The sequence below is a fragment of the Myotis yumanensis genome, unplaced genomic scaffold (assembly GCF_028538775.1).
Source record: "Myotis yumanensis isolate MYYU_CA2020_CCGP unplaced genomic scaffold, mMyoYum1.0.hap1 SCAF_7, whole genome shotgun sequence".
Classification (NCBI taxonomy): Eukaryota; Metazoa; Chordata; class Mammalia; order Chiroptera; family Vespertilionidae; genus Myotis; species Myotis yumanensis.
The window spans coordinates 11,015,247-11,301,565 of NW_027223758.1; the positions used below are offsets into that span (position 1 = coordinate 11,015,247).

A 286,319-nucleotide genomic window follows, 5' to 3' on the forward strand; every position below is an offset into this window, starting at 1 on the left:
GGGTGGGGGGGGCTGACGAAGGGCAGCCAGAGGCCGAGACGCCGCCCACCGGGCTGCCGCACGGGCGTGGTGTTTCTTACAAAGCCGTGGCCTCTCGTTCCGGGCCAGGAAGGGAGTTTCCGAGCACTGCACGTGGCAGGGCAGGGCGCCCGGGCCGGTCACTCTTGCAGCGGCCACGTGTGCAGGCCCGAGGGTTCCGGAATGTTGGCGGGTCTTCAGGAGGCGACTGTGCTTGAGGCCTCAGATTGGTGGTTAATCCTGTGTGAGCACATGCCCTGCAACCCGTGGGCACGGCGCTTCTGTGTGTGCTTCAGAGACGTAGGCTCGGCCTGGGTGCTGACCCCACTGCCCGAGGGGCCCCTGCTCTGGGGACACGAGGAGCCGGCGGGCCTCGCCTTGGCAGCACCCTCTCTGTGCTCACATGTTCATGTTGCCTTTTTACATCTTTATAAAGTGACAGCAAGTTGCAGGCCCTCGGAAATTAGCTATTGACAGCACTTCTGTCTTAAGATTCTGCAATTTTACAATATTTGCCCCTCTCTGTTCAGCCATTTCCGCCTCCCACCAAGATCTACAGGGAGCATGTATAGGGTGGGGCAAAAGTAGGCTTACAGTTGTTCATATGGAAAAATAATGCAATCATTAATAAATGATGATATAAGGATAAACTGTTTTGCATACTCATAACTGTAAACCTACTCCCCCCCACTCCTTCCCCCCCCCCGCCCCCCCCCCCCGTCCCCCCTATAATGCAGTGAAGGAATGGCTATTTCAGAACAGGGTTTTGCCTAGAACTCTCGGAAAAGTCGAGCAGGTCTGAGTCCACTGCACTATTTTACGCAGTTTCGAAGGTGGAGGAGGAGGAGGCTGTGCTCTGAGTGCCTGCACCTGGCTGTGGTGTTGGGCGTCAGATGGGAGTCTTAGTAATTCCACTCTGCGCTTGCAAACCCGGGACCGGGCCTTGCTCACAGGCCGGTGAGGGCTCCTGCAGGGAAGGCCTGTGGATTCCTTGTCCGGAACGTTCGAGTGTTTACAGCAGACACGGAACGGAGATGGTTTCTGCAGCCTTCTCCTGAAGTCCCGTTTTGGGCAAGGTGCGTGAGTTGACCTTTAAGATACTGCTTGGCCTCTGGAAGGGAGAACGCTTCTAAGGGGGCTAGCGAAGCCATCCCTGGGAGGCGATGGATGTGCGTCAGAGCCACCAGACACGTCCTGCCCACTGTCCTCGGGCACACTCTGCGGAGGCAGTCGGGCGAGGGGGATGGAACCCCGCGGAGACCCCCTCGGTGTAAGCCACCCGAGGGTGGGCAGCCTGCTCACGCCCCTGCTGGGGTCCGGGGGCGCCTAGGAATGGGGATCCCTACCTGCACACACCAGACTAATCCCAGCAGAGAACTGGTGCCCACTGGGCGCTTCCGGGGCATCTTCGTGGTTGGGGGGAACCAAGAAACAAAACACCGGAGCTCTTTTGAGGGAAACTCCCGAGTTCATAACCTTGACCATAAGGCTTCTGTTGACTGTTTTCTGGGTTCATCCACCTGGAAAGATCTTCAGGCCCAACAGCCAATCGAGTCTGAGGCCAGAGGCCCCGTGGCCACAGTCAGCAGGTTAAACACTTCCTTCTAGTAAAAACGACCACTCCCTCCGCCCTAGGACAGCACTAGGTATTTGTGCCAGAGTAAGCACTTTTGTTATTTAGGATTATTCTTTTACCATCTTTTGGTGACGGTGTGTGTGTGTGTGTGTGTGTGTGTGTTGGGGGGGGGGGGGCGGTAAGAATGGTTTCTATTTGCCCCCCCGCCCCTCGTCCTCCCTTTCTCTAAGAAAATGGCCAGGCGAGCCACTGGAGTGGCTTCTCCTGCCTGGCAGGGTGACCTCCTTGGGGAGCCTGCATGCACGTGTGTGGGGAGCCTGTGGTGGTCGGTGAGGCTCTGGGTGAGGCTGGCCGCACTGACTGGGGCTGCTTGGGGCAAAGGACTTGCCACCTGGAGCTGGGAGGCCAGGAGCTGGGGTTTCAAACGCCCGCTGTTGGCATTATTGTGTCCAGATCCCAGACTCGCTTCCCTGAAGCGCACCCCTTTTTTGTCGCCGTCATCGTAAATGCCACCATCTGCTTTCCCGCCCCCCAGCTTCTCTGCTGAAAACGTAGGTTATTCTGACAACTTTGGAATGTACTCTGCGTTCTGAGCTCGTTGGAAATGGACATCATGATGCCTGCTTTCCTTCCTCCAGACTTTCGTTTTCATACTTTTTTTTTTTTTTTTTAACTGGGGTGGGGATGGCAGTGCCCACTCGCCTTTTCTGGGGCAGCATTTTAAACCTTTGCCAAAATTTCAAACGGGACCTGTGCATTCTCCCCGTCCACCCTGCGTGAGGCAAACACCCATCAGCTATTTTTAATCTCTCTCTCTGCGTGTTTGAAATGTGTGTGGGGGGGGATGTATGATGTTATCTCCAGATTTTTGAAGAGAGATTTGGTTTGGGTCAACATCCCTCATGCCCAGCTTTGTAGTCATTAAAAGAAACAATCACAATGAGCTTTGTAAATACAACAGATTTTATTTCTCCCCCCTTTCAATGCAAAGCTTTTGGTCATCTCTATATACTTTTTAGGAAACGGTTCCTTTAATCGTGTCCATTTCACCCTGGAAGGATACTCTCCGTGCTTTTGGAAGGGACTGAAAGCACAGCACAGAGCGAGTCCGTAGCACCTGACACCACGGCAGCTTCACCTGGGGAACGGCGTCTCCATCCCAGCGCGGGGGGAGGTGCGGTCTGTTCGTGTCGCCAGACGGTGTCACTGACTGTGGTGTTTGCTGGGGCAGGTGGGCGTGCGGTGTTTGCAAGAAGAAGAACTCATAGCTCATTTCTGACTTCCTTGCGCCGGGGCTGGCGGTAACCGCATGGAGGGTCCCGCGAGGGCCTCATCAGTGCTCTGTAATCCTCCTGGCGGTGCTCACAGGCCGCGGTTTTGATGAGAGGGAGCGGGTGCAGTGCGCTTTAATTTGGCAGGAACTCCCAGATGCTTTAAATTCTCGATCCTGTGATGACACACGTGTGATCCCGCGTGTCTCCGAGCGGTCCTGCTTTCATTGTCTGCCAGCGTGGCCTGTTGCTGTTGCCCAATAAAGCTTGTGCACTTATGCTTTGGGGGTTGTTTTAATTTGTGTGCAAACATGAATTCTGGTGTCAAAATGAGGGCTTTTTATTCTAATGCTTCTCTTTTGTGCAGATCTCCTGGTACATAAATGGTAAATAGCTTTTTCTCCATTTAAATTTTTTTTTAATTTTAGCAAAAAACAACAACAAACCCACCACCCAAAACCCATGCATTATTTATTATCCTGTGCTGGTGTGTGTTCCAGACATGTCGGAATTTCAAACAGTGATCAACATACATAGAAAGAAGGGAGAAAGAAAAGCGTTCGACAAGATTCATGTTTTATTTATACACCCATGGTCCTTGATTGCTTCGGATACTTTTATATTTTTTGAATCACATGATAGAAGATTTAGGAACATGATAAACGGAGAAGAGCCTTAAGTTTTAGGCAAATGAGGTTTCTAAGTTCATTTGTAAGAAGCAGAGGACATGTTTTATCAATTTCATCTGATGATTCTCATCTCGGAGTGATTTTGCGCCCCAGGGGACATACGGAATGTGGGAAGTCACAACTGGTGTGTGTTTTGGCGGGGGGGGGGGTGTTGCTCTGCTTCTATCGAGGAGAGCCCCGGATGCCGCGGGACACCCTATGCTGCATAAACCCCCTCAACAAAGAAGCAGTCGGGCCCCCAATGTCAAAAGTGCTGAGGCTGTGAAACCCCAACAGACTCTGCGCATGTCAGTTTTACCCTTTGTAGGCGCCTTCCCCCTTGTCCAGGGGAGCCCAGCCCCAGACACCCCCGTGTCCCAGCCACGTGTGCACCCACCTGGCCAGATGTTTCAATTAGTAACTGTGTGCAGTGGGGGCCGCTGGGTCGCTCATGGACTCTCGGTGGAAAGGCCCTTCTCAGTTTATCAGTTAAAGAGATTGTACGTGAACTGTGTCTCCATCAGCAGCGGCTCCCTGGGCACACGAGATGCGTGCACTCTGCTCCTGTGACGTGGGCGCAGGAGGAGCACCTGGCAGTGCTTTCCTAAAGCATGTGCATGTGCGTGTGCATGTGAGTGTGCATGTGCTCTTGGAGCAAAGCCCTGCACTCTGCAGCTGCCTGCACGAAATTCTGCCCGTGTGGACGCTCCGCCAGCAAGCCGCTGGGGAAACCTGAGGGTTGAAAGGCCCCCCTTCCTTCCTTCCTCCCTTCCTTCCTTCCTTCCTTCCTTCCTTCCTTCCTTCCTTCCTCCCGCTCTCCCTCCCTCCCTTCCTCCCTCTCTCCTTTCTTTCCTCCCTCCCTTTCCCTCTCTCTCTTTCTCTCTTTCCCTCCCTCCCTTCCTTTCTTTTAAAATTTGATTTTAGAGCGAGGAAAAGAGAGAGAGAGAAAAACATCGATTTGTTGTTCCACTTGTCTGCACACTCATTGGTTGATTCTTGGATTGCCTTGACTGGGATCGAACCCCCATTGGTGTATCAGGATGACACTCTAACCAACGCAGCTGCCCGGCCAGGGCCTGAACGACATTTCTGTTTCCGACACCCAGGCAGGCCACACAGACCCAAGACGCTGCTTTCGTAGGGTCAGAGTTCGTTTCTTGGCCCACAGCTCCGTTAAAAACAGGCATTTCTTTAATGTTATTGACCAAACGATTTTGCTGAACTTAAAGAACTCAAACAAAACAAAACTGGGGTGTGGGGGGTGGGCGATGACTATTTGATCTTGGATATTTGTATTACATTTTTTGTTTCTTTTTCTCAGTTGAATCTTGCATTCAATATTACTTTGTTTTAGTTTCAGTGTACAGCAGTTAGACATTCATATACTTTATAAAGTGCCCCCCCCCCCCCAAATATTTCCAGTACCCGCCTGGCAGCATACATAGTTATTACTACATTACTGACTCTGTTTCCTGTGTGTGCTTTACATTCCCGTGACTGTTTTATAAATACCGATTTGTGCTTCTCAGTCCCTTCACCTTTTTCACCCAGCCCCCCAACACCCTCTCCTGGCAACCACCAGTCTGTCCTCTGTGTTCATTCATCGGTTTCTGTTTTGTTTATGTTGTTCTTTAGATTCCACAGATGAGTGAAATTATATGGTATTTCTCTTTTTCTGACTGACTTATTCACTTAGCGCAATAGTCTGGGTCTATCCCACAGCCTCACTGTCTAGTTCCCTGTTGATGGACATGTAGTTGGTTTCCAGTCTTTCTCTCTCACCATTGACGCTACAGCCTCACCCCTCTCCATGTGCACAGGGACCGTCATCCCTCAGCTTGAAAGCAGTTCATGTGATAGAGCAGCCAACTAAATGGGAGCCCTGTGCTAGGGGTTTTAAATGCGGAGCCTTTAGAACCTGTCGTGTTCCTTCTCCTATCGTGGGTTTAGATGTGACCTGGTGGGAAGAGGAGGGCTCAGGATCCAATAGAACGCCTTCCCAGCCTTTCCCACCAGCGCTGGCCCCTCGGGAAAGTGGCTTCCCTTTCAGAGGTTGGGCAGCCTCCGCTGCACCCTATGGGACCCGGTGAAGACTGACTGAGGTCGCCTGTGGGTGGGGCACCCCCTAGGGAGAGCTTGGAAGGAACAGATGGTCACTGTCAAATACAGTCTGTTTCTCTGGCCTCATAGGATCCTCGGTGTCCAGCTTAGACTCTCTGTGCTTCGAGCTTCTAAAGATAATGCTGGCAACCGCTTTCTACAGGGAAGCTGCCATCCCAAGTCGAGGCTTAAGAAAGAGCTGGACATTTAGGTTTCCTGCCAGTTCAGCAAGATGTGGTGAAGGACAGGGCTCAGCATATCCTCCCGGGATTTGTTCGAGCCTCAGTGAGGATGAATGTGAAGTGCTTGGTGTGATACCTGGGACATGTTGGACGAAGGTCCATAATTATTTATTATCAATAACTATATTAATATTATTCAGCTCCTATTCTGAATTATTATTATTCAGAATTGTTATTGAGTGAGTTGAAAGGACTTGGCGAGGAAGTCTGAATTATTTTCCTGAAGGGAAGTCACTGGCTGTACAAGGTCAACGAGGAAGAAGAATTGAGGCGTGGACACCTTCAGGAATCATTTGTTCTCGACCTCGCGGGTGCTGCCTCACCCTCTATGATGTGAATGGACGTGATTTCTACCTTCACCAGTGACCAGACTTGGCCAAACGTGGTCCCCTCAGTATCTCCTGTTGCCGACTCTGCCGCTGCCTTTGGATGCTCTGGAGAGCATGTCGGGAAATAAGATAAGTGGTCAAACCTCCAGAAACAAAAGTAGGAAAATCCTCGGGGTCTAGGGCTCAGCATAGAGTTCTCAGCCTCTACAGCAAAGGCACAGCCCAGAGAAGGAAAAGGTGGTCAATTATATCATTAACACTAATGGCGTTCGGGCCGTGAAAGACCCTATCAAGGGGATGAGAAGACAACCTGTAGAAAATATTGCACATCGCATACCCAACCAAGGAGTATCCAACACGAAGGGGCCGGGGGGCGGGGGGGGTGGGGGGGGGGGCGGCGCTAGAGAAAGAACTCTTAAAACTCAACAGCAATATGAGCATCCCAATTAGAAAATGGGCAAAAGACACAGGTTTCCCCAAAGAGGGTACAGAGGACAGAGACGCGCATGAGAGGGTGTACAACATCATTACTATCAGAGATGCAAAATCACATCACAAAGAACTATCACACACCCATCAGAATAGCCAACAATAAATAAATAAGATAGCGACACCCCCAAATGCCCGTGAGCACATGGGAAAGCTGGTGTACCGTACAATGTTGGTAGGAATGTCACGTGTTACAGCCACTCTGGAAAGCAAGTTCGGCGGTTTCTGAAAAAAACATGACATATGCACCTACCCTATAACCCAGCAATTGCATCCCTGGTCCTTTATCCCGGAGAAATGAATTTACATTCACACAAAACCCTGCCCATGAAACCTGACAGCAGCTGTACTCACTATAGGCTCGAGCTGGAAACCACCCAGATGCTCCTCAGCAGGTGGCTGGTTAGACTGGGCACATGCCGATCGGGGTAGGACTCGGCGATCAAAAGGAACAAGCTGTTGATACACTCGGCAGCCTGGACGGACCTCTGGAGAGGGACAGGCATGAAAACAAGCCAATCCCAAAAGGTTCCGTGCCATGTGATTCCATTTATGCAACGGCCTTGGAATGACCAAACTCTGGAGATGGAGAACAGATTAGTGGTTGCCAGGGGTCGGGGCCGGAGGGAGGGGTGGGAAAGGGGTGTGGCTCTGAAAGGGCAACAGGAGGGACCCTGGTGGTGATGGAAATGCCTTGGCTGTATCAGTGTCGCCATCCTGGCTGTGACATTGCACTAAACCTTGTGACATGCTACCATGATGGGAACTAGGTAAGGAGTACATGGGCTCTCTCTGTATTATTTCTGACAACTGCATGAGAATGTACAGGTATCTCAAAATTCAAAGTTTAGGATGGATATATATACATATTGAATTTTATAAAATTATTGCATTTATGTGTAAAAAATGGACTAATACTGATTGGTACTTTCACACGGTTCAGCCTAGTATTTTTTCCCACTCGGCTGAATGGGTAGCATCCAGATCACGGTTTGGCAGCTTGCTTCTTCATTTCCCTCTACCACACGCACAATATTCCCTGTCGGTATAAACACAGCTGCCTCCAGCTGCAGCGATACAATGCCGTGTTCTGGACGGCCATCACTTATTTTGACAGCTTCCCCTAATGGACATTTTGGATGTTCCCATTATTTAGCTTTTACATAGGAGGCTGCACTGTATTTCCTTGAACATACATCATTTGTCCCGTGTTCAGTCTGTACTTTCTGTGAATTTCCAGCAGAATAATTGTTAGGCCAAAGGACATGTACATCTTTTACTTTAGTAAATGTTGCCAAATGCCCCCCAAGGAGGTAGAACCAATTTTCACTCCCACCCAGGAGGCCAGGCCAGGTATGCGAGGTTCTGCTGCCCCACACCTTGCAAAGACAATGTTATCAAACTTTGATATCTGCTAATCTGATAATTAAAAAACAAAAAAAGGATATCTCATAGTGATTTATATTTGTATTTTTCTTATAAGGCCTAGGGGTCAAGAATCTTCACTTATACTAGTACAGCTTGTGAACCTAATCTACCATATTCATTTGCAATGTCCTAAAGGGATTTTGTTGAATATTTCTTTTCATCACATAGAGGATTTGCATCCAGTGTGTTTGCATAGAGTGGGAGATTAAGAAATATTTGAAGATTAATTGCCACACCTGGACACAAGCCCACACCCCTCCCAGCCTCACCCTCACCTCCTCAGCTACAAGGGACAGAAAGACAATGAGAAATCAGAAATGTGTTTTAGATAGCTGGCAAATGGACAGCAGGCGGGTCAAAGAACGCTGAGGGGGCTTTGCCTAAACATTTGGGTATATTTTTGTCACTATAATAATCGTTGTTGGTGCCAGTGTAATGCCAATAGGAGTCCCCAGTTTGGAGTGTGAAGAAGGAAACTTGATTCAGTGCAAAACGGCTCAACTGTGAAAACAGCCTGGCTGTGAGGGAGGCCCTCTCTGGCTACAGTTCTGCTCTTTTCCTTGCCTGTCTGCCTTGTCCTGAGCGGGTCTGCTTGCTCTGCTCCTGCCAGAAGCGTAGGTGTTTCTGCTTAGCCAGGGAGACTCCGTCTTCATGGGAAGGGAAAGTGTGTGCTCTGAGCTGGAGGGAAGCTGACTTATATACACAGAAGTCCCTGCCCCTGCCCTGATTGGTCTGTCTTCATGCAGATGAGAACTCCAAATTGTCACAGTTTGACTGGTCCAAAAGGCACCATCCTCATTGGTCATAATAGAGTTGCTCAGGTTGGTCAGAGCTGCACAGCTCCTGTGGGATGGGAAAAGTCTCAGTCCCATTGGTTGAAATAGGATTTCAGGAACTCCTTTATAAGGGCTGGCTCAGATGTCAGGAGCGCAGTGCAGGGGGGCAGTTCGGTGCAAGCTTCTCCCTGAAGTGCAGTGTGAGCGAGAGGCCTCCGTGTAGAAACGGCTGCTAAGTTCTGTTTTCTGTTTTTGTTTTTAATTTGAGCCCAGGTAGCTACCAGGATCCCTTCTTAGTAGGTGTCTTTCTTTCTCAGGGCATATCTATCTATCTATCTATCTATCTATCTATCTATCTCTCTCAAAATTCAAAGGGCTATTTATTGTACCTGGTCATTAACATAAATAATAAAACATTCATTGGAAAAGTATTTATATGACTTTACAGATCTTCTGGACCAAAGGCAAAGACCTCTCTTGACTGATAACAGATACACAATAACATGGCAGAAGCTTCTTATTTTGAAAAATGGGCAGGACTCAGGCTGAGGAGAAGCCTTTCATGCGTTCACGAATGCTAACTGGGAAGATCGTTGGGAACATTCCAGATGTTTCTTTCTTCTCTCTCCCCCTCCCTCTCCCTCCCTTCCTCCCTTGCCCCCTTCTCCTCCCTTCTCCCCCCTCCTTGGTATTCCAGGATGGCCATCAGGGCCCTTGGAAGACGCCTTTATTAAGCTGGCCCATTGTATGCTAAGTTATGGTGGCTCAGGACTGATCCCTTCACAAACGGCCTTTGTTTGGCGATTCCCTCTATACCAGTGGTTCTCAACCTTCCTAATGCCGTGACCCTTTAATATACAGTTCCTCATGTTGTGGTGACCCCCAACCATAAAATTATTTTCGTTGCTACTTCATAACTGTAATTTTGCTACTGTAAACAGTATGTAATTATATATGTGTTTTCCGATGGTCTTAGGTGACCCCTGTGAAAGGGTCGTTCGACCCCCAAAGGGGTCGCGACCCACAGGTTGAGAACCGCTGCTCTATACACTGGGACTCGGTGAATGATGCCCCTTCTGGGAAGTCTTCCTCAGTTGGTTATATTTACAGAAGCAAGTATGATTTTCTATCTTGTTTTCCTTTCTTCTTTTTCTCAAGCATCATTCAGATCTCAGGAAAGCATGGGGGAGATAAAGGCAATTCCTAGGAGACAAGGTGTTTCTGGCTTCTAGACTACGTAAATGATGGAGGATTTATAACATGTGGCACCTTTTCAAAAATTCTAGTTCCCAGGTGTTGGGACTATGGCCTACAGCCCCGGAGACACATGAGGTGTTCTGATTTTGACCTATTTTCCTTGTCTGCTCTTCCTGTTCCCTTCTGTGTTTATTGGTGGGTTGGGAAAAGGGAGGATGAAACCAGCTATTTCCTATTCATCATTGTTATCTCAGAATAAAAGCGTTTTCTTTTAATCTGACAATTGGGGGATGGTTTAAAAGCAAAATTACAGAAATTTTTTTTATTGTTTTATTGATGGATTTTATTCTCTTTTTAAGAAAAAAAAAAGGCTGAGCCACATAAAATTAGACAGCAAAGGATGAGATGGCATTTGCAGGCGGTGAAATTCCATTAGCCCGCGGACGCTCCTCCAGTCGGCCGCTAGGGGGCACCCGAGGACTGAAAGACATTTCTGTTTCCTGTTTTCAACCACCAGGCAGGCCCCACGGACCCAAGATGCTGCTTTCATAGCTTCAGAATTTATTTCATGGCCAACAGCTCCGTTAAAAACAGACATTTCTTTTTATGTTGTTGACCAGACTATTTTGCTGAACTTGAAAAAAACAACAACACACAAAACCGGGGGGCGGGGACTGGGAGATGAATATTTATTTGATCTTGGGTATTTTGTATTTTTGAATAATTGGCAACTTGGGAAGGCTTGCCCTCCTCACTGTTCAGGCGAATAAGGTTTTGAGACGAAATGTTCCAACACCCCACGTACTTGAACTGTTTTTATTATGAAGCTCTTCAGGGTGACATGAAGCCCTGCGGTATTTGTGAGGAGATCTATAAATGATGGATTTGCTCACCTCAAAATAGAACTGTAGTCGCTCCAAACTTTCCAGAAGTCAGAACACAGTAACAGAATTCATTCAGGACTTGCTAATTTCCTACTTTAAATGGGTTACATAACAGAACAGTCCCGCCTTCGCACCTCTCAAAACTCCCCATGAAGTGATGGTGAGATGTATCATTAAAAGCCAGAAATAGCTTTGCTAACCTCTGGGAAAAAGATGAGGGTTTTTTTTTTATTATATCTTCCCCCCTTTTTTTCACCCAAACATTGCATAATGTCAAAAAAGTCAACTCTTTCCAGGGGATTTAATTTCATCCTCCATGTGGCTGCGGTCAGAGGGGTAACTTAAGCACTTTGGGGCTGGAGGATTTTTGGAGGATCACGCATTCCCTGATCAGTTTTCATCCGAACCCTTAGCAGACAAATCCGCCTGAGCCTGGGCTTCTCTCCTTCCCTCTTGCCCGCTCCCCCCTCCACCCCCTCTTTTGTGGACAAGCTATCTACAACGTAGCGTCTTTCGGAAGCCGGACTCCTGTAGGAATGCCAAAGCAAAGCCGCTCCCCGAGCTTTCCATTTTGAGGTTTTGATTTCGAAATGGATTCCCCCTAAAATGTGGGCTGACTGAATCAGATGTGAAGTCACCGGCCCCACAACCTATGCCTGACGGCCAGACAGGTCTCTTCTCTTAGAACTCAGCTGCAGGCTCTTCTCGCTCACCCTCGGAACATGGCGTTCCAAGCCTCTGCTGTCCATTTTCAAGAGGTTTAAGAGAAAAACATCTAAAAAATATTTTTATTGATTTCAGAGAGGGAGGGGGAGGGAGAGGGAGGTGGAAACACCAATGATGAGAGAGAATCATTGATCGGCTGCCTCCTGCACGTCCCACACTAGGGAGGGAGCCTGCAACCCGGGCATGTGCTCTGACTGGGAATCAAACCATGACCTCCTTGTTCATAGGTCGGTGCTCAACCACTGAGCCACCCTGGCCGGGCAAAACATTTTTTCTTTTATCAGGTCCAGGTAAACCCAGGAATATGTATTTTTTTTAAAATTTTCTTCAAGAAAGAGGGCAGAATCCAGAAAGAAAAAGGGGAATAGGGTTGTTTGGAATATCTTGACATTTTCAGTCCTTCATTCATGAAATATTTATTGAGCACCTACTAGGTGTTGGGTACTGTTCTTTGGTCTGGAGGCCCAGTGCAGAACAAGATAGACAGTCCCTGCCTTCATAGAGATTTTATTCCTGTATGTGCATGAGAGGCAACCTAAGGCCAGGTGGAGTAAGGGGTGGGCTGATGGTGACAGTCAGGGAAGAGTGATGGGGTCACAAAAGGCACCTTTGGGGATGGGCTGGCGGAGCAGAGACCTGAAGGATGAGAAGGAAGGAGCCATGGGGAGCTCTGGAGGAAGTGGCATTCAGGCAGTGGATGTGCAAAGGCCCTGGGGTAGCAAAGGCTGGGCATGTTGAAGGAGCAGAAAGAGGGGCACATGGCTAGAGTGCTAAGACTGAGGCGGGGTGGGGGGGCTGGAGGAGATCAGGGTGGGAAGGAAAGTAAGGCCCACAGACCATGGCGTTCGGACTAAGAAGCTTTGGATGAGAGCCGAGCAAAAGCATGATTAAAGTTAGCCCAGTGTACTTCAGCGAGGTCCAAGGGGCCCTGTCACTCCTCCCCTCACTCACCCATCCCTGCCTCTTCCCATTTCCACCGCAGCCTTTCACCGGGCCGACTTATTGGCGTAAGTGACGCTAACTATGAAATAACGGTTCTTGGATGGGGTTCATCTTGCTTTCCAGCCATTACTGCAGAGGGTCTCTGCTCAGCCCCGCCGGTGCAGTGGGGGTGAGTCTGGGGGAGCACAGGTAGAGAAAAGTCAGGGGGCCTGCTCCCTGGGAGAGACCACATTTCCCACTGTGCCCAGTTGGGCCAGATTTCGAAGAGGAAGCCTTTTGCAGTCATGAGCTGCGTGCGGGCGCCCAGGCTGTGTTCAAATTCCTCCCGGAGAAAAATAATAACGAGAACAGGCTGTGGAAAAGAATGTAGTTAGTGTCTTAAAGATGGGCAAATATTCATTCTCATTTGTCCTTTTATGTGAAACAGATTTTTAAAAAGGCAATTGGAGTAGCTAATGACATCCAGAATCGTGTTGATTCAAGTGGGGCGCGGCAGGGGGGGAGGGGGGCTTACGTTGGCCCGAACGACTAATCAGACCCAAAGAAAAGAGGTGAGTTGATTACCCTGGAAATTGCACAGGGATTCTTCAAAGACGTGGCCAGTAATTAGAGTGCAAGATGCAATTCTCTATGCACATAACTTAGCATAATTTTATTAGGCCGCTCATCACCGCCAGAATCAGAGGAAGTCTGCTCGCGGGCTGGGCGGCTGGCGGCCACGCGGAGCCGTGCTCTGCAATGGCCTCTGCTCGGGGAAGACCGGCCAAAGGCACCATCTTCCCTCTGGGCCCTGAGTGGGGGCAGTGGGAGAAGCAGTGAGTGCAACGTTGTTTTAGGGGAGGCGCTGGACTCCGGGGGTGGCAGCATGGGCACCGTGCCATGGACCCAGCCGGAATGGAAGCAGACTTGGTTTGGATACTGATTCCCACACTTACTGAGTGGGGTTATGGGGCCGACTCCTTCAATGCCCAAGATCCTGCTCCTCGCCTGCTGGGAGTGGCAGCCCCACGCGTGAGGATCAGCTGGGAGGCTCGGAGACGGAATGGCAGCTGTTGGGACGTCGGTCACTGTGTGGAGGGCAGGAGCAGGTGCAGGAGGCAGCGTCCTGCCCACGCTCAAAGGTGACCCCAACACCGAGGGCGCCCACCTGGCCGGAGCTCTTAGGAGATCTCGGAGTTTGGGCGCAGAGGTCACAGCCTGGCTTGGATCGCCCCCGCCCCCCCCCACCCCAACCACCACCACAGCGGCTCTGTCTTCAGTGGGCGTCTGACTCCTCCCCCAGCCGGTGCTCTGAGTGGGAATGGAACCCCTCCTGTCTGGGGGCTGGCCTGGGCCTCCTCAGGGAGCTGCCCCCCCCCCCCCCACCCCCTTCAGGGCTGGGGGTGGATGTGGCCAAAGGAGAAGGGGGACTTGCTGAGCCTCCATTGACAGGGATTTGGGAGGGAGAATGGGAGAAAGTCATTGAATTGGCAAAACATTGAAACAATGTTGTTTCACATGAAAATAAATTCATTCATGTGGTAAAATGGAAGGCAAACTTTTTTGAGCGAAAGAAAATAAACCTGGAGGCTGGTGAGAGGTGGGGGCGGGTGGGTGGCTGGTGGCCACGTGGTTGGGGTTTCCACCTTGGCCTCTCGCTGAGGGATCTCAGGGAGCCTGGGGGACTGGCTTCCGTCTCACCCTCCGTGGCCCAGGGCCTGGCTCATGGAGAGGGCGCCGTCAGCCTTGGTGACATTAAAGGATTTTTAAAAATTGTGGTAAAATAGAGATAACACAACATTTACCACTCTCACCATTTCTGAGTACACAGGCCATCGCTGTTGGGTTTGCAGAGCGCACGGCGGAAGGTGGGGAGCCTGAGGAGAGAGCGGGCCTGGCCTTGCCGTGGCCTCTAACGTGGGAAGTGAGAAAACAACTCCGAGAGAGGCTGCGACGAAGCCAGCCCCCCGGGCAGCCCACACCTTCATCGGAGCGTTGTTCACAATCGCCCCAAAGCGGGTCCCCCAACTGACGAATGGAGGTGCAAAAGGGGGTGTGCCACACAGTGGAATACTATGCAGCCGTAAAAACGAATGAAGACTGACACACGTTACCACACGGATGGACCTGGCGAGCGTCATGCTAAGTGGAATAAGCCAGGCGCTCAGGCCCCATGGCACGTGGTTTCGTTTCTGTTGGAGGAGGGAAGCTATAGAGACAGAAGCGGATTAGTGGTTGCCAAGGGCTGGGAAGATGGGGACAGAGGGGCAACTGGGGATGGGTGCAGGCTTTCTTTTATGGGGGATGGAAATGTTCTCAAGTTAGATTGTGATGGTGGTTACGCAACTTCAAGTGGGTGAATTCTATAGTCTGTGACTTATATCTCAGTAAAAATGTTTACAAAAACCCTGCCAAGCGGTTTGCCAGAGTGGCCGTGTCATTCTGCTTTGGGGTCAGGGCCCCCTGGGAGTGCCAGTGGCTCCATCATTGGTGCCGTGGGAGCTCTTCATGGTTTTAATTGTACTTTCTTTAATAATTTTTAACGTTTTTATTGATTTCAGAGGGAGGAAGAGAAAGGGAGATAGAAACATCAACGATGAGAATCGTGGATTGGCTGCCTCCTACACACCACCCCACTGGGGATCGAGCCCGCAACCCAGGCATGTGAATTGAACCGTGACCTCCTGGTTCATGGATCGACACTCAACCACGGAGCCACACCGGCCAGGCTAGTTGTGCTGGCTTAATGGCTGATAACCTCAGACATCTTTTCACACGCTTGGTAGCCATCCACATGTCTTCTTCAGGGAGCTGTTCAAATCTTTTGCCCAGTTTTTAAATTAGATGGTTGAGTTCTAAGAGTTCTTTATATGTTCTGGATGTAAGTATGTTGTCGAATGTGTAATTTGTTATTCCCCTCCTCCCTACCCCGCCCTGCCCCAGCTTGTTGTTTCATGCCCTTCATTGTAACGTTTCTAATTCTAGCCACTCTGGTAGGTGCGTTGTGGTATCTCGTTGTGGTTTTAATTTGCATCAACTCATTTCTTAGTCTAGTTTGTGGGGCCCTGGCTCAACAGCGGCTCTGGCTGTGTGCAAAGTGCTTCCCATACAGAGTCCTTTTGAAGAGGGGAGATGGCTGGCATCTTTTTCCAGTACGACTTTAAGAGGTTCAGGGACTGGCTCAAGGTCACACAGCTCCGAGGTGAGAGGTGGGGCCAAAATTGGCAGCTGCCTCTTTTTTTTTTTTAATCCCCCCCCCCCCCACCTTGAGGATCTGTTTTTACTGATTTTTAGAGAGAGAGGAAGAGAGTGAGAAGTATCAATGTGAGAGAGAAGTATCGATTAGCTGCCTCCCGTACATGCCCCCACCAGGGATTGAACCTGCAACCTAGGTATGTGCTCTGACCAGGAATCAAACTCACAACCTTTTGGTGCACGGGACGATGCTCCAGCCAACTGACCTACCCGGCCAGGGTGGCAGCTGCCTCTTTTGACTCTAATCTGTTTCAACTCCCAACGTCAAGGCTCCTGGTAGAAGCGGCAGCCTGACTTCTCTCCGCAAGCTGCATTCCTCGATGGCGTGTCACGGGAGGCTGAGCGATGCCAGCAGAGATGACGAGTGAATGCTCCATTTGTCTGATCCCATCATCCCCTGGACCCTCCTCACTCCATCCCTGACACAGCAGTTCCCCGGGAATTGCAACATGCTCTAGCCGCTGTCATTGTGGCGATTCCCACCTTCTAATCATGAGCAGAGCCAGCTTGGGATGGGGTGGAAGCCTCAAGCTGTGAGTCATCATGGGAATGTCATCACCGGAGTGAAGAGACCCCTCCTCCACCCAGGGCTGTCCGGAGGACTCATTTGACAGCCATGGCTTGCATATTTACTGAGCACCTACTGAGTGCCCAGCAGCCTTAGTAGGTGCTCAATATGACATTCATGGCCCCCGCTCTCAAGTGGAGCTTCTGTTTTAGACGGGGAGAAACAGAGAAGCATCATTTCAGTGTTTGCTCAGATGTCCCTTCTAGAAAGGCCTTCCCGACCGCCCATCTAGTATCACAGCCCTGCATCCCCTGACCCCTCACTCTGCTGTATGTGTTCTCCGGCACTCTGTACTCTTAGGGCATTATTTTCAGTCTAGTCCACTAAAATGTAGGCTCTCTGAGGGCAGGGCTCAAGTGAGGTAACTGCGTTGCACGGTGATAAATACTAGGGTGAAATGAAAGCACAGTGCTACTAGGAAGACTGGCCAGAGAAGGATGGGGGAAGGATGGGCAGTGTGTGCGGCTGTTTTAGACTATTTAGTGGTCAGGGAGGGTGTCCTTGAATAGGTGGGTTTTGAGCCCAAGTCTGAAAGATGAGGGGAGCTAGCATTCGTGGGTGAGAGGAAAGAGGAATGGCATGTGCAAATGCCCTGTGCCAGGAGAGGTGCCGTATATTGAAGAACAGAAAGAGGAGCAATGGTGGCCAGTGCTGATGAGTGGCAGGAAGTGAGTTGATGTCTCTGTTGACCCCCCTGGGCCCGTCTCCATCAAGCCAGAGATGCTGCCTTCTGACCGGTGGAGGCCAGCTTAGAGACTCACTGTATGTCACATCGAGGGACTACCATCCCAGGCCATGGGCTCCTGTGGCCAGACCACATCCCCCCAGGTATGACCGAGTTCCTTCTCCAAGTCCAGGGCTGAGGCTTTTGGTAGCTGGACCAGCCCACAAGGAACTCTCTCAGTTCCTGAGGGAATCCCTCCCAAGCCCAGGAAGTGACTCTCAAGGACAGAGACTTCAGAGAGCCCCGTGGACTCCCAATGGGGGTGTAGGCTGGGTCGTAGTCCCTTCCACCTGGATTATCAGGCTGCGTCCTCACTGTCACCATGTGGGGCACGTGGAATTAAACTCATCTAACAGGTAAGGAGAGCAAAATGCACTTCCATTCCAGACCTGGCAACCCAGTAACCACGACATGCCGGGCAAGTAGTACCCTCTGAGCCTGAAGCTCCTCGTCTGTGAAGTGGGTATATGTGTGTGTGTGTGTGTGTGTGTGTGTGTGTGTATGTGTGTATGTGCGCGTGCGCGCTCTGACCCTAATGGATAAATCTTGGAGACAGAGAAGTGTGGTGACATGAGGGAAGGGCCTGGCAGGGCGCTATTCTGTCTCAGTTACAGCTCTGGGGCTGCACACAACTTTTCTTGACGCGGTTAAGCCAAGAAAGAAGGAGAAGGAATTGATTGCCAGGGTGCGGAGTGGCTCACAGGCTAGAACTTCAGCTTGGGCCGGACAAGAGCCAGGACCCGCTGGGGCTGCACTTAGCAGGAGCCAGTCCACCTCCGGTGAGGTCCCTGCAGTTTGTTTGACCTCCTCCAGCTGTATCATGCCCCACTCTCCCCCCTCCCCCTCCCCCCCTCCCCCCCTCGCATCGCTGGAGGGTCAGTGTCCTGGGGGAGAATCGCATGAACCCAGTTGGGGTCACACGTCAGGATATGTTGACCGACTTCCTCCAGACTGTCTGCCGTGGGGAAGAGGTGAATCTCTAGAGAGACTGTGTTTGTGTTCCCAAGAAGAAGGGTTGAATGGCTGCTTTGTGGTCAAAGAGTAACACTTGCCCGCTACCGTAGTGATGCTGGCTTCGCCACTGGGCTCCCTGCTCCAGGCACCACCTGTCCAGCTGCTGTCAGATGAAGGCTCTGAGCGCCACACCCGGGCGACTCAGCATCTCGGTGGAACTTCAGAAAAAACGAGGGCGGGCTCTTCTCTAGGCCGTCTCTTCCCATCAGCTTTGACAGCTTCTCCCCGAAGCCTCTCTTACATCTCATTGGTCGGTACTGGGCTCCACACCCACTCCGAAGCCAATCACTGGAGAGGGGAATACGTAGATAAGACCCATCAGATCTGACCCATGCTCGGCCTGAAGCCAGGGAGAGGGGCTGGCAGTTGGCTTACTCCAGCGTGGCCTGCCAGGCTTTCTCTCAGAAATCACGGACTCTGTGTCCATTGGTTAGGCCTGTATGCTGGCATATAAGTCCTTGGGTTGATCTCTCCCTCTTACCCCCGCCCTCCCCTACCTTCCCTCTGAGGAACAGGGGGGTGAGGGCATGAGTGGGGGGGATGGGGGGTAATGTGGGGATAAGGACACATATGTAATAACTTAATCAATAAAGAAATTAAAAAACAAAACAAAAAACAAAAGCAGAAATCGTGGGCTCTGTCAGACAGACTTCTCCGAGCCAGGAAGGCTTAAACATGGGGTCGAGGTGTCCCTTTCAGTCCAGAAGGTGTCTGTGAAAGCTGGTTGTGTTGCCACTGCTCCAGGGGGCACCTCCGAGGGAGGACATCTGTCACCCCCCTAAGAGCTCAGTCTCCCCAGATACTAAACCTTCCTAAGACGAGAGCCGTCTGCGACCCTGGGGAGGACAGAAACACCAGGTGGGAGCATCCAATGAGTGAGAGTTGTGGCTGAACTGAAAAAAAAATTCATGTTGCCAGGCACGTTGTTGACTTAAGGCAGGCTTTCATTAGAGCCAGGCCGTCCGTCCGCGCTGCCTGCTGGGGGCTGTCCGAGCCCGGCTGTCAGCTCCGCTTACCTGCCCGCGAGCTGACAGTTCCATGGTGGCGCCTCCCCTGGTGTGTGACCGAACACAGCCACTTTTCTCAAAAGTTGGTAACTAAATTTGAGGTGCTGAAAGAAATATTGCAATTGAAATAATGCTTTAGGGAACGTTTGTAAGCCTTGGAGTGAATTAACGTCTAAAAAAAAAAAAAGAGCCCCCTCTTTAAGCACAAATACATACTTTTCACATTCCTTTTTAGGCACCAAGGATTTTAACAGCAGTGTAAATCAGGCTTTACAGGCCACATATTTCAAGTATGGAGTTCATTAAATGTGTGAAATTTGACGTTTGCTTCAGGGCGTGGCTAGGCCTCCAGTAATGAATCGCAAATTGTGTTGGGCTTTCTGATGGCGTTCTGATGCTGAGACCCCCGTGGGCTTGTGCACACAAAGAGGCAAGTTCTCCTCCCGCCTCCGCAGGCCTGGCTCTCCCTGGAGTCTGCTTCAAGGGACCAGGTACTCATCACAGCTGTGGTCCCACCACCTTTGCTCACGCTGGGAACCAGGGGGCCCTATTCGTTCCATTGGTTTCTGAGTGGTGTCGATGCGTTTAGTAATCCAGTGGCCGTTTGCTGAGCCCCGACCGTGTGGCAGGCTCCGTGCCGAGCCCTGAGAATTCAGCGGCAAATGAGACAATGTCTGAGTTGATGGAGTTTGTAGTTTTGGGGGGAGACGGGCGTAGAACGATTTGTTTCACCAACAACTAGGCAATCGCCAGCTGTGAGAAGTGCCATGAAGGACATGTCTGGGGCTTTGTGAAGCCCAGCGGAGGCCTAGTTTTTTTCGGAGAATTAAGAGAGGTCTTTCTGGGCGTCACAGTGGAGATGAGACTGCAGGACGGGCGGATCTTCGCTAGGTGAACAGTGGGGAAGGTGGAGTGAGGGAGAGGGCAGAGAGCATGCCCTGCACTCCGTTAGTGAACGAGTAAATGTTTATGTACCCCTTGTGCCCTGGGTTAGGCTTAACGGTCGAGACTTGGAAGTTGTGTCAGCTGAGACTCATGATTGTAGGTGACAGAAGCCCGAAGAGTTGGGAATTTACCGGCTCATCTACCTACAAAGTGCAGAGTGCGCTGGCTTCGGGCAGGGCTGGCCAGGGAGGGAACGCCACCAGGCACCTGCCCTACCTCCAGGCTCTGTTGTGCTTTATGTCTGCTTCTTGTTGAGTCTCCGAGGCGGGCCACACACCCAGCACGGAGGCAGTCCCTGTGGTGGGACTGTGGGGAGCCCTGGCTGGCTGGTCTGGGTCCCGTGCTGTTGAGAGGTGGGGTGAACTCTGTGTGAGCCACAAGAATGAGAACGGAGATGGAGTGGTTCCCCAAAGAAAAAGCGGGGTGCTGAGAGGAAAGGTGGAGTGACGGACGCCGGGCAGGCTCATCTGTCACAACATCAGGGCTTCAGGCGAGTGTGTCCTTGGTGCCTCTCCAGGTGGACAGCAAGGCAAAGGTCCTTTACCGAGCTCCGGTTCCGTGTCACACGCTGTGCTTAGGGGGAGCCAATAAGGATGCCTCCTTGTTGAGTGCATCCTTGTCTCTGAGAAAGGATAGGAGGGGCGTACACGAATCTGAGGGACAGAAAGCAAGGCAATGACAATGAGGGCATTCTCGTGGAGGGAGACTGTGGAGAAACACCTCAAGGAGAAGCTGCATTTGGGTAGGCAGCAATGGGAAGGGGCATTTTAGGTCAAGCGAACAGCAGGACTGAAGGCACAGGGGCCGGAGTGTGGGGTGGGTTCTGCTAACGGTTCAAGAGGCCATTTCCTAGAACCACAGACGTGCGGGAAACGAGGACAGCGGAAGAGGAAGTCGGAACCATACTGTTGCGTTGTCAGAGACAGAAACTCGTGTCAAACCAGTTCAGTCCTAAAAAACAGAGGGATGTAGTGAGTGGGTGCGACTGGCTTCAGGCACAGCTGCATCCAGGGGCTTAACGATACGTTAGAGACCACTGGTTTCTTGATCTCACAGCTCTGCTTTCCCCTGAGTGTGCTCTCCCTTGTGGTGGGAAGATAGACATAGCCATTAGCATTAGCCATTAGCAGCTCCTGTCCTGGAGAGAGAGAGAGAGAGAGAGAGAGAGAGAGAGAGAGATCCAGCCAGACCTGGCTCATGTGGCCAACCCTGACCAGCTCCTGTGACTCCTGTGTTGAGGAGAAGGTAGCATGTGCATCGGCCCAGTCTGGGTCACACAACCTCCTGCTGGCCCTGGGACTGAGGGCAGCCTCCCCACTCCCTCCCTAAGAAAACCGAGAGTGGAGTTAGCGAAGGAAGAGAAAAGGTGCTGGAAAACCAAACAGCAGACATCCATGGCAAGTTTGCCACCACGGCAGGCTGGTATTTGTTTCAGGAGGCGGTGGGAGCCACAGCGGGCTATTGAGCAGGGCCGTGATCTTATCAGTCAAGCTGTCCTTTGAGAAGGTACCTTTGTTGGTGGTGGAGGGAGAGGGCTGGTTGGCGTGGAAGGAGAAGAGGTGGGGGGAGCGGGAGGAGGCTTGTGGCGGGTCAGGAGGAATGGGACGTCCGTCTGAGACAGGCAGTGGCTGCCAGGGTGGCAAAGAGACCCAGCGGCAGGGACACTGGTGGGGTGGGACAGGAATATGCTGGGCGTAAGGCAGGGAGCCCAGGAGCCTGTCGGGCACTCCCCCAGTCAGGGCTGTGAGCCGGGAGCCACCCCCGGAGGTGGGGGTGAGTGTGGAAGGACGCGACCCCAGGCGAAGACAGGGCTTTGGGAGGAGAACAGAGGGGCCGGCGTCTCTCCTCGGAGAGCATTTGGGGGCCAGTTGCGAATCCCATGGGCGGCTGCGCTCTGACTCTGGGGAGGGTGGGTCCATTTTCCACAAAGCTTTCCAGATGTTTGCTTTGTTGGTTTGCTTTATTTATTTATTTTCTTAAGTGGTAACAACAGAGAGAGAAGGAGGAGGAGAAAGAAAGAAGGCAAACCGAAGCGGAAAGTGAGGCGCCCTGGAGGAGAGGCGCCTGGGAGAGGCCTTGCCCCCCACGCCCCACGGCTTCCTCTGGTCCCCGAAGAGCTGGGAACAACGTGTCCGATGTCCTTCCCCTTTCCCGGTGCCAGGCCCTCCCCGCTCCCGGGCCTCAGGCCTTACCCAGGGGATGGGGACAAGGCTTCCTCCGGAGGAGCCTCAGGAGCAGTGACTGCCCAGTCCCTCCTGCTTGGAAGAGAGCCTGGCCTTGGTCTTAAACACGCTCCACTGCTTACTAGCTGCGCGACCAGGCCTCCGAGCCTCAGGTTACTCATCTGTAAAAGGAGGACATCTCTCCTGCCTGCTGGAATGACGCCTTTGCGAGAGAGTAATTTCCAAATGGGGGGGGGGGGGGGGCGGTGGCTCTCCACCATGGTGGGGTCCTTGCTAATGGAGAAGTCCCGGTCCTGAGGAGGGCGATGGAGTGACTGTGAATTCCCGCTGTGGGCCATGGGCTGGTCCGTGCAGGGCGGCAGGCCAGGGTACCTCTCTGTCCTGAGGGAAGGGGCTGGGGCTGGGCATCAGTGAAGACACCCCTGGGTTCCAATGACCCGAAACCTGGCCCAAACCGGTAGGGTTGCCAGTTAGAACACAGGACAACCAGTTAAATTTGGGTTTCAGTTTAACAATGATAACTGTTTAGCATAAATAGGTTCTGTGCTAAGGACTTATGCTAAGAACTTAGTCTATCTGAAATGCAAATTCAACCCATGCCCACTGCGACCTTACAAACGGGTCTAAGTAATAGGCAGAGTTTATTATCGAGAATCCCGGGGGGACTACAGGCTCATTTGGATCCAGGGGTTCAAACATCAAGGGTTCCCTCTCACTCTCTGGGCTCTGCTATTGCCCCACCGACTCGACCCCAGCTTGCCCCTCCTGCCGCGGCCACATCCCTCCCCTTCCCTGCCAGCGGGAGAGCCGTCTGCCCACAGCCCAGCTGAAGACCCCTTGTATAGCACTGGCCCTAACCTGGCTGTGCTCATCCCTAAACCATCACCGAGGTCAGGGGAACTCCATGTGCTGATTGGCTTAGGCCTTGATCACATTACCCCGACTTCCCTCAGTTTCTTTCTTTCTTTCTTTCTTTCTTTCTTTCTTTCTTTCTTTCTTTCTTTCTTCCTTTCTTTCTTTCTCTCTTTCTTTCTCTTTGTCCTTCTTCCTCTCCTGCTCCTGTTCCTTCTCCTTTCCCCTCTTTCATTGTATACAGACATTTTATTTTTATTTATTTATTTAATAGATAACTTTAAAAAATTATTATTATTTTTTAATCAGAGAGGAAGGGAGAGGGAGAGAGACAGAAACATTAATGATGAGAGAGAATCATTGATTGTCTGCTTCCTGCATGCCCCCCACTGGGGGTCGAGCCTGCAACCTGGGCATGTGCCCTTAACTGGAATCGAACCCGGGACTTTTCAGTCCTCAGGCCAATGCTCTATCCACTGAGCCAAACCAGCTAGGACCAGAGATGTTTTATTATTTCAATATATAACATATTTGTGACAATACCAATTGCATTTTTAAAAATTTATTTTTATTTAAAAAATCATTTTACTTCAATTACAGTTTATAGCCAGTATTATTTTGTATGAGTTTCAGGTGTACAGCATAGTGGTTAGATAATCATATGATGTACAAAGTGGTCCCCCTGGTATTTCCAGCAGCCCCCCCGCACCATACACAGTTATCACCAATTATTGACCATTTTTCCTATGAGGTACTTGGCACCCCCGTGACTGTTCTGCGGAAATGGGGAAGGGATTAAGAAGCACGGGTTGCATTTTCCCCAGTGGCTTATGAAGCGCAGGATAACATTTGTCTTTCAATCCGGAGACCCTCGGGGTCACTGGCCTTTGGAGAGTCTGGTCTCTGGCACCACCGGTGCCGGTGGTCCTGCCCCGGGAATACCAGTGGTACTTGGTAGCAAAGAGCATTCGGCTGAGTTACGCTCATGGTCCTTGCTCAGGACGCTCACCTCGCTCATCTAATCGGGTTTTCAGTGCGTGGCCACGTGCTTCTTCATTCTTGTGTTCGGTGAGGCACGGGTTTCACGTGTCTGCATGGCGTGTCCACGGGCGGGCAGGCAGCAGAGCCAGCGCTCCCTGGCGACGACAGTGTCTGGACGAGGGGACACGCAGATTTATGACAAACACCGTGTGGCGCTCCACTGGGGACTGGAAAGAAATGCCTCGCGATCATTCTCTTTGCTGTCACCCATTTTACTGCTCTGCTGCGGCGAGTCAAGGTGCTTATCAGGCGGCAGGAAAGAAGATTCTGAAGAGAAACTGCTTTCAGATTCTGCTTCCAGGCCCCACAGCTTCTATCCGTTCACAGCAACTCACCACAAGCCCGCCACCTCGTCGCCACATGACCCAGCTGTGAACTGGGATGGAGCCCCTCCCCATGGCCAGACAGGGTGGGGAAGGGGTGTGTGGTGTGGGCCTCCTCACTACCGTGGGGCTGGGGGAAGTCCCAGCTCTTGTCCCCTGGACTGCCCTCACATGTCGCTCTTGATTTCACCTGAGGGACCAGTAACCACTCCACATGGAGGGTTCCATCCTACCTGGCATGACTGAAAATGACATGGCCCCCAGCCTGCGCTCACGGGGCCGTGAGGGAGGGAAGAAAAGCCAGAGAGAGGAAGGGAACCGTCTGCGGAGGCCCCGCTGGGTCTGCTCGCTCTGGGCTGGAATCTGTATAGCTGGTCTCTAGTCCTCACAGCTGCCATTTGAGTGGGAGCGTCTCTGTGTTACACGCAAGAAAACCGAGTGTGTCACTTGGGACACTTTTGGCTGCATGTCATGCAGAACTGACTCAAACTGGCTTAAACCTTAAGGCAGTGTATCATCTCATTGCCACATGCTTCGGTGGTAAGGTGGGTTTCAGGAATGGCACGATCAAGGTGCTGGCTCCACTTTGCTGCCTTTCCCTTCGTTTGCCCTTGTCTTTCTTCATGGCAGTGAGGTGGCTGCTCTCAGCAGCTGGGACAGCATTTCCAGACTTAGGAAGCCAGGGTTGCAAGTGACAGAAATTCCACCAACTCCTGTTCCGTGGGGCCGGGTTCCGTTTGAGGGCCGTCTTCTTGTTCAACAGTTCAGGCTTCCAGACGCTAAAGGGTGGGCTGCAGAAAGCGTTCTAAAGAAATGTCAAATGGTTCCCAAATGGGGAAAAGCCAGGAACTGTCCAGAGGACTTGGATCTTCCCGCATCGGCCTGCTGCTGGGAGAAACTGCCATGCGTACATATGAATTGGGGGCTGCAGCAGTTTTGGGGTAAAAAAAAAAAAAAAAGAGAATTTGGGCCCATTGGCCCTGAAAATGAGTAACAGTAGCATGAATCTCTTAGTTTTCCTCTAGAGCTGGAATCAACAAACTTTATAAAGGGCTTGGTAGTAGATCCATTCAGCTTTGCAGGCCATATGGCCTCTATTGCAACTCGATTGTATTTCCGTCATTTTATCATGAAAATAACCTTAGCCACTCCATAAACAAATGTGCATGGCTGCGTTCCAATAAAGCTTTATTTATAAAAAGCAGGTAATGGGCCAGATTTAGTAATAGTGTGTCAACCCCTGACCTAAACCAAAGAAGTTGTAGGAACAGTGAGTACCCTGAGTCAGCAAGCTGGTATTTTCTAAAGTCAACTTTGCTACGTTATAATTTCCATATAATGAAATGCACATTTTAAGTGCACAGCTCAGTCAGTTTTGACCACCAGCCCAGTCAAAACACAGAACCTCTCCGCCGCCTTTTGCACTTGACCTCCCATCCTCACGCAGGCGATTGGTCTCCTTGCCGTCTGCCAGATGGGTTTGGACTGGTCAGCATTTCGTGTGAGTGGACTCCCGCCCGTTCTCCTTTGGTCTGGGAAGCTGGTCTGAGGCCCTCTGGTCTGCTCAGAGAGCCTAGCTGGTCACTCGTGATTTTAAACTGGGTTTGTGAGTTCTCTGACACACTGCCCTTCAAAAGGCAACGGTGGGGCCCAATCCCTTTGCCCTTGAATGTAGACTGGACTTGGGGAGTCTTCTGAAAGGGCGTGATGGAAGTCACAGCAGTGACTTTCGAGACCAGCCATGGCCTCTGGTTCTGCCTGGTTCTCTCTCTTCACTCACTTGCTCACTCTGAGGGAAGCCAGCGCCATGCATGAGGGCGCTCAAGTGGCCCCGAGGAGAGGCCCGGGTGGGGGAGGAACAAATATCTACGGTTTTAACAACTTTTAATAGTTAACACTTGTGCACTGTATAGTGTTCTCTTCTGAGCCTGTTCCTTATATGACTCCCATTGTGTCCCCATTTTACAGATGAGGAAACTGACTCCCTGGAGGGTTGAGCCCCTGGCCGCAAGGTCCCATGGGCATGAAGTGGTGGAGCTGAGCTAGGGCCCAGAGCCCACAGCCTTCACCGCTGCGCCACGTGCACCCCTCTCCACTCTGTGCTCCCTCGACCCCAGGAAGACATCGCCATGGCCCCTGCTGGACGACCTGCTTCCCCGTCTGTCGCCCTGCGGAGCCTGAGCTCCTCTAGGCCAAGACAGTCTTTTCTGTCCATGTGGTGCTGGGCCCAAGCAGGTCCCCAACAGATGTGTGTTGACCGACCGACTGACCGCCTAGGCCAGTGATGGCGAACCTTTTGAACTCGGCGTGTCAGCATTTTGAAAAACCCTAACTAAACTCTGGTGCCATGTCACATATAGAAATTTTTTGGTATTTGCCACCATAGTAAAACCAAGACTTATATTTTTGATATTTATTTTATATATTTAAATGCCATTTAACAAAGAAAAATCAACCAAAAAAATGAGTTTGCTTGTCACCTCTGACACGTGTGTCATAGGTTCGCCATCAAGGGACTAGAGGGCGAGATGGACGGGGCATGTCTTGTGCTAGGAAAGGCCGGGGATCCTAAGAGCAGTGGCACTGCCCTCTCGCGTGTCTCCCTGGCGGAGGTGGGCACCCAGAGCCTGCTCCCCAGGCCCCCGATCGGGGCTCAGAGTGCAGGGAGCCCCAGAAGAACGAAGGCCCCCGCACATGGCCCCGGGCGGGAGGAGCTGTTTCCCTTGGAAGGCAGACCTCTTTTGTAACACTCACTTATTGTTGCCAGGAGCCCAAAAATACTTTTATTCGTGGAAAAACAGGGATGGCTCCACAAAGAAATATTTTGACAAGCCCGGAGGAGCCAGCGGGACGGCTCGGAGCAGATCCTCCGGAAGCCGAGTTTCTTATCTTCTAGGGCGCCCGCTGGGGGAAAGGGCCGCGCAGCAGGGCCTGCCCTGTTGCCACGCGGGGCTCCCAGGCTCGGCTTCCTGGGCTGGATGGCGCCGAGGTGGTTTTCTGAAGCATGGTCTGGCCTACACCCCACTCTATACAGCCCCCGGGCCCAGTGACCTTTCCCGGTGGTTACCGCGTTCAGCTGTTCTCCCTCAGGGACCGTTTCCTCTGCTGGCAAATGAAGGCCTCTCTCTGCGCTCCCAGGGCCCTGCCAGAGCCTGTTGGGAGGGGGAGCCTCCAAAGTGCTCTCCCTCAGGACCAAATGCTCAGGTGAGGTGTCCCCCACAGCAGCTCTCACCGAGCCCAAAGCTCCCTCAAATGTGCCAGGTGCTATTTTAAGCCCTGGTATGTGCTAACTCCTCAAAACAGCTCTCCCATCGGCCACTAGTACCCCCATTTTGCAGGTGAGGAAACCGAGAGGCAGAGAGGTTAAGGAACTGGCCTCCGATCGCACAGTTAGGGAGAGGCGGAGCTGGGAGCTGTGTCCAGGCCAGCTGGCTCTGGAGTCCGAACCTTAACCCCTCCCATGGCTGGCCATCTTTCTCAAGTGCATATCTGATCATGCTACTCAATGTCTCTGCACCTGAGGTCTTCACATGTTTAAAATAAGATCCGTATTGGTGAGGACACAGGTTTAGCTGTTGTTCTAAAGATCCCTAAACAGCAGCGCCTTAAACAGGTTAGCTCTTTATTCTTCTCTTACCAAAGGACCACATGGGAGATCAAGGGGTCAGGGTTGATATGGAGCCCCCATGATCCTTAGGGACCTGAGCTCCTTTTATCCGGCAGCTTTGTCTTCATTAACCTCTTGACCCAAAGTGGCTGCCTGTGCTCCAACCAACACGTCCCCATTTTAGCAGGAAGGAGAGAAAGGGAAGTAGGGAGTATGTCCTGTCTCTTTAAGGGTTTGATTCCAGGCTCTTCTACCAGGTGATGTAGGACAAGTCATTGAACCTCTTTTGTTATCTTTGTAAAGGGGAAATATTTGCACTTTTTTGAAAGGTTATGAGGATTATTGAATTAATACATGTCAAACACTTGTAACAGGGCAATGCATAAACACACAAGGCCTGTTCCACGAAATTCGTGCGTGGGGCGGGGTGTCCCTCAGCCGGCCTGCACCCTCTTGAAATCTGGGACTGCTGCCTCTTAACCACTCACCTACCTGCCTGTCTGATTGCCCCTAACCCCTCTGCCTGCCTGATCACCCCTAACCCCTCTGCCTGCCTGATTGCCCCTAACCACTCTGCCTGCCTGCCTGATCACCCCTAACCACTCTGTCTGCCTGCCTGATCACCCCTAACCACTCTGCCTGCCTGCCTGATTGCCCCTAACCGCTCCCCTGCCTGCCTGATCACCCCTGGCCGCCTCTGCCTTGGCCCCAGCTGCCGTGGTTTCGTCTGGAATGACATCCAGAATTTTGTTTGGCTGTCTGATCTAATTAGCATATTACAGTTTTGTTATTATTGATGCTGTTTAGATGGCACTGTTCCCAAGGGCCCATCCCACCCCCACAATTAGGCTCCATTGCCTTCCCATGTGTATTGTGGCTCCTAAGCTTCTCCCATTGCAGCCCAGGAACCCTGCTTGGTAATGTATGCTGTCCTCTCCTGCCCCCCTGGACAGCAAGCTCCCTGAACACATGCACTGTCTGTCTTGTTCCCCCCACTGTACCCCCAGCAGCAAGTTCAGGCCCACATGCCAGGTGCCCAGAAAACTTGTCCAATGCATAAAGGAATGAATATTTCCAGTGACAGCAGGCTCACTACCATAGAGGATACTTCCTCGGGGCCTTTGCACATGCTATTCCCTCTGTTTTCAATGCGTTCCCCCTGCTATCTGCACAGCCAGATTCAGACCCAATTCAGTGCTGCTCAGTGCCACCTCTTCAGTGAAGCGGTGTGTTCATTAACTGGTGTCTTCAGGGAACTGGTCTTCGTTAACCTCATGGCCCAAAGTGGCTGCTTGTGCTCCAACCAACATGTCCCCATTTCAGCAGGAAGGCGAGAAGGGGAAGTAGGGAGTATGTCCTGTCTCTTTAAGGGTTTGATTCCAGGCTCTTCTACCTGGTGACGTAGGACAAGTCATTGAACCTCTTTTGTTATCTTTGTAAAAGAAGAATATTTGCACTTCTTTGAAAGGTTATGAGGATTGTTGAATTAATACCTGTCAAACACTTGTAACAGGGCAATGCATAAACACACAATGCATTTTAGCAACTATTATTATTAACTAGAGGCCTGTTCCACGAAATTCGCCTGTGCAAACAGCATGTGCAAACATCAGGCAAACAGAGTGGTTAGGAGCAATCAGGCAGGCAGGTAGGCGAGTGGGTAAGAGCCAGCGGTCCCGGATTGCGAGAGGGCACAGGCTGGCTGAGGGACACCCCACGCCAGTCCAGTTCCCTGACCACCAGCTAAAACCGGCTCTTCCCCTGGTCCTTTCTACCTCCTTGATCCACGTTGTTTTTCTCGGCACATACCACCGCAGGGGCAGTGCATCGTCTTTATTACTCACGGCTGCATCCCAGGCCTAGAATATTGCAGGTACTTGGCAGTGTTTGTTGAACGAATAAACAAAGCAACAAGATAGCCCAATTGATTTTTAAAATACCAGGAGAAAAAATTCTAGTTTTACGCACCCCAGATATTTTTATTTAAACAAATGAAAGCCTGAACGTTTTGAGCTTAGCTCTCAGAAGAATGCAAAAGAGATAAACCTTCCCTCCCCACCCCCCTTTCCTTTCCCTTCTGCACACAGAAGGAGAAAGGCAAGCCAAGCCGATTGCAGCGTTGAGAGCCAAAAGCCAATTCCCTCTCGCTCCACGTCAGCACTCCAGCTTCTAGGAAAATCTTCCCCGTCTCCGAGGGCCCGGGGCAATCCAAGGGCTGAGGGCTGCCGCTGGCCTAGGTCACATCCCCTCCGCAGTGGCAGGCGGGGCAGCACAGGCAGCCCCGAGGCCAGGCTCTCTGGAAACTTGCTGTCAGCAGCCCCATCAGCTGGCAAGGGAGGTCGGGGGTTCTCTCCAAATGCCTGGGGAACCTCCCTGTTGGGTCACATTCCGGCCGGGGGGACCCTGGGATGACTAGGGCTTGGTGGCCGCCAGCGCGGATTGGGAGGTAGCAGGATTCAGCACTTCTGAGCTGGAAAAAGCAGTGCCGGGTATTATTTTGGGAACAGACAGTCATGAGAAGCTCCAAGAGCTGATTGAGGAGGCTATTAAAAGCAAGACAATGTATTTCGACATGAACCAGGCCGGGGAGACACCTCGCTCCCTGCCACGACCACGGAACGGGGCGTTCTTTCCCGATGAGGTGAGCCTTTCCGTCCCCTGGAAATGGGGAAAGCCTCTCCCGCTGCCCAGCCGCCGCCCGCTCCTTCTCCCCGGCCAAGCCCAGCTGGGCATCTCGGCCGCCTCCTGGGCCGCGCGACGGGGTGAGGGTCCTGGGCAGCGGGCGGAGGAGGCGGCCACACCGCGCTGCCTGCCTAGGAGCCTGGCTCCGGAGCCGGGCTGCCACTGTCCCAGTTCCCGCTCTGTCTGCCGCTTACTATTTGGTAACGCAGGTCCCTCTCTGTGCCTCAGTTTCCTCACCTGCGAAATGGGGTCACAGTCGTCTTCACCCCACAGAGTTGCTGTGAGGATAAGATGCGTTAGAACATGCGCCGGGCTCGGGAGAGAGCCTCTCACGCAGTCAGCACTCAGTCGACATTCGATAGGATTATTTACTGAGTACCCACCAGTTCCAGACATCATTCCAAACCCCGGGTAAGACAGGCATGCCCCATTTTCCTAGTCTAGTGGGGAGATGAGTCAGAACCAAGTAAATAAGCAGATGAGACAATTTCATGGCCTGTTATTCGCCCAATGAACCTTTTTGCAGTCCAACCGTATGCCAGGTGTCATCCTAGGTGCTGAGGACACGGAGTGACTAAAAGTGCCTTCCTGCCCTGTGGAGCTGAGATGTTAGCTGGGAGGCAGGGGAGACATGTAATGCTCAATGCACCGATGATCTATCTGTGGTGTTACATGTCACACAGAAATGCACAGAGATTTGCAGGGTGAGGTCCAGGTTTCGGGCAGCGAAGCGTGCTTTGGAGATGAGGGTCATTCAAGAACACCTTCTGAAGATGACACTGAAACTGAGGTCCGGGGGGTGAAAGAAGCCAATCGTGAGAGATTGTGGGACAAAGGGGGAGGGAAGAAGCTCACAGGCCATGAGGTGGGACCAGGACAAGGAAGGGTAGTGAGGCTGGAGTGGGAGAGCAAACGGGAGAGGGAGGGAGATGAGGTTGGACAGGTGGGCAAGGCCGGGTCTTGGAGCCACTGTATTAGCTGTTGTTCCCTGCACACGTAGTGGCCTAAGGGAACAGCGTGTATTCATCATAGTTTCTGTGGGTCAGAAGCACCTGAATTGGGTGATGTGGCTGCCTTATCTGAAGACTTGGCTGGAAGCCTCCGTTCCTTCCCATGTGGACCCCTCCAAAGGGCGGCTTGAGCATCCTCACAACATGGCGGCTGGCTGCCCCCAGAGCGAGTGATCCAAGAAAGCAAGGAAGCAGCCTCAGAAGTCACACATTTAGGCAAGATGCTAGTGCTGCACAGAGTGGGAGGGGACTTCACAAGTGGGCAGGCACCCTTGGACCCTCTTGGAGGCCAGCTGTGACAACCACGGTGTTTGCATTTTATCTAAGAGGGATGGGAAACCTCTGAGGTGGTATCTTTGCTTGATCTGGGTACTTGCATGACATCTGTATGTAGAGGCAAGCTGATCGTCATTTTTGGTACCATTATTGAGTGCTTACTGTATCCAAGCACTGCATAGGGTTTTATTGGCCACAACATCATCTGATCCTCATGTCTCCTCAAGAGATAGGTGTAAGTCCATTTTACAGATGGGGAAGCTGAGACTTCCTCAAAGATGCATTATCCAACAGAGACAGTGGATTCACCCAAGTCAAGAGAGAAGAGAGGGGATAGGAGGAGAGAGAGAGCAGCCTGGGGGAAGGCCCAGCACTGAGGAAGGACACAGAATCTGGGGGCTCTGAGTATTTCTAGAGGGCAGGATCATGGAGTTCAAGGTGAGGCTGGATAGATTTGATAGGTCTTTGTAGGCCACATATGGGAATGTGGACTTTATCCCAATGGAGGGTGTTAAGCAGAGGGAATGACATGATTGGATGTCCCCGTTAGATTTTAAAGTTTAGGAAAGACCGTGAAGGGCAGAGTGGACTTGTTGGGGGTGCATAGGAGAGAAGCTGAGAGAGCGGCGAGGACGTGTGGAGTTCCCAGGAGGGAGATGTGGGGGTGCCCTGGCAGGGCTGGTCATGCGGGGAGGAAGAGAGGGCTGGAGTCAAGAGATTTTTAGGAGGGAAAATGTGGCCGTGGGAGGGGAGGACAGAGTCAAGAATGGTGCCTGGCTGAGGGAGCTGGGAGAATAGAGTCAAAGCTCACCAGACCCCCGACCACCCTCTGTGGTGTCTCCAGCATTTGTGGTCCAGGGGGACAGTCCTGCGGCTGCTGTCATTCACTGCTGCTCCCTCGGCATGGTGGCCTTGTCTACCAAGTAGAAGCAAGGCCCTTCCATGTCTTCTAGTGTCCTCACCCCATCCCTGCCACTCAGCCAGAGCCAGGTGCATGGAGTAAGCCAGTACATGGATAGATATTTGATGGGGAGCTTTAGTCTCAGAGCAATTGAGATGACACATGCCAGGCAGTGTAGCCTAGTGGGTAAGGCTCTAGAGCCAGGTGGCTGGGGTTCAGTTCCCACCTCTGCTACTTACTGGCTGTGCAACCTGGGGCAAGCTACATACCTCCCTGTGCTACAATTTCCTTCTCTGTACAGTGATAATCATAGGGTAGCTGCGAGGATTCAGTGCGTTCATGCCTGCCACAGGCAGGTGCTCGGTAAGTGCTCACTGTGATGGATAGATCAGCACAGGCAAACCTCCTTCTATTGAACTTTGCTTTTTTGTGCTCCACAGATGTTGCTTGCTTTATTTATTTATTTATTCATTCATTTTAAAAAAAATATTTTTTTTTATTGATTTTTAGAGAGAGAGGAAGGGGGAGGGATAGAGAGATAGAAACATCCATGAGAAAGAAACATCATGGGCTTTGCAGCCGCCGCCGCCCCGGAGCCACCTGTGAGCAGCCACGGTGAACCCCACCGTGTTCTTCAACATCCCTGTTGACGGCGAGCCCTCGGGCCGCGTCTCCTCCGAGCTGTTTGCAGAGGAAGTTCCAAAGACAGCAGAAAACTTCCGTGCTCGGAGCACTGGGGAGAAAGGCTTTGGTTACGAAGGTTCCTGCTTTCACAGAATTATTCCGGGATTTATGTGCCAGGGTGGTCGCTTCACACGCCACAGTGGCACAGGCGGCGAGTCCATCTATGGGAGGAATTTGAGGACGAGAACTTCATCCTGAAGCATACAGGTCCTGGAGCCTGTCCACGGCCAATGCTGGACCGAACACATACGGTGCCCAGTTTCTCATCTGTGCTGCCAAGCCCGAGTGGGTGGGTGGCAAGCATGTGGTCTTCGCCAGGTGACCGAAGGCATGGATATTGTGACAGCCATGGAGCGCTCTGGGTCCAGGAATGGCAAGACCAGCAAGAAGATCACCATTGCTGACTGTGGACAACTCTGAAAAATTTGACTTGTGTTTTATCTTTACCACCAGGCCATTCCTTTGGTAGCTCAGGAGAGCACCCCTTCACCCCGATTTGCTGGGAATGTTCTATAATCTCTGTGCTCCTGCCACAGTTCATTGGGTTCCATAATTTCCTTACCCCCTTCCCAGTCTAGCTGGATTGCAGAGTTAAGTTTATGATTATGAAATAAAAACTAAACAGTTGTCTGTCAAAAAAAAAAAGAAAGAAAAAGAAAGGAAGGAAGGAAGGAAGGAAGGAAGGAAGGAAGGAAGGAACATCATTGACTGACTGCCTCCTGTACGCCCCCTACTGGGGATCACAACTAGAGCATGTGCCCTGACTAGGAATCTAACCGTTGACCTCTTGGTTCATGGGTCCACGCTCAACCACTGAGCCACAGAGGCCGGACAGATGTTGCATTTTTTAAAAATTAAAGGCAAGACCCTGTACCAGCAAAAAGATTACGACTCACTTCATTGCAGTACTCGTTTAATTGGGGTGGTCTGGATCGGAACCTGCAATATGTCCGGGGCCTGCCTGTCGATCTCACAGTCCTGCTTCTCACACACCTGTGCCTGTCTCACGTTCTGCCTTTAGACATGTGGAAGTCCAGCACGTTCTCAGCTGCTGTCTACCTTTCAGCCAGGAAAGGGCTGACGGTCAAGGTGACTGACAGGTGCAGAGGACACCTGGGTTATAAATGCAGCGAGAGGACCGGTGAGGTGTGAGGTGCCTCATCAGAGCTGCCCAAGTCCATTAGAATATTCCTGGTGTCGAATCAGTTGTACGGGCAGGAGCAGTAAGTGGTGCCTCAGCAGAAATACCTGCGTTTCTTATTTATGAGGCTGTCGGAGGGGAGAGATTCTAATAAAAGGCTTCCCCGGTGATTCAAGGTCTCCTGCAGCCCAGATGGCGTGCAGTCTCCCTGGGCCTTTCTCCCCAGGGCCACCTGGACGCCTTCTATTTGCTTTGATTCAGCTCCTATTGCGCTTTTTCCTCTGATGCTGGCCCGTTCCCACCCAGCTGAGAGCCTCTATTTCTGGGACTTTTTGTGGATAATGGAGTGGGCAGAAGCTCCCCACCCACCCCCCTCGGAGCATCCCTTCAGAAAAGGGAGAGTGCTCTGGCGAAGCGAAAAACAGTGGGTGGTTCAGTTCAAAAGGACAAAATATTTCTTGCCCTGGCGCTGGGAGAGGAAAGAAATTGTCTGAGGCACCGAAGAACAGCTAAACTAAGAAGCCGAAAGCTGCAGTCCATAAGGGCAAATTAGGTGACTCAGCTGCGACTCCCCTGGATCCAGGCCTCGTAGCATGAATGCGCTTTAAAAGGGAAAAATGCTTAACCGTGACAAAGAGTGGGCTCTATAAAAATGTGGCTCAATGCTGATCCTACCGACTTCCAAAGGGCAGCCCCTCCAGGCCGCCGGCACCTGCGGAGATCGCGACGGGCCTCCTCGGCCTGAGCCTGGGTGGGACCGAGTCTAAAATTATCCCTGAGAATGAGTCTGGCAGAGGAGGGCCCAGCGTGCTCATTTCCTGCCTCCATCCTGGCCTCCAAGACCTCGGCTCCCAGGGAGGCCTCTGGGAGGCAGGGGCCGCAGTGCCCAGGACATGGGCCTTGTTGCCCAACAAAGTTAGGTTCAAGCTGGGATGGTTGTGTGGACACCCACCCACAGAGCCTCAGTTTGCTCATCTGTAAACAGGGCTCACAGCATGGAACCTGGTTGGGGGTGGTGGTGAAATGAGCTAGATCGTGCAAAGAACCTGCTTCATGCCCTGGATATAGCGTCTGTTCAATAAAAGGAGGCTTGGAGGCGAAGGGCATGGACTGCAGGGCCAAACAGTCTCAATCCTGGTTTAATCACTACTCACTCCTTGAGTATGGGTGGAAAGCTTTTTAAATTTTAATGTACATTTTAGCACTTATATGCCTGGCTGTTGTTAGCATCACATCCTTACATCAAACTCTATGGAAGGCATAGACAGTGTACCCACTTTACAGAATGGGTAAATGACTCTGGGGCAGAACCAAGGATCTGGTTCGAGAGCCTGTACTTTTACCCTACCTCTCAGGTGCCCTAACTCAGTGTTGCTGCCAGAACTCTCTACAGTGACGGGAATGTTCTGTTCTGAGCCGTCGAACTCCGTAGCCACTAGCCACATGCGGCTTTTGACCAGGTGAGGTGTGGCTTGTGCAACCAAAGAACTGACTTTTATTTAATTATGAATGACTTTAAATCTTAGTAGCCACCTGTGGCTAGGGGCTACCATATCAGGCCGCACAGAGCTAGCCCCTCTTACTGTTAGTGTATTACTCTTCAGGGTCAACAGCAGGAATTTATCAATGACCCTAGCTCAGAGCCTGGCATATAGTAGCTGCTAAGTTAGCGTTGCTAAGTAGGGAGATTGTCTTCAGAAGACAATGGTCTGCAGGCTTGCAGCAAGAAAAGGAAGCTTCATTCATGCCTTGGGTGGCCAACATGTCCCAGCGTGCCCAAGAATTCCCCATTTTAAAACTGGAAGTCCCTCGCCCTAACCGGTTTGGCTCAGTGGATAGAGCATCAGCCTGTGGACTGACGGGTCCCAGGTTCGATTCCGGTCAAGGGCATATACCTCGGTTGCGGGCACATCCCCAGTAGGGGGTGTGCAGGAGGCAGCTGATCGATGTTTCTCCCTCATCGATGTTTCTAACTCTCCCTCTCCCTTCCTCTCTGTTAAAAGTCAATAAAATATACAAAAAACACAAAAAAACTGGAAGTCCCGCAGCCTGTGAACCTCCTCGATCCCGGCAAACCAGAAGTGCCCCTCTTGCCTCAGGTGATGTACAGAGTCCACAGGAAAAGGGGGTCCCTCCATAGGCTCCCTAAAAGGAAACTCCCACAGCCTCACAGGCTGCAGCCCAATATTTGCCACAAGCAAGCCATCTGCCCTCTATGAGCCTCAGTTTCCCTTTCAGACAGTTAGAGAGAAGGTTTCTCTGCTTGCAGGTGGCTGCAAGGAGTTCAAGGTACCACCAGGCTGGGAGCACAGTAGATGGGCAGATAGGGCTGCTCCTGGGGGGAGGAGCGCAGGTAAGCTGTCCTGTTGGGTGAGACAGGCTTCAAGATGAGGTGGGTGGGGCTTTTCCCTGTAGCTCTTTGTGGGACAGCGTCTTCAGCAGGAGGTGTCAGCCGGAGAGCCCAGCGTGGCTACTGTGGGCCGAGGGAGGCCTGGAATACAGGGTGGCCCCGCGGATGGAACCAGTGCCTCTAACGTTCAGGTCTCTCGGTAAGAAAGTGTGTGGGTGCGTGGGGTCCTGATGAGTCACCAGCTGTGGTGCTCCCGGAGTTCGATGAGAGCTCCCAGGAATAGCTGAAATAGCCATCTTCAAAGCTGCCTTATCCCTGGGCCCCGACTTTCCCGCCCCGCGTGCAGACCAAGAGGCAGGTCTAGGCTGAGTTTGGAAAGAGCGTCCTGGCCGCCCAGCGTCTCGCCCTCTTCCCACTGGCCTTCCTGGCTCCGTGGCCCCCTGATGGGAGCGGCCCGATGGGAGCCCCGCGTGGCATCCCACCCGAATTCTGCAGCCCGCGCAGAGTTCACGACTCCCGTGCCTTTATTTTCCTGTTTATTCAGAGCGTGTGTAAACACATGGGTTGCCTGGTTTCGGCGTCTCTTTGGCCATTTCATTATTGCTGGAGCCTCTGAGCATCACTGGAAACCTTGGGTTTTCTAAATGAATCTAAAAATATACTCTTTGAAAAAAAAATCTTGGAGTTGGACAGAGTTGACACAAGGCACGGTTATTTATTTCTTTTCCCTCGTCCCTCCCCCCTTCCCCTCCCCCTCTTCCTCCTCCTCCTCTCACCATCCCCAAATACAAAAAAATATGGGCAGCTGGAGGCCCCGAGGGACAGGGAAAGGCCCCTGGGTCAGTGTCCAGGGGCTCAGGCCACCTGGGGTGTTGGGGTGAGCCCTAGGCCCCTTTGACTGGGGGGCGCCCGCTTGGAAGCTGGGGGGCTGGGGAGCCCGGGCAGGATTTATTAAAAGTGCAGTGGGCGAGGCGAGGCGAGGGGCGGCTGGGGCAATCCTTGCAAACGGCCGCTTGCAGCTCCTGCAGGGCCGGCTTGGACACTCGCGCGCCCCCACCCCCTCTGCTCTGGCGGCCGCATCACTCCCTCTCCCTGACTTTTCTCGCGAACAATCAGGGACTTGTGCTGGCGGCCGAGGGAGCCACGGCGCTGGCTGGCCGCGGAGGAGGCGACGTCATGGATTCCTGAGTGTGAAGTTTGCAGGAAAGCCCTTAGTTTTGGAGATGGACGGGATCCAGCGGTTTCCATGGTGCTGGGTAAACAGGAGGAAACAGTGAGGGAATCCCGTTATTTTACTGCATTGAAAGCCTATAAACACGGAGCGCCGGGAAGGAAGTCGCGTTCCCTCTCGAGTAAGCCGAGCGCCGAGCCGCGCCGACTCCAACGCGCCGGGAGCCGGAGCCGGGAGCCGGGAGCCGGGAGCCGGGAGCGGGAGCGGAGGCGCGCAGCTCCCGGGCCGCTCACAGGCTCCTCGGCCAGGGCACCCCGCGAGCATGCTTTAGAGGACGGCGCCCCCTTGGCTCCTGGTCTCAAAAAACAGAGCCCCTCTCACAGCGCGCGCCAAGCCCCCATCCCTTCCAGATGCAGAGAGAGGCTGCGTTCAAGCCGGGGCACTGCCATCCCCTCCGCATCATGGGGTCTGTGGACCAAGGTAACTGACTCGCCCTCCATCGCGGCCGGTCCTCCTCCCGCCTCCCAGCCCTTCCCTTCTGCTCCTTTCTCGGGCAGCGCTTCGGGCTCCTGGCTGGGCGCAGGGGGGCCGGGGACTCCGGTGGCCCAGGGCGCACAGGTAGAGTGGCCCGGAACAGAGGCGCCCTCGCCCCGCCGAGGAGGGAGGGGAGGGGGCGACGTTAGCCCGCTGAGCGCCGGGCAGTGCCGCGTCCCACGCGGGATTCCCTGGCGAGGTGTCACGGGAGTTTCCCTTCCGTGGGACACCGGGCGTCCCTGGCTACTAACCGCTCGCTGCTTAACCGTTTCAGCACTCGGCTTTTGACAGCAGATGCTACGCAGCTGCACTGTTATTATTATTCATCATTATTATATCATTTAGCTTTTTTTCCTTTTAGGAGAACAGGCTTGATCTTTTACTATGTAGCAAAACTAGCCACGAAGACTTCGCTTTTGAAACAGTTACAGCAGCAGATGCGCTGGGACATTTAAACAACCCCCCCCCCCCCCTCTTTTTTTGGATGTGCCTGGTGGATACAGTCCCCGGCTCCCCCTTTAAAGTGCAGTGTACCATCAGTTTGTTTTGCGATCTGATTACACTCTGCTTTCTGTATTTCTGCCTCTTTTCCTTCTCTTGGATTTAGCCCTGGAATCATACTCCTTGGATCTGACGGGAGGGGCTTAACGTATAAGAATATGATATGAAAATCTGCTGTCTGGCCGGGCGGCGAGGCGTGCGGGCTGTCCCCTCGCGCGTGGGGCTTGAGGAGTGGGGACCAGGCAATGCGGGGCGTTGTTCCCAGGCCAGCCCTGTCCGCGGTGGGGGCACTGCCTGGCGGGCAGGGCTGCAAGAGTTAAGTGAAATAAATACGCGTGGGAGGAGTTAGCCTGGTGTCATAAAATCAGAGTTGAATGTAGGTTTTGTGCTCTGCGTGGCTGATTAAAGTTCTGGGGGGGGAAAGAAATGACAATTTCAGTAAATAAACCTGAGGGTTTTTTTTTTTTTTTAAACCAGAGTGAGGCCAAGTGCCTTGGGTTGGGTAAATGGTGTGCTTTGCCTCAATGGCACATAGTTTTAGCTGAGTTGCACTTTGAACGTTTTAACTGGTACCAGCTTACCCTGGCCTCTGCTAGTGGTCAAGCATGTGACATAATGGCAAACACATTTTACTAATGTTGCATCACCTGTAAAAGCGATGGTCTCAGACAGGTAACTGACGGCTAAGGACATGAACTGGTTTTGACCGTCACACATACCAAGAGAGTGCTTGATGCTGTGATGGTGGGGGTGGGGGGAAAACTAATGCCAAACGGAGCTCTATTTGGAAAGGAAGAGAGCGAGAGGGAGAGAGAGAGAGAGAGAGTTTGGAAGAGAAGCGGGGCTTCTGATGGACTCTGTGATCTAATACAAGCCTCACATTTTGTGGAGCTGCTCCACCTCTGCTCAAGGTTGATGAACCTGCCCCTCTCTCAAGGTGTTGAGGTCCGTGTATCTTGCGTGTGCGCCTTGCCTCCCTCCCAGCCCACGCTCATGTGTGCAGGGATGGTGAGTATGTGCGTGCCAGTGTGTGTGTACACATGTGGGAGACAGGGCACCACATTGTTCCCAGCGAACCACACTCGGCATTCCGAGGCAGCTGGGCACACAGAATGCAATTCCAGGCATCAAAGAGCTGGCGTGAGAGATGCTTCCACCGTGCCCTGCAGAGGAGAAGCTAATGCCCCTTTAAACTCAAACACCACGTGAGCTTAGGGACAGACCTGAAGTGTGCATGCAGATGGGTGGGGCCATGAATAGCGAATAGAAATATTTGCATGGCAGGAAAACACTGACCTTGCTGTGCAGCTTTGGGTCAAGGCTCTGGGAAAAACTGAAGATCTGAAAGAGGTGTGTTCAGTTCTATCTGAAGTGGGATGATGGAAAGTATTTCAGGAATAAACACATCCAGCATGAGCTCTGTTCACTCCCAGACTGGGACTCCCTGCCTTCTGCTTGGATTAGAATTTCTGTTTGGCCATATCACACTGTGTGATCTTGGATTAGTGCCTTAACCTCTCTGTGCCTCAGTTTTCACATCTGTGAAATGGGGCCAATAATATGGATGCCGTGCGCATAGTCAGTGCTCGATAAATGTTAGCTGCAATTCCCATTGAAGTTGCAAAACAATAACTTATATTAATACAGAAACTGGATTTTGCAACACAAAGTTGCTGAGATGTAGCACTTCAAACCTCTCCAGGTACTTTTTAACTTACGGGGGCTTCATAGTGAGACAGGTTGGGCTAAGATGATGGCTGCAAAGCCTCAGTTTCCTCATCAGCAAAAGGGAAAGAGGATCATGTGGACCTCACAGGGTTGTTATAAACATCCTGTGAAATCACGTACGGAAAATGCTAACGTCGATGCTTAACATGCGGTTAACACACGTGCGGTGTTATTGTTATCTGACGACTGAGGACAGTGAGAGCCAGCCGTGCCCAGGGTCACACACAGTGCGAACTCTCGTGCTGTCTATGGGGGTGAGAGCAAGCGCGTATTGAGCACTGCCTGGGAGCGGCACACCCACCTGTTTGCAAGTATGTTGCTAAGTGCGCAGTCATCTCCTGCACAGAGGAGGGCAGTGAGGCACAGAGAGGTGCAGTAACTGGCCAAGGGCTACCCAGCGGAGAAGTGGTGGAGCCATCATTTGTTTTTATTTATTTTAAAAAATATGTTTTTATTGATTTCAGAGAGAGGAGGAGAGAGATAGAAACATCAACGATGAGAGAGAATCATCGATGGGCTGCCTCCTGCATGCCCCCTACTAGGGATCGAGCCTGCAACCTGGGCATGTGCCCTGACTGGGAATTGAGGAATGGAACTGTGACCTCCTGCTTCATAGGTTGATGCTCAACCACTGAGCCACACTGGCTGGCCAGAGCCATCATTCAAACACAGGCCCTTGACCATATGCTCTGGAACTCAGTAATGTTACCATAGTTTTTATAATGCCTTTCGATAGAAGAGCAAACTGAGGGTCCACACCTTGATCCTAGGTTCTTTCCCCATCACCACGTTACTTCTTGGCATATCTGAAAGGGTAGCAGGGGAGTGTGGGAGGACGTGGAGGGAACCAGCATCATCGTTAAAGATGGGGAAACTGAGGCAGCCGCTGATCTGCCCGAGCATAGAATGATTCAGAAGGGCTCCTTGCCTCCCCCGCCTCAGGGAAAGGGAAGGACAGTGTTTCCACTCCCCCCAGAAGGAAACAGTGAGGCCAGCGCTGCTTTCTGTTTCTGCCCAGACCAGAGGCCCCTCCCAGGGCCCTTCTAGTCACCCCCTCTCCTCAGGACTCCAGAGCAAAGCTCCTCCGGCCCCTTCATTAGAGACTTTCCCCTGAGGACAGGGGCCGGGTTCCTATTTCTGTGAGTGTCCAATGGGTTCCAGGTAATATTCTAACCCAGGACATCAGCAGCCTGAGATCTGGTGAGAGGTTCAGATCTTGGCTCTGCCACTCACTCACTAGTACCTCCACTTCCTGTGCCCCGGTTTCCCCACATGCAAAAGAGCGATAGTAATATTATCTGGAATAATCCTGAATATGTTTGACAGTGAGTATCAGACCACCCAGAACAGCAGGGGCAGGGTCCAAGGAGACTCCCTTACTGCGCCAGGTTTTAACCCTTCATCTGCTGAATTACAGGGAAGGTCCCAAGACAGCAAAGGCCCTTGGGGGGTGGGGGGATGACAGCAATCATTTACCAATCTATGGAGAGTTTCAATCTTTTAATAAACAATATGACTCTCTAATCGCTCACTTAATAAACAATTGCTGCCATTATTTCTGTACAATTCATTCATTCACTATTTACCACCCCCCACCCCCCCCAAAAAAAATAAGATCCCACCTAAAAAAACAACAACAATTAGTGTCCTAGCCAGTTTGGCTCAGTGGATAGAGCATCGGCCCATGGACTGAAGGATCCCAGTTCGATTTTGCTCAAGGGCACATACCTGGGTTGCAAGCTCGATCCCTGGCCTTGTTTAGGGTCCTTACAGGAGGCAACCAATTGATGTGTCTCTCCCACATCAATGTCTGTCTGTCTCTCTCTCTCTCTCTCTCTCTCTCTCTCTCTCTCTCCACCCCTCCCTTCCACTCTCTTTAAACATCAATGGGAAAATATCCTCGGGTGAGGATGAAAAAACAGCAATAAAGCAATTACCAAGCACTTTCCTGTACATGTTCTCACTACATAACGAGTGAGTATCTCGAGTATTACCTAGAAGAAGCCAGGCGGGGTCCTGTTTTTGTTCCTTTGCTAGGAGAGCAATTCGGGCCTCTGATGGCCCAGGCTGGAGTGGTGGTTCCCTGGGACTCTGCCCCGAGCTGCCCTCCCCTGTGCTTATCACACTGGTGCTGACTGTCCGCGCTTTGTTTGTGTTCCCCTGGGGCCCCAGTGCCCGGGACAGTGCCTGGATGTAGTAGGTGCTCTTTTGTTAAATGGTGGATGGACGGATGGATGGACAGATAAATGATGCACAGTAGGGCGACCCGACTTCTTAAGGCCAATGACTTACACTTGGAAGCACCGGGGTGTCTTTTTGGCTCACTCCCCTACACTCCGTTAGACCAGGACGAGGGCCTGGACTTCCACGTTCCCCACTCACCTCACGCGAGTGGCTCCACAGACATTCTCCCTGGGTCATCCACCAGGCACATGCTCTCATGCTGTTGTCTGGGATGAATCAGCCCCCAAAGGCAAGAACAACAAACAACAACCATGACCATGACAGCAGCCACCGCGACCGAGTGCCAACTATGTGCCAGGCGCCATCCTAAGGGCGTTCCGTGTGCCACCTCATTAATCCTCATACCAGCCTGACAGGCCGTGTCCCCCTCTTGCCCCGGGAGGGGCAGCCGCGCCCCCAGGTCCCGTCGCTGGGCCTCGGAGCTTGGACTCCCGCCCACTCCACCATGTTGCTCCCGTTGGGCCGGATAATCGTGGCGAGAAGGCGACCTGTTTTCCCAACGTGACGTCCCCTGTAGCCAAGCACTTGGCAGAGATGATGTCCGTGGATTCTCACAAAACCCCCGAGAGGCGGGTGTTTAACATGATCCCTGCTGAGAGGCGAGGAAAACCAAGAAGGGAGTGGTCAAGGCATTCCAAGGGCAGAACCAGATCTGGCTGATGCCAGAAGCTCGGCGTTTAAGGGCTCCGTGGTCCTGCTTCTCCTGTTTCCTGCAGTGGGACCACCCAGTGAGCCGGCATGAGCTGGAGCACAGGGCTGCAGCCCCAACGGAGCCAGCCCTCCAGAGCGTGGTGTGTGTGTGTGTGTGTGTGTGTGTGTGTGTGTTTTGGGGGGTGTTCTTGTCCCCCTTCCACCCTGCCTTTCTGGGCCACTCAGTGACTTCTGGTGGCCCCCATTCCCTCCACATCCAGTCTCTCCGTGGAATGGACCTGCCCAGGGACCCATTTCCTCAAAGCCTCTCTCGGGGCCAAAGCCCAGCTGGGTGCTTCTCGGCCTGATGGTCTAGCACTCGGCGTGTCAGCATTTTGAAAAACCCTAACTTAACTCTGGTGCCGTGTCACAATAGAAATTTTTTGATGTTTGCAACCATAGTAAAACAAAGATTTATATTTTTGATATTTATTTTATATATTTAAATGCCATTTAACAAAGAAAAGTCAACCAAAGAAATGAGTTCGCGTGTCGCCTCTGACACGCGTGTCGCCTCTGACACACGTGTCATAGGTTTGCCATCACTGGTCTAGCAGGTGCATTCCCGCACTGGCTACACTCAGAGGGGTCTGCGCCTGCCCCCTTCCTCTCACACACGACACTGCTCCCCCTGCTCCCCATGCCTGGCCTGTGCCTGTCTTCCCTCCGGGGCTCCCTCTCCCCTTTGCACATCTTCCTTCAGGGCCCAGCTCATTCCCACCTCCTCTTAGGAGCTCCCTGGACCATTCATTTGTCTTCATCAGCGCTGTTAGAGCATCCGCTGTGTGCCAGTTCCTGCGCAAGGTGCCGGGAGAGAGTGGTGGCCCGGACAGTCGGCCCTCACTCGGCAGACACTGAGCGAGTGAGCGCAGGGAAAGCCCAGATGATTTCAAATGCTGTTAAACGTAAGGGACTGAAATAGGAGAAGAGTCATATGCAAATGACTTGGCATATTCATGTGAATGTGTGTGTGTGTGTGTGTGTGTGTGTGTGTGGTAGGTGGTGTACTTGCTTCCTGTGGCTGCCGTCACAAATTACCACAAACCGGGTGGCTTGAAACAACAGCAATCTCTTCTCTCAGTTCTGGAGACTCAGAGTCTGAAATTAAGGTGTCAGCAGGGCCATGTGGGCTCTGAAGGCTCTGGGAGGGGAGGTCCTTGTCCCTACCAGCTTCAGGCGACTCCTGCAAACCCGTGGCAGTCCTTGGCTTGTCAGTGCATCACTCCGCTCTCTGTCCCCATCGTCACACAGCCTCTTTCTGTCCTCTCGTGAGGACCCCAGTCCTTGGATGAGAGTCCTTAACGCTAACGACCTCAGCCTAACTTGATGACATCTGCAAAGACCCTGTTTCCAAAGAAGATCGCACTCACAGGAAGGGGGTTAGGACTCGAACATCCTTTTGGGGAGGGACACAGGCCCACCCAGAGCAGCAGGGATTGCTAATTCAGGCTGGGTGATCCCTTGCTTTCTAAAGGGAGGTCTTTTTCATTGACCTCTGAACGGCGAGGGAGCTGCCTGTAAAACGTGTGGGGGACGAGCGTCCACGGCAGAAGAAGTAGCGTGTGCAAAGGCCCTGAGCAGCGAGGTGTGCTTCGGATAGTCCGTGGCCAGCAAGGAGACGCGTGGCTGGAACAGAAAAGGCAGGGGTAGGGGGTGGGGATTGTGACGGGAGATGAGATCATGGACACAGGCCAGGGCAGGACCGTGCAGGGTCTTGTGAGCAGTTGGCAGTCCATTCTCAGGGCAGTGGGGGGTGGGGTGGGCAGAGCAGCCTGGAGGCAGGTGAGAGTGAGTGCTGGTGGGAGGCTGTTGCAGTGGCCTAGGCAGGAAATGACGGTGGCTGGGGCCAGCGAGGGAGGAGGCGACAAGTGGTACTTTCTGCATTCTCCTTGCAGTTCTCAAGCGGCGCTCCGTGAGCCCTGGGGTTCTGCAGGGATGTTCCCTGTCTTTGACACCCGAGGGTACATGCCACTGATTTTGTGAATAATATGAGCCACGCCAGACGTGCCTTCCTCTCGGCCCGGCCCAGACTCCCCGTGCCAGCTCTCCTCACCCTCTGCTATCACTGGGAGTCATAAGACTTTTTTTTAGCGTTTCATCTTGGTCCAAACATGTCCCTTAGCAAATCCACCCTTAGCTAATAGCCCAGGAAAAATGTGACTCAGTAATGAGTCTCAGATTCGCATGGGACAAAACCATGTCTGTGGTGGCACGTGTGACTTACAGGAGTAACACCGCCTCCTCCGTGCCTCCGTGGGGGCGACAGGGGTCCTTACACCTGGGGGCACACAGAGCATGTCTGTGGCCTTCTCAGCGGTCTGTTCTTCTGGGCTGCCATTTTCACTGTTATTTCACTGAACTCACAACTCGTCAGATCCAGGCAGCTCCACCTTCACAGTGGAACCCAAACCCCAGCATTTACCACCAACTTCATCGCCCTCCCTCCTGCCCCAGTCATCCCAGTCCTATCACTGACTGAAATCACTCCCTGATTTCAAAGACTGTGAAACTGACGCAGATGTCAGAGTCTGCAAAGACCCCGGCGAGAGAGAGAACGGAGACGAGGCAGACACGTGGTCCTGGGGGGTGCGGGCATTTAGGAAGCCAGCCTGGGTGACAGAGGGTGACAGTGGGGACAGCATGAAGGCGGAGGTTTGAGAGAGAGTTGTAGGATGGACAAGACTCGCCAATGAGCCGGGCCCTACTGACCAGCCTCCGCGGCCTGCCCTCAGGGCTCTGGCTCAGCATTTCCTGTCTCGGTCCCTGCAACAGAGATGAGGCCCCCGCCCCTGCTCGGGGGTGTTGGCACCTCCTGTTTGATGACAGGCAAGGACAGCAGTCTCAGGGAGAGGGGAGTTTGCTGACCATGTCCCCTTGTTAAATATTCATTCCACAAGGAACGAAAAGGAGAAACAAAACCCGTAAAAGGAGTCAAGAGCCTGGAGATCAGGGTCTCAAGCTCGCGGGCTCATGGGAACACAGGGGGGCAGCGGGGTGGGGTCTGTGGGGCGCCAAGAGCCACGGACTCATCTGAAGGGGTGGCCTCTACTCAGCTCCAGGTGACGCGGGCCTGCTGCTGTGGCCAGATCTTCCCCCTTTTTACGAGACATTGTGAATGTTAATTTTTATATGAAATCTAATGAAACAATGTTCGTTCAGATTAAAAAAATTACAGGGCAGATCAAACATAATACAGGGGTGGGCAAAAGTGTGCTTACAGTTGTGAGTACAGGAAACAGATTATTCTGTATTATTATTTATTAAGTATTGTGTTATTTTCCATACAAACAACTGTACACCTACCTTTGCCCACCCTCTGTGGCTGCAGGATGGGTTTGGCCGAGCTACTGCAGACCTGTGACCTGTGTTGCTGTCACAGGGCACATCTTCCTGCATCCCACACCTTGATTTGGGTTCTGACTTTTAGTAGAACACTACTTGACAACCCAGGTGGCAGAGGCAGTAAGAGAAGGGGACAACGACAGGATACCTAGGAGAGCTGGGGAGCGAAGGGGCAGGCAGCTTCCCAGAGCCGGCGGGCCAGGTGTTTGTATTTAACTCTAAACTAGATGGGAAGCCACGGGAGGGTTTACGGGATGTCTGTTTGAAAGCATCCCAAGGGCAGATGTGGTAGTGAGCCCAGGCCGGAGGCTCCCGCAGTGGCCAGGTGAGAGATGGTGGGACTGGGGTTGACTGGGGTGGGAGGGCGGGCGGTGAAGTTGGTGATAAAGGGTTGGGTTTGGGTTCCACTGTGAAGGTGGAGCTGCCTGGATTTGCTGAGGGTTTGCACGTGGGTGAAAAGAGGAGAGGGAGCCAGGGTTACTCCTTGGTGTTTGGTCGAAGAACTGGCTGAACTCTCTGGCGATATCTGAGCTGGGAACATGGGAGAAGGTTCAGAAGATAATCGTGTTCGGTGGGACACGTCCACTCTGAGACACCTATTAGATACCCAAATGGAGATGTTGGGTGGACAGTGCAATGTGTGAGCCCAAATTTCAGGGGCAAAGTTCAGGCTGTAGGTAAAAATGAGCTTTATACCAGTAGGGGGAAGGGACCGACTGGAAGGGGTCTCAGGACTCAGGGCCACCTGCATTGGGGCTGGGGGGCGGGGGCGGTACTCCTCAGATATTTGTATTTAGGTAGAACCCAGCAGCTTCCCAAAGGACACCCTGGAATGCTGTTATCGGGAGAAGGGGGAATGGGCTTCTGGGTAGGCAGAACCCACCCGGGGCCAGGAGAGTGGAGGCATTTACCCACTAGGGGTGGGGAGATGAGAAGGGACTCGTGAGGGCGACACCAGGCTTCCTCCTGGTCTACAGCACAAGGCAGGCTTGTTCCTGGTTTATCTCTGACCAAATTTTGGGGTCCGGACTTCGGGTGCTGTCATTAGGGCCCAGAGCATCCACCTTCTTCTATACCAGCGGTTCTCAACCTGTGGGTCGCGACCCCTTTGGGGGTCGAATGACCCTTTCACAGGGGTCTCCTAAGACCATCGGAAAACACATATAAAATTACATATTGTTTTTGTGATTAATCACTATGCTTTAATTTTGTTGAATTTGTAACAATGAAAATACATCCTGCATATCAGATATTTACATTACCATTCATAACAGTAGCAAAATTACAGTTATGAAATAGCAACAAAAAATATTTTATGGTTGGGGGTCACCACAACATGAGGAACTGTATTAAAGGGTCGAGGCATTAGGAAGGTTGAGAACCACTGTTCTAGATACTTCTATCGGTGTCCTAGCCTGCGTCATCTCCTCTCCCCCACCTACATTTATCAGCCCCTCCTAGATGCTTGTTGGATACTCCCAGGAGAGCTGTGCTTGTGGTTAGGAAACAAATCAGGGATTTCTTTATATTCTGGGTCAGAAAGTACTTCCCAAGACTCCGAAAATTGGTGAGTCCCGAGCCAGGCCCAGGCCCCTGGAGTGGAGTTTGAGTTTAAACCGGGGGGTTCTCACCCCTGGCCACACATTGGAAGGCTCTGGGGAGCTTTTACAAAACCCGGAGGCCCAGGCCCCACCCTCAAACATTCTGCTCATAACTGGTCTCTGGTGTGAACAGCGCTCCAGGTGAGTCTAATGTGGAGCCTGAGTTAAGCACCCCTGGGGGCTGGGTCTGGGGATGGTTCTGGGCTTTGAGGTCGTGCTCCCCCAGTGTCCCTGTCCCTAACGTTCACCTGGGATGCTTGCTTACAAACACACACCCCTGAGCCTCCTCTCAAGACTCCTGGAATCAGGAGCTCCAGTGAGGGGCCTGCCCATCTGTTCTGAGCAAGCATTCAGGTGTATTGCTACCCGCGGCCCCCCCCCCCCCCCCCCCCAGCTGCCCTGCCCTCCGTGCTCAGCCTGCAACACCCCAGCTCCTTTGGCGGTTGCTTTTTGGGGGGTTTCCACTGCTGAACACTCTTCCCCCGGCTCTACCCATCAACCAGGTTTGCCCCAGTGTCACCTTCCCAGAGAGGCCCTCGGTGGCCACAGAAATGACTGATCCTCCCAGCCCCAGTCATTACCCCACAGCCCTGGTGAGGTCTCTCCTGGTGCCTCACAGGGGACCGTCTTTGTTCCCTGCTTATCTCCTTTGTGGCTCTCCCCCCACCAGGACCAGAGCTTCTCCAGGGCCAGGTCCCCTTCATGCTGGGTGCCTGGCACCTGGGTGCGATAAGTGGCCAGGAGGTCTAGGTGGGGCTTGTGCTCGGAGTATCTGATTCTTTCCCAGGCCCCGGAACACGGAGTTAGGGGCATGCAGGTGACAACGCTAGGTGGACAGCACTCCACGCTGTGGGCGCACAGAGGCACAAGGAGTCACAGATCTGCCCCTCCAAGAAGAAAAGCGGGAAAGCCCGGGATCCGCTGGTCACATAGGGCAAAACTTAGTGGCAGCAGCTTTCTGCCCGGGATCCTGGGTCGCACAGGGCCAGCAGCGCTCACCCGCCGGGAGGGTGGATGGCAGGGGCCTCAGCGCGTGCCTGAGCTCGGGGCCAGGGCGGGCGGGTGGCCTCCTTCCTAGGGCGCCGGCCAGCCCCGCCGCCCGCCTCTCCCTCCCTCCCTCCCTCCCCCGGCCTGGGTGGCGCCCCGCCCCCGCCGGCCCGGCCGCCCTGTCCCCGCCTCCCCCTCCCGGGGCTGCAACAGGTGCTTCTCGAGCAGGAAGCTCGCGCCGCTGCGCTGCTGGGCTCCCGGCGCGTCCAGACCCGCTGAGCCCGGCGCGCCATCCCCGACCCGGCGTCCCTCCCGCGAGGACAGTGACCCCGCCGCTCCGCCCGCCGCTCCGCCCGCTTCCTGCACCTGGCACTCCGGCCAGGGCCCGGGAGAAAGCCGGCCGCCCTCGCCCCGGCCCGCAGCCCTCCCGCCCGCCGCCTCGCGCGCCATGCAAGCCCCAGAACCGCAGCCGGACCCCGACGGGGGGGACGCCCTGGGCCCCGAGCCGGGGGGCAGCCCCCAGGACGAGCTGGACTTCTCCATCCTCTTCAACTATGACTATCTGAACCCCCTCGAAGGTCGGTGGAGGCTCCCCCCGGGCCTGGCCCCCCAGTGGGGGCTTGGCCTGGGGCGTGGGCGAGGGCCCCCCTGCTCCAGATGTCAATCTTCTGGGAGCTCGGTGAGGGGTGCCTCTCCCCAAGGAGGGGAGAGGGGGGGCACGAGGCCAGGGACTGCTGCCACCCTGAGGGGGCTGTCGGCTCACTTTGCCCCATAGGGTGTCAGTTTCCAATTCCCGTGGCCTCCTTGTGGGAGGGGCGGCAGAAGGTGGCAGGGGGGCGCAGCTGGCCTCTTGCCTGCTGCCCGGTAGTCTAGCGATTGTGTTGCCTTTGGAGGGAGGAGGGGAGGAAGCAGAGAATGGAGGTAGTGGGAGGGGGCGGGTGCCCAAGGAGGTGGCTGCTGAACCTCAGGATCAGGCAGGTGAAAGCGGATCCCCTCCCCTGCAGGCACCCGAGGCTGAAAGGGTTTGTTGGGGACTTGGTGTTGAAACTAAGGAAGAGGCTGTCTGTGTCTAATGCTCGAGTGTGGTTTGACTTTGCCGTCAGGAGGCCGGCCCATTTCCTCCCTGGGTGGTGCTGCTGCCTTTGCCAGTCACCCCAGGGATCAGTGGGTGCTTGTTCAAGCCATCAGCACCCCACCGTCACAATGGATGTGGGGGCTGGGAGGGGGCGGGGGTGGGGCAGCACCTGTCAGTCTGCCTCCAAGTGCCTCTGCTGCTGGGGCTGGGCGGCCCTGGCTGGGCTGTCACTTCGCATGCTTAACAGGAGCCTTCATCAGGAGGAGGAGGAGGCCGCACACCCAACCTCACTGTATTTTTCTGGTTAGCAGGTTGTCTTGGAAAAAAACAAAAAATCTAACCAGGCTTCCTGATTTTGACAGCCCAGCCCAGCCAATACTTGTTGAAGCCTTAGGGGCAGGCTTGCTGGTGACTTCCAGATGCGGGGGTGGGAGGGGGGGGTGTTGCTGTTTGCAGAGTCAGGCAGGGTTGTGCTGGCTGGTTTGTGTAGGCGGCCTTTTCAAGAACCTGGACTGTGGGGGTGGGGGGTGGAGGGTGGAACTTGCTCCCCCCCGCCCCCCCGCCCCCGCCCCCCTGCCCCCAGATGCTTGTTAGGCAGGTGAATGAGAAGTTTTCCCTTCCCTTCCATGTGTCTTCACTGGCCACCTTAGGTGAGGGGCTTGCTTCGACCTCAGGGGTCCCCAAGCAAAGACGGTAATTAGTAATTATCCTGTATTTTGGCTGGAGATGGAAATAATTAGCCGGCAAGAGAGACCAGTCTTCTTGAGTTGCAATCTGGAGCCCATCCTTTGCTTTGAAAAGATACGATTAAGAATCTGCAAATGATCCCTCTAGCATCAGTGGTCTTTCTGTTCGTTAAGATTAAAGTCATGTTTTGCAGGGAACTAATACACCCCTCCCAGATTCACAATCAGCTAACTTTTTTTTTTTTTTTGGCAGGGGGGTGATTTCCGGGGAAATAGTTTCCAAGCCAAATCTAATGGGAGGTGCTTTTTATAGTTTTTCTTGGCAGTGGGACTTGGTGGCTGCCAGATGGGTGTCCAAATGACCACAGTGAAGCCCCGAAATCTGTGTTTTTTTAAAAAAAATAAACTTTATTTTTTGGGAACAGTTTTATTTTTACAGAAAAATTGTAAAGATGAGCCAGAGTTCCCATATACCCAGCATACAGTATTAATAGTTTACATTAGTATGTATGAGTATTGCTATCATGAATGAACCAGTGATGACAAATATTATGACCTAAAGTCCATCCTCTATTCAGGTTAGACTGTCCTTGTTTCTCAGAGCTGGACAATTCTGAGGAGCACTGATTAGGTGTATTGCAGAATGTCCCACAATTAGGGTCTTTCTCATGTCCTTCTCATGGTTAGGCAGCGGCTATGAGTTTTGGGGAGGAAGACCGTAGAGGGGGTGACCATTTCTGTCACATCCTCACTAGGTATCAACATGATTTATCGCTGTTGATGCTGACCTCGGTCACCCGGCCGAGGTAGCATCTCTCTGGGTTCTCCACTGTCAAGTTACTCTTTTCCATCATGTGCTCTTTGGAAAGAAGTTACTATGTGCCACCGACTTAAAGGATGAGGGGTTGTGCTCTGGAGTCTGTAAAAGAGGGACGCCTTGCCTGGAAGTAGGCAGCACAGAAACGTCATGGCTAGAAGGGAACCTGGAGAGGCTGACGTGAGCTGATCCAGATGTGGGTCAGGCTCTGGTTCACCCAGATGTGAACAGGGGTCCCCTCTCCCTGCGTCTGCACGGTGGCACTCTTCACGGGCCAACACTGGCTCTTCTCTTGCTATTGAGCTTTGTCCCAGGTGACAGTATGATGGGGATGCATGTGAGGTGTCATCCTTCACTCTGGGTATGAGCTTGGCAAGAACCAAGGAAGGAGAAGGACTGCTGGTGGGACAGGCATCAGAAATTGGTGAAGTACTAGGGAATTTGGGGGCGTTGGGCTCATTTTATGGAAGCTGAGCGTGTAGCCGCTGTTTATTAGCTCCTGTAGTAACTCCTCCAACCCCAGCAGGTGGGCACAATTGTCACCCTCATTTACAGAGGAGGACACTAAGGCACAGAGATGGGAAGGAATCTTCTCAGCATGTCAGGTGAACAGCAGAACTGAAATATGAACCTGGCGTCCTGCTCCAGAGCCAACATTCTGGAGGGGCCTTGTTCCCTCACTGGATGGGACACACATGTCACACAGTTTGGAAGGGGCCCTGCACCATGGCAAGGCTGGAATGCAAGACGTTTACCGACAGCGATCTGGGGCAAGTCATTTAACGTCTCTGGACCTCTGCCCATCAGTCAAATGGCTGAAGTCATAATACTTACCTCATAAGGTTGTTTGTCCATTTAAAACAATCAACAGTGTGATTGGCTACTCGCATTTTGTTAAACTCTTGATGTGAGCCAGTATTCATTTACTCATCCAACTAACTACTGAGTGACATCCTGGGGATATAATAAGAATAAGACCTGGCCCCTGCCCTCCCTGAGCTACAGCCTCTGATTGTTTCCTCTTGTCCAATGGCATTGTCTGATATCTTCAGTAGCAAGCTCATAGTCAGAGAAATGCTGGGCATCCGTCCTTGTTTCTAACCCCAGCAGGGGTGTCTCTAGTGTTGGCTTCAGGACTGAGGTGTATCCATTTAATTGTGTCAAGGAAGTATCCATCCATTCCTATTTTCTTGAGAGTTGTGTTTAGGAATGGGAGTTGAATTACATCACAAACTTTTTAGCATCTATAGAAAATATGATTTTATTCTTCTTAGATCTATCAATATGTTGACTTATATGGAAATATTTACTTGGTTACTATGTATTACTTTCTTATGGTGGTGGGACCTGCATTGGTTTGACAACATTTAAGACTTCTTTCAGCAGTATTCATGAGTCATACTTGTCTGTAATGTCCTTTTTTTTTTTAAAAAAAAAAATATTTTTATTGATTTTTTACAGAGAGGAAGGTAGAGAGATAGAGAGTTAGAAACATCGATGAGAGAGAAACATCAATCAGCTGCCTCCTGCACACCCCCCACCAGGGATGTGCCTGCAACCCAGGTACATGCCCTTGACCGGAATCGAACCTGGGACCTTTCAGTCCGCAGGCCGACACTCTATCCACTGAGCCAAACCAGTTTCAGCTGTAATGTCCTTTTTTTGTGTGCTATTAGGTATAAGCATCTTTTGGTTTCTGTGCTCAGTAACAATGTATTGTTGAGATTACTCAGTTTCTAAAGTTGTGATAGAATTCCCTTGGGAAGCCATCTGGACCTAGTGTCTTTTTGTGGGGTGATTCCATGACCATTTTCTCTCTTGTCTCTGTGGGAAGTAGTCCGTCTACTCCAGTGGTTCTCAACCTTCCTAATGCCGTGACCCTTTAATACAGTTCCTCATGTTGTGGTGACCCCCAACCATAAAATTATTTTCGTTGCTAGTTCATAACTGTAATTTTGCTACTGTTATGAATCGTAATGTAAATACGTGATATGCAGGATGTACTTAGGCGACCCCTGTAAAAGGGTCATTTGACCCCCAAAGGGGTCGTGACCCATAGGTTGAGAACCGCTGGTCTACACTGTCTATTTCTACTGGAGTCAGTTTTGGTAAACTGTATCTTTCAAAGGAATGATCCTTTTCATCTATCTAGATTTTCAAGTTTATTTGCCTAGAGCAGTGATGGTGAACCTTTTGAGCTCGGCGTGTCAGCATTTTGAAAAACCCTAACTTAACTCTGGTGCCGTGTCACATATAGAAATTTTTTGATATTTGCAACCATAGTAAAACAAAGACTTATATTTTTGATATTTATTCTATATATTTAAATGCCATTTAGCAAAGAAAAATCAACCAAAGAAATGAGTTCGTGTGTCACCTCTGACACGCGTGTCATAGGTTCACCATCACTGGCCTAGAGGCTTGCCATCTAGATTCTTATTTTTTTCTACTGAGGGAGGTAGCAAAGTTCATCGTTAACAGAATGAATGGAGACAGGGCTGTGGGAGCCCTGACCAGGGCTCCTGACCTAACCTTAGAAGGGAGAGGTGTGTTTGGCTGTCAGAGCAGAAGTTTGATTCCTTGTGTGTGCTTGTGAGTTCAATGAATTCTTACTTCTCCCACCATAACACATCGGGAGAGATGGGTGGGTGCTGGGAATCCCTAGTCGCCTCCAGAGGGCCCAGCCCTCCTCTGGGCCTGACATGGTGGGAGTGCTCATTGCTGGTCTGCCTCGGTGCACCCGGTACATCCCGGCTTCGATTCCTGCTAAGCGAATGCACCTGTCTCCGACTTTGCCCTTTCGGAAAGGACAACAGACTCCTGGTCGTTGCTCGTAAAGTCTATTCTGGTGATCCTTAAACTCTCTGGGCCACAGCCCTTTAACAAGCCGATAAAAGCCACAGGTCCTATATGCATACACACTGTCGGAGCACACGGCACATATTACCCCCCCCCCCCCCCCCCGCCGGTCCCAGTCTGCTCTGCCCGCCAGTGCCTTTTTATTTGGGTGTTGTTGTTCATCCTCACCGAGGATATTTTTTCCATTGATTTTTAGAGAGAAAGGAAGGGAGGAAGGGGTGGGGAGGGAGAGAGAGAGAAACATCGATGTGAGAGAGACACATTGATTGGTTGCCTCCCTCACTCACCCCGATGGGGGCTGGGGATTGAACCTGCAACCCAGGTACGTCCCCTTGACCAGGAATCGAACCCAAGACCCTTTGGTGCACGGGCCGATGCTCTAACCACTGAGCAACACTGACCGGGGCTTACTGCCGTGTATACCATTTTCAGGGAGAGTCACAGTCCTTGCCATAGCCCATTCCCTAGTGTCGCCTGCATTTCAACTCAGGAACACCTGTTCTCAACCCACTCACAGGGGACAATTAAAACCTTATTCTCTCAGCAAACACTCCCCGAATGCTTGTTTGGTGCTAGGCCCTGTGGGGGGTATAGAGACAAATTGGATGTGGTCCTGCCCTGCCTGGGCCTCTGCGAGACACAGCCTGGTAAACAAATAGGGACAAATGAGGTGCTGGGATATAGTATCATGGGTTTTTTTTTCCTGTGTGTGTGTGTGTGCTTACTAAAAATAGAGTTCTACGCTAAGCAAGCAGGTTCCCTGACGTGACATTCAGAGACGTCGTATGAGTCAAGTTAAGGACAGGCCTTCCTAAGCCTGCGTGTATAAATAGTGTCTCCAGGTGCCGCCGGGAAGGGGCAGGGAGGCCCAGGATGTCAGGGAGGCAGAGGGAATGGGGAGAAGGTTGCCTTGAGCATTCTTCACTATTGAACATGTGCATCCTCGTGTCCAGATGAAAAGCCCCCTGTTCCTAAGGTGGCCTTGAACTTTGATGGGGGAATGGAGGCCCTTACACCTTAAAGCAGTGTTATTTGGGTTGGTTCCCAAGGCTCCCTGGGCCTTTGAGGTGATGGGGTTGAATAAGTTTGAAAAATGCAGTATTGGTGGTGAGTGGCTCTCAGCCCCGGCCGCACATTCGAATCTTCCAGCCGGGCCCAGATCAATGGAGTCACGGGGGGTCTGTGAACTTGGCTGAGAGCCGTGCAGTGGTGTCAGACCAGGCCCCGAACCCAGGCTGTTGGGGTCCCGAGTCCCTGCTGTCCGCACTGCAGCTCAGCCAGAAGTCACCGACTCCAGCTTTGATGGAGCCCAAAGACAGAAGACTGGGGTGCGTTCACCCTTTACATTTGATGTTTACATACTTATCAGTTGTATGTTTGCTGCTCTTCTGATGGGACTATACTCATTATAAAACACGGGGCAAAGCTAGGGCCGGTGTGGCTCAGTTGGTTGGGCGCTGTCTCTAGCACCAATGGGCTGCCAGTTCGATTCCTGGTTAGGGCACGTGCCCGGGGTGGAGGGTGTGCAGGAGACAGCCCATAGATATCTCACATCACATCAGTGTTTCTCTCTCCTTCTCCATTCCTCTCTTTCTAAAAATCAATAAAAAAATCTTTTAAAAAAATGCAGCAAAAAAAATTTGGGCCCCAACTGGGGATCCCACATGTTACCCCAACTCTGGAGGCCATTGGCTGGGAGAGTCAGAACACCCCATCTGAAATAGGAAAGTTCTGGCTGGCAATTCTGACTTAGTTGCCTTCTATCTGCATGACCTTGGCCAAGCAGAAGTCCCCAACCTTACCAAGCTTGCAATAACTAATTGCTAAGTAGGTGGGCGAAAAGCTGTACAGCTCCTTCCTAGCGGGATGTACACCTACGGGCACGTGATTTCGATTCTCCGGGCTGTTTTCTCATCTGTGAAATGGGGATGGGGATGGCAGCGCTCACTGGGGCTGATGGGAGTTTCTAGGAGGCGATGTGATTGAAGTGCCAGCGGCTGGGCTGGGTAGATGCTGGCCGTGGGGGGCGCTGAGGAACTTGGAGGTCTCCTGACTTCCCCGGGGCACTGACTCCTCGGAGGAGGAGGAGAGAGAGTCTTTGCCGCAGCCTTTGATGAATCCTGAGCCTTAGGAGGAAATGGTCCAGAAGGAAGAGGCTGGCTGTCACTGCAGAGGAGCCATCGGCTGCGTGCTGGTCGGTGCTACAGCGGGTTATCTCACTTCCGCACGCGGCACATTGAGTTCTGACTTGAAACCCTCACGTGGCCCTGCCTCGGCCCCAGAGCTTGCTGGCTGCAGAGGCTTCTGGGTTGTCCAGACTCCAGGACTGGGAGGTGCCCAGTGCGGTGCTGCCTCTCAGGAAGGCGGGGCCTCCCCAGGTGTCCTGCCGGTCCCCAAGGCCCCTGAGCAGCCTGGAGAGGCAGCGAGCGTGATGGATGCCTGCGGCTTCCCCCACAGAGGGACTTCCTCCTGCCTCCCGCCCCAGCACAGGAAGCAGCCAGGTTCCTCAGAGCTCGGGCCAAACCCGCTTCCCCAGGCTGCTGGCAGGTTTGCTTTTTTGCTGATTGCTCCCAAATTGAGCTCAGGGAAGAAGGTGAGACTCCACCCTGGGGCTCTTCCCGGGATGGGTCAGGGCTGCGTCTGCTTCCCCACCTGGAGCACAGCCCGACAGGTGCCCCCAAAGTAAGAGGAGCCGTCTCTGACTCCCCTGAACTGTCAGCATGAGCTTCTTCCAAAACAGGGAAAAGAAGACATAACGGGATAATTATCTCCCATGTTTCAGCAGCTGCCAGCACGAGGGCGATCTTCTCCATGCCCCTCGCCCCAGTAACTCTACATCAGATTCCAGATGGCATCGTATTTTCTAATGAATACATTAGTATGTAGCTCTCAAAGATAATGAGAAAAATCAAATAGCACTAGCAAACCTGAAAAAGAACAGTTACTTAGTTTCAAATGTCCAGGGTTCAAATTCCCTGCTCACAAGTATCTTTTTTAAAAAAAATCCCCACTTGAGGATATGTTTTTATTAAAATTTTTTTTTTTTTTTTAAGAAAAGGAGAGAGAGAAAGAAACATCAATCAGTTGCCTCTCGTATGGGCCCCAACCGGGGGTCAAACCCACAACCTAGGTATGTGCCCTGACCAGGAATTGAACCGGAAACATTGTGGTGTGCAGGCCGATGCTCCAGCCAACCGAGCCACCTGGCCAGGGCACAAGTATCTTTTTAATGGTTAGCTTGTTTGAACCGAGATCCAAACAAAACCCTCACATTGTATTTGGTTGACATGGTCATTCCGGCTCTTTTATGCTATAAAAGCCCCCCATCAGTCTGTTTTCTTGCCCTTTATTTGTTGAAGAAAAAGGTTTTTTTCTTGCGCAGTTGACCACAGTCTGGATTTTGCCAGTGGCATCTCTGTGGTGTCTCTTAACATGCTCCTCTGACCCTTGCATTTCCTATAAACTGGTATTTAGATCTAAAGTCCGGTGCCTTGGACTTTTAATTTTTAAAATTTTTATTGAATTTACTGGGGTGACATTAATTAATAAAATTATATAGGTTTCAGATGTAAAGTTCTCTCATACATCATCTGTATATTATATTGTGTGTTCACCACCAAGTCAAGTCTCCTTCCATCACCATGTATCCCCCCTTAACCCTCTGCTAGCTCCCCCACCCCCCTTTCCTTCTGGTAATCACCATACTGTTGTCTGTGTCTATGAGTTTTGTTTTGTTCTTTTCTTCTTAATCCCTTCACCTTTTTCACCCAGCCTCCCCTGACAGCTGTCAGTCTGTTCTCTGTATCTATGAATTTGTTTCTATTTTGTTTATTTATTTTGTTCATTAAATTCCACATATAAGTGAGATCACATGGTACTTGTCTTTCTCTGACTGGCTTCTTTCACTTAGCATAATGCCCTCCAGGTCTACCATGCTGTCGCAAAGGGTAAGATTTTCTTCATTTTATGGCAAAATAGTATTTCATTGTGTAAATGTACCACAGTTCTTTTACCCACTCATCTACTGATTAGAGGCCTGATGCACGAAATTCGTGCAAGGGGCTCGGCCCTCACAGCCCCGACTTCATCCGGAAGGTCGTCCAGAAGGTCGTTCAGCTGTCCGGTCTAATTAGCATATTACACTTTTATTATTATAGATGGGCACTTGGGCTCCTTCCAAATCTTGGCTATTGTGAGTAATGCTGCAGTGAACACAGGGGTGCATATATTCTCTTGAATTAGTGTTTCGGGTTTCTTTGGATATATTCACAGAAGTGGAATCGCTGGGTCATAAGGCAGTTCCATTTTTAGTTTTTTGAGGTAACTCCACGCGGCTCTCCACAGTGGCTGCGCCAGTCTGCATTCCCACCAGCAGTGCACGAGGGTTCCCCTTTCTCCACATCCTGGCCAGCACTTGTCATTTGTGGATTTATTGATGGTAGCCATTCTGACAGGTGTGAGGCATCACCTCACATGCCTCATTGTGGTTTTAAATGGCACCTCTCTGGTGATTAGTGATGTTGAGCATCTTTTTATATGTCTATTGGCCATTTGTAGGTCCTGTTTGGAGAAGTGTCTATTCAGGTGCTCTGCCGTTGTTTAATTGGGTTGTTTGGTTTTATGGGTGTTGAGTTTTATAAGTTCTCTATAAATTTTGGATAGTAGCCCCTTATCAGATGTATCACTGGCGAATATGTTCTTCCATTTGGTGGGTTGTCTTTTTGTTTTGTTGATGCTTTCCTTTGCTGTGCAAGAAGTTTTCTGTTTGATGTAGTCCCATTTGTTTATTTTCTTTTGTCTCCCTTGCCTGAGACTTTTAATGCTTGTATTGTCCCCTGCAAAAGAAATGTATCAAAAGCAGACTGTAAGCTACAAGCGGAGCAGAGAAATTGCTTTTCCCGAATTAGCATTTGGGACCCTTCCCGCGTCCTAATCTGAGGTTTGGGGAAAGCGTTTGCTCAGCGGGGCCTGTCTTCGTCACCAAGATGCGTTTCTGAAAGCCAGCCCTTCACATGTCATGTTCGTGGAGCCAGGCCTGGGTGAGCTTTCTGAAGGGAAGAAAGTGCCCGCAGAGCCCAGGATTTATAAAGGTCCTTATGAAAACAAACCTGCTGGGGCATGCCTGCGGAAGGGGGGGCGCTACATGAGGGCGCAGAGAAGTGACTATAAAGATTACAGGAAGGGGCTGTGTACCTGTGTGATCCCAAGAAGGAGGGCTGCGGGTCTGACACCCGCAACAGGTGACATCACTCCGTTGCCATGGAGAGAGGAGGAATGCCATTAATGACCAGGGTTGGCAGGGGCCGCTGATGAAGTGTGCCAGCTCTCTGGAACATGGCACCGAAATCAAAGCTCCCGGGGAAAAGTGTAAATAAAGAAGCTGTCAGTCAGTAAGGTATTAATTTTAAATCTCTGCCCCGGGCCAAGGGTGGCAGGGGCCCCTCTGTCTTCAAGGGGCAGTTCCCATTTGGGGTTCAGATCGGCTGAAAGAAAGGTAGAAATCGGAGCTCCAGGCTGTGCCGGGGGTTGTGGGACTCAGTAGGGGCAAAGCTCTTTGGGGTGCTGGCGTCAAGGTGAGGGGTCTTTGCTGAGGATGAAAAGAGGGAAGGTGGCTGTCCCCCCACCGGCGTGCTCTCGTGCAGGCCTTTGAGGGAGCCATGGGTTGAGCGTGGCAGCCCAGTTTCTGAGGGAGGATGATCTGGGCATGGCTAGTGTGGAGGGACTGTCTTCTGCTGGAAAGGGAGCTCTCGAAGTCCCAGTTCAGCCTCAAGGGGCTGGTTTCTTGGATAAATAAATTACTGGGCACCCATGCGATGGAATGCCACCCAATGTTAGAAGAGAAACCGCGGCTGCGCACGATAGGGATGAGTCTCAGACACAGTGCTCAGCGAGAGGCATGACATGAACATCTTGTTTGATTTTTATTTCTGTGACAACCAAGAGCAGTCACACCCCAGTCCATGGTGAGACAAGTGAGGCTAGAGCAGCCGTGGGCAAACTACGGCCCAAGGGCCGGATCCGGCCCGTTTGAAATGAATAAAACTAAAAAAAAAAAAAGACCGTACCCTTTTATGTAATGATGTTTACTTTGAATTTATATTAGTTCACACAAACACTCCATCCATGCTTTTGTTCCGGCCCTCCGGTCCAGTTTAAGAACCCATTGTGGCCCTCGAGTCAAAAAGTTTGCCCACCCCTGGACTAGTGGGTCCCCCCGGGTGAGGGTTACTGGCTGGGTGGGGTCACAGGGTGGAAATGTTGCGTATCTTGCATGGGGGAGACCCGGGTGCGCACACATGTGAAAAGACACGAGATGCGCCTTCAATGTTTGTGCCATTTGCTGCGTTGAAGTGATGTCTCAGTGTGAATCCCAGCTCTGCCCCTGATGGTTTTGGTGAGTCCCTGCACCCCGAGTCTCAGTTTCCCCATTTGTAACAGGAGCTGACAGTGCCTGCCTCCCAGGCCGATTGTGAGCTGTGGAGAGGGGAGCAGTGCCCGTGAAAGCGTGCGGCACAGGGGACATCCGCTGTGGGGATGAGTAGCAATAGGAAGGTCTCTGAACTTCTTGAAGGCAGGAGGGCCCCGTTGAAGGACTTTACATCAGCAAGAGGTGGTTCTTTTCACCCCAGTTTGAGACTGGCGTCTGCCAGATGCCCAGGCCCCGCCGCCCGCCTCCCGACACTGACCCCGAGGCACGCAGGTTGCAGATTCCACACATTTCTCTAACCCTCTGCACAGGGCGTACGTGTCAGTGGGTAGGTGTATGTGTTTCTGCAGACAGCCATGCCAGCAGCCCGTCTGCAAGGCTCGTTGCTTGCAAACTGTCCCAGGCCCTGTGTCCCGGCGCCTGGCCTGGTGGCAGGCTGCCTGGGAAGCAGGACCAAGCCCTCCTTCTGCCCTGTCTGGTGGAGACAGACAGCTGTCTTACGTGGGGCAAAGTCAGCAAAAAGCAGAGCATCCGAGGTGGCTTTTTCCAGTGGCTCCACGGTGTGACACAGGGTAGTAAGCTGCCTCCCTCCCCTTTCTGGACCTGATTTATCTGGATGGAATTTCTTGTCCTTTCCTGCCCTGTGTCTGCATGTGTCATCTTTGAATGACGGAGCGACAGCCTGATTCTCCATCGTTATTAATACACACGGTCCATCGAGAGGGAATCCAATCACCATTGTGCGTATGCGCATGGGGGGGCTGGCTCCTTGGAAAGCTTGCTGAGTGTTGGATTTATTACTTGATGGCATTTTGTAGCTTTGCAAAGAAGGCCTTTCCAGTAGGTGCTGCAAACCGCCAGATGAAAAATCCATCCACCTTCTTGCTCCTTTTGACCACGCCTTGCAGCCCCGAATGCGCAGGAAGTTATGAGAGCCTTGAAGGTGGGGGTGGGGGCGGGGGGGGGGGACAGGATCCCTCCCCTCCGTCTTCTCCCCTTTCCTCCAGCCGCAAGTGTGCATCTCCAGGTTCGGGCATCCTAGGTGTTGCCATGGCAACAGACTGTGATGTCTCAAACCCACAGCCTGGGACTTGCACCACCTCGGGGTGTGAGCTCATCGAGGGGTGGCTCCGCCACCTCAGAGGAGGATGGACGCAGCTCGGGGGCCCTGCTGCTGGTCCTAGGGCGTCCGGCCTCCAGCCCCTGCCGGGTTTTTCTCCTTCACACCCTTCGAGCCTGAAAGCACGGGTTTACGTTGCCCCCTTCCCCAGAGGACAGCTGCCTCCTGTGGGTTCCCTGGCTGGGTTTCTATTTCAGTCACTCTGTTCTGCTTCCTGAAAATTCCACCCGCCGGACTTCCCAGAGAAGACGTTCTTCTCTTGGGTTCCTTTTTTCAAAAGCGATCTGTCGGCTGGTCAGTTGGCACTGACCGGCGGCTTCAGACTTGGCCGTGTGTCCTCGAGGGTGAGCAACAGGCCGCAGGAGGCTCCTGGAGGGCCAGCGCTGGCAGGCCCACCGGGCGGCCTGAGCGTGGTTTTTAAAATAATTCTTGACTCAATCCTGGGGCAAGTGGAGGGGCTGCGATTATTCCAGAAGGAAGGAATCAGTGTCGTTAGCTGTTGTGGCAACTTCCTTCTGGTGGGGCCCCTAGAGCAGTTACTATTCTGGGGCACCTCATTGCCCTGTGTTGGGGTGAAGGGGTTACCATCCAGGAAATGGCCCCTTTCATGAGAAGCAGGGTAGGTAGAATAGTGGTGGTGGGGGAAGAAGACCCAGCTGCCTGAGACTGAGTCCCAGCTCTGCCACCCTGAAGCTGTGTGACCTTGGGCAAATGGTTCACCCTCTCTGAGCCTCATTCCCCCTATTTGTATCACCTGCTTCCTAGGGTTCTTGTGAGACAAACATATTAATATATATTAAATACACACAGTGGCTCTTGGAATGGAGTAAATGGTGAGTTTGTGTTTAGCTATTTCCATTTTTGTTATTGTGAGTAGCTCCCTGAGTCGTTCACACTTTAGTAAGATTTAGTGGGTCAGCTCCCAGGTGGCCCAGGGAGAAGAGTCCAAGGTGTGGAATGGAGGCGATGTGGGAGGTGTTCTTCACCTACCCCACCTGTTTTCTGAAGGCTCACCGAGTCTCTGCGAAAAGAATTCCCAAAGTGTTAATGAATCCATTTGATTTTTATAAAAATGTCTTCTCTTTTAAACAGTGTTTTCGAAGGCGTTGCGTGCTAGTGTGTGTAAAACAAAGCAATGAGAAAGGGTAGAATTCTCACCGAAATGATCCTTCTTTCCATATTAATAATACACAGATGGGCTCCACTAACTGAGTATGTAGTCCCTGTGTTTCGGGCTTTCTGTGGATTAGGTCACCCACGAGGTTGGTATTGTCACCGACCTCATCACCATGTTATACATGAGGACTCAGGGGTCCCCCAGGTCACAGAGCTGGGGGCCGGGACAGTGGGCTGGAGTCCCCTGACACAGTGTGTTGACTGACACCTGGACCTCAGTACAGACTCCTTGCTGCGATGGGGTTGGAGTGGCCTCCCCAGCCACCCTGTCCTGCAGTTTCTGAGCCTGGGCAGAGGTCTCCCCAAACCTTCACGGGGCCCTGATGTTGGATGAGCAGCCGGGAACTTGGTGAAAGGAAGGGTGATGGCCATTAGGACTTCCAGAGGCCTGCTGCAGGAGCGGCTTACCTGCTAGGGCTGACAGTGAGCACATGTCCCGGCTCTGAGTCACTTCAGGTTTGAGGCATGACTCACAGGTTGAGCTTCCAGCAGCCTGGGCCTCTGCGGCATGCCGCTGTGCTGAGGTGCCGGCGGTGAGCACAGGGCCGTGGTTCTCAAGTGGGGGCCGTTCTGCCTCGCAGGAGACACTGGGCAATGCCTGGAGACATGTTTTGGTTGTCACAACTGGGAGAGGGCGGAGATGCTACTGGCTTCTAGTGGGTAGAGGCAGGGATGCTGCTAAACACCCTCTAGACCCCGCAGTTAAGAATCGCCTGGTCCCAACTGGCAGTGGTGCTCAGGTTGAGGATTCCTGGCCTACTGGCTGAGGGCGCGCTCAGGTCTGCCTAGGTTCAAGCTGTGAGACTTCAGACAACTTAATTCACCTCTCTGTGTCCTCATCTGTAAAAGAGCAATAAACAGTGCCTACCTTCTAGGTTGTTGTGAAGATGAAATAATTCACTACGTGTAATGGGCTAACAAAAGTGCTTGGCACTTAAGCTCTCAAAATGTTAGCTGCTTTTTCTATTTTTATTATTATTATCGTTGTTATTGTTAACCCCTATCTGCCTTCAAAGAGCTCAGTCTAGTGGGGAGACAGACAAGGGAATCTATAATCGATAGACTTTACTAGAATCTAGATGACTCTCCAGGTTCTAGGAACACGGAAGAATTGCTGACTGACTCAGCCGGGAAAATAAGCGAGGGCCTTCAGGAGGATGCGGTCCAGGTGGAATCTTGATGGACAAATAGTGGCTTGCTAGGCTAGGTATGGAAGGGAATTCAGGGCAAGGGGAACAGCATATGCAAAGGCCTGGAGGCACAGAGGACCGAGAGCAGCAGCCTTTCAACCCCTCATCACTGTTTCCACTTTATTCCTGTTGAAGTACTGATGCCTCCAGTGCAGGCCAGGGACCTCCCATGGCAGGTGAGATGGGATCACATGGTCCCCTGTTGAGGACCTTGCGTATAATGAGAGCCATCTCCTTCTCTTTGAACCAGTCAGAAGGAATGGAGTCTCAGTGAGATGCTACTGTGTCTTTAATGCCTTCCTTTCAGACACTTGCCATTCCCTCCTCCCTCTAGCTTTAAAAATGGTAGGCTCTCTGGGGTCACGAAACGTCCTACATCTTGACTGTGGGGTGGTTACAAGTTTTGCACAACATTTGGCAAAACTCATCAAAGTCTGCCCTCCCAATCTGTAGGCATAAGTTATACCTCCATAAAAAAAGTGCACAGGACAAAAAGAGTGGGCCTCAGGCTCCGAGCCTTTGGCCGGCCATGGTGTCTTGCTTGAATTTAGTAACTTTTATTTTTATTGTACTTTTACCCTCCCTTCTATTTATGGAGTTGACACTGATTTTCCATTTGTGGTAGTGGTGTAAGTTTCCCCTTAAAAAAAAAATAAAGTAGTATGTGAGTGGATTTAAATAGAAATATTAAGTACATAGTATTTACCGGTGGTACATTATTGCTACAGCAAAGATTATGCAAGTGTCAGAAAAGCGAGATTTTTGGCCACGTGTCTGAGAAAAGTTGGTGGTTCTGAGATGAAACTGGCTTCACCCAGTGCCATGCGGGGATCACAGTGACTTCAAGAGAGCGGTGTGCGGGCTGGCAGTGTCAGAGCAGAGCGAAGGCTCCCAGCTCCTTACGTCTCAGTGATGAGCCATTGGTCTGATATTCAGAGGACTGAGGATTTCATGGTTATAAATCACCTTCCTTTTCCTGCTTGCTGTTCAACTTTCACAATCTGGGGGAAGAAAAAGAAAAGAAAAAGAAACTGCTGCTTGGATGAATTAAAAGCAATGTAAATGTTTTCAGGGCTTTTGCTTAGCAAAGCAGCCTTTCCGTTCTAAGCGGCTGCCGGGGAGTGTGAGAGGTGTGTGTTCGCATGGCCGAGTTCCGTGACTTTTCACATCAGCCCTGCCGGGGTGTTTCTGATAAGCTGTGATACAGTTTTTCTGATAAGGCCGGAATTTTTGCTAAGAGACCTTTTGTGTTTTGTTTTGCTGGTTCGCAGGGTGGTGGATTATCAGGATGTTGTTATGGATTTGAGGTTAATCTCTTTGTAGATTGAAAGTCTATGCTCTGTTACCTGCCAGGAAGGAGTGTGTGTGTGTGTGTGTGTGTGTGTGCACGGACAAATTCAAATTTATGTTGATCTGCAGCTTTGCAAGAACTCTAGACCCTGCAGATTCAGCTAGAACAGCCAGAGGACTTCACAGCCAGAAGCAACCAAGGAGACTGGTCCCTGTTACAGATGAGAAGGTGGAGACGCACAGTTGGTGGGTGGGGGACTTCTCCACGGTCACACAGCTAGTTAGGACTAGCAGAGTAGGACTAGCTCTCAATTTCCTGCTTCCTAAACCAGGGTGTCATTACTGTATATTATGTTATGCCACGGCCACGTTTAAGATAAAATAAAAACATGTTTCTTTGAGGAACTGTGCTTCTTTTCTCAAGGTCATACAGAAATCAGGCCTCTGTCTGCTAGGCCACGGCTGCCGAATTACTTAGTTCTCCTCGCTGGAGGAAGTCACTGTTTCCTGTGACTTCCAGCAGCAATTTGTGTGTGTGCACACTGTACGCATTTTGCTTTTTCTGTTTTAACACTGTATCTTGAAGTCATTCCATTTTCATGCAGAAAGAACTTTTTTATCCTTTTTTATCTTCTTTCTTTAGTTATTTTTTAATCCTCACCCGATGATATGTTTAGAGAGAGAAAGGGAGAGGGAGGGAGGGAAGGAGGGAGGGAGGGAGGGAGGGATGGGGAGAGAGAGAGAGAGAGAGAGAGAGAGAAACATCAATGTGAGAAACACTGATTGGTTGCTTTCTATATGCATCCTGACTGGGCTAGAGCCTGAAGCCTAGGCATGTGTCCTGACCGGGAATTGAACCTGCAGCCTTTGGGTGTAGGGGATGATGCTCCAACCAGCTGAGTCACCCAGCCAGGCTTCATCCCTTTTTAAATTACCTTCTTTGAGGTTACATCTTTCTATCGTTTGGTATAGATATTAGCATCTTTTAAAAAAAAATATATATTTCTTTATTGATTTCAGAGAGGAAGGGAGAAGGAGAGAGAGAGAGAGAGATAGAAACATCAATGATGAGAGAGAATCATCGATCAGCTGCCTCCTGCACACCCCCTACTGGGGATGGAGTCTGCAACCCAGGCATATGCCCTTGGCCAGAATCGAACCTGGGACCCCTCAGTCCGCAGGCTGACGCTCTATCCACTTAGCCAAGCCAGCTAGGGCATAGATGTTAGCATCTTTGAGTAGTAGTTTAAAAATTTCACATAGACTTTTCTGAGCTCACTTTTATTTACTCGTTCACCCAACCAACAAATAGTTTTTTGTTTGTTTGTTTTTTGTTTTTGAGGGTTTGCTTTGTGGGCAGGTCCTGTCCACATGCTAGGAATACAGTGGGGAGGGAGAGAGTCCTCACGGAATTGACTGATTGGTGGGGGTGGCCTGGAGATTGGGGGAGAGCCTGGCAATAGATGAATAAACCCAGAATTACTTAATTGTAATGCATTGGATAGTGCATGGAACAGAGCAGGGAAGTATGAATGGGGTCTGATGCAGTCAAGGAGGTCAGGAAACCCTCCCAAGCACATGAGGCTTTACCTGGAGGGAATGAGTGGCTTTAGTTATGTGGAGAAGTGCCTGGGTACGGGTGGGGAGGAGCAGTGGAGGTGGAGGGAACAGCAAGTGCAAAGGTCCTGTGGCAGAAAGGAGTGTGATACTTTCTGTGAACAGGAAGATAGCCAGTTTGGCTGGAGTCCAGTGAGAGAGGTTAAGCTAGAGGGGCAGGCAGAGCCCAGCCAGGCTGGCCTTGTTGAGGTTATTTAACTTTCCCCTAAGACAGGAGGGGAATGTCCGGCCCATGGGCCGTATAAGGACCATGAAATCACTTGGTCTGGTCCAGCCAAAGCATTAGGGGTGAGTTAATTAAATGTTTGGCCAAATATAGCAGGCTAGTTTTTAAGTTGATAATTTTGTATGGCCCGCGAATTATGTTATAAATATCCAAATGGCCCTCGCTGGTTTGGCTCAGTGGATAGAGCATCGGCCTGCAGACTGAAGGGTCCCAGGTTTGATTCCGGTCCAGGGCACTTGCCTGGGTTGCAGGTTCAATCCCCAGTAGGGGGCATGAACGAGGCAGCCGATCGATGATTCTCTCTCATCATTGATGTTTCTCTCTCTCCCTCTTCCTTCCTCTCTGAAATCAATAACAATATATTTTTAAAAAATCCAAATGGCCCTTGGCGGAAACAAGGTTCCCCACCTCTCCCCTAAGAGCTGTGGGAAGCCATTTCTGAGCTCTCACCTGGGGGTGGGGGGCACCGTCTGGACCCTGTAAGATCAGCTCTGCTAAGCCCGACAGCATCTCCAGGATGGCCCGGAAGGGGAACCAAGGAGGTTGAAAGTCATTTGTGCAGCCACCCTACTCCCCAAAACGGGCCAGCCACACAACTTTAGGAAGAGACCCCATTTCTGCCTGGCAGGTCCTTGGACATATATATTTTCACTTACTTATTTGCTCTGTCACTCAACAAAAGGGTATGGACAATCTCTAGTGCCTGTGCTAGGTGCTTGGCAAACAACGCTGAGTGATAATAGACATGGTTCCAACCTCAGTGGAGTATAGACCCTAGTGCAGAGTCACAAACTTCTATGAAGGGTCGGATAGTGGATTCTCTAGGCTTTGTGGGCCATATGGTCTCCATCTCGGTTACCAACTCTGCTGTTATAGTGCAAAAGCAAGCCATAGACCATACGCAAACAAATAGAGGAGTGGCTGTGTTCCAATAAAACTTTATTTATAAACACAATCTGTGGGCCGGATTTGGCCCAGGGTCTGTAGTTTGCCTACCCCTGATCTCGTGGAATGGAATTCCCTAAACAGATAAATATCTGATGTGATGTGAGCCGGTAGCTGGTGCCAATGGAAAAAAATGTCAGGGGAAAGGGGTGGAGAAAGACACTGGGGTGAGGATAGAGATGATCTTTTTGATGGGCCAATCTAAGGAGGTCTTGGCTGAGCAGGCACGTGAAGGAATCAGGGAAGCAGCCAAGTAAGGACCTTGCGGGGAGAGTTTCCAGGCAGAGGGAGAAATGCACTCAGGAACGCAGAGGCAGACTCTGCTTGATGGAAAGCCAGGTGTCCCTGGGCTGTTGCTGAGTCAGGTTGGGGAGCAGAGGGGACAGGTGGGAGGGGCAAGACAAGCCAGGGCCCAGGGACAGGTGTGTTAAGAAGTTTAGATCACATCTACTAGTATAGTGTCCGGGAAAGCCTTTCAAGTGGATTTCAGAAATGGATGTTTCCAAAGATTGCAGTGTGGGGAACAGACCACACAGAGCAAGGCTGGAAATGGGGAGGCCAGGAAGAGGCCGCTACAGTGGCCCAGATGGGAGAGGACAGTAGCTTGGACCGGAGTGCCTGTAGTGGGAAGGGGTGACACATGAATTTGGTTTATAATCAACAGTGGCGGTCAGGATTTCCTGATGGCTTGGATGTCAGGGTGTGGCAGAGAGGAGTCCAAGCTGAATGGAGGGGCCTGTGCTGAGCTGGGCAGATTGGAGGAGGAATGGGTGAGGGGTGGCAGGAATGGATAGCTGGTTCCCTTGCTAGTTCCAGTCTCTAGCCGTGGGGCCTTTTGAGGTGGCAGCAGTAGCCTGCGCTAGCCGGCTACTATGAGAGAAGCAATTAGGGTGTCTCCAGCTGCTGGCGTGATAGTTTGGAAGACTCTATAGCCAGAGCCTTGCCTTTTGGGGGCCAAGTGGTTTGTCTGTGGGATTTCTAATCCTGCTCATTCTGTGGTTTAGGGTGAATCTCTTCCCCTCCCAGGGCCTCAGTTTCCTTATCTGTGAAATGGCACAAGATAAGACATGAGTCAGGAGTTCTGGTTCAGAATTAAGCTACTTGTTATACTTGAGCATGGATATTTGAGGTTTGACCACAGAGCTCCATGCACTCCAGGCCCGTGCGTCCTCCCTCTGCCTCCCGTATCTGTGTCAGACATGTAGAGATATGAGGTGGGCCTAGGTCCGAGGTTTTCAAATTGGGTGTCATAGCCCACTGGTGGGACAGGAAACCTGTTGAATGGGTTGTGACCAGCCTGTAAGAAAAGTAACCTCAGTCGGGTGTGTGTGTGTGTGTGTGATGAGGGTGTCGCATGTAGCAGGGTAAGTATTGTTTTGTGAAGCCTTTGTTTCAGTTGGGAGTGAATATGATGGCGTGAGCTAGGTTGTGAAATAAAATGCATTTCTTCTGACGGCCCCATTGAGACAAGGGTTTGGAAGTCATTAGCCAGGTGGTCACCCGGGCCTCCAGCTGACGCTTCCCAGCTTGGCCGGGCCATGCTCGGTGCACCTGCCCTCAAACCTTTCTGCTGTGACCTTGCCCTTCACGGAGCCTGGGATAAAGCAGCCCCCTTTCCTTCTGGTGAGGGAAGTAGGGTCCAGCCTGGGGTTTGGCGTGGTGGGGATTTAATCAATAAACAAACAGCAGGAGACAAACCCAGCCTGTGATTGCTCTGCTTTGGGAGTTCTGTTCTAGAGGCTTAAAAAGACCTCCCCTCCCCCCTTCTCTTTCCAGAAGAACCGAATGCACATAAGGTCGCCAGCCCACACTCCGGACTTGCATACCATGATGATGTCCTGGACTATGGCCTCAAGCCATACAACCCCCTCGCCAGTCTCTCTGGCGAGTCCCCCGGCCGATTCGGAGAGCCGGATAGGATAGGGCCCCAGAACTTTCTGAGCCCGGCCAAGCCAGCGGGGGCCTCGGGCCTGAGCCCTCGGATCGAGATCACTCCGTCCCACGAACTGATGCAGGCAGGGGGGGGCCTCCGCATGAGAGACACTGGCCTCCTGGGGGAGCAGGCGCCCCTGGCGGGGGCGGCCGCCAGCCCGAGGTTCACCCTGCCTGTGCCCGGCTTCGAGGGCTACCGCGAGCAGCCGCTTTGCTTGAGCCCCGCTAGCAGCGGCTCCTCTGCCAGCTTCATTTCCGACACCTTCTCCCCCTACACCTCGCCCTGCGTCTCGCCCAATAACGGCGGGCCCGACGACCTGTGTCCCCAGTTTCAAAACATCCCTGCTCATTATTCCCCCAGAACCTCGCCAATAATGTCACCTCGAACCAGCCTCGCTGAGGACAGCTGCCTGGGCCGCCACTCGCCCGTGCCCCGTCCGGCCTCCCGCTCCTCGTCGCCTGGTGCCAAGCGGAGGCATTCGTGTGCTGGGGCCTTGGTTGCCCCGCTGCCCGGAGCCTCACCCCAGCACTCCCGCAGCCCCTCACCGCAGCCCCAGGACGACGGCGCCCCCGCTGGGTACCCCCCAACGGCCGGCTCTGCCGTCCTCATGGATGCTCTGAACAGCCTCGCCCCGGACTCGCCTTGTGGGATCCCCCCCAAGATGTGGAAGACCAGCCCCGACCCGTCACCGGTGTCTGCCGCCCAGCCCAAGGCCGGCCTGCCCCGCCACATCTACCCGGCCATGGAGTTCCTGGGGCCCTGCGAGCAGGAGGAGAGGAGGAACTCGGCCCCCGAGTCCATCTTGCTGATGCCCCCGACGTGGCCCAAGCCGCTGGTGCCCGCTATTCCCATCTGCAGGTGAGTCGGGCTTTGAAAGGGAATTGTTCCACGATTTAGTGTCAAGAGATGGTTTTCTGGCTGTCAGCGTGGGGTTCAAAGTTGGCCAGACTCTGAACATTTAAATTCCAGCTCTCCGTTTACTGGCTGTGAGACCCTGAGAAGGAAGTTAAATTCTCTGAGCCGTAGTTTCCCCATCTGTAAAATGGGTATAGGTGTACATGACTTACTGGGTGGTGATTTTGAGGGTGTAGTAATAGGATGCATGTGATTGCTCATGTGGCACTTGGCTCATCATTCATTCATTTACTTAACAAGTATTTATCAAGCACCTACCAGGTGCCAGACACTGTTATAGGTGTTGGAGAGACAGTGATGAAAAAAGTGGGCAAAAATGTCTGCCTTTATGGAGCTGGCATTCTCATAAGCAGAAAGCAAGTCTTTATGTATGCATTTTGCTATCTTATTATAAGACTAGAGGCCCGATGCACGAAGATTCGTGCAAGAATGGGCCTTCCTTCCCCTGGCTGCTGGTACTGCCTTCGCTCTGTGCTCTGGCCTGGAGCCGCCTTTCTGCCTTCCCATGCTGCCCAGAGGCCCAGAGTGGCTGGGGCGGCCGGAACACCTGCATCGTTGCCATGGCAATGACGCAAGCGTCCCGCCTCGCCCTGCCCCCAGCCTGTCGGCACCTGTGTATGCAAATTAACCCACCATCTTTGCTGGGTTAATTTGCATACCCACTCCTGATTGGCTGGTGGGTGTCGTGAAGGTACAGTCAATTTGCATCTTTCTCTTTTATCAGTGTAGACTAGAGGCCCGGTGCACAAAAATTTGTGCACTCGGGGGGGGGGGGGGGTCCCCCAGCCCGGCTTGTGCCCTCTCACAGTCTGGGACCCCTCGGGAAATAACGACCTGCTGGCTTAGGCCTGCTCCCAGGTGGCAGAGGGCAGGCCCAATCCCTAAGTGCAGCCCCTGGTCAGGCTCAGAGCAGGGCTGATTGGGGAGTTGGGGCGCCGCCCCGTCATGCACAGAGCAGGGCAGATCAGGAGGTTGCAATGCCACCCTCAGGGTAGACTGATTGGGGGGTTGGGGCACCGCCCCCTGTTACACTCAAGGCAGGGTCAATGGGGAGGTTGCGGCACCACCCCCTGTCACGCACAGAGCAGGGCTGATCAGGGGGTTGGGGCGCTGCTCCCTGTCACTCACAGAGCAGGGCCAATCAGGGGGTTGGGGCGCTACTCCCTGTCACTCACAGAGCAGGGCTGATCAGGGGCTTGGGGCGCTGCCCCCTGTCACTAACAGAGCAGGGTCCATCAGGGGGGTTGGGGCACTGCCCCCCGTCACTCACAGAGTAGGGCCCATCAGGGGGTTGAGGAGCTCCCCCCTGTCACTCACAGAGTAGGGCTGATAGGGGAGCTGGGGTACCGCCCCCTGTAACGCACAGAGCAGGGCCCATCAGGGGTGTTGGGGCTCCGTACCCTGTCATGCACAGAGCAGGGCCCATCAGGGGGTTGAGGAGCTCCCCGCTGTCACTCACAGAGTAGGGCTGATTGGGGGGTTGGGGCACCGCCCCCTGTCACACACAGAGCAGGGCGGATCAAGGGGTTGGGGTGCTGCACCCTGTCACACTCAGGGCAGGGCCAATGGGGAGGTTATGGCTCTACCCCGTCACACACAGAGCAAGGCCCGTGGAGGGGGGTTGGGGCGCCACCCTCTATCACCCACAGAGCAGGGCCGATCAGGGGGTTGGGGCATTGCCATTGTCACACTCAGGGCAGGGCCGATGGAGAGGTTATGGTTCTACCCTGTCACACACAGAGCAGGGCCGATCAGGGGGTTGGTGCACTGCACCCTGTCACACACAGAGCCGCAGGGCAATCGGGGGATTGGGGAGCTCCCCCCCTATCAGGCACAGAGCAGGGCTGATCAGGGGGTCTGGGCGCTGCCCCCTGTCACGCTGATCCCGGTGCCAGGAGGCATATTACCCTTTTACTATATAGAATAGAGGCCTGGTGCATGGGTAGGGGCTGGCTGGTTTGCCCTGAAGGGTGTCCTGGATCAGGGTGGGGGTCCCCACTGGGGTGCCTGGCCAGGCTGGCTGAGGGCCTGAGGGCTGTTTTCCCGCTGGCAGTTGACTAAAAGCTCCCAACCGCTCCTTGTTTTCTTTTCTTTTTTTTTTTTTATTCTGGGCCAGCTTTAGCTCTGAGGCCTCGCTGCTGAAAACATGGATACAATGTTGCGGTCCGGGGCTGACTGAAAGCCGGTTTTGTTTAGCTTCTTATTTGCAACATAGTAATAGTTACTTAGAGTTGCAGTTGAGAGTCCGGCAAGTGAGGCGGGGAATGTTGGAGTCTGCAGTCCCTGGAGGAAGCAAGCCTCCCTGCTCGCTTCAGTGCATGGCTGCCGGCCGCCATCTTGGCTGACAGTTAATTTGCATAAGGATACACTGATTAGCCAATGGGAAGGGTAGCGGTCGTACACCAATTACCATGTTTCTCTTTTATTAGTGTAGATGTCTTATTTGACATCTGCTATGTACCACAGGACTGCAGTCAGTGATAGGGAAGCCCTAAAAAATAGGTGAGCCCTAATCCTTAGGAGTTTTAAAATCTTGACAAGCTGAAGAGTTGTAGATAGCAGCCTGTAAGCTTTGGACTCTCTTAGGACTGGATTTGAGCCCTGGCTCTGCCATTTACTGGCTGTGTGATCATGGGCATCTCTGGTACTGCCATCCTACTGAGCCCATCAGACATCACCAATCCTGCAGGACCATCTTTCTCACTGAGCACTTTTTCATGTCATGCCCAGGGCAGTCATCACTAATCCATCAGGACCTTCATTCTCACTAAGCACCTTTCTGGGCCTTGGTTCCTCCTGTGAGTTGAGGATGATAATAGTAACTTATCTCATGGTGTTTTATTTAAGGGTTAGGTGAGATAATATTTATCAAGCTCTTGGCATAGAATCTGTACAAAATAAGAGCTCAGAAACAGTGCAGCATTATTGTCATAGGGTAATCTTTGTCTTCTAGAGGAAAAGACAAGCTCTGTGCTAGGAGACTGAGCACCCAATAGTGTCAGAGTCCTGATAGGGACAATAATAATCACCAATATTTAAGGGCTCTGTGCCAGGCATAATTCTAAGTATCTCTATGTATTACTACATTTAATTCTCATATAAACCTGGTTTCATATTATTTTTATTTTGATGACAAGAAAAACGGGGCACACAGGAGCAGATATTATTCTATCTGTTGTATTAGATGAAGAATCTGAAGAGTTATGCTATTATCATATCCTAGTGGTTTTCAAAGTGTCATTTGATTTTAGCATCTGGAACGCGCCCCCCCCTTTTTTTCCCCAAATAAAATATTGAATACCAAAATAGATAATGGTAGAGAGAGAGAGTTTTGATTGATGTGGGGTTGAGAGTAGCCAAGGACCCTGCCCATTGGCTTAACCCCACACCAGACCAAAATGGACCCTGTAAAGCTTCCAGTCTGACTGAGAGCACTACTGCCATAGTAGGTCAGCTGATGTCCCTTAAGGAAAGGAATGTCTGGGTTCAATAGGGTTAAACAGGTGCCTATGTGCAGGGGACCCTCCCAGCTGTGGGCAGAATGCGCAGTGATTTCGAAGCTCATTTGGCTGCCGAGTTCTGAGTTCTGTGGCTCAGGTTTCACAGAGCTACCTTAGGACGTGGCGACCAAGACCAACCCCTGGCACAGGTTGAGAAACCAGGGCTCAGAGAGGTGACACGGCATGCCCGTGATCACACAGTCATGACCACGTTGGAACTTAGATTCCAGGATGCCTGACTCCTCGTCCTTTCTGCTACAGCTCAATCTCCAAAACATGGCCTATCTAATGACTGGCAATGGGGAGGAGCATTGATATGAAATATGGTTCTAATACGTTTATGTGAGACTTTATTGTTTATTTTGTGAAATCCTTCCCTCTCCATTTTGTGGCTTGATCTGAGAGGTGTTAGAATCCTTTGACCCCTACCAAGTGTCAGTCTGTGCCAGCCAAGGGGATATTGGTAAGAATTTTCTATCAGATTGAGAGGATGGGGGCATTCAGGAGATCGCATGATAATATCTGCTCAAAGGTGTGTGGACAACTCAGCCGAGGGCTGAAATTTCAATGCAGGACTTCAGACTGACCTCAGTGGTCTGATTCTTAATATTTTATTTCAGCTGTCAAAGTCTTATTCCAGAACAAACAAAATTTGATATTGATGCTTACAGACATCCCACTGAATCTCCCACTCGCTAAATTTTTGATACTTCAAGAGACACAGGGGTGAAGTGATTTTTTTATGAGCCTTATTTTGCAAACTTAATATTTTTTTTTTAACTTGCATAGATGATGAGAGTAGGAGTATTTAACATCAGTGGCACCTTGGTTGCAGGCAAGCAGCTTGAAGGCATGTTGGCATGTAACTAAGGTAGAATTAAAGGCATTGTAGGCACCTGAAGACTTCAGGGTAAGAGGGGCTTCAGGGGGCAGTGTGGTGGGAAGGAAGGAATGGAGATTTGCTTGTGGAGTAAAGATATAATTGTAATTGGATTGGAAGTTTGAGTAGGACTGTAGCACTGCTGGAGTTTATGGGTTACCATCCCCTTCTGTTCTCCCCTTGATATGACTCTGATAGAGAAGGGATGGAATTAGCTTCATTGCAAGCACTTAACTAAGTCAAGTGGATAATGTCAGCTTCTACTGCTCTAGGCTTAGTGGGAAAGCATAGCCTGATTGGATTGCTGATTTCTGCCATATGTAAAAAATCAGGACATAGTGACACAAATCCATGCACTTGCAACTTCAAAGCTACAGTGAATATACAGAGATTCTTTGAAATAAAATTGCTCATTCACTCATCCATCCATCCGTGCATCCACCCACCCACCCACTGAATATTCACTGGGAACCTATCAAATGCCAGGCATTGTTCTAGAGTCATTTCACAAATGAGGTAATTTCTTGGACTGATTTTAAATAAATTAGTAAGATAAAGAGGCAGTATGGAGTTGTGGATGGAGCCCTGGACTGGGAGTCAAGAAACATAAGTTGGAGCCCTGACTGTGTCTTGCTCTGTGATCTTGGAAAAATGAAGTGAGGTTCTCTGAGGCTCTGAAGGAATGAATAGTCTAGATAGATTGTCAAGACCTCAGCCAGCTCTTAAATGTCATAATTCTAATCACATATCAAGTGCCTGCTGTGGGTGCTGAATAGGGTTGAGATTCTATTATAAAATGAAACTTAATGGCATGCCCTCAAAGAACTTACAGCCTCAGATGTAAAGGCATGCATATCTAATCTTGTAACGAACTCAGATTGTCTACAGGAAATAACTATTTATTTGAAATATACAATATGTACAGGAAAATTATAGCTAATAATTTTGGAGCACTTACTAGTATTGTGATAGGATCTTTTATATAATCTCCGTATCCCCATTTCACTGTTGAGAAAATTAAGGCCCAGGGAGGTAGAGGCATTTGCTCCGTCACACAGGTCGTTAGAGGTGGTGCTGGGACTTAAACTTGGGTGTGTAACTCCAGTCATGATCTTGACCTTTACTCTTCATTTAATATGAGGGAGTCTGAGTGGTTTGGCTCATTCCTACCAAAACCAGACACCTCTCTGTGGTTGGGTGTTTTATACTTGACATGATAAATAATAACTGTGACTAGAACTCTCCTCTCTCTAAAGTTTACTTTTAATTGAGATCATCATACATAGAAATGAGAGCTTGGCGGTGATACTCTTCAAAATTCCCGGAGGAAAAGAAGGTCCGGCAGTTAGAAACACGCTAGAGCTAACGTTCAGTGAAATTAGCTTCATGAATTAAGATGTCAGTCACACTGTCTTCATCAAGACGAATGAGGAAGCAAAAAGATCTCCATCTTGTGAAGAGCCCCACCTATCATGCCTGAGAAATATGTGCCTCTCTACAGCCAGCGTTTTATTCTTGTGCTCATCGGACATGATTTTCAGAAAATGAACCATTTACGTTTATTGTACAGGTTACCTGATTCTGATTTATTGTACATATGACTGTTTCTGTTTCCTCCTTCAGTATCCCAGTGACTGCATCCCTTCCTCCACTTGAATGGCCACTCTCCCACCAGTCAGGCTCCTATGAGCTTCGGATTGAGGTGCAGCCCAAGCCACATCACCGGGCCCACTATGAGACAGAAGGCAGCCGAGGGGCTGTCAAAGCTCCAACTGGTGGCCACCCTGTGGTTCAGGTATGCACTTGAATTATTTTTATTTTGTGTTATTTATTTGTTACTAGGTGATTTACTTCTGCTAAACCACTGCCTGTGGCTTGTCAGGTTGAGGTCTGTGACTCAGTCTCTTACTCCTCTGAGGGATGGGGGGCATTTAAGATCGAATCAGTATCTGAAACGAATCAGCTACTAAGACGCCAAAGAAGAAAGTCTTCTTGAGCTGGATAAGGATAGAAATGACATTCATGCCCCAGCTACGTCTTCCCTTCTCTTTCTGAGCGACAAACTGCTAGAGTTCTGCAGATGTGTGTGTACTGACAGAAGGTTTTTGAAGCCATCATTTTGTGTTTAAATTTTAGATGAGCGTGTATAGAGGAAAATCAATATACTCTTGTAAAATATAGGAAAGTAGGAACAAATTAAAACTATGCATAGTCAGCCCTAATTGGTTTGGTTCAGTGGATAGAGCATCAGCCTGCAGACTGAAGGGTTCCTGGTTTGATTCTGGTCAAGGGCACATGCCCAGGTTGCAGGCTCGATCCCCAGTACGGGGCATGCAGGAGGCAGCTGATCAATGATTGTCTCTCATCAATGATGTTTCTATCTCTCTCTTCCCATCTCCCTTCCTCTCTGAAATCAATTAAAACAAATAAACAAACAGACAAAAACTATGCATAGTCAAACTACCTAAAATAACTGTTTTTAACATTTTGATATGTTTTCTCTTGCCTTTTTTCTATTCACAAACATGGCAATATCTACTACTGTACATTTATATACTTGATGTTTTAGTAGTTTGTACTCTGATTTTTTAAATTTTTTTTTTTTACTTTGTACCATGAGCATTTCCTCCTGTTTTTTCTTAGTAGTTATCTTTTATGTCTGTGGCTTTTACTTCAACCTCAGATCTTTTTTTTTCTTCTCAAAATAAGTACAGTGTTCTTTCTTCTCCAAAATACTTAGAGTTGAAATATTCTTAATTTTATTGTCTGGTTAACCAGCAACTGCTGACTACTGCCCACCAACCAACCCAACCAGACCTTCAATACATTTAAATTAATTTAACTTTTTTTTTTTTGGCATTTGCCTTAAAGTGTAAGTATTATATGGTAAGAATTCTGTATATGATAAGAATCCGATGCAGTGTACATCAGAACTCTCTAGAATTGTTAAAAATACAGATTCTTGAGTATCACCTAAAACTACTTAATTAGAAGCTACATGACATGAGTAGAGTTCAGATAACAAACAAACCACAAACCCTAAAATCTTCACAGACACTTTGGCTGTATACACATGGTTAAGGACTTGTATGATAATACTAGTGGCCAGGTGCATGAAATTTGTGCTGGGGGTGGGGGTGGGGGAGGGTGTCCCTCAGCCCAGCCTGCACCCTCTCCAATCTGGGACCCCTCGGGGATGTCTGACTGCTGGTTTAGGCCCGATCCCTGTGGGACTGGGCCTAAACCAGCAGTTAGACATCCCTCTCACAATCTGGGACCGCTGGCTCCTAATTGCTCACCTGCCTGCCTGCCTGCCTGATCACCCCTAACCACTCTGCCTGCTGGCCTGCTCACCCCCAACAGCCCCTCCCCACCCCCGTTGGCCTTCTCGCCACCAACTGCCTTCCCCTGCCAGCCTGGTCGCCCCACGCAGCCTGGTGTTCAGTCGTTTGGTTGTCCCTCAGTAACCCCCCTGCCAGCCTTGTTGCCCCACTCAGCCTGTTCAGTTGTTTTGGATGTGACGGTCACTTAGGCTTTTATTATATAGACTAGAGGCCCGATGCACAAAATTCGTGCAAGGGGCTTGGCCCTCGCAGCCCCAGCTTCATCCAGAAGGTTGTCCAGACGGTCATTCTGCTGTTTGGCCATCTGGTCTAATTAGCATATTATGCTTTTATTATTATAGATTAGGAGCTTTTAAATCCTGGCAGCTGCTTTTTCTAAATCTGACATCACAGACATCTTGGGATCTGTTTCTATTCATTGCTTCTTTTCCTTGGCCACAAGTCACATTTTCCTCTTTCTTTGCATGTCTAGTAATTGTTGATTGTATTTTGACATTGCAATGATAACATATACTGGCCATTGTAGAGACTCTGGATTTTGTTATCTTCCTCTAAAGGCATCCTTATTTTAGGATGGGAACCTCCTGGCTTGGAGGATGGCATTAGTGTGTGTGTTGGAGTCAAAGCCTTTGGTAGGAATAGGGAAACTCATTCAAAAACAGATTAGGAAAAGGGGATTGTATGAGGAGGCTATGGGGCTATTGCACAAAACCAGGCCAGCAGATTGAACTCAAAAAGAACCCAGACTTGGGAAATCACCCTCTAAGTCTTACTTCTTTGCTTAGTCAATCCATTCAACAAATGAGTTCATTCTGCAAGCATTTGTTGGGCACCTACTTTTTGTCATATGCTGAACCTGATTCTGAAATACAGTGAAGAATAAAACAGAAGTTATGATCTCTTTAATCATGAGCTCGTGTTCTAGAGGGAAAGAGTCAATGACTAATCACACAAATGATAAAATTAGAAACTGCGGCAAGTGGCCTGAAAGAAAAGTGTGTGGCTCTGGGTGGAGGAGCCAATGTAAGTGGGAAGAACATCTGTTAAGATCTCCCTGAGGAAGAGATGTAGGGGGAACAGCATGTGCAAATGCCCAGAGGCAGAAGGAGCAGAAGGAACCACATCAGAGGACCATCGGAGGCCAGTGTAACTGGAGTCTGAGGGGCTAGAGAGAGAGTGGAGAGAGGCAGAGCATGCAGGGCCTGGATAGCCATGGAGAAGAGTTTGTGAAAAGCAGGAAAGAAGCCTGGTCTGACTTAGGCTTTGATAAGACCCCACTCTGATTGCTCCTGTGGGGGTAGTAGCTGAGATAAGGAGAAGAGCTAGGGGGCTCTATCCTTTCAGGGCTTCTTCATCCTCTGATCACTCAAGAGATGTTTGTTGAGCGCTACTATGTACCAGGCATGGTTCTAGTTTCTGGGACAGGGTGTGAGCAAAACAGCCAGAAGTCCTCACCCTCACGAGCTTACAGTTTAGCAAGGTAGTAACAACAGTAAACTCTTAGTGAGCACTTATCGCATGTCAGAATCTGTCCCAAGTGCTCTATAGGCCAACTTATTTAACCTTCACCAGAGCCCCATGGAGCAGGTTGCCGTCAGGTCAAGGAGATGTCAAGGAACTCATTCAAGGTCACAGTTACTGAGTGGTGGATGTTGGATTTGGACCCTGGGGTCTGGCTCCACCTGCTGCACCACTTTCCTGCTCTTCTGCGTCTCTTTGCAGACCAGCTTTCCTGCCTGTCACTCTCACCAGGCAGAGAAAGCCCGGTGGGAAATTGCCCACGCTCCCCGCCTATGACTTGTCTATGCTGTTCCGATTTCACCCCCCTCACCAGCTCATTGGAGTCCAAACCCTGATTCTCAGGGAAGTTCTAATGGGCCTTGGTCCAGTTAGCTTGGCCAGTGAGGTCCGGCCACGTACGGTGCTCACCTCTGCTCACTCATTCATCATGGCTGGGGCCATGGGAATTTCCAGAGAAGAGAACGGGCTAGATGTGCAGTTCAAAAGACTCTGCTATAGAGCACTTGAAGGTCACACCCCTCCTTCCAACAGCCCCCAAGGATCGTTCTTATTCTTGCTCATAACTTTGAAAACTCAGTGTATGACTGAAAAATTTGTAGCCATATCCTCAGAAAACACAAAGTGAAGTATCTTTGTTCATTTGCATAGTTTGTGTGCTCTTCAAAAATGAAACGTGCTAACCCCCGATTTTTTAGCGTAGGTAGTTGGTTTTTTAAATTTTTTCTTTGAAAAATGAAGAAGAGAGAGACCTTAAGAAACAAGTGATCTTAAGCTTTAAGTAGGTGCGAAAACCCCTTTTGAAATCTGGAGGGTACCCCCGTGTTCCCAGAAGAGCAATGAAGCCCCCTTTTGTACCTTGCTAGAACCTCCTGCTGGTTTTTCTCTTGATCTCTGTCTCTCTCTTTATCTCGACATCTGTTTCTATTTTTGTACTGAGCCACGGCTCCCTTCCCCCCTCAATCATCCGTCCCCACCCTTCTCTTTTTTATTTGCCACACTATGAAACCTAATCTTTTTGTGCATGCCTAGTGGTTTTATGCTCCTCTTTATATGAAAATAAAACAAATACAAGATCATTTCATTCTGTTCCTTCAAATATAAAATTTAAAATCTTAAGCATATATCACGTTCAACTTTTTTTCTTTTTTCTTTTTTTTCTGTCCTGAATGTCATTTAGTCTTGGAAGAAAGTTTGCTCCAAACTTTAAATGCTTTTCAGACCTCATGACTCATTCATTTGACGAATATTTTGTTGGGACCTACTGTGTGCCAGGTGCCAATAGTATAATGAGGGGTGAGATGGACACAGTCCCTCCCTGATGGAGCTCGGTGGGGTGGGGTGGGCGTGCAAAGTAGACCAGGATGGTTTGGCGTGACCATTACTGAGGTGCAGGTGGGTCAGGGAGGCCAGACAAGAGCAATCTGGAATGCCACGCGGGCTCTCGGGTAAGTCATGATGGCTGATGAGGAGCTCATCTGTTGGATTCACAACCTGGGGGTAAACTCCTTCAAGAAAACCATGCCAAGGGGGTACTTGGGAGACCTGCGTTAGAGGGAGGGTCTTGCTGAGGAGGTGACCTACCAGCTGGAGTAGGTGATAGAGCCAGCAAAGAGAAGAATCACGCTCTGCCTTTCTCTGTCTTGCTGTCTTCTTTTGGTGGTGGTAGGAGCACGTGCAAAGGTCCTGAGGCAGGGGAGAACTCGTGTGTCTGAAGAGCTGAAGGGCGGCCAGTGTCACTTGAGTTTAGCCAGGAAATGCAAGACTCAGAAGCCAAGTTGGGGAGCTAGGATTTTAATCCAGGGCAAGGGGAAGGGAGTGACAAGTTTCGAGTAGGGGAGGAAGGTGATTCTGATTTAATATTTTTAGGATCACTCGGTCTTCTCTCTAGAGCAGTGGTTCTCAACCTTCTGGCCCTTTAAATACAGTCCCTCATGTTGTGACCCAACCATAAAATTATTTTCGTTGCTTCTTCATAACTGTAATGTTGCTACTGTTATGAATCATAATGTAGATATCTGATATGCAGGAGGGTCTTAGGTGACCCCTGTGAAAGGGTCATTTGACTGCCAAAGAGGACGCGACCCACGGGTTGAGAACCGCTGCTCTAGAGAGTGGGTTAGAAGGACTGAGGAAGGAGCAGGGAGGTAACTCCATAGGCTGTGGCAGTGGCCGGTGAGGGATGAAGGTGGTGAGGATGAGGAGGTGGCAGTGGGAGGAGCTTTAGGACCTGGTGCTGGCTTGGGGTGTGGGAGGTGAAGGGTGGTGCCACCTGCCATATGGGAAGACTTGGGGAAGAAGTTTCTTAGGGGAAGATTACGAGTTCAGTTAGGGATTAGGAAGAAGGAAGGGCTTGTGAGGCATCCAAGTTGTCAAGCAGCAGTTAGATATGGGAGCCTGCAGCTCAGAAGCCGAGGTGTGACTTTCTAACTCTCTGGGCTGTGATGGCACAGGACCGCCGACACCATCATTGGCGGGCTCGGTGCATATTGCTTGTGTGGGTTTATTCCTCACACCCTCTGTAGCATCTCGCAGCTCCTCAGAAGCAATGAACTGAGCGGAGAACCAAAGAAGAGGTTGGAGAAACAGGATCACACACTGACAAGCTCCTGGGGGCCAGGCAATGAAAGTAAATGACTGAATTGGCCAAATGCCAGGGAGCAATAGGGAGTGGTGGGGAGTAGGGCACAGCAGACTATATGCCTCATCTCAAGGAGGCAGCTGCTCTTCAGCCCCCATGGGTTGTGCCATCTGGGAATGTGGGGCCATTGTTGACAACTTTTATAGTTTTTTTTCCAAGAGGAAATAGGATTCTGAAATTTTCTGTGAAATTTCTGATTATGAAGTTTTGGCTACTAAATCTACCCTTGGGTTAGATTTGGCTCAAGGCAAACATCCTCAAGTTCATACCCTCGGGGGGTAACTAAGGACTGTGCTATTCCAAGGCTTATCAATAGAAAGGGAGATTAGAACGAGGCTATAGGTATGTATGCGATTTCTAAGAATTGCTGGTTAGAGAGTGAGCACTGTTAGCAACCAGGCCAAGGCAGTCTCTCCTATAAAGCTCTGGATCCCATCGAAATAGAACAAACTTATGGCTCTTTCCAAGGGAGCCAGGGAGTCTCAGCGCCTTGGCCGAAGTTTGACCTGTTGGGATCAGACCAGGAAGGGAACCACTGGATTCACCTTGAAAGAGCACAAGCCTCGGGCGGACCCCGCCACCGTTTCCTTGTTCTATTTCGGGACAGGATGCGGGGGCCCCAGGGTGGACAGAGCGCCATTCACAGGCGGCTTGCAAGGTTGGGCTTTAATGTTTCCATCGCTCCTCAGCTTCTGAGATCTAATAATCCTCCCGTCTAGAGAGGCCTGTATCATGCCATTGTCATCTTAATCCCCCTCCCTACCCCCCCCCCCCCCCCCCCCCCCCGCCTGCTTCCAGACCCTCTAACCATGGATAGGAATTCCTCACGCAGGGTACTTCCCTATATTCCTCAGCCATCCTTGGGCTGGGACGTTCAAAAAAATGTTATTCTTGCCAATCCCTGGGACATGTTTTCAACTTAAAAAAGGATCAGAAAGCCACCCTTTGGGTTAGAAAGGGCTCAGAATAGGAGGATGTTGAGCCATAGAGCACACCTCCAAGAGCAATGCTCTGGCTTCTCTCAGACAGCTGCTGGGACAGATGGAGAGAACATGGGTCAGTCCTGTAGGAGAAATTCCTTACAGATGCAGAAACCTGATCCCTGTTCCATCCCGGGTAAGAATAACCAGCTTTGGGGACCCTTTCCCCCTCCCTACTTGGGACTCCATTCTGTGGGACTCTTTCCCTCTCCCCATGTGGGAGTCTGTACTTGTTCGTCAATAAATCTCCACCTTTGCTATACCAAAAAAAAAAAAAAAAAAAAAAAAAAAAGAATAACCAGCTTTGCAGGGTGCAGTGGGGGGCCCGGGGCGCACCTGTTCAGGTTACCGCCCCCTCCCCCAATCCAGAGGAGGCCAATCAAGTTTCCCAGCTTTCAGCTTGTAAAAGGGATCACGGGACAGTGTTTTCCATCCTGTGGGAGCTCAGCTCTTGCACTATTTGTAACTCACTTTCAATTATGTCTCAGGGAGAAGGCAGGCCGGCGGGGTTTCCTCCCCACCGTGGGAAGCGGGGGTCCCGCGGTGAGCAGGCCTTCTCCGGCAGTTGGCTGGGCACGTGGGCTTCTATTTGACTAATAAAATGTGCTTAGAGTGCCCCCCCCCCCCCCCCCCCCCCCCCCCGTTTTTAAGACGTGAAAGCAGGTCTTGCTGAGGCTGATTTGCCTCCATCAGGGCGACTGTGTTTGCTCCTCTAGAAAGTTCTGTCAGCCCTGGGAAAGGGAAAGGAAAGCAGAGTCAAGTAGAGACTCACGCTCCAGCTTCTGTGGGGCGTGTGCTGAGATCCCCGGGGGCTCCCCCGCTCATTCATTCGGTGGTTAGAACATTTCCCAAGCACCTCCTATGGGCTAGGCACCGTTCCAGGCGCTGGGAATCTGGCCGCGAGCAAAACAGACAGAAGTTCCTGCCCCCGTGGAGCTGCGGGGAGATAAACAATGAATCTCATAAATAGGAAAATTAAATAGACTGTGGGGAGGTGATAAGTATTACGGGGAACACTAGCGGGCAAGCGGAGCTGGGAGTGGTCAGGGAGGCCTTCATGAGGAGGTGGCATTTGAGCAAAGAAGGAGATGGATGAGTAGCCGGTTCAGGGACCTGGGGCAGTGTGCTGTGAGCTGGGGGGACATCAGGGTCAACCCAGAGGAGGCCTGAGTGGGAAGAGTGGAGGGTGACCAGACAGAGGAGTAGGAGACATAGGCCCAGAGGCAAGAGGGTGGGAGGATCAGGCCTCGGACACTATTTGGGGACTTTTGCTCCCATTGAGGTGGGAATCAAGAGGGGTGGGTCTGCCTTAGGTTTCAGCAGAATCCCTCTGGGTGCCATGCTGATGAGAGTGGACCGCAGGGGGTCGGGGGAAGAAGCAGGGAGATGGGTGAGTTGCTGTTGCAGGGGGTCCAGCCCAGAGAGGACGGTGGCTGGACCAGGGTGGGGGTGGAGGACATTAGAAATGATTGGATTGTGGGTATATTGTGGAAGTGGGGCGAACTGGAGTTTTTGTGAGTGTGGCTGTGCGAGACACAGGATGTGGCTGTCGTCCTCCGGAGGCCAGCATCCCCAGGATTGAGTGGTCCTGCCCGTCCCCACTGAGACCCCTCCTGTTTTCAGAGGGAGCACCTCTTCTAGGGGTGGCCTGATGCAGCCTTTTCCTTTAAGATGGAGACGGGCTAGGTGGGGCTGCTGAGCCATCCTCATCACCCTCTCCTCATCTATACCAGTCTTTTGATGATAACACTGATAATGAATTTAGAAAACGTTTAAAAGTCTAAAGTCCAAACCAAGTGTGTCTGTGGGCCAGATGTGTCCCTCGGTGTGTGACCTTGCCTACGGGTGAGCCAGGTGGAGAAGAGAGGAGATGATGTGCAGGGGGGCTGGTGCACACAGAGTTGTGGGACAGTGGGGAGAGGCGGGGTGGATGGTACCGTCTTCATGCCAAAGGCACACCGATGGTAAAAAAGCGCGCTTTCAGTTCACATGGAAGATAAATTGGCATGAGTGGGCGCCAGTAAAACGTTGCCTCTGGATGTAGGCAGAAAATAGAAAGCTCCCAGGATCTGGGAGAAAGAATTGCTCTAAAAAGAGAGGTTAAGTCTGAGGCTTGCAATATGTTTGGCAATTAGTGGGAAGAGATAGAAGAAACTTCACATGTTGCACCAACAGTGTTTTGGTCCCTCCTATGGGATGGGCAGCGTGGTGTTCTGATGCAAGCTGCTCTCACTGAGCGTCACTGTGTACCTACCTTAGAGTGACCTACTTAATCTCTGCAGCGGTGCCATGGAGTGTAGGTGGTGGAGCTACAGCGCTCCTTGTCCAGACAAGGAAACTGGGACACAGAGAGGTTAAGCAACTTGCCTGAGGCCACCCAGCCGGTGAGCGGTGGCTTTGGTTTGGACGGAGGAGGTCTGAGGCCAGAGTCTACACTGACCCGTCGGACTGTGCAGCCTCCTGGAGGGAGGAAGAGCGGGCTGTTTGGAGCGAGGCCGGCCTTGCGGCCATTAGCTTCGGGGCTCTGGGGCTCTGCCGTTTCTTCGATTATAACGTGAGACCGGCCTCCATTTTTAGATATTTATTTTGTTTTGTCTAGAGTGGTTAGGATTTTAAACAAAAGTGCCCACTGTGATCTTTGTCACAAAGCAGGTGTTTGAGCCATTTTTCTTTCTTGAGGAATATAGTGATGGACGCGGCTGGGGAACATTGGAGCTCTGTTAGCCTAAGTTACATCCTGGTGCCCCTTCAGGCTTCTTCTGGCTAAAGACCAAATCTGAGAGTATGAGTGTGTACACATTACTCCTTCACACATGGTTGGTTTGTGGCAGAGATGATCCGACTCTGTCCTTGAATCACACAGTGAGGTGGGGCTGTCATTCCCATTGCACGGCTGGGTAAAGAAGCCCAGGGGAAGCTAACATCACTCACTTGAGGTCAGGCAGCTAGTCGGCCGTGGAGTCCTGACCTTGCCTGTCAGTTTCTTTGTTCCCAGCAGGGGCCCTGTTCTTTCTGCGAGAGCAGCAGAGCCCTCCTCTGGACCTGGGAGACGGTGTGGGCCTCCTGGAACATTGTGGGCTGACTCTGCCCATCGTCACAGCTGTTCATTGAGCACTTACTATGTGGCCAGCAGGTCACATGGAGTAGCTCAGGCAGGCATGCTGTCCCTATTCTGTGAATGGGGAAACTGAGGCTCCGAGGTATTGAAGGTCTTCCCCAAGGAGCACATGGTCACAAGTGACAAAGAGGCTGACCCTGACCAAGCTTTCCCTGTGTGCTGGCTGCAGAAGCTAGTGGTGTGGTTATTAACCCAGTTTACAGGTGAGAAAACAGGCTCACGGTCACAAGTTCAACAGTGGGGATGGTACTAATACTTGCCTTCCAGGGTCTTTGCGAAGAGTAAATGCCTGAGCATGGTAAAGTGGGCAGAATGGGGCCTGGCATGCAGCGAGTGCTCAGTGTCCGCACATTGTTATTGCTCCTTCTCCTCCTTGTCCATTTTCTTCTGTACCATCCTGTTGGGGTACAAAAGGGAGCATTTGTTTTCACGTGGAAGTTTCGGCTTCATGCTGTGATCCTGAAGCTGGGATGGATGTGAGTTAGAGACTGATGGTAAGGATGACGTTGGCACCCATCACTTCAACAGCTGCTCTGTGTAAGGTCAAAGGACTTGCTCAAGGTCACACAGTGCAGATGTGATGAGCTGGATTTTAAAGCATGTCTGTCAGGCTCCTTGGCCAAACGTTTCCACTGTTCTCTACAGCCCTCTGGCTCCTGCTTAGAAGTAGTGGGCTCTGAACTTTCAGACACGGGTTTGAAAAGTTCCTGTGGGTGCATGTGTTTCTGTGTGTGTGTGTGTGTGTGTGTGTGTGTGTGTGTGTGTACACACACAGTCATGCATATACAAATGACCTATTTTTATATAAAAATATACATGTGTATATTGATACTATCTGTATGTATGTGTATGCATGCATGCATATCTATATAAATGTATGTATGTATATCTGTGCCCCCTGAATTTTTATTCAGTTATTTGTTTTCTTGTTTTAATGTGTACGCATTGTTTAAAACACAGCACCTTTGTCACCAGGAAGTGCTGTTACTGCTTTGGCAAATTTCCTTTTGGTCTCCCCACGCTGATGCTTAAGCTCCCAGCGCTCAGCTCCTGCCTCTTTCTCTACACAGTCAAGTCTGAGTGAGGTTATTTGCATGACACCAGGGGAAACTAGCATTTGCCAAGCACTGAATATGATTGGGAATTGTTCTAAGTGCTTTCTATGTATAAATGGACACAATGCTACCATTATTTCTAGGCAGTACTGAGAGACACAGGGAGGCTCAGTAACTTGCCTAAGGTCACACAGGAAGTGGGTGGGCCATGAACTGAACCTAGATGGTTTAGCTCCAAAGCCTACACTCTTAACTAGTCAGGCCACAAAGAAGAATTAGAAATTCTTTTTTTAAAAAATATATATTTTATTGATTTCAGAGAGGAAAGGAGAAGGAGAGAGATAGAAACATCAATAATGAGAATCATTGGTCAGCTGCCTCCTGTACATCCCCTACTGGGGATCAAGCCCACAACCCAGGCATATGCCCTGACCAGGACTGGAACCATGACCTCCTGGTTCATAGGTCAATACTCAACCACTGAGCCACGCTGGCCAGGCGCAATAGAAATTCTTATTGATCCTGAGATAATTTTCCAGGTTGCTCCTGGAGGCTTTTATTTTGCTGAAGTATTTTGAAAAATGTAGGAAAGCCAGTCGGGTCAAGCATCAAGTCATATTTTTCCCTTGTGAGCTAGCTCAGGGTCATGCCCTCATGGGTGTCTCCCCACCCACCTGGCTCCTTCCCTCCCTGTGTGGCCACAGCAGCCAGCGGGCCCTCCCCAGATGCAGGCAGTGGCCGGCTCATGGGTCGGTGCAGCCTCCCCGGAGCTGCGGGCTTCTGTTGTGTCCCGCGCCTGCCTGGTGTGAGGCCTGGAGGCTGAGAAGAGAGCCCAGGCAGGCCAGTGAGCCTGCACTTGGGCCCTGAGGCACCGGCATCTCCAGGGGGGCAGGTCCCCAGTGCAAACCGTGGGGCTCAGACCCATGTTCAGCTGGTCCTGGGATCTACTTGGCCTTCAGCCCCAGTGGTCCTCACCATACTGGTGATCTGACTGCGAACGAGGTTCATGTGGCCTCCTGGAGCCTCAGTTTCCCTAGTGACAAACTGGACAAAACGTTCCTTACAGGATTTCTGTAGGAAATGGCATGTGTAAAACAGTCAGTATAGCACTAAGTGCAGACTTCTCTGGTTTCTTTTATAGATGAATTTGTGGGGAGGAAGTGCATCACATGGTGCAGAATTTCCAAGGGGCAGGAGCTGTGCAGGGCCGGGCCTCCCCTGCCCCACCCCCCACTGCCCCCACACCCACTCGGGGGCTGGCTCTTCTCCCCGAGGCCCCAGTGTCCCTGGCTTCTTGAAGATCCTTCCAGAGGGTCCGTGTCTGGCCTTGTGGTTCTATTCATTGTTGTCATCGCCATCCTCGCGTTGTAATTTATAAAGGACTTGGCAGGATGCCCCGGACATTTTAAATTCGCAGTAAACGATCGGGGCGGTCATTACCGTTGCGCTTAAAAAGACATCGTGTTTGATTTTCCGAATAGGAAGCGAAGCTGAGCTGCTCCTCTCGGCGCTGTTTACGTAACCCAGTGGGCCTTTCCCCGGGGACTTAGGTTTCTGTCAGGGAATCCCGTCTTCCTAAGCTGACATTTGTTATGAAACTGTAGACACTGCTCTAATGAATACCGTCTTAGAAACCTGCTTCAGGTAGATGTTTGTGAAGCCTCTGGTTCACCTGAGCCCTGGCTTAGTGACTAAGTACTTCATCACATCCCACATCTATGCACATCTCCTTCCTCCTCCATCAGAAGCTGATACGCTGAAGATAGAGCCAACGGACGCTATCATGCCATCAGCAAGGGCAAGATGCAGACGCCGTGGTTAGATAGCGGCAAGAAAAATGTTGAGTTCTGAGTGTTTTTCCGATTCTTTCTTATGGATTCAACAGATGCTGATTGGCTTTCGCCACATGCAGGCACTGAGCTGGGTGCCCCTACGCCATTTGGTGCACAGATCTCCTGGGAGCGAGTTCAAAATGCAGCGTCGCAGGCCCCACCAGGCCTGCTGAGTCAGAACTGGCCTTCTATACACGGATCCCAAGGTGGTCTGTGTGCACATTAGAGCCTGAGGCACATTATTCCAGGGCAGGGTCCTCAGACTGTGTCAACCGAATCTGGCCCACCGCCTGCTTTTCTAAATAAAGTTTTATTGGAACACAACCCTGCCTATTTATTTCCATATTGTGTATGGCTGCTTTTGACCTACCCTGGTAGAGGGGAGTCCTTGTGACAGAGACCGCAAAGCCTAAAGTCTTCACTATCTTGTCCTCTGCAGAAAATGTTTGCTGACTGGAGGTGGAGATAGAGTAGAGAACAGGACAGACAAGATCTGGTGTTCTCACAGAGCTGGGGTTCTGGTGGAGGGAGGCATACCACAAACCAATAACTCTTCAGTTTGTCCCGTGGTCAAAAGCATTAAGAAGAAAACGAAGGCCCTAACTGGTTTGGCTCAGTGGATAGTGCATCGGTCTGCAGACTGAAGGGTCCCAGGTTCGATTCTGGTCAAGGGCATGTACCTTGGTTGTGGGCATATCCCCAGTGGGGGGTGTGCAGGAGGCAGCTGATCGATGTTTCTCTCTCATCGATGTTTCTAACTCTCTATCCCTCTCCCTTCCTCTCGGTAAAAAAATCAATAAAGTATATTTTTTCAAAAAGAAGAAAACGAAGGCAGGAGGGGGCAATGGAGGATGTGAGGTGGTGAGGGTGCTATTTAGGGAAGAACTCTCTGAAGAGGTGACATTGAACCAGAATTTGGAGTGCAGGGTGGGAGGAAGCTGTGTCACTGCTGGGGGGAAAGTGTCATAGGAGAGGGAAACGCTTGTGCAAAGGTCCTGGGGTAGAAGCTTTCTTGGTGTCCACTTTGGGCATCATTTCAGACGTGGGCGCTAGCAGGTCGGATTTAGGAGTCGGTTATTGACAGTGAATGTGTGTGTCTTTCTTTTGTTCCCACGTGACATTTGCTGCGGCAGTTCTGTGCCTTTCACAAGACCATGGAGTGTAGACAGAGGTCTCGAGCACCCCACTCAGGGAAGCCTTCTGGATGTCCCTGGGTCCAGTTGCGCGGGCCGTGCACCAGCTAGCACTCTGTGAGTCGTGAGGGCACCATTCACATTTGCATATTCATCAGGACAGTTCTGACACTTGCCTTCCAAGGGTGCAGAGGAAGTGTCTTTGCTGAGCTGCCCAAAAGCACCAGGCAGTTCAGCAGTGGCTCTGGGGCTACAGTTCTTAAAGAGACAGAAAAAATCCGAGTTCGAATGTCTGTAGGTTATGGACACGCATGTTTTTGCCCTGGCTCAGCTCACTTCCCTTACTCACACGGCCCTTTGAGGCAGTCGAATTTAACTGTTAACAGCAAGAAAGGCGTTTCCGCCAGTCGTGAGATCCCCCGACCCCACGGCTCTCTTTCTTGCAGGTGAGGTGCTCCTTCGTTCCTCCTTCCCACTCTCCACCCGACCAGACCGGCTGGGACTTGCCCGCTTCCACCTCTGCCTGTGTCTTGCTGTGCAGCCTCAGCCCACACACTTCTGGTCTCTGAGCTGGGATGTTGGCTCCAAAAGGAGGGGGCAGTGCTCTGTGAGCTCCTCCCATCTCTCAGCTTACGGTTCTGTGACTCAGAGCAGTAGGTGTCACCGGAGTAGAAGCACCTGCTGTTGGTTTGCTCACTTTGAGGTGGGAGTCCCAGCTCCTCTTCAGCCTGACCTGTCTTCACTGGCATGGACTGAGCTGGCTTCCTTGCTGCAAGTTGACTCATTCAGGGACTTGCAGTTGTTTTTTTTTTAGAATTTGGGGATGATGAACTAGAAGGAGACAGACTATCTAGCTGAATGAGTGGTGTGTCCGATTAATGTATGGCTTTACGGAGGGCTTCGGTTACCATCTGACTGAGGGCCGCCTGTGGGTCAGACTCTTTGCTCAGCTAACACTGTCTCATTCAGTCTCAGGGAGCCTTGAGGTAGGTACCATCACCATCAGTTTGCAGGGAGGCTCGGAGAATTACAAAGACGGCAAAGTAACTCAACTGGCGGAGCCACCACTCCGCCCGCCAAAGGCAGCGTGTAGGACTGTGTTGTGTACGGAGCATGTGCAGTATGCCAGCCAGGATCTCAGCAGGGCTTGCGCTTCCCCTTGCAGCCCTGTGCAGTGAGGCCTGTTATCTCAGGAATGAGAAAACTGAATTCCAGGGGAGTATGTTACCTTGAGGCGTATGCTGGTTGTAAACAGAACATCTCAGATGTTTGCTCTTTCTCCTCTTCTTCTGGGCTTCTCCTTGCTTTGGGATCGTTGACGTGTATCCCGTCTACCTGTTGGCGTCTGTGCCAGGGAGGGAGCAGGTGTACTTTGGTGGCCGCTGGCTCAATCATCTTACCACCTTCCCTTTGCTTCCGGGGGCCAACCTGTCATCACCCCTCATCTGGGCGACAGCTACAGCCCCTAACTAGTTTCCAGCTGTCCCCACCTGTGCCCCTCATCCAGTCTGCTCCCCACACAGAGGAATCTGTTTAAAATGTAAATCGGTCCACCCCACTCCTCTGTTTTGCATCCTCCTGTGTCTCCCCTCTCGCTCAATACACATACACTCCTTTCCATGGACTGGAAGACCCTATGTCAGGTAGCCCTGCCTGCCTTCCTACTCTCCCTCACTCACTCCACGCCTGCCCCACTGGCCTCCTGCTAGTCCCTAGACACTCCAGGTAGGCTCTGCCTCAGGGCCTTTGCACCTGTGAGTCACTTTCCCCAGATATCCACATGACTCTCTTCTCTGCTTCACTCAGGTCTCATGATAATGGTCACCTCCTCAGAGAAGCCTTCCCTGATTTTTCTCTTAAGATAGTTGCCCCCTTCCCCTGCCATCCTCTGCCCCTCAACTTGTATGGTTTTTTAAAAAATATATTTTATTGATTTTTTACAGAGAGGAAAGGAGAGGGATATAGAGTTAGAAACATCGATGAGAGAGAAACATCGATCAGCTGCCTCCTGCACACTCCCTACTGGGAATGTGTCCACAACCAAGGTACATGCCCTTGACTGGAATCGAACCTGGGACCCTTCAGTCTGCAGACAGACTCTCTATCCACTGACCCAAACCAGTTAGGGCTGTGTGGTTTTTTTTTATAGCCTGATTTATTTTTCCTTTCTTCCTTCCCACTTTCTTCTCTCCCACTTATCTATCCATCTACCCTCCATCGTTGCTCCAGCCCAGTCCCAAGCACATAGTAGGCTCTTTATCTGCTGCATGAATGACGGTTGAGTGTCACCACTGTCCTCTGAGGCACCGCTGAGTTCCAGTTTGCCTGGCCCCCCCCGACACACAGTGCCCGGTGATGGATGTGCTGACGCGGGCAGTTTCTCAGTGGCTTTCCTGTGCTAAGGGAAGCAGAGGAAGGAAGTGACAACAATTAAGAAGGACCAATTCAGTTCACAGGGACATGCCCAGGCTTCCTGTGCTCTCGTCTCTCTGCCCCATGTGACTGGGGCTCGCCCGAGGCAAACAGAAGTCGTGACTCGATGGACTGGACACCAGTTAGTTTTATAACGATGAGGAAGCAGAAGAAAAACCCGTATTTTTTCACTTTCCTTTTTTAAACAAGAAGTATGCCGTGGGTGTTCCCTTGTGGTTTTTTCAGTCAAAGAGAGGGCTGTTGTTGAGCTCTGAGTTCCCTTGGGGCTTCAGCTTTGCGTGTGTCTAACTTTAACTTTGAACTAACGCTTTTAGGACTGTGCTGGGGTTGGGGGTCCGGGGGCGCATCTTGGAACAAGGCACGAGGCTTGTCTATTGTGTCCGAGCACGCTCTGCTCACAAGCCACCTCCCAGATCTCACCCCATCTTCTTCCTGTTCCGACGGCCCCCTCCCCAGCCCAGTCCGCCCCCTGAGCGAAGGGGCGGGGACTGAGCCACTGGAAGCAGAAGCTGCAGAGACCGCACCGCGTGAATGCCATTACCGGGGAGCATCTGAACATGGCTTAGGTGCTGGTGTTAAAACAATGGTGCGTTAGCGCCCAACTGCGGGCCTCGGCCAGGCACAGCCGGGAGAGGAAAGCTTTGTGCAACAGGGAATCCGGTTGAGTTCAGACCGTGACCCAAAGCGATGCTGCCGTGTGCGTCCGGCGTCTGCATCCTGCTCCTCCTTACACAGCGGTGTGCCCTGCTCCCATGCATGTGCCCGGTGGTGGGTGGATTTGTGATTTACTTGCCCAGGGAGCGGAAGGGTTGGCCTGGGTGCCCCTTGACTGTGGGCATCGTTAGGCAGGCGCGTTGCCGCCCTCCCTGCCACCTTGCAAAGTGTTCGCCGGGTGGGAGGTGGGCTTTGGGAAGGTGACTTGTTGGGGACCTGGGTGTAGGTCCTGCCTTGTGGCTGAGCCCCTGCCCCTCTCAGGGCCGGGATGGAGTGGTAGTTCCCAGGGGGAGGCTTTCTTCACCCCCTGCTTCCATCTGCCAACCCCGTGCTGAGCTGCTAAGAGCAGAGTGAGTTCTGACTCTGAACTGAATGTTCCGGTCACATTCAATTCCCCGTGAGGGAGGACGCTCTGGGGCTCGCTGGCATCCTGGCTCCACAGAGTTGGGTCGGGTCTGATTTTGCCCACCTGGAGGTCATCGCTGCCAACCCCACACCTGTCGAGCAAGCGGGTGTCTATTCGGGGCCTGCGCTGGCCTCGTTTCCTAGTGAGGATGCCGCACGGAAGGCGGGCACCCCCAGTGGCAGGCACAGTGGGTCCAGCCCGGGGCTCACAGAGGAGGCCAGGGTTGGGCGGCCACCAGGGCCTCGCTAATCCTTGAGGAGTTAGCGTGAACTTTTCCTTCGCACAACAGACTTCACTTCCCTTTCCGCCAGGGAAGTTCTTCTTGGCAGACGGGGCTCCTCCATCTCTCAGTATCCTGCCTGGCGAGGCGAGAACACGCTGCTGTGGGAAGACCCTGCGGGGCCTCGCTTACGGCGGTGCGTTCCAGCCCCTAAGACCTGTGGGTCCTGAGTCTCAGGACTCGGATGGACCCCATCCTTTCTCTATGCCCCATAGTCTAAGGAGGACTAATAAGCCAGATAAAGAACGATGGCATCAGTCTGCCTTAGAGAAAGGTTTGCAATCAGTGCTGCTGCTGATGGTGGCTGCCGACATTCACTGAGCTCTTCCTATGTGTCAGGCACCGTTCTGAGCTCTTTGCATGTGTTCTGGGATCTCATCCTCACTGTGGCCCAGGCAGCGGGTGCCTGTTATTGTCCCCCTCGCACAGACGGCGGCCAGTACTTTACAGCGCTGCCGGATCTTAGATCCGAGACATGCCAGGCCCGAGCCACCATGCCCTGGGCTCTCTGCTAGGCGTTGCTGCCCATCCCAGTGGGAGAGCTTGCCGCTCTTGTGCCTGGTGCTGACATCAGCAGGACGAGGGAACCGTGCCCGGACCGAGCTGCTGAGCTCAGTCCCTGTGTCCCTGTCTCAGCACCGTGGCCTCCTGGGGCATCGACACAGCCGTTGTCCGACAGCTTTGGGTCAGGCTGCTGTTTCTTCAGAGCCACCGTGGATGGAGGCGCGGGCTGTGTCCAACCCTGGCAAACTAGAAGCAAATAATAAGACAGTTTCTCAGCCCAGGAGGACATAGACCCACTGTGTCCATCTGAGACTTTCACCCCGTGAGCTCACTGCCTGTAAGACCCAAACTATTTCTCAGGTATGTCATCCATTTCACATCATGCGGACCTGACCTGATGCCACTGACCCGCGTTCCATGGCCACGGCAGCCCCATGAGAACATAAGGGCTATAGCAGGGAAGATGCTGGATAATGCTATTGAGCACTCACTGTGTCTGGCCCTGTCCTAAGAGCTGCATGTGTAACAACTCATCCATCCTCGGGACACATGGCTGCTGCCTGCACCTGGCGCAGGTGGAAGCGTGTCCAGAGGGTCTGGTGACTTGCCCAAGGTCAGCCGCCAGCGAGGCCAACAGCTGGGCCTTGAGCTTGGGTTCGCCAGCTCCCAAGCTCCCGGTCTACACTGCTGGATTCTCCTGCTTTGAAATCTCTTCTTCTGGTTCCCTGATGGCAAAACCAGGCCTAGAGGATTGGGGTGACTTGGCAGATGCCACACAGCTACACGGAGGCCCGGGCTTGGAGGTACATTGTCGCATCCTCTCTGAGATGCTGGCCCCTAATTCAAGCATCGACTCTACAATTCCGTGCACATGCGGATGCAGCGATGACCCGGGGGTGGGGAGTGGGGGGGACAGGACACACAGGGCGACATGAAAGGAGCACGCTCGGCCTTGACAGGGCCCAGCCCGGCACTCACTTGGAGGCAGTTGAAAGGAAAGCTTCCGATAAGGAGCCGCTTTATCACCCTCTTGACAGGCCGAGCTTCCTCCCTTCTGTTGCGTGAGCCTTAAACCTCTTCCAAGTCCCTGGCACGGAGCCTCGGCCGCCCCCCGCTCCCACCGCGGGCTAGCAGTGGGCAGGAGCGGGCCTGGGGGGGTGCCAGCCCTTTGAAAGGGTCCAGAGGGCCGCACACCGCCCTCATGTTGGCCCGTGGCGCTTCTGGGCCGGAAAAGGGAAGCACAGAGAGGAAAGGCTTTCTCCTGTGGCTTTTGTACTCGGTTCGCATTAAGTGAGGCCGGGCTGCGTTTTTGTTGTTTGTTTCCCCACTTTTCAACAGAAAAATGATGGATGACTCCCAGCGACGCCGGCGCCCGGCTCCCTGGGGTGGCACGCCACACGCCATGCCACACTCACGCACACTTTCACCCGGCAGCTGAGCAGGCTGCTCTGCGTCTCCGGGACGAGCCGAGGGCCGTGCCACAGCCGAGCGGTGCCCGGCGGGGGGTGGACGGGATGAGCACAGCGGTGGCAGGGCGTGCAGGCCTGGGAATCCACTCACTCCGGCCCTGGCAGCCAGCGGCCTCGTCTAGACAGGAAGATGTGTGTGATTGGATTTAAAGACCAGGCTGGAGCTGCTGCTGGGGTGAGAAGGAGCCGGGAGCTTCGGGGCCAGGAATCCGACTTCCCCTGGGCCGAGGGGGGCCTGGGCTGGTGGAGGCAGGGGGTGTGTCACTGCGGGAAGGCACAGGGGACAGGAGGAGCAGGAGTGATATGAGGTGTGTCGAGTGGGGAGGGGACGGGACCATAGCAGGAACCTGACACCTTCCACGCAGTGGGGCCAGCGGCCTGGGCGTGTGGGTGGTAAGTGTGAACACTCAGTCTGTGGGAGGAGAGAGAGAGAAATGACAGGCTTTTAAACAAGTGGATACCTACATGAATGATGTGCACAGGGACCCATGTGTACTGGGGTGTGCTAAGCCGGTGTGAGCTGGCTCATGGCAGCCAACTGTTAAAGTTTCAGATGTTCCACCACATTTCCCTGTCATCCACGGCCCTGAGGCCATTCACATCCATTGTGTCCTGTGGCAGAGAGAGCAGGTAATGGTGAGCTCTGACATCTCTTCACAGTGACATCACGCTGGTAGCTTGGAATCAGCCACGGTGGGAGTATTTACACCACGGAAATTGGCAAGCACCGCAGATGAGGCTTTTTCCCTTAGAGAAGTGTTTGTTAAACATTTACTGGCCCACCGATGTATACCCCGCAAAACAAGGAAGACAGACAGAGAAAGATAGGTCAGCGGCTGCCTGAATAAAGCCTTTTGGTTTCAGGAAAACACATCAAAGTTTTTATGTTGGTTAACTGTCTCCACTCCCTTCTCTGCACAGGATTCTTCTCCCAGCACATGGCAGGCTAGTGGTAGTTTTTCTTCTCTGAGTCAATCAGCAGACCTTCTCGGCTCCTTGAGCACAGGTGTGCTGAGCCTCTCCTGTGCCTGGGCACCGCCCCAGGTGGTTCTCTGAACTTCAAGATCTGCTGACCCCCAGCCCAGGGCCCCCATTCCCGCTGTGCTCTCCCCTAGACCTGCTGTGACAGGCTTTGTGTATCAGTGTTCTGCAAACCGTGGTTCCCTGGGGAGAACCTAGATGCATTTTATGGTGCTTAGTCAGCATTGGAAAACATTTGTAATTATTTTATTGGCACTTTTTAAAAAATTATTGTGCATTTATATGCATCTTTCATTTCCAACTGGTGATCCTGGTTTCCTGTTTATGGTAGCACCATAAAGTTTCTTTGAAAAACACATTTCTATAAGTAAAAATATGACTTAAACTTGAAAGAGAAAGATTAACGACTTGTCCAGTAATAGATCAGGAACGTGGCTGGAGAATGACTGAGGTTTGGGGACCACGGTGGGTGTGATTTCTCCCCCCTTTGGGGGCAGCAGGAGCAGAATGGATCGCACAGTGGTCAAGAGAATGGGCCTTGGAGCTAGACCTGCCCAGGTTGGAACCCTGGCTTCTTCCTGCCTATGACCTTGAGCAAATTGCCTAACCTCCCCACCCCAGCTCCCTCCTGTATAAAATAATAGTATCTGCCTCACCCGTTGTCCTGAGGATTGAATGACTTGATAGATATCAGCACTTAGAACAATGCCGGTGTTTAGCAAGCGCTCAATATAGCGTTAACTGATACTGTCATTGTTGTTATGATTAATTATAGCATCCCCTTGCTATGCAAATCTCCCCGGCTGGCTTGGCTTTCTTTGTGACTAGGCGGTGCTCGACAAATATTTGTTGACTTGACTTGAATTTTAAGTTTTTAGAAAGCTGCCAGGCCTGGCACCTTTCAACCAGGAAAAAGCAATTCGGAAACCAGACAGAAAGTAAGCAGCAGTTTTATTTCTAGCGAGCGGCATCGTCACTCCCGCGTGAGGCAGACACGCCGTTCCCCACTCGCCTCCCTCCAGGGGACACCTTTCCAGACGCTCATTCAGGTCCCGCATAAGAGGGCGGAGGCTCGCAGACTGACTTGGGTGTCAGGGCCCGCTGTGTCGCTGAGCAGTTGGGCCGTTTGACTTTTTGTGTGTGGCGATTTATTTTACTTCACTCTCAGCGCTGGCCCTTCAGAGAAATCATTTTTTATGAAGCGGCTTGTAAAGCAGACTTGCGCACTAGCTACTGTTTGCACCTTGAGTTTTTGAAATCAGAGGCTTACCTAAGCATGGCCGTTCTATTCCCATTGAGGTGCAGTTGAGGGGAGCGTGAGAGCATGGAGGAAATGATGCGACGGTGGTGGGATGAGGGGCCTTTCAATTAGGCTTAGGTTTAGTTGCATCTAAAAGAAACGCAGAATAACAGCTGCTTAAACATTCAACAAGTTAGTCTCTTATGTGGAAAGTCTAGAGATGGGTTGTTCAAAGTACTAGGAAGTCATCAGGGATCCAGGCTTTTTCTCTCTATTCCACTCAAGGTTACCTCATGGTCCAAAATGATTGCCGGAGCTGCTGCCATCACACCCATAATCCAACCAGTGGGATTCTAAGGAAGCAAGAAGACAGGGCCAAAGGGGCACCCCAGCTAGGTTAGCTTCCTCCCCGGGACCTTTCTGCAAGTCTTCTCCATACTTTGGCATCCATCTCATTTACTCAAACCATTCACCTGCACAGGAGGCCGGGAAGTGTCGCACTCTTCGTGGCTTCCACTGTCACCTGAGATCATTGGGATCCTGTTACCTCGGAGGGGAAAATGGATGACAGAGACCAAGTGGCCTCTGTCACAACAGATGACCTTGAAGGAATACAGTGTAATACTGTTTTTATACTATGGCTTTAAAGTTATGAGAGATGTGGTCCTTCATGTGTTATCTGATTTTCCATTGCCTGTGGTCTAGGCAGGTGAATATTTTTTTAAAAATATATTTTATTGATTTTTTACAGAGAGGAAGGGAGAGGGATAGAGAGTCAGAAACATCGATGAGAGAGAAACATTGATCAGCTGCCTCCCACACACCTCCAACTGGGGATGTGCCCGCAACCAAGGCACATGCCCCCGACCGGAATCGAACCTGGGACCCTTCAGTCCGCAGGCCAACGCTCTATCCACTGAGCCAAACCGGTCAGGGCATAGACAGGTGAATATTAAAGTTGTGGATGTGACAGGGCTATGGGAGAGGTCCATGGAGATGCCACCAGGGAAGGTGGCAAAGGTCCCCTATGGTGGATATTTCCCAGGGGCCTTTGAGATTCTCTTTTGAGAGCCTGTGCCCAAAGGTCAAAACCCCCAGCCTCCCCTCCGGCTAGTCCTGTTATAGTACCGGGTTTCCGGCACCTGGAACTGGGCGTGACACGTCGCAGGCACCATATCTAGAGTGAGTAGAAGAATAAATGAGCCTGAGCCGTGGTTTCCTCATCTGTAAAACCCAGATGAGCACACTCGTCCTTCTGGCCTTTATTTCTAGAGCATGTTCTAAGGAGCCATGGTGATGGCAGGTGCCAGGGGCCTCTAAAAGTCAGTGCTCAAAATAGCAAGGTGTAGCTATGGTTACTTTTTAATATATTTTTTATAACAAAGGTAACATATGGTTATTGTAGAATATTTAGAATATATAGATTGCTCACTCACTAATTACTTATTAGGTACCTACTAAGTGCCAGTTTCTGAGTCCAGGTGAAGAAGAAAAATGAGTGTTTATTTCAACTAAGAAACAGACACTGAACAGGTTAAACCATAAGTAGGGTGATTTCAGGCCACAGTGAAATATGTTAAGGTGGAAAAGTGGATTATAGGAGGGAAGCCCTAGGGAGTTGGTTTACTTTATATTGAGGTAGTCAGGGGATTCCTCTCCAGGGATGGGCTCATTTAAGTTGGTATTTGAATGGCAATGAGGAACCAGGCAGAGGAGAATCAGGGAAAGAGCACTCCAGATAGAATGGCAGGTGCAAAGGGCCTGAGGCAGCAGAGCGTGGGTGTGTGAGGAATGATAAGGGGCCCACGGGGCTGTGGATATAGGGAGGAACAGTAGGAGATAGAGCTGGAGAGAGAAGGAATCAGATGACGGACTTTGCAAGGCTGGTTATTGGAATTTAATTTTTTTTTATGCATTGAGAAGCCACTGGTGGGTTTAAGTGGAGGAGTGATGTGATCCAATTTGCTGTAAAAAGATCCCTCTGGCTGCTGTGGAGAATCTATTTAGGATGGAGGGCAAGAGAAACGCAGAGAGATTATCAAGGGGTGGGTGCTGTGCTCTACACGAGAGGTGGTGGCGGTGGGATGAGAGGCAGAGGAGAAGTGAGGAGGAAGGACTGGAGGTGCTGGGGGTGCCAGTGGCTCTTTCTGATGGGCACGGAGAGGCTTGCAGTGCAGACTTTCTGCAGAAGAGCCCCCTCCCCACACATGTCAACTTTTGAAGCGTGGGTCTCAATGGAGCGGTTTTGTCCCTCAACGGACATTTGTCAAAGTCCAGAGGTTTTTTTTTTGGTCAATACAACTGGACTGGGGGCAGGGTGGGGCCCGTTACTGGCCTGTGGTAGGTAGGGACCAGAGATGCTGCTACACACGCTTCAGTGCAGGTCGGCCCACAGCAGAGGGGGACCTGGCCCCCAGATCCATGGTCTACCTTGGCCAACAGTGCTGAGGCCGAGAAATATCGATTCACTAGTCTTTTACGCCATATACCTTGTGGGACCATGATCATCCCTCAGGTTACCATCCACCCAGGCCGGTCCCCCATTCCTCACCAAAGGGGCAGGTAGCAACGGTTCTGAAGAGCAGCTTCCAGCTCAGCCTCCCCCGGCCCAGAGGCTCAGGGGAGTGAATGAACGAGCGAATGAGTGAATGAGCTCGGACCAGCCTCCTTGAAGAGGTGAGTCAGATGGGCCGGGCCCACGCGCTTCCAGCAGGTTATGAAAGCCAGGCCCCCGTGCGGCTCCGCACAAGAACGGGCTCCTTGTTCCTGGGGACGGGGTGTGTGGAGCTGCCAGGGGGCCCCGCCTCACGCAGGTCACCGCCAGAGGCCCGTCTCAGGGCCGTCTGGCCGCGTGCGGGGCACAGGAGCTATGCAGGGCCTTCCAAAAACCCTCCCTTTGAAACGAAAGAAATTGGATCTTAAAATCCCAAAATAGCAGGCGGAAAGGTACACATCACGTCTGCCTTCTCCCTTTCTTCCCCCTTGTGGCAAAAGTGACTCAGAAGTTTTGGGCAGGATCCAGGCAGACCTACGCGCGTGGCCTTTGAGTTGGGGGCGGAGGGTGGGGTGCAGGGGGGGAGGGGGATTACAATTTGATTGGGGATAACACAACGTGTTAGTGCCTTGGCCGGCTTAGCCAGCTCTCTTGCCTGTCATAAGACCTGCCTTTCCCCACCCATCTCGGGGCTCTTTTTCAGCTTCTGGCTGCAGCGCAGGGGGAAGGCTTTTGCCTCGCCCAGAATCCCTGACTGTAGTGGGACCTTTCTGCGAAGCTGAAAGGCAGTTTCATGGGGCTGTTTTATCGAAGTGTTCTGAGGGGGCTGCCATCGGGGCTGGCGCTGCAGGACTCTCGGCCCAGCATTCTCTTCCCAGCATCCTCGGGTGTTCACACGGCCCTGTTGGGTACCACTGGTCAGGGTTGGATGGGTGGACACAGTTTGCATGAGCTGCCTCCAGCCCTCCATTGCCCCCTCCAGGGCAATCGATCCTCTTCCCTTTCCCGGCTTCTCCCGGAGCCCAGGACCCCGCAGACAGCAGACACTTTGTTCCTCAGTATCAGGGCGGCGCCCTGGGTGACCCGACTCCCGGGGAAATGTTTTGAGACATGCTGCCTCTTGTCGTCTGGTCTTTGGGTGAATGCAGGTGGCGGGGGGCGTGGCCACGCCTCGCTCTTCCCTCGCCCATCTCCACAGGCTGCCAAGTTGCTGTGCTTTTGACTCAGTCTCTCCCTGTGTCGATCCCAAATGCTGCCTGGAGAAGAGATTGCACATTTTATTTTTCCACCCGAGATGGTCTCCTCATTGACTTCCAGGGGAATTGGCCTGGTATAACATGTCTCTTTCATGGTGAGACACATTCCTGCAGACTGGCTCAAGCGGTAGTGAACTTAGGCAGACTCCAACGTGGGGATTCTCTCCCAGACATGAATAAGTCTTCTTGCTCAGGGTCACTGGGGATGACTCACTCAGCAATGTGTTGAGCCACATAGGAACCTGAGAATCTGTTCATTTATTTATTCAGAAAATATTTATTGAACATCTATATGCCAGGTACTGTTCAACGTGCTGGGGCACAGTGCTGAGCAAACTTCCATTCTAGTGTGGGAAACGGACAATACCAGTAAGCAAACACCAAAGACAACACTTAGCACTGTCAGGAAGGGATTCCACAGGAAGGTGTGGGGCAGGCTCTCCTGTAGCCAGGCTGCTCAGGGAAGACCCTGAATGTAGGTTGACACCTGAAGAATCAGGAAGAACCAGCCCTGGGAAGACCTGCTTTAGGCTGAGGGAACAGCGAGTGCAAAGGCCCTGAGGTAGGAGCAAGCTTGGCCTGGTTAAGGAGCAGCAAGGGGGCCCGTGCGGCTGGACCGGGGTGGGGAAGATGAAGCTGGTGACATGGGCAAGGGCCAGATCAGGCAGGGTTCTATAGGCCGTGATGAGGAGTTTGGATTTGATTCCAAATGTACCCGAGGACCCGTACATTTTAGAGCGGAGAGACGACCTCAAGATTTTCTTCCGAGAACTCCAACTAGAGAAGAGGTATTTAATTGTCAGAAGTCACCCAGCCGTAGGTGGATGAATAGTAATAAAAGTTATTTAGTGGATGCTAGCGACATGCTTTATGCATAACTCACTGGATCCTCCCTAGACCCCGGTGAGTATGCAGCGTCATGATGAAGAACCTGAGGCCCGGAGAGGTCAATGAGCTTCCCTATCAGGACAGAGTCAGTGCCTGTGCCAGGCTGGAGCCCCAGGTGGTCTGGCTGCAGGTCTTAGGACACTGACCCTACTCAGGGAAGGGTGCAGAGGAATGCAAAGAGCACTTGTTTGGCTTCTTAAAAAAACACAAAGACACACAACTCCTTCCAAAGGTCAACTCGGAGAAGGCGTGCATGTTCCCGTCCAGGACTCCCAGACGCATCTCTGATGACTCAGTCGCCCCTGGGCCTGCAGAGATAGTTGGTCAGGAGGGGGATGCTGGTGGGAGCCGTAGCTGAGCTGACATTTCTGCCGCGTGGACCAGAAGCTGGGAGTTGAGAGTGGAGAGGGGTGGGTGGGAGCAGAGAAGGGAAAGTTGGTGTCTCGGGCCCCTGACTGGAGGAGGGGGTGGCCCAATGATCCAGTTTCTTTGTTCAAGGACCCCTCAGGGGAGCTGTGGGGAGCGGGGTCTGGGGTGCAGCCTTCGGTCCTGAATCCTATTAGGCTAATGGGCCTCGCCTCTGATCTCCCCACACCGCTCTCCCTGGCTTCCTCGGGGTTTCAAATGTGGACATGGTAATTGGAAACAAATTTAGCGTGTTTCAGGCCATCGAGCGTCTCTTCAGTGAGCGTGCTTGCTGTGCGGTAGATATGCCTGGTTTTAATTTCCAGTGATGTGAGAAATATAGAATGACTTGATTCTTAATTTAGAATGCCGAGAGGGGCCGGCCGGTTTTGTTTTCGAGCCTGTGCAAAAAGTCTACTTCTCTTTTCATGGCTCACCATGCGATTTGAAAACATGGCCCTGTCTCGGGGGAGCATCTATTAATTACTGGTCACAGAGGGCTCCTGCCGGGCGAGGACAGGTCCGGCCAGCGGGACTGCAGCTTGGGTCAGAGAGCAGACGTGGGGGCTCCTTTGTTATCACTCCCTGCAGAGGCTGTCCCCTCTGGAATAGGGCCGTCCAGGCACCAGTTGTCCGGCAGCCGGCCGAGGCCTGCCCACGCTGGGCACGGCACAGTGCTCGCGGTGGGTCAGGAAGAGAATGGCTGGAGCTGGAGAGAAGCCGGTGTGGGCAGCGTGACCGCTCTTGGTGACGGGGCAGGGAGGGGAGGGTGGAATGACAGCCACTCAACCCCGCAGCTGGCTCTCCTCCCTCCCGGGGTTGCCCACACGTTGAGCATCTGCACGGCGCTCTAGGTGCCTCTGTGAACAAGACAGATAAGCTGCTGATGTTCTAGTGCAGTGGTTCTCAACCTTCCTAATGTCACGACCCTTTAATACAGTCCCTCATGTTGTGGTGACCCCCAATTTCATTGTTACAAATTGAACATAATTAAAGCATAGTGATTCATCACAAAAACAATATGTAATTATATATGTGTTTTCCGATGGTCTGAGGCGACCCCCAAAGGGGTCGCGACCCACAGGTTGAGAACCGCTGTTCTAGTGGGAGAGGCAGGTACAAATCAAAAGAACATACCCGCAGTGTCATGTGGTGATTAATGGCTGATACAACGACATAGAGTGGGGTGGGCGGATACAGAGTGAAAGGGTGTGGAGCGCCACATTGGGGTCACAGCTGGGGCCGGCCTCTCTGATAGGGGTCATCTGAGGGGAGGTTTGACTGGAGAGAGGGATGAGCCATGTGGATGTGGGGAAGAACATTCCAAGCAGAGGGAACGCTAAGCATGGAGGCCCTGAGGCAGGAGCGTGCCTGGTGTGTGTGGAGGACCAGGCCAGAGTGGCTGCAGCTGAAGGAGGGAGAGGGTGGGCTGGAGATGGCGAAGAGGGGGCCAGATCACATGGGACATTGGCTTTCTGAGTAAGATGCTGTTGGGGGGTTTCGAGCAGAGGGAGCAATAGGATCTAACTGACATTCTTAAAGATCATTCTAGCTGCTGTGCCGAGGACACTGTACGGGTGGAGGGGTAAGGTGGGCAAGGATGGGAGCGGGGAGACCAGGAAGGAGGCTACTGTACCAGACCAGGCAGGCGATGGGCCAGTGAGGCGTCTACTGCGCAGTCAGGGAAGAGGTGATGGTCGCTCAGACCGTATTGGTGGTAAGAAGCCTGGGGAGAGCAGTTCGATTCTGAACACGGAGGCACCAAGGCTTGCTACTCGGCCGGCTGCGGTATGTGGCTTGCTCCTCTCTTGGAGTAAGCACCATACCCTGAACTCAAAGGGAGCCTGTGGCCCTCGGCCTGCCTTTTCCTTTACGGAAGGCCTGCACCTTGGACTCCGCTCCTGGGGTTCTTGTGGGTGGGGCCGAGTGGGATGGGACATAGCCCCTGCATTCGTACCTTCGTTGTCTTGGTTTTCTTTTTTGTGGCCTTTAGAGAAATGCCAGGATTCACTCTCCCCTCTCCACTCTCCACCCCCAACTTCTGGTCCACTCCGCGGAGATGTCAGCTCAAATGAATGTTTTGGCTTTATTTTTTTAATGCTACACATTCAGAAAGTAATTTTTGTGTCGTAGTCCAGGGAACTACAAACGATGAACCCCTCCCTGAGAATGATCAAAATCCAGTGGGCATGTTTAAGTAGGGCCTGATTTGTACTTCTTGATTTTATTTGGGGTTAGACACACACACACACACACACATACACACACACGCACCTTAACACAAATAGATATATGTGCTCTCCTCGTTATGTTGTGGAGATTATGCTGTGTCCTGTGTAAAAGGCTTCCTTGGGGTCCCCCATATGGTTGCCCAGGTTGTTCACTGCACAACTGCAGGGGGTGCCATTCATGTTCAATGTCATACTGGCCCCTGGCATATCCATTCCTTTTTATAACAGCTTTATATTCCATTATGTGCCATTAGAGATGTAACCAGTGCTCTTTTGATGGGCCTTTAGGTTGTTTCCAATCTTTTGCTATTTTAAAGAGTGCTGCACTGCCCTAGCTGGTTTGGCTCAGTGCATAGAGAGTCTGGCCTGAAGACCAAAGGGTCCCAGGTTCGATTCTGGTCAAGGGCACATACCTTGGTTGCAGGCTCCTCCCCAGCTAGGGTCCTGGTCAGGGCGTGTGCAGGAAGCAATCAATTGGTGTGTTTCTCTCCCATCGACATTTCTCTCTTTCTTTCCTTCTCTCTTTCCACTCTCTCTAAAAATCAGTGGAAAAAATAGCCTCGGGTGAGGATTAAAACAAACAAACAACAAATAGAGTGCTACACTGAATAACCGAGTCCTTCGTTTCTCCCACACACCTGCCAGGGTGTCCATAAAATTACCCACTCCTTGTAGTGGAATTATAACGCCCACGGGAGTGCACATTTGTAAATTTGAAAGGTAACTGCAAGATCGCTGGGTGGCACCCAGGATCGGCCTTTTGTTTACATCAGTCCCAGAGCTGAGCAAGGAAGCGTTCCTCCAGCTCAGACCTGGCTCAGACCCCTGCTCTGCGGCTTGCTTGGTGGGCAACTTCACATCTTTGAGCCTCAGTTTCCTTTTTTGTAAAGGGCAGTTGGAAAATCCCTAGAACTTTAAGAGAATGGAAAGGCAGACATGCAACAACTAATTGGGTAACTAATTATATCTTGCAATTATGATAAACACAACAAAGAAGACATATTCCTGGGAGGCCCTGCCTCATCTGGGAAGCAAGGAAAGATTTTCTGGCAAAATTATATTTGAGCCACGGCTGTTTCAGTATAAGTAGGAATTAACGAGGACAAAGGCGAGGGAGGAGGTGGAGGGAGGGGGTTGTTCCTGCAAAACCATACACAGGGAAGAATGTGGAAAGGGGCTGGGGGTGTGATGTGGGGCGGAGCCAGATCATGCAGGGCGTTGGAGCCAATGAGTGCTGAGTGTGATTGATTGACAGCCGACCGAAGTTTATAAAGGGTCGTCCAGGTGCAGGGTGGACAATAGTGGGTAAGGACTGGAGGGGATGCAGGGAAACTTCCGGGAGGAAATGGTGGTAGTTTGGACTCTACCACTTTCATGATGGGAAGAAGTGATGGAGGAGAGAGTGGATTGGAGTGGGCTTAGGCAATAGAATGGACAGGACTCTGAGATGGATCCAATATGGGGATGAGGCAGCAGGACGTATCAGGAATTAGAATTTTTAATGCAGTTAATTAACATGTGCTCATTAGATGGGTGTGTGTGTGTGTGTGTGTGTGTGTGTACGAGCACATGCACACATGTGTGTGAGGGATGGGCATGGGGTTGGGATGGCAGGTATGTTCTGTGACTTTCGTATCTAAAAATACAGGCCGAATCTGGGGCCCATGTGCGTCTGCACAGATCCTCTGCCCCCGTGCCATGTGGCAGAGGGGAGCGGCAATAAAACACGCCCACGGCCTTTGCTTTCTGAGCGAGATCTTTGAGGATGATACCAATTTCCTAATATTCCAAATTCAACAAAAAAAAAATGCTACTTAACATTGTTCAAGTTTGATTTTAGTAAGATTCAAAACAGTTTCTTTGACCCGTTGCCATTTTGAAAATCAATCCCACATTTTTGGATGTGGTGGCAGCCCCGTCCATCTGAGAGTGTTTAAAAGGCTCTGAGCAGAGCCGATAGAGAAATTGTCTTCAGGGAAGCGCCATGTACAAGAGTTCTCGTTGCGGTGTGATGAGAAGGTGGAAATAACCTCAGTGTCCAACTGCAGGGGTCGATGTGAACGGTGGCCCATGGGATGGAAATGCCCAGACTGGGACCTGGGTGAGGCACAGTGGGGATGGGGGGTAGGGCAGGGAGGAGGGGGCAGAATTTAAGGCAGCACTTACTCTTAGGTGCCCACCGTGCATTCGCATGACCCTGAGAGCCCGTGACTCCTTAAAGCATGCACCAAGGGCACCTCCCTCACCTTCTGCTAGTCTGAGCCCTGGGAACTGCTAGGCTGTCCTTTGAGATTGTCTCATAAAACAAGACTTAATGGCAAGAGGAAATGGTCCTACTATATTGTTAAGTGGAAACAGTATGTAAAATAGAATCCCAAATATGTTTCTCCATATGCCCAGAAGGAAAATCTGGAAGGACGTCTACCAAAATACTGTACATTTTGAGGGAGTCTTTTCTTTCTAATTTCCACATTTTTACATTGTCTATTTTCCCTGTAATGAATGAACCTTTGTTAACTTTTATAACGAGACAAAGGAAAAGCAAGAATCAACAAATGCTGATGCCCTTTTATCTGTGCTTCAGGATAAGAGGGGGCAGAGCTTGAAGCCGGGGGTGGGGTGGGTCCGAGGAGCTTTCTCTGTGACACGGTGACACTGTGGGTCTGAGGCCTGAGACGTTCGCCTCTGGGATGCTCTCGCTGAGCTGGGGCATGGACCGCAGCCCAGACCCGGGAGAGCGGGCCTTTTCCTGAGCCGGGCCAGCTGTGACACAGGGGAAGAAACATCCCTCATCCCTTGGTCCCCCTGATGGCTTTCGAGCTGTAGGTCAGGAGCCAGGCACTTCACCCCGCAGAGCCTCAGCTCTCTCCCCCAGGAGAGGGCTCACCCCTTTCCCCCCCCCCCCGCCCCCCAGCATTGCCGTGCAGATTAAATCACCTCATGATCTGCACCAGAAATATGACTTCCTGGAACCATGTCAGCAGCCTGGGGAATTACCAGAATCAGAGAACTTTCCCTCTCTTCTCCGCGGCGCAGGAAGTGGAGCTCCTGAGCTCCTGGTTGCAGCAGCGCCTGCTGCGGCTGGAGGGCGACCTTCTGGCCGCTCCCTCGAGAAGCCTGGAGAGAGGCCCTGGCACCAAGGTCCCCCGAAGATGGGGACAGCAGGGCATTCGGGCCCTGGAGGGCAGGTCATGCCATCCCAAGACATTAAGTGGTGTTTGTAAGACCCACATCCCCCGTTCTTTGGAGAGACAAGTAATTAGCTCTGTGCTCTTTTTGCAAACCTCCGGAGGCCCTTCCACAATGAGCACACTGAGCTGTCAGTCTGGGCAGCTTCTCGCACGTTCTGGGGCCAGGGAGGTGGAGAGCGGAGGGAAGTGTTCTGTACACGCAGGGCGGCGGCCTCTCCATCGGCCCGGCCTTCGCCCAGCATCCAGGCCAGTGTGGGACGCCCACGGTGCTGACGGGGGTCAGTGCCTGGGTTTCGCATGCAGGAGGATGTTTCGGGTTTTTCACTCTGCGGGACTTTCATGTTCATTCTTTGCCGCCCCATTCAGCTCTATAATCTCCCCTCCGTGTATTGATTTGCATCATCCTCTGATGACCAGGAGAATCCTCGTTCATGGGCACCTCCTGGGTGTCATGCTTTGGGGACCTTCAAAAGTTGTCTTATTTAGGCTTCGAAAGGGCCTGAGAGTGTGGGAAGTGGTGTCCCTGTTTTATGAGGGTAAATAGGAACTCAGAGGGGTGGGGTCGCTGCTCCGAGGACACACAGTGATTGAGAAGCAGAGCCAGGATGGAGATACACCTACGTTCTTCTTCTATCCCACACACCTCGGTGTCCCAGGGAGGGCCACTCACCAAGGTGAGGCGGTTCCATCACTCACATTGTATCAGTTAGTCCAGCTCAACCAGGGGCTGCTCCTGGGCCCAGGGAGGCTATCTATTTATCTATCTATCTATCTATCTATCTATCTATCTATCTTTATTAAATTTATTGGAGTGACATTGGTTAATAGGATCATATAGGTTTCAAGTGTATATTTCTGTGATACAAGATCTGCATATTGCATTGTGTGCTCACCACCCATAGTCAAACCATCTTCCATCGCCATATTTTAGGCCCCCAGTTACTCCCACCCCCACCCCTTTCCCTCTGGGAACCACCATACTGTTATCTGTGTCTATGAGTTTCAGTTTTGTATCCCACATATGAGTGAAATTATATGGTTCTTTGCTTTTCCTGACTTCTTTCGCTTAGCGTAATATTCGCAAATGGCAGTATTTCATCTTTTCTTGTGGCTGAGTAGTATTTCATTGTAAGTTTGTACCACATCTTCTTCATCCAGTCCTGTATCGCGGACACTTTGGTGGTTTCCATGTCTTGGCCACCGTGAATAATGCTGCAATGAACATAGGGGTGCCTATGTCTTTACAAATACATGTTTTCGGGTAGATACCCAGGAGAGGGATTGCTGGGCCATAGGGTAAGTCTGTTCTTCATTTTTGAAGAACCTCCAGACTGTTTTGCACGGCGGCTGTCCCAGTCGGCACCCCACCAGCCGTGAATGGGGTTCCTTCCAGAGAGGTGCTTCTTCAAGGAGAGGGTTTCTCCCTCAAGCCGCAACCCTATTTTCTTGTTTGGGTTGCTGACGTCTGTTTCTTTTCCTCCCTTTCTCTCTCTCTCTCTCTCTCTCTCTCTCTCTCTCTCTCTCTCTCTCTCTGAATGCTTAAGACCAATTCTTGAGGATATAAAAACGAGCCCAGTTTCTAGCACTTGCCCATTTTTGTGGTGTAAATATTCCCACCGTGGCTGATTTCAAACTACCAAAGTGATATCTACTGGCTCTTAAAATTCCTAGAAATTTAACAATTGTTTCTTACAAGGCTGAAAGAGCTGGCTCCGGCGCTGGATGTATGTAAATAATATCCTGGAAAGACCTGAAGATCTGAGAACGAAATGTATTGGTGGGAGAGAATTCCAAGCAGAGAAGAAGGCTGGGCAAAGGCCCTGAGGTCAGAAAGAGCTTGATGTGCTCAGGGAAGAGACGGATGGCTGGTGTTGGCAGGAACCTAACAGAATGGAGGGAGAAGAAGGCAGAGGCTGGGCTGTTGGAAGCCTCACAGACCACGGCACCAAATTTCAATTTTATTCTAAGGCCACAGGAAGTCTTTGGAGGGTTGTAAGCTGGAGAGTACCTTAGTCCGATTTGCACTTCTAAAAGATCACTGGGCTCATCTGTAAAAGACCAGCAACAGTCCAGTTAGAGGGTAGTGATGGTCATTCCTGGGAGAGGCAATGGTGGCTTGGACTAGGTGTGCCAGCAGGGGAGGGGACAGAGGTAGCTGGATTCAGGTGGGGCCGTGGAGATGTGACAGATTTTATCTGCAGGTGTTCCCTGGGTGTTTACCATGAATACACTCCGCCTGCAATTTCTGCTCTTCTGTCATGGGAGGAGGAAGGAACCTTAGGGCATACAGTCCGTCTACCTACTTTCTTCTCCATACATGAGGCTGTGTTTACCACTTCCTTCTAAATCCAGGAGGCAGGATGAGGAAATATATTTCTCTTGGCTCCAAATGCAAAGCAAAAGCAAAATCTCTTCTCAACGCTGCCCTTCTTCCTTTGATTTTTGTCACTGACAACAGCGCCCTGTTCTTCCATGTGTGTGGGGGGAAAAGATAAGAGGATCTGCCCTGGGTTTCAGTCTTTGCCCTGCGGTGCCTCTTGGGTGTGGATCAGACACATATGTAAATGCCATGGGCGTCGGCCTAGCAGAGTACGAAAAAGGTTGCCATCTGGCTCTGCTCCACTTCCAACCCATGTCTCTGTATAGTTTTTAGACGGGGACGGGAGAATTCCATCTTTCTAGGCTGGCATTGTCTGATAGAACTTTTCTCGATGGCGGAAATGTTCTCCATCTGAGCTGTCCATTACCGTAGCCACTGGCCACTTGTGGCTATACACCAATTGACATGTGCAGCTGAGAAACCAAACTTTCAATTTTGCTTAAGGTTTGTATTGGACAGCACAATGCTAGACCTCGAGTGATTACCCACTGGACCTCTGTTTTTGGCAGCTGACTGGAGATCCTGCTGAAATTTTGTAGCATGTTATGGAAGGGCGGGATCTTAGTGAGTGGTCACTTGTCATAGTTCCCCTCAATTTGCAGAGAGAGGCACAGAGGATTAAATGATTTGCCCGGCGTTTCTCAGCTCAGGAGTGGAATACAGGAACCCATCTTCATTTTAATTTTCACAGGTTTCCAGAAATGCATTCTTCCTATAACATTGTGAATAAATTTTAAATTCCTCTGACCACCTTCTCAATCTTGGTCTCCCCCTCCATCCTTAGAACTGATCACGGTGCGGTCAATTTGGAGTTCATCCTTCTACCTCTTTTCCTATTCCATGTACGTGTATATAAATGGGTGGATTGAAAACATTCAGCATGTTTAGAATAAGTTTTATCACACTATCCATATTTTTCTACAAATTGCTTTTCTCTTTCAACAGTATGTCTTAGATCTTTCTGGATCCGTCCAGAGATCGCAACCTTATATATATTTTTAATTGCTGCAGTCTTTCATAGCCTGGTGGTGTCATACTGCTCATAAGCCTATTATATGACTAGTTGTTTATTGTTCCTTATTTTTATAGTAAACATGTTTGTGCCTATCTCCTGCATGCACAATATTCTTCTAGAAATATTGAGAGATGAAATTACTGGGTCATAGGGAATATGTATTTTTAATTTTAGTAGTTGTTACTCTAATACTCGTTAACATGGTTATGCCAGTTTATATCCTATCAGCTGCATGACAGTGCCTGTGTCTCCATAGGCTGCAAAATGCCTGATATGATCAAACATTTACATGTGTGCCAACCTGACAGGTGAAAAATGGATCTCATGGTTGTTTAATTTGCATTTTCCCATTTGTAAGTCAAATCGAACATCTTTACTATGCTATTTGTTTTTCTATGAATTGCCTGTTCAAATCTCTTGCTCATTTTTTCTGTTGGATAGTTTTATTAATTCACTAGAGGCCTATTGCAGGAAAATTTATGCACTGGATGGGGGCGTCCCTCAGCCGGCCTGCCCCCTCTCAGAGTCCGGGAGCCCTCAGGGGCGGGAGGTGACCCGGCAATCAGGGGAAGGCAACACCCCATCACACCTCTGCTGCTGCCACTGCTGGCAGCGCAAGCCTCGGCTGGCCCTGGGCTGCTGGGCAGCCTCCATCTGAGGCTTGCCTGCGCCTCGGGCTGGCCCTGGGCGACTGGGGGGCTGAGGGTGGATACGGCTGCACCGTGTGCCTGCCACCCCCTCCACCCCCCCAGTGGGGCTGAAAGGACTGGGGGACTCTGGCAGGGCTGAGGGGTCTGGGCGCCACCATCTTTGTGACCGCATGACAGTCAATTTGCATATTCATTCTTTATTAGATAGGATTCAGCAAATATACACTAGGATGTACACCATATGCCCAGAATTATTTTAGATGCTAGGGATTTTGTGGCAAGTTGCAAAAACAGACATTCCTGCCCTCAAAGAGGTGGTAGTCAAGGTGTGGGGGAAAGGAATTGAGGAAATTCCTCTAAGCCAGTGGTTCTCAACCTTCTGGCCCTTTAAATACAGTTCCTCATGTTGTGACCCAACCATAAAATTATTTTCGTTGCTACTTCATAACTGTCATGTCGCTACTGTTATGAATCGTAATGTAAATATCTGATATGCAGGATGGTCTTAGGCGACCCCTGTGAAAGGGTCGTTCGACCGCCAAAGGGGTCGCGACCCACAGGTTGAGAATTGCAGCTCTAAGCGAAAGGAACTGAGGAAATGTATCCTTTGTTAGATGGGATGAAGAGAAGCAGAAGGAGATAGGGAGAGACTCGGGGTAGGACTTGGCATTCAATAGGACACCTGGGAATCTCATCCTTGACTTACTCACCTGTAGGCATTCTTTTTTTTTTAAAATATATTTTATTGATTTTTTACAAAGAGGAAGGGAGAGAGATAGAGAATCAGAACCATCGATGAGAGAGAAACATCGATCAGCTGCCTCCTGCACGTCTCCCACTGGGGATGTGCCCGCAACCCAGGTACATGGTGTAGGCATTCTTGATATAATCTGTGTCCTAGTCCTTTGTCTGTCCGATGTGGTACATATTTTCTTCCAATCTTTCATTTTCTTTGGTCCTAGATGATGGTACTTTTGCCTTGCTCATTCTTTTTATTTATTTATTTATTACAAAATCAAACTTGTTGATTGCAATCAGGCATTAAAAAGTGAAAGTTCCTTCTTCCCAGACAACCGTTGTCAAGAGGCGTGTCTCCTCTGAATATTTCTATCCTCACTGCCATGCCACACTCCCGCTCCCAGTCCCCGTCCGCCACTGAAGCATACTTTTTGGCTGTTTCTTAATAAGTGTAGTTTATTGACGCAGTCCCCTCTGGCTGGACTCAAGGTTGCTTCCAGATCTCCATTCCTCGAGACGAGACAGCGATCCTATGCTCTCTCTATGGCCCAGGAGTTTCTTGGATCCTTTTGGTTGTTGGACCCCAGCCTCCGCACCCTGCACATCAATGGAGCTGCCATAACCCGATTCTGTGTTCTCTCCCCCAGCTGCACGGCTACATGGAAAACAAGCCACTGGGGCTTCAGATCTTCATCGGGACGGCCGACGAGCGGATCCTTAAGCCCCACGCCTTCTACCAGGTGCACCGGATCACGGGAAAAACCGTCACCACCACCAGCTACGAGAAGATCGTCGGCAACACCAAAGTCCTGGAGATCCCGCTGGAGCCAAAAAACAACATGAGGGCGACGTAAGGGCTGGGGCTGAGGGCGGTGGGTCCAAGTGGCAGGGGTTTGGGAGAGGGGACTCCCTGGAGTTGATGGAGCAGCCGGGGATGGTGGTTCCCAGTCTGTGATGGACCCAGAGAGATGACTGTTTTAAAGTTTCCGTTTTAAAAGTGCGTTACCTAGATATTTTTCATGTGTATTGCTTAGGCATCTTTGGGTTCTGTTGGTTGGGATGAGACTAAATTCATTGACATTAAAAATTTTATTTGACCTAAAGAAAATGATTAAGTCATGATAGGTCAAAACTCACCAGGTCATTTGCGTGTGGCTAAAATTTGGGGACCATCGCGTCCATGTATTGGAGTTGAAAAATCTTTTTATTAGAAATAAATCTCAAACGTACAGGAAAACTGCAAGAAACAAAGAACTCTCTCCAGCACACTGTTCACTCAGATTTGCCAGTTTTTAACCGTTTTCGTATTTGCTTGATCACTCTCCATTTTTTCCTGAAGTTAGTTACAGAAATCATGCCTTTTGACTTTTTAAACATTTCCGCATCCGTATCCTTAGAACAAGAATGCATTCTTCGGTGGCCACAGCGCATTTATCAAATTCAAGGTGTTCACGTTGATACACCGCTGTTCTCTATTGGATCGTCCAGAAGCAGTTTCGCCAGTGGCGTGTTTGAGTTTTTCAGATGCTTTTGAGAGTCGAAAAGTTGGCATGAAACAATCGCACTAGAGAAGTCATTTCCCCCGGGGAGTTTCTCTAATTGCTTTATACGTGTTTTACTCCCCTCTCGGTATAAATCCCTGGCTGAAATATTTATCAGTGCGTTGCAGTTCCTCCCCGTGTCTGGCTGTGGGGTTTCTGGGCTTACCTGGCGAAGGTGGCTTTGTGGGTGACCTTTCCCGCTCGCTGAGATGGCTGGCTGTAAATGGGGTTTTCGTCCTCGGGCAGCATCGACTGTGCGGGCATCCTGAAGCTGAGGAACGCTGACATTGAGCTGCGCAAAGGCGAGACGGACATCGGCAGGAAGAACACGCGGGTGAGGCTGGTGTTCCGGGTGCACATTCCCGAGGCCAGTGGGAGGATCGTCTCCCTGCAGACTGCGTCGAACCCCATCGAGTGCTGTAAGTGGGGCTCTGGGCAGGGTCGGTTTTTGGAGTGGACTGTATGTGACACCCCCTCCCCCACCCCCACCCCACCGCAAGGCACCCTGGGCCAGGTACCCGGCAAAGGTCACAGGACCCACAAGGATCAAGAGTGGGCCCCAGATGACCCAAGGGGCCAGAGCCAGAGCACATTTAAGGGCTTCTCTCTGCTTTGATTTACTTGTGGAGGGTTTGCGGCCTCACAGGAAATTAAAAAATAATTCGGCTAATGAGTCGCCCACAGCTTTGCTTAGAAGATTGGAGATGTATAAATGTTCTGGTTTTCAAAACAGTTAGAAGGCGTTGGAGTGAGTTCACCGTACACCGTGTCCTCTTTTTCTTCTCTGTTTTTCTTTCAATAAGAATAACGATGATATGACCGTGGCTCTTGCCTGTTGAGCTTGTTGAATACTGACAGCCGTCCTTGGTGATGGCTGGTGTCACCGTGCACACTTCACAGAAGAGGAGGGGGAGAGATGGGGGTAGGACAACACAACCCCGAAGTGGCAGGGTGGCGATTGAACGGGAGCTTTGGCACCCAGGAGCCATGCTGCCCCATCACCCTCAGCCCATCCCTGTGCGTTTACTGAGAGACCACTGATGTCCCGTGTGGTGCTGGCGTCCTGCAAATGAGCAAGAGGTTTTCCCTGTCCTCAACGAGCTGACATTCTGGTGGCTGTAAAGATGCCCAAGCAAAGAGGCAGGAGGCGGTCAGAGTCCAGTGTGCCGTGGCCGAGCTCTGCCACGGGGAAGGGCTCCGGGCAGAACCCTGGCTCGTTTCTACCAGGCTTTGAAAGAGGCGGCCACTTTGAGCTCATTCTTAGGCACTTCCTGCCAGTTTTGTTGTTGGTTTTGCAATTAGATGGGACAAAGCTTATTGTTTGTCCAGTTGTTGAGAGTTCAGAAATCATCTTTAAAAGCATAAAGAACAAACAAAGTAACCATTTTTTCAGAAACAAAGGCTGTTTATATTATTTTTTTTAGCCTCTTCTAAGAATATTTTTTATGTTGTTGTAATCATGTTCTATATTCAGTTACATTTCAGGACTTTTTCTTGGGCATTTTACCATATCTGGGGGTCAAAAAATCGGTTTTCTACAGAAGCCAGGGGAGTGATGGAAATGAGTCAAGTGTGTTGGGTGGGCAACAACTGGGAGGGGTGGGGACCAGGGACCAGAATGACGCTTCCCATCTAAATAGACTGCTGTCACTCGACTGGCCAGAATATCCATGTGGGACTGTGACGCAGTGTGGCCACGTCATCCGACTTTTTAAGATAAACCGAAGTCTCCTGATTTTTAAAAAGCAGCAACAAATTCAAAATACTTTATGGATCAGATAAAACCTGCGGCGCAGGGCTTTGATTAATCATAGGTAGTCTTAATCAGACACTAATGAATAAAGGGCAAGCATGAATATTTTATGCAGAAAGGGCTGAGGAAGACTAGCCCTTAGGAGGAGAAGCCAGCAAGGAGAGAGGCTGGGCCCTCTGCGAGAGAGAAGCCAGCCCTTGGTCTTGGTTGGCCTTTGGAAAGAGATGAAAGAGCCCTCAGATTTCTTCCAGCCCTGGGGAGGGAGGTCAAGATGAGGAACGGGCCGAATGTGGTGGTGAGTCTGTGCTCTGATGCTAGAAGAGAGACCCAACAGGAGGCCAGGCCACAAGGGAAGACAAGTGTTGAAAAACGTATCTCAGAAACATTGGAATTCCCCTTCTTTACCCAGCAGCCCCAACCCCTGTCCTCTAGTGCTAGTCATGGTGGCTGCCCCCCACCCCCAGCCCCGCTTTTGAACATCCGAAGATGTTTTGGGAAGGAAACTCAGGCTCTTCCTCTGTGATCTGGGGGGTTTTGAGAAGATAAGGACTCCCCTTTCTGGCAAGTGACTCACTGACCTGGATGGGGCTGTGGTTAGTAGCAAGGTGGGAAACAGGACGCCTCAGGGAGGGCCACACACAGGGTCCCTCCAGTAAACTTATCTCCTGCTGATCTGAGACTTTCCCGATCATCACCCAACCACAAGCACCTCCCTCGAGATCTTCCGGGCATGGTGAAGTCGTTTGCACCATGAATGTCGGTTGTTTTTCTTTTCTTTTAAGAAAGCATTTGGCTGATTCGATGACCTTGCTTTGAGAGATAAGGAAACAGGCTTTCTTGGTAAAGTGATTCACTCATTTTTATTCATAGGGAGCAAATCCAGAGTCTCCCGCTTCCTCGTCTATGACATACCTTCTTCTTTTGGTTGCTATGGCAGCACTCTATCGTGCAAATGCCAAGTTGAGCTACCAATTGGCCACTATCCCTCTCACCCAGAATTTTTTGATATTTTTATTTCCTTCTTTGTTCTAAAGTCCTAGACCAATCCCTGGTAGTTTTATAAATACTTATGGACTAATTGACTTACCGTGTGAACCTTCAGGAGGTATTCCATAAATATTTATTGACAATTAATCCATCACATGTATTGGCACAGTGTGTGTGCAAGAAGTATTTATTGACTGATTGACTTTGTGTGTAGCCCTTGGGGAAGGCGCGTGGGTAAGAAGAACACTCGGTGGGCTGGGACCTCTTTGTGAGGCTAAGTTATTTACTTTGGAGGTGCCTTTTATGTAACATCGGAGGGATCGAGGGTAAATTCTCAGATTCTGGTAGAAAAAAAATCTTGAACAAACTACTGGAGGCCACTGCCTGGAAGGTGGACCTCTTTGCCAGATGTGCCAAGTCCTTAGATGTACCTACAGGCCAGCGTGTCAGAGGTCAAGCCTCACCTTTGCACGGACGGGTGCCTCATCTGTCTAGTCTTCTGTTTCCACATCTTCCGTGTTGTCAAGGAGACACTTTTAGTTCCTCCCTTGTTCTCAGAAGAGTATTTTGAACCTGCTCCAGTCTTCTAAGCTCCGGACGCCGCCTCCCCCGTTCCCACTCCAGGCAGATAGCTGTGCCTCCCACAGTTCCAAGAACATGGGAGTGGTCAGAGGGGCACAGCCTCATCTTCCCCAGCAACAAGCCACCCACAGATCACAGCCCTGGGCCTCTCCTCCTCCTCGCACTGGGCTCCTCCGTGTCCTCAGCTCCAGCTCCAAGTTCCCTGTGGGGGTTGAGCCCTTGCTTCCCTCTTGTCTGGGTGTCCCAGGGCTGACATGACCAATTGCCACCACCTGGGAGGCTTAAAACAACAAAAATTTATTCTGTCACAGACCTGGAGGCGGGAAGCCCAAAATCAAGGTGTGGGCAGGTGGGTTCCTCCTGGCGGCTCTGAGAGAGAGTCTGCGCCAGGCCTCGCTCCCAGCTCCCGAAGGTGGCCAGCAGCCGCTGGTGCTGCTTGGCTGGTAGCTGCATCACGTGATCACCTCTGTTCACAGGGCCTTCTTCTCAGTGTCCTTTTCTGTCTCTCCCAAGGACACTCTCATGGGATGTAGGGCGCACCTTAATCCGGATGGCTTCATGCCCATCCTCACCTTATTCACATCTTCAAAGACCCTCTTCACAAGAGATCACATTCTGAGGTTCTGGGTGGGGGCTCTTCACCCACGACACCTCCTCTGCAACATTCCTTGACTTCACTTTCCTCTCTGGTCCTCAGTTCCCCAACCCACTGGCATCCTTCTGTGACTTGCAGGCTTTCAATGACTCTGTCCCCTCCACCCAGAACACTGGTCCTCAAACTTGGAATCAGCTGGGGAGTTTTGAGAAAAATATGTGATGCTCAAATTCTACTGCAGAGCCCCTGAGTTGGTTGGTCTGCATGGAGACTTTCAGAGGGACCCTGGGGATTCTGGGGTGTGGCAAAGTTTAAGATCCACTGACCTTGTTGCCCGCCCCCTCCCCGCCCCGTCCCCCTTCCTCCTTCCATCAATTGATTAACTCCTTATCTGAGGTCCCTGGATGGACAGCCCCTTGAGGAGGAAGATTGTTCTGGTCTCACAGGGTAGGCCCAGCAGGTGTTAGCCAGGGCCTGGCACATAGCAGCCGTCTCTAGAATGTTGGTCAAATAAAAAAAATAAAAAAATAAAAAATGAAAGCATGAAAACAAGCATCTCCGGGCTGCCCGGCAGGAGAGAAAGGCAGCGATGAGCTGTAACAGAGACGGCCATAGTGCAGATCCTTCCGGAGAACCTCCCCGAGGGTCTCTGCAAAGGGGTCTCAGTGTTCTTCGCTTTTCAGAAAACACCCAAAGCCATTTCCCAACAAGCCCCGCCCAGCACGCGGATCCACTCTCCGCATTTTGCGGGAATGGGGGGCAGGTCTGGGGTGTGGACTAGAAAAGGATTTCTTCTTTGGTCTTTGAAGCTGTCCACATAAGTACGTTTCGCTGTGGGATGATGAAGGGACAATAAATTGCACAGGTTGTAAGGCTTCAGTGGTTTTGGACAAATGTATGCCCTGTGTAAACACCACTTGAAGCCAGACGGCATGTCCCCCACCCCTGGAAGTTCCCTGGTACCCCCGGTCAGTACCACCCCCAGCCCCGCCCCCCCCCCCCCCCCCCAGGCCCCCTGCGGCTCTGATTGCCATCAGCACAGATCAGCTCTCCCTGTTCTAGAACTTCATATAATGGGATTGTGCAGTGTGTGCTCTCTGTGTGCGGCCGTCTGTGCTCAGCCCGATGCCTTTGTGATCCGTCGCTGTGACTGCGTGAACAGTACTGGATTGTATGAATGTAACAATTGTTTACTCACCATTGATAGACATTAGGGTTGTTTCTGGGGCTTGAGTACGACAGATAAGGCTGCTATGAACAGGCTGGTTCAAGGCCTTTTGTGGACAAATGGTTTCATTTCTCTGAGGAAAGTGTATGTTCAGTGTTTGCATTTTCACTCTGTACAAGAGTGTGTGAGAGCTCCACGTCCTCACTAATTATTTGATTTTGGTAGTATTTTTAATTGCAGCCATTCCAGTGAGTGTAAAATGGCATGTCCTTGTGCATAAGGCATAATTTGCATAATTTGAATTTCCCTAATGACTAATGATTCTGAGGCCCAATCCGTGCACTTGTTGGCTGCCCATATGTCTTCTTTGGAAAGGTGATTGTCGAGAGCTTTTGCCCATTTTCTGTTTTTGGGTTTGTTTTTTGTGTGTGTGTTCTGGATAGAGTCCTTTGTCAGATCTATGTATTATGAACATTTCCCCCCGTCTGTGGCTTGTCTATTACTATTTTCTTAATTGTGTCTTATTAGGAGCATCAATATTTTATTTTGATGAAGTCTGATATGTCATTTTCTTTTCTTTTGGGATTCGTGCTTTTTGTGTACCCCCAAGAAATCTCTGCCTCTCTGAAGGTAGCAAAGGCATTCTCTGTTTTCTTCTAGAAGCTTTTTGATTCTGGCATTTAGGTTTAGGGGTATGAATCGGCTCAGATAAATTTTTGCATATGGTGTGAGGTAGGGGTGAGATCCATTGTTTAGGGTGGTGGTTGGTAGTGTAAGCTTGGGTTCAAATCCTGCCTCTGCCACTTAATGGCTGTTTAGTCCTGGGGAAGTTACTGAGCACTCTGAGCCTCAGTTTCCTCATCTATGAAATGGGAATAGTAACAGTACCTATCTCATCCCAATAGGATAACCTCTCTTGTGGCGTGTCTCAGACTTTCCTGCTTGCAGCCCTCCCGTAGCTTTGCAAAGCAGACTTTACACATTTCTGGCTGCCACTTTGTCACTGTTGAGAGACCAGGGCAGGCAGCAGGAGGCAGGTGTGGGAGTTTAACAAACGCCGATTGTTTCAGGTGAAACAATCGTGCTGGCAGCTAGCAGCATGCCCTGCTGCTGAGAAGGAATCCAGATGGTTATCTGGCCTGTGTAGTGGGTCGGCTGCAGGCGATTGCAGGGAAGTTGGGTTTGGGGCCAGGAGCCCAGGATTGGGGTGGCTTTTCTGCCAATTCGTATGGTTACCTGGCCATATGGTTATGGCCCTTTCCTGAGCTAGCTGTGCAGGGGCAGGGAGGGCAGAACCACGCTTTATGGAAGACCTTGGGTGTGCTTCCCTATTTCTTGTTAACTTGTTTCATCCTCACCATACTCTCAGAAGACTCACCCATTTATTCAGAAATTTTGATTGCGCACCGATTTGCGCCCGTGTTTGGGGCACAGAATGCTGCCTTCTTGGAGCTCACATTCCAGCAGGTGAAGCTTCAGAAGGGTGGGCCAGTGGTCGGCAAACTGCGGCTCACGAGCCACATGCGGCTCTTTGGCCCCTTGAGTGTGGCCACGAAGTTTCAAACGCACTGTACATGCGCACCCGCACATGCGCACCCGCACGTGATATTTTGTGGAAGAGCCACACTCAAGGGGCCGCGGTTTGCCGACCACTGGGTTAGGCGACGTGCTACGGTCACTCACCTGGCCAGGGACGGGGCAGAGAGCTCCGGGTTCCCAGTCAGATGGGGATTCGTGGGGCCCTCAGGAAGGGCTGTTATGTGGAGATTGGTGGGGCTATTCTGAAGGGGCTGCCTGTTAGCACGTTGAAACGGGATAGCGATTCTCTGATCAGGAGAGAGAAGTAATAGCTCCTGCTCGGGACCTGTGCTGTGTGGATTGGAGGAGATGACCGGCCAGTCTGGCCGGAGATGTTACTGCTCCACTTTCTTTTATTTTTTCTTCTATTTTTTTAGGGAGAGTGGAATAGAGAGGGAAAGACAGAGAGAAGCATCAATGTGAGAGAAACACATTGATTGGTTGCCTCCTGCATAAGCCCGGACCAAGGCCCGGACTGGGGAGGAGCCTGCAACCAAGGTATTCGCCCTTGGCTGGAATTGAACCTGGGACCCTTTGGTCCGCAGGCCGATGCTCTATCCACTGAGCCAACCCGGCTGGGGCTTACTGCTCCACTTTCCATGAGGAAGCTGAGGTCCCACACAGTCCAGAGCTATCAGGTGGTCTCGTGTACTGTGCACCTCATTTACGCACCCCGCACCCCAGTCCCACGGTTCACCCTCACAGAGGTGAACCCCGCACTCAGGGAGAATTGGCTTCCTCTGTCCCAACCTCCCACTTACAGGGAAGACCCAGGAGTGGCCAGGGCGGGGGCCTCAGGGCCTCGGGGGCTGGTCTGCTGGCCCTGCTCACAGCCCCTCCTAGGCGAGGCCTGAGTCAGCACCGTGTCCTGGGCCAGGCCAGGCTCACAGCCAAGGACAGGGGCCTGATGAGGAGACAAGACAGGTTTACAGCAGCTGAGCGCCTTGGCCAGGAGTGCTGAGTGCTGAGCCAGCAGGAGACGGCGGGAGGACCTGCTCGCCTGGCTGGGCCGGCCGGCCGCTTTCCCACTGGGTCCTTGTCCATTTTGCTACAAAGGGGCCCCTTGAGGTGGTGGAATCCCATCATCTGGGTCCAGATCCCGCCCGTCGGCCTGACTTGGCTGTGAGGCCTCAGACATGTCCCTTTTCCTCTGGGAAACTCAGCTCCCAAATGGGGGATAATTCGTGCTTTGTGACCTTCTGAAGTCTAGCAATAAAAATAAACATAACAGTCACCGAGCCCTGACAAGGTGCCACATGCTTCCTATGCATTAGCTCATTTAATCTGCAAACGGCCCTCTGAGGTGGAACCATGACTTTCCCCATTTTATAGATGGAAAAAAAACCAACAAAAAACACAAAACCAGGCACAGATTAAGTGACTTGCCCAAGGTCCCAAAGCTAAGATGTCATTGAGCTGGGCTTTGAACTTGGCCGGTTACACGACAGGATCCATGCCTTTACCCACCCCCCTAAGATGCCTCCCTCCCACCCCCACCCCCTGTGCGTGTTTTATAACATAAACCAAAACGTATATGTGAGGTGCCTGGGCGCTGAGGCCTGTTGACGGTGGCTGTAACTATTTGCCGTGATTCGCAGAACCCACCCACTCTGCACAGACAAGTTTTCCCGACCAGCCTCTCCCGTCTCTCCTGAGGTCGTTGTGTAGATTGTAATTCTTGGCCGCGCACCCCTGTGACTGAGCGGACTGCAGACAGTCAGGCAGTAACGTCCCCGTTCCAGGCCGCCCCGGCCAGCCCGGAGGACCCCGCGCCCTGTCACTCTCCCTCGGGGAGCCTGGCCGCGGCATGGCGGCTCTGCTCCCCGTCCGCCACTGTTGCCAGTGAAAGTAAACACCCAAACTGGTTAAACCAACAGCGCCCTGTTGATTCAGAGCTCATAAAACACAGGAACCCCAGCCGCTTTATGACGTGCCAGAATCCGGGGGCAGGAGGGAAGCCTGGGGAAGTCTCCTGGCGAGGGCCACCACCAAGCTCCAGCTGCCAGGGTGAGCCCCGGACCCTCAGGACGCCTCTAAACGGGCGGCCCCTGATTGGGTGAGAACGTGGCAGGGGGTGTGGGCTGGATGGACTGGAATCTCTGACGGCTGAAAAGGCGAGTGGGTGTCGGTGGGGGCAGCTGGGGGTGGCAGCGCAGGCCCGGGAGGCCCAGTGGCTTCCTGAGAGCCCTCCCACAGGCCCTGGATGGTGTCACCCCAATTAGCAGCCATAGGTGTTAGAGGTTGCATCAGAGAGAGAGAGGGAAGTGGACCCCGGGAGGGTAATTTTGGTTGCTGGTTGCCGCTCCTCGGTTCCTCTTTCGGAGGCTAATTGGGTTCGTTTGCTTTGCCTCTGGGCTCTCTCAGGATGCCAGGCCTCCCCTGGAGGAGGTCCCCTTGTCCTCAGGTGGCCTTTTAAGTGTAGAACTTGGCTCTCAAGCAAATGTGGGTAACAAGTCACCTGGAAAGATTGTTAAAATGCAAATGCAAATGCCCAGCCTCGTCTAGGAGATTCGAGAGCAGCGGGTCAGGGAGTGGCCAGGTGTCCGCGTGTTCGTTCAGCGCCTCCCCAGCCAGGCGGTTCTGCTGCCGGCGGCCTGGGAACCTCACTTTGAGGAATGCTAACAATCGGGGCCAAGAAACCGGGTTATTGTTTGGGGTCCACCGAGACCAACAGGAAAGAGCGCAGTCACATGTGTGAACGCGTGGATGTGGCCAGCACATATTTGGTGAAATACACAACATAAGACACCACCTAGCCAGTGCCAACCACATAGAAACTGCCCAAGAAAAGGTGGCGTTTGATCTGGTTGAACTTGTTGGCCCATATTATTTAATGAACAAGACGCACTTTTTTTGAAGTCTCCCTTTTAATCCTGACCACGACCTGTGAGATGGGTCTGTTCACAAACCCCTTTTTCAGAGGGGAACACTGAGGGTTAGAGTTGGGAAGGACCCATCCAAGGATCACATCGTGGGGGACTTGAGTGGGACTGAGGCGTGTCCAACACAACAGCCTCCACCCTGGTGGGAGCTGCCCCTCGATGAGGCCGAGCTCTGAGCATCTCTTTTCTGTCTGTGAAATGGTACTAATCGCGGTTTCCTCAATTCAGGGTTTAAAAAGATCCCAAGTGGGCAAACGTTTTGAACATGAGCAAGAAAGAGACATTTTGAAAGTTAATGAGAGTAAAGACTGGTTTCTTGGGTGGTATCTGTGTTTTTGGTCTTACATTACCTATATGTATTTTTAATTGTCGTAAAACACACATAACACAAAATTTACCATTTTAACCATTTTAAAAAGTGAGTTCAGTGGCATTAAGTACATTCACATTGTTGTGCAGCTGCCACCATGATCTGGTTCCGGAACTTTTTTACGATCCCAAAAAGAAACCCTGTACCTATGAGCAGACACTCCCCAGACCTGGCCCCCACCAGTCTGCTTTCTGTCCCTATGGGTTTGCCTCTTCTGAACATTTCATATAAACTAGAGGCACGATGCACGAAATTCGTGCAAGGGGCTCAGCCCTCGCTGTCCCAGCTGCCTAGGCCCTCGCAGCCCTGAGAGTGGCCTCATGGCCCCACCCACTGGTCATTTCAGAAGGTCGTTCCAGAAGGTCATTTGGCCGTCTGGTCTAATTAGCATATTAGCTGTTTATTATATAGGACGGGATCATATAGTATGTGTCCTTTTGTGTCTGGCTCCTGCAGTTTAGCATAATGTTTTCAAGGTTCATCCATGTTGCAGCCTGTATCAGTACCCCATTCCTTTTTATGGCTGAGTAATATTTGTGTACAACAGACCACATTTTGTTTATCCATTCAACCATTGATGGACGTTTGGGTTATTGGTATTAAATATTTACCAATTACATACTAACCACATCCACATGTTTATACTGCTTGTAGGAGGACCCAAGAGGACTGGCACTGGCAGGATTTTATTTATTATTATCATTTTCTCTATGATATCTTTATTTATTTTTAATATATTTTTATTGATTTCAGAGAGGAAGGGAGAGGGAGAAAGAGATGGAAACATCAATGAAGAGAGAGAATCATTGATTGGCTGCCTCCTGCATGCTCCACCCCCCCCCCCCCCCCCGCCCCCGGGGATCGAGCCCACAACCCAGGCATGTACCCTAACCGGGAATTGAACCATGACCTTCTGGTTCATAGGTCAACACTCAACCACTGAGCCACGCCTGTTGGGCTATGGTATCTTTATTTTATCCTCATTCTCAAAAATATGAGTCCACAATGGATATTTTCTCTAAGTACATTGAAAATACCATGCCTTCCAGTATTATAATGTTTTCTTTTTTTTTTATTATAGTGGACATACAATATTAGTTTCAAGTGTACGGCATAATGATTCAATCTTTATATTCCTTATAATGTGATCACAATAAGTCTAGTAACATCTGTCACCAAGCAAAGTTGTTACAGTAATATTGACTCTTTCCTCTATGCTGTACACTACATCCCTGAGACTTATTTTATAACTGGAGGTTTGTACCTCTTAGTCCCCTTTACATTTATCCCTTGTCTCCCCCCACCCCTTCACCTCCCCTCTGGCAGCCTGTTAGGACTTCACAGAGAAGGCATCTGTGACTGAGAGAGGTGAAGTGACTGGCCCAGGGTCACAGGGCAGGGATTTGGCAGAGGCAGGACCGGAAACCAGGCCTTTCTGACCCCAGACTCAAGCAGCAGTAACCAGGAATTCTCCCGTGGCTGCTAGGGCCCTGCATGACCCGGCGGGGACGGCGCCTCAGATCCAACGGGGGGCCCACGGGAACATGAAGGATTGTTTTTTAAAAAATTATGCTGGGGCCCTCCCCTCAGACCCTTGAAGTCAGAATCTCTAGATTAATGGTTTTCAACCAGGGACATCCAGCCCTGCTCAGAGGCAGGTGTCCACAGGAAGGGGTGCTACTGGCACCTAGTGGGTGGAGGCCAGGGATGCTGCTCCACATCCTACGATGCACAGGTGGGCCAGCATGACCCAGCCAGTGTCGGTGCCCAGGCTGAGAACCGGCTCTGGAACCAGGCCCAGGGGTGTTAGCCTTGTTAAAGCTCCCCAGCTGACCCTAATGTGCAGCAGAGCTGAGCGGTGCTTCTCGAACTCGATGGGACCCAAGCACCACCTGGGTGCCTTGTTAAGCTGCAGATTTGGGCTTAATAGGCCTGGGGTGGGGCCCAAGGTTCAGCCTTTCTTACAGGCACCCCGCGGTGCTGGTGCTCCCAGCCGCGCTTGGCATTGCCAACCTGCAATACCGGTAAAGGCTACATTTTCCTGAAAAAAGATAGCTTTCCTTCGGGTAAGGAGAAGGGATGGGAAGGGCCAATCTGGCAAAGAGAGAATCAGTTGGTTGCTTGAAACTGAGGCTTTGAGGGGAGCAGCAGCGAGGTGGCTTTAGGAAACAGACTCGACGTGTTCACAACGATGCACTGTGGTTCACAGAGCAGCTGGCCGGCCAGCCTCCCGCCCCACTCAGACCTCCTGGTCATGGCCAGGCCCCGGCCTGGCTGGCTGAGAGCCCCTGGCCAGCTTGGCCAGTAGCAATGACTCAGGCTTTCCACCTGCAAAACAGGGCAGATGGCTTTTACCAGCTCCCCACCCATCCCTGGGGCCACAGCTCCCAGCGGCGGCCCCCACCCCAGGCTCATCAAAGGCAGAACTTAAAAGCTGGGACCATTTTTCCGGGCGGTGTGGCTGCTGGTGTTTTCACTGCTAATACTAGTAAACCTCCATTTGTAGCCGCTCAATTAGGAAGTCATACAAAACGCGTATATTGAAAGAAGGGATTAATAACCCGGCCCATGTGGGAGACGTTAGCTTCTGTGGACAGGCCTTGTGAATATATACTCCGAGCTGGCAGCCCCTGGAGCAGCACTTGGCCGGCCGGTCCCTGGGAGCAGAGAGCCTGGGCGGAGCGGGATGGGGAGACCGTCAGGGGATCACTGTGAGTCGTCGGGTTGCACTTTGAAAGGGAAGTGTCTGGGAGCGTCTGTCTGGTCCACGACAGATTCCTTAGATGTTGCCAAGTGCATGGTGGCTCCCGAAGGAGCCGGTTCCAGTGTAGCTCTGGGCAGAGGGAGGGGGTGCGCACCACCTGGAGGCTCAGGCCGGCCAGGAGGGGAGGGTTCGGTTTGGGCCTCGGGCCTCACACGGCTGCTGCCCCGGCTCCCGGATGGGGAGGTCCACGGGCCCCTGGCACGGAAAGGACTGGCCCTCCGCCCAGTTCTCGGGCTCCGGGAGGAAGGCCAGGAGCTCAGGGTGACTCACCGAGGGGAGGACCGGCCTCTTCGACCCACGCTGCCAAGGCGAGGCCTGAGCAGACGGCCGCTGGTGCTGCTGGGACCCGGTTCTCACCCGCCCTGGGAAGGGGGCTGGGGAGGGTCTTCATCCTCCCTGCAGCAGAGTCAGAGCCTGGCTGGCGTGGCCAAGGGAGGGGCCGGCGCTGGGCACGGCAGCTCTGGGGGTTCCCGCTGAGCCACAGAGCCTTGGCCACGTGGTGACCTGACTCCTCTTAGCTTTAATTTTCTCCCCAGTCAAGTGTGCATGATTTTAATACTTCCTTCCTCAGAAGGTTGCTGTGAGCATTCAAGTATATCATTGCAGTAAAGCGCTCAGCACATGACTGCCCATTCTTCCTTCTTTCGTTATTGCAGGCACACATGAAAACTCAGATATGGAGAGAGACAGAGATATGTGTGCCACGATGTATTGAGATATATTCATATTTATTCCTATCCATTTGTCCGCCTGTCCATCTGTCCTTCCAGCCAGCCAGCTATCCACCCGTCTATCCATGCCTCCCTCTCTCCTTCCCTCCCTCCCAAGCACCTCCTCCTAAATCCCAGCTCTGTCCCCAGCCGTGGGCTTACATCATACACAAAGGCTTACAGTCTAGAGGGGGCAGAGACAGACCTGAACCAATAAAGCCACATGTAGTGTGTCTGTAAGTGGAAAGTTCTTTGGAGAAAAACAAAGCAGGATAAAAGCAAGAGAGGGAGAGACAGACAGCCGGAGATGGACAGGGTACCCGCTATAGCTGCAAGGGAGGAGGGTGGCGGGGCCGGGTGAGGAAGCCTCGCTGAGGTGGTGACATCTGAGTGGAAGCCTGCAGGAAGTGAGGAGAGAGCCCTGCAGGTCATCAGGGCAGAACCTGCCAGAGAGAGAGGCACTCAAAAGTGCAAACACTCCAAGACAGGAGTGTGCTGAGTGTGTCTGAGACACAGAACATTCCAGAAGTAAGGCTGGGGTGGCACGAGCAAGGGGGGAGTCCGTTGGAGGGAGTGAGGTCAGGGAGAGGGTGGGAAGATCAGGGAAGCCTTTCAGACAATGTCTGGAATTGCTAATGAATTTCAAAGCAAATATCAGGAACCGGGTCCTAACGTGTCGCATGTGTGTGCTGAAGGTGTGGGCTGACGTCAAGTGCAAAAGGAGAAAGTGCATTCTAGCGAAATGAGTCTCATGGAATAGTTGGTTTGCCCAGCCTACATAATAAAGAGCTAATATGCTAATTAGACTGAACAGCAGAAGGACTGTCTGGACGACCTTCCGGATGATGCAGGGGCTGCAAGAGCCGGCGAGGGCTGCAAGGGCCGAGCCCCTTGCATAAATTTTGTGCACCAGGCCTTTCATAAAAATACAGTAATCGAATTCTCATTTGCCTTTCCCGTCCCTTGATTCAGGAAAACAAAATGTGTTGTTAGGAGAAAATGCATCCAAATGACTTGGACACTTTTACGAGAGCATGACATTTGCAGTCAGGTTTACAGGGGTGATGACGGCTCCACATTTAGACGTGACAGCAGGTGAAAAGGTGGGCAGAGCACGTCCCATCTCGTCACCGTGAAATCAGAAAGCCTTGCTCGAGTGTCCTCACAGTGACTTCTTGTCTTCTGTCCGCAGCCCAGCGGTCCGCCCACGAGCTGCCCATGGTGGAGAGACAAGACATCGACAGCTGCCTGGTGTACGGGGGCCAGCAGATGATTCTCACGGGCCAGAACTTCACGGCCGAGTCCAAGGTCGTGTTCACGGAGAAGACCACAGGTAGGGCCCTTTCAGCTCCTGCGTGTCCCCTGGCCATGCGAAAGCCACCACCTGCTGGTTCTAAGCAGCATTGATTTTGGGTGGATATCATCGTGTAGACTTGCACATTCTGCCCTTTTCCCTCGCCGGGATCAGTCCCCATGTCTCTAGTGATTTTGATGTTGACACAGTTCACCACTGTGTGAATGTGCCCTAATGTGTTTTAGCTGATCCTGGGTTGTTTCATTAAATGAGAAGGTTGTCCCCTGCCAACCCCAACTCTTTAAAAAAATTTTTTTATTTCCACATAGAAAGGTATACTTTTTCAACTTCTTACTATTATCAAGAAGGGAGGCCAGACAGCATGGCGATTAATGTGCCTTTTCTGGGCCTGGGTATCCTCAGTTCACATCTGGCTCTGCTACTTGCTTGCTGTGTGATCTCAGGCAAATTACCTACCCTCTCTGTGCCTCCATTTTCTTATGTATGAAATGATAATAACAGGATTGTCACAGGGTTAAATGAGTTGGTACATGTCGAGTAATTATAACAGCACCAGGTATATCGTAAGCCGATAAACATTGGCTACTTATGTTTAATTATAAATCGTGTTTTGATTAATCTTCTTATACTTTGAAGATTAATTAATCTTTTTGACACAAATCTCCATGTGCATCTTGTTTATTTATGGTTTATTCCCAGCAGTGGAATGCTGGAGAGTCATTTTGAGGATTTTAAATGCAGATTGCTAAGCTACCTTTCAGAAATGTACAAATTGAAAGTTCCACCAATACCACATCAGAACTGGTTTTCCCCTTCCCAGAAGTGCCATTTAAAAAAATTAAAACAATTCACTGAATTGGTACTTCTTTTTGTTTTGCGTCCTCTGCTCTGAGAGGTTTAATGTTTCTGTTTATTGGCCGTGTTGTAGTCTTTCTTGTGTACATGGTCTGGTAATGTGTTTTGCCCATGAGGGTGAGGCAAAGAGAAAATGATGGGAAGCAGGAAAAGTATCAGGTTATGCAATTATTGGGTAGTTGTGGATGATAGACCTAGTTCATTTCTTTAATGGACATGATTTCTGTAGGTTAATTCAAAGGGGTGTTGATGTTTGTTTCTTGGTTTATTGCCTTTAGGATGATGCAGAGAATGTAGCAGGCAGGTTGTTCAGTTGTGGGCTTGTGCACTGCCCAGGGCACCTCCTCTGGGGGCTGCCCTTCAGCCTGGATGCATCATGGATCTGTGTATCATGAAGACACCTGCTGACAGAGAAAGCAGAGTGTCTGGGGGAGGTGAGCTTCTTCCCTCTTCCCACAAAGCTTCCTCTTGGGGCCCTGAGGATGGAACCTGAGGGCGGGTGGGTTTGGGAGTGGATTAGAAGGCCCGTGATCGGTCAGTGGTGGTGTAGTGCGGGGTTAGGAACGCAGACATTGAAATGGATGAATTGCTTTCTAGTATGTGTTTGTTCAACACCATCTTTATTCCCCTTTCATTAGGCATTAGGCTGCTTCCAACTCTGTGCTGTTATAGGTAGTTCAGTGATGAACATCTTCTGCATTCGTTTTGTCAGTTAGATAGGAACTCGCTCTTTAGCCAGTCTGCTTGTGTTCAAAACCCAGCCCCACTACTTTCTAGCTGTGTGACCTTGGGCAAGTTACTTATCCTCTCTGGGCAACAATGTCCTCATCTGTACAGTGAGGATGCTGACAGTCCTACCTCATCGGGTGGTCGAGAAATTAGGAGTTCATCATGTTCAGTGCTTATAAAATGCTTGGGAAATAGAAAGTGCATGGTATGTTAGCTAATGCTCTTTCCTAGATGTGGGGATAGTGGATTCAAGAGGGCATGCACTTTTCAAAGAGTCCTGGGGGATGCTTGTTTTCCAGGTGGTGGGAAAATGTAAAATGTTTTCTATAGCAACAATTTGTGAGGCTCTGCTGAGTCAGAGGGCAAGCCAATTTGCCAAAGTAGAGGCTGTTTAACATGGGGAACTGCTTTGATCAGCGGGCAGAGGCCAGAACACAGAGGTCTTCCAACGCCAGGTACAGACATAAGCTTGCTTTGGTCTGCACCTGGGTAAAGTAATAGGGAGCCATGCTGGGTTCTTGAGCAGGAGAGTGCTATGAGGTTAGCCACTTCGGTTCTGATGCATCTCCTGTAGCAGGCGCCATCCTGTTGGCCTTCTGCTGACTTTCACAAGAAGTGTATGGCTTCAAAATGCCTTATTGGTGGAGGGAAAATGCTAATAACATACAGATGTCTTGTTATCGGTGTCCAGGTTGGTAGTTCCTGTGGGGCGGGGTTGGGGGAGGGGCAGTGGAGCCGGGTAGGGATGACTGGGATGCCAGGTCCTGCAAGTTTCCCCGCGGAGTTAGGGGCCAGCCAGCTTTCAGTTGTCTGGGAGCTCATGAGTGAGTGAGTGAATGAATGAATGGCATTTACTCTCTAGCTTTTCTTCTCTTGGCCTGGAGGACATTTCACAGTTTACCTCTTAAAGGCAGGAAACCTCAGAGCCCGCTGCATGTTATGAGAAGAATGATAGTAACAGCTCCCTGTGATTTAGTCCATCTGTGGGCGGGCCCTTCGCCTGCCACTCTCCCCAGGTTGTCCTCTCTAACCCAGCACCCGTGGGAGGCAGACGGCAGAGAAGTCAGGGCATTCACCTGAGATCATACCCAACATTGTCCAGTTTTTCTACCTTCCTGGGCCTCGATTTCTGTCTCTGTAAAATGAGGTAGTAACAGTCCCTTCCTCCTGGAGTTAATTGCAGAAATGAACAACATGAGCTCAGTGCATAGGGAGTGCTCATTGGCTGTCTGCTGTTATATCATGGTCTGTCCGGTGTTATCAGAGCTCAGGCCATACACAGGGTTTATTCGACACACACTGCCCTCGGTGTTGGCCTTGGCTGGGCAGCTGTGGGGGGCTGAATGCTGTGATGGTTACAGGCACAGACTCTGAGGTCAGACGGCCTAGTTCAAATCCATGATCTGAATTTAGTAGCTTTGGCATCCCGGGTAAGTCGCTTCGCCTCTCTGAGCCAGTATTTCCTCTTTTATAAAATACAGATGATTTACTTCTCTTGAGAGATGAGGGGATTAAATGAGATCATAGAGCTTGCACATTGTAGATGCTCATTACATGTTAGCTTCTATTATTATCATTATATTTAGTTGATGGAAGGGCAAAAGGTAAGATTTTAGCTCATGGAACTGAGAGACATTGAAAAACCATCATAAGTAATAATAAACTATGTGCCAGGCCTTGTCCTAAGCATTTTATATATATTAACGGATCTGATTCCTCACGACAGTCCTACAAGGTAACCACTGCTCTCCCAATTTTACTCATGAGAAGCTGAGCACAGAGAGGCTAAGTAACGTAGTGAAGATCACACAGCTGGTTAATGGCAGTGTTGGGTTTGGCCCTAGCCAGCCTGGCTCCAGAGTCTGTACCTTAACTGTTAGCTGTTCTGCTCTGAAAAAGCTTAGAACCAGGTTAATTTGGCTGAAGACCTTCTTCTAGCTGCTCTGAGCCGCTGACTTGGGCCATTTTGTGGTGAAATCAAGCACTGACTTCTGCAGTGGGTCTCTGGGGTCGAGAGGATGCAGTTCGTGAAAGTCTAACTAAAGAATCCTGGATGTATGTGGTTCCTGGACTGGTGCCAGCAGACCCCGGAGTGTCTGAGACACCCCCTGCGCTCCTCCCCCCAGGAGTGGTGGGCTTCCCTGGTGGGATGTCTGGCTCCTGGTGGCTGTGACAGACAGGGGGCTCGCCTTGTGTCTGTCAGGGGAGCTGATTCTGCTCTTTTGACCCCAAGAACTTGCCTCCCAGCCCAGGGCTGCCTTCTGCAGGGGGAATCCCTGTTGCTCAACTTCTTTTTTCCAAAACGCATCCCTGTTCCCATCTCCATGGACAGCTTGGCCGGCGAAGGCGGGGTGGAGTGGAACAGCCGAACTTTTCCAAGGAAGGGGAACCCCAGCTGGTTCTCACATTAAGGGAAGGTGACAGCCTCCTGGGCTAATCTTAGCCCCCACGTTGGGTCATCGGCACCACCGGCTCCAGCGTTCTTTTTATGGCCGTGGCTGAAATGGAGTTGGTGGTTTCCACTCCAGCACGATGACAAATTGGAGAACGGTGGAAAGACAGGAGAGGGGCAGCATGGGGTTCCTTAAGTTGGAAGAGCTCAGTGTTTTGGAAAAAGGCCTCTTATTTATAGCAGCACGATTAGTATTATGATTGATATTTTATTACTAATTTTAATTATTTTCAGGGCTTCTCAGGGCCTGGCCCTCACCCATCACCTCCGATTTCAGCTTTTTCGACCTCCTCCTTGCTTACTTGGCTGCCTCGGCGCTGGCTTTATTCTGTCCCCACACAGCCCAAGCTCGTTTCTGCCTCAGAACCTTTGCTTTCGCTCGCTCTTCTTAGAATGTCCTGCCATCATGTCTTTATGAAGCTTGCCCTCCTCTTCCTTCAAGCCTCCGCCCCTCCTTGGCCATCTGCTCTGAAGCCGGTCACCCTCCCCTCGCACCTGTCAGCTCCTGTCCCATTGTCCTGCTCTGTTTTCTCGGTGGCACTTAGCATTACTGAAACGACCTTGTCTGTTCGTTCACTCATTTGTTATCTGGCCTCCCTCCTAGACTCTTAGTTCCTTGAGGGCAGGGACTTGGTATTTGCTACTGTGTCTGCAGCATCTAGAATAATCCCTGGCACACAGTAGGTGCTCAAACATATTGCTGAGTGAATGTGTCACTTCTTTTCACTCTCACACCAGCCCTGAGAGGTGGGTGGCATTATCCCCATTTTATAGATGAGGTAACTGAGGCTCGTAGAGGTCAGGTCACGGGGCCCCAGCTCAGCCCACAGCTGGAGACAGAGCTGGAATCCCAAGCCACATTTATCACCAACCCCCTGAGCAATCTCTCTAATCATATCCCAGAGGATGAGAGAAACCAGACAGAACCACCAGGATATTTCCCATTTACCATTGTCACCGCTGGCTGAAAAGCCTTTCTATATTCTCCAAAATTAAAAAAAAAAAAAGTGTGACCTTTTGGGCGAAGTTCACGCCAGGAGTCCAGGCTGTCCCTGACTTCAGCAGGTCACCCTGGCCCCCGGCCATCGAGGCCCCAGGCGGAGTCGGGGGTCCCAGCAAAACATTGCAAAACAGGAAAAAATCTAGGGACACAAAAATAAAAGTGATGTGGCAGCGGAAACGGGGTTGCCATGGCTTTGGGTGACTCCCCGCGCCTGGGTGGGATCCAATGTTTTGGAAGCTTCCTCCACATGACACAGAGTTTTGGAATTTTTCAGCTGGTAAATCTTCCTTAATTCGGGCCCCCTGCCCCCGCCAAGTAGCTCCCTGGCTCCCTCTCCTGCGGGGGTGTAGGTTGGAAACGTGCCTGCTTCGGCTTACTCAGCTTTGAAACTTAAATTGTTTGAAGGGAACTTGTGTTTTGTTTTGCTGGACGCCGTTCTTGGAACGGGCGGATGGCGGAGGCTCCATCACCTGTTGGGAGGGCAAGTTGATGTTTTAGAGAGGAGGCGTGGGTGGTGGAATCCCTCGTTCCCACTGAGTCATCGCATCCTAAGATGAGTCATTTTATTACTTGGAGGTTCCCAAAGGTTGTATTTTGAGCTTCGTTTAATAAATAGAAATGCGTTTGCTTAAAATAAATTTCTTTTTTTTGCCAGATTAAGGATTTTTCCACGAATTAGTGTCCTGGAAAAATTGGAACCACCTTAGAGAAGGCACCCCCTCCTTCCACCTGTGGGTCTCTGTGGGCTCGCCCGGCGCGGCGTTTTCTGAAACAATAGACTTGGGATTGGGTTTCCCTCTGGGAAAGGTCAGATCCAGGCTGGGCCGGGGCATGACTAAGGCTCGAAGACCTTTGCCCTGGGTGACTCACGTCTACAGCGTCATCGCTCCCCCCCACCCCCACCCCCCCCCCCCCCCGCTGGAGCCCACCATTACAGCTGGCTGGGCCGCACAGCTCTCCTCCGCAGGCAGAGGCCAGGTCACTGCTGAAGCCCCACGGGGGACAGAGAAAACGGTCTCATTTTCAGAGAGCTGAAAATCTGCCCAAACTCCAGTCCATTGCATGTGAGAACAGACTTCTGACTGAGAGAATCCTGCAGTTCATTCTGTTTGGATGCCTTTGAAAGAGGACACGGAGAAATGAGCCCCCCTGGGTCCCAGCCTTCCCACTGGCCATTGTGTCATTTGCAGTTAGCAGGTTGGAATCCCCCACCCCCATTCCCCCCAACAAATCATAATATCCATGAATTGTTTCACACCCTTTTCTATTACTGGTTCTATATTTCTGAGACTGTATATTTAAGGTGTAAGCAAGCTGGATTTGGGCTCAGTGGCAGGCGTGGCTTGAAGCCCGGATCAGCCTCCTGTTATGCACTTTGGGACTCACGCTCCCCATCTCTAAAATGGGGTTGGTAGGATTCTAGTGATAAAAGAAGATCCGGGACCTGAAGGTGTCGAGCACATAGTAGGTGCTCAAAAAATGTCAGCGGACTCTCCATGCATCCCCTGGGAGCCCAGTTCACTTGACACAGTATCAGGAAGGTGGGGTCCTGCTGGCTTCCTGTCTGGGAGAAGAGTTCTTCCGGGCACAGGTGAGTTCCTTCTCACCGTCACCCGAGCTGTGTGGCTCCGGCCATCCTCGCTGGAGCTGGAGGGAGCTTGACCAAAGTTCTGCTCCCTGCCCCTACTTTAGAGACAGAGGGAAACCAGCTCACGGTGTGAGGTTGACCCACTTCCTGGAGCTGACAGAGCTGGTCAGTGGAGGGCTGGGCTCCCAGAGGGACTGGCTGTGCGAAGCGGGTGTAGGTCATCTCTAGATGACAGCTCATCACCCAGAGGAGCGGCATGAAAGATGAGCTGACATCCGGCCTCTATGTAACATGACCGAGCGATGATGCCCTGTTAGCCTTGCTCTGCTTGCTCAACCCCAGGGCTTCCATCTTCATTCCCCAGATAGTTACTGGATGCCTACTGTGTGCAGGTGCTGTGCCAGGCCCTGGGGATGTGTGATGGATGAGTCCCCTGTCCTCGGGAGGTGGACAGTCGCAAACTTGTTTGTAATAGGTCACTTGGAGGTGGGGAAGGTGCTGTGAAGACAGTGAAACCAGGTCATAGGCGCAACAGCAGGCCCACGGTAGGGGAAAACAGGACATGAAGTTACGAACAATGAGTTCCTCTAGTATGAGTATGTCCCGTGCAACGGCACGGAGCTTGGCATATACTCGCAGTAGAAAAGTATGCGTTGTATTCTGAAATTCAGTACTGGATGTCTTGCATTTTTATTTCTTAAATGTGACAACTCTGTAGAGAGTGGTCAGGGGGGCTTCCCTGAGGAGGTGGCGTTGAACAGAGACCTCAAGGCGAAGAAGAGGGAATTGGTGGACTGTAGGAAGAATGTCACAGGCAGAAGGAACCACCCAGTGCCTAACCCCTGAGGAGGGGGTGAGCTTGGAGCATTTGAGGAACCAAAAGCAGGCCAAGGTGGCTGATGGGTGTGAGGTCGCTGGAGGATCGGATCATGCCGGGGCCTAGAGGCATGGCGAGGAGCTTGGATTTTATTCCAAAAACAATAAGCAGGGAAGTGACATGATCTAATTTATACTTTAAAGATTGTTCTTGTAATCTAGATAAGGAATGGACTTGCGGGGGCTGGGGGCCGGGGGAAGACAAGTGGAAGCTGGGAGGTGAGTGAGCAGCCCCTGCAGTTGTCCCAATCCCCCATCTGCTCGGCTCATTAAGCCCGTGTGTCCAGGGAGTACACGCTTTTCTGCTCGTGAGCAATGTCACGCAGACCAAAATGTCTCCCACCATCGTCATTTAGCCAATTTTTAAAAGCCAGGACTGGGACGCATCACGCACGGTCTCCTAACCCAAGCTGACGTTTTGATCTCTTCCCTTTTGCCTGGAGCCCAATGGCGTGCTTGCGGCCCAAGTGAGAACCGATCTGCTTTCCTCCTCCTGGAGGCCCCCTTGTTCATCCTGCGAGCGCCCGCATGGGCCCCCGGCTCATCAGGCCAATCGCTGAGCCTCCAGACCCCACGCCAACCTGCTGCTTCCTGACCCTCCGCTCCGACCTGGGGCTCCAGAGCTGTCTGCAAAGAGAAGTCACGAAACCGCTGACATGTAGGGGCCCTGGGCCCACACGTGAGGCCTGTTCATCTGCACTGCAGCCGAGTGGCATCGAAGGCTATGATGCTAATTGAGCCAGGCATGCCGCCCACCCCACTCTTTTCCTTGCAGACTTGCTAAGTCTTCTCTAGGCCCAGCCTCTTTGCCCAAAGATGTTGGCTCTTTCCTCTTCCCCTCTGAGTAAGACTTGGAAGGACATTCTCGTTTTCACGCTGGCTGCCAGTCCCTCTTAATTTAGGCCGGGGGAAGTTTGCCCGAACATCTGCTCGAGAGACCGAAGCCGTTTATTTCATCTCCGCCCAGAGCAGTAGATGCATACTTGATCTCCTCAGGCCTCTCTGTTCTGGGCCGGTTTCCGCGGAGGCTCAGACCCGGGTATGGGGCGGGAGGCGGGTTCATACAGAAAACTCGAGCTGAGTTGCGTTGGTTGCATGTGATTCCTTGTGGGCATCCGCATTCCAGGCTCTTTCCTCTAAGTCAGTTCCCAAATGGATCCTTCAATCAGGGCTCGGTGATTTCTCTTTGTGGGGTCTTTTTTCCGGAGAGGTCAGTAGTCAGACATTTCCCGAGCTCTGGCTGTGGGTCAAGCACTGGGGAATCCTGAGATCAGTTTGTTTATTCTGACAGTGTTTATTGAGCACCTATTACGTGCCAGCCACACAGTGCTGGGGGTAAAGCAAAGAGCGAGAGAGGTGCATGGTCCTGCTCTCAGGGAGCTTATAGAGAAAGAGAGATAGAAACCCAGCCATCAGGTAAAATGATGCCAGAGAGTGAGTGGCACAGAAAATGACAGGATGGGGGACAGGTCAGGGGGGTTCTCCCTGAGCTGAACCTAAAGAATGGTAAGGAACTGGTCCTGGTGAGGGCTGGAGAAGAGCGAGCGTGGTTGGTGGAGGGGCAGAGAAGGCTAGTGTGGCTGGAGCTGAGTCGGGGAGGGAGGCTGAGGAGGGGGACAGGGTCCCCTTCTCAGTCAAGGTGAGGAACCTTGAGTCATGTCTCTTTTGCATTCCAGTGGACATGGGGCCTGCCTTTTTGTTCAGGGACCTTGAACTCAGGCATGCATGTGTGGCTGGTATTGTGGCCCCAACAGCCCGCATAGGGCCTGCTGTGCAGTAGGAGCTTAATGAGTGCTGGTGGCTCGGGCCCGGCCTCCGTCTAAGATCGTGGCCTCAGAGAGGTGCTGGGAAAGAGGCAAGTCAACTGGCAGTTGCAACATATCCTATATAATAAAAGGCTAATATGCAAATGGACCCTAACAGCAGAACGACTGGGAATGACTGGTCACTATGACACACACTGACCACCAGGGGGAGCTCTGCTCAGCCACAAGCCAGGCTGACGGCTGCCAGCACAGCGGTGGTGGCGGGAGCCTCTCCCGCCTCCTCAGCAGCGCTAAAGATGTTTGACTGCAGCTTAGGCCTACTCCCCACTGGCAAGTGGACATCCCCCGAGGGCTCCCGGTCTGCCAGAGGGATGTCTGACTGCCAGCTTAGGCCCGATCCCCCAGGGAGTGCGCCTAAGCCAGCAGGTGGACATCCCCCGAGGGGTCCCAGACTGCGAGAGGGCACAGGCAGGGCTAAGGGACCCCCCTGAGTGCACAGATTTTTGTGCACCAAGCCTCTAGTTGTTTTCATAAGAGAAAAACTTTATTTAAAAAAACACCGGGAAAATGCACACAAATGGAAACCGCCCATAGCTCTGCCACGTTGCTTGAATCCTGTGAAGGAAGACGTGAGGGTCTCACCTCATCTATCCAGTCCCGGCCGCAGAGGTGTAACCGTACGTGTAGCTTAGACACAGGTTCCCTGAGTTGAAGCAGACATATTTGCAGACTCACAGAGTTGCATAGCGCTGCACACACTGCTCTGCAGCACTTACACATGCTGCCTTTTAATATAACAGCAACACGTTTCCAGGTCAGAAAACACCATCTTCCTTATTCTAAGTGCTGCCTGGTATTCCTTTACCTCATATACCTGCTATTTCATACCCAGTATGGTTGGCCCGTAATTACTTCGTCCTGCCCCCCTCAATGAATACTTTCTATGGCCGTTTTATTCATTTGCAGTGAGAGATGTCATGCCATGAAATGAACAAGAACCTGTGAGACCCACCGGAGCACTGGGTCACATGGCCAGCCAGTTCTTTCTCCCTAGAGGCAGTCCCACATTCTAAAACAACAGTGAGACGAGACCAGCACTCGCTATGGGCTGGGCACTTTGCTCAGCATTTTACATATAATTCCTACTTGAATTCTTGCCAAACTCTTGGAAGTCAGTAAATTAACTTTATTATTTGTCTCTGAGGAAACAGAAGCACAGAGAGGTTAAGCTACCCTTCAAAGCCCACACAGCTAAATGGAGAGAACAGGGCTTGAACCCAGACTGCAAAAAAGACGAAAAAGACAGTATTTCAATCATCTGTTGCCACTGGTCACAATAATAATGTTTGCCAATGTCGACTCAACATTTGTTTTCTGCTGGGTGTCCGTTATCTTGGGATGACTCCTAGGAGGTATAGGTCCTGTGATTTCCCCCATATTTTGGATTAGAGGCAAAGAGAGGTGAAGTGTCTTAGCCAAACTTACACGGTTAATTGGGGGAGAAACAAGGGATTTGAAGCAGGTCTGTCTGCTCCAGAGTTGGTGACGAACAGAGGGGAAGTCCATTCTGGCACAGAACATGCCCAGGGAGGTGCAGGGAGGCCCAGAGAAGCCCATGGAGACACAGGGAGGCGCAGGGAGGCGCAGAGAGGACCAGGGCTACAGCAGGCGGGCGCTGAAGGCCCGTGAGAACATGGACCTAGCAGGCATTTCCTCCAACCCCACTGTTGTCTTCTGACCTGATGCCAGGAGCTCTGGGAGCGGTGCTGCGGGATGTGCCGTGGGCGGCCCACTGCAGAGGGCATCCTGAGGAAGAACTGCCTGGCAGGCCCTGTTTGCCCTGGCTGGAGCCCAGCGAGGGGCGGTGGAAGGGAGGGGTTCTGAGTGGGTGGCTATGTAGGGGTGCCCCTCTGCAGGCCAGGCTGGGGGTCCTTGGTTTGGGGGACTGTGCAGCAGAATGGGACAGTGTCCGAGACAGCAGGGGGTCTGATGCCCTGCAATCATGAGAATAACATCAGGCACATCCTAAGCGAGGGAACCTGCAGAAGCCTGGGCAGTCTTCTGAGCGAGATTGCGGGCAGTGGCATCTTTCCCTGTCTCTCAAAGGCCCACTGAGGCAGGGCGCACAGCTGTGGAGGTCAGGGCGGGAGTGCCATGGTATAGTGGGCATCACACACTGTCAGAAGAGGATGCCATGGTAAGTTCCCTGTGGGTGCCCAGAATGTCAGAATTTTTTTTGTTCAAGAACAAAATCTGCATTTTTCAGTGAAGTCTCATTTTGAAATGGCAGCAACTAATTAAAAAAACCTCTAAGCCACTTTACAGGCTGCAAAACAAGCCAGGCCTCTGGGGGTGAGGCCAGTTGGTTTTTTAAAAATTGTGGTAGCCCGACCAGCATGGCTCAGTGGTTGAGCCTCAACCTATGAACCACGAGGTCACAGTTCGATTCCTGGTCAGGACACATACCCAGGCTGTGGGCTCGAAGCAGCTGATCCATGATTCTCTCTCATCATTGATGTTTCTCTCTCTCCCTCTCCCTCTCCCTTCCTCTCTGAAATCAATAAAAATGTTTTTTTTTAATTGCGGTAAAATACACATAATACACTATTGATCATTTTAACCATTGATAAGTGTATAGTTCAGGGGTATTAAGTACATTCACAATGTTGTGTAATCATCACCACTGTCTATGTTCAGAACATTTTCATTGTGTGAAACAGAAGCTCTGCACCCATTAAACAGTAACTCTCCCCTTGCCCCCCGCCAAGTCCCAGGTAGCCTGTATTCTTCTTTCTGTGTCTGTGTATTGGTCCATTCTGCGCACCTCATGTAAGTGGCACCATGCATATCTGGCCTTTCGCGTCTGGCTTATTTCACTGAGCATAATGTTTCAAGGTCTATCCGTGTTGTAGCCCGTGTCAGAATTTCCTTCCCTTTTAAGGCTGAATAATATTCCATTGTATGGTGGCCCACATCCTGTTTAACCATCCATCTACCGATGGGCACCTGGCCCTTTGCACCCAGTGGGCCTCTGCTTTCTTGGAAGGAGCTCTCCTGCCCTGGCCACCGCTTACATTGTGATTCCATCTGACCTCGGTGATTTTCATTGTCGTCGTGTTGGCAAATAGCTGAGCGCTGGGGCCCGCAATAAGGTAGACAACCTCTGAGGATGTTCCAGACAATGGGGAGACAGAGTGGTGGTGGGGTACCCAGGGTGCTCTTGAGCCCTGAGGGGACAAACGTGATCTAACTGGAGACCACAGCTGGGTCTTCAAGGATGAGCCACTGAGATGCCTGCCCACCTTTATTAACTTGGCAGAGGAATCTGAAACCACGTGAAGTAACTGGCTCTAAAGCCAGGCTGCCTGGGCTCCAGTGGGGCTTCTCCACCCACTAGCTGTGTGTTCTGGGGCCAGTGCCTTGACCTCTCTGTGCCTGAATATCCTCACCTGTCAGATGGTGGTGATGAGTGGACCTGTGGCCTAGGGTTGTTGTGTGGATTCACCAAGTCTGTACCTGCGAGGTGCTTCCAGTGATGTCACATGTGGCAAGCGCTGATAGGCAACAGCTGTTATTTTGCGGGGAGGGGGGAGAATGGCGCCCGAAGAGGCTGGGACAGAGGCAGGCGCCAGGTTGAGCGGGGCCCTCACGGCCACTGGGGGAGCTTGGGTGGTATCTGGAGGCACAGGGAACAGGGAAGGGTTTGAGGAGACGTGCATGCACCTTTGTGATGGCCGTGACCCAGAAAGATCCTGCCTACGTGGGCCCTCCCTCCAGCCTCCCAGGAAGCCGCTCATTGTCTTTCTGCTCAATAGCCTGGAGCTTTTCTCCCTGAGAGCATCTCCTTTGTTACTGGATGTGCCAGTAGCTCCTTAGGACGGTGACAGCTGTCCACTGCATGCCTTGGGACGGCCCTCTTCCTTCTCAGGCCTCCCTTTCCCCATCCGATGGTGCTGGGCTGGTCATTTCTAAGGGAACCCTCAAGCAGCCGTGCACTAGAATCTATGACTGTTGGTGGGTGGAGTTTATTTACACACGCCCACCAGACAAGGAGGGAAGGGTGACATTTAGGGAGAAGGGCTCCCTCCCATTTCTCTTGGGTCCGTAGACTCGGCATTTCCCAAATGCTTATTAGCTGGTAGAATTTGTTTCCCATTCTCGTAAACCCATTTAATAATCTTCAGAGCCAGTGTTCCACAAAACACCCTGGAAACACTGGTGGAAATGATTTGTTGGAGCCAAAAGCTGCCCAACGGCCAATGTAGGTGGTCAGTAAAAGAAATCTATTATTTGCAAATGCAGAGTTTTGTTTGGCCTGGCTTCTTGGCCCCAAAGTGGGGAGGGAGCTAGTGCTGTGCTTCAGGGGAGGAGATTACTATTGAGCAAAACCGCTCATCAGCTGCTGCAATGAGCCTGTGGGATCCAGGCTGACTGTTGACTGAACCGTGGAGGGTGGGATCCTATGTTTCCATTCTCTCCGGTGACTCATAAGCCAGGACATCTTAGGACAGACGGTGTGAGCCACCTGTGTTCTCAGACAACCAGGAAGGGATGTCTGGGACAGCCAGTGGTCTGCAGTGGACATCTTGGAATTAGTCTTTGGTGGAACAAAGCATAGAGTAAAGTATAATGTGTAACAATACTACTTTTATTTTGAAAGAATAAAATATACATATGCATTCAGATGTGGAGAAATGGATAACGGTGATGGGATGATAGGCAGTTTTCCCCCCTTATTTTTTATTGCCGCCCAGTTTTCTTTCTTTTTTAAAAATATATTCTTTTTAAAAAATATATATATTTATATATAATATAATATATTTTAAAAATAGCCGAAACCGGTTTGGCTCAGTGGATAGAGCGTCGGCTTGCGGACTGAGGGGTCCCAGGTTCGATTCCGGTCAGGGGCATGTGCCTGGGTTTCGGGCACGTCCCCAGTGGGAGGTGTGCAGGAGGCAGCTGATCGATGTTTCTCTCTCATCGATGTTTCTAACTCTCTATCTCTCTCCCTTCCTCTCTGTAAAAAATCAATAAAATATATTTAAAAAAAATATATATATATAATATATATTTTAAAAATATATGTTTTTATTGATTTCAGAGAGAGTAAGGGAGAGGGAGAGAGAGAAACAGCAGTGATGATAGAGAATTATTGATTGGCTGCCTCCTGCAAGTCCCCTATCGGGGATCAAGCCTGCAACAGGGGCATGTGCCCTTGATTGGAATCGAACCTGGGACCCTTCAATCTGCAGGCTGATGCTCTATCCACTGAGCCAAACCAGCTAGGCTGTCGCCCAGTTTTCTATTGTCACTATGGGTTTCCTTTGCAAAAAGAAAAATACATATATGACAAGTAAAATACATATGTGTACATCTATACATCCGTTCCACAAACACACATGTACGCCATACTGAAATGATATCATACAAAAACCAAGATAAAGAGGCTTGGGTGAGTTTTTGTCTTAAGTCTTTGGTTTCTAATAGTTCCTTCAGAGTCTGTCATCCTTGGATTTTTCCAGATGGGCAGCAGATCTGGGAGATGGAGGCCACCGTGGATAAAGACAAGAGCCAGCCTGTAAGCACTGGGCGAGAGGACCGAACGCCCTGACCGTGTCCTGCCCACCTCCCTCGGGTCCTCTTTCCTCCCTTTTCCTTTCCTGCACCAAAGTCCCAGGGCTTTGGACCTAACAGCCACGCAGTAGGTATTGAATTGACGAATTAACTAAACGTTCCATGAGCACCAGGCCGCTGATTTGTAACGGTGACATCTTACTATTCTTCGATAGAGTAAGTGGCAGTTCTTTCTTTGCCGAGGCTGACAAGTCAAATTCCCCTTCAATAGCATTTCACCTGTAAACGTATGCCACGTGCCATGACTCAGGGAGATGGGCTGGCTCCACGCGCTTGGGGCCTTGGATGGGAATTTAGATGTTGCCGCCGTGAAGTTAATGACAACCCCTTCCTTCCAGAACATGCTTTTTGTTGAGATCCCCGAGTACCGGAACAAGCACGTCCGCACGTCGGTGAAGGTGAACTTCTACGTCATCAACGGGAAGAGAAAACGAAGTCAGCCTCAGCATTTTACCTATCACCCAGGTGGGAGCCTCCCCGAAGGCCCCTGTGGGGAGGCAGCATGAGTGTGTGGGTGAAGACCCTGGTGTGTGCTGCCGGCTGGGGGACCTCGGGCTGGTGGTGCAACCAGCCCGGTTTCCTCACCTAGCAAACGGCGCCTTCCTTAAAGAGTTGCAGGAGTCAGGTGCACAGGAAGTGCTCAGCACGGCAAACTGGCAGCAGCGCTGTGAGCTGTTGGTGGTGTTAATATTTCCTTTGGGAGGGCGGGATGGGGAGAGGCGTGTGAGGGCTTGCTCAGCACAAGGTTGCAAAGCTGGTGACTCCTGTCCCTGCCTTAGATTTGATCATGATAGGGGTAGAGGTGACTGTGCCCTAAAACCCATGGAATCTCTCGTTGACCCCACTGTGGGTGGTAACCCTGTGGCCAGTCCAGGAGGTCTCATTCCCACAAAGTAATCCCAGGAGGGGTGACAAGTGCCATTGTTCATTCATTCATTCATCCAAAAAATATCTGAGGGCAGGTACTGTTCTGAGCTTGACACACAGCAGTGAACACACAGATAAAAAGCCCTGCCCTGGAGGAGCCGATGCCCTAACAGAGGGGACTTAGATGGAAGTGATATTGATATTATTGACACATCAGATGAGGAGGGGCCTGCAGAAACAGGCTTGAAGCTTCCCAAGGCTTGAGACAGGCCCCCTAGGCACCTTCCCAGAATGGGAAACCTACCATCTAGACCAGCAGTCGCCAACCTTTCAGACCTCACGGACCACCAGTGTCCGTGGACCACCGGTTGGCGACCGCTGGTCTAGACTGTCACCCAGGGTGTAATTTCTGTTCTGTAATAGTTTCCCAGGGAGACTCTGGGTTGCTGAAAGCATGAACCCGAGGGCCGGTGCTGAGAGCTTGGCCTTGGGGAGAGGGGGCTCTGGCGAGGTGTATCCACGGGTTTATGGGGCCCCAGCCCAGGACTGACGTGACATGCCGTGAGTGGCGATGTCCTAATGGGACCTGGAACAGTGGAGACGGTCCCTGGGAGGGCTGTAGACTGCATCACCACCATCCTGCTCACATAGAGGTTTTCCGTTACGTTTTATGGGTTCTCACCTCTCATGTGTGGAGGTGAGGCCGCCCTGGGCCTGGTTGGCGTGCACCTGTCTGAGCGTGGTCCCAGTGAGAACTTGGTCCCCAGGGGTCCAGGATTGAGATGGTGGCCTTTGAATGGCATCTTGAGGAATGGTTTCTGTGGTTGGTGTCAGAGCTGTGTGCTTGCTTTAAGGGCTGAACCTCCTTGCCTCCTCCAACCCCCAACACGGGGGAGGGGGCCCCACTTTGATTACTGTCCTGTCACCAGTTCATTTACTCCAGTGCTAAGAAAGCTGATTCCTCAGCTCTGGGGTTGGATGTCGGAGAAGGACACATTCTGGTGACGCTGCTAGGTGGGGAGAGAGGTGTGGACAGTAACCACAGCACCACTATCAGCAGCAGCAATAATAATAACGATAGCAACAACAGCAGGCATGGAGCACTTACTGCATGCCAGTCCCTGTGCTGAGTACCCTGCACACACAGCTCATTTAATCCTCTCAATAACCCCACCAGGTAAGTGCCTGTGGCTGCCAAGTAACAGATGGAGAAACAGGCCCAAGCCAGCAGGTCTCATTCCCCCAAAACACTGTAGAGCTAAGGAGGCCGACAGTCACCGCTTGGTCATTTCTTGTCCAGAAAATATCTGAGTGTCAGTTAAGTTCCAGGTAGTGTCTTAGGTGCTAGGGACCCAGCATTGAACAAAACAGACAACTCTCCTCTCCACCTGCTCCCCAGCCCCCCCCCCCAAAATCTCCTTTTGAGGAGCTGACTGTCCAGTGGGGGTGTTCAGATAAGAAGGCACGTCTACAGAATATGTCAGTGTTCTGATGAGTGATGAGTATTATGAAGGACAGCGAGAAGGGAAGGGGCTGGAACTGGTAGGCAGAGGGAGGAGGGACAGCATTATTTTAAACCAAACATTCTCCTTTGAGCTCTGCTCCTGGGGAAAAAGGCTGCAGACATCCCAGGCTGAGCCCCTTGCTATTCACAGACCACCTTTCCACCACTGGAAAGACCTGTGGTTCATAATCATCACCCGGGGTTAGGTTTCTGACTTAAGACCATTGCACAGGGAGCCTCTTGCCTGAGGCTAACAAATGTCAGAGCCAAACTATTTCACACACCCATTCGGACTCCCAAGGCCATGTGCCCAACCTCTGTCCACTGATCCTCTGTGCACACCTGCGGCTTACTAAGAATGGTGCACCCCGTGTGCTTTTCTCACAGTCCCAGCCATCAAGACAGAGCCCACGGATGAATATGACCCCACCTTGATCTGCAGTCCCGCCCACGGGGGCCTGGGGAGCCAGCCTTACTACCCACAGCACCCCAGGGTGGCCGAGTCCCCCTCCTGCCTCGTAGCCACCATGGCTCCCTGCCAGCAATTCCGCTCGGGGCTCTCATCCCCAGATGCCCGCTACCAGCAGCAGAACCCAGCGGCTGTCCTGTACCAACGGAGCAAGAGCCTGAGCCCCAGCCTGCTGGGCTACCAGCAGCCAGCCCTCATGGCCACACCCCTGTCCCTCGATGCCCACCGCTCCGTGCTGGTGCATGCCGGCTCCCAGGGCCAAAGCCCGGCCCTGCTGCACTCCTCTCCCGCCAACCAGCAGGCCTCGCCGGTGATCCACTACTCACCTACCAACCAGCAGCTGCGCTGCGGAAGCAACCAGGAGTTCCAGCACATCATGTACTGCGAGAATTTCGCACCCGGCACGGCCAGGCCCGGCCCACCCCCCGTCAGTCAAGGTCAGAGGCTGAGCCCGGGATCCTACCCCACGGTCATTCAGCAGCAGAATGCCACAAGCCAAAGAGCCGCCAAAAACGGACCCCCGGTCAGTGACCAAAAGGAAGTATTACCTGCAGGAGTGACAATTAAACAGGAACAGAACTTGGATCAGACCTACTTGGATGACGGTAAGATGCTCGTTTTCCTTATTGCCCCTGAGGACGGTGCCCCGAGCGTCCCCCAGTTCACCTATGGCCTGAGCATCTTCCTTTACCCCTTGGGCCTGGTGTCCCTTCTGAAACTTAAGGGATTGGATAAGAGGCCCTTATGCCTCACCTAAGCCTCTGCATGAATCATTTCCCAGCAGGAATTGGGGGGGGGGGCGGTGTTAGGGGTTTTAGATGCCCCCCCTACTGCCATCGTACGAGAAAGAGCAAATGTTCTGGCTGCAGGAGCATCCCGGGGCCATGAACTGGGTCAGTTTAACTGCTTCCACTCACTTTCCATTTGCCAAATTTAGACCAAGGGTAGGAAAACAGAAAGGAAGGAAAGCTAATCTCTTATTCCTGTAGAGGAAAAAACCCCCGCTTTATAACCCTCTTTTGTGTATTTGGGGGGGCAGAGAAAAGAAAGGAGAAGTTCACTGCCAAGTGGCTCTGTGAGGAGGGAGCATGAATGGGGGCTTGCGGGCAGGCCGCGGGCATCTGTGCCCCGTGCTGGTGGAACAGAGAAGCGCATTGATGGGAGGGGAGCCGTGCGCTTCCGTTGTGGTCGGGCCAAGGACAAGTGCAGAGGCGGCTTTGTGTGAGCCTGTAGGTGCCCGAGCACATTGGCAGGGGCCCAGCTGGAGAGGATCGAGTTGGAGTGGCTGTGTACGTGACACTCACCTGGGACCAGCCAGGTGCCCCTGAAGGACGGAGAGGGCGGGGCAGGCAGAGCAGCCTTCCCATGGGGACCCCAGAAACGGGAAAACGGGTGGTTTGGGTTTCTTAATGGGAGAAGGAAAATCAGTACAGTGGGGCCTTGACTTACGAGTTTAATTCGTTCCAAGACCGAGCTCGTTAAGGAGCTTGTTAACTCAAATTACTCTGTCAACTCAATGCAAAAAATTGGCCGAGAGACAGCTGGTATCTCAGAAAACTCGTTAGTCCGGACACTCGTAAGTCAAGGCCCCACTGTATCACTGGCTGCCACCCACAGCTCCAGCCTCACACATTAGAGATAGTAGCATCTGATACACCCCGAGACCTCAATTATTTAGGAAAATTGATTCTCAGAAACCCAGCCGAGGAGTAGGAAGGAAGGCAGAAAGCTCTAAGTGGCCGCAGGAGTTCTCATAGAGACCAGGCACAAAATATCAGACACGTGAGTGCAGGAATTTTTGGGTGCTGACGAGAGACTGACTTTTACTTTATGCAAAGTTTTGGTGATCTGGGTTATCTGGGGTGGTTTCCATGTCTTCTCTCTAGTAAAACTATCCATCAAAAACTCCCCCCAGATGCTTCAAGCAAAGAGCTCTAGGGCCACTTAGAATGTGTAGGGTCAGGCTGCACCATGTGTTGACCTCCAGGTTTTGCTGCATTAATCATTGATCCGTCTAATCCGGAATAATCAAGCACAGGTTGAGTTAGGGTCACTGGGCTCGGTTTTGAAGGGCAGATCCACGTGCGATGCATTCTCGAACAGTGTACACCCGAGATGGCTAAGATAAACTTCTGGTTTATCTAATTTCAAAGGCGATCCTCATGTAGAAAGTGCAAATGATACAAATGCCCATGGCGAGCGGATAAGTGAAATGCGGCTGTAACCAGACCTCTCTCCATGTGTTTATCAGGGCTGATGTGCTTTATAAATAAATGAGTGCCTGAACAGGGCGGGTAACTTTCCCCAGCTGACTCTGTGTCCGGCGTTGGCTCAGTGTCCGGACCGAGACATGTGCCGGCCCCTCCCACCCTGTCTGTCACCCCACATTACAGACAAATAGTGAGTGTCTCGGGCAGGAGCAGGAGTGAGTCCGTCTGTCCCTGGCTCTCTGTGACCCACCGAGATCCACGGGGCCTGAGGTGGTCAGCAGTCACCTTTGCGTGTCCATCACAGCGGAGCTTCCCGTTTTCCCAGAAGCCTATGCTGTAGAGAAAGCGGCTGGGAAGGGACGTCTCCTCAGGCCTCCTGGGTGTCTTTATGGACACAGGCAGGTTCAAAGTCATGGTGAGAGGGGGCTCTGGCAGGTCAGCAGCATGTCCGGCCCAAGTACGTCTCGGAGAGCTGAGTGTGGTGAAATCGCTTCCCCTGACGGAGCCTTTGCCTAAGCACGTTCTGCACAGCCTGGCTCCATGGGGTTGGAGGAGGCATCCTCTGATGCGAGGGTTCCATGGCTTTTTTATTTTTAATTTGAATTTTATAATTCAGTGACAGTTGACATTGGGTATTGTTTTGTGTGAGGTTCAGGTGTACAGCATAGTGGTCAGACAGTCCTGCGCTTTACATAGTGATCGCCCCAATATTTCAAGTACCCACCAGGCGCCATACACAATTATTACAATACTAGAGGCCCGGCGCACAAAAATTCACGCAAGGGTAGGCCTTTGCAGCCCTGGCCCTGCCCCCCGCCTTGGGCTGGTGCTGCCCGCATCAGCCACCACACACCCTGGTTCCCCAGAGCCCTCCACCCCCGATTGATCGCCCTGCAGAGGGTGGCCTGGGCCTCCCTCTTTGTGGCAATTGTGGAGTTCCTCCCCTCCCCCATTGATCCACCCACCAGTCAGTAGCCTGGGCCTCCCTCTGCAGGGCAATTGTGGGGTGATGGCGGCCCCCCAACCAATCACATTGCACCAGCCTTGGCTGGCCTGGATCCAGTGCATGTCATACCATGGTCATCCGTGTCATAGCATGGTCGTCAGGATGGTCGTTCTACTGTTGGGCCATTTGGTCAATTTGCATATTATGCTTTTATTATTATAGATTACTAACTGTATTCCCTATGCTGTACTTTAAAAGCTAAAAAAGCTCATTTACACCAAGTTTTTTTTTTAAAAAACTCATATACTGCGGGACTTGTCAGAGCCTTTACTGCACTAGTGGACGTTATACATCTCTAAAATAAGGGGACGTGGCACTTTCCAAATGGTCGACCACAGAGAAGAGAGCATAGGACTCCAGGAGTCCTGCTCCCAGCATGCCGGACCCTGTGTGGATGGAGCCCTGGCGTGGTGCCCCACACAGGCGTGGGGCAGTCCCTCCCCCCACATTCGGGAGAAAGGACCTGAAGGAACCTCAGAATTTAACGCCCAGAATTGCCCATCCCATATGCCACATGCAGGCTTCTCAGTTCTTGGGCTTCACGTTCCTGGGCCCCCAAAGGGCAGCAGTGTGGCTGCTGGTTAGATGTTCACTGCTTGACCAGCATTGTCCCCAAGGCTCTGTCCACGCAGGATCCTCCATTGGGGGAGGGAGGGTTCTCATGTGGCTGGTTGTACCCAGTGGTAAGCCCTAACTGCACCGCCCTATAGCCACCAGGCAGAGCTAGGTGCAGTCTTGACTCCTAATTGCTGGACTATCAGATCCCTCTCACAGGCCTGGCAGCCGTGGAACATTCTCAGATCCCACTGCTGGCTGTGTGGGAGGGGACTCAGACTGCTCAGTTTGTTGTTTTGCGTTTATTGCTCACAGGTGAACTGAAATTCCTGGCTTATTTCTCTAGTCTGGTTGGGAGACAGCTAGGTTTTCCAGGTCCCTTTCTGTCCTTGTCATTGGTTGCTCCAAAGGGATCGTCCCCCAAATACGTACCTGGCCGCACCAGCTCCCGCACAGCGTGCTTCCAGCTTGTCGGTCGTTCTCAGGGGCCATAGCCTCAGGGTTTTGGCAGAGCAGACTCTCCTTGGAAACTTGGTGAGAGCTGGGATTCATGTTTCGAGGGTCCAGGGACGGTTCCACAGATGGTAAAGGAAGGGGTCACCAGCGAACGGGGCCCAAATGAAAACTGGTAACATAGACGTTGACCACGCCCCTGGCTGCGAGCCCAGGAAGCCCAGAGTTTGGTTATCTTTTCCTGGCCCTTTGCTCACGGTCCAGAGTCTGGGCCGGGTGTCCACCTGGCTGCCCTGTGTCCGTCTGCTTTTCATCTCTCTCTCCTCTCCCCGACTGCATTCCTGCACACAGACGCTGTCTGTCTGGGCTCCGCTTTTTCTTGGAACTCCAAAATGCCACTTCTACTTTCTCCACTCCAAGGGCTGGAGACGTTTTCAAGAAGTCTTCTTTTTAAACTAGTGAAATAAGTGATATTCCAGGGCAGCATGGGTGCTCTCTCCCTCTCTCCTCTGCTCCTCTGTCCACTCCAACTCAGGCACCTTTGCTTAGTTCTGGAATGTGTGTTCCGTGCACACACTTGCTCTCTTCCCTGCTCTCTCATCCCTTCTGGAAGGAGTGCCTTCTTCTAAATGTAGCTGCTGGTTGCACCTGGGAAATACCACCAGCTCCTAGCCGTCACAGGATCCTGTGGGTAGATTCTTTCCTCAGCCCCTTCCTCCCTCCATCCCCTCCCTGTCCTTAGCCCCACCTCCTACCCCCTGCTTCTCCCCAACACATATTTATCTACTGGCTGCCTTCTCTGTGCCCTGCACTGTTCTGGAACTCAGGGATACAATGGTGAACAAGTCAAGGGAAATTCTTGCTCTCACGGGGTATTTTTTTTGTTTTGTTTTTGGTAGAGCATGTAAGGTGGTAACTAAGCGTATTTCAGATGGCGATAGAAGTCGTGAGGGAAATTACGCAAGGCTAGGTGTGGCTGGATAGGGTGGTGCTGGCCCCTCAGACCAAGTGCACAGCAAGGCCACTCTGAGGAGGTGTGCTTGGGGAAGATGGGAGGGAAGGGTGTTTTAGGGAAAGGGAACAGCCCCAGGGGAGGCTAGGAGGTCAGAGGAGTGTGCTAGCGTTGGCGGGTTTGGGGCTGCAGCCCCGTGTGATTTGATTTACCCTTTGTAAAGATCGCTCTGGCTGCATTTGGAAAATGCTCTCTAGGGAGGCAAGACTTGGGAAAGAAGGGATTTATTTCATTCTAGACTAAGCCAGGTGGGCAGCTTGAGTCCTGCCCAGGACTGTGCTGGAGGGCGGTGCATTCTACAAGGGGCGGCACACCCTTTCACTGGCGTGGCCATTTCAGATGTCACTGCAGTTGCCACCGTGGGTCCACCCACAGGTAGTTCTTGCCACTGCTGTCGCCCAGAACAAAGGGCAGCTGTGCCTTTGCCCAGGTGCCTCGATGGAGCAGGTAGGAGGGTTTGTGCTGTGCAGGGCCCTGGGGGACAGGGACCCAGTGGGACTTCTGCTGGTGCTGCTGGTGCCACACCCTCTAAAGAAGCAGGGTTCTCAGGCTATCGGGCCATCTCACCACAGGCTCTGGAGTAGCGAGCTCACACCAGAAGCCTCGAGACAGACATGGACCAGGGGATAGAGGTGAGGCCTGGGACTCAAAGGATGCCCTCAGTTCCTTCCTGGAAATGTCTTGGGGAGAAGGATGTGGTCTCAGTGACAGCCTGAGCCTCTGCCAGTGACTTGTAAGGATGGCAGAGGGAGAGAGTGTGTGTGTGTGTGTGTGTGTGTGTGTTTATATGTGTAGGAAGAGCAAATACCTGTCTGTATGTTTTTTTTAATCTTTTCAATTCCTTATATGAACTTCTTAAAAATTAGTCACTGAACTACATTGAACAAATTTGAATATTTTCTCTATATTTAAATATTAAAACATATGCATATTCAGAAATCAATAGAATACTCTGAATTTCACCAGGTGGGCGACCACATAATTACCCCCTGGACCACGCATGATGTAGAATTTTGTTAGCACCAAGAAGTCCCCCCTGCCCTTAGATCCCCTTTGCCCCCCTCACGGACGAGGCCATACCTGCCTGCTCACCACCGAGAGTCTCTGCCTTTGTGCACAAACAGAGGTCATGCAGGAAGCTCCTCCATCCACCGCGAGCTGTGTGACCCGGCGATATTGTCAGGCATCATTGAGGTTCATCCATTTCATTGTCGTGAATTATTCCATTGAGGGAACATCCTACAATCTCCACATTCATTCCTGTTAATGGACAATTGGGTTGTTTCCAGTTTTATGAATAAAACTTCTGTGAGTACTGTGAACTCTTCCTTTGGTGCCCACACGGAAGGCCAGGCGTCATTGTGCCAGCGTGTGTACCCACGGCAGTGCATGGGAGTCATGCCACGTGGTTTTAAGTGTAGTTCACTTTATATCTTCTGACCTTGGGACCTGCCCTCATGTCTGAGGAACATGCCTCGTTATGGGGGATCCGGGCAGCAGACCCAGGGAGCAGCAAGCTGTTTGGGTGTGAGTTGCTCTAACCCTTGCTTGGGCTACCTACCTAACATCTCTGGGCCCCTGTCTTCTCACCCATGAAAACTGTATCTCCTGCTCAAATACTCAAACTGCCAAAGATGCATTCAGGTCTGAACTTGGAGTTGCCAGCCAAGGACATAAGGCTCCTCAAAGATGTTCCACAATTAATACCATGATGACCGTAAGAGCCCTACTTCTCTTCACGTTTCTCATGGCACCTTCTCTGGACTTTACCTTTATTTCGGCCATTTAAAGACTTTGGGCTTTTAAAATTATTATTATTATTTTAATCCTCACCCAAGGATATGCTTAGAGAGAGGAAGAGGGAGGGAGGGAGGGAGGAACATTGCTGCCTTCCATATGTGCCCTGACCGGGGATTGAACTGGCAACCCTTCAGTGCACAAGATGATGCTCAACCAACTGAGCACTCTGGCTAGGCAAGACTGAGCGTTCTTATTGGACAAGGACACTCTGTGAAAAGTAAGTAGGAAAGTGCCCCAGAGAAGGGCTGCTCCGAGGCTCCCAGGGGCTGGCTTTCAGGCAGCGAAGAGGCATCTGTTCACCTTGGGGTCAGAACAATCCGTTTCCCTTCCCCGATGCCGTGTTCTTCCCGCCAGTGGAAGAACCAGAGGGTAGATGCACACCACTGAGTGCCCAGGGAAGGTGGGCGGCCGTGGAGAGCTCTCCATCCCTGGAAGAGGCCACTGGGCGCAGTGGGAAGGGCTGACCACACCACCGGGAATTCCCATGGATGTGGCTGGCTGCCTCGGGCCGGCAGGGACTCAGAGCAGAGGTCCCGACCTCGGCATAAAACACGTGCAGTGCAGTGGCCTGGCCCGATGCGAGCTCTCTTTTTCTCTGGTTTTGTTTTGATCTTCCCCTTGCCTCCGTTCTCAGTATTTTCTCATCACGTGTCCCTAAGACATAACAGACTGGCAGGAAGTGTCAGCCCCCCCCCCCCCCCCCACCACCTGTGACACTGGGCAGGTTACTCGCCTTGCCGTGCCTCTGCTTCCCCATCCGTACAGTGGAGGTGATTTAGCTCCTCCTTCAGGGGCTGCGAAGAGCGTGAAATGAGAGACTGTGTCACATGCTTAGAACAGTGCTTGGCACAAAGTAACCCTTGATACATGCTGGCTACTATATGTATTTGTTTATGAATTTCATTGACTTCATGAAGGATGTGGCTCAAAATTTTTAAATATATATATATATTTATATATTTTATTGATTTTTTTTACAGAGAGGAAGGGAGAGGGATAGAGAGTTAGAAACATCGATGAGAGAGAAACATCGATCAGCTGCCTCCTGCACACTCCCTACTGGGGATGTGCCCGCAACTGCAACCAAGGTACATGCCCTTGACTGGAATCGAACCTGGGACCCTTGAGTCTGCAGGCCGACGCTCTGTCCATTGAGCCAAATAGGTTAGGGCAAAATATATTTTTATAGGAGAATTAAAAAATTGGCTTTTCTGGCCTTTGGAGATGGGGACCACGCCCCTTCATGCTCCGTGTCTTCCAACGCCCCAGAGCACAGGCCCCGCTCCCTCCCACGCTTCCTTGCAGCCCCGCGGGATGTGAACCGGCACGAGGGAGATGACGCTGTGGCCCAGGGACCGCTGGGACGTGCAGAGAGTGTGTCCCCTGACAGATCTTGGACCAGTGGCCCAAGTGTTGCTGGTTGTGCTCTTGGCAGAGGGACCAGGGTGCCCTTTGAAAAGGCTCTTTGCCCAGAAGCTGGATGTGCTCGTGCGTGAGAAACAGGCCAGGGAAGAAAGGACAGAAGGACGCACCCTCCGACGTGCGGGAAGCGGGAAGGGAACCGAGGAGGGGAGAACATTCTGGGACCAGCAGGCTTTGTTCGGCGGGTCAGGAATCTTTCACTGGGGCCGCTCAGTGCCCACGGCAAGCCGGTGACAAAGCAGCTCCTGTTTGGCGAGGCATGCAGAGCCCGATACAGCCTGGCTGCTGCTGAGGGCCACGCAGAGTCTAGGCCAGTGATGGCGAACCTTTTGAGCTCGGCATGTCAGCATTTTGAAAAACCCTAACTTACCTCTGGTGCCGTGTCACATATAGAAATTTTTTGATATTTGCAACCATAGAAAAACAAAGATTTATATTTTTGATATTTATTTTATATATTTAAATGCCTGTACCCCCTCTTGTGAGTGCACGATGTAGAGCTGCTGTAGGCACTTGTGAGCAGATGCCTGGCAGAGCTGGGCTTTGAAGAGCCCCGAGGCTGGCTCTCCGCTTCTGTCCTTATTACCCTGCGGGGCTGTGTTTTGTTAATTCAGCAAAGGGTATTTAGAGTTACCAGAAAATTCAAAGTCCAGAAAACTGCTTGCCTAGAGAGGAGCCCATGGAATTTGCAAGAGCTGCTGCTTGAAGATGACTTAACTGGCCTCATAGCCGGCCCTTGTCCCTCTCCCAGGAGTGACTGTCAGGACACCGATCCTTCTCCAGGGGCGTCTTCCTTTTGCCCAAACTCTTGAAAGAGCCTTGCTTTCTAGTCGTGCCTCGCGGCTGCCCTTCCCTCCCACGCGCCTGTGCTCGGTGCTGCTGGCTTATGTAACCGAAAGGCGCCCCTTCCAGCTGACTCCAGACCCATAAATGCTCAGCCATCTTTTAAAACTCTGCAAAGCAGATGTTTCCGAAGGAATGTGCTCTTGCATTTTGAGGTCAGAAGCTACCAAACCACAAGAAAGTCCATTCTCAGACTTGCTGTCCACTCAGCCCTCATTCCAGAGCAGCATCTGAGCCACAAAGAGCAGGCAGGGCCCATAAAGAGGATCCAGAAAGACATCACATGGTGTCATCTGATGGCCCCACAGTCAGGCACCGAAACCTGTGCTTTTAACTCTTCTGAGTCATGTGCGCTGCATTCAATGCCCCCCCCCCCCCCCCCCACTCCCCACCCCTCCAGATGAGGTTGTTCTCTTGTGGTAACAAGTGAGTATCTTGTGAAGGAATAGGGGGAAGATCCATGGTCGGTCAGCATCCAGACCTTCCTTAAAGGCCCTTCTGTACTTTCATTCTTACAAGCACAGAGCGCAGACGTGCCGCCACTCCCTTCCTTAGTGAGCCACCTGGATGAGCCGGAGACATTGCTTGTTCAGGGTGACGCGCAAGTGGGTGCAGGACTGTAATTGTGACGGGTCCTCACTCGTCCCGGCCATGGCCCACAAGACTTCCTACAAAAGAATTGACCCAAAGTTACGTAAAAAATGTGTAACTTCCCAATATCGATTCTGGCTGTAATGGTTTCCTCTTTAGAAAAGTAGAATGGGAAAGGCAATTCAGTTATTTGAAGCGATGAAGTAGATGGCGGACAGGGAGTCAGACCTTCCTTACTTCACCACGGATTGTTCTCTATGCTCCCTACCTTCTCCCCCATCCAGAAACCCATTTTGGATAAACAGTGAAGCTTTATTTTTCCAGAAAAAAAAATCCATCTTTTATGAAATAGTCCTGGTTTAATTCTATTCCATAGAATTGTGGATTGGATGCCTTTTTTCACCTTTGAGTATTGTTTGGGACTTTTCTTGCCCTGGACCTATTTAACTTGATTTTTAGTATGGATTTTTCTTTTACTTTCTACCTTTTCAGAAAAAAAAAGAGGGGCTTTGTTCTTGGGGAATGATGAAACCATTTCTCTGGCTCTTCTCCCTGCATTCTTGACACCTCTTTAATGTGTTACTGACCTGGCATCTGGCTAAGCGGAGGCTGCGTCTGTGAAGGCCGGCTGGGGCTGTTTTGCCCATCCAGGATGTCAAGTCTTTCTCTGGGTGAAGCCAGAGGCAAAGTGAGACTGGAATTTGAAGGAGTCCTTCAGGTTTCAGGGGGACATCTGCCTCATCCCTTTAAACTGCCACGAAACCGGATCTGTGGCCAGGCACCGAAGTGGAGGCCCCCCGGTCATTTTACAGCGGGCTTTATGATGGCGTTGTCTGTTGCAGGAGGTGTGGACTTCAGTCCCAGGCATTCTGCACACCAACAACTGGGTTTCATCTGAAGCCCGTTAGTTCCACCGTCCCGGGACTGGTTTCCAAAACTCTAGACAGAGTGGAGGTTCTGTTGCATAAGCCGACGACGTGGAGGACTCGTTTGAAACGTTCAGCAGCCGGTTCTTATAGATTGCTGGAAGTTGGTGGTGCCTTTTGAATCCTCGGCTTTATTGGATGCCTAAAAAAGAATTGACCTCAAGTTGATTAATGCACCCTCTCCGCTTCTTACAGATGGATTGAGTTGTGGTCGGCTTCAGTGCTTGGAGCAGGGGTGGCCAGTGGGTGTTCCATCGGCTGCGTTTAGCCTGCAGATATTTAGTTTGGCCCACACATTATTTTCAAAAATATTTGGATTAGGTGCCAATGTTTAAAAACCAAGAGATCGCACATAAAAATACAGATTTCCGGCTTTCCTTGGAAAAGGCAAGGATCTGGCTGTCTTGGGGCCCACGTTCTGCCTAGAGGCCACCAGGAGTCAAAGTCAGGGCCGGGCCTGAGTAGAAACCACTTCCTTCATGCAGAGCATGTACTTGGCCTTGTCCCCACACTCCCTCTGGCCTCCGAGATGGATGGTGTGTCCGTTGTTACTTACCATCATGCTCACACTGTCGTTCCCCTTGTGCTTGGCTGACCTCACACAGTCAGGGTTTCTATCTGGACCTGTTAGGCATCAGCATTTGTGACCTCTCCTGGAAGTGTCACTCAGATCCGAGCCGTCTAAGCCAGCACCAGGCACGCAGTGGAAGCTCTGGAAGTACTATCTCCTTCTACCTTCCTTCCTCCCCACTCCTTAGGGACAGGAGTAAGATTTATAAAAACCTTTTACTATGAAATATTTTGAATATATATAAATAGAGAGAAGCATAATGTACCCATGTGCCCACCACCCAGCTTCAACTGTTGCCAACTCATGGCCAATCTCTTTTTTTCTATACCCACATCATCTGTCACCTCCATTTCAGTCATATTTCGAAGCAAATCCTAGACATCCAAAATCTTAGCTATCAAAAATGACATTTCGTGTGTAAGATAGTATGTATCTCTAAAAAAAGGGATTCTGAAAATACTATAATACTATGAGCATGCATGAAACTTAATTAAAATTCCTTAACATCAAGAAATATTCAGTATTTAAACTACCCATGGAACTGGGTATCCCATGAGATGTCCAGTTTGAACTTCCATGTATGATTGTCTCATACATATATTCAAGACTTTTTCTTCTTTGTTTTATTCTTACTATCTTAGAGTTTGAATCAGGATTCAGACCAGGCCCACACATTACACATAGATGCCTTGGTTTCTGAGTTTGTTTTAACCTGGAGGTGCGCCCTCTGGATTAAACAGCATAACCTTTCTTTTGTTTCATCACTATTGAGATCATTTTGCAGTTTATGTGTTGAAGAAACCAGGTTGTTTATCCTGTAAAATTCCTCACGCTGGCTTTTACCACTTAGTCCCATGATGAGGTTGACCATGGTTCTCTGTGTGTGTCCTGTAAATTGGAAGTTGATTCCAGAGCAGTGATTTTCACCCCGTGTGCCACAAGAATTTTTAAAACGTGCAATACCTGTGTATTTAGTCAGGGGCACTGACCTCTTTTCCCTTAGATTGTCAAATAAAAAAAAGACAACAGCCAACACAATAATAGTCAGCTGGTGTGAATGAATCAAAATTATACCTATTTTTTGTCAGATCAGCAAAAAATGTAATGGTTTTTTTTGTTTATGTGTGTGTGTCACAGAGTTTTAGTAATTAGTTTATGTGTGCCGTGAGATGAGAAAGGTTGAAGATTGCTGGTCTAGAGGCTTAACTATCTCAGACTCAGTTGTCTGGGCCAGACTGCCTCACAGGTGGTGGCGTCCCCTGTCAGGTAGTACAGGGCGTCAGGCTACCTCTCTGGGTGATGTCTGTTCATAGTCAGTGCCTACTTCCATTAATTCAATGGTGCATTAATTGCAAAATGGTGATATTCTATTCTAATTCTATCTTCCCTTCCTCTTTTGCTAGCTGGAAAACTTCTATAAAGAGAGACTTCCCTTCACCAACAATGGCAGAATTCATATAGAAAAAGCAGAATGAATACTTGATTCTTCCTCTTTATTTACCAGTTTTTAAAATAATGGGCTGGTTCATTAACATCCCCCAATGGTGATCAATTAGGGTTTTTATTTTGTTGGTGCCATAATGAACTCATAGACTTAAGCATAATTGATGTTTTAAGATTTTAATGGACTTTTGTTTATAGTTCCTTTTGTCCTTATCATTGGTTGAATCTAAATTCTATGACTTCCTCTTTCTTTCCACTGGCTTAGCAATGCACTTAGATATTTGGAGGCTTCAGGGAGAAATCTAAATGTATATTCGTATCATCAAGGAATCTTTAAGTGTGATTTAACTATAGTTGGAGTTTGCAGAGCAGCGGGGAGTTATGTATTAAGATGTAGGGGGCTACTCTAACTGAAACCCAAAGTAACAGTATCTTACACAAGATAAGTGATTTATTTCTTATTTAACAGTATAGGCATAAGAGTCCAGGTCTGGTATACTGGCCCCATGGTGCCAAGATGAGGCTCTTTCTGTCTTATCGTTCCACCATTCTTAGGGTGGCGCCTTCATCTGCACTGTCTAGATTGGCTCCTGGACAGGAGGAAGGAGGGCATGCTGCTGCCCTATAAGGGTATAATCACACATATCTCATCATCTGATACCCCATTGGCCAGAACCTTATCATGTGATCACACTGAGCTGCAAAGGAGGCTGGGAAATGTAGTTTATATATGTACATTACCCAACAGTGTGCAGACTAAAGACCTGTTCTCATGGGAGACAGGGAGAATGGATTTGGGTCTCTGCATAGGAAGCATGATCATAATGGGAAAATAGCCCAAAAGGAGGTTGGCTATTTTGTATTCTTTAATAGTTGTAGGAGTTTCTTTATCCCACAAATATTTATCCAATGCATCCCAAGTGCCAAGTATAAGTTTTGGGTCCTGGGGACACAGTGGTACATGAAACAGGTGAGGTCCCTGCAGTCATGGAGCTTGCCTCCTAGCTTACCAAACAAGCAGATATATATATATATATATATATATATACATACACACACACACACACACATACACATACACACACACACACACACACACACACACATATATATATATGGCCTTAAGTGGTCAGTTATTGCTGATTCTCCTCAAATTCAGGTTCAGTTCAGGAAACCCACACATTTTCTTAATACCTTTTGCCTGAAGCAGGGTTTCTCAGCCGCAGCACAATTGACATTTGGGGCCGGAGAATTCTGTCACGCAGGCTGTGCTGTGCACTGTAGGCTGTTTGGCAGCATCTCTGGCCTCCACCTGCTAGATGCCAGTAGCACCCTCCACCCCAGTTGTGACAACCAGATTTGTCTCCAGATATCCCCAACTGTCTCCTGGGGGGAAGAATTGCCACCGGTTAAGAACCACTGTTCTGAAGGACTTGGTGCCTGATTCTGGTGAGAAGAACAGCTTTATAACCTTGAGTGTTGACTGAACTAGATGATTTCTGGGGAGTGGGGCAGGTGTCTGCTCCAGAAAAAGGCCTGTGATCTGTAGACTGGAGAATTCTTCGAACTCTCTGCACGTGTGAAGCCACCAGAAGCTAGTTTCTTGCTGTGCACAGTGTATTCCCTGGCGAGTGTCCCAGACAGAGGCTTCGGAGTGAAAAGATGTCCATGTGTCGTTGTCAAAGGAAGCTGGACTTGGAGCCTCAAGTTGCTTGCTCCTTGCTGGTGGCCTGGGGTTAGGCGCTTGAGCAAAGTGATCCATAGGTTGTCAGCTGCCCCACAAACACGGGAGGGCTGGCGGTGTGGATGCGGCCTCCTTTCGCGTGGCCTCGGCGAGCTGCTTGCTTCGGGGGACTTCCTTTCTGGACACCTTGCCTTCCTGGTTTGCTCCGAATCACCTGGTGCCGGTTCACACATTCCTTCTTAGAACAGATGTTCACTGTGCACCTACTGTGCGCTGGGGCTTCGTGCCAGGTGCTGGGACACAGCAGTGAATCCTGTAGGTGAGGCCCCTCCCATGACAAAGCTCTTTAGGGGGAAAAGTTAATCAGGAGTCAACCAATACATGATAAGAATTCCAGACGGGCTCAGGGCTCTGAATAAAATAAACAAGGTGAGGGTAGGGGCGGTTACCTGGATCCGAGACCTGAAGGAGGAGGTAGAGGAGGGAATTCCAGGCAGAGGGAACAGCATTTGCAAAAGGCCAGAGCTGGGAAGAAGCCTGTGTGAAGGGACAGAGTGAGGTCTGGTGTCGCTGAGTATGACCAGGAGTGAGTGGCAGGGAGGTTTTGAGGGCAGGCCAGACCACGGAGGCCTCACAGGCCACCGCGAGAGGTTTGGATTGGATTCCGGGAGGGAAGGGAAGCTGCCAGCAGGTGGAGGGTTGCAGCGTAGGGGGTATGTTTGCCAGGCCAGCAAGTGCGGGAACTAATTATAACATAACAACGGTCCCTCCCCCTTAATGAGCACCTTCGGGAGGCAGAGACTATCATCCCGAGTCACAGTCATAAAGTCAGGCTGAGAGGGAGTGTCTGCCTCGGTCCCAGAGCTAGAGGCCCGCAGGCTGAGCTGTTAGAGGCGTGTGTGGGAGAAGGTGATCTGGATGTGATCGTAAACAGAACGGAGCACTTATTTTAGGCCCTTTCACCCCCTCTGTCTGATGAGACTCCAGAAAATGGGCTTTCACTCCCAAAGCCCCTTCTGGTTGCCCCCAGGAACCTCAGATTCAGCTGGTGCTACCGTAGACTCCTAGTCCCACTGCTCTCTTCCCATCTCCCTTCTCTGTACAGCTGCCTAAGGAATGTGGGGGCGTGGCCTTAGGCAAGTTACTTAATGTCTGTGACCTCAATGTCCCCACCTGTAAAATGGGGAGAATAGCAGTGCTTCCGGTTGAAATGAAATGGTACCTGGAAAGTGTGTCTAACAGAGTGAGCCACATAGCAAGCTCACCACAGAGAGTGCCGGTCAGCTTTACCCCTTCCTTGGCGTCATCTGCATCTGTCCAGGGTGTCTCCACATTTGGGATGTGATGTTTATTCAGTAACTTCTCACCAGTTCCAGGCTGAGGCCCTCTGCTCAGAACCCTGGCTGGCCATGCAGGCACCCCCTGAGTGTGGGGTGCGGGATGTGGATCGCAGTCTTGTCTGTACCAGCAGCAACCTAAATGTTCATAAAACACAGCCACACCAGGGAGTCCTGAGCAGCTGTGGACAGGAGTGGAAGGGCTCCTTTTCCTGTCTGTGTTTCTATACTTTTTAAATTTCCTTTGCTTCTTTGTCATATGCACATATTATTTAAAATATTTTTTTTGAAAAGGACATGTTTCAGATCCTTGAAATGGCCATAGAGGCTAGCATAAAAAAATGAGGATTTAGGGAAAAAAGCTTTTATTTCTGCTTCGGGGTGTGTCTCCCACCATGTGGATGTGATTGCCTTTTCCCACCCTCTCCGCGGGGAAAGGAGAGTGACGTGCAGCTGTGCGGAGAGGGTCTTGCCTCTGAGCCTTTGCCTCCACCCGCACCTGGAGCGCCATATTCTCCCTCTCGTGCCTTTTGAAATCGGACCAGCGTTCCGAGGCTCTGACAAGCTCTCTGCTCTCGGCAGCCAGAGGGCCTTTCTCCTCCTCTGAGGGCTGGACATGTGCTTTTTCAAAGTGGTCGTTTCTCACATACGCCTTTCAGGTGTTTCTATCTATTTTTTTCCTCCCCTGCTTCAAGTTCAACTCGCTGGGACAAGGACTGATGTCTCTGACTCGTCTGTGCCGCCTGTGCCCCTGGGCTGACTTTGCACATAGTAGGTTCTTGCCAACATGTGCCCATGTGCCCCTTTGATCAAAGCCTGGTGCGGCTCCCTGCACACAAGATGCTCACCAACGCTCTGTGGGTTTGCATGACTACCTAAGGATGAAATGCAGATCATATACCGCCTGGGGTTTAAATAAGCTAAACCTATTCATCATCACAGGACATCAATAATGATTTTTAACAAGAATAATAGCTAATACTTAGGTGGCACTCTCCTAAGACTTCGCTGTTTCAATTCATTTAATCCCCATAACAGCCCCACGGGGCAAGTACTGTTGTTATCACCATTTTATAGATGAGGAAACTATAGCCCAGAGAGGTTAAGTAACTGGCCCAAAGTCACACAGCCAGTGAGTAAAATTGTAGATGTTATTTATGTCGTTTTTTGTTCTGTTTTGTTTTGTTTGTGGGTTTTTGTTTTTGTTTGTTGTTGTGTGGTTTTTTTTTTGGAGAAGGGAGTTCGAGAGTATCAGTAATACCCTATAGAGCCTACTAGCAAGGTTTGATAACATATTAAACCTAGAGAGACTGCCTGTATCCTGAGCCTAGAATTCAGGCCTCAGCAGGTCAGCTTTAGGATCTAGGACTGTGAGCTTTTCAAATGGCCTGGAAAAACGCTTGAGAGACACAGGGTATGGGTGTGGGGGTACAGGGATAAACTGCTAACTCCAGGAAGAGAATTGCAAAATTGAGGTGATAGTGTTTAAAGAAACGCCTACAAACATAAAATGTCAGCCAGTCCCTTCAACCTTTATAGCAACATTTAGATGACATTTACTGTGAGCAGTGGGGCCTGTGAGCTGCTTGGCATGATCTGGCCTAGAGTTGCCAAAAGTGAAAGTGCTGGGCACTTAGAATGTCCGCAGGGACTTTGCGGGGTCACAGGGACAGTGTCAAGGAAGGACACATCCCCATCTGAAGGGTGCGGGAGGCTCCCACAGGGCGCCTGGGCTCCCTCTCAAGGCCATGCTCTCCAGGCCTCGGACTGGAGGCCGAAGCCGAAGACCAGGCTGGGGTGGGCCCTCAAAAAACGCGCTGGCCACGGGGCCCACAAGAAAAATCAATTCCTCGCCGCCAGCCAGCAGCACTGCCCAGGGCCCGGCCATCCTGAGGTTGTTGTGACAGCAAAACCAAACGCCATGGAAACGGTTGTGCAAGCCCAGGAGCAGGCTGCCGGGGAGCAGGGCAGCACTCAACTCCGCTCGGTGCTCTGGGGCTTCGTTCTGCTTCTCCTCCTCCTCCCCTGTCATTCTGTTGTGCTTGGCGCGGGCTCACCTTGGACCCAGAAGTCTCCTTTTGCAGGGAGCCCTGCGAGCTTGCGTTGCCTTTTCAGGCCACAGCTGGCACCCCCCCCCCCCCCCCCCCCGCTCCTGTTCTGGCTGCTGCCTTCCAGCTCCCTGCTGCTCCTGAAGACAGAGTCCCTGTGGGCCCAGCCCGTGGAGAGCAGTGGAGGCTAGGGACTCCTGGGAGTGGGCACCGAGCTGGCCGGCTTCGCTCTGTAAACAACACAGTGTTTGCATCCCAGGCCTTGCCAGCGGGGTCTCCCTCCTGCTGTGGTCCAGGCGTTTCTGGGGGTGGAGAACCAACCCGGCCTGTGTTTTCCAAGCTGCCAGGCTTCTGAGAGAGTCAGGCCTCAGCCAGGAGCTGGCACGCCCTCCTCCTGCCCACCCCCGACTCCTTTCAGAGAACGGGCTGCCTGCTCCTCCAAGCTGGCTCCCAGCTCTCATTAGGGAGAAGGTTCTGGGATGCACTTTTGCCCCTTTAGCAGTTGTCACCCCTTTGGTCATGGCCCCCCCCCCCCACCCGCACCCCCAGCTGTTTGATGCCAGAGCTTGGGTCCCGGGACTCACCCCAAGGGAGCTCTGTCTCTGACTATGGCCAGGCCTACCCTGGAGAGTTTCCTAGACTCAGCCGCTAGAGCAGTGGTTCTCAACCTTGGCTGCACATTAGAATCGCCTAGGAATCTTTTTAAAATCCTGATTTCTGGGCCTCACCCTCCGGAAATTCTGTTTCTTTGTTACCAATGTTGTGGCCCCACCCCATAACAAAGAAACAGAATTTCCAGAGGATGAGGCCCAGAAATCAGGATTTTAAAGAGATTCCCAGGTGATTCTAATGTGCAGCCAAGGTTGAGAACCGCTGCTCTAGAGGAAGCCCCGGGGAGCTGTCTGCCTCTCAGGTCCCTCTGTGTGGCCGGTGTTGGCAGAGGGGCAGGAAGGAAGGCACCTGTTTGAGGTAACCCCGTTGGAAGGGGAGGGGCTGATAAGGTTGGGGTCCCTCCCATGGGTGCTTTGAATTCCAAGAGGGACTGTTCCTGCCAGCAGGTCCTTTAGGGAGGAAGGGGATGGGCTGTTGTCACACAGACTTGGCAACTCTCATTTCTGTGTTGGTAAAGTTTGGCATCCTGGCCCCAATTTCTTGCACTTCAGTCAGTTCCTCTCACCACATTTGCTGAGTGCCTACTATGTGCCAGGCAGAAAACAAGACAGAGCATTGATTTAGTAACTTGCATTGTGGTCTGCAATGTGGCCGTGTGTGTGTGTCTGTGTGTGTGTGTGTGCGCGCGCGCAGAGGAACAGCCAGCAGCTAGTGTGGGCAGGAGAAATAATTTGGCCTAATCAGCTTCTCCTTGAACTTCAGCGGTTAACTCTGACCATTTTAGGCCAAAAAGCTTCTGTCTTTACCAGCATTGATTGGCAAGGCAGGAGAGCGGGAAGAGTGGGTTTAAGTCTGCACCCTGGACTCGCTGGCTGCATTTAAATCCTGGCTCAGCCACCTGCTGGCTGTGTGACTCTGAGCAAGTCCCTGCAGCTCCCTGAGCCCTGGTTTACTGGACTGCAAAATGGGAATAAGAAGAATAGCACCTACTCATGAGCCTGGTGAGCATGGGGGTGTTAATGTGTGCAGTTCCTAGGACAAAACCTGGCACAGAGCAAGTGCTCCGTACCCGCCAGCCACCGGCAGCATTTACCAGCATCTGCAACCAGCCAGGTAAATTGACAGGTGCTGGCTGTTTCCGGGTCTTTCCCCTTTGCTATGACAGACAGTGCTTTCTAGAAGGTTCTTTCTCTGTCTCCTGGTGATGCACACAGAGAAGTTCCTGGAGGGTTGGACCTACAGGGGGAATTGCTTGGTCACTGGGCTCACACAGGGGCCATTTTGTAGACAATACAAATTGTCTCCCGATGGTTGCACCTGTTTACACTCCCATCAGCAGCCCAGAAGTCACTGCCTGGCTCCCCGTGCTCCCCACATTGGATGCTGGAAGATGTTGTCATTGTTCTGCGCAGCTCATGTGTGAAATGGTACCTTCTGAAGCCGAAATGTCAGGGCGGAGCCCAGCCATCTGCACGTTCACGGGCCCTCCTAGTGATGTGATGTCCTCGAGTCTGAAGTGGTGGTTCAGGAAGTCTGTTTCTACCCCGATGTTATAAAGAGCGTCTCCTGTATCGTCTTCCAAATACCTCACAGTCTCACCTTCCCCACGGAGACTTGAATCCTCCTGGGGCTGATGTGTCTGTCCAGTTTGCGTGAAGGCTCTAATTTCATTGTTTTCCGAGCGGCTCATGCGCGGCCCCGGGCCATCTAGCTGGAGGTCCGTCCTCTCCCCGCGGGCCTGTAACCCAGCGGTGCTGGGAATGTCATTTCCACAGGCATGGGAGCCGCTTCCGGTCTCTCGGCTTCATCCTACAGATGAGCTTTTCTGTCCCCGGCAATAGTTCTCAATCCCAGCAGCTCTGCAGCTACTCTCGATCTCTGGTCCGCGCAGTCACCAGTTTGTGGGTCCCCAGACGTGTCTCGGATGATCTCAGTTTTTTGCTTTTCTGGGGACACATTAGCGTCAGCTCCCCGGCCCCACAGGAGGGCATCGAATCTTTACCTCCACTTCGGGTCGCTGGATCTCTCGCTCAAATGGGGGGAAATGGACATTATGTGGCATTGAGTTTTGTGGGTTTTTCTAGAACCTGCAGGAGGTCATTTTTCATAACAGAAATGCAGATAGAGCCGCCTCTCACAGGGGCTGGCTGTCATTCCCGCCACCGACTGTCACGTGAGCGGGATGCAGCTGAGGAACCACGACGGTCCTGCAGCCCATCCCCCTCGACGCTGGGCGGCTCAGTGGGTGGTGCTCAGGGTTGGGCTGAGGAGGCCTTCGTTGGAAAGGCGGACCCTCCCATCCCTAAGCATTTCCGGCTGCCTGAGGACATGCTACTCTTAAAACTGCCTCCTGCCAAGGTCTTTCATGGGCAATTTCTAGCCACATCCCAGTTGGCGTGTGAAATGGCACAGGACAGAGATGCTCGTAAATGGAGAAACGCTTTCTCCTCCTTCCAGTCAAACTGAGTGGGAAACCAAGGCTGAGGGGCCCAGATTCCACAGTCCTCGCCTCCCAGCATCCTGCTGTGTGCTGTGCTTGGTGCTCCGTGCTCGGGGTTGGGGTGGGAGAAGACTTTGGAGCCAGGATTTCACTAGTCAGAGAAGAACGCAGGCAGGTGACAGCATGACCAGAAGCTCCGAGGCCCTGGCTTCTCCCTCATGACAGCTGTTTCCCTCGGAAGCGGCTCTCCAGAGGCCAGTGTTACAACACCCCACGTCTTGCCGGATGGAGTGCAGTGGGTTGTGTAGTGTGTGGAGGCCTGCTGTTCCGGTGAGGGTAGCACCCCATCTGAGCAGAGCTCTCCACGAAAGCGTCTTGCCAAGATCTAAGGGAAGAACAATCTAGGTAGAACAGCAAGTGCAAAGGCCCTGGGGTGTGCGCATGCTTGGTGTTGTTTACAGAGCCGGGGAGGAGGCCTAGAGGACAGTGAGAAGCACATGAGCTCCCATCGTAGAGGAGTGTCCGTTCCCAGGCCAAGTGGAATCCCTGGGTCCCAGCAGTGGGGCTCGCTGTCTGGTCCATCCAAATGGAATTCTGAGGCGGAGACCGGTGGACGTCCCGGGCGCCCCGGCTCCTGCTGTGGGTAGTTGTGAGCTCGCAGCCACTCACACCGTCACCCTCTGGGATAACCTGACTTCCCTATGCAACAGGCCCCCGGCGGTGGAGGCCAGGATGAGAGGCTGCCTCTGTGCTCTGTGTAGCCCTCAGAGCCCCAAGCCCCACGCCCGGATCAGGTGGGCACTACAGAAAGCGGGGGTTCCCTGGGGTCTCGAAACACAGGTTGCTGGTGGTTTTGTAGAGAGTGAACTTGAACATTCCTCTTCTTCTGGAGGTGGGGGAGCCACCATGTCTTGCCGGACCCCGGCCTTGGCTCTGTTGGCAGTCTCGTGAGGCACTGGCACCACCTCACCTTTTAGGTACGTGCCCCGGGCTTGGCTCATGGTCCCAGGTTGGCCAACCTGTTCTTTGCTTCTTGAATCTCATCCAAGTGTTCGCTCACACGCTACATGGGTGATTTTGACTTTATGACTCTGCTGAGTTAGCCCTCCCAAGGACTAGTCTTTGTTCCAAGTGGCATGCAAAGAAGCAGGTTTTGGTTGCCAGATGATAATTGCAAAAGAATTCCCACCTTCAAGGAGCCAGAGCCTGGCTATGTGGGTCTGAACCAGGCTCTGCTTATCGGTGGCTGCCCCACCTGGGTATGTGACTCAGTCTCTCCGTGCCTGTGTCACCATCCATTCGCTTAACTATCCCTCCAGGAAATTCTTACTGGCCACCTAGTATGTGCTCGGCTCTGTCCTGGGTGCTGGCAGTGAGTGAGAGATGAGGGTCCTTCCTGCCTTCGCTGGGCTATTACAAGCCAGTGATAAAGGATCCTTGTAGCCTGAGCCACACTACCCTCTCTCAAAACCCAGGACCCATCACCATGGTAACTGGGTGCTGTGTCTACGCTAATGTATCTTGGGGGTTCACCCTTGTCCATCTAATGTTAAGTCTTTGTGGACAGAACTGTGGATGTGCCATCAATGAGATAATATAGGTGTCAGTGTAGAAGGTGCCAACTAAACAGCCTGGACCCACGTCCTTTAGGAACGTCGGAGATGAACTTGGACCTCCCTCCTGTCCTTCCAAGTGGCGTCCCCTACCAGGGCCTTGGGGAGTAGCTCTCTGCCTCCTGCCCTCGGGCACTGCTCTCTTGGCCCCTCAATGGTGCCGTGTGGCATGTGGATTTGGAGTTCTGAATCCTGAAGGCTAATGGCGGGGGGCAGGTTTTGAGGAAGATGCTGGATTAAGACCCCAGGAAGCTGCGTTTGGGGGTGTGGCCTGTCCCTGTGTCCCTGGAGGTTTGCTCAGAGCAGGCGACCTCCTCTTGCCACCTTGTTGGCTGCCAGCTGCCCTGCCCTCCCCACCTGCCAGGCACATGCCCTCCTCCCAGTTAGCACCTCAGCTTCTTGCTCGAAACCAGCGTCTCAGAACTGCCACGTTTACTCATCCCGAGAGCTGGGGACAGTTTGGAACGCAGCGTGGCACATTTTTCTCGTAAACTCGAGGTCTTGCTGGTAAGATGTCTGGGTGCTGGGTGCTGGGTGCTGGGTGCTGCAGGCCTGCTGCCTGGGCTGCTTCCGGAGGCCTGGTTTGCAGAGTGTCGGTGACTCAGAGGGCAGCCAGTGCACCAGGCAGGGTGGCCGGGAGGGGCCCCTCTCCGCAGGATGTGAAAACCCACCCGAGAGCACGGCCGACCTCAGGCCCACCCACTCAGAAAATGCAGAACAGCTCCACGGTGAAAGTGCTTCAGTGAAGAGGGGTGGCCTGGCCGTCCAATCCGTTCATCTGTTACCCAAGCGCTCTCTGTGTGATGGGCTTCACACACAGTCACTGTGAGAACAGGAGCAGCTGCGAATACGGGGTTTTTTTGCGTGTTTTTTTTAAATTTTTTTATTGCTTAAAGTATTACAAAGTGTCCTTTTTTTTCCCTGCCCTTGACAATCCCCTGGCCTCCCCTACCCCTCAGTGTCTTATGTCCATTGGTTATGCTCATATGCATGCATACAAGTCCTTCGGTTGATCTCTTACCCCCCTCCCTCCTGCCCCCCAACCCTCCCCGGCCTTCCCGCTGCAGTTTGACAATCTGAGGCAGCTCTGCCTCTGTATCTATTATTGTTCAAAAGTTTATAATGGTCTCTATTATCCATGAATGAGTGAGATCCTGTGGTATTTTTCCTTCATTGACTGGCTTATTTCACTTAGCATAATGCTCTCCAGCTCCATCCATGCCGTTGCAAATGGTAAAGTTCCTTCTTTTTTACAGCAGCATAGTATTCCATCGTGTAGATGTATACCTTTTTTGTTAGCTGGGCAGTGCTGCACCTGTATCCATTGCTTCTGAGATGCTCGGTGTTATTGCCATTTTGCAGATGAGAAAACTGAGGCGCAAAAGCTCCAGTGATTGGCTCACATCCCCTCAATGCATGTGCTTTGCTTACTATGTGCCAGACACTGTGGAAAGCACCTGTCATGTGCTGACTCATTGATTTCCTCTAAAATGGGTGGCATCCTCTTTAAAATTGCCCGGGACAGTTATTGCCCACCTTGGACAGGGGAGGTGCAGAGAGGCTCGGGGCTCGCCACCACAGCAGGATGTGCCCGCCTGGGATTTGGATCCCAGCAGCCTGGCTTTCAACAGTGCATTTCCCTGTGATTTGGCCCCCTCTAAGGTGGGGGAGCCCCTCACCACTGTGCTAAGAAAGGCTGTGTTTGTGAGCTCAGTGGAGGGCAGAGAAGGGGCTGTTGGCTGGAGAAACCCAGGCAGCATTTGAGGCTGGATGTGGACACAAAAGTAGGGTTAATTTTCTCACAGTTCTGGAGGCTGGACGTCTGAGATCAGGATGCAGGTGGTCGGGTTCAGGTGAGAGGCCTTTGTATATGGACACCTTCCCACTGTGCCCTCACATGGCAGAGATAAAGCCAGCTCTCAGGTGCCTCTTCGTAGAAGGGCACTAATCCCATCAGCAGGGCCCCATCCTTGTGGCCGGATCTGACCCTAATCCCCCTCCAAAGGCCCAGTCTCCATATACCATCACATTGGGGGTTAGGGTGTAAAGCAATTTGGGGGACACAATTTGGTCCACAGCAGGGACTGTACAGGTGAAAGTTTTGGTCAAGAGGACGAGTCAGGAGTTCAGGTTCTGTCTGCATGTCCTGGGAGATATACTGTGTCTCAGGGACACCTGGTGTAATGTCACTCACTTATAGTCCTTGCCGGTCACTCAGGGCAGCCTCTGAGTTGAGAGCAGTAAGTGTCAGGGTCTGACCTGTGAATCTCACTTGGAGAAACTTACAAGGAGGCCTGGTCCCTGCTTAGTTAGGCCTGGTGGAATCTCTTCTCTTGCCTAGGAGGCCCAGGGGACCCTGATTTACTTTGCTGATTCCCCACAGGCTCTTGGCTGAACAGGAAGGTGGAGGGTGCTTGGCCCTGCACTTGACCTTTCCCTCCCTCTCCCCCAGGCAGGCAGGTGGGTGGGTGGACTGGCTTATCCAGGGCTGGGCCCCATAGTGAGGCATTGCCAAGTATGTGGGGACAGGCCTGCACACCCAGGCAGTCTGCAGGTCAATCAATGCTCATGCCCGAGGGCCTCGAAGGAGGCAGACGTGGCTGGAACCCGGGGGAGCAGGGGAATCGTAAGACAATACACAGACAGATGGGCAGTGTTGGGAAAGGGGGGGTGACGATCGGATGCTTCCTTCCAGGACAGGCCCATGGTGGCCTTAGGAAATGTGTGGTTGTGGCTTGAGCTGGTCGGGACACATGTGGAAGGACACAGAATGATCTGGAAGGTGAATTTATGGGAGGGTGCGGCGGAGGCTGGGCTGGAGGATTCAGTCAACATCCAGTGAACCCTTGCCAAGCATCAGGGGCCAGGGTGGTTTTCGAAGGAAAGGTCACGTGAGCAGGCGGGGGCTGACCTCCTTCCAGAGGCCACCAGGACAGCGTGAGTGACGCTGTGGCGCGAGGGCAGCAGCTCAGGATAGAAGTGCTTCCCGCTGCCCCAGCTCCCACCTGGCCAGCTGCACTGCCCTCCCCGCCTCAGTGCCATCTTTCATGCCTGAGCAACGAGAAGTCAACTCCAATGTCAGACCAAACGCCTGGCTCGTTCCTCCAACCCCCGAAGAGAAAGACGGCTTCCCAAACAATTAGGTATTTATTTTATCATCTCATTTGCGGTCGCAGGCCACTCTGTGGGTTTGGATCGCTGCTGCTTTCCAGAATGGCAACTGGATGTAGTAACAAGTGCTTTTCTTTTGTTTCTGTTTTGTTTGAAAAAAAAAAAAAAAAAAAGCAACTTATTTTGCAGCACTTGCTTGCGGCTGAGGCCTCCCGGCAGAGGTTTGGGGTCGAGGCCTGAAGAGATGGCTGAAGAACAAGGAAGCAGGGGTGTGTGTAGAATGCTTTCCTGCCTGTGGTCGCAGCCTGAGAGCTGTGTGCTTGCCTGTCCGGACGGATGCCGCATAGCTGCATGTCATCAGAAGAAATTCTGCTGAATTGGAGAAAAGGCCTGGGCAGTGGGAGGCTCGGCTCCGGTCTGTGCTTACACAGTTGGCTAGTCCTTCCTTGCGGGGCAGCGTGGCTTGGAGAGAGTCCAAATGGTTTCTCCCTTGATCTAAGCCGCCGTGTGATTATGGAGGAAGTGGGCCGGGGAAGAGACGGTCGCATGTTCTGTACTGGTTGGGACTGGTTTCCACTGTAGGACCATCGAGCGGAACGCACCTTAGACGAGTCTCTGACTCCCATCCGCTCCATGACACAGATGCGCTCGGGCCTCTCCATCTAACTGCATCCATGCCTGTGTTCTCAACGGCTGCTGGCTGGTTGTAGGATTAGTCAAGGTGACAGGTTCTTGGGTCTGTGTTTCTTACGCTTTCATGTTGGTTATCAGTGTTGATTAATCAGTGAATCTCTTCCAACCTGTATCCTAAATGAATCCCCAGGCTAGCGGCCGAGTCAAAGGTTCAGGCCTGGGGTTGTAAAAACGCAGCTTCACTCTGTAGGTCTTCAGCTTCGTGAAGCACCACCAATGGGGCAGTGATTCTAGGACCCGAGGCCCCCCTCTCTGCCGTAGGGAGGGTTTGTGGTTGTCACCCAGGGGGTATACGGTAACTCAAACACTGGAGGGTGGTGGAGCTGGGGCCCGAGCTCGGCTCTGCAGTGCCAGGAGGCTGCTCATGGACAAGTCGCTCCATCTTTCTCTGCCTCAGTACGCTGACCTGAGAAATGGGCACCACACCACCAACCCCACCTATGAAGAAGGATGGTTGGTGGTTTGGGTCTGGAGCTGAAATTCGAGTTGAATTTTGGGTCTTAGTTGAATTAAAAGGGGCCCTTCCTCTGGCTCTTGCTGTTTTGTCTTCCACCAAGAGACAGACAATTAAAGAGTGAAACTTCATGACTAAACAGGAAGCTGCACCCCAAAAGGCCGCAGACAAACCGGTGGGTTAGATGCTTTGTAAATTCTCTGAACTCTGGTGCAGAGGGGTGGGGAGTGGAGGTAGTGCAGGCTCGGCTTCTTGGGGACCCGCCTCTGAGACTCCCCCTCAGAGCACCCAGGTACTGGCCAGCTGTGTGGGGAGCCTGGTCCCTGGGGTTCCACCTGGGTTCCACTCCCTGCTCCCAGGGTGTGCCTTGGAAGGTGCCCGGCCCCTAGTACCTGCTCAGCGCTGCTTGAATGGGTCCATATGGACAAAGTGAGAATGTCTTGGCCATGACAGCTCCGTGGAGCCAATTTTCTCAGAGTAACAGCTGAGTCAAAGGCTCTCCCTTAAGCTCCAGGGGGATCCACCTGCTGTTGGACAGAGACGGGGAGATGGGCACCCGTGTGGTGGTGGACATGGGATGGTGGACACAGGAGGTTTTCATTTCTGGATGCATTTTGAGGGCAGATCCAGAAGCATTTGTATGCGGAGGGGATGTGGGCTGTGACCAAAATTGGCCTGAGCAACCGGAAGTAGGGAGTACGTTTCCTATAATGGGGACAAGTAAGTAGAGCAGGGCTATTTTTGGGGTGAGGGGGGCATGGAGATGGGAGTGAGTCGGGAGTTTGGTTTGGGCCATATTTGAGAGGCCCTGTGGGCAGTTAGGTGTCTAAATCTGAAGTTCAGGTGTGAGGTCTGGGCTAGAAAACATGGATTTGGCCATTGTCAGGATGTAGGTGATATTTTAAGGCCCTGAACCATGGGTTTGGGACAAGCCAGTGTGTAGCAGAGGTAGGGAAGGACAGTGAGTGAGCTGCCCTAGGGCCACACGCACCTGGAATTTTGGCGAGTGGGTCTTTGTGCTTCAGGAGCCGGCCTGAGATGCCCAGTCCAAACTGTGTTTATAGCAGCTACGGAGGAGGGCGGGCAGGGAGATGGTTATTTTGTCCTGGGCTGCAGCCGCCTGTGATGAACCCCGAACAAACCTATGAGAGCCCAGCATCTGGGAGTTCAGGTCTCTCCCCCTGCAGAAAAGAGCTGAGTGCGCAATACTTGCAGGAGAGCTTCAAATCTCACCGAGCGCCTCTCCTTGAGAGAGCATCGGGTTTAGCTCATGACGCTAGTGAACAGGCATCTAGCAACGGCTGGGTCACTCCCGGGGGGAAGTGCATCTCCAACTATTTCTCAACCAGGGAGTCAAATCGGACCCTGGCCGTGTCCTTTGGCCATTGAAAGGGGCTGGAGAGAATACTCGTTTGGAAAGCAGTAGGCGTTACACAGCTATAGAGAGCAGTTTGTTGTGGTTTTAAAATGAAAATGTGACATAATGGGATGGTTTGTAAAGTCGACTGCTCGCAGCTCCTTTTTAAGGGCCTTCGGTGCTCTGATTGGGCAGGGCTATAAAAATAAGTCACTTTTAAAAAAAATTGCCGACCAAAGCCACAGGAAGAAAATCTGAATTCTTAGGAATTTGCATGCCCACTGAGGTTGTATCACCACTAAGAACAAAACAGGGGTCCACTTTAGCACCTATTAAAGCCTGAAGGAGGATTGCATGGGAGTCGATCCCTCATGAAATTGATATTCTTTGCAGCAGAGGCTAGCTTCTAAAATTGCATCGCATTCGTTGGCCATGGTTTGAAGCTCCGTGGCATAAGCAGCAGCACGGCTGTTTTGTCTCGCTTAAACCATCAAGCCAAAACATCGCCACAATCTGCTGCTGCCACCGATCTCCCCACTTCTTTGCACAAAGTCCCTCATGTCAGTGACGGTCGCCCTGGTTTGGGGTTAATTCTGGCACCCATGTTAAGATGACACCGGATTTGGGCAGAGGGTTCCGTTCTGTCCTGGGTCCCACGTGGCCCTGGTTTTAATGAGATACTCACTAAATGGCTGATATGAGCATGGGTTGCAAGCATAGTAGAGGTCGAAGATGACGTTTTATCTTCTTCTCAAAAATGGTTTTGCAAATCTCTTTCAGAGCTGATAGACACACCCCTTAGCTGGATACAAAACATATTATGAAACAGAATGACTGTGATCTTTGATCCGAGAAATCAAAGTTAAAGGTAATTCATATCTTCTGCCTCTCCTTTTGTTTTCCAGCTGTGTGTTTCCTTAACTTGAATAAGAGAAAACTTGACAACCTGAAGCCCATCCTCACAGACACCATTTCCTGCTCTTTTAAGGGCTGGACCCCCGCCACTTCGTAAGGGGGCCCCCTGGGGGACACCCCGGGGATGCTCTGGGTCTGTGAGGCTGGAGCTGGAGGTTGGGGCGGGAAGGAGGGGGTTGGGGCGCTGGGGATTTGCATGCTCTCCCAGGGGCCCCAGCACCCTTCCCGGGGGACTGCAGCCTTGTCATGCTCCCATTTGAAAATTCTGCTCCTGTACTTTGCTACCTCTTTTTGGGTTTCGTCTACGTTGCTTGGTGTATGCAGTTAGGCAGGCTCTCGGTCAGCGGTGGGGCGGTCTGCGCTGGGAAAAGAGAGGGGGCAGGTCGATAAGAAAACCCAGGCAACTACTCTCTCCTCACGCTTGGGCCGCCTCCCGTCTTGATCTCATCAGCTTAACTGGCCGCTCGGTGTCCCCACTGAGCTCAGCACAGCCCCTCATTGAGCTTTAAGCTGTAGATCCACCTCAATCGGCTTCGGGTTCTGGGCCTGCACAGAGCACCTGGCAGCTGACACCCTTTATAATGCAGGTGGCGGGGGGCTCTGTGGGCGCAGCGTCCACGTGGGACAGTGAGGAGGTTGCGTTACCTCTCCGTGCCTCAGCTTCCCGCTGAGATGTCAGCCTGGCCCATTGTGATCAGACCAGCCGCGGTGCCCAGCACCTGGGAAGCGTGCACCGGGAGCCAGCCAGCCTCAGCACTGGGGTTCCGTGCCGCCTGACCCCTCCCGGTCGCCACCGGGCTGTGGCTTTTGAACGGTCCCTTGGTCAGTGAAAGTGGTTCATAGCTCACAGGACAGACCCAGAAGTTCTCACGCCAGTGGCCCAATGAAAACACAGAACAGCCCTCAGATGCCATCCTTTAGCACACAGTCCAGGACCCTGCTCCCCAGAGGGTGGGGCCACCTCGATGCCACCTCCCACGGGCAGCATGAACCCCGAGTCAGGAGGGGCACATTCTCAGCCATGACTACCAAGCACTGTCCACAGGCAGAGGCAGCAGTACCACCACCAGTGCCCACTGCTGGACCCCCACCAGGTGCAGGCTCCCCGAGGGCTTCACACCCAAGGAGTCAGGATGACAGAAATGCAGCTGCAACAGCAGTGCTGAGAGGGTAGCCCCTGGGGATGTCGGAAACGGTCCTCCCCCTCCCTGGTTAGAACTTGGCAATGCTTCTGGCCCGCAGGGCCCGGGGACTTGGCCTCAGAGGGGATCACCAGTAGGCGCTCCTCAGACCCCACCACAGCCCTGGGCTGCAGGCTGACCAGGGGGATTTGTCCTTGTCACTGAGCCTCGAAGGTCTCTAGCCCCTCCGGAAAGCCATGTTCCCAGAGCAGCAGAGATGCTGGGAGAACACAGATCATTTCACTTGTGGAACCAAAGTTGCAGGGAAGACACAAGGCCCCTTTCCCACCTGCTCATGGGGGACACGGGCCTGGAGCTGGCTCTCGACCTTCAGAGCAGCTTTCCGCAGGAGCAGCTGGAGCTCTCGGACTCTTCGATTTGGCCCAGAGCGTGCAGCCGCCTCGATTCCCGCCCAAGTTCGAGTGTCTTTCTGGCCACGGCCCTTGCGGCCGGCCCCAGGCTCTCGCGGGCACTCACGTGGTCTAACCAGAGTTCAGAAAACATGCTTGAGGTTTGGGAGAGAAGCAGGATGGGGTCTGTCCACTCCCTTCCTGTTGCTTTTTTCTCAGGGGATTAAGTTCCAGAGTCAGCAGTTAAGGGGAAAAGGCCTAGAGTCAAAATCACCCTTGAAAGCCTCTTCAGTTGTACCTAAGAGTACGTGTGTGTGGTTTTCTGTATGCAGCCCTGCACAGCCATTCCCTGCAAGCTGATGTGTGAGCACCTCGGCTCAGCTAGAAGCCAGTCGGCATGCATCTGTCTGGGCCTCCAAGCGAACCAGAAAATTCCCGGGGCAGAGTGGGATGCTCACAGAAATCAATTCTGTTTGAGGAAATTTAACCCTAAGCTGCCCCAGAATTGCTTGATGCACAAAACCAGGAAGGGGCATTGACTTCCCCACATTGCCACCCCCAAAAAGTAGGTGAAGAAAACATTGGGTTTCCTTTTCTTCTTTGCCGTTGGTATACACTACGGGGTCATTAAACTACATCGCAGGCCAAATCTGGTTCCCAGCTTGTTTTGGTCAATAAAGTTTTATTGGCACACAGCTATGCCCATTTGCTCACATACTGTCTATGGCTAGGGCTGCTTTCATGCTCCAACCACAGAGCTGAGGGATTAAGGGGCTATATCGTCCCTTAAAATGTTTCTATACGGCCCTTTACAGGAAAACTTTTAGTGACCCCTCAGATATTCTCCTTATGTCTACAGCCATATATTAGAAGAATTCTAGTTTCTTGTTGATTTGTAATACCTCTTTATATATAAATGACTTTTTGTCACCCACTGAAAACATTTGGAATTTTGAAGAGAAAAGTGTATAACTTTTATGTACTTACATCTGCCCATCTTTTCCTTTCTGGCCTTGGCCTTAAGAGTCAGGCTCAGTGATCACCCTGAGGTTGTAGACGTGTTCCTCATCGGTGTTTTCATCACAGCGCCTCAACGGGGATAAAAGGTCAGGGGTGCCTGTGGCAGACCTAGCACCACTGGCCTCAATTCTGTTCTGAGAAAGTGATACTCAGTGACCACCTTAACCACTCGGCTCATGGCTTTCTCTGCTGTTGACTCACACAAAAGCCACTGAGGACTCCAGGGCCCCATAAGAAGGGTGACGATTACTGAGCTTAATAGCACGGTCTCTGTACCACCCGCCATGTAGTGTCCCTGTTTGTGAAATGGGTCCTGGGTTCCGGTCCTGATCCCCTCACCTGCTATGGCAGAGGACTGCCTGTCTCTGTTTCCCCATCCATAGAGTAAGAATATTCTATGACTAGGTTTGGTGTGAGAAATAACTTAGCCCTTAGAACAGTGCCTGACACACAGTTCACCCTCAATAAATGTGAATGGTTTCTATTATTTTGTAGAGAAAATACTTTAGACAAGTCATAGACAGGCAACCAATTTGTCAATCAGATAGCAAAGGAAAATCAGCTTCCCTAAACCAAGTGACCTAGGCTGCTGGTGTGGGGTCCTTGTGGTGGGCTAAGATACATGCATTAGGCATCTGCTGTGTGCATGGTGCAGTCCATGGTACAGTGAGGACACAGGTGACTCCAATAACCTGGCAGAGGAGAGGCGAGCAGAGGATTTTGAGAATTCAATACAGTTGATCCTTGAACAGCATGGGTTTGAACTCTGTGGATCCACTTATCCATGGATTCATTTCAATAAATACTGTAAATGTATTTTCTCTTCCTTAGGATTTTCTTCATATTTTTTCTCTCTAGCTTAGTTTATTGTAAGAATAGAGTATATATATAATACATACAGCTTACAGATTGTGTTGACTATGTTTTTCAGTAAGGCTTTGATCAACAGTAGGCTATTGGTAGTTAATTTTGGGGAGAATCAAAAGTTCTATGTGGCCCTGGCCGGTTTGGCTCAGTGGATAGAGCGTTGGCCTGCGGACTGAAGGGTCCCAGGTTCGATTCTGGTCAAGGGCATGTACCTGGGTTGCGGCCACATCCCCAGTGGGGAGTGTGCAGGAGGCAGTTGATGGATGTTTCTATCTCTCTATCCCTCTCCCTTCCTCTCTGTAAAAAATCAATAAAATATATATTTTTTTTAAAAAGAAAGAAAAAAAGTTCTATGTGGACTTTCCACCTGCACAGGGGGTCGGTGCTAACCCCCATGTTGTTCACGGGTCAACTGTGCTTGCTTCCCGAGGGAGTGAGGGCCCCCTGGTAGGGGTGTGATGGCCTGTAGGGATGGGCAGGAGGGAAGCTAGGATTTGAACAAGGATTGGGGCTAGCTGTAGAACTGCACGTGGCCAATTTGGGAAGAAGTGGGAGGAAAGGTTGGCATAGGATAGATCAGGGGTCCTCAAACTACGGCCCATAGTTGCAAATACAAATATTGTATTTGTTCCTGTTTTGTTTTTTTACTTCAAAATAAGATATGTGCAGTGTGCATAGGAATTTGTTCATAGTTTTTTTTTAAACTATAGTCCGGCCCTCCAACAGTCTGAAGGACAGTGAACTGGCCCCCTGTTTAAAAAGTTTGAGGACCCCTGGGATAGATGCTCAAAACACTTATTGAATGGATGAAATGCTGATGGCAATGGCATAGAAAAGGGGTTCAGGGCTTAGGCCTCAGAGTCAGACCTGGGGGCAAAGGCCAGGGTGACCTGAGGCTATGTAACCCTTGTCTAAGCGTCACTATTCTCATTCGTCAATACATGTTAGTGAGCACTTCCTGTGTACCCAGGCACTGTTACAGAGCTAGGTGCATGGGGTGGGGGCAAGAACATTAACAAAGCACCAGAGAATTCCCAGGAACCGATAAATAGAGGAGACGAGGGGACCCCACCATGGGGAGGCGCACTGAGCATCGCCACCAGGGCAGCCTCCCAGAAGAGACCATCCAGGCGGAGCTGTGAATGAAGTGAGGAGGAAAAGCAGAGGCGGTGGAAGCCCAGCCAGGGCAGAGGCTCTGGGGCACAAGTTGGGCACGGTGGGGCGCAGGGCCCAGGACGCTGGTGTGGTTGGCATGCAGTCGGGGAAGGGCAGCAGGGCCAGGTCACAGGGCCTGCAGGCAAGCAGGGGGAGGCCAGGCTCAGAGCAGGGCTCTAGGAGAAGGGAGGCCTTAAGTGCATGGAGGGGTTCTGAGCAAGGGGGTGAGACTAAGGATGTGAGAATGAGGGGACAGCAGGGCTGAGAGGGGGGTCCCTCGGTCTCCCCAAGGACAAGAGGTGGGAGAGACCAAGGGAGGGACACCAGGTGGACACCGTGGAATGGAGGCAAAGGCAGTGGCAGCTCCCTGTCTCTCGTCCTTGAGCCGGGACACCTGGGTCTGCGAAGTCGGGAGCTCCCGCAGGCAGGAGACCGAGTAGGGATGAAGTGGTCACGCACGGACCCTCTCAGCGCTCGGAGCCCTAGTCTCCAGACTGATGCACCTGCACGGTCATGGTTACCACCAGCTGGCGCTTGTGCACTAGAACTTTCTCCTGTGCACAGCCAGGGGAGCAAGCTCTGAGGTTTCAGGAAGAGGGGGTTCCTCTCCCGGGAGGTGTCGTGGGTTTGCGTGGGCCTCACTGCCCGGCCACCTCCTACCCCCGAGGGCGGGCCGTGGATGTAAGTACACCAGCTCCTGCATGTTCCAGAGGCAACTGGGCTTCTACCTGAGTCACTCGCAGCCAGCAGGAGGGAAAGCATCTTGTGTCCACCCCCTGCCCTGGCCCCCCAGCTCCGGGTTCTGACCAGGGAACCGGCCTTTGTTGAGCGCCCTGATGCCAGCGGCTCTGCCCACCAGCTATTTTTAGAAGCCAAGGCGGTGGAAAGTTCCCACTGAGGATCGACTCCTCTCGTTTCCTAGGTTGAGAAAACAGGAAGCCCTTCAGAATCCGGGCTTTGAAAAGCTTCGCTGAAGCTGCGCTGACCCCCCGCCCCCTGGCACCAGGCTTTCATGGGGCCTCACAAAGGCCCTGGCTCACCAGGCCCCGCAGGGCTCTTGAGGGGCGAGGCTGGGGCAGCCATTCGCCATTGGTGCCTGGTATAGGGCTCCCAGAATTCCCCTGGCACATAGTAGGTGCCCAATTAATGCTGGTTAGCTGAGTCTGTCCATTCATCCTCTGAGTTCCCACTCATGGACCCCTTTCCACACTGGAAATGGATGTTATTCCAATGTACATTTGCATGCATGAACATACATGGATCATATTCGAATATGTACATACATGTCACATACATACATATTACTCTACAAACCAATACCTGCTAGACACTGGCCACTGTGGTAACTGTCACTTGTATCATCTCATCCAAGCTCCTCAACAACCTTCAGAGGAAGGTAACATTTTCATATAAAGTTTACAGATGGGGAAACTGAGGCACAAAGTACTTCCATCACTCAGGCAGGGTTCAGCAAACAGGGAGTGGCAGAGGCAAGACTCTAACCCTGGCCCGCAGGCTCTGGAGCCTGGACTCCCGCCTCGCACGTGCTCTCGGCATCCCTCTGCAGAATAGTGAGCCGTGCCGGACTGGTTGCTGGTGCAAAAGAAAGCATTGAGCCCAGCGCCCCCCACAAAGTGCGGGGGTGTCGCTAACCATCGCAGCCACCGGCGACAGAACCCCCTCACCAGGCTGGTACAAGGAGTTTGTATGTCCATCGCGCCTCACATCCACCCCAAAGGGCACACACTGTTATGATCCCCACTTTACAGATGAGAAAACCAAGGCACAGAGAGGTCAAGTCACACGGCAGCCAGTTTTGTGAGGGAGCTGAGTCACGCCTGACTCATCCAGCTCTAAAGCAGTGTACATCGCTCTCCTCCTATTTCGGGTGTTGCAGACTCATCCCTGGACCTAGGAGGACCCAACTTGAACAGGGAGAGACTTTGAGCAAATCTCCACAGGGAACCCTTACTTCCAATTTTCCGTCTCTAACTGTAGGTGAGGCTAAGATGAGAAGAGAAAATAGGAGGTGGCTATGGAAAGGATTCGGTGTCAGAACAAGGAGAGGGAGGTTCATGTACCTGTGATGGGACCGCTCAACTGCCCACCCGAAGGTGTGCACACCCCTACGGCAGGCGCACACCCTGTTGGGCCGCATTGATGGCAGGGTCTTCTTTCTAAGAATGCAAAAGGAAGCTTTCACAAGGCCCACTATTCTAAGACCTCACTACCTTGATTCCAGGAAGTACAAGTATCCTTGATAAGTGGCCCAAACGGGAGAGAGCTGGTGCTGTGTCCTGGAGGAAGAGGTCACCTTCTACTTGAAAGCCTCGCCACGTGGGGCGGGTCCCTGGTTGTGCTGAAATAGAGATGATGTGCACATTGGTGGCCAGTCTTTGTCTGTGGTGTCCCCCCCCCACTGTCCTTTTAAAGGCCTCTTTTGGGGGCTGTACATGCTGTGGGTCAAGGAACTGTGTTTCAGTCCTGTAATAGGTATTTCCTGGATGTCGTAATAATGGAAGGAGTTTGGTGAGCAATAGAGAGCCTACAGTGCATTAAATAAACAGAGGGAAGCTAGGCTATGGACAAGGCTCAGTGGTTGAGCATCAGCCTATGAACCAGGAGGTCACGGTTCGATCCCCAATCAGGGCACATGCCCAGATTGTGGGCTTGATCCCAAGTGTGAGGCATGCAGGAGGCAGCCGATCAATGATTCTCTCTCATTATTAATGTTTCTATCGCTCTCTCCCTCTCCCTTCCTCTCTGAAATCAGTAAAAATATTTTTTAAAAGATAAAAATTAAGACAGAAGAAGAGGAACTTACTGAAAACCTGCCACAAGGTCCAACTCCATTTCTGCCATGATTTTTCTGAAGTTATTGTTTAGACAACTTTCCCCAACAAATCCATAGGAAGGCATTTCGTATGTTAAAAACTGTCAAACCTATTATTGCAGAGAACAAAAATGTGTTTTGAAAAAAAAACAACACCCGATTGTCTTTGGCTCTAGAAAGTGAATCTGATCTGTGTTTTGGTGCCTCACTCGCCCCTACTCTCTCTCTCTTTTCTTTTGTAGTTAATGAAATCATCAGGAAGGAGTTTTCAGGACCTCCCACCAGAAATCAGACGTAGAAGCCGCCATTAGCAAGACACCTTCTATACCTGTCCCCTCGGAGCCCTCCACGCCCCTCCCGTCTTCCTGACGGTCTCCGCCCGCCCGGAGTCCCACGTGGGCAGCCGACTCGTCCAGGAGCTCGCCACCTCTCTCCGGAAACACAGCGAGGACACGCTGCCTTTTGATTTTTCTTTTTTTCTTAAATCCCAAAGAGCATCTCGGTGGACTTTAATGGTGTCCCGTCCAAACCTGAAGTGCCTGCTGACCAAAACCAAATTCTGATCAAGACAGCACGCCGGACCGCACCTGAGAGCCGGTGACGAGCTCAGGGCACGGCCGGTGGGGGATGGAAGACGCAGCCCTGTGGTTAAACCCCGTCCTCCACTCATTTCCCAGCTCCGCACCTTCCGGAGGAGAGGAGTTCCCAAACAGAACAGGCAAAGGAATGTGGCCCAAGCGTCCAGCTCACGGCCTGGAGAAACAGAGGCCAGCCCGTCGTCCTTAGGGCCACCCGGGCGTGCCACAGCGGGGCCACGGCTAACACGTATTCTTAAATTCTCATCCGGAAGCAAAACTGTCTGGCCCCTACAAGGTCCCCCGTTAGAACTTCTTGGAGTTAAGTTATGACATGTATGCTTTTTCCCTGCTTCATGAGGCTGGCCGAGGTGGCTGGAGGTGGCGCCGCCCTGGCCAGCAGCTCCTGCCCTGCAGCGCGCCCCGGACTGGAGAAGGTGACCCCGGCTGCAGAGTGAGCGCCCTGGCTGCAGCCACAACCTAAGGCCTCTGCAACGTCCCCGCTTGCTTTCTTCCTAACAGCCAGAGTGCTTTCCCACCAAGGCGTTAAGAGAACCCCACGCATGTGCATTGCATTTTCAGAAGGAATGGCACAGGGCTAAAGCAACCCCCCTTCCCCCTCAAAAAAAAAAAGCACAGGTATTTTTGTGAAGTGATTGTGAAAAGAGGCACTTGGCAGGCCTGAGTGAGTGGGCTCCCATAGCAGGGGGAAAGGGCTGAATTCCCTCTTTCTGGCCTAGACTCCAAGTGGGACACACAAGCTCAGGATCTGGCCCTGAAGGTCATTGGTTATTTTGACCTGAACCTATTGAAAGCCCCGCTCGGCCCCAAAGACCTTTCTGCATAGCTGCCTCCTCCAGCACAGGACTCATCTGAGTAGGGCTGGTCCACCCACGGTGCACCCTTAGGTATGCGTGGCCCCGCCCCCTCGTTTATCTCCCCTGAACACATCCAGGGTCCTCCAGCACCTCCCTCCTTTGGTGCAATTTTGCCAACAAAACTCTCAAAGTTCTTAGCAGGTGAGTTTTTAGCACAAAGATGTATTTTGTTTGCATTTCCTGCAGACACCCCAGGACGCACTGGGGATTCGTTCTCAGCCACTCGGTGGCTTCCCTAGTAACCGACAGTGAGTGTATGCCTGGCCCTCTGCGAGAGGCTGTGCCCCAGAGATTTCCGATCAAGTCCGCTAGGTAGAGGGGATCACGGCAGGTGGGGGTCCCCTGTGGGTTTTCTCAGTGCTGGCTTTCTCATCGAGGTTCCCCAGAGGTCACACCTCCCCGGGAGCCGGGCCCGGAGTGCAGGACTTGGTGACCGTGGCCCGGTGTGTTTGGTGCCCCAGAGGGAGGACAGAATGCCCAGGTTGGGCCCTTGCACCCTCCTGTCTATCACCTTTTGCTAAAGATAGATAACCTTTGACCCCAAGGGCAGAGGCCCACGCCTCCACCCACCCAAGCACAAAGTTTAGCAAAAATCCTTTGAAACAGACAGAATGCCAGTAAGAAGGCGACCGCTGCTGCAAAGCTTCGGGGATGCAGAATTCTTCCTCATAGAGATCCTTCCACAAGCAGCTCTACCCAAAGACCTTTCTCGCCAGCAACGCTGACTTCACCGGGAAGAGTTCGAGTGTGCGGCGACTGACGTCCTCTCACGGACCTGGCCAGGAGCCACTTCTTTTGCACATGAGGAAATTTGGCCTTTCCTCAGCTATCTGAATGTCTTACCCAAGTGCCTTCCTGCTATTGTAGCAAAGTCGCTCAGCTTCCCTGAGCATGGGGGGGGGAAAAGGACTAATGCGTTTTCCATCCATCTCCTAACCATGTGAGTGGCAAGGGCCTCCTGTGAGTTCAGACCCCTGTAGGTACACGTGTGTGTGTGTGTGTGTGTGTGTGTTATACACACACAAACTCTCTTTTTCTAAGACATCTTAGCTGGATATTATTGGAAGCATTTCCACAAAACAACGATCCCAGACAGCAAAGGAAAGAGAAGCAAGGACGTTCGTTTTGAGACATAAATAGGCGAGCAAACATACTATTAGGAGCCGACAGCTATGGAGAAAGTTTTGTCAGTTACAGGTGCTGGAGGAAATTTTGCCAAGAGTAATTGCTCACGAACTACTTTCAGGATGAGAAGAGGCCGCCAAGTCCTCTAAGAGAAGGTGAAAGCAGGGATGTCTACGTGGTGAAGGGGTGTGTGTTGCCCATGTGTTAGAAGGACCTCGGTGAGGTGGACGTTTGCACTTGCTACTTTCAAGGTCAATGCGACAGGTAGCACTTCTAGCAGAGACCTACCATGTTGCTGAATGTAGTCTATCTCCAAAGTTTGCCAGTCTTCCCGCGTTGTACAAAAATACTGCTGCTTCATAATATATAATAGCGATCCAAATTAATTAGTATGTCATTAAATTTTATTTTCTTATCTGTATTTTTATGCTTTTTATCTGTCCTCAACATAGTGCACCCCGGTTGGAATTAGAAGAATATTTATAAATGGTCAGAAGTCTTTTTCCAGTGTATCTTTTAACATCTATGTTGATTTTCCCCCCTAAGAGAAATGATGTATTCTTGAAAAGGTGTTAATCATTCCAGGAAACAAGACAAAAACCCCACCTCAGAGCCTGTCAGTCACCTATCTCCCAGACAGAAGCATCTCCAGAGAAAGGGGGAGTGGCTTTGTGGCAGAAGGAACCACCTGTCTTGCCTGAGACCAACGCTGCCTGACTCCAGCTCTGAGCCTCGATCTTGTCACCGAGGGGAACTGTATTGTAAAGTGTTTAGATCCCCCAGTAAGTAGATGGTATCAAACACCTGCCTGTGTTGTAAGGGGATTCCGGAAGCACCCGTGTTCACAGAACGCCAAGTGCAGGCTAATGTTTACAGAGCTGACTGAATCCCGGTAGATGACCTCACACACATTATGCAGAGGACACGGCCTCTGATGACATGCCTGGTTCCTTCTAAGAGCTGGGAAGCACTGGAGTGCTTTTCCTGCTTACATCAGCCTCGGCCGAGGTGGGGGCTGCCCCATTGAGACAGATCGGAAACCAATGTGTTCTGATTGTCACTCTGGACGAAAGCGAGGCAGAATTTGTTTATTTTCATGTCAAAAGACACTTCCCAAGTGCTTTCTATTGTTCAAAATGGAAAGAGTGTCAGGGGTCTGGTTAACAACTGCTCGCTTCGTGCTTACAAGAAGCAGGGGGTGGTGACATTCTTGGCAAGCAGGGCGATAAACGTTCCTGAACTTATATTCTTGGAAGGGCAGCACTCTAGCAGGCACCCAACACACCTTGGCCTGGTGTCTTCCAAGCTTGAGACTTGGGCATTCAGGCCCACGGAGCCCACCGGCCAATGCGCGTGTTTTCCTGCATCCCAGCTAAATACGTAAGCAAAAGGGAAGCTGGGGTGGCAGGCACCCATCCCCCCAGCTTTCCCAAGTCCCCGAGTTACAGCCAACATCACTGTCTTAACTCAGTTTGTTCAAAAGCAAACTTCTCTGGTGCTGGTGAGCTAGAAGTGCTCCCCGAGCAAGTCCCTCCCAAGGTGGAGCTGGGGTGCTGGGTGCCGGGGGAAAGGTCGAAAGCAGCTGTTGCCCGAGGAGAATAAACACCTGCCTCTTCAGGGTTTGCATGAACTGGATGCAAATGATGCTGCTTCCAGCATTCTGACTGGCTGTGGTTGGTCGAGCTTAGCATCCTGAACACATGGGCAGAATCTCACTTACCCCAGTGGCCGCTGCGGCCCTCCGAGGGGAGAGAGGGCTGAGAATGTCCGCCTGAGTTCCTCGCGATCCACGTCTCTCCAACCGGTGCTGCTGGGAGGCTTAGGTTTTGAACATCGACTGTTAAAGGAGTTTGAATACATCACATTCCTATGCAAGACGTTTTTAATCTCCAGTTTAATGTAGTTTATTTTTGCTATCTGTAAAGTATTTTTATACGGCTTGTATCATGATAGTTTAGCAATAAAAGAGTTGAAAGCACCGGCTACTTTGGTGTCTCGTTTCTCTGGAGACAGGCTGCTCAAGAATCCCCTTTCTGTGTTGAGTTCACACAGCAGGGAGCCTTTTTGGGGTACACACACCGTGCATATGTTTACTCCTCATCTCAGCCCTCTGAGGGGGAACCATTCACTTCACGCCTCCCACTGGGGAGAAGCCACCTGCCCGACACTGCGGAGCCGTGCGGTCACCTGCATTTGTCAGATTCCCTGTCCCTCGTGGCCCTGCCATCGCCAGCGTCCCTAGGCCTCTAGAAGGAGCACCCAGGTAAGTTAGGTTTATAACGTCTAACCATTCACTTCACACCTCATAGGGGGTCCCAGAGCATTTACAGCCAACAGGGCTGAGCTGGCCACTCAGAACGCAAAAGCAGATCTCTGCTTAAACATCTTACAAAATTCCAAGTTATATATATATAAAAGGTTACCCTTTATCATCAACCCACAAACAGAATTTTACAATTAGATATTACAAATACTAGAACTTTCCAGCTGGCTTACAACAACTACGCCCTCCCCTCTCACTTTATAGTGACAGCACCTAAGAGGTTTGGAAGTTGTTGCTATTTAAGTCTTAACAATATTGTTCAATGTTCATGCTACTCTCCGTGCTACCCGTAAGCCCCAGGCAAGCAGGTGCCCGCCCCCTGCCTCAGGGACCACTCACCCCTGCTCTTGGAATGCCTCCTTGGGGATTTTCCAAGCCTCCCCCCAGGGTCTGCAGCCAGCATTGCCATATGGACAGGGCCCCACGCACATACAGGGCCATGCATAGGTGCTGCTGCTGGAAGCACCCACCTTGAAATGCCCTCTGGTGACAGGGACCAGCTGGCTCCCACTTCTTCCCTTCAGGGCACCAAGTCAACCAGATGCCCCAAAGAGCTCCAGAACCTGCACCTAAAGGGTCCAGACTGGTTTCCAGGGAGCTTCCTGGTAAGCAGACTGCCCCTGATGGGCAGCCCCTAAGTCCTTTTCCTTTTTCCCCGTGGGATCATGGGAGATTGGCCCACCAGAATGCCGCTGAGACACCTATCTGAGGGTGCCTCAAATTGCTTATGTAGACAGGAGCCCCACAAAAAATAGTTACCTAGAGGCCACTAGGACCCTTATGGTTTCTGCTGTGGCTGCGTGCAACTGATTTTCTTGGTTAACTCGCTTTCTGAAAACTTTTTACCACTTTTCCTGAATAGAAACTCAGAACCATCTTAAACAGAAAACAAGGATAAAATGATACAGCCGTTTAAAAAGTAAGCCTCTGTTCACCATTTATAGGGTGTCCCAAAATTCACGCAAGAAGTGATTTTGATAGAAAATACAGGTTTATAATTAAAAATTGTAAATTTTTTATTGATTCATAAAGTGTACAGTATAGGGTTATGTATGGAATAGCACCTCGGGTAAATGGCCTCCATAGCTTTGCTGGCACATACACAAAGCCATGGTCTTCATTGGTCTTCATTGTCCCTGCTCCTGGGCCATAATTGGTACTTGGTAATGCTTATCAAATTGAAGGGATTGAAATCAAAGGGCAACAGATATTAGAATCTGATTCAATAAACCAAGTAAAATTAGGCTTTTATTTTGTTGTTGTTGTTGTTGTTGTTGTTAATGCTCACGCAAAATTCAAATCTTGCGTGAATTTTGGGACACCCTGTATATGTGAGCCACGCTGGGTAAACACAATCAAATTCAGCCGATGCCTCGTTTCCCCAGATATAAAACGAGGGTAAGCATAGTCCCTCCTCCCAGGTATGGGATGCTTTATAACAAGCGTTAACAATTGATACAATCGCCATCGTTTAGCAAACAGAGTTAAGACTCACCCAGAGCTGCACCTCCTGTCCCATCATCTGAAGGAAAGATTCAAAGCTCTGACAATAGGTATTGGATTTTTCTAACCAGATCCTCCAAGACGAAAACGTGAGCTTATCCAGCTTTCAAATCCTGATCGGAAAGGGAAGCCTCTCAGCCCTGGGCGACTTTGCAAACCTGTGACTGTCCCTCCTCGCTCCGGGCAGCCATAGTGCAGTGGAGTGTCGTCCTGGCTGATAGGCACTGGGTTAGCAACCAGGGGGGCTCAGAAGTAATGAGATCTGGGGGAGAAAGCAAAACGCTGACTCCTACACAGCCTGTTCAGGTTCATCAACTGGAAAGAAGCTGGGTTTTTGCAGGAGTTGGTTGAATGTAAAATATTGGGGAGAAGAAGGCACAGACCACAGGGGCCAAATGAAATGGAAGTGGAGTTGTTTCTTTGGCTTGAGGAACCTTGGTAGCTGTGAGGAGCTACATGAGACGAGTTTGCTATCAACATTATGCCATTTTATGGTATAAAGATGAATGGGGTTGGACCAAACCGTCTGCAGAAAGGGCTTCCCACTTTGAACTGTCTCCCCCTTCACCCTCCTGGAAAACTCAGAAGTCAAACTTGGTAAATGACCATTTATGCATGGGAAATAAACTCATGCATACATGGTCAGTTCATTTATGACAAAGGAGCAAGGTTACTTGATGAGGGAAGGGTAATCTTTTCACTAAATGGTTGTGGGGAAACTGCAGTTTCCCCCAAGAGATGAAAATCCCTGCCCTGTGCTAGGATTTCCGGATATTCTTGCTTTCCTAGAAATTTCAAACTCTGAAGCTTGGCACAGAACTCCAGACACAAAGTACAGTGACAACCTGATCTTAACCTTTTATTATTATTATTATTATTATCATTATTATTATTATTATCATTACTACTACTACTACTACTACTAGTGACCCGGTGCACGAATTCATGCACCAGTGGGGTCCATCAGCCTGGCCTACTGAATCAGGCCGAAACCGGTTCGCTGACATCCTCCAAGGGGTCCCAGATTGCGAGAGGGTGCAGGCCAGGCTGAGGGACCTCACCAGTACACTACACAATCGGGGCCAGGGAGGGATGCAGGAGGTTAACCAGCCAGGGAGGGACTGCAGGAGGGCTCCACGGCTGGACCCAAGCAGCAGCAAGTTAACCTACCAGTTGGAGCATCTGCCCCCTGGTGGTCAGTGCACGTCATAGTGAGCGGTTGAGCAGCTTTAGCATATCATTAGCATATTACACTTTGATGAGCGGCTGACAGGCTGACCGAACATTTAGCATATTATGCTTTTATTATATAGGATGATGATGATGATTATTATTATTATTATTATTATTAGCAGAGCACTCCTAGAACACACTGCTGCTGGGCTCCTGCCCCTCACACCATCAGGGCAGCCTTCAGTAAAAGTATCTACAGGACGGTCTTACCTACACTCCAATTATGCACTCTGCAGACTCAGGCACTTCCTGTGTGACTTCTTAATGGCCATAAGCCATTTCTAGCTCAAGGGGACCCCAATCTTTCTAATTCCCAGTCCCCTCACCCCACCCCTCCAAGCACAGCCTTTTTATGGCAACACCATCTGAGCAGTTGCTTAGTCAATAACCTGGGCATGACCCTGGCTCACTTGCTGTCCCCCAGCCCCACACATCAGCACGTCTTGGTGGGTCCACCTCTGAAATCACACCTCCTTGCCTCAGGCTCACTGGACCACCTTTATCTCCTGTCTGGACAACAGAGTGGCCCTTTGCTGTCTGGGTTCCCTCCTGTCCTCACAGCCACCAAGTTGAGCCTAAAGAAAACTCACATCACACCTATGCTTAACAACTTCCAATAATTTCCCTTTGCATTCATCTCCCTCCCCCCAAATTTACTTAGGTATAATAGACAAATAAAAATTGTATATATACAACATGTAAAAATTGTAGAATAATTACCAAAATCAAGCCACATATCAGCTCACATAGTTACCTTTGTGTGTGTGTGTGTGTGTGGTGAGGCATTTGAGATCTACACTCTTAGCAACTTTCAAATATGCATTAGGTTTCCAGAGCTCATTGTTCTCTTGGCTGAAAGTTTGTACCTTTTGACCAAAATCTCCCTATTTCCCCCAGCTCATCCCCAGTAACCACTGTTCTACTCTCTCTTACTACAAGTTCAACCTTTTTAGACTCTTCATATAAGTGATATCCTGTAGCATCTCTCTTTCTCCATCTGGCTTATTTCATTTAGCACAATGCCCTCCAGGTTCATCCACATTGTTAAAAGCAATGTCATAAAGTGGTCTACAGATTTAACCTAATCCCTATCAAAATTTCAATGGCATTTTTCAGAAATAGAAAAAACAATCCTAAAATTGGTATGCAATTCCAACCGACCCCAGGTAGCCAAAGCAATCTTAAGCAAGAAGAACAAAGGTGGGGGCATCACACTTCCTGGTTTCAAATTGCAATAGCAATCAAAGCAGTATTGTACTGCCATAAAAACAGACATGATCAGCCCAGCCAGGGTGGCTCAGTGGTTGAGCATCGACCTATGAACCAGAAGATCACGGTTTGATTCCCAGTCGGAGCACATGCCCAGATTGCGGGTTCGGTCCCCAATGTGGGACTTGCAGGAGGCTGCTGATCAATTATTCTCTCTCATCATTGATGTTTCTATCTCTCTCTCCCTCTTCCTTCCTCTCTGAAATCAATAAAAAATATATATTTAAAAAATAATAAAATAAAACACTACTTAAAAAAAAAGAAGACATGACCAGTGGAAAAGAATAGAGAGCTCAGATATAAACTCATGCATATATGGTCAGTTAATTTATGACAAAGGAGCAAGGTTAAATGATGAGGGGAGGATAATCTTTTCACTAAATGGTCGTGGGGAAACTGGACCCCTATCCCACACCATACACAAAACTCAGTTCAAAATGGATTGAAGACTTAAACATAGACCTGAAACCATGAACATTCCAGAATAAAACATAGGTAAGCTTCTGGACATCAGTCTTGGAAATGATTTTTTTTTTAAATTGACACCAAAAGCACAGGCCACAAAAGAAAAAAAAAAAGTCAACAAGTAGGACCACATCAAACTAAAAAAGCTTCTGCACAGCCAAGGTAACCATCAACTAAGTGAAAAGGCAACCTTTAAAACAGGAGAAAATATTTGCAAATCTGACAAGGGGTTAATATCCAAAATATATAAAGAACTCATAACTCAATAGCAAAACAAACAACAAACAATTTGGTTTTTATAAAAAATGGGCAGAAGGACTGAGTAAACATTTTCCCAAAGGAGACATACAAATGGCTAATAGGTATACAAACACATGCTCGACTTCACCAATCAGCAGGGAAATGCAAATCAAAACCACCATGAAATATCACCTCATAGCTGATAGGGTGCCTGTTATCAAAAAGACAAGAGCTAAGTGTTGGTGAGGAGGTAGGAATGTAAATGGGTACAGTCAATATGGAAAACAATATGGAGGTTCCTCAAAAAATTAAAAATAGAACTACCATATGACCCACAACCCCATTTCTGTGTCAACATCCCAAGGTAATGAAAAGGGGAACTCGGAGAAAGTGTCTGGACTCCATTTATATGTGGAATCTAAGTGGGGAGAGTCAAACTCATAGAAAGGGTAGAAAAGTGGTTCCTGGGGGTTGGGAGAGGTTGGTAAAAGGGCACACACGTTTAGCTACAAGATGGATAAGTTCTGAGAATCTAATGTATAACATGGTAGCCACAGTTGACAACACTATTGTATACACTTAACCCTTGAACAACGAGGGGGTGAGGTGCGCTGACCCCCTGCAATCCAAAATCTGTGTACAGTGGGGCCTTGACTTAATGAATTTTTTGAGATACCAGCTGTCTCTCCCCCGATTTCTTGCATTGAGTTGATAGAGTAATTTGAGTTAACGAGCTCCTTAACGCGCTCGGTCTCGGAACGAATTAAACTCGTAAGTCAAGGCCCCACTGTATTAACCTCTGACTCCAAAATTTTACGAATAGCTTTCTGTTGACTAGAAGCCTTACTGGTAACATACAGTCGATGAACACATATTTTGTTTATTATACGTATTACATACCATATTTTTACAATAAAGCAAGCTAGAGACAAGAGTTATTAAGAAAATCATAAGGAAGAGAAAATACATTTATAGCATTTATTGAAAAAAATCCACATATAAGCTCAAACCCTTGTTGTTCAAGGGTCAATTGTAAGTGAAATTTTCGAAGAGTAGAACCTACATATTCCCACACACAAGAAAACATCAATACGTGAAGAAATGGATGTGTTAATTACATAGCTGGGGAAATGGTTTCACATCTTATCTCTATACCAGCTTATCACAATGTACACTTTAAGTAGCTTACATTTTTTGGTCAAGTATACTTTATGAAAGCTGGAAGAAATCAGTACTGGGCGAGAGAAGGACAGTAGGAAACTGTTTTGCCATCTTGCAAACATTACTTTTTTTTTTTTTTTTTCCAAACCTGGAGCAGGCAGCTCAGCCTCTGGGGTCTGAGACAGAGCAAGAGCCTCAGTGTCTGCTGGTCACAGACCTTTCCTGTGCATTTAGAATGATCCAGATTTCAGGCGAGACTTGCGGCCATCTTCCTTGCCTACCACTCTCCAGACCCACCTCTGGCCACACCTGGGCCTCTCTTCCGTTCCTTGCCCAGACCAGACCCTTCCCCACCCGTCTCTGACATGCTCCGACCCCGGGGCTTCACAGACCTGGCTCCCTCATTCTTCAGGTCTCCAGTCAAACCTCTCAACCTCAGAGCGTCCTGCGCAGCAGCTGCAGTGTGGGACCTACCGCTGCCCCGCACGCTCCTCGACACACAAGCTCCTCCTGTTGGGATAGCCAGCTGCTCGCCTGTGGTCTGTCTCCCACCCTGTAAATGCAGGGGCAGACAGTGCTTGCCTTTGCTCAGGGCCACATGCGCAGGCCCTGCACACAGTAGGCCCTCAGGAACTGTGTCCCCAGCACAAAGGTGTCTAAGTTTCATACGCACAAGTGATATTGAGAACAGTGGGCTCATCTGGAATGCATGGAAAATGAATCGTTTCCTCATATTTAACACATTTTTTGAAGCCAAACACCTGCCTTGAGGGTCCTTTCTTCTGTCCCATCTGGCTCTGTTTATTCAGTGCTAACGGCACGCGGGGGCACCCCAGCCGGGCTCTGGAAGCAGCCAGCTGCCTTGTCGCAGGTAGGACGCCCTGGAACCGGAGCCTGCCAGCTGGCTGCTCCCTGGCGTCCCGCGGTCACAGCGGCCCCCTGCCTGTAAACGCCGCTGCTGTGGCTCAGCAGCCCCTGGGGGCAGGTGAGAGAGGGCAGCCAGCCAGCTGCCATTTACCAGCCAAATGTGGAGCAACTGAGACTTGGGGGGAGTCTGTTTGACAAGGTGAGTGACAGGACTGTGAGCCTCTGCGGACACGTTATATTGTGTTAACTCCCGGCTCGCTCCTCTCCACCTGTCCTCTCCACCCGTCCTCCCAGATACACCTGCAGCCGTGGCTCCCGAACACACCCCCACTTATCCTGCAGGTGTGCAGCCTCCAGGGGCCCTGCACCCTCTGGCATGGCTGCTGTCTCCCACTCGGACCTTGCAAAAGGCATTCTGAATTTAACACCGTGGACACCTCCCCAGGGTGTCCTACTCAGGGACCAGCACCCCCTCAGGGTCGTGCAGTGGGGATCCCAGACTCCACTCCTTCCCGCCCTCTCGCCTTCAGGGCTGACCCCTTTTGCCCTTTATCCCTGTTCACAGCAAACTCTCAGGACCCCCCCCTCATCTTCCACTCACAGACCCCATGAGGCTCTTCAGGCCCCACTTTCTGCCCCCAAATCCCTAAACGCTGCTTCTCTGGCCTCTGCATCGCATATCCACACAAACAATCCCCCCATCCTCAATTTCCGCTCCCAAGGCGGCCTGCTGTTTGGGCTCTAACTGAACGCCACACTCCTGCGGCCCGGCTTCCCCCGCAGGCCGCTGATAAATTAGGACAGAAATTCATTGGCTTACGGTTCTGCGGGTCAGTCTCACTGGGCGATCCTCACGGTGTCCGAGGGGCTGTGCTCCTTCTGCAGGTCCAGGGGAACCCATGTCCTGGCAAAGCCCGAAATTGCTCCCCGACTCTTGCTCCTGGCGTCCCATCCCTCTGCCCCTCGCTCAGGCCGCCCTCGCATACATTGGGCCCACCTGGATGGTCCAGGGTGCTCCTCCCACCTGAAGCTTAGGAATCACACCTGCAAGTCAATGTGTGTCAGGTAACAGGTCCCCAGGTGCCGGGATTAAGCGGTGGACCTGGGGCTGCTGCCGGTCTCCCGCAGCCCCCATGTGGGCGTCTCCTGCTCCCTTTGGCCACCTCTAGACTGTTCTCTACCCCATGGCCATTGTCCTCATTTCTTGGTGATTTTAGCTTCTGGGCAAGCACATTTTTCTTTCTTTTTTGGGGGCTTTACTTCTGTCTTAATTTTTGGCACTTTCATCTGCCACATCCCAACTTCTCAGTTTCTTAAATTCTTCTTGTCCTGTGAGTTTTGTCCTCCTCTGCCAGCCATCAGACCCTAGAGCCCTGGTGCTCACATCACAGTACGTATCGGAAAAGCGGAGGGGCTTGTAAAAACCCAGACTGCTGGCCCCGCCCGCAGGGGGTCTGATTCCGGAGGTTGGGGTGGGGGTAGAAACCTGCATTTCTGCCACGGTCCCAGGGGATGCCCAGGCTTCTGGCCTGGGGTCAGCACTGGAACCATTGCCCTAGAATCTAGGCAAACTCATTAGTCAACAGAGCCAAATATCAACAGTACAACGATTGAAATTTCTTTTGAAAGCCAAATTTTTTAAACTTAAACTATATAGGTAGGTACATTGTTATTAACTTAATTAGGGTACTCCTAAGGCTTAGGAAGAGCCACATTCAAGGGGCCAAAGAGCCGCATGTGGCTCGAGAGCCGCAGTTTGCCAACCACGGCACTAGACCTTGAAATGCCTAATAACTATAGCCCCTCCATGGTCTCGACCTCAGGCCCTCCACTCTTGATGCCATCTTCTCTCTCTCGAGCCCTGACTCCATGCATTCATCCCACCTGTGACCACACATCCCACCTTTGTCCCTAAAATAAGCACGTCAAACTCAAACGCTAACACGGCCCAAATAAACAAGGCATGCAGGCAGCGAATGTGACATGCTTTCGCTACAACCTTTCACTGGCCGTGTTCCCTCCTCCCCTTTCCCAGCGTAGATCCCACGGCCAAGCATTGGCCACTCTCCCAAACTGGTTAAATCCAACGCTGATTCCTCCGCACCTGCACCCATGCCTGTGGCTGCAGAAAACCAACAACAACCCCTGTGCATCCATGACCGCCATGATGCATGGGCTCCTGCCACTCGTCCGGCTACTCTCAACTCTTCCGGATGACTCATGCCTTCTCCTTCAACTCCCAGCGCCTCCTCCCACCACCCTCCCTCTCTCCCGATGGCCCTGCTTCCTATTTCATAAGGAGGGAACTGGGGAGCCCCTACCAGCATCCGGGCCCTGGTGCTCCGCTTTGCCTCCCTCCTGATATTCTCCGTAACTGCCCTGCTCCCTTAGGCCACCCCACCCACTCCCTCTCTCCTTCTCAAGACATCTCCCAGCTTCTCCCTCTTTCTTCTGCCCCATCCATGTTTCCTTCTATGCCAGATAATTCCAATCACAACACAAACATCCAATTATCTCTACCTTAACAATAATTTTGGCGCTACAATCCCTTTCAGCTGTGGCCTTATTTCTCTGTTCTCCTTTATGGCGAAACCCCCTGACATGCTGTGTACCCACTTTCTCCCTGCCCGTCCCCTCCCATTCTCTCCTGAGTCACTCCCATCAGCTTCCTGACACCACCTCGTCAGAATCACCCAGCACCCCCCAGGTCACTGCTAAACCCACGGGCAATTGTCCATCATCGCCCCCGGATTGATCAGCAGTCACGTCACAGCCAGTTCCCATCCTTCTTTCTTGCTGTGTGTCCTTCACGTGGTTCCTGTTGGCTCTGGTTCTTCTTCTTTCCCACTGGCCCCTCCTCGCCCTCAGCTGCTGGTTCTCCTCACCTCCCCAACAGGGGAGCGACCCAGCCCCAGCCGTGGACCTCTCTTCTGTCTGCAGGCATTTCCTCGGTGATCTCATCCCCTCTCCTGGCTTTAAATACCATCTACGTGCATAGGATCCCGCATTTATACCATAGGCCTGGACCCCTCCCCAGGGTTCCAAACACAGTCACCCACCTGCCTACCTGACAAACTCTGCTTGGAACTAGGGTGGCTTCTGCCTTCAGATGGTGAGGCGCTGAGGCCCCCAGGCAACCGCCCAGGGGGAACTGAGTCCTGCTGGCAGCCGCTTATTTTGCCTGGAAGAGGATCCTGCCCCACTTGAGCCTTCAGAAGACTTCGGCCTCAGTTGAGACCTTGATCGCAACCCCAAGAGAAACCCTGACAGAGGAGGCAAGGAACCGATCTTGGGTTCCCAGCTCACAGCAACTGTGAGATCATAGACAGGTGCTGCTTTAAGCTGCCGAGTGTGTAGGTAATTTGTTCTACAGCAGTGACTGTCACACACAGAGGGGTCAAGTCACCAGCCTGAGGTCACACAGCTTGTTGGAAGGGAGCCAGGACCCAAGCCCAGTCTGTCCCCTAAAGGCTCTGCTATTTCATCTCAAAACATACCACCTTGCAGAATATTCTACATCTTGAGTTAAGACAGACGTTTCCACCAGCATTTCCATGAAGCAGATGGATGCTCCGTGAGCCCTGCTCCAACAGGCTGATGGGCCGCGCGTGTGCTGGTCTCCACGCCTCCTCCACCCATTCACTCAGTCGACAAACTGGTTCTAAAGCTTGAAGCAGACCCTGTCGGTCTTAGATTTAAAGCCCCGTGAAACAGAAAGAGCCACTGACCCCTCTGCTGCCTTCAGCCACTGTCCTGCTCTCTCCACCATCCCAGCCAAGGCTCTAGAGAGAGTTGTCCCTTCTCCCCTCCCGCTGCCCCCTCAGCCTCTGCCCCACTCCCCCACCAATGGGCTAACTCAAGGTCTCCAGTGCCCCTCAGGCCGAATCAATGGGTTCATCTCCATTCCTCTCTCCCTGGACTCGGCAGCACTTGGCCCTCGAGTTCTCTCCAGTGAACCTGTGCCCTCGCTCTTGGGTTCCAGGACACCCTGCTTCCCTGCTTCCGCCCCTTCCCCCTTCCTCTCCAGCTAACGTGGAAGCTCCCCAGGCCTCCGCCCCGGATCCTGGTCTTTTCATCTATGGGCACCCATAGCTCTGCTTCCCATCCTGAGACGAATAATGCCCACGTTCCTTAGCTCCAGTTCAGGTCTGAAACCCAGTGTGGCAGTATCTTAGGCCCTCCACGTGGTCACACCGAGAATGGAACTCACCAGCTACCCCCATGCCTGCAAAATGTTGTTTCCCCCTGAGAACGCCCCCTCAGAAAATGCCATCACCATCTACCCCACTGTCAAACCCAGAACCCCTGGATTCAGCCTTCATTCACCCCCAGCCCAGTATGGCTAACTGGTCACCCTTCTGCCACCCTCCCAATCCATAACCCACTGTCTCCTGCCTAGTATGTGACCTGTTCCCTGTCTTTCTTCCCCATGAGGTCAGCTCCTTTGGGCGGGGCCTTCTCAGAGCCTCTAAGAGGCTGAAGAATGCTGTGACTTTAAAAAATGGAGAGCCGATGCAACTTTCCTAACTGACTGGCCCACACGTTCCAGACTGATTTTGGGGACATCTCACTCCGAAATGCTGCACTAGATGAGCCTGAAGGTCTCTTCTCATCTCTAAAGGGCCATGATTCTATGAGCTTTAATTCCCTGGGAGCAGGTCTGAGATTGCTCCTCATGTTGCCAAATTCGGCTCTTGAGAGGGAGGCTCAGGTAGAGGACTGCCCTACCACAGCCCTCCTGTGCGAGTTTCTTACGGCTGCTCTAACACATCGCCACAGACGTGGGGTTCACAACTTATCACCTTACAGTTTGGGAGGTCAGAAGACTCTCTGGGCTCCAAGCAAGGCACTGGCAGGGCTGTGTTCCTTCTGGAACCTCTAGGACTTCCCTGCCTTGTCCAGCTTCTGGAGCTGCCCACACTCCTTGGCTCATGGCCCCTTCCTTCCTCCATCTTCAGGACCAACAATGGCCTGTCGAGCCTTTTCCGCTGCCTCCCTCTTCCACTATTCAGGGCCCGTGTGGTTGCATGGGGTCCGCCTGCATGCCATGGCCAGTCTCCTTACCATAAGCTGATTGCACCCTTAATTCCATCTACAACCTCAGTGCCCCCCTGGCCACATAACAAACTCACAGGCTCTCAGGATTTGAGTGTGGACATCGTGGGGGCCGTTATTCTGCTGATCTCGCTTGATTCCTTTGAACTCAGCACAGTAACAACCATCTACTGGGCTGGTTACTGTCTCACAGACAGCTCTCAGGGGAAGGGGCTGCCATCACCCCCATTTTACAAGAAGCTCGGAGGTGTGAAGTCAGAGACCACTCAGCCGGTACGCTGCCAAGCCGGGACTCATGCCCACATCCACCCACACGCCTTAGAAGCCTTGCTGTTGGTCACCAGGGGTGCTCTGTCACCCACCCTGGGCTACCTCTCCCCGTGGCGACTCACAGCCCCGGGCTGTTTTAAGCGGAGGAATAGCTGAGACAGTCCCGGGTCCATGCCGCCACTCACACGGGAGAGTGACTCCACTTCTCTGAGCTTCTGGTCCTCCTCCCGACCTGGACCTCCCGGCCTGGTCTCTGGGAGGATCCGGTGTGAGAGAGCCTGGTGCGGAGGCCCACTCAGGCCTTGTAGGTTGAGTCTGTATAAATGTGCTGGTGGTGCTCTGAGCCACAGGCGGGGCGGGGGAAGCAATTCTCTTGGCTGCACTAAGCTGTGGACAACCTTGACATGTGACCAGGGACATACAGTCACATCTGTGAGTGCCTGGGCCACATGCTCTACACAGGTTTGCCCACGGAATCCACCCAGAGCAATCTCTGCTACTTCTAACACCATCATCCCATTGCACAGCTAGGGAAACCGAGGCCCAGCTAACTGCAACAAGAGCTCCCATTCATTCATTCATTCATTCATGCCCTTCGCATATATTTGTTGATGCTGACATATGCTAAGAGCAGTGTTTTGGATACAGCAGCAGAGCTGGCAGCAGGAAGGACAGACCCCAAACAAGTAGGCACAGAGGAGCTAAGGAACCATGGAACCCAGGAAGGGGCTGGTCAGGGTGGAGGGAGTCTAATGGGCAGGGTGGGTGGGAGCAGGGAGGCGTGGCGGGCTGTGTACGGTGAGTCTCGATGATATGCCTGGCACCATGCTCAACCTGTTCCAGAAATCATGCCACTGGAATCGTGTCCAGGAATCCCAGCCCCTGCAAACAAGGACGTGTCTCCCACTTTTTCAGGAGAAGTGGGAGGCTCTAGACCAGTGGTTCTCAACCTTCCTAATGCCGCGACCCTTTAATACAGTTCCTCATGTTGTGGTGACCCCCAATTTCATTGTTACAAATTGAACATAATTAAAGCATAGTGATTAATCACAAAAACAATATGTAATTATATATGTGTTTTCCGATGGTCTTAGGCAACCCCTGTGAAAGGGTCATTCGACCCCCAAAGGGGTCTCGACCCACAGGTTGAGAACCGCTGCTCTAGAAGGAGCCCTGCCGATGACCGCGTGGCATGAATTGGCAAAGTTAGGATGGAACCCATGCCTGTGTGTGCCTAAGGTAGAGAGGCTCATAACCCTCTCTTTGCCCCCAGAGGCAAACCACGTGGCCACGGGGGGCTCTGCCCATGAGTCTCAGATCTCTGGGGTCGCAGTGCTGCCCTAAGACTGGGGGATGGGGAGGTACCCTCGATTGCCAAGCAAGGGGAGGGGAAGCAAACGCTCCCTATGACGGGTGAGGAAGAACCGGTCAAGGAGATGTGTTTCTAGGGCCCGAAGACCTGGATCGAATGCGGAAATGCACATCTTCTCACTGTGAACAGGAGCCCTAGAAATCCAGCTTCTTTTCCCAGCCAGTCTGATGGGCGACACTGAGACCCCAACGTGCCCCCTAAGTGGGCACAGCTGTGGGCTTCCGTTCTTAGAAACATTCCTTTGTTCCAGTGACACTAAATACTTCCTTCCCAATGAGCATGTCGCCCCCAAACATCTGAATATGAAAGGTACGGCCCCTAGGCCCAGCCACGGCGAAGTGTGTGCAGAAATCAGCCTTTCTGCTGAACACTAAGGCACGTTTCCTAAGGTGAGCATTTCCCAGCCTCTGGGAGACCCAGTTAGGGACTCTCCATGGAGCCCCACTGCCCCCTAGAGGCCCAGCTGGGGATGCTGTCCCGGGACCCATGGAAGAGCAGCTCACTGGCCTCCCTAACCCTCCTCTAGACGCGACCCAGAACAACCTTAGTCTGACCACAGTCCATCTGCTGAGTCAGCAGACAGAGGAGACCCCAGCCCTGCTGGCCGAGTCAGGTCCCTGGACCGAGGGCCGAAGGCAAAGTAATAGGAACGCGGCAGTTTTGAGGGCTCCCCATGGGTTCACTCACTGAGCCCTCTATGACTGTGATATTGTTCCCATCACCAGTTCACATGGGGGAAACCGAGGCACAGAGAGGTGAAGCAACTGGCCCAAGATCTCACAGCTAAGAAGTGAGGAGGGGGAGCTTCCAACCTGGTCCTTCTCAGCATCGGGGGCCCAGCTGTATGTTTCTTCTGGGAAGCCTTCCCCGACTCCCCGTTAGAGCTGGTCCGCCCACCCGCCCCTGACCCTATCGGTCTGGGCCCTCCTCGTTGCCTTGCAGCTCCGCCCACAATGTGCAATGGTGGTTCTGTCTGTATTGAGTCGGCCTGCCCTACTGCAAAGTTGGCTCTGTGAGGGCAGGATGGAATCTGTAGGGGTTGTTTCCGTATCCCCAGGGCCTAGCACTGCCTGGATCATGGTAGGCATTCCCTCTGTATTTGTGGAATGAATGAGGGAGGGAGAAAAGGAAGAAGAAAGGGGGGGGAGGGAGGGAAGGAAGGAAGGAAGGAAGGAAGGAAGGAAGGAAGGAAGGAAGGAATGGAGGGAGGGAGGGAGGGAGGGAGGGAGGAAAGGGCTCAGTTTCAATTCTCAAGAAGCTCCCACTTAGTGGGGAAACAGACCTATGGACTGTGGAGGTTGCACAGAGCCCCCTCGGAAGGCCTCCACCAGGAAACTGAATGTTATCTCACTTGGGAAGAGCGCCTTCAGGGGATATAGCGAAGTTAATGATCTCAAGGTGAGATCATCCTGGATTATCAGGGTGGGCCCTAAGTCCAATGACAAGTGTCCCTATTGGAAGGGGAATAGACAGACTCAGAGAAGCCACGTGAAGACGGAGGCAGGGGTTGGAGTTCGCTGCCACAGCCACGGCATAGAAGCCGGAAGAGCGAGGAAGGATTCCTCCGAGGGCCTGTGGAGGGAGCATGGACCTGCAACACCTCCGTTTCCAACTGCTGCCTCCAAAACGGGGACAGAGAAATGTCTTCGTCTTAGGTCACTCAGTTTGTGGCAATTTATGGCAGCCCTGGGAAACATACGTTGACAACACACATGGTTTATCAATACGCCAACATCCCACAAAAGGGCTCACAAGAGGCCACTAGGAGGCACCATCTGGTGAGCTGTTCCAGGGGGAGGAGCAGGGATACCTGGCTTTCTTCGGCTATTATGGCTGCTACTACGGTTAGACCTTAACTGTCCCAGTGGTCGGCAAACTCATTAGTCAACAGAGCCAAATATCAACAGTACTTCTTCAAAATAGACTTGCCCAGGCCGAAAACCGACTTCTGCGCAAGGGCCACGAAGTTTCAATCACACTCTATATGCGCCCGCACGTGGTATTTTGTGGAAGAGCCACACTCAAGGGGCCAAAAAGCCGCATGTGGCAGTTTGCTGACCACAGGTCTATACTAACCTACCGGTTGGATTTTCTAGAATTCCCTTTCCCTCAGCTCACACCCCTGCTGACTAGAGCAGGGCCCTAACACACAGGTGTGTAACTCACCTAAACACACAGGTGCTCCCCTCCACCCGCCCAACTCCAACACGGCCTCCCCAACCCGCTGGCTGGAAGCGATTTCTCCCACTCTGGTTCTCTGAGCCCCGTCTCTCCCAAAAGCCTGTGGACTGCTGAGGAAATAGACACTTCATGCCTGGCCCATCCTTGCACGTGGTCTGGAGAGCAAATAATGTGGACAGGGGGCCACATTCTGGGTCAACCACAGCTTTCGGCTACCCCCTCGGCAGCCAACTGCCCACCTCCTGCTCCCCTTTCCTATCAACACTGACCTCTGACCCCACGGACACCCTGCTCACCACCTCTGACCTCCTTCTCCCACACGCTCACCTGTTCACTCCTGCCCTCAGGCCTGGCCAGGCTTTGCCTCGGGGCTCCGTGCTCCTAATGAGATCTCTGACTCGACCTGATACCTAGTCCTGACTCGGTGGGTCAAGGGCATTGCCCTTCCACCCTGACCTCCCAGCTCAAACAGGATGCTGTCAGAATGAAATGGGCTCAGTCCGTGCGCCTCCCTTAGGAAGCACATGCTCCATAACAAGTACGCAGTAATATTAGCTACCGTCGTGGACGAAGGCGATGATGACATCACCAGGCCCAGCTGGCCCCTGGTCAGTATGTGTATCCGGCGTGCTAATCTGGATTCCGGCCAGCACTGCCCCGAGAGCACTGTGGGAAGGCCCGGGCCCCGCGGAGGCCAGGAGCGCACACGCCCAGCCTGGGCTGCCTCCATTCTGTCCTTTCTCATGTGGAGTCAGTTTCTGTGGTGCTGGAAGATGCTTTCAAAATGATGCGAGCATATTTCTGAGGTCAACTTCTAATCAAAAACGACTCCCAGACGGTGCCCTGGTTTAAATAGAAAGAAAGAAGAAATGGAGTGAGTCATCATCCAAACCATTTGAATGAAACAAAGACACAACAAACTCCCTGCTTTCCTCTTGCGCCAGAACAGTGACCTCAGCCCTGCAGGACGCAGCTGGAGGGAATTAAGGGATCTCCGGTTCCGAGATAGCGCGGAGCACAGCCACCCACCATGACTCACAGCGAGAACCACAGAGAGGTGGCGAGGAAGGCAGAGTGGGGACCCTGGGGGCCTAGGGCAGAGGCGGCAGCTCTGGGAACCTGGCATTAATGGGTGGGCTGGCGGAGAGCAGACCCTGGGGGAAGTCAAGGAGTGAGCACGAAGACACCCCAAATTTGGAGCGAGTCCACCCCCACGGTATCTCCCAGAGAGCTGGAGGATGCTGCCAGACCTAGGTAGGGTGTGACAAATGTCCCCAACACCCCCAGTGGTGAATCCAGGGGCTGTGTCAGTAATTCCTCCTTGGGATTCTCCCAGGGCCCCATCGTCCTCTGCCCTGGGCTCCGGGGGAAGGGCAAACAGCCATTGCCCGGGCATCTGGGGGCTTCCTTTGGAATGTGGTGTCGGCCAAGGTTCTGACCGTGGAAGACTTTTCCCAGGAGTGGGAGGGAGGCTGCACCAGACAGGCAGGGCCGGCTGGGCAGGCTGCTGGAGGTGGGCTCCAGGCTCCACCGTGACAATCATTCCAAAATGCGTAACTTCTGCTCAGGATTGTCAAGATGACCCGCTCCATTTAAAGAACTATCTTTTGAAAAATGGAACTAGTTTCAGTAATACATGCACAAGATAAAACGGTTTTTTTTTCAACAGCAAAAGTATAACATGCAAAGTCTTCCACCAGAGAACTCACAGGCCCACTCCCCGGTGGCGTCAATTCTTGGTTTGACGTTAGTTTTTCTGATGGTGACGTTTACCTTTAACAATATGCCTACTTCTATGGCTTGATTTGTCAACTTTTTAAAATATATATATTTTATTGTTATTTTTACAGAGAGGAAGGGAGAGGGATAGAGAGTTAAAAACATCAATGAGAGAGAAACATCGATCAGCTGCCTCCTGCACACTCCCTACTGGGTATGTGCCCGCAACCAAGGTACATGCCCTTGACCAGAATCGAACCCGGGATCCTTGAGTCTGCAGGCTGACGCTCTATCCATTGAGCTAAACCGGTTAGGGCAGATTTGTCAACTTTTGATGGTATTGAATGATTCCTAGTATTGGAAGGCAGGATATTAGTGTAGTTACTCTGACTTCTATCCTATCTCTTCTCCCCCTTCCCTCCCATGAATGTTAGTTATAGTATTTTTACTTCGTGGACCCTGAAGTTAGTATGTCTGATTTCAAATCCCATCTCTGCCATTTCTCACTGTGTAACTTTGGGCAAGTTACTTAACCTCTCTGTGTTCCAGTTTCCTCATTGGTACAAACGGGGCTAATGACAGTTTCTGCTTCATCAGACTGTCATGAAGATTAAATGTGTTGATTCATGCTAAGTTATATAAGAAATCCCAATCAGTGTTAGCTATAGTTTCTCATGATTCTGTTCTAGAATTTAGGACTAAATCTGCTTTGAACTGTCAACAGGTTGACTATAAAAAATGAAAACCAATCCATGGCCCTTTCACCATGGCCAAGTAACAGTACCCACTGAGGAGCTAGGGGTGAAGGGCCCAGGCAGAGGAAATGGGAACCTGAGTCACTGGGCCTTTCCTGCTCAAAGGAATCCTCCAGGAGTCAGAGCCAATACACACTCGCAGTTTCTTTCTAGTATTCTCTGCCTCTTCCATCTAATTGCCAACTGCTACTCTGCAAACTTGTGTCTGCCATTCTCTTTCTCAGATTCTTTTCCAGGAGATTAAGATAGACTAGGGGTGGGCAACCCCTGGCACGCGTGCCAAACAGGGCACGCCAGTAACTTTTGCTGGCACGCGAAACCCTCTCTTATAATCTTCCATTTACAATTTTTTCTTAATATCGACTTTTTTATTTTTCAGATAAATTCAGTGTAGGTGCATCTTAGATAAATAAATAATTTTACATAACATGTATACATTAAAAAATAAATGTATTTTTTATCATCATATACTGTATTTTTGTCACTCGAATGAATTTCATTCTTTTTTTTAAGGTTCTTCACAAACGTACACCTTAAGAGATATCAAGTAGGTGTAACATGTTCTCAAAAAATTAGGGTTGGCACGCAGAAGAATTTTGAGTCAGAGACTTTGCTGGTTTTGGCACGCACTCACAAAAAGGTTGCCCACCCCTGAAATAGACCCTTGGATACTTTTTTCATATAGAGTACAGGGATTGTGAATTTTGGGGTTCGTGAATGTCTAAGGACACCTTTATTTTGTTTAGTGATATAAGGAACCCTAGACTGAAAATCATTTATCCTCCTAACAGAGAAGACAAATCTCCATTGTCTTCCAGCATCTGAGTGGACGACAAATGTGGTGCTCATCTGATTTCTCAATCTTTTGTAGTTTCCCACTTTCAAAATCATTATTTTCAAAGACCTGTAGGGTAGCCTGTTTCTTTGTAAAGTTTTAAAATGTCCCCTGATGTCTGTGGCTACACATCATAACTGGACCTATGTAATATGAAGACTCATCTCCCCTGGTGTCCAGCAAAATGCGCTTCTCATTTCTTTTATTCTTCCCTCCACTCCTTTCTTTCTCTTTTCCTCTTTTGAAATTCCCATTTTACAGAGCTGTGAACTTCTGGATTTATCCTCTATGTCTCCATTTTTTTTTTTTTTTTAATTTCCCTGCTTTGCCTCTTACAATTCTGGAAGATTTCCTCAAGTCTGTCTGCCAGATTACTAACTTGATCATCGGCCATATCTGTTTTATGTCTCAGCCCACTCATTGAAATTTTCAAATGCAATCATATTTCTCATTTTCAAGAATGATTCCTTCTCCTCTGACTACTCCCTTTCACAACGTATGCTTGTGGCTACGACAGTCTCTCAGATCCTCCTGAAGAAACAAACGCGGGTGAAAGTGAGTTTTCTTCTCTTCCCTGAATCATCTCTGCTTATTCCAGGGTGAAGTGTTCAGTTTCTCCACTTGGATCTTCCCTTTTGTGATGTGTGTTTTCTCCCAACGTCTTAAGATCCCTCGGATGTTGTATCTCATTTACAAATAAAGGATCAAGCTGGTTAGTGTCTAAGAGGCCTGGGTTTTCTCTGCAGCTGTATATGGTCTCCTCCCAGTGGCTGCTCCTTGGAATGCTGGACAAGCCGTGGGCTGGTCACACCTGGGCAGGGCACACCTACCAGCAAGACCCCCTATGGGTTCAAGGACAGAGAGCCAGCAGGCAGGCTGGGGAGACCCCTCATTGCCAAAGCAAAGACAAGTAAACAACTCAAGGGCTCATTCTTCTCAAGTAGAAGGTTAGGCAGGCCCCTTCAGCTCAGTTTCGACAGAGAGACAGAGGGATCGTGTTTTAGCCACTGTCATTTGGGCCTCTGTTGCATGTGTCTTAAACAAGACAGTCCAAATAAGCCACCCTAAGATGTCTTCCTGGGCCAAGTTTAAAAAGGAAATCTCCATCAAAAACAGATCCAGAGACAGAGAAGCATCGATCAGACCATCAAACCTCAGAGGGAAGGTAGGGGAGGGTGGGGGAGGGGGAGAGATCAACCAAAGGACTTGTAAGCATGCATATACTAGTAAGCATAACCAATAGACCCAGACACCAGTGGGGTGAAGGCATGAGTCGGCGGGGAATGGGGGAGGGCAATGGGAGGATAAGGACACATATGTAATACCTTAATGAATAAAGAAAAACAATTAAAAGTAATCTCCATCGCTGGCTATGATAGGCAGATGACCACATTCTAGTCCCTAGAATCTGTGAATATGTTTCCTTATATGGCAAAGGGAGCTTTGCAGATAGGATTGAGTTAAGGGTTTTGAGATTGGAAAATGGTCCTGGATTATTCGGGTGGGCTTGTTATACAACAAGGGTACTTATAAGGGCGGCAGGAGGGTCAGAGTCAGAGAAGGAGATGGGGACAGAGCAGAGTCAGAGAGAGACCTGAAGAGCCTGGTTTTAAAGATGAAGGAAGGACCATAAGCCAAGGACTGCCGGCAGCTCTAGGAGCTGGGCAAGGCGAGGGAATGGATTCTCTCCGAGCCTCTAGAACAAGCATGTCAAACTCAAAGGCTAACACGGGCCAAATAAACAAGGCATGTGGCCCGTGGGCCACGAGTTTGACATGCTTGCTCTAGAACAGCAGTCACCAACCAGTGGTCTGCGGACCTACCACTGGTGCTCTGTGAGGTCCAAAAGGTTGGCAACCACTGCCCTGGAAGGCACTGGGCCTTTCTGACACCTTGACTTTGGGATTTCTGAATTCTAGAAATCAAGATACTAAGTTTATGTTGTCTTAAGTTATTAAGTTTGTATTAATTTGTCACAATGGCAATAGGAAACATGCATTACTAAGGATGTTGCCCATAAGAAAATAAAATTAGCCCAGCCAGTGTGGCCCAGTGGTTGAGTTCCCAGTCAGTGCACTTGCCCAGGTTGCAGGCTCGATCCCCAGTGGGGGGCATACAGGAGGCAGCTGATTAATGATCAATGTTGATGCTTCTCTCTCATCAATGTTTCTATTTCTCTCCCTCTCTCTCTCAAATCAATAAAAACATATTTTTTCTTAAAAAGCAGCCATTTGCAGTTTCATCCAACCTTCATAATGCAAATGAGATGTTTGCATTATGCATTTAATCCTCATTGTCCGGCAAGGGAACTACTCCCATCACTCCCAGAGGAGGCAGTTGAGGCTCAGAGAGGTTATATAAATTGTCCACACAGCTAGTAGGCAGCAGTGAAGCCAGGCTAGGTTCCTACATATTGCTCTTCTGTCTCCGTCTTCAAAAATTTATGTAAGGTTCAGAAGGGAACGGTGTCGGGTGAAACCCATGCCCTGGGAAGTAATGCCTTACTTTTTCCAACTTGTCAGGATATACTTCTAATCCCTTAAACCTCCCTGTTCTGGTTAAACAATAATCTTTGCTCTGTTACAGTTTGGTGGCTCTGAGACTCCTCATTTGTGGCTGCCATAGGCACACCGCAGGCCTCCTCGCTTTGTTTGGGAGAATAGCTCTCGTGTGATGACAGAAGCATGAATCAGGGGTGCTGCTGGGGGCCTGGAGTGAGGGGACTCCCCAAAGCAACTAGGCTCAAGAAACCGCAGCGGGGATGGGGGGCTGCCTCTAAACCTGGGAGGCTCCCCACCCCATCCCACACCCTGGGACCCTTTGGGCATCTCTCCCGTCAAGGACACTTACAAAGGAGTTGAAGGGAGTTCTGATACTCAACTGGTGCGTGAGGGAACCCCTGCATGTCTGCCCTTTCTGCTTCTCTACCTGCAGTGGCTTCTCTCCTGAGGTGCGTCTACGCAGGGGCAGGCCAACTTCCCTCTCCATCCCCAGACTCAGCCTCATCTCTGACACGAGGGGTGGAGTGGGGACAATTAGAATACCTCATAACAGAGGCCCCTGTGGCCTCCTGCTGGCCCAAGGTACCCAGAGGTTCTCACTGACTGTAGGCAAAGCATGTCTTGGTCCAAACTTATTGCCATAAACCCTCATACCTTCATCTGTAAAAGGACCTGCTTTATAGGATTGTTTGAGGATTTAACTAGATAACACAGGTAAAGGGCTGAGGACAGTCTTGGATACACAACTCACAATAGATTATTGAGCTTTTAATTATTATTACTATTATACATTTAATTATTATTACTCTCAAACAAAATTGATTTATTTCTTGTGCCATCCTCCCAGGTCAGGTCTCCAAATCTAAAGCTAAGGTTGTAAATTAGTGGGCCCACAAATTGTGCCCAGCGCACCGACGGGGTTTATTTGGCACACTATGTGTCAGCCCACGCAATTATTTTAAAACTTGAGATCATTGCCAAAGGAATTAGTTAGGTATAGCCATTGACCTGAGATCCCAAACAACAGCAGCCTAAAGAAGAGAACATTTTATACCTCTCTTCAAGTTCAAGGATAAGCAGGTGGATATGGAAGCTCTGGGGCCGGGGACACTGGTTCCCTCTCTCTTACTCTGTCTCCTTTACTTCCAGAGGTCCAGGGTTCACCAACATGTTGACTGGGTCCGCATTCAGCCAGCAGCAGAAGAGCAGGGCAGGCATGCCCGTCATTTGAGGACAAGGCCTGGCAGTTGCCTACATCATTTCCGCTCATCCCGTTGGCCTGAGCTTGGTCCTTTGGTCACACGCAGTTGCTGGAGGTATAAGTTATTTGGTGTAGCCATAAGCCCGGCTACAATCCAGAAGTACTATTATCAAAAAAGAGGAGAAAAAATCAATCTGGGGGGCAAAGAGCAGTCTCTGACACACTGAAATGTAAAAATCGGGAGATGGTAGGTTCTGGTACACCTCGGTTAATAGCAGAACTAACAGGCACTGAGCACTTCTACGGGCCGGGCCCTCCTTGCATGAGCCGTATGAGGGAGGTGCATCAGAGACGGGACTGGCATCCAAACCCACACCCAAGTGATGGCAAAACTAAGCCCCTCCCCACCCACCCTGCTGTGTGCTGGATGCTGTCCTGGGGGCCCTTCAGAATGGCTCTGGCCAGCAATTCCATAAGCCCCTCCCCACAGTTCCTTTCTCCCTGATCACTGAGGGTCCGCCAGGCACAAGGCTTCCCTCCAGAGCATGCGTCTCCCAGCCTGTTCTCGGCCAAGGGCAGTGGAAGGTGCCCGGGGGTTCCGTTGCCACCATCCCTCACTAAGGCTCAGGAAAGGCCACTGGCCGCCCCTCACCCCGGCTCGGACCCTTGCCAGCCCTGGGACCCAAGAAGCCTTTGGGAGAAGCTAAGTGTGATGGCGTGGCTGTCCCTCTGGGAGAGTGGGAGCCTCCCCAGGGCCACCTGGTGGTGAGGGCCCCCACGTCCGTGGCTCCTGGCTGCTCCGACAGGAAAGCCAGCCGTGTGTGCCTCCACCTCGCATGGGTCGTAAATATCATATCGCTCCTGGAGATTAGCGGGGCCCCAGGCTCCCGTGCGCTGCCTCTCCGAGGGGCACGAGGCAGGACTGAGTCACGGCCCCCAGCCCTTTCTAAATTGGACTTAAAATGAAAAAATAAATATGAGAGGGAAAGGGCCTGATTGTTTTTAAGAGCAGAAGAATGAGCTTTCTTTGTGCGCTCGGGCGTCCAGAAGGACCCAAGGGAGTGAGCTCAGAGCAGCTGCTCCCCCCACCCCCAACCAAACTTCACCTTCAAGGTGAAGCCGGGAGCCAAAGAAAATATTGTGATAAAGTCTAAGTTACTGCTGATGCCTACTCGGGCCACTTGATTAACTGAACTGACTGCAAACAAATCTCCCAGCTCCTTCCTCTCTGCAAATTGGTGGAGGGAGGCAAGGCCCGGGGTCAGAGCCAGCCCCTCCCTCGCCAAACACTGCTCTGTGCCCTGCTCGTTCTCTGGTTTCTTCCTACAGGGTACCAGGGACTCGCCACCCAACCTGCGGGGCCCCATGAAAAATGAAAATGCAGGTCCCTTCTTCAAAAAGCAGGGATGAAAGTGCTGCTAAATAGGGCTAAGGTCCTAAAATATAGTTTTTTTCCTTTCTTCTATCATCTCTCTTGACTTGTTGTGGCGTGTTTTTATTTGCTAGTTAATGTTTTCCTGAGTAGAGAAACATTCTCAACGACTGGCATGAGTTTGTACTGTCCCTCTTTATACTGCACAACTCCGATTTTAAATACAAATCTAAGAGCATTTGATCCACACACAGTCACCAAAATCCCACAACTTGTATTTCATCTCATCCAGACCAGTGGCAACGCCAAACAAAACTAACTCTGCATTTCAGTTCTTTTTAAAAAAATATTTCATTTTTCCCATCACCATGTATCCCCTCTGCGTTCTCTTCCACCCCCACCCTCCTCCCTCTCCCCTGAATCTCACTTCTAGATACGCACACATCCTACCAACCTTCTCTGCCTTGTGCTGCTGATGAGGAAGGAGGGGAGGGGACTGCGGGCTGTGTAAATGGTTGACCACCCAGGGAAGTGACACGTGTAAGAACGGATCCTTGGACGTTCCTGTTTCTCCCTGCATTTGCCTTCTCTCTACGTTCAAAGCCAGTTTGGCTCTGACAGAGAGCCTGGCCCTGACTCTGTGGTAGATGGAGCCCGCTTACCGTGGGCTTGCTTTGAGGGTCCCTGAACTCCCATGCATGGCGGGAGTCCCGGAATCCTGAAAGCCTGGGGAACAGTGAACGCCACCTGCAAAAGGATGGCAGAGAACGGTGGGCGTGCTTATTGCGTGTGCCTGCCTGCTCACGCACGAGCTCCCTGTCCCATCGAACTTCAGCTACAAAACACAAGCTCAGAGGTGAAGTCTGAATTGTAAGAGGGTGAAACTACCAAGTGCAAGGTCTTTCTGGGCATGAGGGCGTGAGCAACGGCACCCGTTGCACAGCCATGAAGTGTTTCCTGATGACATGTTTGCTTTTCTTACTCGTAATATATGTTTAGTGCAGAAAAATTAGGACGTCCAAAGGCACTTAGAGGAGAGAAGAAATCTGAAGCCCTGAGCTCCCACGTATGAAATCTGGCCACCCAAAGCCACCCCGCCATGCTGGACATTCCATGAAAAGAGATCACCCAGAGATAGAGAGAGCTGCCCAAGGAGGCCCAGCTGTTGGAACCGGCAGCCAGCACTAGCATCAGCTTCTGCATCTGTGTCTGCATCATTATCAGCCTCTGCATCTGAATCAGCATCAGCGTTTGCATCTGTACCTGCATCAGCATCAGCCTCTATATCTGAATCAGCATCAGCGTTTGCATCTGTACCTGCATCAGCATCAGCCTCTGTATCTGAATCAGCATCAGCCTCTGCATCTGCACCAACTGTGAGTGAACCAGGCTTCAAGGATGCCAGCTTTCCTGCAACCTACCCTGGCCGACACCACATAGAGATGAGCTATTCCACTGAGCCCTGCCCAGATTGAAGATTTATGAGATGAATAAATAAACGGCTATTTTTCAAACTGCCAAGGTTAAGTAACACGATCCAGGTCACCAGTTTATAAACCGAAGAATCCCACCTCTGTTCGCCTCTGGAGTCTCTGCCCTTCAGGCCTGAGGATGGAAGGAGACGATGCGTGAAAAGGGCTAAGCCCGGCCCCCGGCATGTGCACATGCCCAATGAGAGGGTGTCACCACTGTGGCCATTGATAGTGTTGTCATCGGCCCCAGTTGCTCAAGGCCCCTAACAGGCCCCCTAACAACTGAGATATGACGGAGTCTTTAGCCACAGTTCCCCACCCCCACACCTATTCTTCCTTCTCTCTCCACCTCTGAAGAGAGATGAGATGTCTGCAGGGTCTGTGTGCAATAACAGAAAAGATATATGTTAGTCCCTGCCCTCGATTTCTGACTCAGAGCTCCTATAATCCTTATCATTGGGGCTGCTAGGATCATCTTTTGTTTTATTATTTGTTTTTTAACCCTGGTTCCTGACAGAGATCCTAAATCCAGTGATAGGGGCATCTTTTGTTCTAATGAGGTGGCTCAGGGTAGGCTCCTGGATGGGGACTCATCACTGGAAAGACCATGATTAGAAGCTTGGAACGTTCAGCCCCGTACCCATCCTCTAGAGCAGTGGTTCTCAACCTGTGGGTCGCAACCCCTTTGGGGGTCAAACGACCCTTTCACAGGGGTCGCCTAAGACCATTGGAAAACACGTATGTAATTACATATTGTTTTGTGATGAATCACTCTGCTTTAATTATGTTCAATTTGTAACAATGAAATTGGGGGTCACCACAACATGAGGAACTGTATTAAAGGGTCGCGGCATTAGGAAGGTTGAGAACCACCGCTCTAGAGAGAGGAGAGGGGCTGGAAAGTGGGTTAATAATTGGTCACACCCAGTGAGGAAGCCTCCATAAAAATCCCAAAAGTATGAGACGCAGAGAGCTTGAGGGCTGGTGAACACATCCACGTGCCAGGAGGGTGGCACACCCCAACTCCATGGGCACCGAGGCCCGAACACTCAGGATCCTTCTGGCCACCCTATCCATCTCTTCATGTGGCTGTTCATTCATATCCTTTAAAAGAGCCTTTGTAATAAATCGGAAGTAGTAACTTAACTCTTCCCGGCACTCTGGGTTGCTCTAGTCTAGTACATTATCAAACCTGAGGAGGGGGTTGTGGGCATCCCTATTTATTTATTTTAAAATATATTTTTATTGATTTCAGAGAGGAAGGGGGAGAGAGAAAGAGAGATAGAATCATAAATGATAAGAGAGAATCATTGATTGGCTGCCTCCTGCACGTGCCCTATTGGGGATCAAGCCCACAAGCCAGACGTGCCCTTGGCCGGAATTGAACCCGGGACCCTTCAGTCCGCAGGCCGGCACTCTATCCATTGAGCCGAACTGGCTAGGATGGGCACCCCCACTTACTGTTGGTCTGTCAGAAGCATGGGTGACAACCTGGATGTGATAGCATAGGTGCAATTGGCATTGAGGGGGCCAGTCTTGTGGGTCTGAGCCCTTACCTGTGGGGCAGTGCTAACTCCAGTTAGTGTCAGGATCAAATTGAAGTGCAGGGCACGCAGCTGGTGTCGAGGATTGCTGGATGCATGGAAAACCCACACATCTGGTGTGGGCGGGGGGCGGGGGGGGGGGGGGGAAGAAACAGGGAGCAGAGCTCTCTCCTGTTCCGTCTGGAATATGGGGCTGCTCCAGTCTAGTGCCATTACTGATGGGCACACGTTGAAAGAGAGACAGACTCCCCGACAGCTGCCTGGCCTCTGCTGTCTGCTTCTCCTTGGCCTCACCTCCACACGCCCACAAGATGTGTCCTCACTCATGGACCCAGCGTCCACTGGTCACCCCACACCCGGGACCAGCCGAGACCCATTCGAGATGCTGATTGCCTTTATCACCCGGGTCCTCCCCAGGAGGCTGACCTCTCCCCGGCAAGGTCAGCTCCGGGACAAGATGCCTCACTGCATTTTGGCAGAATCAGCTGACACCCCCCAAGTGGACGTCCTGGGGATAGGAATGCCCGGGGCTCTCGGAGGTCGGAAGCCTTGCCACCAGGCCCTGGAGCCTGTGACTCATCGCCTGCCCAAGGTCAGGCATCATTTTGAATGTCAACTGTGTGTAAGGCTCTGGAAGCCATGCCCTTAATTGGTCAAGTTTGCAAGTACAGCTCCTGGCCAGCGTCCTTGCCCCAGGCCCTCAAGCCCTGGCCTTGATCTGAATTTCCCTGAGCGTCCCCGATGCTTTAATAAGTCGTCTCGAGATGTCTGGAGAAGCCGGACCTCACCCCTCCCCACCCAGGGGCAGCCGTGGGGCCGTGGGTTAGTCACAGGCGTCTGGAGTGACATTCTCCCGGGGCTGGCAGCAAAGCGGGCGTCCAGTGGGGAGGCTCCTTCCTGGCTCCATTGAGTGGCGTGTGAGTCAGGCAGGGACAAATGCAGAAACACCCTGTGTGTGTCTGAAGCACCCAGCCAGCCACCCTCCACCGCCCCCACCCTCCCAGAGGGGCCTAGAGCTGGATGTGAGTCTGGGCTTCCGACCTTCAAGCTGAGGTGATCTGTCAATCATCAAGCTTCCCTCCTGGCAGGCGGGAGCCGCTCCGGGCAGCTGTCAGCAGCAGCCTGTACTCCCTACCATCTCCGGAGCCGCCTGGACCACGGCGTTTGACACAGTGTTCGCCCTCCAGGTCACTTGCGTTGGAAAAATGCGGATTTCCAAGTCCTAACCGAGAGCTGGTGCGTCAGAATCTCAAGATGACGCATTTTTAGCAGGTGGCCCAGGTGAGTGTTCCTCACAGTGAACTTCAGACCCAGGGGCCTCAGATGCTGGACGAGCGCTTGCCTCCAGGGCCTGCCTGACCCCTGGGGATTCCTAAGAGAAAACAAAGCACACCAAGGAAAACAGAGAAACAAAAGCTAAAATGAAATAAAAACAGAGACGCCCCTGCCCTTGCGCAAATTTCAGTGCAGGGCACGCGTGTGTCTTGGTGTCGGGGAACCAGATGACAAAAGCAAACAAAGAATAAGATTATTCCAGAGAATTCCGGGAGGAAGATGAGACAGGATGGCGGCCCAGGGTGGAGCAGGCTATTTTAGGTGACGGGGGAGGAAAGCCCTCTGGGGCACGGGCGTGAGGCCGGGCACAGGAAGTCAGGGAAGTTCCAGGTGGAACAGCAGGGCCGCCTCATGTGACCCTCACAGTATCCCTGCACAGGCTTGCTCTGGGCCCCCTCCTCGCCTCTCACACAGATTTCCTCCTCCCACGGTCTCCATCTCAACCCGAGCCCACACCATCTTTGCAGCGTGTATGAGTATCCTGTGGCTGCTGAAACAGGACACCGTAACCGAGGTGGCTTACAGCAGCAGCATCGATTCTCCCACAGATCCGGAGGCCGGGAGGCCGATACCAAGGTCATCAGGGTTGGTTCCTGCCCTCCCAGCTTCCGGTGGATCCTGGTGCTGCTTGGCTTGTAGACACATCCCTCCAGTCCCTGCCTCTGTCGTCACACACCCTTCTCCTCTGTGTCTCTGGGTCCCTCCTTTTCTTATAAGGACATCTGTCGTCAGATCCCGGGCCCACCTGAAATCCAGGATGACCTCATCTTGAGATCTGTAACTTCATCACGTCTGTAAAGACCCTCTTTCCAAGTTGGGTCACCTTCACTGGTCCCAGGGGGTTGGGACTTGGACTTATCGTTTGGAGGCCACTGTTCAACCCAATACACAGTTTCTCAGGACAAAACTCTGGTGGTGACTCTCTCCCTTACAACCCACCACCCATCTGTCAGCAAATCCCAGTGGCCCCAGCTTCAAAATAGATCCCAAATTTCCTCCTCCACCAGCACCTCTTCATCCCACCCCCACCCTCCCACTTGGACTGGATGTCACCTGCGCTGGCTCCCTGCCTCCTCCCTGGAGCCCCCCAGGCATTCTCAGCACAACAGCAGAGGCGCTCTGTTGAAACCAGGCCCCTCCTGCCCCTACTCTGTTCCAGACTTTTCAGCAGCTTCTCGTCTCAACAGGAGCAGAACGAAGGTCCTGATGTTGACCCATAGGATCCAGCCCTGTCCCACCATTACTCGGCCTTCCCCTTGCCCTGCTCCAGCCGCCCGGAGCCCTGCTGCTCCTGAGGACACCGGACTTGCTGCTGCTCTGGGCCTTCCATCGTGTCCCTCTGCCAGGGTCGCTCTTTCTGGGAACATTCCCACAACTCCCCCCTCGCCTCTCTCACGCCTGCGTAAACCGCCCCGTCTCCATGAGGCCATTGCTTTCCCTGGGACAGGCAGGGCCAAGTCTCCAGCCAGGCAAAGCGGGGCCCTGTTCTGAGCATTAATGGCGTGTAGGGGGTGAGGGCCCGGGCCCGTGCTCCGCCCCCCGCCCTCCTGCGCACGGCTCGGGCTTAGCCGCGGGATGGGGTTTCCTGCTCTCTGGGGCAGCCTCGCCTCTTGGTTTGGCCTCTTCCTTTTAGCTGCAGGAGAGGATGCTGATGGTATGCCCCTCAGCATGGAAATCCCGACACGTATACACGACTTGCTCTTGCTCAGTTCCACTCTGCAAACTTGGGAAAGGCCCAGGTGCAGGTGTTGTACAAACACTCTGTGGGGTTACCTCATTCAACCGTCAGAAAACCCCAGAGGGTAGCACGCATATGCAAACATGCAGACAGGCCAGAGTGGTCAGGGGCCTGCCCGAAGTCTGGGCTGACGTGTGGCAGAGCGGGGGTTTCAGCCCAAGCCTTTGACCTCAGAGCGCACGCTCTTGGCTGTTACAGTACGTCATCTCTGCTCCCTTCAAGCAGGAGGATCTCAGCCTCCACTCTATGGGGATTTGATGCTTTGCTGTGGGGGCCTGTGCCCTACACTGTCAGACGTGTAGAGCCATCTCTGGCTTCTACCCATTCTTTGCCAGTAACACCCCTCACCCCAGTTGGGCCAACCCAAAATGTCTGCAGACGTTACCAACTTTCCCAGGGGAGGTGCAGAACCACTCTGGGTGAGATCCCCTGCTTTAACCCCAGTTTGCTCCTCTGGGCTTTGAGTCCTGGTGGGAATCTCTGTCCTACTGTTTGTCATCTCTTTCCATTGCCTCCCCCACCCGCATTGTAGCCATTCTACTGGGCTCCTGTTGGAGGTGACCCCACTTCTTCTGCATCCCCTCCCTACCCTAGAGCCAGCCTGTAGTGTTCTAGAAAGCACTGATGGGACACTGAGAATAAGTTGAGAGAAAGAAGACAAAGCAGATGGCAGAAGAGCCGATATGCTGGCCATGCAACCTTGGAGGAGACACAGAAACCCAAAGCAGAGCCTTGAAATGCTTTTCTAATAGGTCAGGTGAGCAGACTGTGAATCAGGGGGACAGATTCAGCTACAGCGTTATCATCGGGTGCTGAGCTGCCTCTGGGGCGGAGCGTGGAGATGGACTCCTGAGAACACAAGATCGCTTCTCCGGTTTTGCGGAGCCAATTTTACCTAAAACCAATAAGTCACTTCTCTTCCCAGATCACAGGCCCTCTGGAAGAAGGGAGCTTGTCCTAAGTAATGACGACCGGGTGAATAATGGAAGAAGTACCAGAGGACTCCTTGGTACCCAGCACTGTGCTGGGTGGGTAGAACTCCAGGTCTGGGCTGATCTCGTCACACGACATCTCTGATGGTGCAGAGGCTGCTGATTGTCAGCCAATGTTCAAAGACATAATTTGTCAGCATCCCTTGCAGCTAGATATGACCATGTGACTATGATTTGGCCCAGGAGATACAAAAAGGAGCTGTGACAGGCTATTGCCAGGAAGGCTCTATAAAAGGGAGAGTGCAAGGGCCCTTTGGATCCTCAGTTTCTTCTGGCTACTGGCCTAGAAGGTGAACGTGATGGCTGGAGCTGCAGCAGCCACTTTGACTCCTGAGATGGCCTTGAGGGTGGAGGTTACATGCTAAGGATGGCAGAACGGAAAGATAGCCATCTGGATCTCTAAGAGTGTTTTTATAAAACAATAATAAACTTTGATCTTATTGAAGGATAACATGTTTGTGTGTGTGTGTGTGTGTGTGTGTGTGTGTGTTTCTGTTATATTTAGTGAAGCCTAATCCTAACAGGTATACCTGGTTATAAATGAATATCTGTAGTGGGACTCCCCTGTGAAATTCTTTACGAATACAGCCGGGCACATTTGAGATGTTTAGGCTTCCCCAAAAGTCAAAACTTCTGTTTTAATAGCGTAGCTTCAGACAGGGCACAGCAAGGGGAACAGGCCTGTGCAGACAATACTAATTACAGCCATTGCGAGTGACAAAGAAACTGTCTTGCTGGCTGGGGCGGGGTAGGAATGGGGGATGAACTGGAAGTGCGTTCCACGGGCGGGGATAATCGTGTGTTTATGTGATTAGCAGCATTAGATGTGGGTAAGTGGCCACAGCTGGAGTTTATAAATAGCCTTTTGAGCATTTGCACATTTTTTCTGGTTTGATTAAAAAAAAAACAACATCATTAAAAAACAGCTCCATCGCCAGTTGCCATCTCCGCCAGGGCCTGGGGAGGCAGCCTCGGGTCACGCCAGGCTGGATGTGAGTGGCTTTGAAGTTTGTATATGTGACTGTGCCTCTGAGGATTGCGGGTGGGGGCGGGGGAGAGAGCGTTTGAGAGAGTCCATTCACCAGGATGGGTCCTCAGCCTTCACTACGAAAACATCAGGCGGCCAGGAAACATAGCCGTTGCTGAATGAATCTCAAAGCAGGTTCAAGTGAGGTGGCCTCCCTTTCCGCCATCTACAAAGGGCGAAGTCTCCTTCAGAGGCGATGGCTGGGAACCAGATCGCCCCAGGCCTACGGGCCAGGAGGTAGGGACCCAGACTTTGGAGTTAGGCAAGTTTGCTTCAAATCTTTGCTTTATCACTTATTAGCCATGTCACCCTCGCCAAGCCACTGAACCTCTCTGTGCCTCAGTGTCCTCATAAAATGGGGACAATAACAGTATCCAGGGCATACTGATAAAATGCTTACAACAATGCCTGGGTCAGCGGAGATGTACAACACTATAGACAAGCTATTATTCCTCCTACTGCTCCCACTATTATACCACGGGTTCTATTGGAAGTTAATTCCCCTGAAGGAGTTGTTTATTGCATGCTTAGTTTGTATGGTTTTTAAATATTTACTCCATTAAAAATTGAACTAGGAGAAAGTTCATAGAGTCATTTCTCCCTCCTGCTGTTATGTTAAACCAGGTAACATTGGAAGAAGTTTAAAAACATTTAATAAAATATATTTAATTTTTCAAAACAACTCAATATAATAGTTGAGGGCAAATCCAAATCTCTGTTAAAAATAAGGTTGTTGTGTATAGTCAGGTTTCCTCTTACATATACTTTATTTTTAAACTGGGCTCGTGGGTTTGCTTCCAAATCTAGATGAGCTTAATGTGGAGAAACGGGGTCTTAGGGGTCTTTTGCTCAACTGTGGGTCCACGGGGTCATGCCAGGGAAGAGGTGGGGCGGGGGTGGGTATGTGTGTCTGTGGCCCATACCTAGGAAGCAGTTGGCACTGGGGGATTGCTGGGCCCAGCTGAGCACCACAACATTTTTGCGTCAGTCCAACATTGGGTTAAGTCAGGAAGAGTTAGGAGACTTCAGGCCTAGGGCTCATGTTCAAAGAGATGGCATATGGGGCATCTGTTGTTTGGACCGTCACCCTTTGTAAGAAAACCCTGATTTTCTTTTGACCATTTTCAATCTAGATTGTTTGGGTAGAGTTGCCTCTTTTCCAGACCAGAGGGCAGGCACATGACTCAGGCCTTGCCACTCAAAACGCCACATCCCCTTAGTTCAGCGGTTCCCAACCTGTGGGTCGTGACCCCTTTGGGGGTCGAATGACCCTTTCACAGGATTGCCTAAGACCATCGGAAAACACATATATAATACATATTGTTTTGTGATTAATCACTATGCTTTACTTATGTTCAATTTGTAACAATGAAATTGGGGGTCACCACAACATGAGGGACTGCATTAAAGGGTAGCGGCATTAGGAACGTTGAGAACCACTGCCTTAGTTACCCTGATTGGGTCAGGAATAAACACATGACCCAAGATGGGCCGATCAGAGTTGGCCCCAGGATTTTTGCTGGAACAATGGGGAAAGAGATGCTGTCTTTCAGGTGAAGTTCCTAAACTTGTGGAATGTGAGTCCAGAGTTGTTGGTGGGGGTGGGGCAGAGAGGTTTAGCCAGTGTTTGGGAAGGACTTGTCCGAGATTACAGCCACGGTAGAGGAAACTAGAGGGCGACATCAAGAGAGAGAGAGAATCCTGGAAACATTGCTCCCTGAGTCCTGCCTTGCCCTGACTTTTCTGTTACATGAGCTGATGTGTTCGCTTTTTTGCTTACGTCCATTTTAATGGGTTCCTCTTACCTGTGATTAAAAGGCTCTTGGCTTGCCCAGGTGGGGAACTGAGACCTTAGACCAGGGGTGGGCAAACTTTTTAACTCGAGGGCCACAATGGGTTCTTAAACTGGACCGGAGGGCCGGAACAAAAGCATGGATGGAGTGTTTGTGTGAACTAATATAAATTCAAAGTAAACATCATTACATAAAAGGGTACGGTCTTTTTTTTTTTTTTTTTTTAGTTTTATTCATTTCAAACGGGCGGGATCCGGCCCGCGGGCCGTAGTTTGCCCACGGCTGCCTTAGACCGTAGCTCCCCTTGGGAACTGGCCACAGGGAGGGAGAAGTCGGTAGCAGAAGAAGACATCTAACTAGAGATCCGAAGCCAGCGGGGACCTGTGTAAGCTACCAAGGTGCCTGGACATGAAACATGCTCACAGTTCGGGCTCCTTGTGACGACCGGAAGGGCCACCTGCAGACACAGAGCTGCCTTTGTGCCCTCCCCCAGGGGTGCACGGACGACTCTCCACATCCATTTTCTCTCCAAGCCCTTTGCCACCATCCTTCTCACACCTCTGGAAGGTGTATGGTACGGTGCTAGGCACCCATAGCCACCACAGCAAAGGGGAAGGGCAGAGAAGCAACCAGGAGTCAGCAAGGAACGTTGACCCATGGTGTGGGGATGAATGAATGAATGAGTGAGTGAATGAATGAATTCACTAATATTTATTGAGCACTTACTCTGGGCCAGGTATGTTTCAAGTGCTCTATACATATTCTCGCATTTGATCCCACATAATCAGATTTGATCCTCTGATAGCCCTCACTTTACAGATGAAGAAACTGAGGCACAGAAAGAAGACCTCACCCAAGGGCATACAGTGAGCTGACAGCAGAGCTGAGTATTCTTAACCACTGTGGAGTCATTAAAGACCCACGGAGCCCCACTCCACGCCAAGCACCGTGCCAGGGGCAAGGGAAATAACTGGGCGAAAACACACACAGGCCTGTTCTCTCAGCATTGTTCATCATCTAAAATAATCTTAGGAAATACACATATTTGCATAATGGTTCCTTACCTGTCTTTACCAAAATGTTCATTCCCTGAGGGGAGGAGCCTCTCTGGCCTCATTTGCAGCCCTGAATGGTACTCCGAATTTGCTCAATAAGAAGCCAATCTGGAGCAGACTGTCTCGACCTCAGCACTCTTGCCATTTGGGGCTGGGTCACCCCTTGCTGCGGGCAGTGCTGGGCCGCAGTTCTGGTGTCAGCGGCATCTCCGGTTTCCACCCACTTGATGCCAGTAGCACCTCCCGCACTCCCCCTCCCCCCCCACAACCACCACAGTGTGACAACCAAACACACCTCTGGACATCGCCAAGTGCTGCCTGGGGGCCAGGGGGCTGGAGTGGGGGTGGGGAGTGGGGGGGCAGGATGAGCCTGCGGATGACTTGCACTCGCCTGAGACTCTGAAACTTCAGGACATCTCAGAGACTGACATCACTCGGTTGACACACAGGATAGTGAGCACCTCGGTCAGCATCCTGAAATAGCCATGACATGAGCAAGCACCATTGGGCCTCAAAGTTAAGGCATGACTCGAGCCCACAAATATGTCGCAATTCCCTGCCGGCCCTTGAAACCCTGCAATCCATACATCTGCCGTGGCGAGACAGGACAGCGAGACCCTGAATGATGTCAAGATGCGAGTGGGCCCGACTGAGTCATCCCGAAGAGCGTCCGGTTTCAGAGGTTCTGCTGGTTTGAGCCGAGGCCGCTTCTCGGGCGCGCGCGCCTGCAGACGGCAGCAGAAACACAATGGGGTTTGCCTTTGCCACAGCCGGCAGCCGGGGGTTCGATCGAGACGGCGCTCATTTCCTCGGAGACTGGACTGGAGAGGAGCGTCCAAAGGTGATCCTCTCTCCTGCCCTGACAGGCCCCCAAACTGCTCCTTCTCCGGTGTGTTAATATAACATGGATAGAATATAGAAATCATGTATGTAACATACAAAGCACACATTACCTAGACATCATTCGTGTGCTTTTGTCTTGTTCCAGGGTCTTTAGTCATTGTCTCCGCTTCCGCACCAGCCCCTGGACAGGATTTTCTAACCCGCTGGACTGGTGACGGGGGCCTAGGTGACCTGGCCCAGGTCAGGCCCGGTACTGTCTATCACCCGCAACAGACTGCAGCAGTAGGTCGCCTCAGTGCCCCACTCCCTCGGCCCCATCCAATCCATGGGCAGGTGCTGTGGGCTTTCTTTCCAACACACGCCCAGGTCTGGTCACAGCCCTCCTTCCGACAGCCAGCCTGGCCCCGGCCGTCTCCCACCTAGGGGACTCGTCGGCCTCCTCCTCCTCATATGACCAGAACCACATGTAACAGAACAATGTATATGTTGGTACCACACCTGGCACGCAGCCCACAGCCAGGAAATGTCACCCAGGGCTGAGTGGCTATAACCTGGAGAGAAAGCAGTGAGACCTAACATCTGGGCCCTGTGCTTCTCAAAAAGTGCTCTATTGGCTTTTTAAAAAACCAATGTACCGGATCCCACTTGGTTGGCAGGAGGCCAAGGGCGAATTTGGGGCAGCACAGAACACAGCGGAGTGCCAGGGTGTCCCCACCGCAGCCTTTTTCCACAGACTGTGCCTGCTCACGTGGGAGCTGGGGTACCCGCAGGACAGCCAGCCAGGGCAGGCGGCTCAGTGCTGCCCCCAGTGATTCATGCATGTCTGTGGAGCCTCGCGGGTCCTGCTTCCCCTGGGCTGGAGGTCCCCAGCTTCTTTGCAAATCCTGAGAACCTTGGACCCACCCCAAATTCTGCCCTGGTGGGTCATGTATGGCCTGTGTTCAATCCAGGGCCCGGAACTCGCACACTTCTCTCCTACCACATGGGTTCCACAGATCCCAACTCGGACAGAGAGTCACAGGAAGTACAATGATCCCTCCGGGAAACAGACAGAGCCTCCCTTCCTCCCTCCCTCCCCACCCACATTCCAGCCCGTTATTCAGACCTGGGTTTGAATCCTGGCCCTGCCGCATCCTGGTTGTGTGGCCTCAGTGAAGTCATATAACCTAGGTGGGCCTCAGTTTCCTCATCTGGCAAATGGGAGCAGGCACAGTGACTACCCCATTTGGTAAGGATGAAAGAAAGCAATGCATGGGAAGGGCCGTGCCTGGCGCCGAGACATGCCCCGGACCTTGAGCCACTACGGTCATCATCTCATCCCAGAGCTTTCTGTGCCTAACAGTTGGGCCCTTAGCATCTCTCTGATTCATCTTCTCCCATCTTCCCCTTTAGGCGGTCCAGCCACATCGGCCTCTTGGCTGATCCTTTGACACACGAAAGTTCTTGCCTCAGGGCCTTTGCACCTGCTGAGCTCTCTGCCTGAAGGCTCTCACACAGTTCACTCCCTCACCTCCTCCCAGTCTTTAATGACTGCCACCTTCTTTGAGAGACCTTCCCTGACCACCTTATTTAAAACAGTAACACCCTCCACCTCGCCAGTCCCCTCCCCTGCTTCGTTCTCTCCACAGCACTCATCCTTCATCTGGCATTATTTCAGGCACTGTCTGCCTCTCCCATGTATTAGTTATCTCTTGCTGTATAACAAATCACTCCAAAACTTAATCGCTCAAAACAACAAACACTGGTTATTTCACAGTTTCTGTGAGTCAGGGACTTGGGGGCAGCTTAGCTAGTGGTTCAGGCTCGAGGTCTCTCGTGAGGTGGCCATCAGCTTTCAGCTGGGGCTGTGTCATCCGAAGGCTCGACCGGGGCTAGAGGGTCTGTTTCCAGTATGGTTCCTTCACATGGCTGTTGGAAGGAGGCCTCAGTTCCTCACTGTGCGGACCTTGCCGTGTGTGTGTGTGTGTGTGTGTGTGTGTGTGTGTGTGTCTACACACGTGCACGTGCCCAAGACACAGTCATCTCTATTCAGTGTGGGAGGGACCACACAAGGGTATGAATACCAGGAGGCAAGGATCCTTGGGACCATCTTGGAGGCTGCCTACCAAGATGAGAGCAGGACCGTGTCTGTTTTGTTCACTGCTGTGTCTTCAGATTCTAGAACCATGCTTGGCCCATATAGATTCTTAACACATTTTGTTAGCTAACTGACTATCCGAACAAAGGGACAGAAGCAGGTGGAACTCAGACAAAGTGTAACACGAAGACCTCTGTGAGGAGAGGTGAAGCAGGGCCTGCCCAGCACGGCTTTCTCCCGGCAGCCTGTGAGGGGCTCTAACCCTTCTACACTTCACAATAATGGAAAAATTGTTTATTTTTTAAAATATATTTTATTGATTTTTTACAGAGAGGAAGGGAGAAGGATAGAGAGTTAGAAACATCGATGAGAGAGAAACATCGATGAGAGAGAAACATCGATCAGCTGCCTCCTGCACACTCCCTACTGGGGATGTGCCCCCAATGAAGGTACATGCCCTTGACCGGAATCGAACCTGGGACCCTTCAGTCCGTAGGCTGATGCTCTATCCACTGAGCCAAGCCGGTTAGGGCGGGAAAATCGTTTAAAGGGCAACAGCCACTGACCACAAAGCCACTTCCTCACGGTACTTCCAGAATGACCCAACTGGCAGGAGAGGTGTGAGGCTGTGTGGCCAAGGCACTAAGTCAGATATCAGAAGGCCAGGCATCTAGTCCTGGCTAAACTAAACTACCATAGCTCAGTTTGTCATATTTAAATGGGAGTGACCACACCCAATCTGCCTGGTGCCCAGGAATATAGTTTATTCGTTCATGTGAGTGAGACGCAGATGGATTGGTACATTCTGCAAACAGCACCACCAATATGACTCACTGTTGTTATGCGCCTTGAAAAAATTGCTTTTCCATTTATTGAGCATCTACTACATGCAGTCACTGTGCTAAATCTTGTATGTGTTATCTATACGCAGTAGGTATTTTTAATCCCTATTTTACAAGTGAAGCAATGCGGTCTCAGAGAGGTTAGGTAACTTGCCCTAAGTCACACAGCTAGTAATTGGAATCTAGGTTTTCTGACCCCTAAACCTCTCCTACTGCACCAGAACTTTTTCTTATGCATGTTTCAAATGTCTGCGTTTCAACAGATAGTTGGGCGTGACCTAACAAAAACCCAAATCCATTCGCTTCCCGCCATTTACTTTTTAATGTAATAATTGTGGTGGGTTTGGATTGTGTCGACTCAGCTAAATTGTAATTCTCAGAATTCCTTCCCCTCATAGCTTCTGGTGAGCGCAGTCCACAGAAGACATTTCAGGCAAGATCTGGAAGGTGGGAGTGCAGAAGGAGATAAACGGTTTCTGTGCTTGCAGGGTGGGCGCAGGTGGCGCTGCTCACCCACATCGCCGACGCCTCCCGCTGGCCCCCCTGGCGAGGCGGCAGTGAGCCTGCAGCTCCCAGCTCCCGGATCCTCTGCCGGCTTCCCCAGATGTCGGGCAGGAGCCTGCTCGGTTCCGTGGAGAAGGACCCACCTTCTGCAGGTCACTTGGGTGGGACTTGCAGCCTGTCCTCATGGTTTCAGCTTTTCCTTGTGGCTCCAAGTTAGATGTCCTCCCCTCTCCCACTTCTCATCCATCCTTCGTGGCACTGCCTTGCTGACCTCAGGCTCTCGGTCAGCTCCCACATTGCATAAGGTCAAAGCCTATGACAAATCCTTCCTTTGATGCTCTCAGATCAAGCCCTTCTACAGTAAATAAAGGCCAGTTCTCGTGTTATGTATTAAAATATAACAACCCAAGACAATTTTCACAGCTTCACTGTTTGCAAGGAACTTTATCAAGTACTTATGAGCACATACTGTAAGAAATACCTGCATGTGCTACAGATCATGGTTAAAAGCTCGGCTTGAAGTTTTAAAGAAATACACTCAAGATGAATGGCCGGTCTGTCTGAGAAGCCGAGGGGCTGGGGTGGGAGGGAATCCCTCTGCCTTTGACCCAGACTCCTCGAGTCTCCCAAATCACTTGGTGGTTTTCCCCCAGACGTGGCCCCCAGGCCCTGGGCTTGGCTGTGGCTCTGAGGGCAGGAACAGCTCGGAGCGGTGGCTGGGGAACACGACGTCTAGTGGAAAATCCTGATGCCAGCCTGGGCCTGTGTTGCAAGCCTGCGGCGAGACGAGGGGAAGTGCCCGCACAGGGAAGCGATGTGTCCTGGTGGACATGCCAGAGGACACTATTTGATATCCATAAACTTTTCCAGGCCCTCTGAGCAGAGGAGGCGCAGCTCCACGGTTACAACCACAAACGGTGCATTCCTGAGCGTGTACGTGTGTGTGTGTGTGTGTGTGTGTGTGTACACGCGCCGAAATGACTGAACCGAGAATAACTCACAATAGATGAAAGAACAATAAGCAAACCCTTGGTTGAGCCTCCATTATCCTAAAGGATAAAATAATAATTAATAAATAACCCCATTTATACAAAGAAAAAAATAGCAATTAGAACATCTGCCGATGAGCTTCTGTTTATTTAAAGGAGAGAACAATCGGCCAGCCCATGGATGAGACTTCATTTACTCAAGGAGGACAGGACATTTTACAAAAATATAAACAATCTCTTTTGTAAAGGTGGAAAGTCTGACCTCAACTGTTTATCTTCGAGGGCAGCAAACTCCGGCCCACAGCGGGTGGGCTGTTTTTGTAAATAAAGTTTTATTCTAACACAGGGATAGGGAACGTCCGGCCTGCGAAATCATTTGGCCTGGCCCTGCCAAGGCAGGAGGGGTGAGTTAATGAAATGTTTGACCAAATATAGCAGGCTAGTTTTTAAGTTGATCAGTTATATGGCCCGAGAATGATGTTATAAATACCCAAATGGCCCTTGGCAGAAAAAAGGTTCCCCACCCCTGTTCTAGCACAGCTGTGCTCATCCTTCTACTTATCATCTATGCCTGCATTCATGTTACATGAGTCGAGTTCCTTAGCTGGGATAGAGACATATGCCCGCAAGCCTAAAATATTTATTATGTGGTCCTTTAATGAAAGTTTGCGAAAATCTGGTTTATTCCATCATTGCTATGGCCTATGAGGTATTCAGCTGCTTCCCTGTTGTTTTCATGTTTCCAATGAATTAATTGAGCTTCATCAGGAAGCTAACACCTCCTCCTGAGCCCTTTACTTCCTCATCACTCCCACTGTCCCAGATCTCTGGGATTTCCTGGGTCCCATGGGTCAGTCCTGCTTCTAAACAGAACCACATACACACACAGCCATTGGTTCTCGCTGCCACTAGGGGTCGCTGTTGAGCAGGGCTGTGCACCTTCATCCTGGCTCTGGGAGCTGGTGATCAGCCATGGGTCCCACAGCCAAGGGGTTGCGGGGCCTGCAGGGGCTCCTGCTTCTCCACTGGTCCTGCCAGAGGCAGCCCTCCCCAACACTCACTGGCCAGGTGTTCCCAATCCCAATGACTTCCCGTGTGGGTTTCTTGTCCTTCCCAGCCAGTGGTGTGAAGTGGGAGCTTCCTGGTCCACTCTGGTGGGTTTTCCTGACGTCGAGTCTTGAGGAGCAGAGGTCAGATGTCCGAGTCCCTTCCTCCCCTGGAGATCCTGGCTCCTCGTGAAAAGTGACCCAGCCCCCCTCGCCCCCTGGCCAACCCGTGAGATGCTGAAGCATTGGGCCCAGCCAAGCCACAAAACACTCTGTGACGGTCTTAAGTGTGTGTTGCTTTAAGCCACTAAGTTTGTGGTCAATTGTTGTGCAGCAAAAATGAATACACCTGTTTCCAGACCAGACAGGCACCAAACGCAGGAGAAGCAGTTAGGTTTCATAACTGTTCTACATTTCAAGAGTTCTACATTTTTCGGTAGAGAGTGGCTTGCAAATAAAAATACATCTCAGGAAAATAAAAGGTCTGACCCAAACAGCTGAACAGGTAGGACTGCCCGTGAAAACCCAAGGAGAGGAACAGGTGGCTCACTCTGCCTCCGAGGCCCAGATGTCGGTTGGTGTTGTGGACTAAGTGTCCCCCAAATGCACCTGTTAAAATCCTCCCCCCACTGCGATCATAGTAGGAGGTGGACCTTTGGGAGGTGAGTAGGTCATGAGGGTGGACCCCCCACGATTTGGATTAGTGCCCTTATAAAAGAGCTAGAGAGCTCTCTCGACCCTCTGCCATGGGAGGACACAGCAAGAAGGAGGCCGTCTATGAACCAGGAAGTGGGTCCTCACTAGGCACCAAATTTGCTGGCACCTCGATCTTGAGCTTCCAGCCCCCAGAACTGTGAGGAATCAATGTCTGTTGTTTATAAGCTCCCCCATGTCTGTGGCACTTGGTTATAGTAGCCTAAACAGACTAGGACAGTCCCTCAGACAACAGAATTGTTTCAAAGCTAACATTTATTGTAGGTATACCATGTGCCAAGCTCGAGGCTAGATGTGTTAGCTGTATTTTGTCGTAAGGTGGATACTATTGCTAACTCCTGCTTTAGGTGTGGGGACAAACTCAGAGAGGCTGTCAGACGTTCTCGGGCTCACACAGCAGGGAAGGAGTAAGGCAGGGACTTAAGCCTAAGCAGTCAGATTCCGAAGTCCTTCCTCCTCCCACTTCTCTCCTGCCACAGAAAGATCGCATAAAACACCACCTCTGTGGGAGGCAACATGGGCCCAGGTTCTTCACGAGGCCCTGTCTGGCTTCCTCACCTCAAAGGGAGCCCCACTTTCTCTGAACCCTGGTGCCCTTTTCTCACCCGGGTCCCCCGCCCAGCCCACAGCCCATGGTTTACTGTCTGATGTGTATCACATGGGCAACGCTCACCCACACATTTACCCTCTCTTAATGGATCAGCCACTATGCCAGGCTCTGTTCCAGGCACGAGGACATGGTAGTGAACGGACAGGGGAAAATCCCAGCCTTCACAGAGCTGCCATTTTAGTAGAGAAGAGAGACCATCAGCAACTAATCCAACGCATGGCATCATGCCAGGTAATTACAAAGGCTGGGGGAGGCGAGCAGGGTAAGGGAGAGAAAGCTGTGGGAATAGTATTTTAAATAGAGTGATCATGGAGGGCTTCCCTGAGGAGGTGACAACTGAGTAAAAACCTGAGACCAACATTTTGGGCAGAGGTCACAGCCAGTGCAAATGCCCTGAGGTCAGACCTTGGGAAGGAGCCTGGGGCACCTGAGAAACAGTGTGTGTGGCGGGGGGCGGGGAATGTGGATTTTGAAGTTGAAGTTCCCAGAAGGCAGTGCCAGGCCGGTCCTATGTTATGTAGGGAATTTGGATTTTATTCTCAGGGAGGCCAGTTCTTGGGCCATGATAGCCTTTGTTTGGGGGTAGGTCCACTCCCCTACTCACACCTGGCCAGCAGGAAGGGCACGGTCAGTCCCTTCAACCGGGCTCAGAATCAGCCTTTTCCCAAGAGGGCAGGCTCTGCTCTCCTCCACAGAAGCACAGTGTGCGAGCTGACTCGGAGGGGCGCCGGGGTTGGAAAAAGTGACTCACTGCGGGCTTGCAAGGACCCTCCCACTGTCGTATCTGCTTTCCGTGTGCGTGTGGGAAACCCACACTCCCCCAGGGACCGGGGCCGCCCCGTCACAGGCCTCCTCTTCCCTGCCCCGCAGGCCACCAGGTGAAGCAGGCACTCTGCCACCCGTGCCAGCCTTCCTCGTGGTGTTCACCCCAACAGCAGAGCCTTGGGCCCTGAGAAAGACTCCCTAACCGCCCACACCGCCTCCACGCAGGCCCCCTCCCGCCCTCCCGGGCCCGAGCTGGAGCTCCGCAGTGGCTTCAGGCTCCAGAAATGTTTACTTTGCATCTGCCAGTTCACAAAGCAATTACCGGTAACCGAATCCACAGGCCAGGACATCTGACTTCATCGGATGCCGAAACCCAGGAAGGGGGACCCTGCTGGGCCAGGGCTGACCACAGACACCGTGAGGGGAGTTCCGCGCGGCGGCACCGGGTGACATCACTGCGGCTTGTGTCCCAGACGTGACGCGAAGGCAACCCCGAGAGGCCGGCCCTGCGAGTCGGGGAGGTTCCCCTCTGTCTGGCCACCAAAACCCTGGGCACTTCTATTTCTGGCCCCGGCAAGATGGATTTGGTGGCTGCGGAAAGGATTAGCTGTTAATGGACTTGCCATAAACAAAGATTAATTTCCAAATCTATGGATGCTGAGGGGAGGGACTTCTGGGTTAACGGTTAATACATTTCTAAAATACTACTTACTGCTGAAATGACTTGGTGGAGCCTTCTCTAGCGCCCCAGAAAGACACGTCACCAAGGAAACGCCCCCAAAATTTCCACTCTCCTCTGAGCAACCAGCAGTTCCACTCTGCCCGCTAAACACACACACACACACACACACACACACAACACAAGCCCATACATGCACATGCATGCACATGCACACATACAGCCAGTTCCTCTGAAACCTGCCTAAAATGATAGCACTTTCAACACAGACACAGAAGCTAAGGCACAAAGAGAACCCCGAAGCCCTAGTCCATCCCTGGGCACGTTCATGTCCGAAGGCCGGGCTTAAATGAGGAAGGATGCCCATGTGCTAACTGGCCCAAACTGGTGAAGACAGTGACTCAAAGCCGCTGAGAACTGAGGGCAGTAACGTGCAGTCGGTAGGCACCTGGCTATAGAAGCAGAGACCGAGTTCGAATCCGGCCTCGGCCCCTTCTCTCTGGACAACGCTGGACAGGTTTCTTCTCCTTTCCTCCCGGGAAGAACCACATTCATTTCCTCCCAGAAATAACAACATTTAGCCTTTCGTGTGTGTTTCTGGGAGGACTGAGTGATGCAGTATGTGCAATGGACTCAGCACAGTCCGGCAATTATGGAAACTACACACCAGTGGACTCCCAGGTAGTCTTCCATCTGCCCCTCCCTCCCTGACCCCCAGGTGCTCAGAGCTCGTGGTTCCCACGTCCAGGCCTGGGAGACTGGGCCTGAGAGGCGGTGTCTGCAGGGATGGCTCCGAGCTCCTCATTGGTGGTTCGAGCTGCAGCGATGGGCTCACCTCTCTGAGCCCGTTTCCTCACCTGTCACCCACGGCGGGTCGCGTGTGGGCCATGCTGACCAGCCAGGGGCGGCTCTGAGCGTGAATGAAGGCAGAGCCGTGACAGTGTTGATAACTACCAAGTGCCCTGGCTTCCTAAGGTATGTGAACATCTCAGCACCGCGTGGAACACCTGAAACAAATAGAATAATGCGCGTCAACTACGGCTGAAAAAAATAAAAAATGAAACTAAGAAGCGCTAGACCAGCGTGAGCGATGCTGCCTTTGCTCGGCTCATCCTCCCTAGATCACGTCCTCTAACCTGCGATTTCTCATGGAAGAGCGAAATCGGGAATGGGTAGGGGTGGGGGGAGAAGTCCAGCGCTGAAGGTGTTCAAAGAGGTCCCTGTGACGGCTCCAGATCAGCCCCAAGACCAGCTCCGACCCTGAACGGCGAGTCCACTGAGCGAGGGGCTGGCCTCTCCCGCAGCCCTGAGCGGATGGGTGCCCTGGGGGGACAGCAGGTCCAGGTCCGCAAGGGCTTCTCCGCAGACAGAGCTCAAGGAAGCTGCCTTTGGAAGATGCTGCCAAGCCGGGGCCGCCCATTCGCACGTCCTCTGTGGGGTTTTCCCCAGTGGCTTCTATTCTCTCCCCTCCGCCCTTTTCTCAAGATCAGGATTCAACCTGGGAAGGAGCGGGCTTCCCTTCCCCTCACTCTTCCAGCCCTTCCCCTGGCCCCTGGCGCCAGGCTGCCCCCCACCCCCTTGGAGCACCTGCTGCGTGCGGGGAGGGGGCCTGTGGTCTCATCTTCTTCGCCAACCGGAAAGATAGTGGGCGCTTTGTTGCGTCTGCTCAAATCCAGCACCTGAGTTGACATAATTCAGCTACTTGGTGCCCTTTACAAACGGCGGAGGGGACAGGGTAATTTGGCCTCGGCCAGGTATTCATCGAACCCTCCAAGTTAGAGTTTTGGCATCATCTATACACGAACTTAGAGGAATCAACATTGAACTTTAAGTGAAAGACACTATTTCATTAATCACAAATACTTAAAATCCTCTACAATCTTCGCATCACTCTTGGCTTAAAATTGCATTTTAATTTTAAATAGGTGGCCTTGGCCTTCCTCAGCCTCTGAGAGGCTCTGATTAGGTGTCAAAAGGCGGGCATTTCCATAGCTGCACAAAAGATTTTGATTTATGCAAAATCTAAGATCGCAGCAATCAATGAGGGCTCAGATGAGCTTTTGTGACAAACATTCTCCGCTAATCAACTCCATCCCTACCCCCTCCCAAGTCGATGGAAAAACCAACGTGGCAGCAAAGTCATCGACACAGAAGCTCCGTCACTGCTTTGGGTCCCGACCCCTTTACCCACCGAGGGCCACTCTGGGCCTGGGTCCAGGGAGACGTGCAGACAGAAGAGCACCCCCATCCCCAGGTGTCCAGACTCCACCTGCGAACCCCCTGAGTCTCCAAGGAGTCTTGGTCGAGGTGTTTTAAACAAGCAAGTTTAAAAAGTAGAAAAAAAAGTAATTCATGATCAATGCGATTGCTCCCTAAGCGTAATCATTAGGGGTGTATCCTATAGACCCCTAACCCACTGGCCGGAAGCACAGCGTCTGTGTGAGAAGGATGCAGGCTCACTTCCTGTCCCCATGATACTGGGCACATGACCCCATCGTTAACATGGACACCTGGTGGGACCACCCTCGGAGAACAGTCAAGAGGATGGAGTTGATGTCCGAAAGGTGGGAGAAGGGTCCCTGGCATCCGTAGTGCCCCGTCGGTATTAGCTCTACCAGCCTCACTGCCTTCCTCCCCAGTTCGGGCTGGGAAGGGAGACGTGGAGCCCTCTGCCCACCCAAGACCTGGGCTCCCAGGGCGGCTGAGCACCGGCTCACCTCCCGCGGCCACTAGAGGGAGCACTTGCCTTTCCGAACACGAGGCCGGGCTCCTGCCGGGCCTTCTGCCTCAGACCACAAGACCCCCATGGATTCCCTTGACATGGGAGCCTGGCCTGGGACCTCCCTGCTCACCCACAGCCTGGGGGGTAGTGGGGTGGGTGGCCCCACTCCTGGCTGTCTTCTCTGCACTGTGCACAGGCCTCTAGTTTACAACGGAGTACCGTGGCCTGACATTCCTCCTTCCTCATTGATCCAAGGACTGCTCCTCTCTGTCTTCTTGCCCTTAGAATCCTCACTTCTCACGGCGGGTCCATGTGCCAAGCCCCTGTGATCCTTACGGCCAGGGGCCATTTCTCTGGCGGATGCGTCATCCCCCCGCCTCCCTCACAGCTGGGACGCCCGCGCTGTGGCTCTGACTGGAGGCTGAGAATGAGCTCACCGGGGCTTCTGGACAAGCTTCTAATTCCCATTTGCTTTACAGCCGCAGCAGGAACCCACCCCGACTTTCTGCCTTGGGTGCTGGTGGCTCCGGTGACCGTTTTGAGACTGTGAGGTGACACGCCACAGGGGAGACAGCAGAGCAGAAAGATAGCCCGGACCCCGCTCCAGACTTCCTGTCCCTCCTGGGAATGTTCTAACAGTCGCCAGCCCTTCTGACCCTCCAGTGGCTGCCCACTGTTCTGAGGCCCTGCTGCAACCTGGTCTCCTGGTCTCCCTGCCTGCCTTCTATCCGCCAGCCACACCAGCCTTCTCTTCTGACGCTCCACCATGCAAACTCCATTCCTGCCCCAGGGCATTTGCACTTGCTGTTCCCTCTGTGAAGTCTGCACCCAAGTTTCTAACGGCCGGCTCTCATCGCACTAATATACCTTGTTCAATCTCTTCAAGCAATTAACATTATCTGTTCATTTACTTGGTACCTGGTTTACTGACCTTCCTCCAAGGGCACAGTGTGTGGCACACAGTAGGCACACAAGTAATACTTGTGCAATGAATGAATTCATTGTCCTTTTTGCTGGGCCCCTTTTCAGTGGGTTTCTGCTCTTTGCAATTATAAAAATTCTGGACCAAGAAAATAGGACAGAAAAATTATCTATTTTTAAATGACATATTTGACTATTCTTTTTTATATATTGATTTTTAGAGACAAGGCAAGCAGGGGGAGAGCGAGAGAAAAACACTGATGTGTGAGAGAAACATTGATCGGCTTCCTCCTGCTTGCCGGGTACCCGGCATGTGCTCTGACTGGGAGGTGAACCAACAACCTTTCCGTGCACGGACAGCACCCAACCAACTGAGCCACACCATCCAGGGCAAGACAGAAAAATTAACCAAAAACAAACCACAACAAATCTTGCTCTGGACGCGAAAGCTGAGGTCTCTTCTCGTCTCCTTCCCAAGCTCTCCCCCTCCCTCACACACACACATCATCCCCACCTCACGCGAGACATCGTCCGTTCCTCTTACACTGGCTGTCACCCCGGCCTTCACACTCACCTCCCGGGAAAAGCCTTCATGGAATCAGGCAGTTAGTGTCAGCATCTCTCCCTCGGAGGCTCATCAACAAAACGGATGAAGGCGATGGCTGTCCACAGTGTGCCCTCATCTCACGGGAACCCCGATTTCTCAGCCAATGGCTGTCTGCTGCGTGCCCTCATCTCACGGGAACCCCGATTTCCGATCCGATGGCCTCTGGGAAAGTGCACCAGCAGCTCACCTCTGCAGAGCTGCGTGTGGAGATGGGTCAAAGGGCACGCCTTACCGAGGGAAGGCCGGCAGAGGACCCGTGAGTCACGGCCCCCAGCACGCCGCTTTGTGAATTTGGAATTTGTCCATCCGGGTCTCCATGAAGACTCATGCCAAACAGCACATCACACATACTGAGTGGCAACTACAGTCACCCGTCCCTGCGCCCTGGCCAGAGGTGGGGCCTCTGCGGTCGCTGGACCTGGATGTGCGAACTGACACAACCGTGTTTCAGGTATGTGATACCCTTTACTTCTCCCTGCCTCAGCTTCCTTCTCTGTGAGGACACACGCATTGGAGCTACTGGATAGGTGCCTGGAGAAGACAATTAGATCACACACGGACTGTGGGTACAGCCTGATTGCAATAGTGTTCGCTTTAATGGGGTTCACCAGAGGAGGGGCCTGTATGCAATGTTCCCTCCCATCTGTCCCCACCAGGGCCCCAGGCCCCGAGGGATACCCGAGTTCCCTCTGACAAGCCCCACACTTCCCTGGGCTGCTCTTCTGCCCTCGGGCTCCACACATGTCACGGATGCTTACTGAGCACCCCTGGGCCAGAGGACGTTGTCAAGGGCAGTGGGTATCGCGGTTCAGGCACAGAGCCTGGAGCCATGCTGCCTGGATCTGACTAGTAACTCCATTGCTCACGAGCTGTGTGACCTTAGGAAGATATCTACCATCTCTGTGCCTCTGTTTCTTCACCTTTAAAGTGGGCATCATAGTACCGACCTCAGGGGGTTGTTTTAAGAATTAAATGAGCCCTGGCTGGTGTGGCTCAGCAGTTAGAGCATCAGCCTGTGCATCGAAGGGTTTCGGGTTCAATTCCCGGTCAAGGGCATGTCTTGGGTTGCAGGTTCGATCCCTGGCCCCGGTCAGCACATATATGTGAGGCAACCAATCGATGTGTCTATCTCACAACGATGTTTCTCTCTCCTCTGTCTCTCTCCCTCTCCCTCCCTCCTTTCCACTCTCTCTAAGAAGCAATGGAAAAAAATATCCTCCGGTGAATAATAATTAAATGAGTTACTATATGTACAGGACTTAGGACAGTGGCTGGGACATGGTGAGTGCCAGCTAAGTATTTTTAAAGGATGTTTGACCTTCCTGAGGGCTACAGATGAAGGCCTTTGGGGATACGCGGCACCAGCTAGCTTCTACTGAGCACTTTTCTATGCCCAGATGTTTTCATCAAGAGTTCATGAACTTTTTCTTAAAGGGCTAGATAGTAAATAAATTTGGGGCTTTGCAGGGTAGAGGCAAAATTGAGGCTATTATATGGGTACTTATCTAGCCATTTAAAATGTAACCATTGAAGAATGAGTGTGATAAAAATATTCTTAGCTCGTGGACCTTAGAAACAACAGGAAGCTGGACAGAGCTGGTCCTGGGGCTGTGGTTCGTGGATCCCGGCTTTTCATCCTCCGACCCTGACAGCAAGACTTTAAGATGTGGAAACACTGACTCGGAGAGGCTGAGTGACTTCCCCGAGGCCACACAGCTGACAGGCACTGAACGAGGCAGGGCTGGAACCCAGCGCTGACTCCTGAGCCCCAGGGTACCCCTCTGCCGCTAGTTCTATGTCTCCAACACAGCGGCCTCCCCACCTCCACCATCGAGGACCCATCACCAGGTGGGGCCGCTCGCGTCCTCTCCACCTGCCTCCCCGGAGACTTCAAGCAATTCTACTGCTACGCGGGGGTAGCCACACAGCTGAGCGCACGGCAGCCGTGCTGTGTGGACATATCGCGGCGGTTTTGTCCACGCACCAGCTGGTTGCATCTGGGGCGATGGGCCTGGTGTCAATTTACTGGTTCTCCGCACCAAATCTGCTCTGCTTGGCCCTGCTGGGTGACCCTGCAATGTAAACACTTCTCCTATGGGAGCTGGGCCGATGCTAGGATTCGTCAGTAGAGGGCGCAAGAGAGGCACTGCGATCTGCAGCAGGGAAGGCCTTCTCCCCCTGGTTCCCCGTCCAGGTGATGTTTGGGGGGCAGGGATGCCAGCAGATGGTGTGCAGGTGGCACTCACGCAGCAGCCCTCACCGGCCAGCCTGGCCTGCACGTCTTGCAGCAGGTTCCTCGGCCGCGGCCACCAGCAGGTCCTCTGCCACCCCCTTCCCTCCTTGCTCACTCCCTCACCCCTCCCTACTGATTTCAGGATTTGCCACCACCGTTTCCTCCTGAGTCCTCTTTCACCCACTTGGTAGGCCGCTGTCTTTTCCCGCTTCATGTTCAGATTTCTGGCGTGGCTTCTGTCCCCTGGCCGCTCCTACCTGGGGCTATTACGAGTAAAGCTGCTATGAACAGTTGTACTCTGGGGCACAGATGAGGGTATGTTTCAACTTCATAGGAAACTGCCAAACGTATTTTCAAAGCAATTGTACCATTTCACGCTCCCTAGGCAAGCGTAGGAGAGTTCCGATTACTCCACGTCCTCCCCAACGCTTGGTCATATCACGCCTCATATAAATGAACTACTACTTATGATGACAAGGAAGGAAATAACGATTCAAGCAAAAAACAGAAATGAACTGAAACAAGCCAGATATAAAAGAGTACATGCTATCGTGATTCCATTTATACGACGTTCTAGAATGGGTAAAATTTTACCGATAGTCACAGACATCAGATCTGTGGGAGAGGGGGCCAGAGGTTGACCACAAAGAGACGAGAGGGGAGTCTGGGGTTATGGCGGTGTGCTTTATCTTGTCTGGGGGTGGCAGTTATATTTGTCAGAATTCACTAAACCGCACACTACCAATGTGTGCATTTCACTGTATGTTAAATTTTAGTTCAATAAAGTTGATTTTTCAAAAGGGTGGCACTTGAAGGAGTGGATGCTGGGCAGGGAGCTAGGCTCACCCAGGTGCCAGCCTCACAGTTGGCATTAGTCACACCCATACCTCAGGCAGGTGACAGTGCTCACAACTCTTCACAGTTGGACAGAGCATGACAGCAGGCCAGTCCCACACGCCTGATGGGAAGTATGAAAGGCTTTTCATATTTGAAGAAGCTGATTCTAGCAAATGACCTCCTAAGGAGATTACACTTGAAACTTGGACCTACATTTCACAGTAACAACAGCAACAGATGCTATACTGTAGTTTGAAACATGCAATACAAAGTCGAGACAATAGTTTATAAACCCTTTCAGATTTTAAGTTATAATTAAATGCTAAGTTGTTACCATGAACAATAGAATGAATGGATTCGGTGTTTTCTTTTGAAGTAATTTTCCCTACAAAAATTTTGATAGCACCACACAAACGACATCTGTGACTTAAGATTCCATTTTTAAATCCTGTTATGAAGAGGGTCATTTCCAGGCTGGATCCATTTTCCCAAGGAACACACTCAGGCTTGGGCGTCCTTGTTCCAAGCAGCTAACCCTGTCATTACCAATTTTTCTCTCTTTTGATTAAAAAACATTGTTGTTCTTGTTAATCCTCACCAGAGGATATTTTTTCCTATTGATTTTTAGAAAGAGTGGAAGGGAGGGGGAGAGATACGGAGAGAGAAACATCGATGTGAATGAGACACATTGATCGGTTGCCTCCCATACGCTCCCTGAGGATTGAGCCTGCAACCAAGGTAAGTGCCCTTGACTGGGATTGAACCCTCGACCCTTCAGTCTGCAGGCCAATGCTCTAACCACTTAGCCAAACTGGTTAGGGCTCCTTTGAGTTTTAAATGGACCAATCCCACCAGATCCTGGCTTGTCAAAGTCTTTGGATAGGAATTGAATAGTTTTTCAAATCACTTTTGTCAATTTCATGTTACCCTACATGGTGGGCGGTGTTTCCAGTTTTACTTTGTAATTCATAGAGCGTTGTCCGGTGTTTGAAACATCCGACATTCAGGGAGAGCTTGACAGACAAGCTTGAATGGCTCTCTATCTCGGCAGGGGCAGCGGCCTGCCATGTGCCTTCGTCCTCGTGCTCAAAGGTACACAGGAGAGCTGATACGGCTTTTCTCCACGTGTGTGTATGCTGGGCTCCAGGGCGAAAGGCAGCATCTACCCACTGGACGACAGTCCTTTAACTCACCACTGCCCCTGCTGTAGACATCCAGTCATCTTTTTAGACTTGAAACAGCACCCCAACATTTTGGGGGCCACCCCTTCCCAACTGTCACCATATGTGATTGGGTTGGTTTCCCTCCCACTTCTGGATGTGAGCAGGAGGTCAGGCCTGCTCCCCCGAGAAGATGAGAATCTGGTCCACTGATTCTGTTTGCATTTCCTGGGGGGCGGGGGGGAGGGCGGGGAGAAGGACACATGCCCGCAGCTGCTGGGGGTTCACCTTGGCCGCCAGCACAGGGTCGGCCACAGCCCATGCTGAGCCACGCTGAGTCTGAGCAAAAGGAACAATAAGTCAGAATGATCCTGTTTTTCTTGTAAATTTTGATATTTTGCCTTGTGGGTTTGCCATGGATTTTCTAAAAATCAATTTTGTGTGTGTGTGCCTTTTTAAAAAAATATGTATTTTTTAAATTGATTTCAGAGAGCAAGGGAAAGGGAGAGAGAGATAGAAACATCAATGATGAAAGAGAATCATTGATTGGCTGCCTCCTGCACTCCCCCACAGAGGATCAAGCCATAACCTGGGCACGTGCTCTGACTGGGAATCAAACCATGACCTCCTGGTTCATAGCTCGATGCTCAACCACTGAGCAACACTGGCTGGACTTTGCAAAATCAATTTTTATTTTAAAAAAAGATTGCATTCAAACATAATTCATCTTGATTACTGAGCTACATGGTGCCCCCTACATTCTGCACCTGGGGCCAGCGCCTCACTGGTCCCACCCCGCTGGCCGGCTCCTGCAGTCGGAGGCGTGGCTCCCAGCCCTGACTCTGCTGCTTGCAGATCTGTGTGGCCTGGAGCAAACGGCTGGGTCTTTCTGAACCCCCGTTAATTCACCTGTGAAGTAGGGGTGGCGGTACCCACAGGCGAGATTAAATGAGACGATGTATGTAAATACTTCCTGTAAACAGTGTCCCCCTGAATATAAAGGATTCCTCTGGCTGAATCTGGGACTCCTCCTCTCCCATCAGCCAATAGGAAGGCTCACTTAGGGATGGACGCTGGGCTAAGGGATTAACCTGCACTATCCTCCTGAGCCCTCCCTACAGCTCCTGAGATTTTGACGGGAGGAAAAGCTCTGTAACGATAGGTAACCCAGTTCTCCAGACGAGGAAACAGGCAAGGCCCCTCAGCAGTGGCTCAGTCTGGGCAAAGGCACCAACTTAGAGAATCAGGTCTATGACTAAGAGTTGAGGTACATGTTAGGATGGGGAAAAAAATAAAAATAAGACAACTGTTGATCAAAACACAACATGCCCAGAAATGGCAGATTGGCTGAGATAGAGGAGGCTAATTTGGGGAGAGATGATGTCGGTGTTTAGAGAGGCTGGTAAACAACCCGTCACTCGGTAAGGCACGTGCAGTGTGTTTTCAAATCACGGTCAAGGGGAAGCAAAGACCAGAGGGGAACTCAGCGCTCAGCGTTTCATCCAGGTGAGTCCCCGCCCTCCCTCCCATCGCTGGCCCTGCCCCTCACCTCTGGTCCTGGACCGCATTCGCTTCTGTCCAAGTGCCACCAGCAACCCCCTCCCTCAAACGGGACCTCTCCCTCTGACCTTGCCACTGCATAACAAATGGGGTGGACACCCTAAAACCCAATCTGATCATTCCACTTCTTCATTAGAGAACCCTCCAAGGGCTTCTGCCTGCCCCCAGGCTCCACTCCAAACGTTCGCCATTGTATCCCCCCTTCCCCCACGGGTCTACCTAATCTCACCCTCTGACACATCCCATCAAATTCCACTGTTTAGTCACTCAACATGGGGCACACTTCCTGCTCATGCTGTGTCCCTAAGCATCTGCCCCTGATATTCTCTGGACCAGCTTCTCCTCAATCCTGGAGACTCTGCTCCATGGTCACCTCCTCCTGGAAGCCTTCCCTGAATCCCACCTATGGGTGGACACGTCTCCTGGGTCCCTGGAGCTGCTTGTACCTGAGACTCATGTCCATCTTATCATCAACTACACAATATAGAAACGATCCATTTATGTAACTCTCCCTTTAAAACTCGATCCACCTCCATCCACCCCCTCCCAGGGACTAGGAGGCTATCACCTGTGGAACAGGCATGCGGCCCAATGCTTATAGGTTGCTTCCTGTGTGCCAGCCCGGAGCTGACACTGAGTCCCCCTAACGACCCTCTGAGGCAGGGATGTTGTCATCCCTGGTCTACAGATAAGGCCGTGGAAGCCCTGAGCACAGAGACCCTGCTCCACGCCACGCAGTCACCAGGCCCAACTCTGTCAACCCCCAGTACCTGGCACGGTCCTCAGTCAGCATTGGCTGAGTCACAGTGAGTCAGCAGAAGGAAAGCACTTGTAAGAGCCCTTTGCCAAATGCAACCTGGGAGGATTGAGGTCCCTGTGTTAAAGTGGGGGAGGGAGGGAGGCAGGGGGCGGAAGGGAGAGGTCCTATGGGAGGCCTGTACTCTGTGGACCCCAGAGTCCTGTCCCTCTCTTCCCCCCAACTTTTAACTTTGTCCCAGCTGGTAGCCCTGCCTTTATACTTTGAATATCCTTCTCAGGGAACCCCAGAGAGCAGCTGGACCTTCAACAGAGGCCCCCATGGGGTCTGCATGGGTGGGAAGCAGTGGTGTCTTTGCCTTACTCCCACCCTACTTGCTCTGAGCTATATCTTTGCAGCAACATATGAAAGTGGAAGAATTCAGAGACAAGGTTGCTTTTTGCAGCCAGGATCACACCAACAGGAATTAGTCAGTATGCTGGCCATCAAACTAAATTTATGAACTCCTATAACTACCACGTTCAGAATGAATTAGCTTCAGGAATGGCTGGATCCAGGTGCTCAAGGGATGTTGTCAGAACTCCATCTTCTCCTCTCCTCCCAATTTTAACTCTGTTTTCCTCTGTGTTGACTTCATTATCAAGGAGACTTTCCCCCCAAAACTCTGGCCACCAGCAGCTCCTGGTTTCCATCTGACCCATTCAGCCAGTTCCTAGTAGGACAACTTCTCTTCCCTTGTGATTCCCATAGAAGTCTCTCAACCAAATCTTGCTGGCCTGGCTTGGGCTTCCTGTTCATGTCTGAATCGTCAGGGTAGACGAGGGGGAGAACATGTCCGCTGGCCAGACCTGGGTAATGTGGCGGCTCCTCAAAATGAGAGGGGCGGGCAGTGGGGTGGATTTCACCCTCACCCACAACGCATGAGCCCAGGGTAGAGGCGGCAGCAACACCCCAGGGGAATTAAGGTCCTATTCTCAGAGGTGACCGGGCAGGAAAAATCAAGAGGCACCTACAAAATGTGTCCGTGACACAGGAGCTCTTTCTTCCACAGCCAACTCCGCAAGCCTCAGCCCAGGGCAGGGTTTCCACGTCCAATCCCAGAATTCGGGCTTCTCGTGAGGGCCCTGAAAAGCCCCGTGACACAGGACACCTGGTCGTTTAGGAAAGCAACCTTCCGCTCTCCCACGGGCCTGGCGAAGATGCTCTCAGAATTCAAAGATGCTCTGCCCCTGGGCCCTGGGTCGCGGTGACCGTGGCGGCGTTGGGCAGGTGAAGCCAGCCTGCCCTTTGGAGATAGCGGCCCCTTTGCAGCTGCGCCGATGAGAGAGGGAGGCGTGAGGCAGTGACATTGACGTACCAGGAGAAGCTTCGCTTCTCTCCTGCTCCAAAACCATTGCAGGAGCCGGGGAGGGGGACGCTGGCACAGGCACCCCAGCATCTTCCAGGAGCATGTGGTCCCGGGGAGCATCTGGTCCCGGGGGTCCGGCCAGCCTCAGCGGCCAGGTGGGGTGTAGCCTCCATCCTTCAGGCTCTGCCGGGCCAGTGCTGCCTCCACCTCCACCCCCATCTGCTACTGGCAAATTTAAATACCAGCCTGCCTCAGCTCAGAAGTGTGGAAATTAAGAAAGGAAATGCGGGCGGTGGAAGAAAAGTGATGAATCACTTGGACCGCTGCCTCACTTGAATGCAGCGTGGAGAGAGAGAGGCAGGTCTGTGGAGGAGGGAGGGTTTAGGGGTTGAAAAGACCCGCGCACTCATTGGATCTCTACTACAGGTTGGTGGGAGACATTAGGCCAGTGACCTCTCTGAGCCTCAGTTTCCCCATCCATAAAATGGGATCGTACCTTTCATCGGGTCACTGAAGATCAGGGACATGGACACACGGCAGCTGGTACAGAGGTGGCCCTGGAGGACATTGGTCCTCCTGCCTTCTCCTTCTCCCCCTGGAGGCTGGGCCGCAGGGTGGCTCCATCGTCATGGCGTCCAGGAGGCAGCAATGCTCAGTCCCCACCCAGTGGCCCTGAAATCCAAACTCCTCGCCCGGCCTTCCTGGCCTGCCCAGCCCCACGACGATCTCTAGCACGTTCTCCATCCCCAGGCTCCACGCACGTGGCTGGTGCCTGTTTCTTGAGTACCCAGGGCTCTCTGCTACCTCAGGGCCTCTGTGCTCCGGCCCCTCCCTCTCCCACCCACCTCTTTCCAGGGCTGGCTCCTTTTCATCATTTCATTTCTGCCAAAACACCACCTCCTCAAAGAAGCCCTCCCTGACCACCCTGGTAAAAGCGGCTGCCCACACTTCAGTTGCTTTCTAGTTCAGCTCTTGAAAATGATCCCATTTATACACTTATTATTTTAGAGAATATGAGCACTAAAGGGAGAGAATATTTCCATCGTGCTCTTCTCTGTACTCCTAGTGCCGAGTGGCCGGCAAAGAACAGGCCCTGCGATATTTGGGGAGGGAGGAGGACTGAGACAGGAAGAAAGAAAAGAGGGAGTGGGAGAAGGTGGGAGGGGGAGGAGGAGGCTGGAGACCCATCTCCCCACCCCATTCTGGAGCCTCTCTTCCCCACACACCCGGGCCTGGGTTCCCTCACCACCTGCCCACATTCCCCTCACGCACAACTCCCACTGGACTCCAATGCTCTAGCACTTCCTTCCTTTGTATCTCGACAGCCAGTCCAGTTCACAGATAACATTTCCACGTCACTGTTCTCAGCAGGATCAAGCATGTTATTCATCTGTTATTTCTGCCTGCCTCCCGCACACTGTTCCCATCTGGGAACAGATCCCCACTGTTGCCTCTGGAAAACCTCCCTTCCCGCACCCTCAGCCCCCGCAGCTCAGATGGAGCCCACCCCATCCCCAGCTCCAGGGCTGGGCACATGACCCAGGCCTGGGCAATAGGAATGCAGAATTTCCCTGGCCACAGTGATTGGTTAGAAATGGTCACGTGACTCCAGCTGGGGCCAATGACCTCGAGTCCCAGGACTTTGGCTGCAGGGTAATTAGCAAAAGGCACTGTCTCTGTTGGGTACGTCATGCTAGGTAAGTGTAAAACCACAGTTGCTGGAGCTGCCAGCCATCGTCCCACTTCTTTCCACAGCCTGGGGACAGCCTGTCTGAGCATAAAACCGGCACAGAGGGCACAGAGCCTAGAGGCAGAGAAAGACAGATTTCTGATGATATCATTTGAGCACCTGGATCCAGCTTTACCTGACACAGACACCGCTCCTGAAATGCTCAGTGACTCGAGCCAATAAATTCCCTTTTATGCTTAAGTGAGTTGGACTTGAATTTGTCACTTGCCACCAAAATTGTTCTGCTCCTGGGACAAGCATGAGTCACTAGCTGGCTAGTTGAGACCTGTGAGGAGGTAGGCAGGGGAACAGAAGGACGGAGAGCACCAGCCATGGAGAGAGGGGCACCTTTCCCCGACGGTCCAAGCAGCTGGGGTCACCGCCACCTCCCCACACTTCTCGGGGCAGATGGAAGGCAATGTTCTCCACTAGAAAGGGGGGAGGCAGACAAACCCGGAGGGCAGATAAGCCAGAAGTCCACCCAAAGCCCACCAAAGCTGTGACGAAGAAACCGCATCTTCCCAGAGAGAGGGAGCGTGAGCTGAGCTATGCAGCGGGCTTCGAGGGCCCTGCTTCCCTCACTCCTCTTGGGGTGTCGGGCACTAGGCATATCTTTGGAGGAAAAGACTCCCTCTGCCTTCTTTAAGGTGCAAAACAGGCCCGGCCTGTTGGATACCCTTCGCTTGCCTTCCAGTCCCAGGCCCACACCAGTCAGGCCTCCTGGATGCCGTGCGCTCGAAATGGTACCCAGGGGCCAGCTGGGCCTGCTCCTGCTCTCTCCTGTGCTCACCTGAGCCCACAGGAGGAAACAACTTCAGAGAAACAGCCCTGCGGGGGTGCAGCCAGCTCCCGGAGCCAGTCTGCAGAGCAAAAGCACAGCTTGGGGTGCAAGGCACCAATGGGCCTCATCAGCCTGACAGGTGTCAACTTCTCAAGAAGAGTGACAGCCTCTAGTGCTCGTGGATCTCTGGCTCTGGGTAGGAGGTTCTTCCTGCTTGAGGCCTGGGGTAGGGCCCGGCTGTCCGGGGGCTGGCTGGGCTTTCCTGGGCTTTGGGCTCTGGACTCCCCTCTCAGCCTGCAGCTTCACCCGGTGCACAGAGAGGGCCTCGGGGGGACACAGGGGGACACGGTGCTGGAGCTGCAGGGATATGGGTTTTCCTCACCTCAGCCCGTGTTCAGCTCCCTCGTTATGCCATGGACATCTCTACGCTGGACTCCTAAATCCCCCCCTTCCAGCTCACACCTGCCCCTCCCTCTGAGCTCCACGCCCACAGGGCCAAGCTCCAGCTGGACATCTTGGCTGAGGCAGCCGACAGACACCTCAAACGCAACACCTCCCAAGCGCAACCCCCTGCTCCAACGCCAGCTGCTCCTTCCCCTTCATCTGGGCTTCCTAGCTCCCCTCAGTGCATGATGCCTCTAAACCCCCCAATTGAAGCATTTCCCTGACTGCTCTCTCCCTCCTCAGCCCAGATAATCGGTTGTGGACGCCTGTGGATTCTCCCCCCTAAATTGCTCACGCCATGGACTGTCCCCCCCAGTCTTCTCGTACTTGGGTTATTTTGAGATTCCCATCAAGGCTCCCTGCCTCCAGGCTCCCTGCTGTAGCAATTTCCCCCTCAGCAGCCAGACGGGTAGTCCTGAAACACAAAGCCAGCCCTGTCCTTTCTCTGTTCAAACCCCCGCAGTGGCCAGCCCTTGCCAGTCCAAGTCTCAAGTCCTCCTGGTCTGATCTCCAGCCTGGCAAAAGCAAAGTATGCAAATGTTTCCCCTCAACCAGCCAAACTTTCTCAGGAGAGGGCCAGATAGTAAATATTTCAGGCTCTGCAGGCCATATGGTCCCTGTCGCAATTACTCGACTCTGCCTTTGCAGCACAAAGATGTAGACATTATGTAAATGAATAACTGTGGCTGTGTGCCAATAAAACTTTATTTACAGCAGCAGGTGGTGGGCCAGATTTGACCCATGGGCTGTGCTTTGCCAGTGCCTGCTCTGAAGGAAACAGCTAATTATTCACCATCTCTACATCGCAGCTGTCTCTTGAGAAAATGGGGATAATAATCCCCACATGGAAAGGTTGGTGGGGATTTGAAAGAACGTGTCAAGTGTTGGCACAGAGTCTAACACATAGTAGGTGCTCAGCAGGGGATCATTATCATTAAGTCTGTTATTGTTTCTCTCCTTTCCAGCCCTGACTGCAGCAAGGTTATAAGGATAGCGACCCCCTCTTCTGGAGGACTGGAGGTGCGTGATGCATTTATGGTCATGCTGGGAAGCCAAACAGCTGAGTACCTACTGTGTGCCAGGCCCTGGGCTTCACGTTGCAGAGTGATTAAAAGAAACTATAAGGCAACGTTCACCTCCAGGGCCACGTCTTAGAAGTATAGTGAAGTGGGGAGAAATTACAAAAAAACAAAAAAAATAAAACCCAAAAACCTGCAAGAGGCCTGGCCCATCTGGCTCAGTTGGTTGGATGTTATTCCAGGCACCGAAAGGTTGCCGGATCAATTCCCTGTCAGGGCATGACATCAGGGCACATGCCCAGGTTGTGGACTTGCTCCTGGTAGGGAGTGTGCAGGAGGCAGCTGATAGATGTTTCACTTTCCCATTGATATTTCTTTCTCTCTCTCTCTCTCTCTCTCTCTCTTTCTCTCTCCCTCTCCCTCCCTCTCTCTCTAAAAATCAATAAAAGTATTTTTAAGACTTTAGTTTAATTCTTAAAAAATAAACAAAAAACTGCAAGAAATGGCTTATTCAACCTCCAGGGCTGCCCCGAGGAATAGGGAGCAAGCTCTGCCTTTATAGAAGGCATTGCCCCGAGAGCTTGTTTTCTCTCACTGTCTACACTCCTCCTGTCCTTGAAGCCATGTGCCCCCCTCAGAAGACCAAGGCTCCATCTGCCCGGGTCCTTCCCAGCTCACTGGGCAAGGACGGCGCCCCCTCCAGCTCCCTGTCACAGTGAATGGAAGACAAGGGGTAAGGGACTGGGGGACCCAGAGGCCATGTCCAGCTCTGTGCCTCCTTCTCATCCCAAGTCAAACAGGGTCAGACTCCCACCTTCCTCTGGCTGTGAGCCTCAGAGCCAGGCCCTGTCTCTCATTTGCCCCCATGCCCCTGGCACAGGGTCTGGCAAGTGGCAGGCTGTCCAGAGTATGTGCTGTGAGAATAGGCAAACCTCTGTGTTCACTGCCATTGACGTGTGCCACCACGTGACATGGTTGATAGCTCTTGATTTTGTCCCCATCACCCCTCACCCCTCACCCTTCTCTGGCAATAGGGCCCCAGTGTCACAGGCCTGACAGTGGGCCTGCACTAAAGGGTAAAGCCCGCAGCTGAAGCCTAAACGCATCAAAGCATCACCCCCCCACCCCCACCCCCAGCCACAACAACTGTTGTGGAATGGGCACGTGGGCCAGTGGAGTAGGAGGAAGCCCCAGCCCCTTCTCCCTCGCTGTGAGAGTGTGGGGATGTGCGGGCGGCAGCTGCTGCCACCATCATGTCCCAGGCAGAGCAAGAGACTGAAGCCAACACAGGGAGAGCAACCTGAGCGATGGCCAGAGGCTGAGGTTTCACTCACATTTTCGCACTTGAAGACTGATGCACCCCTAGATTTTGCTTTACACCAACCTATAAACACTCTACCCCCCCCCCCCCCCCTTTCTGCTTACGCTATTTTGCAGCCAATTTTCTGTCCCATTTCAACCAAAAGTGTCCTAATGGAACACTGTTCAGGGCCTGTCTTCTCCTTTCAATACCATTCCAGCTTACTTAACAAATACGTATTTATTGATTTCAGAGAGAAGAAGGGAAATGGAGAGAGAATCATTGACTGGCTGCCTCCTGCATATCCCCTACTGGGGATTGAGCCTGCAACCCGGGCATCTGTCCTGACCGGGAATGGAGCAGGTGACCTCCTGGTGCCTGGACTATGCTCACCCATGGAGCCGCACTGACTCGGCCAGCTTATTTTTTAAGAAAAACAGAAACCCCCAGCCTCCCGGTGAATCTTCCCTAAAGCCATTGGTCTCTATGAGTGGGTCTGTCATCTGCTGGTTGCCCTGCTCATTCCAAACAGCATTTACAAGGTCTCTTCAAGGAGGAGGCCTGGGTGTGACAACACTGTTGCCTGGAGAACCGGCTGTGAGACTGGTCACAGCTTGTCTCACAACCTATTTACATTCAGAGCCACGTGTCTCACTTGTCAAGGAGACTGCAGGGCCCATGAGGTAAGTCATGTCCTACGAATGCCACAAACGGTGATGAGGTGCCTGGGTGTCCGAGACACTGGCGGGCAGTGCGGAGGGTACTAAGAGGCACTGTCCGCTGCAAGGCAGATGAAAGGAGATCACTGCTTGTGCGAAGTGCACCACGCACTTCCCCGCTGCTGGGAACGGAGAAAGGCAACTCGAACTGGCTGGTGCAATCGAGGGGATGCGTTTCACACAAAGGGAATGTTCAGGTAGATCAAGCTTCTGGCCGGGCGGTCCAGAGGCTCACCAATGCCACCTGTGCTCCAGGTGTTTTCTATGTCTTAGCTCTGCCATCTCAGCAATGTCCCAGCCAGGCCACCAGCACCCTGCTCACATCCCAGGGCTGGTGAGCACCGGTCCAAACAAGAGGCACCCTAATTGGACCCCCTGGGTCACATGCTTGCCTGTGAACCAATGACTGGGCAAGAGATGGGCTTTGTGAACCCTGTGAGCCAATCAGGGCGCACCACAGGAACGAAAGGGTAGAGTCAGCTTTCTCCAAAGCACTGACTGCCAGGGGCAGGGTTTTTACCTGAGGGAAATGCTGGGAGCTTGGGGAGGCAGGAGGAGAAGACTTGGCTGGTGGAAAACACCTGCTTTCTGCTTTCAGATGCCCACGCCTTTCCTCCTGCCGCCACCACCAGCCTGCATGGGCCATGTGTGCCCAGCGTTCCTCATGGTCGCAATAACATCATCAGCTCAAGCGGCGCCTAATGTTTAGGAAATGCGTCCCGCACCAAATACAGCAGTGCCCACATTTGCTATTCGCTGTCTCATTTAACCACAGCCTTAGGAAGGATGGTTATTTCCATTTTACAGATTAGGAGACTGAGGCCCCAGGAGCCCAAGTGACCTGCCCACAGTTGTTGGCCTGAACATAAAAGTCAAGGCGGCACCCTGCTGTCCTCTGTTCCCTGCTGTTGAAGGGTTCTGGTCACATCCAGGTGCTGGGAGCCAGACCCGGTGGGTGGGGCTTCAAGGTAGACAGAAAACAGAAGCCCTCTCTCCACTGAGCGTCGCGTTTGCCAGCAAAACACCCCAGCACCCTTCACAGCAGCTGCCTCCAGAGGCCTTACAAACGCCCAAATTGGCAATCCCTGTTGCCATATTTAACGTCTCTCTAAACTTCAGGAAAATGTAACGAAAATGTTCCCTGCAGACCTCATGATGCTCTAAATTAACGTGAACTGTGCCACAAAAATAAACTGGACCCCAAGTTGCATGGCACCATTAGCATGCCAACGTTAACCACTACTTTCTAGAATCTGCAAAATCGATAGTGTTGTCCACTTTCTCAGGGGATGAGGGGGGCACATTTAACCAACTGCAGCTCTTCAGAACCTGGGCTGTGCATTTGGCCCCAGGCCCAGCCAGACAATGGCAAAACCGCCGTGAGCCAGGAGCAGCTCGCCCGCTGGCCGTGTGGCCTGCTCCCTTGCTTCCCTTGCTCCTGCCTGCACCTGCCTGACTGCGAAAGGCAGGGTTTACCAGCCTGGGCTTGGTTACATCTGCATCTTCTCTACCTCAGCTAGGCCATACTTTCTCTCGGGGCAAGGATTCCAAGGAGTCCTTCCCCCCTCCCCTCAGCAAGTCCCATCCTCTGTCGGGTGGGGGCCAGGATAGGGCGAGGGCAGGTTTTGGAGAGAATGAGGAAGAAGTCACAAGGGTCGCGTCTGCACCTAACAGATCAGGGCACTTCGCAAGGGAAGCTCATGGGAGCCCGAGCCTGGGAGTTTCTGCTTGCTCTCCTCTTTCGTGCCCAGGTGAGTGAACTGCCTGTGGATTCCCCTGGGGGCAGCTGGTCCCACTCGCTGCTAAATCCCTGAAGCCCTTCATTAGTCTTGCCTCCTGGAACCCTTGATGCCCTCCTCATGCTACCTTCACCTCATTAAGATCCACCTCTTATTTGTTCTTCTCTCTCTGTTTAGATAGAGCCCTCATGTTTCAGCTGGGGATGTGACTGCTGGAATAAGGATGCAGTTCCCAGCCGCTCGTAGCTGGGTGTGGTCATACAACTGAGTATTGGCCTGTCGTACCTGACCGGAAGGGATGTGTGCAGCTTTTGGATCATGTCCTTATAGGAAGTTCACACTCTTTCTCCTTTGCCAGTGGCTGGCGCACAGGTGAAATGAAGACGGTTGGAATGCAGATGTGGTGGCAGGAGCTGGAGCAGCTATATTGGGCCATGGCGTAGAAACTACGTACGGAAGGTGGAAGAACAACAACAACAGAAAGAAGGGGGAAGAAAAAAGAGAACTAAGCCTGGGTTTCAGACGATTGTGAAGCTGGCCCACCGGCCACATATGGTCATGCAGACTGTCGCATGAGAGAGTAAGAGAAAGCTTGGTTAGGTTGTGGCCATTGCTATTTTGGGACTTTCAGTAGCCGAACCACTTTCTAAATTTATGCAAGTTCCCAATGCTTTTATGTGAAGATCTCATCTGTTCTTCATAGCCAGGCAGGGTCTAGAACTAAGATAATTCAGTCAATTGTTCATTCATGCAATAGTTATTTTTGAGTGTCTCCATGTGCCAGGTATGACTCTGGGTGTTAAGATGGAGCTGGGGGTGGGAGGCAGATTTCTCCTGCTTGGGTCAGTCTCCAAGGCCTTCCCTTCATCCTCTCCCTCTCACCTCTCCAGCTGACTCCTTTCTAACGATGGTGCCACCTGTTAGGTCAGGGCACTGCCCTTCCTTGCTCACTCTCTTGTACCCGTCTCTTGTTGACCTATCTTCCTACCTCCACTCCTATCAGTCCTTTGTCCGAATCAGAAGTTCAAACTTCTGGAGGCTGACGAGGCCCCGCCCACTCCTGAAGCCTAATCTCTCCCCCTCTGTTCCAGCCACAGCGATCGAGGTGAAATCTCTCCAGTGATTTTGCTCAACTCAGGCGCGCACATTGGTGACTGCCTGTTTGCGAAGAATAAAACTGAGGCTCAGAGAAGCTGCACAGACTTGCTTAGGATGAGGCCTGAACTTGACCCAGGTGTCCTGAGCCCCACTACACCAAGCTGCTTTGAAGCTAGTTCCAAGTCCAGAGTCTACCATCAGCTGGGCCTCCGCGCTGTTCCCGGCAGGATGGAAGGTTCGATGTAGAATTTCACAAGGAGGGGCCTGCAGATTCCCTGCACTGAGTACCCGTGAGGAGCTTGGGAAAAGCCTGACCCCTCCACTCACCCCAGAACTACGGAACCCAAAGCTGTGGGGGGAGGCCCGAGCATTGGCACTGTCCACAAACTCCCCAAGTGGTACTGAAGCTCACTCATCTCGAGGCTCTCTTGCATCCTGAAAACATGGCCTGGAGGTTGCAATGGCCGGTTCCTCGTTTTTCATTGTTCAAGCCCCTCCTGATACCTCTGGCCAGAGCCAGCCCCTGGGAGGAAGGTGTGAGGCTGGGCGTGGAGGTCAGAGCCCAGCCTTCCACGGTCCTCACTTTACTTTTCTGAGAAAATGGTTTTATTAAAAAGTGGTGCTAAAGTCACACTGCCCAGGGGTGGCATTTGCACCTTGGAAGTGTGCTGCTTTGAGCAGTGGCTGTGAAGGGAGTGCAAATGCTTCTTCATAGTGACGGAGAGAATGGAAAGGGTCCTGGGCTCCATGCTCCCTGGGCCTTCAAGGAGGGAGGCCCTACATCCGAGGCAGGGGCCAGTGTGGCCGCCACGGAGCCAGGTAGAAGCTGGACTCTGCTGCTTCCTCTCCTGGGGGCCTGATCCAGTCCCTTCAACCCACCGGCAAAGCAGGAATGACAGGCCCGCCTCTGCTAGATCATGCGCCTATGGCAATCAGCCACAGGTGTGGGAGCAGTGACATGGCGATTATCCATCCGCTGGTCCCGTCACTAGGTTCAACACGAGATGGAATATTGGGGGTTTCTCAAAGCTCACACAACCCTCCTAAGATTCACCTACAGGAATCGCCTTCTCCGAAATTGTATTTTATTTCACAGTTAGATGAGATGCCCGTGAACCTTTTCCTCAGCATGATTACTATAGGCAGGTGATTCATTGCTGTTAATGTCTGTGATTTATCATCCCATATAATAAAAGGCTAACATGCAAATTGTCCCCTCAACAGGGAGTTCGACCAGGAGTTCAACCAGGGGGTGGGGCCAGCCAGCCCCCCTCCCTCACTCCCTCCCCCGGCTGACCTGGCCCGATCGGCCCTGACTGGGGCCAGCCAGCCGGACCCCATGTGTGCATGAATTCATGCACCAGGCCTCTAGTTTCTAATGAGTCCCTTTTCCTGGGGACATTACCCTTCCCCTATGTTTGGGGCGTACACAGCACCTTTGCCTCTGGTGGAGAGTCCACAGCAACCACCACGAGGTTGAGAGGAAACAGCGAACGTCTCCGGATGCAGGATTTAAAGCCCCGGCACATGTCACACACAGAGGGCAAGAACCAATACTTGTGTCCAAATGACAATGCGTCACAAACATAAGCAATGTGCAAGCCTAGACCATCTTTAGGAAGAACAATGATCATTTGAGAGGCAGTCCATTTCAACGGAAGGGAAAACAACCCTTCTAAGATACAGGTGATGGGCTGAATGTGCCTTTAAATTGACATGACTCCATAGGCTAAGTGCGTAAGGGGGCGGGGCGTCAGAGAGAAGAAAACGTTGGCATTTAAAGGAAGCCTCCCTCCCCTTCCCTTTCTCCATCTCGACCTGGTGGTAAGGGAGAGAGCAACACCACATGACAAGCTATGGACATGATCGAAAGTGACAGAGGGACTCCCTGCCCACCAGCATGGCAGCAGGAGAGGACCTGTGAGCTCCTGTCGCCTGTGGTCCCAGCGGGTTCAGGGGCACCCGCAAGTGTCCCAAGCCCTTGAGGAAAGCAAAGAGGTGACAGAGAGTGGGTCAGGGGCAGAGAAAAGCTCATGGTGGGACCAGGCTGGTGTTGGCCCATAACTGGAGCCCCATGGGGACTCAGATCAGCTGCTGGGGCTGGAGGAGCAGGCCCCGGCTGCCACCCTGGGTGGGGGTGAGGGGGTCCTGAAGCCACTGAGTTTAAACCTGAAACAACTGAGAAAAAAATCCTGGAAATGACTCCTTTGACAGTTAAGATTTCTACCATTGGGCAGAATGGAAGGTTAAGTTCAACCGTAGGAAAAAAGTACACATTTCTTACATGCCTGAATTTGTGGTTTAAAAATTCAGAGCCTCTACATGAGCATCCAAATACCTGAGCGTAGATGAGACTTGATTCTGCAGGAGCCATTGTTGGCCCCACTCACTCGCCACTTCCTTCCCCATTCCCCCACTCTGCTGCTGCCTCAAGGTTTACTGTGGGGGTCAAGTGAGACAATGTGAAAAGACTCTAAAAACAGAAATCCGTGTGGTGATGACGATGGTGAGGACAATGACGGCCCAGTGGTGGTGGCTTGTGCTGAAAATGGATGTAGTGTCTCCCTTCAATGCACTTGACATTTAAGGAATATGCAGATGAGCTGGAAGAGTTGGCCGTCGTAAAAAAAGAAAGAGGAAGCCCACTTGGCTGCAAAAATATAGCCACAGCGTCGGAGGGAAAACAGATTCTTGGCTTGGCTGACAAGTCTTGTTTGAATGACAGATCTTGAAAACAGTGTCAGTGAACCTTTGAAATCGCAGTTTTGACATCAGGCTTTGGCAGCTGCGCCAGGATAGGAAGTTCACCAAGAAAGTGAAACTGTGGCCTCGTCCCCAGAGCTCCTGAGCTGCTGCGGCTGGGAGGGAGGGAGACCTTGTCACCTGAACAACTATATAGCGACTGGCACACAGTATGTGTCCAGTGAGAAAAAAAAAAGAGATTAGCCAACGTCTATTGAGCCTATTTATTGAAGCAAAGTTTTCTTAGAAAGTCTATAGTTGAAGAAAAGATCACCCGCTGATGACCCCAGATAATTTGGGGTGATAATAAATACCCCTGTGTGATCACAGGTCAGTCTCTGAACCTCTCTGGGCCCATGGACTCCCACGTGCTCAATGATGGGCCTGCTTAGCAAGAACATTCTCTGATTGCTCTCACTCCATGTGCAACAGACATCTGCTGCTTCCATCTATTCAGCTCCCATTGCCCCTGTTTCTGGTAAGAGCACCTGAATATTTCTTTGGAGCAGCACTCACCCCCCACTGCACATGGTCTTGGTGGGGCTGTCAATCAGGACACCCAGCCCTCCCTCCAAGAAGAGGACATGTGACCCAAGCTGGACCAACCAGACTTTCTCCTGGATGGTGTAAGGACCAACACGCTGGAGGTCTAGGCTGTTCCTAACACCGGGCTCCAAAGAGATTGCCCACGACTTCCTGCCACACAGGTTCCTGGAGCTCTGTCCCCCATCCTTCCCTGGGCCTGGTTGGTCACCTTCCCATCCACTCTGTGAGTCACCCCCACCCCCATGTCCTTCAGGAAAGTCCCCGAGAGGGACTGAATGCTTGTGTCCTTCTCAAATGCCTATGTTGGAACCCTGATCCCAGTGTGAGGGTATCAGGAAGTGGGGCCTCTGGGAGGTGATGAGATCAGGAGGGTAGAGCCCTCACACACGGGATTAGTGCTCTCTTTCTGCCACATGAAGATACAAGGAGGAGCCATCTGCAACCTGGAAGAGAGTCCTCACCAGAACCTGACCGTGTTGACACTGCGACCTCCGACTTCCGGCCTCCAGAACAGGGAGCAATAGTGTTTGTTGCCACACAGCCCATGGTTATATGCGATAGCAGCCCAGAGGAAGACAGCCCCTTGCTGTTTAAATTAGCCAGACGTAGTTTCTGTTGCTGGCAACCCAGCAATCCTGAATGCTGTGTACTGGCACCAGCTGTAAGTAACCTGCACAAGTTGGTAAGTAATTCCTGCCCACAGACATGAGTGCCCTCCTGTCACCCAGACCTGCCCCTGGTGCCCTGGGCCTCCCTGCGATGCTGTAGCTAAATAGTCAGCGCCTGCCACAGCCCAGGCCTCCGGGCCCTGCTCCAGCCCCACAGCTGCCTCTTGTTCAGCACTGGACATCACGCCTGCACAGACGACTCAGCGGCTGCCCTCATCTGCAAACATCTCCTCTCCCAACCTCAGTCTCAGCATCCGAACCGGGAGAACCAAACCCACCACCCTGCCTCCTCCTTGGGGTGACGCGTGTAAAAGGGCACCCAGACACCAGGAGCTCTTTTCATCACGCAGGAGCACACGGACGGAGGTTGCAGAACAACGTTCTCAGGAGAAAACACCATCTCCGAAAGGAGCGAGCATTGCCAGGGGCGCTGAAAAGGGACCGAGAAGTGATAAAAACAGCTTCCAAAAAGGCAGAAACTTAAAAAGTAAAATAAATTTTGAAAAGGACCCACTGCAGCTCTGCCTCAGAGGTATTTCCCCACAGTTCTTGCTGGGGCTGGGGCTGGGCAGGTGAGGATGGGGGAGGGTGACAAGGCGATTTGCAGCCCGGACACTGAAAGCCCACTGCTTGCTGCGGGGGCCGCTGGCTCTGCGCTGTGCCGGGACAACTGGACACGATCGCTCGTACTTCCTGTCCTGCAAGAACAAGGCAGAGTGTCCTCCGTGGAGGCCCTGGGTCAGCTTTCTGTCGCCCACTGGCTCTCCCAGGAAGCTGTTATGAAGGACATAAGGGTGGGGGGTTGAAAGACGTTAGCTCTGGGAGGCAGAGCCTTTCTTACAGAATCTCAGGGTTTGGATCATCTTTTAGAGCTGGGAGGCCTCCCCTTTCTCACCCCAGTGCCCCTCCATTTTCCTGAGAGGGGACCACGTGGCCAGGAGCCCCAGGCAGGACGCTGATTTCTGCTCTTCCTGGCTGAGTGTCCTTGGACAAACTGCTCAGGTTCCATCTACCCAACCTCTGAGAGCCCAGCCTCTGGGATTAATTCTTTTAATCTTCTTAACAAGCTCCTTATCACCACTCAGCAGGGAGGCTTCGAGGTCTAAGAGCTTGTCCAAAGTCACGCAGCTAGGAAGCCACGGAGCCGGGCCTCACGAGCAGGCCTCCTGGCCCCAGAGCCCACCCTCTTGGCCACTTCTGCTTCCCCATCACTGCGGCTGGGAGAAAGGAGAAAATGCAATCACGGCCCCGCAGGGTCTGCAGTGAAAAACCAGGGTAGGCGGGAAGGGAGGGGAGGAAGCAGGAGGAGGGTGATGCGTGACCCCAAGGGGTCTAATGGTGACATTTCAGGCAGCAGCCAGGCACTGATTTGGGAGTTTAAAGGGTTCTGGAACATTCCCCTACTCCTCCAGCATAACAGACCACACACTCCTTCTTTGAGGATTGGCACGATCCTTAGACAGTTTTTTAAAAGATTCAGATAATTTAGAACTCTCCACAAATCACAGAATAGTAGAAAAGAACCCTCTTCCAAAAGATACTCCCAGCTTCTGAGGAGGCCTCTCATTCAGCCTGACTATGCATGTTCCAGAAAAAAACGATCCTTATTATGCATGTTAGGGCCTTCTTAGGAGCTCCCCAAACTCCTCAGGAAGGTTCCAGCACAGGAGTGATGAGCCCAGTGCCTCCTCCTACCTCCAGGGGAAGGTGATGGGAAGGTGATGACAGAGAAGCCACTGGACTTGCAGATCGGCCAGGGTCCGGCATTCTCCTGCCTGGACCCATGCAGAGGCCTCCCTCCTGCCTGGTTCCCCTGCTCCCCACCTTCTCCCAGCCAGAGGGACCCTGGAACCCGAGTCTGGTCCTGTTCCTCCTCTGCTCAGAGCACTCCTATGACATCCCAGAATGTGCAAATCAAACCCTGCTCCTTGCGAAGTCCTGCAGGGCCTCATGGCCCAGGAGAGATGGGGCCTGTGAGCCAACACGGGTCAGACAGCCAAAGCTCCGGGCATTCTCCGTATGCGAAGAACTTCAAACAAGATCAAAGCCATCCTGGCTTGCAGACTCCAGCAGAAATGCTGCACAATCAATGAGCTGAACGAGACTTATAAATAATGTGTCAGCTTGGGGCTGCTTGTACCAGGCTGGGATGGGATTCTAGAAGAACAGCTAGGAGCTGAGTCATGATTCAAGCACAGCGTAGCACTCAACGACACTACAACGGGAAGAATATGAAATCGAGCAAAATGGAGTGTGGTGGGCTCTCCAGGGTAAATAAAAGCACACATTCGCAATTGTTTCTTCCTCCGGAAGGATGGATGTTTAGGAAGCAAGGAAGTCCCCCAAATTCAAACTTTCTACCAACCCAACAAACGGCACCCTCACCCCCCCTTCTGGCCAGGCGCTTCCTGGGACGTGAAGATCTGCATCTCACTTTCACGCTGGTAATGCACAGGCCCTAGACAAGCAAGGAAGCTGCAAGCCAAACAGCATAAACATTGGCATTAGACAAAGGCAGGCAACCGGGGGGATGAGGTAGGTAAGAGACGGCAAATAGGGTCACCTGGCATGGAAGCAACAAGAATTCAGGGTCTTCTCCCAACTGTTAGGAAAAACCACCCTGGTTGATTAACAAAGTCGGCTTGGGGTTCGTATAACACATTTTCTATCCACTCAGTCATTCAGCAAGTATTGAATACCCACTCTGGGCCTGGGGGGTACAGTGCCAACCCAAAGGAATAAGGGTCTGCTCTCCTGGAACTTATAGCCTAAAGTCACGTGGCCCAATATGGAGCCACAAGCCACATGTGGCCCTTGAGCACTTAAAATGTGGCTCAGCCAAACTGAGACGTGCTATTGAGCGTGAAATACACACCAGATTTCAGACCAAGGAAGGAGAGTAGCTTCAGAAGAAACCAACCCCGCAGACACCCTGATCTCGGACTTCCAGCCTGCAGAACGTGAGACAATAAATTCTGTTGTTTAAGCCACTCAGACTGTGGGTCTTTGTTGTGGCAGCTGGAGTTGACTAATACAGTGAGGAAGGCCTTACCAAGAAGGTGACATTGGAGTCAAATGGCAAGTATGACCTGCCTCACGGAGAGCTCTGGAGAAATTATTCTACAGGCAGGAAGCAGGAAGTGCAGAGGCCCGGGGAGGGGGCAGGCAGAGAGAGGACTCAGTGCAGCTGGTCACCTTGAAGAAGTGGGGGAGGGAGGTTGGTGAGGGGGTGGGTAGGTGGGGTCAGACCATGGCACGTTTGCAGAGCAGCCAGCCCCTTTTACACTATATCGTACATCACTTAGCTCCAGGCCTCATCTAGGAACATCTCCAGGGTGACTTTAGAAGGTCTGGATCCTGAAACCCACAAACAGCACCTTTCCCTTCGCATCTGCCAGCCCTGCTGCCAGCCCAAGGCAACCAGAGGATCCTGCTTCCCAAGATCCGTAGGGGAGTCACCGAGCAGAAGGCTCAGGCCTCCAGGAACTGGGATCTGCGAATGAGGACACGCACCTGTATTTGTAACATCACGCGTCCTGGAGGAATGGCGCTCACCTGAGCTGTGACGCCTGCAGGGGGCAGTGTGCCAGGGGTCTGTGGAGCTCCCACACTTCCCTGGGTGGGGGTGGGACAAGGAACAGCAGTGGGACCAGCAACCTCAGACCCCAAATGAGGCCTGGCTCCCTGCCTGACGAGGCGCAGAGCAGGAGGGAAAGGTGGCCAACCTTAGCGCACGCTGCCTCCTCTCCTCGCTTTATTTTATAGTCACATCTGGCGGCCTGCTGCACGGACCCGTGCCCCTTCAAATCACAGAACTCCCACCATTTCTTCCCTCCTCCCGAGATAATTATTGTTGTGGTTTTACAGGTATTTGTTTAGTTTTGAAAAAAGAAGTAAAGACTAATGAGCCTGGTGCCTGCAGCGGGTGGTGAGAACCTGGTTAGAGTGCGGGGGAGGGAGGGATGCCGTGCTGCATGGACTGTTTTACACAGTAAGAACCTTCTGGAGCCCTGCTTATCCTGAACAAGACTAAAATAAAGGCATTTCATGTTGCCCTGGCCCGTGTGGCTCAGCCGGTTGAGCGCCATCCTATGCACCAAAAATCTGGTTCCTGGCTCCTCCTCAGGGCGCGTGGCCGGGTTGTGAGTTCGATCTCCGGGAGGGGGTGTGCAGGAGGCAGCCGATCGAGGTTTCTCTCTCCCTTTCTCTCTAGTCAATAAAAGCACATTTTTAAAAAATCATTTCATGTTCAAAAAATAAAATCATTTCTTTTTCAAAAAATAACTATATATTTTATATACATCATGAATATATATATATTTATAAATATTTTATAAAAATATAATTATATGAGCAAGAATAGAGAAAACCCCTAATGTGGAATAAAAACAAAATCAGAGGAACCACACAGAGGTCACTAACCCAGGTCACTTTGAACCCAGTCCTTGGGCAATCAGCCCTCCGTTTGATGACAGAAGAGGACTTGAATGACGCTTGCACCCTAGTGAGCAGACGTTTGTGGCAGTGGCTGGGCATCATCATTCTGCGGTTGCTTTGAGTGTGCTGTAGGGTTAAACGAGTGAGTAAATACACTGGCTGAGTTGGAAGCCCAGGCTCCCGCTGTGGGAGAGGAGATATCCCTGTGGGTACACATGGGCACGGCGGAGCCCCGAGGTGTCGGGCTGGAATTAGAGAGATCAGTGCACACGCACATGGCTTCGGCATAGACAGCCACATGCTGCTTTTCCTCGTGCCTCGGGTCTGCTGTGTCTGAGACGGGACCTGGAGGCCTGGGGGGAGAGGCACAGAGCCCCCAGGGTGGTGGACACATAGGGTTTTAACCTTCCCGTCTGCCCTCGGCCCTGGGTCTGTTGGCAAAGATTCCTGAGCTCGGGCTGGGGCTGTGTGCCCTCGAAGCTGAAGAACCAGCCACGGGGAACCAGAGCCCTGCAGGGGCAGCTCGGAGGTGGGGCGAGGAGCGTGTGGGTGGGGACTGGAGGGCCTGTGTCTCATCTAAAAGGGACAGAGACAGGCCGCAGCCCACTGTGGCCAACAGAGAACCAGACTTCCCACGGCCAGAGCTCTCTAGGTTTCAAACGCCAGAATGAACACGTGAAACCTGCCCATTTTTAAGCACTGAGTACTAACTCACAACTTTTCAAAGCACCATGCAGCCCCCAACCCTCCCGTGGGCCCTGTGGCCCTGGTCCCTCCTCTGAATTAAACCAGCGCATAGAATGGCCCTGCCTCTTCCTCCCAGTGGCGGATGTTCCCCAGGCACTGCTTCAAACACGTCACTGGAAGTGCACTTCACCCCGATGAGATTCCCCAGCTCCCCGAAGTCCTGGGGAACGGAGGCAGGAGTGGAAAGGGGGTGAATCGCACCTCCTCCCCCACCTCCTGCCGCTGCAGGAAGATGCTGGCCTCCCCACCACGGGGACCATCGGTCCCTGCACAGCAGTTGACCTACCGGAGATGAACACTGACAAGGTCCACCCGCCAAACCAGCCGTGATTAAGGCGCATCCTGCAGGCTGGTGAGGTGGGCCGCCTGGCCAGTGGCAGCTGTGTCCTGCCTGCTCACACCTGGAGCAAAGTGGATTCTGAGAACTTTCCCTGAAGCCCGAGATCCCCTGGGAAAGCTGCCACGGCCAATTGCATGGGGTGTGGCAGACAGAGTAATGGCTCCCCAAAGATGTTCATGTCCTAAACCCCAAACCTGTGAATGAGTTACCTTACAAGGCCAAAGGGACTTTGCAGACGGGATTAAAGTAAGGATCTTGGAATTGGGAGATGATCCTGGATTATCTGGGTCAGCCCTCTTGAGTCATACAGGTCCTCATGAGGGAGCAGGAGGCTCAGAAGAGAGGTCAGGTGGTGGGGGAGGGCAGGAAGAGAGGGAGGGAGAGGACAAGGAGAGGAAGGGAGAGAGGGAGGGGGAGAGAGAGGACTAGAGAGAGGGAGAGACAGGGAGGGTGAGGGAGGGAGAGAGACAGAGATTGATTTGAGGATGTAACTGCTGGCTAGGAAGATGGGAGGGGGCCGTAAGCCAAGGCATGAAGGCAGCTTCTGGACGCTGGAAAAGACCAGGAAATGGATTCTCCCCAGAGAGAGCACCTCTGATGATCCCTTTTGGACTTCTGACCTCCAAACCACAAGGTCATGAATGTGTGTTGTTTTAAGCCGTAAAGCTTGTGTGACTTGTTACAGCAGCAATGGGCGGCCTGCCTGCTGCTCCTGTGAGCTCAGACCCGGAAGGCAGTGAATTCTGAGGCCTCTCCTGTGGCCTCAGGACTTTCCCTGGGTGACATGGCTGAGTGTGTGCGCGTGTGTGTGTGTGTGTGTGTGAGAGAGAGAGAGAGAGAGAGAGAGAGAGAGAGAGAGATACGGACGGGGGCAGACTTGGAGACAGTGGCAAACGTCCATCCCCCCACAGCCAACAGTTCCCCTCCGCCTTCTCTTGCTTACAAAAGAATAATGAGCCCACGGGCAAGATTTGGCTCAGACTCACGCTCTGTTTGGGCTACACGCTGTTTTTTCCAATAATAACTCCTTAATAACAGGAACCATAACAACAACTAGAATCTACTGAGCTCTTCCTGTGGACCAGACACTGTTTTGAGCTTTTTGCGTATTTCCCCATCTAATTCTTAAAGCCACAGTATCAGGTATAGGCTTGTTAATATGTATCAGAATGCCGATTTTTTTTCCCCAAAAATAAAATGTCTCATATGCACTTTAACCCTCTATCACCCCGGCTAGACTAGTGTCCTCGATGTGCTAAGTGTCCAGTAAACAGTTGTTGCGTGAATGAACCATAAGGTCTGGTGGGAGAGGCAGGTCCGTCACACAACTGGATTATCGTTCCCAACCCTGGGAAGTCCCTGGACCATCTGGGGGATGAACTATCCTCTGAGGTGAGGGTGTCGGGAAAGGCTTCTGTAATAAGGAGAGCCTAATTCTGAAGGGCGAGGGGAGGGGCGGTGGTGTCAGCTCCAGAAGCGAGTATCCAGGGCAGCCGTGGGCAAGCTACGGCCCTCGGGCGAATCCGGCCCATTTGAAATGAATAAAACTAAAAAAAAAAAAAAAAAAAGACCGTACCCTTTTATGTAATGATGTTTACTTTGAATTTATATTAGTTCACACAAACACCCCATCCATGCTTTTGTTCCGGCCCTCCGGTCCAGTTTAAGAACCCATTGTGGCCCTCGAGTCAAAAAGTTTGCCCACCCCTGATCCAGGGGGACAGCACGGAGGAAGCCACTGTTGGGGAAAGAACTGGAGACTGGGAGGAAGCCGGAGCAGCTGGAGCCTGAGGGAGAGCGGCGGAAAGGGGGGCGCTGGGTCCGAGGGGTTCAGGCCTGCATCGCTCTGTGAGATTCCTGCGGCTGCTCCGACAAATCCGCACAAGCCGGGAGGCTTAAACCACAGGAATGCACTCTCACGGTCCAGAAGTCTGAAATCCAGGTGTCGGCAGGGCTGCAGCCCCTCCGAAGGCTCCAGAGAGAATCCATTCCTCCCCTCCTCCCTTTCTGGGGGCTCCAGGTGTCCTTGGCTTGTGGCCACATCACCCCAACCTCTGCCTCGGTTTTCACTCGGCCTTCTTTCCTTTGTGTCCTCTTCTCTTTGTGGAAGGACACCAGTCCCTGGGTTTAGAATCCAGTCCAGAAAGACACCCTGACCTGAACTTCATGACATGTGCCCAGACCCTGTTTCTGCCAAGGTCACAATCACAGGGGCTGCAGGTGAGGACTTGGACGTATCTCACTGGGGACACTGTTCCACCCGCTAAAAGCATTTCCCGCGGGGTTTCCAAAACTCACCCTTCCCAGCAGCAAAGGGTCCTGGGAAGTCCCCCGTCCCGTTCCCCCCCCCCCCTCACCCCCCCCCCCCCCCCCCCCGGCCTCCCACGGTGACTCACCGAACACCAGACAACGAATGGACATCTCCCGGCTCTGGGAATGAGGCTCGACACGTTCAACAGGCTGCTGCTGCGCCTGATGATATATTTAGGCCGGGAAATGTAATTCAGTCAAGGCCCCCCAAGCCCATATGTTTCTGTCGCTGTGTTTCCATTGGCGAACACGCCAGCCAAAATGAAGATCCCAAAATAAAGCCTCACAAAGATCTAAAATATTTGAGTCAATTTGGGGGTTAGAAAAATCCCCTCTAAGTGTGTGGTCCCTGTCTGCCTTCGTCACCTCTTCCTTACCTCCTGAGAGGTGCCTCGGCCGCTCTGATGCCGACACCCCCACCCCGTGAGCCCCACGCGGACCTTGCCCTGCTGCGAGGGAAGCAGGGTTCGCTGAGCACAGGGCACAGCCTGTTCCGAGTGGTGTTCTCAATCACGCGGCACCTTTCCCCAGCCTCTGCCACATTTAGACTTTCTTCTCTGTCTTTCTTCTAAAGGGCATGCATTATGGATGAGGACTATTTCCTATTCAGCAGCCGCGAACCAGAGAATCACTGGTTCTATCAAAAGCAGCTCTTTAATGCGCTCTCAGATATCAAAGCCCGCCTCTGGCCGAGCCCCCTGGCCTGGCTCTCTGAAGGCGCCCGCTGGACAGAGCTCTCAGGGACAAATGTTTGAAATGTAAACTGCACAGGCGCACACACTCCCACCCCCGGCACACCCAGCCCTCCCGCTGGGATGGGTAACACATCGAGGGACCCCTGGGGTTAGAGTCATTCTAACCTGGGCGAGAACGGGGCGATTTCAAACATGTCACCAAACGTTTGCAGGCAGATTGAAAGTAGTGACACTCCTGTTCCTGACTGTGCTGGGCATGTTGGTGCCCACACTGCCCCTCCTCTCTCTTTACTCTCCTAACCCAGCTCAAGAATAAGGGGAAATAAAAAGAAAGAGATGCTGGTCAAAGGGGGCAAACTTTCAGTTATGGGATAAGTTCCGGAGACCACATGTGCGGCATGGTGACTATGGTTGACAATACCGCATTGCATACTTGAACTTTTCAAACACAGGTCTTAAGTGTTCTCTCTACACACACACACACACACACACACACACACACACACACACACACAAATGGTAGCAATGAGAGGGGGTCGGTGTATTAATCAGCTTGCAGTCACCATTTCCCAATATACATGTGTACATCAAGTTGCACATCTTAAAATATACAATTTTTATTTGTCAGTCATACCTCCATAAAACTGTAAAAACCTAAAGGAGAAAAAATCAGGATACAAACTCAATTGTAATAATCCCACTATATATGCAGAGAAATAAAAGCTGACAAAACTTACCCTTAGAAAAAGAGACAACTACACTGGAAAGAGGCCAAAGATAGTAACAGTAATTACTTGGGTAATTTTCTTCTTTCTATTTCTAAAATTTCTATTATTAGCAGGTACTCGTTTTGCTAGCTAGCAAGTTTCTTAAAACCTGCTTTCCAACCCTATTCCTGAGACATGAAGACAAGGAAGTGTGCAAAAGTTGTCATATCGCTGCGCTGTGAATTTTTCCTAGTCATGGTAAAAAATGCAATCCTGATATTGCTAATATTTACCGAGTGCTAACTCTGTCCCAGATGCTGTTCTACATCCTGTGCATGTAACCCCTCCTTTAACTCCCTATGAGATAGATGCGATGACTATCCCTACTTTACAAATGAGGGACCTGAGGCACAGAGAGGTTGAGAGACTTGTCCAAGATCACACAGCTGGTATAGGCTGGAGCTTAGACATGAACCAAAGGCTCTCAGTTGACTTCCCTCATTGTCTGTTAAAAACCTAGCTGTGCATCCATACCAGTTAGAATGTGCTCTCCCCGCAACGTGGAATACGACGCAGCCGTTAAAAACACGAGGTGGTTCTGCACAAACCCTTACGGAAAGTTCTCCAATACACAGTGCTAGAGGCGGTGTCTGGGGGACGCTCTCAGGCCATTTCCCCACCTGGAACCGAAGTCTCCTGATTTGCATCTAGCGAGGAATGATTTTTCCCATCGGATGGGAAACAAATGAGATGAGCCCAACTGAGGATCATCCTGAAGTAACGTGGCGATCACTTAGTATTTTCCAAAAGGCATTTGCACACATTGCCACGTGGGGAACAGGAAATGCTTGCCAAGTTCCCCTGAGCGGTCTCTCTCTTTCCCTCTTCCCCGGGGGATTCCACGTCACTAGAGAGAGGAAGAGAGCGCCACCCATGGAACCTGCCTCCACTTGGTCCCTCCCATTGGGTGGCCTGTGCGGGCAGCCACCATGGCCCCCTGGGGGAGTCGGTATGAAGGAGAGGATGCCCCCCGCCATCTGAAGCTCATTCGGGCGTCTGGTCGAGTGGGGAAGCTGAGATGGATGCTCAGAAACTATCAGACCTTTGAGAAAAGAGCCGGAACTTCACCAGCAGAGGCTGAAGCCCTGTGGGTCACTTCTGGGTGATGGTAGTACTGGTTTGGGTAGAAGAAACAGCTTTAATAGCTTCATATGGTGTCTCTCCACATCTTGAGCCTCGGCGGTGTTGCTCATTTAAAACCAAAACAAAATTAAGCCACTGGGGACACCCTTGATTTTGGTAAGGTCATAGCATAACATAAAAACACACATGTCAAATGAAACCCTACAAAAACATGATATCTTTTCTATGAATGTATATGGAAGTCATCTTATCCAGTAAGACTGAAAGCCAAAAAGTGAAGGCAGTGGGGAAATTGTTATCTCATTAAATTGTTAATTTATTTTATTTGCAATGCATCAATTTCACATCATTCTCTGTAGGGCCAGGGCCTTCTCTTAACATCTGGGTCAGCCAATCGGTGGGCTGTGTCACCTTTCTTGCACAGATTAATTCACTGAGGCAGACCTATGATTGCTAGTGACAGTTTGAGGAGGAACGAAAACTTAAACACAGTGATTTAGAAACCCCAGAGCAGAATCCTTCTAGAGTGCTAGTAGTTCCCTCCAGTCTTTTATAGCTGTTCCATCTTCACACGATTCAATAGCAATTCATTTAGGAACTCAACTTGATTGCATTTCCCCAAGGGACGAGTCTTTCACACTCACATTTACGGGTTTACCTAACGTTTGCTTGAAATTTGTATTCGAATCAAGAAGCACGACTGGCAGAAACAGGTTTGGGACTAAACCCGGCTGATCCTCGGTGCACAAATGATTCTGCTGGTGGGAGAAGCCACGAGCCAAAAGTGGGTTGCAAAAACACAACTTTGCCTTTAGAAAAAAAGGGGGGGATTGCAAGAATTATTCTTGCAACGCGCTCCCCCGAGAGTCTGGCGCATTGCTGCAGCGATGAGTGTGATGCTGTATTAAACGTAAATCCCCAAACTGCTTTCCTTCTGGAAGCCCTTCTGTTGCTCCAACGCCATCTGCTGAGCCCTTCACTCTGCACACCCGGGTGTGCAGGGTCCCTTATGGGGCTGGGAACTCCCTCGGGGCGGGGCCCATCCCATCTCTGAGCCAGGGCCTTGGTCTGGGATTCAGGCAGAGTCTTTGCTCCTGATGAATTGCCAAGTTAGTGGCTCTGGCAGATTCTATTTCCCATAAACAGCATTTCCTGCCACGAGTGCTCTTCTCTCCCGTGTCTACGCTCCCCTCCCCTGAAACTGGTGAGGCTTTGAGATGCTGCAGTGACACTACGTGACCTCGCAGGCAAGGTCATCGCGAGAAGTGCCCACCTGTCTGAATTCAAACAATGGACTCGGAGACAGAAGAATGGCTAAACGAGACTTTTACTACTCGCCCTCGAGAGCAGGTGTGTGACTGGTTGTACAGGCACATCCAGGGCAGCGAACACAGCCCCTTTATTCAGTCCCTCCTCCGGCTCCCCATTGGCTGAGCACCATGGGGTCACCTGTTTCCTCAGACGTGGCCTAGGTCTTGCGGTCTCCCATTGGGCCATTTAAAACAATTGGGCTGAGGCCCGTCTAGCTGCCTCCACCTCCCCTGTCTAGCTGAGGCTAGAATATAAGTCTAACTTATATTCCCTCTCCCCTTCCCGCCATCCTCTCCCCTCTCCAAATTGGAACCACCAGACAATCCCACAGTGCTCCCTTCTAAATGTACTCACAGGCTTCCAGCCTGGTCCCGCCCACCGGCTCTGCCGCCTGGACCCTGCAGTGCCTGTTTCTGCCCCACAGCATATCCTCCACCAGCAGCCAGGGGGGAATCTGTTTAAACGGATGTTACATTATGTCATTCAAAGCCTTGTGGTGGCTCCATCTCATTCAAAGTCAAAGCCAAGTGTCCCCCCAGATCCTGTACAATCCAGCCTGCATCCCCCCTCTCCTACCCCCACACTCTGCTCCTGCCACACTGGCCTCCTCACTGTTTCACAGGCATATCAGACACACTCCCACCTCAGGACCTTTGCACTGGCCTTGTCTCTTTTCTGGAGCCATCCTCCCCTGCATATCCGCATGGCTCAGTCTCTCACACCCTTCACATCTTTACTTAAGTCAACTTCTCAGTAAGACCTTCCTTTGCACACATTCCAAAACTTCAACGCATATGCCCACATTTCATATGCCCCTATTTTGCCTTATATTTTCTCCTTAGCATTGATCCAACGTGCTACATATTTTATCTTCTTTACTGCCCGTCTCCCCCGCTAATACTTCAAGGCCAGGGGGCAGTCATTTTTATCTGTTTTTGCTCACTAGCACCTAGAACAAAGCCTGGTGCATAATAAATGCTCAATTATTTGTTTGATGAATAAATGAAAGTTCTTCAAGACTCAATCTAAGCCTCGATTGTGATAGGAAACCCTTCTGGTGAATACCCACCTCCACCCCCAACCAGGGGTAGGTACCTATCGGAACACATTAAAGACATCGTCACCCTCGTCGGTGTCATTACTACTCACCCTGACTACATGGCAAGCCCTCTGGTAAGCTCCTTCTATTAGAATTGCCAGTGAAATACAGGGCACCCAGGGAAATTTGAGTTTCATGTGAAAAATTCAAGATATATATACTTTTTAGTATAAGTATATCCCAGGCAATATTTGAGACATACTTACACTTGAAAAAAAATCATTTATCAAACACATTAGGCACAGGCACCTGCATTTTTATTTGCGGAATCTGGCAACCTTGCTTATACACTTCATGCCATTTAGCTGTCACGAGGGCGGCATCATTTTGTAGACGAGGAGATGGCACCTCGGGCTGGAGGTGGGGTGGGGTGGGGGTGGGCAGGAAAGAGAAACTAGAGGAGCTTTGGAATGCTGCCAGATAGCTCTCTGTCAAACCCGGGAACAAAAGGAAACACAAAAAGTTGGAGCCACCTGCTATTTCAAATGAGGGAATAAAAAGAAGTGACAAGAGTGTCTTAAATTCAAGCCAAGAGAAATGAGCTTCTGCTGCTGAAAAATGAATGAAATGAGACTTTGGGGAAAATAGATCTTCCATTGTTGAAGATAAAATGATCCATCTTCGAGAATGGCACAGGCTCTGTGTGAGATATGAGAGGCGGTCCAGGCCGCTAACAGGACTCCAGGGGGAGCCCAAGGCAGGTCCCCTCCCTGTGGCAGCATCCTGCACCTGCAGGCAAACAGGTTGTGGGTGCACACGCTCAGGGGCGCCACCTGCAGGAGGGAGCGCGGCACTGCTGGATGATCAGTTGCCCTCTGGTAACCACCAATGAGCCACCTGCCTGTCTGTTACTGAATGCAAACACCTCCCTCCACAGCCCAAGCGCCCCTCCTGGCACTGGAAGCTCCCTACGAGCAAATTTCTTCTTTTTTGGTAGTTTTCATGCTATCCAGCATATATGTTACATCTCATTGTATTAACTTCTCTCCCCCCCCCCTCCCCCGGCCAAACTGACAGGGATATTTTATTTTATTTTAGTATTGCTCATGGCTGAATCTCCAGTATCTAAAACAGTGTTTAGCATGTGAAAAATACTCAATAAATACATGTTAAATGAGTTCATGAATGAGTGCAGCTTCCTTGAGAAAAAGAGGCATGCCCTCTCCGCCCCGCCCCCCCCCCTTCTCCCTTCACACCCGCAGGAGATCTGCCTGGTAACAGTGAGTATCCAGGTCCATGCAGGGGAAGACACCCGGAAGAATGATGGAGCAACAGGAGAAGCAGGAGCCTAACTCCCTGCACCAAGCAGCACACACCTGCCCTGAGCCGCTCACACCTGCAATACTGAGAGACCCAGAGGAGGAAATGGACGCATCCAGGTTAAGCCATTGGTACTGTGGCCTCTGACACAACAGACAAGCAGTTGCAGCATCCAGGGAGAGGCGAGCTCAGAGGAGAGGGCGCTGGGTTCTGCATGGGGTGGGCATCAGGGAAAGCGCCCCCGGGAAGACCACGATGGCTGGGTCTTGACAGATGGTCAAGGGAAGAGGTGTCAGCCCCAAGGCATGCTCAGGAAACAGCAAGTAGATGGGTGGGTGTGATGGATCGCCAGGGCCGGAGTAGGGAGTTGAGCTGCACGGTGGGTGCAGGCAGGGTCTCGTTTGAAGCTCAGCTTTGGGGGACATGTTCTTTCTGGTTCCGGCTCCTCTGGCCTGGGCAAGAGTCCTGTGGGCCCTGAGATTTGGGGTTGAGGAAAAGGCAGCCCCTTGGGTCTCATTTTGGACTGACTCCACCAGCAGGGCTTTGTCCCTTGCCTCTCGCAGGAAGTCCCTTGAGGGGATCCCTGGAGGGGATCCGGGACTCCAGGGTCACCTGGCCATCCCACCACCAAGAAGCGCCTCTGTCTCCCTCTGATTTCCTTTCTGACGTGTCAGGCACATGAAACCCTCGGCTATCCAGGTGCCCTGACTGCTGGTCCCGGAAACACAGCCACTCTACACACAATCTCCCAGAAGCAATCCTGATGTCCTCAGGCTGATTTGGGTCCAAGCTACAGCCAAGAGCCCAGAAAGAACCTATATTCTGCCCCTAAAAGCCAATGATCAAAATGACCCTGGGGGGTGTCACCTTGCAGTGCTGCCCCCAAAGCATCTTTTGTCCTTGTAAGATGTGCTTTTCACTGCGCTGTCTGGGGGAGAATTGGCCTGGTTCCTAAAAACCCACTCTAATTGGGTATAATTTTTAGAAATATAGTAATTAAGGCTCACTATGCCTTGCAGCTTAAATAGAACTGAAATTTTATGGGAACAGGAGAATTAGGAGGAAATAGTTCTAACATCGGAATTCACTGACCTCACTCCTAACAGAAACTGGCTGTTAGGACCTCAGAGAGCTGGTGTCCAGAAACCACGCCGTTGGTGGCCACGTGGGAGCAGGAAAATAACAACAACAAAAAAGAGTCCTGCCCTGGCTCTCACCAGCCTTGTGAATGCACACTTAGAGAACAGAAGTTACAAGTTGGTGGCCTATGGTCCATTTTCTGCCTTTCAAGGGGTTTTGTTTGTTTGACATTTTAAAGTTTAGAAATTTCACATAAAATATGGGTTTTTCAGCTTCTCTTGACCTCTCAGAGACCAGGCAATGCTGAGCCTGCATTCCCATCTGACAGCAATGGGCAGCTGCCCCCTGCAGGCGAGACACATGCTCTCCACTTTGCCGCAGCCCCCACTCTTCCTTATGGCCTCCCTAGCACTGCCCACTTTCAGCGCTGTTAGTACTTATTCTTCAGGTAGAAAAGTCATTCTCTGGATCCACTTCCCCATCAGCAGTGGGACAATATAAGACTGAGGGACAAATCGCTCCAGAAAATTTGGGGTTGATCCTATCAGTTTGTGGATGTTATGAACATGGCTATGCCTTTATTGACACAAAATATCCCTCCATCAACTATACCCAGCATCTCTGTTGTTTAGGGTGCCATGCCTGGCCCTGGTAGACATGGGAATTTGTAATCCGTTTCCGTATCGGTGACATTATGGTCCCCAATTGGTACCACTCCCTCTGCCCGTGTGACTTTGCTGTTCCCCCTGGTAGAGAGAGAATGCATTTCTCTACTCTTTGACCTTGGGCTCAGCCGTATGACTTGTTTGGTTAATGGGACTTGGGCAGATGTGACACAAGCACAGGCCAATGCAGATATGCTGCTCTTGACCTTTTGCCATTGCCATGAGGTGTGCACACTCCAGGTGGCTGCTGATCCAAGAAGAAAGTGGCCTGGATCTAAGCCCCAAAGAGCCCAGCCTTGATCAGGCAACCCATGGACATATGAACTGGAGGGAATGATTGCTCTTATAAGCCACGGATTCGGGGATGGTTTGTTATGTAGCAGGGTTGTGGCACTGGTTGGCTGACACATTTGCTACCATTGAATCTCGTCAGACCCTATTCAATTGGTGGCATGGACCTTCAGGGTCTCCGGAGGTTTCTCTTCCTTTCTGAGACTTCAGTGCTGCAGGCTCATTCAATTAAAATGCACAGCCCTAACCGGTTTGGCTCAGTGGATAGAGCGTCGGCCTGCGGACTGAAAGGTCCCAGGTTCGATTCCGGTCAAGGGCATGTACCTTGGTTGTGAGCACATCCCCAGTAGGAGATGTGCAGGAGGCAGCTGATCGATGTTTCTCTCTCATCGATGTTTCTAACTCTCTATCCCTCTCCCTTCCTCTCTGTAAAAAATCAATAAAATATATTCTAATAAAATAAATAAAATAAAATGGACAGCGTGTCCTCTCCGTGAGGTAAGAAGTGAGACAGGTTAATTGTGGGCCTTTCATACCAGTCGGCACCCACTGGCCCCTGGTGCTGTTCCCTCCAGCATCTCAACTTGGAATGCCACCAGCTTAGTCCCAGCCAATCACCTGACTCGGGGTTTCTAAGTGTCATCAGAGTTGAAGAAACCAATGGCATACACAGATTGGCTTTGTCTTGCTTTCAAATACAAATTGGAAATACATGTGATCATTATGCACCTCTTGACAGCCGATAACCAATGCACATGGAGCCCATAACATCCTCAGGGAGAAGGTACGGGGGCTCAGCAGGGCGCAGTGATGCATTCATTCATTAGAGACCTGCATCGAGGACTTCAGCGCTGAGTTGGGGAGAGTTGGCTTATACAAATGGCAGACGGAGGAACTCGGGGCTCTCTCCCCACGCCCAGCCTTTAGATGTCAGGGTTCATAGAGGCCCTGGGCCCTGCCTTCTTCCCGTGGCCCTCTGCATCTCTTTCCAGGAGACCTCATCTACCCCCAACTCTTCAAACTGGGTCTCTCTGCCTCTGTCTAGTTTCTAAGCCTAGACTCACAAGTCAAGTGCATATTGGACAGGTCCACTTTGCTCTCCCACCGGCATCCCAAACGCAGTATGTCTAAGGTGGATGTGCTGATCTCTCTGCCCATTCCATTTCCTCCGGTCTTCTCCTTGGCCGTCAATGGGACCACCCAGTTGCTCCAGGCAGAAACCTGCAAGTTCTCCCTGGCGTCTCCCTTTCCTGAACCTACACACCCCATGTCTGATCCAAGTCCTTCCAATGCTATTTACACAATCCACCCGCTTCTCTCTCCGCCTCCTGGTTACCGTCCTGGATCAGGCCATCAGACACCTCCCCTCGATGACTACAATAGCCTTCTCCCTCCCACTGCATCACCACCACGACCTGAGTGAGACGCTGGCTATCTGGAAAGGGACTGGGTGACAGTGATGGGGAACTCCATTGGCAACCTGCAATGTTCAGGACGCCCCAACCAAAGGAACTGTCCCAAACCCCACACGAATTTAGAAGCTCCCACCTGACATTTACATAGGAGAAAAACGTTTTAAAACTGCACTCCTAGAACTTAACTCCTGTCTACATATAAAAAAGGGAATTTTTGCACGACTCTGACAGATCCTGGCTTTTTCAGGAATGTAACTATCATGTAAACATAAATCAAGAAGAGATTGTATGTCTCTTTGCTTTAATGTTTTAAGAAGAAATATTGGCCACTTTGGAAAACCCTACAGCAGTGCCAGCCATGCTATCTGAGCGCCGACGAACGCACCTGGGTCACTGCACCTGCGGCTCTCGCCCTGGGTTCAGGTGAGCACCTGTGAGAACTGCTTATCTTCAGGCTGTTATACGGGAGCATTTGTTTACTGGCATGTGTAATATCTTACTAGAAATTCCTTTCATTTTCTTTCTCCTACACATGATACTTAGGGCAACCCATACACTTATTTAAATGTGTATGTGTAAACAGGTTGTACTGTCTCTCAATTTTGTTTCGTGAGGGTAACAGAGGCATCACAGAGCATGTTATGAAGAGAAACGATGAGTCTGTAGGGTAGGAAACCATTCATTTGGAGACAAATATCTCTGGGGGAAGGTGGGCTGCTGAATGGGGGGAGAAATACACACTGCGGAGGAGTAGTAGGTAGTTTGCAGCTGGAGGGCAGTTAAAAGTAAGGAAACGGGAAAAGGGGGGGTTCAAACATTCTTTTAGATGTGGAAATTATTTTTGTTCAGAAAATTAGAAAGAAATACACTTCCTTCAAGGTCAGCAGACTTGGTTTTTCATCTTTATCTTCAAAGGAGAGTGAACCACCCCAGCGGGTCTTTGGGTTTCAGGATCCAGGAGACACAGCCTCCAGGTCGGCCTGGGTTTCCGCCCTGCCCCCTTCTCTCAGGACTGGGCAGAGCTGGGAAGAGGCCACAGTGGAGCAAAACAACTTCTTTCTAGTTCATCAGCCAGTCGGGAGCCCCCTGTAGATGACCTCCATGGGGTCGGGGTGAGCTGGGGGCCCGTGTGGTTCAGGGGCTGACAGAGAAGTCTGTGCAGAAGCTTAAAATGTTCCCTTTTGTTCTGTTTCTTTTGCCTCAGAACTGCTCTCTGTAGAAACATACTGTTTTGTTTCATTAAAAATACACTGAAGACAGATATGTTCCCATTAATTACCCCCTCATCCAAGACCATAGAGAAATCAGGGCACACGATTGCTGAGAAATGCCGACACCCAGGGCTCCCATCTTTCCCCACACAGGCAAAACAGTGACCGGCGACCGCAGCGTGGGGGGCGTCTACAGAAATGTGGATGAAAATGGGGTCTCCTATGCAACCTGACAAGTTCAGGGGCGGCCCGATGGCAGCCTTAGGAACTCAGAGACCTAAAGTAACACATAGGATGGTCTGAACTTAAGCCTTCACTAAAAGTGAGTCACGACTAACCAGTAAAAGTAGACAAGTCCTAGACCTGTAGCTTCCTTGACAAAGGTCAGTCTGTACCTTAACTGAGCCTGTCTAGTGCATCTATGACAGCGGTTCTCAACCTGTGGGTCGAGACCCCTTTGGGGGTCGAATGACCCTTTCACAGGGGTTGCCTACGACCATCAGAAAACACATATATAATTACATATTGTTTTTGTGATTAATCACTATGCTTTAATTATGTTCAATTTGTATCAATGAAATTGGGGGTCACCACAACATGAGGAACTGTATTAAAGGGTCTCGGCATTAGGAAGGTAGAGAACCACTGATCTATGACAACATACCTATGGAATGTCAGAGTAATCCCTTTTTCCAGACCCTCAGGGCACAATCTCCCGCCAGGAGACCACAGAACCCCTCACTGTTCTCTGTCCTCCCACTTACAGCTCTATGTGCCGTAAACATTGTTAACTGTCCTATACCCACCAACGTAAAAATATGTGTCTGTGTTTACCCAATCTCAGAGCTTTCCTCGCTTTGCTTTCTCCTGCCTCCCTAATCTATCACCAATGGAATTCATGTAACCCCCTACGTCTGTCTTCCCCTTTGATGATAAAATAAGTGCTAACACTGCCATTTTTTAGAGCATTTTCTCAACACGCTGAGATTTTAATTCCCGGGAATTGTCACCAGCTTGGCTCAAATAAACTCATAAAAATTCTCTGCAGGTTTGTAGGTTTCTTACACCAACAGGAAAAATATATCGACAACTTAGATATAAGGTGAATCCGCCCAGGGTCAGCTATTGCTCTAAGGGGGTGGTTTTAATTAATGTGCAGATTCTTTCTTTCTTACCGATGCAGTGTTCGTTAGTGAACCTATGGTAGAAACTCAAATAATATTTGCTAAGTTTTGTGGGAATGAACCTCTCATGATTCCCTTAGTCATTCTTCCTTTGTAATTGGAATTTCCTATTAAAAGACAGCAAACTTCTTGCATTGTATCTTATTTCATACTAGTAGCCCGGTGCATGAAATTCGTGCACTGGGGTAGGAAGGGAGAAGGGGCCCCTCAGTCTGGCCTTTACCCTCTCCAATCTGAGACCCCTCAGGGAATGTCCAACTACCTGTTTGTGCCCACACTTTTAACAGATAACAGCTCCATTGTTGTTCCTTTCTTATGTTTATAACCATTGGAATTAGTAGGTATTCAAAGTGTGTATACATTTTGGGGGGACACCCTGTATATCTCTAGTCAGTGGTGAAAGAAACCAACAGCAGATTTGGAACCCCCAGACAGGGAACCTTGCTCATTCCCCACATGTCTCCCCACTTCACTTTCCACCTTCGTTGGCAGCAGGAGAATCAATGTTTTCTCTCATTACTTCGGAAAAGCACATCCTGTCACCCGTTGCCCGGCAGGAGTGAGCTAGGCCCCAAGCAAGCAAGGCTCAGTCAGGGCAGCCTTCACTCATGGGTGCTGGCACCCAAAGTGCACATTCCTCCTCTACAGTCTCCCAGACTATCCCACTGTTTCACTGAGAGGACAGAATTCCTCTCTGCCTCTGGGCTCTTGATCTTGAACGCTGACCGAAGGCACCTCAGAGAGGGCCGCCCGCGCCCACCAGATGTGTCTGTCTGCACCTGCTCCTGCCTCAGCACCTGCATTAACTCCCAGAGTTGATCTCGTAGCTGCACTGGCCTCCGTGGGAACAGGGCATTACCACTCCGCCCTCTCATTGTCATCTCACAGGCACCCACTCTCAGCACCCAGAACACCCAGACACTCTCCAAATGATGTGAGCGCATCAGAGGGGATGTGTGCACATCCTGTGGGGGTATTAGGCATGCCGGGTTGATGGAAGTGCGGTGGAGAGGTGGGGGGAACTTGTGCACGCCTTGGTTTGCAACTGTTGCAGGCATGGGAGGGTGACAGTGTGCTGGGGGATGTTCCCACACCAGAGGGGTATGTGCACACTGGAGGCCTCTGGCTTTGCAGATCCGCAAACCTCCGTGGTGCGGCCAGGAGGACGTCAGTCTGGCCCACCACGGTGGCTGTCCCTGGGATCCTGCACCTTCTGGGCCAAGAGGCAGATCTTGCGTAGTCACTCCTGGGCTCTGATGGCTGCCTCCCCGCCATGAAGGGTCACGGATCCGAGTCCCGGGACCATGCACAGCTTCAAGCGCTGCCCCCCGCCTGGCAGGGTCACAGATCCATGTCTTGGTCACGTGGACAGCCTCAAGCACTGACCCCCGCCCACAAGGACATGGATCCAGGTCCCAGACTTCGGACAGCCTCAAGCACTGCCCCCCGCCTGGCGGGGTCACAGATCCGGGTCCCAGACCGCAAACAGCCTTGCCTGCTGCCGCCTGCCTTCAGTATGCAAATTAGCCGCCATCTTGTTGCTACAGAGTGGGGGTCCCCACTGGGGTGCCTGGCCAGTCTGGGTGAGAGGCTGAGGGCTGTTTTCAGGCTGGCGGGTGACTGAAGCTCCAAACCTCTCCTTTTTTTCTTTTTCTTTTTTATTCTGGCATTTATTTACCTTCTATGCCTGTCACTGGAGCTGAGAGCCAGCTTTCTCTCTGAGGCTTGGCTGCTGAAAGCAGGTTTCTGGCCTTTGTTTACCTTCTGTATTTGATACAATGTTGCAGTCTTGCTGGCTGAAGCCCCGCTGACTGAAAACAGGTTTCTGGGGTTTTGTTTAGCTTCTATATTTGTTACAATGTTTCAAACTGCAAGCTCAGAGGCCGGCAAGGCAGGAGGGAAAGCTTGGCTTCCTCCGTCACTGAAGCAAGCAAGCCTCCTTTTTTGCTTCAAGCTGCCTGGCTGCCGGCTGCCATCTTGGCTAGCAGTTAATTTGCATATCTCAGTGATTAGCCAATGGGAAGGGTAGCGGCCGTACGGCTAATTACCATGTTTCTCTTTTATTAGATAGAATTTTTTTATTTTCTCTCTAAATTTTAAGCAGTGAGTAATGTCTTCTGATGAATTAGGATATTAACAAAAGTTGGCCACTTGCCATTGTATTTGACACCTTGAATTCCATGACAAAAATTTTAAAACTCTATTATTGTTATTTAAAAAGAAACAAAGTGTGGGACCTGCCCCAGCAGCACCAGCAGCACCTGGGAACTTGCTGGAAACGCAAATCCTCAGGCCCCGCCCCAGACCTCAGAATCAGAAACTCTGATTTACTGCAGCACGGTTTTAACAATCCTGCTCTGTCACAGGATTGTGATGACGGCCAACGTTTGAGAAGCCCCAGTGGAAGGGAAATACGGTAGTTTTGTTTGACTTTCTAGTTTTTCTTGATTGAAGCCACGAGTCTGGCAACAGGTGAAAGAATACTTACTGTATAATTCCATTATATGAAATTCAAAAACAGGAAAAATTAATCTATTCGACAGAAATCAGAAAAAGGTGACCCTCTGAGGAAGTACTGTTGACTAGCAAGAGACTCAAGGAGCTTTTGGGGCCCTTAAAATGCTCCATATCGTAACTAGACAGGTGTATACGTATGTAAATTTCATCAAGCCATGTACTTAGGATGTATGCACTAAAAATATAAAGCTCCATGAGATTTTGACGCCCCCCTGAGACTGGGAAAAGAAGCCCATTTCAACATACCATTTTTCAATCCTGAACATTGCTAATAGCTAAAGCTTCCAACAGCTCAACCTGCTTTGTTCTGAAATCATAATATGCAAAAATCGAGCTTTGTAAAATAGATGAATTAGTTGGCAATTATTTGCTCTGCAGAAGGATGCACCATGGGGCTTCTTTAAACGGTACATTTAAAAAATGGGATCTAAGTTGCCAAAAGACTATGTACTCACAGATGTTAATACAGTGGAACCTCGGTTCTCAAACTTAATTCGTTCTGGAAGGCTGTTTGAAAACCAAAGCATTTTTTCCCATTAGAAATCATGTAAATTGAATTAGTCCTCTCCAGACCCCCAAATGATTCCCTGTTTTAACCTTTCTTATATATAGTACATGTCTAATGTAGTGTTTAATCTATCAATAAACACTTTAAAACAAAAAGGACATGAAATGTAAATGAAAATATAACAAAAAGGAAATTAAATGTACAGTAAGAAGTGAAAATTTAGCCTAGTTGGTGTGGTTCAGTGGTTGAGCACTGACCCATGAACCAAGAGGTGACTGGTTCGATTCCCAGTCAGAGGATATGCCTGGGTTGTGGGCTCGATCCCCATTAGGGGGCATGCAGTAGGCAGCCAATCGATAATGTTTCTCTTTCATCAATGTTTCTATCTCTATCCCTCTCCCTTCCTCTCTCTTTAAAATTAATAAAAACATATTTTAAAATTTTTAATAAAAATTTAATAATAGTAATAACCAGAAACAAAAGCAAAAAAAAAAAACAACAAAAACCACAAAAATATTCACAGCACAATTTCCTTGAAATGCTAACAGTGGTAAACTGACTCTTATTTGAGTATTCTCTCCTTTGTCTGTTACTGGTCATGCAGGTATCAGCATGAAAGGGTTGTGGAGTTGAGAAGCAAATTGTTCGAGATGGGCGATGTTCCAGGACTGAGGTTTGACTAGATGCACGAAGTGCTGGTGGCTTATGGTCTATGGACAGGGCCGGGGAGGTGAATGCAAGGAAGGACTTCAGCTTAATGCTCAACAGGTCAGGGCTTCGGAGCAGCAGGAAACTGCCGCCCACATGCTCTGTGTTCTGAGCACTGTTGACTGTGGGTGGAAAGAGCACTTCTAGAGAATGGAGGACGGAGACCACAGGAAGCCCAGTGCCCAGACATGTCGTGGGCTCAGCGTGGAAGGAGGAAGGTGGTAGGAAAGGCAGTCAGCTCCAAACTTCCCTGGGTACTGGAACCCACTGTGACCCGTTAAAGTATTAAGACCGGGGCGGGGGGGCGGGGTGCTGGGGATTCTGCATCTCCTACAAGCTCCCGGGGAAGCCAGTGCTGCTGGTCTGGGAGCCACACTTTGAGAAGCAAGGACAGAAGAGAAATAACTTACGTGGATTATTTCACTTTACCCTCACAACCCTCTTCTAAGTGTATATTATCCTCATTTTACAGATAGGGAAACTGAGGCAGAGAAGAGCTGAGTCACCCAGCAGGCAGGTGAGCTTTGAACTCGGGCTGCCTGACCTTAGTCTTTGCTGCCAATACAGTGAGGAATAGCACAGAGCTGGCAGACAGGGCCTTTCGTCTCCACCCTCCGGCTATGAAGGTAGATAATCTGCCAGCTTCCAGCCAGCCAGCCTGACTCTGTCTCCAGTTATATTCGATTACCATCGGAAGGCTCTTCCTGGTGACCCAATATAAATGAGGACCGCAGTGATATCCCCTCCCCTCCCTGTACCTCCCCACTCTTGTGGAAATTAAAACTCCCAGAGAATACCAATAATTAGGAGCTGGCCAGAGAGCAAGGTTCCGGATTCAGCCTACTCTCCCAGGCACGCCGTGGTCCCTATGTCCTTCAGGGGTTTCCTGTTGAACCTGGGAAGGCTTCCCCTTCCTTTCAGAGCCCATTGTGCGATGGATGACACAGCAGTGGGGCTTGTGACAGAGCTGCTTTTTTGTAAAAATTACATCTGCAGCTAACCCCTCTACCCTTCCTCCAGTGCACACACCAAGTGTCCCTTTAAAAGGTAAGTTCCTTGCCGAAACCGGTTTGGCTCAGTGGATAGAGCGTCAGCCTGCGGACTGAAAGGTCCTAGGTTCGATTCCGGTCAAGGGCATGTACCTGGGTTGCGGGCACATCCCCAGTAGGAGATGTGCAGGAGGCAGCTGATCGATGTTTCTCTCTCATCGATGTTTCTAACTCTCTATTCCTCTCCCTTTCTCTCTGTAAAAAATCAATAATATATATATAAAAATCTACACTAATAAAAGAGAAACATGGTAATTGGCGTACGACCGCTACCCTTCCCATTGGCTAATCAGCGTATCCTTATGCAAATTAACTGTCAGCCAAGATGGCGGCTGGCAGCCATGCACTGAAGCGAGCAGGGAGACTTGCTTCCCCCAGGAATTGCAGACTCCAACGTTCCCCGCCTCACTTGCCGGACTCTCAACTGCAACTCTAAGCAACTATTACTATGTTGCAAATAAGAAGCTAAACAAAACGGCTTTCAGTCAGCCCCGGACCGCAACATTGTATCCATGTTTTCAGCAGCGAGGCCTCAGAGCTAAAGCTGGCCCAGAATAAAAAAAAAAAAAAGAAAACAAGGAGCAGTTGGGAGCTTTTAGTCAACTGCCAGGGGGAAAACAGCCCTCAGCCCCTCAGCCAGCCTGGCCAGGCACCCCAGTGGGGACCCCCACCCTGATCCAGGACACCCTTCAGGGCAAACCAGCCGGCCCCCACCCATGCACCAGGCCTCTATTCTATATAGTAAAAGGGTAATATGCCTCCCAGCACCGGGGTCAGCGGAGCAGCGAGGCTCCCGGCACTGGGATCAGCGTGACAGGGGGCAGCGCCCAAACCCCCTGATCAGCCCTGCTCTGTGCCTGATAGGGGGGGAGCTCCCCAATCCCCCGATTGCCCTGTGGCTCTGTGTGTGACAGGGTGCGGCGCCCCAACCCCCCGCCCCCACGGGCCCTGCTCTGTGTGTGACAGGGTAGAACCATAACCTCTCCATTGGCCCTGCCCTGAGTGTGACAGTGGTGGCGCCCCAACCCCCTGATCGGCCCTGCTCTGTAGGTGATAGAGGGTGGCGCCCCAACCCTCCTCTACGGGCCTTGCTCTGTGTGTGACAGGGTAGAGCCATAACCTCCCCTTTGGCTCTACCCTGAGTGTGACAGGGTGCAGCGCTCCAACCCTTGATCCACCCTGCTCTGTGTGTGACAAGGGGCGGTGCCCCAGCTCCCCTATCGGCCCTACTCTGTGAGTGATAGGGGGGAGCTCCTCAACCCCCTGATGGACCCTGCTCTGTGAGTGACAGGGGGCAGTACCCCAACCCCTTGATTGGCCCTGCTCTGTGAGTGACAGGGGGCAGCGCCCCAACCCCCTGATGGGCCCTGCTCTGTGTGTGACAGGGGGCAGCGCCCCAACCCCCTGATGGGCCCTGCTCTGTGTGTGACAGGTGGCAGCGCCCCAACCCCCCTGATTGGCCCTGCTCTGTGAGTGACAGGGGGCAGCGCCCCAACCCCCTGATGGGCCCTGCTCTGTGTGTGACAGGGGGCAGCACCCCAACCCCCCTGATTGGCCCTGCTCTGTGAGTGACAGGGGGCAGCGCCCCAACCCCCCTGATTGGCCCTGCTCTGTGTGTGACAGGGAGTGGCGCCAAAACCTCCCCATTGACCCTGCCTTGAGTATAACAGGGGGAGGTGCCCCAACCCCCCAATCAGTCTACCCTGAGCGTGACTGAGGGTGGCATTGCAACCTCCCGATCTGCCCTGCTCTGTGCATG

At 51.5% G+C, this 286,319-nt stretch overlaps 1 protein-coding gene and 1 pseudogene across 2 annotated transcripts; both read left to right on the forward strand.

The window, feature by feature from the left end:
• The first annotated feature begins 33,779 nt into the window (after positions 1-33,779).
• On the forward strand, positions 33,780-34,117 carry LOC139014422 (peptidyl-prolyl cis-trans isomerase A pseudogene; annotated as a pseudogene).
• A 16,240-nt stretch (positions 34,118-50,357) lies between these two features.
• NFATC2 (nuclear factor of activated T cells 2) lies at positions 50,358-190,589 on the forward strand. 2 transcript variants are annotated; one of them, XM_070419759.1, is made up of 11 exons: positions 50,358-50,564; positions 71,191-72,205; positions 78,266-78,437; positions 116,186-116,388; positions 117,326-117,498; positions 131,661-131,801; positions 146,575-146,630; positions 147,025-147,151; positions 149,445-150,131; positions 178,488-178,575; positions 186,271-186,358. In XM_070419759.1, the coding sequence occupies exons 1-10, from the start codon at positions 50,435-50,437 to the stop codon at positions 178,529-178,531; spliced, it is 2,748 nt and encodes a 915-aa protein (XP_070275860.1). In that variant the 5' UTR covers positions 50,358-50,434; the 3' UTR covers positions 178,532-178,575; positions 186,271-186,358. The 2 variants fall into 2 exon arrangements, with proteins under 2 accessions (XP_070275860.1, XP_070275859.1); XM_070419758.1 differs by lacking the exon at positions 178,488-178,575 and having other exon boundaries at positions 186,271-190,589.
• The last annotated feature ends 95,730 nt before the right edge of the window (positions 190,590-286,319 follow it).

Coding starts and splice junctions, on each gene's coding strand:
- NFATC2 (XM_070419758.1), top strand. CDS start 50,435: ATGCAAGCCCCAGAACCGCAGCCGGACCCCGACGGGGGGGACGCCCTG. Junction 116,389..117,325: donor AAAAACAACATGAGGGCGAC/GTAAGGGCTGGG, acceptor GTCCTCGGGCAG/CATCGACTGTGCGGGCATCC. Junction 131,802..146,574: donor GTTCACGGAGAAGACCACAG/GTAGGGCCCTTT, acceptor GGATTTTTCCAG/ATGGGCAGCAGATCTGGGAG.